General features: G+C 39.2%; 10 protein-coding genes across 18 annotated transcripts; 5 read left to right on the top strand and 5 right to left on the bottom strand.

Moving 5' to 3' along the window:
* Positions 1 to 8,586: 8,586 nt before the first annotated feature.
* Positions 8,587 to 41,459, bottom strand: UBXN7 (UBX domain protein 7). Its single transcript, XM_070753199.1, has 11 exons — positions 41,318 to 41,459; positions 37,146 to 37,293; positions 35,530 to 35,597; positions 30,014 to 30,079; positions 24,706 to 24,818; positions 18,294 to 18,440; positions 17,011 to 17,101; positions 16,483 to 16,610; positions 15,897 to 16,287; positions 13,855 to 13,934; positions 8,587 to 13,045 (listed from the first exon to the last, which is right to left on the bottom strand). Exons 1-11 carry the CDS (start codon positions 41,388 to 41,390, stop codon positions 12,884 to 12,886), a joined length of 1,467 nt encoding a protein of 488 aa, XP_070609300.1. The 5' UTR covers positions 41,391 to 41,459; the 3' UTR covers positions 8,587 to 12,883.
* Positions 41,460 to 46,017: 4,558 nt separating this feature from the next.
* On the bottom strand, positions 46,018 to 62,182 carry RNF168 (ring finger protein 168). The gene is made up of 7 exons (XM_070753198.1): positions 62,037 to 62,182; positions 57,964 to 58,310; positions 57,334 to 57,410; positions 55,101 to 55,265; positions 52,982 to 53,091; positions 49,141 to 49,228; positions 46,018 to 47,838 (listed from the first exon to the last, which is right to left on the bottom strand). The coding sequence occupies exons 2-7, from the start codon at positions 58,262 to 58,264 to the stop codon at positions 46,978 to 46,980; spliced, it is 1,602 nt and encodes a 533-aa protein (XP_070609299.1). The 5' UTR covers positions 58,265 to 58,310; positions 62,037 to 62,182; the 3' UTR covers positions 46,018 to 46,977.
* A 3,056-nt stretch (positions 62,183 to 65,238) lies between these two features.
* Positions 65,239 to 67,504, bottom strand: SMCO1 (single-pass membrane protein with coiled-coil domains 1). The gene is made up of 3 exons (XM_070754045.1): positions 67,437 to 67,504; positions 66,372 to 66,509; positions 65,239 to 65,623 (listed from the first exon to the last, which is right to left on the bottom strand). The coding sequence occupies exons 1-3, from the start codon at positions 67,484 to 67,486 to the stop codon at positions 65,239 to 65,241; spliced, it is 573 nt and encodes a 190-aa protein (XP_070610146.1). The 5' UTR covers positions 67,487 to 67,504.
* A 5,275-nt stretch (positions 67,505 to 72,779) lies between these two features.
* WDR53 (WD repeat domain 53) lies at positions 72,780 to 79,695 on the bottom strand. Of its 2 annotated transcripts, XM_070753194.1 has the most exons (4): positions 78,797 to 79,695; positions 77,352 to 77,847; positions 74,357 to 74,931; positions 72,780 to 74,258 (listed from the first exon to the last, which is right to left on the bottom strand). In XM_070753194.1, exons 2-3 carry the CDS (start codon positions 77,832 to 77,834, stop codon positions 74,374 to 74,376), a joined length of 1,041 nt encoding a protein of 346 aa, XP_070609295.1. In that variant the 5' UTR covers positions 77,835 to 77,847; positions 78,797 to 79,695; the 3' UTR covers positions 72,780 to 74,258; positions 74,357 to 74,373. The 2 variants fall into 2 exon arrangements, with proteins under 2 accessions (XP_070609295.1, XP_070609294.1); XM_070753193.1 differs by having other exon boundaries at positions 72,780 to 74,931; positions 78,797 to 79,693.
* On the top strand, positions 79,004 to 85,094 carry FBXO45 (F-box protein 45). 2 transcript variants are annotated; one of them, XM_070753197.1, is made up of 4 exons: positions 79,004 to 79,517; positions 81,328 to 81,684; positions 82,291 to 82,437; positions 82,516 to 85,094. In XM_070753197.1, the coding sequence occupies exons 1-4, from the start codon at positions 79,374 to 79,376 to the stop codon at positions 82,624 to 82,626; spliced, it is 759 nt and encodes a 252-aa protein (XP_070609298.1). In that variant the 5' UTR covers positions 79,004 to 79,373; the 3' UTR covers positions 82,627 to 85,094. The 2 variants fall into 2 exon arrangements, with proteins under 2 accessions (XP_070609298.1, XP_070609296.1); XM_070753195.1 differs by having other exon boundaries at positions 79,004 to 79,652.
* Positions 85,095 to 93,381: 8,287 nt separating this feature from the next.
* On the top strand, positions 93,382 to 101,790 carry NRROS (negative regulator of reactive oxygen species). Its single transcript, XM_070753192.1, has 3 exons — positions 93,382 to 94,223; positions 97,356 to 97,464; positions 99,430 to 101,790. The coding sequence occupies exons 2-3, from the start codon at positions 97,369 to 97,371 to the stop codon at positions 101,383 to 101,385; spliced, it is 2,052 nt and encodes a 683-aa protein (XP_070609293.1). The 5' UTR covers positions 93,382 to 94,223; positions 97,356 to 97,368; the 3' UTR covers positions 101,386 to 101,790.
* Positions 101,791 to 116,318: 14,528 nt separating this feature from the next.
* On the bottom strand, positions 116,319 to 118,801 carry CEP19 (centrosomal protein 19). The gene is made up of 2 exons (XM_070753191.1): positions 117,559 to 118,801; positions 116,319 to 116,888 (listed from the first exon to the last, which is right to left on the bottom strand). The coding sequence occupies exons 1-2, from the start codon at positions 117,686 to 117,688 to the stop codon at positions 116,527 to 116,529; spliced, it is 492 nt and encodes a 163-aa protein (XP_070609292.1). The 5' UTR covers positions 117,689 to 118,801; the 3' UTR covers positions 116,319 to 116,526.
* PIGX (phosphatidylinositol glycan anchor biosynthesis class X) lies at positions 117,628 to 128,878 on the top strand. Of its 4 annotated transcripts, none has more exons than XM_070753187.1 (7): positions 117,628 to 117,944; positions 122,695 to 122,798; positions 122,981 to 123,038; positions 123,895 to 124,036; positions 126,724 to 126,937; positions 127,114 to 127,214; positions 128,118 to 128,878. In XM_070753187.1, the coding sequence occupies exons 1-7, from the start codon at positions 117,643 to 117,645 to the stop codon at positions 128,265 to 128,267; spliced, it is 1,071 nt and encodes a 356-aa protein (XP_070609288.1). In that variant the 5' UTR covers positions 117,628 to 117,642; the 3' UTR covers positions 128,268 to 128,878. The 4 variants fall into 4 exon arrangements, with proteins under 4 accessions (XP_070609288.1, XP_070609291.1, XP_070609289.1 ...); XM_070753190.1 differs by having other exon boundaries at positions 117,638 to 118,319; XM_070753188.1 differs by lacking the exon at positions 117,628 to 117,944 and adding an exon at positions 118,596 to 118,694.
* A 3,386-nt stretch (positions 128,879 to 132,264) lies between these two features.
* PAK2 (p21 (RAC1) activated kinase 2) lies at positions 132,265 to 179,708 on the top strand. 4 transcript variants are annotated; one of them, XM_070753180.1, is made up of 15 exons: positions 132,265 to 132,554; positions 146,562 to 146,765; positions 155,212 to 155,312; positions 156,788 to 156,938; positions 158,664 to 158,695; positions 159,551 to 159,646; positions 161,488 to 161,614; positions 162,710 to 162,773; positions 163,291 to 163,339; positions 163,805 to 163,917; positions 165,642 to 165,759; positions 170,672 to 170,771; positions 172,474 to 172,670; positions 174,680 to 174,817; positions 176,362 to 179,708. In XM_070753180.1, exons 2-15 carry the CDS (start codon positions 146,579 to 146,581, stop codon positions 176,446 to 176,448), a joined length of 1,560 nt encoding a protein of 519 aa, XP_070609281.1. In that variant the 5' UTR covers positions 132,265 to 132,554; positions 146,562 to 146,578; the 3' UTR covers positions 176,449 to 179,708. The 4 variants fall into 4 exon arrangements, with proteins under 4 accessions (XP_070609281.1, XP_070609283.1, XP_070609282.1 ...); XM_070753182.1 differs by having other exon boundaries at positions 132,389 to 132,454; XM_070753181.1 differs by having other exon boundaries at positions 132,423 to 133,188.
* Positions 179,709 to 182,143: 2,435 nt separating this feature from the next.
* LOC139168608 (aquaporin-12-like) lies at positions 182,144 to 190,682 on the top strand. Its single transcript, XM_070754233.1, has 4 exons — positions 182,144 to 182,750; positions 187,196 to 187,312; positions 189,865 to 190,021; positions 190,604 to 190,682. The coding sequence occupies exons 1-4, from the start codon at positions 182,144 to 182,146 to the stop codon at positions 190,680 to 190,682; spliced, it is 960 nt and encodes a 319-aa protein (XP_070610334.1).
* The last annotated feature ends 28,111 nt before the right edge of the window (positions 190,683 to 218,793 follow it).

The raw sequence follows: 218,793 nt of genomic DNA, 5'->3' as shown, positions 1-218,793 counted from the left end.
GAGATATAGGAATAGAGGAAAGGTATAGGAGATATAGGAGAGCAATAGGACAGGGGACGGAAGGCACTCTAGTGCACTTGTATTCGCCCCTTACTGACCTCTTAGGAATCTGGGTAGGTCAACTGTAGATAATCTAAGGCTAAAGTGTTGGGGGTTTGGGGATGACACTATGGAGTCCGGTAATGAGTTCCATGCTTTGACAACTCAGTTACTGAAGTCATATTTTTTACAGTCAAGTTTAAATCTGTTGTGTGCTCTTGTGTTGTTGTGGTTGAAGCTGAAGTAGTTGCTGACAGGCAGGACGTTGCAGCATATGATCTTGTGGGCAATACTTAGATCTTGTTTAAGGCATCTTAGTTCTAAACTTTCTAGGCCCAGGGTTGAAAGTCTAGTCTCATAGGGTATTCTATTTCGAGTGGAGGAGTGAAGGGCTCTTCTGGTGAAGTATCTTTGGACATTTTCAAGGGTGTTAATGTCTGAGATGCGATATGGGTTCCAAACAGATGAGCTGTATTCGAGGATGGGTCTGGCAAAAGTTTTGTAAGCTCTGGTAAGTAGTGTGAGATTGCCAGAGCAGAAGCTACATAGGATTAGGTTTACAACTCTTGAAGCCTTCTTGGCTATATTGTTGCAGTGGGCTTTGGCACTTAAATCTTTTGTTATTAGTATACCAAGGTCTTTAACTGAGTGGGGATTATCTGTGATAATTTGATTATTCAGTTCGTATTTGGAGTTCAGATTCTTCTTCCCAATGTGTAGGACAGAGCATTTGCTAGTTGAGATTTGGAGTTGCCATGTGTTAGACCACTCAGAAAGAGCGTCAAAGTCTTTTTGGAGAGTAGTTGTGTTATCGGTGGTGTTGAAGAGTTTTACATCATCGGCGAAGAGGACACAGTTGCTTGTGATGTAATCGCAAAGGTCATTGATGTAGAGAATGAAGAGCGTTGGTCCCAGTACACTACCTTGGGGAACACCGCTTTTAACTGGGACGGGGGTGGATATGGTTCTTCCTATTTTGACCACTTGTTGTCTGTTTGACAGGAATGCTGTAATCCATCTGTGGAGGGATTTCTTTTTGTTAATAATTTATCATGAGAAATAGTAGAGCAGACTTGGAATGTCTCCTATACTTAATCCCTCCCTTCAAATCTATTAATAGCTATAGTGGGTTCTAAATCCCATCGTTACTGGTTCGCCGAACCGGGCTGAACTGGGAGCAACCTACCACTGATCAATAGACTGATTCAGAAACTATCCTTTTACAACGAACTTAACTAAACCTTGGTTTATTTTATGCAGTTTTCTGGATTTATATAATACTAATTATACGATACCTCCCAATAGAAATTTGAAAAATAAAATTGTAGCTAATGAAAGATGATTGTTTTTCATCTTACAGAGGGTAGTCCTTTCTTTAAAGGTATCCTGTGTTTCAGTTGTGGGGATGCTTTTTAGCCCCAAAGTCATGCACCTGGAGCTATGCACATGTTTGAACTCACACCAAAGATATTAATATATCTGATATTCCTGCAAAAGTTTCAACTCACCCATTCTCACACACAGTGTATATATTTCAACATCAGGAAGAGGAAGTTTGATGTTAATAAAATTGGAAAATGTTGCAATTGCCATGGAAGAAAGAAACCATTCCCACCAACCTACAAGTGATTAACAAAATATTTGAAGTGGCAGAAATGAGTAGGCTAACTATGAGGATAAAAGAAAAAGAAGATACGGACTACTATCAAGTTTGGGGGAAATGGCATAAATGGTTAGATAAAAGGAAGAAAACTTAATAAAATAGGTAGTATAGAGATGATAAACTTTGAGAATTCGCAGAGATGATAGAGTATGTATAGATAACAATGAATGAAAAAAGAGTAGCTTAGTATATGTTCTGCCGGTGTGTCCCAACCACAAGAGTATAGAATAACATTCTAATGGACAAGGGCGTAATGAATTAATTATAGTATAAAGTATTTAGTAACAATAAACTGAAGAGGAAATATAAAAGAAATATATAAGACAAATTATGAAATGTAAATGTGTTAAACAATATGAATGCATAAAATTTGATAAGAAACAATTAAGATTGGAACAGTCAAGAGAGAAATAAGATATTTCTCTCTTTTTAAGTGGTGTTGTTTCTGTTTTTTGCTTTTGTTTTGTTTTTTGTTTTCTGTTATTGTCTCTTTTTGTTGACTTGCTTGCTTGTTATTGCTACCATTATTATGATTTTATATATTTTGTAAGTTATTTTTTAAATACATTACACTGTAGCTTTTTAAAATAATAAAATTCAGGGGGGGAAAATAAACAATAAAAATTAAAAAAAGATTTTTTTTTTAAAAAAATGGAAAATGTTGCAAGAGCCCAGTGCTTCATTTCCTCGCTTTACCCATGGTTGACTCAGATCAGCTGTTTCCTTGAAAATAAAATGGCTATATAAAAGGCATTAGAATCTTTGCATAGAGATATTCAATCCCCCTTCCTTTCATGTTAAGGATAAGATATACAAATACATGGGCCACTAGAATATAATTTTGTTTTGAGAAGAATAATGTCCTTAATAAATAATATAGTGTGCAATATAAAACACATTGTACTGTTCAGTGTGCACTATTTAATAGTAGCCACAAAGGACAATATATTATTTAACCACTGCACTGCATCAGTACTTAAACTGGGGGTAATTACCCCAATAAAGTAATTGATTATCTCCTGCAGGTAAGGGAGCAATTTGGAATTGCTTGGCTGTGAGTTATGTTTCAGACTATTGCTATCAAGAGCCTTGGGTGAAAAAATTTTTTTGTTTGTAGGAGTAATAATGACATTACAGTACTTAAGACTGGAAAGGGGGGGAATTGAGTCAAACAGTTTAAGAGTCATTGAGGCAGGCAAAACAATTCCAACTGAGTGAAAAGGACATTTTATATTTGGTCTACTATATTTGGGCTGTAAAAAACTGGATAACCGTCTTTTCTTAAATTTTGGACTCCTGGCAAATGCTTGCATTAGTCCCTGAAGTTTTCTTGGCAAGGATTTTTTTAAAAAATATTTCCATTGATTTTTACAGTAATAATAAAACAATCACACAACAAGTAATAATGTGCTCAGTGCTCAAAGTACTCACCACCAAACATCATTCATACCCCTCCACCAAAATGAGGGTATATTTTATATGTAACATTTTAACTGAAGAGCAATATATCTATTTACATATTATAAAGTAATTCTAATTTATTCTTTGTACCTTGGTCTCAAATTCTACTGACCACATGTCCTCTTACCTTGTCTCATCGTCCCATCAGTTACCACAGATTAGTTTCATTGGCTGAATTCATCCTCATGTCCATAATCTCACACTGAATATGATCCACCATGTACCGATACCAGTTTTGTATTGTCCACTTTGTCGCATCCTTCAAACCTAAGACTATTACCGCCTGAGCGCTTGCTATCGCTGCTTCTTTTATTTCTCTAAATTCTCCCATCTCATTCCTTTTGACTAATACCGTCATTTCCTTCGTAATTGTCCATCATATATTTAACATCCTATTAGTATCCTCTTACACTTTATTCCAAAATTTCTGCACTACCGGACATCAGTGTTCCCTCTAATTTTTTTTGGGGTGGGTGGAAAAGTATAGTGTCTGAGTGGCAGTCCCTTCGGGATTGGGCGGCACAGAAATAATAAATAAATAAACAAACAAACAAACAAACAAACAAACAAATAAAAAACCCACCCTGTTTTGCCTCAGAGAATTTCAAAATAAAATACTGTACTGTGTGTCTATAACAGTGAGCTCATAATAGGGCAACTCTATCAATATCAAAATGCCACTTAAATAGTTGAGATAGTTTCAAACTAGATTTTGATTTTCTTTCTCTCTTCCTTACTCCCATTCTTTTTCTTTTTCTTTTCCTTCCTCTCTTTTTTCTATCTGTTTCTCTCTCTTCCTCTCTTCCTCTCTCTCTCCTTCCCTCTCACTCGTTCCCTCTCGGCTTCTGGCCAGGTTTGGAAAACTCTGAGTTGATGATGATTTTTAAGTGAGCGATTGCTCACTGCTCAGCTTAGAGGGAACTATGCCGGACATTCCCAGATCATATGCATAAACACCCTCTTATCTTGACACCCATGCCAACAAGTATTCTTAACATTCTGCTGAAAATATGCAAGTTGGGCTAGGATTTTCTAAAGTGGTTTGCCATTGTTTGCTTCTTTGGACTGAGAGTGGCCCAAGTTGGCTTTGTGTCCAAGATGAATGTAGAAGTCCACTTTTTCCAGGTTCTAACTTAATTCCTTAACCATTGCACCAAACTGGCTTATTGGACGAGGACCACTAAATGGTAGTAAAAATAAATGGAAAAGTCTTTTTATTATTGCCATTTCATGGCCATCTAGATTTTCACCACTCATGTATGGAAGACCTAACTATTCAATTGTATAATTAGGTAACTGATTGTCATAATAGATTTAAGTTATTTTCAACTTAAATTAAGAACAAAAATTATTCAAGCACTTGCATAATTAAAACACAACTGAAATTTTCATATTTGTTTTAATATGGACTAAAATTTATATATGTTACATATTTATATTTGTATATTCATTTGAAATATATAAATATGTATAATTTATTGTTTCAATTCATACACTGCTTTTCATCTTGGTTAATTACATTGTTAAAGCTTATGCAATCTATTATTAAAATAGACTTCCCAAGCAAGATTTGTATTAAGAACATGTTTAAGGATTTTCTTACATGTACCCTGTTTTCCACAAAGGCATGGAGAAGCCTCTGTGGGGCCACTGTAGGAATGTCCTGGGAGGAAACAGGGATGGAAAAGGCAGGGAGAAGCCTCCACGGGGCTTCTCTAGGAATCTCCTGGGAGGAAACAGGACCTCCACCCTCCCTGTGGTTTCCCCAATTGCACACATTATTTGTTTTTACATTGATTCCTATGGGAAAAATTGCTTCTTCTTACAAACTTTTCTACTTAAGAACCTGGTCACAGAATGAATTAAGTTCATAAGTAGAGGTACCACTGTATCATTAATTCCATCTAGGTCCATGGTTATTCAGTATCCCTAAAATATTTGCTGCACAAGTTTTTCCTAGGTCACCCATATGTAGCGTTCAAGGCTTTCAATGCAAAATGTGCTGGGTTCAGAGCTTAGAACAGAGGTCTTCAACCTTGGCAACTTTAAGACTTGTGGACTTCAACTCACATGCTGGAATTCTCTATGCTGGCTGGAGAATTCTGGGACTTGAAGTCCACAAGTCTTAAAGTTGCCAAGGTTGAAGACCTCTGGCTTAGAATCTCATAGTTAGAGACTGAAAAAGCTCTTGCCACTCAAGAGAGTTGGGTTCCCCTCATTGATAACACATGATTAATAACTGATCACAAATCAGTAAAGAGAAGAATAGTTAAGCTTCTGAAGGTTTAGAAAAATTTGACTCTTTTAGCTATCTTCCCAGCTGAGTGCGTGATCAACCAACCAGTGCAAGAGATGTTGGGAGAGTGGAAGATGAAACATTTAGTTTTTTTCTGAAAAGAGGCAAAACAGTCCACATGTGAGAAATATGGGAATAAAGTAGTTCAAAGAGGCTCTCTTGATTAACTCACTATAATTGAGGCTGGGATTTGCTCCAACACTGGAAGTTTTTAAGAAGATGTTAGATAACCGTTTGTCTGAAGTAGAAGGATGGACTAAGCAGAAGGATGGACTAGAGGACCTCTAAGGTCCCTTCCAACTCTGTTGTTGTTGATATTGTCATTATTGTTGTTGTCATCATCATCGTTGTTGTTGTTATGATTATTGTTGTTATTATTATTAAGGTTTTCAATATTCTAGTGTTATCCAAGACTATCATAGCTTCCAGAAATCTGTGTACTTTCTGCTATCTTTATTTTGACAGCTGCCTACCACTGAAAAGTTTGAAACATCCAGATTAGCTTGGAGAGTCCTAGAGTAGTACTGTCGATATAAAGGGTATCAAACAAATTTATTTTGAGAAAAGACCAAAGAATGACAAACCCCCCCCCCCCCCCCATATCTTAATTTGGAAGTAAATGAACTAAACTTTGTGTGAGTTCAACCATATCCGCCTTCCAAAGTCAAGTTTTCCTGGCTGGATCATTTCCTGGATCAAGTATAATTTTATTAATCTATATTTGTTTTTCTAATGTTTATGAAATATATCCTATTTAAGAGTTTTTGGCTCAATTTTATTTGCAGAATTAGTATCTCCAAAACATATCTCTCTCTTCGGAGAGGGGTGGCATAAAAATCTAATAAATTATTATTATTATTATTATTATTATTATTATTATTATTATTATTATTATTATTGTCAATACAACACAGCAAATGAGATCACTATGCTGGATTTATTATTATTATTATTATTATTATTATTATTATTATTATTATTATTATTATTATTATTGTGTTAATAAAATGTAAGGCATTTTAACAAATATTAGTGGATATGAGTGATGATGAGTTTAATGCCCTGAAAAACACTAGGTTAGTAATGCTATGGTGGCTCACATTTCCTTACATTATAAATTGTAATCCTGTAACCAGAAGGTCATACTTTAGTTCTCAAAATTCTGAGCCAGTTTATTGATTAGAACCTATCCAATTCAGGGAAGTTGGCTTTTGGACTCAGCAGCTAGTAGGCAATAATTGCCTTCCAAACCACTATGTTTTTCCTAGCCTATACCTTCACTAATAATTAATAATAATAATAATAATAATTTATTAGATTTGTATGCCGCCCCTCTCCGAAGACTCGGGGCGGCTCACAACAACGATAAAAACAGTATTATACAGGCACAAATCTAATATTAAAAAAACTAAAAACCCTATCATAATTAAAACCAAACAGCACATACATACCAAAACATAAATTATAATAAGCCTGGGGGAAAGGTGTCTCAAATCCCCCATGCCTGGCGGTATAGGTGGGTCTTAAGTAGTTTATGGAAGACAAGGAGGGTGGGAGCAGTTCTAATCTCCGGGGGGAGTTGATTCCAGAGGGCCGGGGCCGCCACAGAGAAGGCTCTTCCCCTGGGGCCCGCCAGACGACATTGTTTAGTCGACGGGACCCGGAGAAGGCCAACTCTGTGGGACCTTATCGGCCGCTGGGATTCGTGCGGTAGCAGGCGGTTCCGGAGGTATTCTGGTCCAATGCCATGTAGGGCTTTAAAGGTCATAACCAACACTTTGAATTGTGACCGGAAACTGATCGGCAGCCAATGCAGGCCACTAATATTCAAGAGTTCACAAAACTTTTATTTCCTGCTCCACCTATGAACCTAGAAGCAAAAGAATCCACTTTGCAAAAATTCTTCGTATATTATTACATCCTTTTTCAGAATCTATAAATAATTATTTTGATTTAGAGCTTGAAAATTCTTTCATCTGGGAGATCATGGACAAATTAACCCAGACTTCCACAATACGACTCTCAAATGTGTTGGACTTCAGCAACAATCATTCCCACTAGATGGGAATTTGGAAGCTCCTTAAAATATGAGCAACAGATTTTATATGGCCAGAAAATTATATACTGTACTGTAAATGGGTTGTTTCTGGAAAAGTAGTCGTAACTAGTTTGTGTTCTTCTTCAGAATCTGCTGACGTAATAAATCTTGTAAATATTGCACAAGATTGTGACAATTATAATTAGCCTTTGAATGTTAGTTTTAGAGTTCATCACGGTGACTCTTCAAATTTCACTAGCAAACCTGAAGCTTATATAACAGGAATATCTGAAAACCTTTAGGTTTCAAACCAAAATGAGTGATACATAACAGGTTCAATTTTCAATTGGCCTATTTGTTATATAACATTCTCATAAGTATGGAAGAATGAAATTATCCCTTAATCTGAGTCCAATTTTTACTTTGTAGTAATACACCTGTGCCAGAGGATTAAATGAGAAGTCTAAGATACATTATGTGTTTTATGGTTTGAATTTTAGTGAGGTTTGTGACAGAGAACCACCATTATTATAGTAACAGTCAACATAATACTGAGAATAGCTGTTTTGTAAAAAAAAATATACTTTGGATGGGTGGGTAGTAATTTTTTCATAGAAAGTGCTCCTTTGCTCTACATAGACCTTAAAAAAGGTTTTATTAAATTTGTTAATAGGGCAGATACTACTGTAAATATAATCATAACAAAAATTACGGATGCTGAACTATCTGCTTTCAAAATACTGTAGCTTTTTTTCTAGTTATGGACAACTACGAATTGGCATAAATAATGCTTCTACTATAAAGATTTTAAGTTTTTATATATAAAATAACCAAGTAATACAATCATACAATATTTATCATTGTGCATTTACTAATTATATATTCACTAGCATCTGATTAAGAAATATCTTAAAATGACTGTGGTGAAATAAGAACTATTCCTTAATCTAATGTATAGAAGATATCTGATTTTGTGTAATATATTGGTTTTATTTTTAACAAACATCCCCCTCCACTCCACAAAGTGTTCCTTCCTTCCTTCTTTCCTTCTCTATTCCCCATTCCACACACACCAAACAGAGTAAAAACTAGTGAAAATGTCTGATTTATTTTCAGGATCAAAATATTACATTAGGAAGGACATTTACACATATTTATAAAAATGCAGCCGTTGTACATATAGATCAGAGGTTGCCTTGAGTTTGATCATTCTCATCACAGCAAGTGAAATCTCTTCCCCCACTCATTTTAAAATTATATCATGATTAAATGAACTGGCTTCTATTACCGGTAAAAGGGTAGACAACAGTTTTACATAGCTCAAGCTATAACAATATAAACCTAGCAATCCAACTTAAAAAACTTAAATGTTTTGAAGGGACCATAATTTTATCAGAATCCAAATCACATCGTCCAAAGTTAAATATTGATATTAATAATATATCAATTTCTCCAAACAGAAACTTTCATTTTAAGACTTTGGAATGCCTTTTGAATTCAGCTTCTATTATTATACCTGCAGCAATGCCACATATTTAAAAGTGAAACAATGACAATGAAGAGCTTATACTTTTGCAGATGGAAAGCATCATTTTTGTTTAGATACACCCTAAACTCCAACTGCTGGGAATGCATTATCATTTAGTTATATTACAAGGGTAATAGTCCTCCAAAGATACTTTCAAAGTTCTCTGTGACCACTAAGCTGCTCCAATAGCAAAGAACTAGGACTGAAACACTAGAACCCCAAGTGGGTTCAATTCTATTTGCTAAAATTGTCTTTTTAGAAATAACAGTATAAAAATTATTTTACCTGATGGAATGATATTTAGATTTAGAGACAAAAGAGGACAATCTAGAATCAGGCGTGGATTCACATGTTTTACATAATACGTATCCATATTCCTTGAACAGTAATCTTTAAAACAAAAACCTATAAAAATGATACTAGCAGCGTTTAAATTATCCAATTACAATAATTTTGTTCCTAGGATTTGTGTTGCTTTCCCGCTTGCAAGACACTTTCTAGAGTTCTCCCCTTCTCAGAGTATCTTAGAACAACCTTCAGCTACTCTGCTGAACTGTTTTGAAGAAATTCTGCTAAACTCTACCGCTCAAAAAAATAAAGGGAACACTCAAATAACACATCCTAGATCTGAATGAATGAAATATTCTCATTGAATACTTTGTTCTGTACAAAGTTGAATGTCCCAAAAGCATGTGAACTTGATTGTCAATCAATGTTGCTTCCTAAGTGGAATTTGATTTCATAGAAGTTTGATTTACTTGGAGTTATATTGTGTTTATTTTTTTTGAGCAGTATATTTTTCTTCAGACTGAAAAAGCTACTTAGATAAGCAGTGAAAGGTTTCAAACTGAACAGAAGCCCAGTTGCCATGATTTAACTTCTAGACTATTTTAAGGATAAGAATAAAAGCCAATAAATAGAAAATGTGTAAGATAAAGTTGACTAAATGAAAATTTTTACAGTTATCCTGGTTTCTGTGCTTGAATCAACTCCAAGCATGCCATTTCCACTGTCAGTTCTGGAAGCCATATCTGTATATTTTTACATTTTGCTAAGGGAAATATTAGACATGCACAAACAGTTTTGTTGTTTACCTAATCTCTAGCATAAGGCAGAAATCTTGTGGGATGTATTATAGGGGGGATCTATAGGGGTCTGCATTGGGCAGAAGTCAGGGTCTATATTCAGGGGAAGTAGAGGCTGGCTAAAGCTTGCAATGGGCAAGGCAATGCAAAAACAGCAAATCACACAAGAGGGCAGGCTGCAATTTCTAGGGTAGATATTTTCCCTGCTATTAAGCTTACGCAACATTCTGTTTGCCTCAGGGGCAACTATGGGTATGAAATCTAACCTTCAATTATCAGCAATCTGCCACCAAAATTTGCTGGTACAATTTCAGGGAAATTGCTCCTAATATGAATGAAAGTACTTTCCATTAAGGCAATGCCAGCGTTAAGTGCATGAATTCTGAGGAAAGACCTGATCTACTTATGCTGCTATAATAAAATAAGAGTAAAGCAAAATGATTCATATATTTGTGATTAGGTGCAGCAGAAGGTAAATCACAAGGCGTCTCTTTTTATAAGAATTGTAGAAATCCTTCTCCAGAAAAGCTCAACTGGCATAAATACTGTTACATCCTTATGCTCAGCAGCGAGGAATAAAAGTTTCAATATGAGGCCCTGATATAATTTACTGTGTAACACCTACATGGATTGGAGGTGGGATGGGGGCCGGGTTCTGAACATTGGCAGGATAACTACTGATACCTGGGCCTATCCAAGCATATGGAACTTTTACAAACATTTCCAGTTTTTTGTACATGATAAATTGTATGAGTTTAAAAAGTTATTAGAAACATCACACAGCTCATACCAGTTGGAACATCTAATTGGGCTTGCCTCCATGGCTCTGGAGGTACTGTGAGTTTGAATTATGAATTATGCTTGCAGGTAGCTAAATCGCACATGGAGACTCACCGGAACATGGGCGCACATGCGTCTCTGTGCGCAATTTTGCTACCTGCACAGGTGCAGAAGCATAATTCTGCTCAAACTCACGGTACTTCCAGAGCCACAAAGGCAAGTCCAATTAGGCATTCTGGCTAGCAGCCTACCCCTGGCTCATACACAAATAGGAGCAGCTTTCTGGAGCAGACCAAGAACTTTAAAAGATTTCTGAAAGGTAAGACAGAAAAGGTCACAACAAAATGAAGGAAAAATAAAGGATGAAAAAAAAAGGTATAGCAATGAAAGTATTTGATACAAATGTTTAGATAAATTTTAACAGAATACTACCTACAGCATCAAACATCACTGTTCTTTTTACCTATGTTTCAAATGTTTGTAGGCATCAATTTTCAAAAACGTTTCATATTTAAAGCTAGATCCGTTACTGAGCATATTGCTGGATCTCCATTAATTCAGGAATGTAATAGCTGCACAGTTTTGAACATAAAAGCCATTGTGACCTTTGTATAAAACACTTATTAATCCATGCTACATTTGTCTTATATCTGTTACTAGTATCTGTACAGGAAAAAAATTAGTAGGGAAATGTTTTCATTCAACAATGCTGTATAAGTATCTTTAATCCTTAAATTCACATACATGGATTAATCAATACAACCCATCCTATTACAGTTTAACGCCAAATATTATTAGATCCAAATGATCGAACACCCAGTTGCATTGTATAAAATCTGGAGCACATCTATAATTTTTGGAGCATTTAGAAAAAATGGCAAGCAGCTATTATTTATTTTTTTCCAAATCGTATTTATTGTTTGGAAACCATGATTATTGGTTTGAGCTTTAATTAAATTTTATTAACTGAAATAAATTCAATTGTTACTCAAAAATACAAAAAACACCGTGAAAAAAATATCCTTGCTTGGGGCCCAGAATCTGCACACATTCACTAAATATAAATGGGAAAAACATCTAAATGGCAGAATAGTGAATGAAAACAACATTAGGAAAGGTTTGATAAGTTTTACATTCAACCTCCATGAATGTTCCACTTCTGGTAACATTTGGGAAAAAAAGATAAATCAATTCCCTTTCTATGATTTTAATTGTGAAAAGGAAGAAGCCTGCAGTTCTGGGTTACACAAGGCAACTTTATACTACTAGGTACATCTATTACTTTACTTTATTACCACATTCCTGTCTAACAAAAGCAGTACGTACAAATCAATTTAAAATAGACATTTTCATGTTCCACATTCTACAGCCCCCTTTGCAAGGTCACTGATTTATGAAAGGTTACTTGGGCAATGAATCTAGCACATAATTCGTTTTTCCCCCTTGCCTTTTAGCCAAAAGCTTCTTTCCAAAAAAGCCTGTGCACTATCAACATGTGACTATTTATTACATGCAACCAGCAGCAGTATACGGTAGGAAGCATTGTTTCCATAACATGTGGAACTGAAGGAAAGAGAACACATGCTGAAAACCAAACAATGCACATGTCAATTGGAAACACACAATCTCTTCCATGTAGATAGATCACACATATTGACATGGTTGTCTGGAGAATTCCTTAATGCCTGATTATATGAACTTTGAAAAATGAATGTATAAAGAAAAGTTTGTTTTCCTCAGGGGAAGAAAATTATTCTTGCTCTCGATGTTTTCTTCCGCAGCATGCTGGATGTATAGGCAACTTTATTTTGAGCAACAGCAGCAAACTACTGAATACATAAGCCTTCTTCCAGCATCAACGAACCCTTTATGCCAATTTCACTTCACTCACTTGTTAAGAATAGCATAGAGAATGAGAGAGAAATGGCTGACTGCTTTCAATTCTGCATATGTACTGAGTTAGTACTGTAGGTGGAGATGATAAGGTGGAAAATTAATTCCTCTCTTGAACAAATACAGTTTCTTGTGGACAAAGACCAGCTTCCTGCAATGTGATGTTATAGTCCAAATGGGAAAGTTTCCTCCGGGGAAAGTTGGTGAGAAGTTCAAAACGTTCATTGGGGTATCCTTTTGACTGTACATGTCTGATAAGAGCCTGCAGAGAGAGGGGAGAGAACTATTTTGATCACAGAACACAACACATAATGGGGTAATAAAACAATACATTATTATTGGAGGACATATCAGCACAAACTACAGTGGTATCTCTACCTAAGAACGCCTCTACTTAAGAATTTTTCTAGATAAGAACCGGGTGTTCAAGATTTTTTTGCTTCTTCTTACGAACCATTTTCTACTTAAGAACCCGAGCCAGGAAAAATTTCCCAGGAAATTTGAGAGTGGCACGAACGCCCAGCTAGTTTCCTACCATTCCCCCTGGGTTTCTCTGTCTGGTGCAGTGTATGGGAGGCAGCTTTGCACTGGGTCTATGGGAGGCGCGTGCTCTTCCTTGCCGCCTCAGAGTCCCTTCTTTTTTTTTTTTAAGACTTAAAGTTTTGGATTGTTTTGATTCCCCTCACCTCACTTCTTCCCTCAGCAGCGACTGTCCTCCTCCTCTTTTTCCTCCTCCTCCTCCCACCCAAATTCTGAGCTTTTATTTCTTTCTTAATCTGTTTGCACGCATTATTTGCTTTTACATTGATTCCTATGGGAAAAATTGCTTCTATTTACAAACTTTTCTACTTAAGAACCTGGTCATGGAACGAATTAAGTTCTTAAGTAGATGTACCACTGTATAGCAAATCTTGAAATACAACCTTAGTTCCCGTATATTGTTCGATTCATCAAAATTAGAGTTTAATAAACTGAAACATGTATATTTAATACATATACACAAAGGTGAGAAATAGTAAGTACTAAAACAAGAATTATATCTATTTTGAAATTTTAATTATGTCTACATACCAGAAGTTTAGCTTGCTCAGGTAGTGAAATCTGTTCCCTCTTCCCATCTGGATATCTTAGCATTAGTTGTGCTTTTGGTCCTGGTAAAAAAAAGTTAAATGTCAAATACAACTGCATTTAGTTTTTGCATTTATTACTTTCATAATGAAACAAGCATCACATAATAAGTTTAGGAGGTTTAAAAAAAATAGTTCCAAAATGTCAGGTTTAGAGGAGTGATTACTCAAAACAGGAAAGATTATTGAATAATGAAAAAAAATCCTAAATAATCCACTGGAAAATACTTTTTGGCTTCTTAAAACAGGGACTCCCAGCACCTGGGTCATGGCCTGGTACTGGGTTTTCAAAATTGGGCTGTGCAAGTGACAGGCGCACAAGCTTGCACATGCAGCTCTATTTGCACGAGTGGCGGGTACACGCATGAAGCTCCATTTGTCACTAAAACAGCAGTGTCTCTCAACTGATGTTGATGCAATTAAACTCTCCCATCTCTACAGTCATGCTTGCTGGCAGAAACTATGGGAAAGAAATATAAAATGGACTGTGTCAACTGCATATAAAGAAAATTTGTATTAAATGTTTTACAGATGGCATTGTGCTCTGGCAAGGTTAGCAAAAATGTATAAAGATAGATCTCCTAAATTCTGGAAGTGTAATCAATGATCTGGTTTATATTACCTTATGTGGTGGACATGCCCAAAAGCTAAAAAATATTGGACGAAAATACATACAGTGCTACCTTGTGATACGAACCCCTCGCCATATGAACAATCCGAGATTCGAACCTGGGGTTCGGAACTTTTTTGCCTCTTCTTCCAAACTTCTTCTATCTTACGAACCTGCTGCCCGAACACCGAACCCGGAAGTTCGGAAAAAGTTCAGGTTCAGGTGGCTGCCGAGAAGCCCCGCCGCCCGGCTGTCGCTTTTTGAAACAGCCGGGGGGCTTCTCGGCAACCTCCCGAACCCAAACGCCAAACCCCAACTTTTGCTGAACTTCTGGGTTCGGCGTTCGGGAGGCCGCTGAGAAGCCCCGCCGCCCGGCTGTTAGCTTTTCAAAAGAGCCGCAGAGCTGTCGGGCCGGTCGGGAGGCTGGAAAGGAGGTGGGGAATCCCAATAGGGAATTCCATGGGCGGAGCTTTGACGTCACAAAGACGTCCTTCCTGACCGGGTCAAAATGGAATTGGAAAAAAACGAAAAACGAAAAAAATGAAATTGGAAATTTCAAGTGAACTTTTGCAATGTATAGAAATTGAACCTGATTATTTGGACAACATCATCACTGGTGATGAAAGCTGGGTTTTTGAATACAACCCAGAAACAAAATGCCGAAGCTTTGAGTGGCACACTGACCAGTCCCCCAATCCCAAGAAGGCAAGAATGAGCAAATCAAAAGTGAAAACAATTCTCATTGTCTTTTTCGACAGTAAAGGAGTGGTCCATAAGGAGTTTGTTCCTCAAGGACAGGACACCCCCCCCCCCCAATAGTCCTGACGTCGTCCCAGCAGACTTCTTTTTGTTCCCTCGGATTAAGGCAGCCCTGAAAGGAACCCATTTTTCGTTCATAGAAGAGACCCAATCAGCTGTGATGAAGACCTTGCGAGGTCCCCGAAGACGCCTTCCAGGGCTCATACTGGTCATGGCAGAGTCGCTGGAAAAAATGTGTAGAGGCCCAAGGACAGTACTTTGAAGAATTTTAAATGTTTGTGCAATTCTGTTCAATTACTTTTTAAAAAAAATTGCATTACTTTTGGAACGGACCCTGTATATTATACTTTGTACTGTATACATGTATTGTCAATTCCCAGCAGATCCAGCTAGTTAAATTTGAGAAGATGCTGGAAGTTATAGTTTACCAACTTCCACAAAATAACACATTTTTAATCCCTCATGTAGATTATCAACTGTGTAGCCAGATTTATATTTTTTTACTACTTTGGTTCATTCCATTTATTAAATGCAGCAGAAAGACAGAAATACTCTTTGGTAATGATGAGACTTTTGTAAGGCTCTGACGTTGACTAAATGACAGCAACCATACTTACCATTCATGCTTGGCTCTTTCTGTAAATCATCCAGTTTAGTTCCAGTTTCTTCTAGCACTTCTGAATCTACAGAAGATAGTCCTCTATGGTTTATTATCATCTCAGGTTCAGTTCTTGATGTTGGTTCAGATGGAGGTTTTCTGCCTTCCTCTTTTCTACAATTCAAATCCTTGTGTGGAGATTTTCTAGATTTGGCAGAACTTTCTGGCTCATCATCATCGGAACCACAAACAGAAATAAACTCCTCACTTCCAGAGAAAAGTTCTGATTCAGATTCTTCATCTGATCTGCTTTCCTGCTTTATTTGTTCAGAGTCAAAATGTGTTTCCTGTAATGATGCCCTGATTGCAGCCTCCAACTGGCTATCTTCACTCGCATCAATTAAACTCTCCTAATCAACCATAACACAAAAGAAAAATGTTACTTTAAAACATATATTTTAAGAAGAAGGAAGAGAAAGGCTACAAATACTTTTATTTCTTATTAAAAATAATATATATATATATATATATATATATATATATATATATATATATATATATATATATATATATATATATATATATATACCATTCATTATACTTACTGAACGAGTACGTTTCTGAGGAGGGCTGGTGGAATGTCCATCCAGTTGTCCGTGTTCACCTAGGAACCCAGTCACTTGGTCCAAAAAAGAAGTTACATCTAACTGACGCCATTCCACTAGTTTCTGCCCTGTTAACAATAAACTGAACTTCAGTAACTGAAATCTTAGCTCATCAATATCAACATAGATGTTATTTTAAATTTTTAATGATTCTGTAGAGGCAAGAAGCATTGTAACAAGTCAGAAGAAATGAATGGCTAACTTGAAGTTCTTAATCCTAAGAATCACAATTGCCAATTATATTAAAATGGATTTAAAATAATTTAGGCAAAGCATTAAATCTTGATTTATACTTGATCAAGTTCATCTGATATAGACTGGAAGTATGGCTAATTAGACAGTTCTGGCAATCTTGCTTGCAAATATGGAAACTATAGTACTTTCCTTGTTAAACCAGTAAGATTTATTATCTTATAGACGAATACAATTCAGAGTTAATATGCCTTTAGCACTTTTTTCTCTTCTTACCTGTCCTGGGGTCCAAGATAGAAACATAAGGGAAATCTCCCAATTTATAGAATTGTATATATCTTTGTCCTTCCTCACTGTCATGGTATACCTGTACAGTAATCAAGAAGATCAGTTTCAAATACTTGAAAACATTTGAATAATGAAACAAATTAGCATTTGTTAATAAAATCTGATACTGAAGCACAATGTAATTAGCTAATGTAATTCTACAAAACACGACATGAATAAGGCCAGAGTAAATCAATACAGTGGAACCCCGACATAAGAGCTGCTCTACTTAAGAGCAACTCGAGATAAGAGCTGGGAGGGGAGAGATATTTTTGTTCTACTTACAAGCCCAAATTCGAGATACAAGCGCCAAGGAGCTGTCTCCTGAAGCCAAACGCTAACTTCCGCGTTCGGCTTCAGGAGACAGCTGCGAAGCGGCGCGTGTGTTTTAAAAGGTTGCAGCTGGCCTGGGGGGCTCGGGGGGGTGCTTGCAGCTTTCTTTCTTGCTCTTTTTCTTTCTCTCTTTTACCTTCCCTTCCTCTATTTCTTCTTTTCTTTCTCCTTCCCACCTTCTTCCCTCCCTCCCTCCCTTCACTCATTCCTCTCTTACTCTCCCCTTTCATAAGTTTCCTTGCTTCCTTCCTCTGTTCCTGTCCCTTCCCCCTTTCTTTCTTTCTTTCTTTCTGTCTTGCTCTTTTTCTTTCTCTCTTTTACCTTCCCTTCCTCTATTTCTTCTTTTCTTTCTCCTTCCCACCTTCTTCCCTCCCTCCCTCCCTTCACTCATTCCTCTCTTACTCTCCCCTTTCATAAGTTTCCTTGCTTCCTTCCTCTGTTCCTGTCCCTTCCCTCTTTCCTTCCTTCCTTCCCACCCTCCGTCCATTCATTCACCCATTCCTCTCTTGATCGCTTAAAGCCGGTCCCTGGTGCAAAAAGGGTTGGGGACCTCTGTCCTACAGGATTGGGTGGCAGAGAAGTTGAACATATGTAAATTTAAAAGTTTAAGAAAGTTTACAAGTTAAGTGAAAGAAACTTCATTATTCATTTATATGTACATGTACATTTCTTCATTAAAAACATGTCTTTCTGCATAATTTAGACTAACTTTGTGAGTTTTTTGAGGGCTGGAACCAATTAAAATTATTTACATTAATTCCTATGGGGAAAAGTCGTTCGAGATAAGAGCTGCTCGACTTAAGAGCCCAGGTCCGGAACGAATTAAACTCGTATCTCGAGGTACCACTGTATTGGCTGTTTCTAATTTTTTAGCTAAACTGAAAATAATGCCTTCATACCTGCCAAAAAATGAAGTGTTCCCGGATAATATTTTTTACAGCATCATTGCTCCAAACATCACGATTGAGACACTGACAGGCAAAATCCTGCACATTCTGAATATTAATCATGAGCCACTTGTTCTGCATTTGACCACATTCCTTGGCCTGAAGATAAAAAGAACATTAAAAGCATTAGGCAGAAATGAAGAAGTTTTCAAGAAACAATGCCAGCAATGATGGCTTCTATTTATTGTTCTAGACTTTTATAAAATCCTTTTTCATTTGTTAAGTTCTATCAGGACTCAACAATTTAATACACAAACAAGCATGACAAGCAGCGTGCAGGGTTAGAAGTCTCTGCAGGTCAACTTATCATATCAAGATTACACATTGGTAATCTCAGACTGATGAGTGCTAACATGCCAAAGAGAGAGAGAGAGTTAGGAAAATAAACTTTAATTTCAAAATTGATTGAAAAAAGGAAAATAAATGATCAAAACATTTTAAAAAAATATGGAATGAGCTGCATTGATCTGATTACAAAGCAGATTCAATAGTCAAAATTTGGCAATTAAGATTAAGATTGTTGATAGATTTGCAGTTTGTTGTCCAACTATTCATTTTCTCTAATTTACCATTCATTTATATATGTTATATTGTAGTATTATTGGTGATTTTTTTGTTGACCAGATTGCAAGTGGGGGAAGTGGCAGGGTTTGAAGTTGCAGGAAGAGATCTTACTGGTTTGAGTCTCAAAGCTGGCATTGCCTGATTGGTTGATTGCAAGTTAATGTAGGAGTTTGATCAAGAATGTAATTCTGATTGCTGAATTGTCATACCTGTTGAAAAAAAGAGTGCTATATCAAAAATTGGAATGGTCATATTTCCTAAATAACCAGGACAAAAAATATGTGGGATTTCCTTAAAGGAAATTTACTCATGAGTTTAATTATTTATGAAAAGAAACACAGGTTCATGAGTACCCCTTTTGGACTTTGCATCTTGGAAAATTATATTTCACTTTTTAAAAGTGAAATGTCTGATCCATTGGCCATTGAATAAGCAACACAATGGACACAGAAGCACTCACATATATTGAAATAAAGCAATATAAAACATGGTTTTCACTAGGATTTTATAGCAAATCATCTTTCTTAGGTCAGCCACTAAAACAATATTATAGTGGAGACATTTCAGTGCCAAATAAATATAAATAGGTTGATTTATTATTAAAAGAAAAGATAATTTGAATAGCCATTTTGATTGAAAGACAAAATTTATATAATCTTGTAATTGTTTTTGAAAAATGTATAAGTAAATATTATAAATTGTGTACACTCCCAGTTCAAACTTCATTTTGTAATTATATTGTGCAATATTTTTGCAAGACCCAAGCACCAATGAGATCCTTTCTTTCACTCACGGAAAAATGTGCACAAAAATAAGTCTGGAATTTTGAAAGTAGGGTTCTCAGTTTTATAGTTGATCTTTTAGGTTAGAATGTTAAAAAAACAAGTATTCATTAGTTTAACAATTTTTGGTTTATTAATTTAATTAATATAGTTTTTTGTAACAACTAAGCATTTAAATAGAATTTATAAATGGCAAGATATACTATAAATTAAATAGAAACCAACATTAAAGTTACTGTGTTTTTATTGAAATTTTAGTAATCATTTAAATTTCTGTTGATATGTAAATTGGTATTCTAATTTTTGTTGACTTTTGGTGATAGAAAAATGACCATTCTTCAGTTAAAGTTATGTTAATAAACTCTTCTCTTGAATTAAAATGGAGATATTTGTTCTCAGTAATTTTGTATTGGAGATTAAGAGGGTTTTTTTCCAGGCACTAATAACTATTATGACAATTAAAATGCCAACATGCCAAAAATCCACTTGAACATCTGAACAAATATTTTAAAAGAATTGCCTCAGAACAGATAATTGTATCAGAATTGCAATATAACATGTTGATCCAGGATGTTAATGAACTGACCAAGTACTGGAGTAAATCAACACCATAATAGTAAAAAGTTTGATCTTCTCCATTAGTTAAATGAATGAAATGTATGGTAAATGCATTGCTATAATATAATCATAACAAAATCTAGAAAATCTCAAAAAATGCACATATCAACTAAAATAATCTGTACTTTTATGACTTATCTTGAAATTATAAAATTTAGTTGATTTAGTAAATACACTGATTTCCTACTGATACTGAATTTTTCTCAATATGCTTTCTATGGCTGATTTTTAACGTTTTTGAATTTGACATATAAATTCAGGATAACAAATCTTGCTTATAAACTGAAGAAGCTTCTTGGGTCAGAAAAAAATGTCTTCAAGGAAAAACTCCAATTGCCTTTTGAAAAAGTATCCTTGGTACTTGCTTATAAACTCTATAGTCAAGTAAGTTATAAGCATAACATAAGAATGGAAGTAAAATATGTTTTATGTTTAATTATACTGGGTTCTCCAATGCTATTGAAATAATTCAGAGAAGATTCAGAATGTGTAGTGGAAAAATACAGTACTGGCTCCAACTCTTAAAGCAACTGCACCTTTTACTGGGTTTGTGCAACAGCTGTATAGTCCTATTTTCTGCTCCAGAAAAGAAAACTAAATAAACAAATGCCTTTTATATCTAGCCTGTTTCTGCAGTGCAATATTATTTATATGGTTCCACTTATCTGGCTTTATCTATGTATACATTTTTCAAATAAGTTAAATATTTCTAGAAGAAACAGAAGGCTTAATAAATACCATAAGTAGCAATAATAAAGAAATATAAATATGCTAAAGCAATTTAAGAATTTAACACAACCTAACAGTTATGTTAAATGAACACTGGTGTTTATAGCTTAATTAAAATATTTAACTCAGAAGGTAAATATCCCCAGCTTCCCCAGAAAAAAAATCTTGAAAGCCTTATTCTGAACACTCGTGTACTGACTGCTGATATACCTTTAAATCAGACTATAAAGCACAAAACCTTTATAGCAGTGGTTTTCAACCTTTTGTGAGCCGTGGCACATTTTTTACATTTACAAAATCCTGGGGCACACCACTAACCAAAATGACCCAAAATGACAATCTAACACAGTACATATTATACATATAGTTAATAATATAGTTCCTAAATGTATTTATACTCAAGTGTGAAACCTGGGCCTCTTTTGATGAACATAAAAGGGCAGGAATGGTAGAAAGACACATAAGAAAGCTCTTCCTCAACAGTTCTTGGTCTCTCTCTGTTTTTAGTTTTTATCACAGTCAAGCTTGAGAAGCTCAGCTCACATAGATATGTGGTTGAAAACGGGAGCAATCTTTGTTGGCCAGAATAGGGAACTCCTTGGCGACAGATAACCAAAAACTGTCCAAAGGAAGATCAGCAAACTTTAGCTTTAAACCACGATTAGAAATCAGGAAAACGGGGAGGAGTAGCAGCTTCAACTACTCGCCACGGCTACACAATGACAATTGCACTGCAGCCCGAGCGGGGACCTTCCTGGGTGTGGATGAGAGGCAGCCTGCTATTGGTTCATTGCTAGTGGTCGGGATGAATCCTAGAAGGTGATTGGTCAGTGAGCGCTCCCTGTGGCTCCACTCTTCCTGTCACTGATAGCTGGAGGGATTGTGAGGGGAATGTTTATGTTTGGATGCAGGCGGCGGGCCAGATAAATGGCTTCCGTGGACCATATCTGGCATGCAGGCCGTAGTTTGGGGACCCATGTGTAATTTCCCCACGGCACACCTGACTATGTCTCACGGCACACTGGTTGAAAAACACTGCTTTATAGTATTAAGACACTATGGCTTCTCAAAACTGTTCATGTACAACAAACTCATTACAATGGTCTACCTGTGTGAGAAGATTTGTTAGAGAAGTGAATGTCTGTAAAAATACAACTTCTGGTATGCAGTAACATATTGTTTTTCAATAATGAAGAAAGAGCAAATGATTTCAGAGGAAAGACTGAAAAGGAAATCCACTAATTTGGGTACAGATATGGAAGCTAAGATAGCTGGCAAAAATAAATTTAGAATAACATTTAGACCTTGGAGGTCTTCTAGTCCAGCCCCCTGCTTAGGCAGGAAAACCTATGCCACTTCAGACAAAGGGTTATCCAACATCTTCTTAAAAACTTCCAATGTTGGAGCATTCACAGATTCTGGAGGCAAGTTATTCCACTGATTAATTGTTCTAACTGTCAGGAAATTTCTACTTAGTTCTAAGTTGCTTTTCTCCTTGATTAGCTTCCAGTCATTGCTTCTTGTCCTGCCCTCTGGTGCTTTGGAGAATAGCTTGACTTCCTCTTAGAGTATCAAAAGAGCGGCGGGCTACTGTTCCCGGCCCTGCTAGAACGCCGGGAGCGCCCCCCCCACTTTCCCCGCCATGCGGGAGCGTGCACATACATGCATGCATGCACAGGGTTCTGCTTCTGCGCATGTGTAGAACCTGAATCTTGCACGAGCGTGCAAGTGTGTTTTCTGGGTTGTTTCACTTCTGTGCATGCATAGAAGAGAAAAGAACCGGAAATGGGCAAAGAAGTGCCCATTCACTGCTGCCTGCTGCCATTTGCCCCGCCACCGCCCGCTTGCCACCATTCATCTCTGCTCGCCCTGCTGGCCTCTCACTCTCGGGATGAATGGCTGCAGCGCAGCCGGTGGGGGAGAGCTGGCGTGAAAGGCGAACGAGAGGCAAGTAAGGGGCTCACAGCGGGGGAAGGCAGCGCTCACAACGAGGGAAGGAAGGGCTCGCGGCGGGAGAAGGGCTTGCGTGGGACAAGGCAGTGCTCACGGTGGGGCATGTGTAGGTACGGGGAAGTGCCGTTTGTGCATGCACACGTGTGCACGCCTGGCAGCATTACCAGAACTAGCCTATGCGCTACCTTGCTGCCACCAAAACCGCGTTCCCCACCATTTAGGGTTGAGCCCACTCCTGATCAGAAGGAGATATATTGATTCCTTTCCTTTTCACTTAACTCCTATTATTTTGTTTACTATTTTCTACTTTTTTTCTCTACTTTCCACAATGTTCCTTAATATGGAAGGCAACAAAGTAAATGGATTGAAAATACAGAGCTTAAACTAAAACTCAATATTATGATATAAACCAAACCAAGGTACTAAAAACTAAGGTGATAAAATATTAATACTGGAGATAATGCAGAATAGAGACATTTAAATTAAACAAAAACAGTAGTTAGTGATGAATGTGAATGTCTAAACACATAGATGTGTAGATATACTGTATATTTAGATATTTCTTAGAAAAGAATATATATTTTTTAGAAAAGAAAGAAGAAACAGAGGTAGTTAGAGAGATTTAGATTTTTCTGATACTTCATTAAAAAAGATTGAGAAAAACAACTCTACTCTGGATTTAGTATATATTTACAGGCAAATAGTACACTGTCTAAGGCAATAACTTGATGGGAAAAATAACTCTGAAAGTGACTTCAAATGCAAATAAAAGATATAAAAGCTGATATTATTTTCACATATAAATGCTGCATACAATGTATTATTTTTGAATCAACTCATTTTCATTTCTCCCTTGAAGCCAGAAGAAAACTGTTGCAAGGGGTTAGGGATAGGAAATCAGATATTTCTGTCTTGATCTTTTATGTAAATTCTACTCCAAGAGTTTTAAAGTTTTTCAATAGATTCATTTAATATATATTAATACCAGGAAGTAATTAACACCAGAAAACCATAAGAATGGTTTGAACATTAGTAATTTAGAAAACTATTGATCTTCTTCAGTTTGCAAAGTCCAAATCTGCAATTCCAAGTTTACTAACCAAACAGTAAACAATGAACAATAAAAAATTCTGTTTTCTACTGATTATTATACATATCATCGATCATTCTAGTCCACTACTGTTTAGTTTGATCATATTTTTCTCCAGTAAAAATCATGTCATATTTAATTTTTAATGTAAAGGAGACAATGTTGTATATTTTTGAATTATAAGTCAAATTAATAGTATAATATACAACAATACTGTAAATACAATAATATAGTATTAAATTATAATCCTTTCTGTAAGAATTATAGGAAATACAAAGGAAATGATTGATTATAGATTTTTAAACTTAAAGATAGAAAAAACCCAATCCTTAATTTGTGTATATAACTTGTCATTAGAAAGATCATAATTTAATTCATATTATTAAAATCTATTTCTCAATCACTAACTTCTATTTGAATACTTCTTAATGAGGGAACATAAGTAATGGACTAATTGTTATAATCAAAAGTTACATCCTCAAATGATATCATTAATTAGAAGCAACTTTTTATGCTGCACTAATAAAAAGTTAGATTGCTGGAGTTATTTATGCACATGACACAATTGTTTACACATGTACAGCTATACCAAAGCCAATCCAAAATCCAATGCATCAAAATGACCTACTGTTTCAAAGCTCCCTTTATGCATCAAATCAATTGGCGGCCTGAAGAGATCTGCAAGGGTAGTGAGCTTCTTATCTATGGCTCCTCCATTTCTCAATTCTTGCTCCTGCCGAACTGTAGAGCCCCAAAAGAAAAACAAAGAAGACAAAATATTCACAATAGCAGATTCAGTTACTTTCATCAAGTGCAATGTAACTATACTAACATGATTTAACTGAATCAGCTTTCTACTAAATATCTTTTAGTAAGAGCCATTTCATGTTGATAGATTTTTGGCATGAAAGCTGACAACATGACGATCTGACTCCAGGCTAGTCACTCTCAGTCCAACCTACCTCACAGAATTGTTGTGTGGAAAACAGAAGACAGGCATATTAGGCAGGTTCAGCACCTTTGGCTGTTTATCTATCTATCAATCTGTACAAAATCATCATCATCTTCAGTAATAGATAGCTTAAATTTGTGATTTAAAAACTCATAGAATATTTAAATATTACAGAATTATCGTTTTTTGCCTCCTGGCAAAGACTGTTTTGTTCCCTTCCTTTACTATCAAAGCAATATGTTAATAATAAATCAGCTTTTTAAAAAATATACAGAAGTTAAAATGTTGATTTCTAAAAAGTGTGATATAAATAGAAAATCTCTATTGTATCCAGTTTTTACTCCTTTAGATGTTGCCTTTTTTCATATGCTCCTTTTATCTACCGTATATACTCGTATAAGATCTGGAATGGACTTAGGATGGTTTAGCCCATTCACTGTGCAGATGTTCCTGTATACAATGCCAGCTACAGTGGTACCTCAAGATACGAACTCCTCGTCTTACGAACAACTCGTGATACGAACCCGGGGTTCAGCAAAATTTTGCCTCTTCTTACGAACTTTTTTCGAGTTACGAACCTGCGTTCGGAGACAGCTGGGAAGCCGCGCGGCTGTTTTAAAAGGTAACAGCCGGGCGGCGGGGCTTCCCAGAAGCCTCCCGAACGCCGGTTCGTAACTCGAACAAAGTTCGTAAGAAGAGGCAAAATTTGGCTTAACCCCGGGTTCGGTTCGGGAGGTTCCTGGCAAGCCCCCCAGGCCGGCTGCGACCTTTTAAAACACCCGCGCCGCTTCGCAGCTGTCTCCTGAAGCCGAACGGCAAAGCCGAACTTCTGCGTTCGGCTTCACGAGACAGCTGCGAAGCGGCGCGGGTGTTTTAAAAGGTCGCAGCCGGCCTGGGGGGCTTGCCAGCACCCCCCCCGAACCCCGAACCCGGGTTCGGGGGGGTGCTGGGAAGCCCCCCAGGCCGGCTGTCACCTTTTAAAACAGCCGGAAAGCCGGTTTTTTGCGGGGGGTTTTTTGGTTGCACGGATTAATTGACTTTACATTGTTTCCTATGGGAAACAATGTTTCGTCTTACGAACTTTTCGTCTTACGAACCTTCTCCTTGTACCAATTAAGTTCGTATCATGAGGTATTACTGTACTTAGTTGTGCCATACAATATATAGTAATACCTCATGATACGAACTTAATTGGTGCAAGGAGGTTCGTAAGACGAAAAGTTCGTAAGATGAAACATTGTTTCCCATAGGAAACAATGTAAAGTCAATAAAGCCGCTTCCCATCTGTCTCCTGAAGCCGAACGGCAAAGCCGAACTTCCGTGTTCGGCTTCGGGAGACAGCTGCGAAGCGGCGCGGGTGTTTTAAAAGGTCGCAGCCGGCCTGGGGGGCTTGCCAGCACCCCCCGAACCCTGAACTTTTGCCGAACTTCCGGGTTCGGGGGGGTGCTGGCAAGCCCCCCAGGCCGGCTGCGACCTTTTAAAACACCCGCGCCGCTTCGTAGCTGTCTCCCGAAGCCGAACGCTAAAGCCGAACTTCCGCGTTCGGCTTCGCGAGACAGCTGCGAAGCGGCGCGGGTGTTTTAAAAGGTTGCAGCCGGCCTGGGGGGCTTCCCAGGAACCTCCCGAACCGAACCCGGGGTTCAGCCAAATTTTGCCTCTTCTTACGAACTTTGTTCGAGTTACGAACCGGCGTTCGGGAGGCTTCTGGGAAGCCCCGCCGCCCGGCTGTTACCTTTTAAAACAGCCGCGCGGCTTCCCAGCTGCTCCGAACGCAGGTTCGTAACTCGAAAAAAGTTCGTAAGAAGAGGCAAAATTTTGCTGAACCCCGGGTTCGTATCACGAGTTGTTCGTAAGACGAGGGGTTCGTATCTTGAGGTACCACTGTATAGTGTTTCTGCTTGAATCTGATACACTGCCACTATACGTTAATATTGTGTCTGAAGTTTTCTACATAACCTGCATCTCAGGTCCTGTCTGATTTGTTATACCACTGCTTCTATGGAACTGGTTCTTAATGCCTGTTCTTGTGCTGCTATAATCAACACCTCATTGTTCTCTTTAGTACAACCCTTTCCAACCACTGATAGAATTACCCAATGTCTGCCATCTCAGCTATTTGTCTATAGTAGGGCTGTCAAACCTAGGGTCATGGTCCAGATATGTCAAATGCTGGCCATGGCCATATTGATTAGCAAATGGGGGGAAAGCACCGATACATCACGTGATGTTATCGTGGTGATGCGCGTTGACAGCTCAGTCTTGAGTATATCCTATGCAGGGTCTTATCTTACTATGGTACTTCCTCTCCTTGATCTTCCTCCCATGTTTGCTTCTGCTGCCTCATTTTCTCAGCAGCTGATCTTTGGGTGCCATCTTAGTGTTCTACTCGATACTCTGAATTTCATGTAGGACAATGGTTTTGACATTCACCAGACCCCACCGGCTCTTTTCCTAGATGGTGTACACTGCCTGGGTATTGGACTTGGGAGTGGAAACCTTTATACACTGTGAAGAGACTTCTGGGTATTCACATCAGCAGTTTCCATGTCCTCCTTTGGGCAACTTACTATATTGGCAGGTTATGCATGTTGGTGGTGTGGATCTTATTCTTTCCAGTAAGATGGCTCTTTAAGATCTGCCTAATCCTTTGGTGCTATTTGGATGCTGTTCATTGTGGTTATCAAGTGCAGGATACTAAGGTACTTATAACTGTCTCTATATCTGCTATGTGACTCACTGAAAGTTCCATCTCATCTGTCTGAAATATATGACTGCAATTGGAAATCTGATAAGTCATAATCTTTTTTATAGTGGTCAGGTCATTAGTATGAAATTGGCAAAAAATGCCAGAAAACAGCAAAATATACAATCAATCTCAGTCATGTGGCCTGTTCTAAAGGTCATTATCATTTGATGGGTGGAGATACTTTACAGGCTGTGTCTTATCCTTAAAGTTCATACCTTTTTGTATTTCCACCAACTGACTAATCTCTCATCAAATTGATTTGGATATAGCCTCTAATCTCATTTTCCAGAGGTTCAGGCATTATTCTCCTTAATCATGTTACTAAATATCTCAAGGATTACCACAGTAAATTGTATACTAGTTTATTGGTTTGAGTTATGGTGATAACAGAAATTGTTGTGAGGGAGTCTTTTACAATAGAGTTACTTTATCTGTGATCTTATGCCTCATATTAGCTGTTGCGCTCTCTAATGGAGGGAGTGGCAGTGATGATCCAACTTCAGGTGTTGGCTGCCCATTCATTTGTTCTTCCAGTTCTTCAGTGAATCTGGGTTGTAACATGTACCGGTAATTGATCTACCTCAGATTATGACAGCAGCTTCTTCATTGCTAGGTTGAAACACTGGGTAACTAGCCATTATTTCTCAGTTAGTGAGGCTATACATCCAGTTTTCCTTGTATTTCATATATTCTCTCCTATTAGGTTTACTGTTGTACTAGCATTCAATCAATTCCATACCATAACTAGGATGAATAATTATTATTTGTGAACTTGCTGTTAATAATCCAATATGTATTGTTACTATTTGTTTCATCATTTAATTACATTCTCAACTGTTTAATAGCAAAACAATCAAAAATACTATTACAGATGTTGAATACTGGTAGTACTGAACATTATATATCGAGAAAAACCAGTTTTCAAATACATGAAAATGAAGTTTTATTCGCGATTGAATGTCAAAATAAATAAATAAATAAATTAGCATTCAGTGAACAAAACTATTTTTCAAAGACATAACTTGTTTTATATGCATGGAATAATTGATGCTTAAATCTTCCTTTACACTGAATCCAAAGGACATATTTTTTGTATTCATGAAAACTTGGGTAAATGTGCCATTTAACATTATGAAAAAAATAATATTTTTGTATATAAGAGAAATTGTAAAATTATCTCTTAATTTAAATAAAATTAACCAAATGGATTCCAAAATTATTCATTATTATGTATAAATGTGCTCATATCAATACATATTTTTGAGCTATATCAATGTAATAAAACCTTTGAAAAAACTGGATTAAAGATTCTGGTCATTACTGAATTAAATTCTCAGCTTATTCTTGCTCATTAATATTTAATACAAGACCTTAACTGACAATCTAATATAAAAGTCAAGCAAAAGGCATTCATATTATGTGGAATACGGAGCGACAGATCAGGGTCATTTACTGGCAAGGAATGTATATCAGTTTTCTTCTGGTAATAGCTAAACCAGGCAATTAAGTCTTTCAAATTTGATTAGCAATATTTATTGGAATGCAGGTGAATTTTTGATTTTCAAAAATATATAGCAGCAAACGCAATGCTGATATATTTGCATTGTTGCAATGAAAGTGGATGGAAAGGTTGCTGGAAGCATGTAATTTTTTGTAATGATGGTGGTATGCATTAATAACTCCAGCCCTTCTATCAACGTGAAAAATTATTCTCCCAATGTGGAATCCCATGAATACGTTAGTTACTGCAATTAAAATGGTTCTCAAATCCAAGTCATAATAAAAACTAAGATAAGGAGAAAGGATGACCAAATCTAGTGATTTCATCCAGTTTTCTGATTGTAATATTAAATTGGCTTGCCACTGCTGCTTTTTTTTAACTTACCATTCTCATTTTTAATTCCTGAAATGAAATTGTATGTAACTGTGAATTTTCTGACTGCACCTACATTTTGTTATGCTGACAGAGAGCTTATTCTTACTTCAAAAATTATAACTTCCTTGGAAAACAATGTCTTGCACGTACAGAAATATAAAGCATTTAGTATTTGAATATAGCAATGGCTTTAATTTTTTTCCCTTGCTGGTGTTGCAAATTTCTTTTAATGCAAAATGGATTTGTTTGAACTCTACTATAACACCATTACTAAAAGTTCTAAGTAGCCTATACCGTTATCCTTGGACATAAACTATAAAAGAAACAAAAAGTTACGAATACAATTATTCACAGATACCTACTAGTTTCTGTCTGGAAATCCCGAAAGCCATCAAATATTGAACGAGCTGGTCTACGTCTTTTTGGTGCTTAATAGGAACAGAATTTAATAAACAGATTAATAATAAAATGTTATCATAGAGCCACATTGTGGATTTGTGGTATATACCTATAGAAAAGGATGTATACAAATTCCAGGACACAAATAATGCATCATACTAGTTTCATACATGAATTCATTAGTTTTTTTGTTTCCAGTGTCTGTGTACCTATCCTGATGCATATTTGAAGACAAAATATGTAGAGGTTGCTATTCTATCTCAATGCTTTTAAAGCAGTTTTACAGACTCAAAATAAATGAAATTTGCCCCCCCCCCCTCAAAAAGTTTAAAATTAGAAAGGCTGGAGCAGCAATATCCATTGACATAATACAATACAATGGCAAGCCAAAAGTAAAATTAAAGGGCAATTAAAGTAAACCAATTGTTACAGCTGAATCAAAAGTCTGCAATGTGCAGGCCACATAAATATAAGGAAGATACTAAGAACTGCTGGTTTGTGATGTAATTATAACTTACAGAACATGCTATCTGACCCATGATTGCTTTTGTTCTCTTCCATCAGCCTGTACTATCCCAAGCAATCCTGCTTAAATTTCTCAGTGAAATGCTATTATCTTTTGAGTCACAGAACATAAGGGTTCGGAGGAGGGATCTTGGACATAATTTATTCCAAATCAGCGAAAGAATGCATTTCTACAGTCTGCTGCAGGAGCATGCCAGAGTTTGGGAATAAATCTTGGGATTGTTTCACTATTCATTTCATCAGTGACAAAAGTTATTTAAATTAATACCACTATAACATGCTAGTAAGCATGTTATAACGGTATTAATATACCATTATACCATTAGTAATTGTTAGCAAACACATAATTATCCAAAAAAAGCCAGCATCACAGAAAAAATAGCTACCATACTTGACAGTCATATAAAAGTTGGGGAAAAAATCTACTATAATTTTCTCAGATTTGGTCACAGAAATATCTCTCCATTTTACTCTATTTGCCCTTTTAGTTATGAACAGGTTTTACATTTTAAATGAATGTATGCCTAAATGACTCACTAGCCATTTAATTTTATACCTGTCGATTCAGAAATAAGCCTCATGAATGCTACTGGAACTTTAGAATATATATTCCAAGGATAGATATTGTGGAGACTTATTAAAATAGGAAGAAGTTATTTGGCTCTCTTAAACTGCACCAAAACAATTCACCTGATGCTATCTATTTAGACTTTTCAAAACTCCCTAATAAAGAATACTCAGTAAACTCAGATGTTCCCAGGGCCCAGAAAATGCCCCGAAATATGAAATAGTTGGACTAAATAGTGAATTTTCAAGTTAGGAAAATATTCAGTGGGATTGCATAGGGCTAAGATCTGGTGTAGTATTTTTACATTTATCTGTGGGCAATCAGGAGATAGCAATGAATAGGAAGTTAGTCAAGTTTCCTTATAATATTAAGTGATCAGGTTGATGAAAACAATAGATTAATGAAGAGCTTCAAGTGAATCTTTACATTTGTTTAATATTTTAATGTGGCTCAAATTGAGAAAGTAGAAAAGGTGCATTCTGGCACAAAAATACAAACTTATGGAGTCACCTAGGGCAGTAACTGATCAGAAAAGGGTAGTACAAAGAAAACATCTAAATAGTAGCTATTATAAAAATGGCAAACTTGATGTCTGAAATGATAACAAAAATAATCAGTTAATATACTACTGCTTTTATAGACATCCGCAATGGGGAATGGTCCATTTGTATGCTGATGTTCTGTTTCTCAGAACTATAAATTAAGTCAGAATCCAGACACAGCACTAAGCCTCAACCAACCATCAGCAATTGGTGGAAATCCCTCACCATCACCATCAGTTCACCTTCAGTAATCTCCTTATCACAAGACCCATCACAAGATTAATTTAATTTATTAGACTTGTATGTCATGATGACTCACAGCTGACCCATCACAAGACCTGTCACAAGACCCTCAATTGATATACCCATACCTGAAGCCCTTATAAACAGAATACTGACATTGACATACCCTAAACTCCATTGAAGATGTTACCTAGTGTGGTAATAAAATGTTCAGAAATCTTTGCTTCTGAATTTAGCCAAAATAATGCCTGAAGCCTAATGAGTTGATTCCACATTGGAGCTGCTGCACTGAGCCATATGTTCGATACTGACCATTTCACTGATCTTTTGGATTTGAAGCAACATGGTGCATGGATGACTTCAACTAAAAGTTAAATCTGTCTTGCACAGTGAAGCACTCTGCATGAAATTACTGTTCCTAGAGAAAATAAATGATTTGGCCATCTTTGGAATTTTAAAATCATCCCCAGGGTAGAAGAACAGTAGCCACAATAATGTTCTTATAGCTTTTAATCTGTGAGTGGTGGAAATTCTGCCAATCTTTCTACTTGGGGGATCCAGAAGATGAAATACAGATTGCTGAATGGCTGCATTTGGGTTGGGATAAAGAAAAAAACATGCCATATTAAAGAGACCAGGCCTGGAGGGGGCTAGAGAGATCATAGCTTTTATAAAAGGCCTTCGGCTCATTACCAACAAGCCTGGAGCAATATGGGACCTAGTAATGGAAAGGCTCTTCCTTTCCATCACTATGCCAACTAAAACATAAATAACTCCAATGGGGTGAGCTCAGTAGTGGGTTCAAAACCCGTCACTACTGATTTGTGTGCATGCGCTGCCACCGGTTCACCTAACTGGGCCAAACCAGGAACAACCCACCGTTGGGTGAGCTATAACCTCTGAACAAAGCTACCTTTAAATGTCAGACAAGACTGCCAATAGAAAGGCTCCTAGCTGTTATGCAAGAATAGGTACAGGACAGCTTTGCTGCTGTGAGAATGTGCTCACTGTGGGAATCCCTATGGGCTGGAATTGATGTTGGAAAGATAAGAAGTAGTTGCAACTGGGGACTGAAGGAGGATTGCTTATAGTAGCAGTGCCAATACTTCTGACCTTTGGTTTGATTAGTATTTTGGTCATTGAAGATGTCATTGAAAGTTAATGATTAATAGGTGACCTTATTTGTATCTAAACTTTAATTATTTGAAAGAGGAGGAAATCAGTTGGGCTGTCAGAGGATAAAGAAAGTTCTCAGTAGCAAACATATCTTCTTATGCATTGGGAATCCAGGTGCCATGTAGTTAGGAAGAGCTCCCCACGGAGACTGTACATTGGAAAAATCCCTATTTTATCTCTGGGGCCAACTAACCAACAGAATTTACGACAGCTTGAGATTAGAACCCATTCTCACACAAAGAATATCCTTTCTTTAACCTGAGGCTCATCATGAGGCAATTAAGTGACTGCATGAAGATTCTGTTAATTGTTTGATACAGAAGACAGGACTCTTTAAACAAACAAAAATTCTATCTATACAGTGATCCCTCGATTTTCGCGGGGGTTACGTTCCAAGACCTCCCGCGAAAGTAAAAACACCATCTGCGCATGCGCGCCCTTTTTTCCATGGCCGCGCATGCGCAGATGGTGGAGCCGGTGGCTGGGGAGGTGGATTCGCTGCCCCCACCAGCCCGATCTCCCTCCGGTGGCTGGGGAGGTGGATTCGCCGCCCCCACCAGCCCTTCCTGCTCTGAGTCAGAGCCGCGGAAACCTTCGGCTCGCCGAGGCTGCGTCTGACCCCTTCGTTTTTATTGCAGCGAAGGAGGCGAAGCAAGGCTCCAAGCTCGCCTGCCGCCGCCGCTATGCCTCCGCCGCCTCAGCCACCCCCTCTGCTCTGCAGGGACCTCGCATGCCATGATCTCCCTCTCTCGCCCTCCCCGCGCTTCTCCTCGGCGGCGGCCAAGCGGCAGACCCGAACTCTCCCGGGTCCCTCTCTATCCTATCCCCACCACCACACATACACACGCCGCCGCCGCCATCCACCCCGCCGGGTTCCCCGCTTGCTCTTCGCCTTCTCCCGCCTCCGAGGCCGACCAGCCCAAGCTGCAACCTTTAGCCGGAGGCGGACCTCGCAACCGATTCCGCACAAGGCACCAGAAACCCTTCCACTCGCGAGGGACAAGAGGCAGGCACAAAGCGGGGGCACAAGGGGAGCTGCCCGGCAGAGGTTGCTTTTTTTCTTCTCGTGGGCAAGTGGAGGGGGGGGAGAGAGAAGGAAAGAGAGAGAAGGAAAGAAAGAGATGAGAGAGCGAGGAAGAGAGTGTGAGAGAGGAAGAGAGAGAGAAATGATAGAAAAAAGGGGAGAAAAAAAGAGAAATGAGAAAATGATTGAAGCAGAGAATGACAGGAAAGAAAGAGAAAGAGACAGAGAAGTGACTCTTGGTGATGACGTATGACGTCATCGGGTGGGAAAAACCGTGGTATAGCAAAAAAACCGTGGAGTATTTTTTAATTAATATTTTTTGAAAAACCGTGGTATAGCGTTTCGCGAAAATCGAGACCGCGAAAATCGAGGGATCACTGTATACTTAAGAGTGGTGATGATGGAGGAAATATGAATAAGCAACAACCAGCGGTGAGCATGAGTGAATGAGGCATAATGAATTTGTGATACTTTTGAAAGAGAAGAATGTATAATCATTCTATCCAGTTTGCTATTACCATGCACTCCTGAAAAGAATAAACCAAACATGTGGCTCTTTCTTTCTCACTCTGGTAGAAAGACGCCAGCAAATAAAATACAGTAGTACCCCTAGATACGAGCATAATTCGTTCCATAAGCTTGTATCTCGAGGCAACTGGTACCTGGAACAAGTTGTTTTTCCCCTCTGAGATAACCAAAAGCAAGGATTCTTGCGCCACCTAGTGGACACTCGGCTCGTATCCCGAATTTCAGCTCGGAACTAGAACAGAAATGTCTCTCCCCTCGTGGCTCGTATCTTGAAATACTCGCATGTAGAGCAGCTCGTATCTAGAGGTACTACTGTACTTTGTATCCTCATTCTTTCTGTATATACTGCATGTGTCATAGATTATACATATTCAAAACAGATATAATTATAAAATCTATTCTATTATGACATGCTATTTTATGTCTGACTGCATGAAGGTATAACCTATTGCTTTGTTGGGTCATAATCTAAACAATATATCCAAAGCCCACTTATGTTAATAGACATAAATACCCCAAATTTTCCAGGCTGAATTACCATACTTTCAGAACATATACATTGTTATTTACAAATCCAGAAAAAAAATCTATTGTACATCACTTAAGCAGAAATATATATCTTCTCATCTTATTAGGAATTACAACTACAGTGATATTAAGACTCATCTACCTTAGTTTCCTATTTACAAAATAAAAGCAGTAACAGTAATGAACTAATAAAAATAATGTCAGATTATTTTAGTGGGTATTAAAAAAGTTGTCTGTTATGCATATTTTTCAGTACTATAAGATCTTACTATCTCCATTGTAAGGGCAAGGACGAATTTCTATTCATTCTTTGAAGGCCAATGCAAACATAAAAAAGAAGCTTACCACCAAATAAGGGTTCAGGTTCTACCAGAATTTCTTGTTTTTGAGGAATAGGTGCCCTCACTTCATCTCTATGAAGACAAAAAGCACATAATAGCTTGAAAATGTCAGTATTGCTTGGGTAAGAGAAAAACATATTTTTCATACCTATACTGAAACCATGCAATAGTGTTCAAACTATTACCAGGAACAACAAAAAAAGGAAGGAAATTGCTCTTGGGGATTACACAGAAAGAAAAAGTGGTCAAATGTCTGGATCTAGTCTTTACCATTTTATGTTATGAAGAAGACAAAATTTCTGCCATGTCTGCACATTTTCATTTTAATAAATCTTAAAAAGTTAAGGGTAGAATCAACCTGGCTACAATTAGTTGCAAAATATTAAAACTAGTTCTTAAATTAAACCAATATATATTCATTGGACAGCACATAAATGAGCAGTAATTCCAAATGCATCTCTGTCAACGAGCAACAAGCAATTGTTAGGAATTCCGTGGTGTCAGCTTCATTTCTACAGTTCTTAACTAAAACGATTTTACAATGCTTCCAGACTTGATGCATAGGGGAGTGAAGTTCAGCCAAGATCTGAGTATCATGTGACACATGAGCTGCCATTACTTGCCCCAGCTGACATCCTCAGCTAAGAAATGGAGATGAACTCTGACCCGTAGAGTCAGACATAATTGGAAAGGGGAAGCCTTTACATTTTACTTTTAGACTGGATGTGAGAGCATTTTGTATCTAACTATTTTCAGGTGCTATGCAGTTGAATATTGTTTAATAGAGCAAATGAGGAAAAATAAATTTTATGGAAACAAAATAATCTTCCTCGAAAAGAGACAAGATATGAATTCCAGATGGAAGTGCAGATACTGGGCAAATGGAATATTGGAATGTTATTATACAAAATACAGATAAACTACAATCAACTGCAATGACATTGGTATAATTTCAAGTCTGGCATTCGTGCAAACGGAAACATTGCCAATATTTCAATATAGGTATAAAGAACATAAAGTCATATATAACCCAAGCTCAAATTAGCAAGAAAAAAAAGATATTTATATAGAACGCAAATTCCCTAATTAAGTTTTTGATTTGTACTTCACCAGCAATTACATTAAAAATTATTTGAATAAGAAAATATTAAATAAACTATTTAGCATTCCTTATTTTGAAGCTCCCCCACTATTGCTTCCTTCAAGATTAAAGGCATTAGTCTTGTCTGCAGTAAAGTATCATCGACCTCTTAGATCCATTCACACATATCCCACTCAGCTACATAAGTCAGTCAAGTGCAAAATTTATATTGCAGGTTTATTTTTTCCCTTAGTTTCTAGCAATTCAAAAGAATCCAGATAAACTAGAATGGTGTTGCCTGAATCATTTTGCTAGAATAATTATATTGCTCACTGTTAATTTTGTTAATTGGTAGTGGTAATACAAGTGTCACAAGGGATCTGTGCTTTAAAAGTTTTGGTGACTAAACAGATAACCAGAGCAACAATAGAATAGAAGCAGCTGCATAAGAAAAACTAAGAATGTAAAAGCAAAAATATCTGAAATATACGTACAAATTTCAAAGATAATTTAATTATCCTCTTTACAACACTACGTACTCTGTATGTGGTCGCAGATTTGATACACTTGCAGAACTAGTACTGGGTTCTTCAGCAATTCCTCCCCCATCGAGGAACATAGTGACTGCCATTTCTAGATTATTGTTGCATGCTTCAAGCATATGTTTGCCTGCACTTTCAGTGGCACCTATGACGCAATGAAAACAGTATTAAGTTTCAACAAAAGCTTTAAAGGAAAGAGAAAATATATATATTAATTTAATAAAGTGAATATGAAGTATTTTTTACAATAGACTAAATATTTTTATATATTAAAAACCAACATAATCCAGTTATGCTGGATTATGCAGGAAAAACAAAATGCAACATACAGTATATGTGGTACTGTAGTAATAACTGTGAGATGAATCTTGGAGTCCAAGTGGACAACCATTTAAATATGAGACTGCAGTGTGTAGCAGTTGCCAAAAAAGACAACACAGCTGTAGGCTGCATTTAAGATCACACAAAATGTTAATACCACTTTATAATGCCTTGATAAGGCCATTCAGTTTTGGGCGCCACAATGTAAAAAATATGTGGAGACTTTACAAAAGTACAGAGAAAAGCAATAAAGATGATTAGGTTCCTGGAGGCTAATACATATGAAGAACAGTTGTAGAAACTGGGTATGTCTAGTTTAATGAAAAGAAGGTCTAGGGAAGACATGATACCAATAGTAGCATCCCAATATCTTAGGGGCTACCACAAAGAGGAAGTCAAGCTTTTTTCCAAAGCATCTGAGGATAGGACAAGAAGTAATGGATGGAAACTAATCAAGGAGAGAAGCAACCTAGAACTAAGGAGAAATTTCCTGACAGTTAGAACAATTAATCAGTGGAACAACTTGCCTCCAGAAGTTGTGAATGCTCTAACACTGAAAGTTTTTAAGATGTTGGATAAACTTTGTCTGAAGTAGTGTAAGATAGTCGGTTGGACTAGAAGACCTCCAAAGTCCCATCCAACTTTGTTATTCTATTCTACTTTATTCTGGTTTGTTACTTTTGTATTCCTAATGATTTCTGGAGAGTTCCTACAATTTTTTTCACATTGAAGTGGTGGCTATCTTTTTCTGATACGTTTTTCAACTAAGACTGAGAGATAATGACTCGCCCAAGGTCACCTACTAGTTTCTGTGTCTGAGGCCAGTCTAGAACATGATCCTTCTAATTCTATAATCTTCCCTTTTCTGGATAATGAAGTGTGTGTGTGTGTGTGTGTGTGTGTGTGTGTGTATTGCATGAGTCTGCTCAACCCCTCAAAACCCCCCTGGGACCGTTTTGTGATGATCCGATGGAAAAGAAGAAGCCCTTTCACTTCTCCTGTGATGAAGACATAAAAACAGAGTACTGACATAGGTACTTGCGTTCAAAAACAAATAAAAGGAGATGTTGCAGTATAGCATAATGTTAGAATAGGATTTATATCTGGACCTCTAGCATAAAAATACTCTGCTTACCCTGAATCTATTATAAGCCAGGATAGGACGGCGCTAACTTGCCTAGTCTGTATTCCTGGTAATTACTGGTGAAGGGAAACAAAAGGGCTCAATAAACATCTCACTGATAAAGTTTACATCACTCTGGACAGGGCGTTATATGATCATCAAAGGGGGAAATTTACATTGCCTGAAGCATACATAGGATGAGAGGGTGATTAAGGAAGATTATTTGTGATAAGGCAGAAGGCTTCAGAGAAATTAGGTGTGAGAAACATCTGCTCTTAGGAAGTGTTTCTAGGAAATTGTTTTGTGATATCTGTGGGAAAAGGAAGAACTCAAAGACATGTTTGAAGTTATGTTATTTTTGTGTATCACTTGACATGTACGTGTAATTATCCCCATTTCCTTATGTTCCCAAATAAAAAGAGATACATGGCTCTATACCATGTCACTTCACCCAGAGAGAGAATGTGTCCAAGTCTTCTTTCTAGGATTCGCGTTCGTGAGTGATCCCACACGGCTGGGTTGCACTTAGCCCCTTTTGAAGACATTGTCTTCATTAGGGACTTTGACAGCATCCACAAACCTTCTGATAAGCAAAATCAATGGAGAAGCCAGGTTCACTTAACTGTATTACTAACTTAACAACTGTAGTGATTAACTTAACAATTCTGGCAAGAAAGATTGTAAAATGAGGCAAAATTCACTTAATAAATGTCTCACTTAAAACAGAAATTTTGGGCTCAAGTGTGGCCATAAATCAAGGACTACCTGTAATCTTCACAGAACACTCCTATGCATGCTGATTCAATAATAGATCCTACCAAGTCTACTGGAATTTACTCTCAGCTAAGTATCATTCCAGGTTTCAGTCTGTGACTTTCCTATATACACAAATAACACATAAAACTCTGGGAACAATTAGAAGTCACTTATTTATATCAAAATAATTTTGAAAACTAAGAGCAGGATCAGTACATATTTTCTTACATAATGTATAATTAATGTTAATGAAATTCAAGGGCTTTTATGTTTATTTTATTCATTTCCCATCTTTATTATTTTCCCAAATAACTTAAAATGGCGAACTCACACAATACTCCTTCTCCACAACAACACTAACTACTAGTTCTCCAGCATTTCACCGAATAATATTTTCTATTCCACCAATGACATTAATTAATTGTTTGTTTGTTTGTTTGATTGATTGATTGATTTTTCTAATGCGCCCTTCTCCTAAGACTCAGGGCGGCTTACAACATGTTAGCAATAACACTTTTTAACAGAGCCAGCATATTGCTCCCACAATCCGGTTCCTCATATCAGGCACCGGATCTAGAAATTCTGCATGCACTCCAATCCTAAACCAAAGGTCCTTTCTGAAATCTGCTGACAAGCATTTGAACATCACTTACAACTCAAGAATTCAGTCAAGAAAATATGTTTCTGGTAAGAGTCATATCACATTTTAAATAAACTGAATAGGCTTTTTAAAAGATTAGGTATCTTCCTGGAGCATTTGTCTATGATGGGCTTGTACTCCTTACTGGATGAAGCCTCTTTTGAGAGCAAACAAGAAAGGGCAGTCAGTCATATTCTGCTTTTAATTCAAGAATGGATGAGACATTTGGCCTGGATCAGTTGCTGTTCGAAACAGAATATTAGATATTATTAATCTTCCTTCATCCCTCAAGACAACTGTTTTCCCTACTCCTAACCATTGTTTTCTAATAATATTCATACTTTGGGACCTTCATATAGTCACAGCGGAGGTTAAATAGAAACACAAAAATATTTTACTTTTGACAATACTAATGTCCTAGGCCAGAAGGTTCCCACAGGCCCTTTAAAATGAAATTTTGGCTTGAGTTATCTATTTATTATCTCTGCTCATTATTTTTTTTCCGATTTTACATTTACATTGCAGACACCAAGGTAAAATAGTCTGCACTATTCCTACTACTGTTTTCCCATCATTCCTATCCCCCATTTCCTCCCACTTATGACTGTATGAGTGTAACTTGTTGCTTGTATCCTTAAGATTTTTATTAATATTGTCTCCTCATTGGTTATTTGACCCCTTTGACAATCAGTAAGTGTCACGATTCTTGACAAATGTATATTTTCTTTTATGTACACTGAGAGCATATGTGTCCAATCACACTTGGCCAATAAAGAATTATATTCTATTTTAAAAGGCGAATGCCGATCCCTTTAATTTAATTTATTTATTTAATTTGTTTTGTCAAGTACATATTGGAGGTATGTAAAGATAATAATAATATTCATATACATGATACTAGTTTAAAAAAAAAAACACCAGGCAGTTTGAGAATGAAATAGGCTGGTATTTCAAGGGACGGAATTGCCAGCTGCTTCCTCACCTACCATAAACACAGCCAGCAAATCATAAGTTCTGCCTGGGAAAAATGTCCCACTGCGGTCCCCGAAGCGAAGGAGGGAGCTAGTCTTATTTCACCCTTGCCTCCACAAAAAGAATCTCCGTATAATTCCTTCCAAGGATTCCCTCCTCGAAGTTCCTCTCTTTTGCGGTTCGCTCCACGGCGTTTCTTTTCTCCCTCATCTCCGCGCCGGCCTACCGGAGCCCCTTTCTCCTTTATCTCCCGCCCCAAGACAACGTTTCGGACCCCGCGCCACCTGCCCCCTTCCCCCGTGAAGCTGCCCCGGACTCAACCCACTGGAACCTCTCCCGTGTTTTGGCGCGTCTCACCCGTGATGGCGGTGAATTGCTGAATTAACCCTTTCGTCGCTGAGGCGGCGGCAGAGCCCCCGGGCGCCGCCATCTTGCCGCCTCTCTCGCCGAACAACACTCGCCACCTACCGGTGCTAGTGCGCAGGCGTGGGTTTACCGCGCCCCAATTCCCTTGCGCGCTTTCAATTTCAATATCGAGCGTAATTGCAAGAGCCGGACGTAAAGGAAAAAGGCGCGTCGTCCTTCCCGAAATGGTAACGGGAGTCTTCGATTGCTGCCCTCTAGTGGCCGGAGGGATTCCGTTTTCGCGCTTGACCTCTCAAGCCCCTCCTCAAAAATGTTGCAGTCCTTCCCTTGTCCCGAAGCGATTTCCCGTTTACCTCACGAGGCAGTCGTTACAAATGTAATAAATCTAAATACAGTACATGTTATGTTAATATGTATCATATTAACTCAAATGTGTAGCGTCCGGTCTTCCCAACTGCGTCATTCCGTTTGATAGCGAGAGGTGAACTGGAGCTCAAATACCAGAACTTACTCAAATACCAGAACTTACCACTGACAAGACTTCTACCCTTCAAAAGGACCTTGACCATGTAGCTGAATGGTCTAACAACTGGCAACTTCAAATCTATACCAACAAATGCTCCGTCCTACACATTGGTAAAAAGAATCCGAATACTAAATTCATACTTGGTAAAACTGAACTAACAGAGGACCCTCACTCAGTCAATTTCCAATTACCTAAGTGCTAGAGCCCACTGTAACAGCATTGCCAAAAAAGCATTAAGAATTGTAAACCTAATCTTACGTAGCTTCTTCTCTAGAAACTGATTTATTAACCAGAACATACAAAACATTCGTCAGACCTATTCTAGAATATAGCTCACCTGTGTGGAATCCACACTGCATATCAGATATTAATACAATCGAAGGAGTCCAGAAATACTTCACAAGAAGAGTCCTTCACTCCTCCTCACATAACAAATTACCCTACTCCTCCAGACTTTGAATACTAAATCTAGAAAATTTACAACTATGTCGTTTCCGAACTGATGTAACTGTTCATAAAATCATACATCCTAATGTACTCCCTGTCAGTGACTACTTCACCTTTAACAACACAAGAGCACGTAATAGATACAAACTGAATGTAAATTGCTCAAAAGTTTACTGCAGAAAATACGAATTCAGCAATAGAGTGGTCACTGCCTAGAACTCATTATCAACAATTGACCTCTCCCCTTTTCTAAGAGGTCTGTAAGGGGCGTGCATAAGTGCAGTTTTGTGCCTAATGTCCCTGTCCTATTGTCTTATTATCCTTTCTATTACTATGTTCTACTTATGTTATGTTATGTTAATATGTACTATAATACTATACTTGTTTGACAAATAAAGTGAAGCTACATAGAATTCTAATGCAGAACACAGTAGTTTGCCGGTAGGAAAAGGGAGAATATCAGGCTTACCAATAACCATTTGAAACAACTGGATCGACAACTACTACAAAAGCATGAGGAAGCCCGGAGTCTGCGGAGAGGGGTGGCATAAAAATCTAATAAATTATTATTAATTATTAATATATCCTATTATCAGTGTAAAACTGAACGAGCTGCCTGAGAGCATTTAAATACTCCAATCTATCGGGACAGGGGCGGAAAAAAATCATTGAAATCTCATGTGCGCGCACCTCCATTCACGGGATTTTGCTTCCTGCGCATGCAAAGCAAAACCAAGCTGGAACGTGCACGCACATTTATTTATTTATTTATTTATTATTTGTTTGATATAGATGCCGCCCCTCTCTGAAGACTCGGAGTGGCTATTTTGGCGATTGTTTGCGCAGAAGCAAAGAATCACTGAAATCTTGCCTGTGCATCCCGAGATTTTGTTTCCTGCGCATGCACAGAAGCAAAAATATTTTGGGATGCACATGTATGCACACATGACATCTGAAAGTGCGCATGCAACTCAACTTTTGCTACCGGTGTGACCTTCTTATCCATTCTGGTAGGAACCCACTACTGTATGGAAGAGAAGCAAAACACTTAACCACTTCAGTTTAAATATTCCTCCTACTACTAAACACTGACACCTTGGACATCATTTTTGTCTGCAAAAACTGGCTGCCGATCAATTTCCCGTCACAATTCAAAGTGTTAGTTATGACCTACAAAGCCCTACATGGCATCGGACCAGAATACCTCTGAGACCGCCTTCTGTCGCATGAATCCCAGCGACCGATTAGGTCCCACAGAGTTGGCCTTTTCCAGGTCCCGTCGACTAAACAATGTCGTCTGGCAGGACCCAGGGGGAGAGCCTTCTCTGTGGCAGCCCCAACCCTCTGGAACCAACTCCCCCCCGAGATTAGGACTGCCCCCACCCTCCTCGCCTTTCATAAGTTATTAAAAACTCATCTTTGTCGCCAGGCATGGGGAAACTAACACACACCCCAATTGTCAAGGCTGGTGTATGGTTTGATTGGTTGTGTGATTATTTTATTATAGGGGTTTTAAATTGCATTTTAAAATTGGATTTGTACACTGTTTATGTTGTTGTGAGCCGCCCCGAGTCCTTGGAGAGGGGCGGCATACAAATCTAATAAATAATAATAATAATAATAATAATTATTATTATTATTATTATTATTATTATTATTAAATGCATCCCTCCCTGACTCCATCATCACAACAAGAAACTAACTTGTCTTCTGGTCCAACCATAAAACCCGCAGAGACGGCGGAGTAGCTATATTCTGCAAAAAGACACTAAACCTAAAAAATATCCAAGTTGCATACAACCTCATTCTCACTCTTCCTGAAACCATCTTTCCTTAAATAACATACTTCACTTCATACTTTGTTACAGAGCCTCAGACTACAACATCACAAATGTGAACAAATTAACCTCACTGCTAATGTGGGTAGCCTCCTGCCTATACCCCCTTACCTTTCTTGGAGACCTTAATCTACCTCTCATTAACTGGTCCCTAAATGAATGCACAACTGAACCCACCCATACAACCCTATGCAACGCTGTTATCAATCTGGGACTCAACAGTAATGAACAATACTAGACTCAACAACTGCCTTGACCTCATATTCTGCAACATTAAAAGCATAATTTATGGGCTACAAATAAAATAATGCTTTTTCAACTCTGACCACAACATTGTACACTTCAGCCTCAATCTACACCCTTGCAAGAATCACCTTAATAATGGGACATACAAGTACGACTTTTAAAAAGCCAACTATGAACTCATGGACACCGACCTCTCAACTCCTGACTGGCAAAGTCTACTCTAGCTGTAACAGTGTCAATGGTCTCTATAACATCTTCTTGCTCAAAGTCAGACTACACGTACCACTGATAACCACCATAAACAAAAAACAAACTACCCATGTCAATAAGGAAGCTACAATCCCTCAAAAAAAATCCCTCTGGCAAAAAAACAAAACAGGCTAACTTCAACTTAGTTAATTTCAAAAACTTTTTTAAAAATCGCCACCAAATAGAGGTGATATGTTCCAACTAACACAGCAGACAAGAGGAAAATCTTTGCACAAAATCCAACTGTACCTTCTACAACTTTGTAAATAAAATTCAATGACTTGAGAACCCTCCCACCACTAAAAGGACCCAACAACAAAAGAATGCTACTATGAAACAGTCTAAGCTAACCTCTTCAACACATTCTTTGGCTCAGTCTTTGTAAACAGCAACAACAATTTAATACATATAGACTTCACTGAAGACAACATTGAAAAAGCATTATGCAGCCTGAAACCTTCCCTGTCAATCAGACCAGATGGACTAGATGCATACTTCCTAAAAAAGCTTCCAGAGCCATAAATAAACCACTAAGCATCTATATTTGTCAAACTCAAGGCCTGGGAGAGCAGATCTGGGCCGCGAGGCTGTCCTGGAAACAGTGGAATGGCCCACTTTTGCCAGTGAAAACGGGTTCCCAAGCTCCATTTCTGCTGCAACCGCCACCTGCAATCCCCGGGATCCCATTTTCACTGGCAGAGCACCTAGGCTATCACCAGCACCCACAACAGAAGTGATTAGACATCCCTGGCCACACCCACTCCCACCCCAAAGCAGGGGTGGGTTCTGGTTTTCTTCACTGTCGGTTCACTCAACGACGCACACACATGCACAATGCTTAAAACACAGCTTCTATGCAGAAAAAAACAGCCGTGCCTGCGCAGAAAAACAAGATGAAAGCCAGTTCAGGGGTGTGACGGGCCTGGGTCGCTGTCAGTTCTATCAACCCATGCCACCAAGTTACTACTGGTTCTATAGAACCAGTAGTAACCCCACCTCTGCCCCAAGGTCAAACACAACCTGATGCAGCCCTCAATGAAATCAAGTTTGACACCCCTGTTCTAGACTGTTTAAAATTCTTGTATTTTGACTTATACAGTTTCATACTGTAAGAATCCCTGGAACCTAACTTTTGCCTTGCAAAATGATCATCTCAACAACCTGAAATTATCATATGGAAGTGTTTCAAATATGATTTTAGTTTTAAAGATGACCGAGAGGTTTCAGACAAATTGACCAAAACCAGAGGATTTTGAAATACTGTATATCCAAATATTAGCTTGAAAATCAACACAATCCATTTGTTCTTCAGAATGCAATAATTGGGATAGAGAACAATTTAAAAAATGAACCCCCCCCCCCAAAAAAAGATAAAATACTAAATGTAATGTTTGAAAAATATTTTATTCACTTATTGTACTGTCACTTTTAGGTAAATCTTTCAGATTATATCTCTGTCTGAATGTTTTATTGAACCCAACTACAAGAATTACCATTTTTATAAAGCTGAACAAAAAACAAATGGGATAGAGATTTCTAAAGGAAGGCACAATTGCTTGCAACAGTAAATATCAGTACTTCAGCCTGCATTTTTTCTTGTTATCACTCTTTCTAAATGTTCTGAATGTTGAGTTATCTTAGCTTTCAAGAATGCGGAAAACAATTCTAACCCACCCCCCCAACATATATAGACTATAATCGTCAGACCCTAAATTAACCTTCCTCCCTTTTCAGAGTGTGAACTCTGTTGGATGTATTTATTAGAATCATGCTTAGGAGATTATTATGAGTTTCATCTTAAATAATTGTAATAAAGCAGTAATTATAGATGTAATTTTAATTACATTATACTATATATAATCTATATATTGGAAGTTACTTACAAATGAAAATAAGTGTGATTTCCCTATGGGCTGTCTTTGGTGTCTTAGATAATTTACAACTATCAAATTCAAAGTTCCAAAATGAATCCACTGAAAATAGATTGGTTTTCTAGCGAAACCTGTAAACTACATTACTAATAAAGCAAAAAGTACAATTCCAGTAAAAAGTAAAATGAGAATGTATCTTAGGCTATGTCTGTCATAAAGAAGGTGTTTACCACTGCCTTGTAGATATGGTCATGGTTATGACAATTCAGCAAGTATTATCATTCAGTTCAACTTGAAATTGAGAGTAGTTGTACCATCTACATATTAAAGAATAGACATAAGAATTCAAAGAAAAAGGCACAGAAAAAATGCTAGTTTCAGAAACAGAATTAGCTATTCGCACATTAATTCTGGGGACAGCTAATACCAAGAGATAAATATTTCCATTTTTAAGAATATATATTTTTAATTTTTTTATAATGGTTTTGGTTTTTTAAACATCTGGATAATCGTCCTTTGATTGCTTGACAGTAACTCTATATCCTTTAAATCAGAGTTGACAACACAACTCTGTGTCCTCAGAACATTCCCATTTTTTACAGATGTTTTTGTCCAGCGTTTGCTAGCGGCCCTCTCATTCTCACTGTGGGAACGTCTGTGTGTTTTGGGTTGATTTATTTCTGGCTCGCTGTTTGAAGCCTTTAAGCGTTTGCAATGTTTCCCAACATCTGGGGATTTACCAACTGCCACAGATGTTGTAGGGCGCAAATGATACTCATCAGGGGAGCCTTTTTTGCGATTTAGTGTTTTCTGTTCTCTGTCCATTTCCTTCTGAATTTTCAAAGCCAGACACCTATCTTCTTCTTCCTGTTTATATCGCTTATAAAGTTGCTCCTCCAAATGTATCTGCTTTTGCATATCGTTTATGTCTGTCTCTTCTGTTTGTACAAAAGTTCTTTTTTTGTCATTCAAATATGAATCCGCTGTCCATTCAGTGACAGATTCTTGAGATTTTCTCTTTGGAATCACTTTAGTGATCAAATCATTGTTACTGGAACCATTGCTCATTGAGAAAAAATCAGTTTCACAGTCCTCTCTATTAGTAACATGTTCCTCTATTGGTTCATTTAAATGACTCCTGGAAAAAGATGACAATTCAGGGCTGTGACAGTTGAACTCAGATGTAGTACATATATTTAAACGAGAATCCATTGATTCTAAAGGGAAATCTTTAGTCATTTTTCCTTCTCTGGTTGTCTCTGAAGATGGTATGGTTATATCACCTTTTATTTCTTCATCTTCCAAGCTAAAGTGAGTTTTAGCTCTAATGCTTGCCTGGAAAAAAAAACAAAGATCAAAATATCCATGATGCACTATTTTTGTATAGGAAAAAACTGGATTTTTAAAATGACTATGGATCATGGAACATTGGAACATTAAACATTTGATGGTACTTGACTTTCAAATAAAATGCTTTCTTAGTGAGCACCTAGAAACCAAATGGAACATGTGTGGCAAACTTCAAGTTTGTAGGCTTTACGGTTCTGGAGATTTAGCGATTAATGTGTTAGTGAGTGGTTTTCACTTTTATATACAGTGGAACCCCGACATAAGAGCTGCTCTACTTAAGAGCAACTCGAGATAAGAGCTGGGAGGGGAGAGATATTTTTGTTCTACTTACAAGCCCAAATTCGAGATACAAGCGCCAAGGAGCTGTCTCCTGAAGCCAAACGCTAACTTCCGCGTTCGGCTTCAGGAGACAGCTGCGAAGCGGCGCGCATGTTTTAAAAGGTTGCAGCCGGCCTGGGGGGCTCGGGGGGGGGGCTTGCAGCTTTCTTTCTTGCTCTTTTTCTTTCTCTCTTTTACCTTCCCTTCCTCTATTTCTTCTTTTCTTTCTCCTTCCCACCTTCTTCCCTCCCTCCCTCCCTTCACTCATTCCTCTCTTACTCTCCCCTTTCATAAGTTTCCTTGCTTCCTTCCTCTGTTCCTGTCCCTTCCCCCTTTCTTTCTTTCTTTCTTTCTTGCTCTTTTTCTTTCTCTTTTACCTTCCCTTCCTCTATTTCTTCTTTTCTTTCTCCTTCCCACCTTCTTCCCTCCCTCCCTCCCTTCACTCATTCCTCTCTTACTCTCCCCTTTCATAAGTTTCCTTGCTTCCTTCCTCTGTTCCTGTCCCTTCCCTCTTTCCTTCCTTCCTTCCCACCCTCCGTCCATTCATTCACCCATTCCTCTCTTGATCGCTTAAAGCCGGTCCCTGGTGCAAAAAGGGTTGGGGACCTCTGTCCTACAGGATTGGGTGGCAGAGAAGTTGAACATATGTAAATTTAAAAGTTTAAGAAAGTTTACAAGTTAAGTGAAAGAAACTTCATTATTCATTTATATGTACATGTACATTTCTTCATTAAAAACATGTCTTTCTGCATAATTTAGACTAACTTTGTGAGTTTTTTGAGGGCTGGAACCAATTAAAATTATTTACATTAATTCCTATGGGGAAAAGTCGTTCGAGATAAGAGCTGCTCGACTTAAGAGCCCAGGTCCGGAACGAATTAAACTCGTATCTCGAGGTACCACTGTATATATAGATATGATTTCTATAATTATATAGTACTACATATAAATACTAATACACATACCTACCTCAGAAATAGTGTCAATGTTTTCTTCTTTTAATTCTCCAAATAGCAACTTTGGAGGAAAGAAACCACAAGACTTGGGAGATAAATACCTTAAAAACAGCACAAACGAAAAAGATAAAAAAAGATTTTATATATACAGGTACATATTTACCTTTGAATATAACGTAACATTCTCAGAAAACTGGATATGGACAAGGCCATAGGAGGTGTGAACTCCACCACCTGCTTATTAGATCTGAGTCCCTCCTGACTTTTAGACCAGCAGGGAGTTGACACAGGGCTGGACACAGGCAGTTGTCAACGCTTCTTTGAGGGAAGGGTCCTTTCCAGTTCCCTTAAAGAGGCAATTGTGCTGCCTCTCCCCAAGAAGGCTTCCCTGGATCCGGAAGTTTTAAACAACTAGCGTCCCTTCTCAAACCTTCCCTTTTTAGGGAAGGTTGTTGAGAAGGTAGTGGCACTCTAGCTCCAGCGGTCCTTGGATAAAGTCAATTACCTAGGTCCTCTGCAGTCTGGTTTCAGGCCCGGCTACAGCACCGACTGCTTTGGTCGCACTGATGGATGATCTCTGGTGGGCCCGGGATAGGGGTCACTCCTCTATCCTGGTGCTTCTTGACCTCTCAGCGGCTTTCAATACTATTGACCATGGTATCCTTCTGTGGCAATTGGAGGGGTTGGGAGTGGGAGGCACTGTTCTACGGTGGTTCTCCTAGCTCTCCAGTCAGTCGCAGTTGGGGTTAGTGGGAGGGTGTGTGTGTGTGTGTTAGAGGTCTGTCTTCTCCCCTCTGCTGTTTAATATCTACATGAAACTGCTGGGTGAGATTATCCGTTGACATGAGTTGAGTTACCATCAGTACGCTGATGATACTCAGGTGTATGTTTCCACCCTGTGGCAATACAGTGAAGCAGTCGATGTGATATGCTGGTGTCTGGAGGCTGTGAGGGTCTGGATGGGTGCCAACAGGTTCAAGCTCAACCCCAACAAGACAGAGTGGCTGTGGGTGTTGCCTCCCAAGGACACTACCATCTGTCCATCCGTCACCCGGGGAGGGGGGATCTTTGACCCCCTCAAAGAAGGTCCGCAACTTGAGAGTCCTCCTTGATCCACAGCTGAATTTAGAACAACACCTCTCAGTTGTGGCAAGGGGGATGTTTCCGCAGGTTTGCCCGGTGCACCACTTGCAGTCTAATCTGGACAGGGAGTCCTTCCTTACAGTCACTCATACCCTCATCACTTTGAGGTTCGATTACTGCAATGCTATTTACATCGGGCTACCTTTAAAGAACATTCAGAGACTACAGCTAGTCCAAAATGCAGCCATGCGAGCTGTCATAGTATTTTATTTCTATAATTGTGCAAATTGGGTTTTTTTAATCGTTGGGTGTCTAAGGATCATTCTTGGATGAAATTATAGAATAGAAATTGAATAAAGATGACAAAAGGAATATAGTTGTTTCCAAAGTGAGTTCAAGGTACTGATGTTTAAAACCCTAGAGAAGATATTGTGAAGTGGAGCAGGGTACCTCTGTTAAGTAAATGAGAACTTGTTATCCTAAGTTTGTGTTTCTCATTGGTCAGTAGCACTAATTCAGACCTTATCAAACAAAGCATATAGTTACAATGTTTATAAATTTAGCGCAATACTGTTTTCCAGGGTATAAAACTCAATTTTCTAATTATTATTCATTTAATTTATATCTTGTTTTTCTCCTATGGCAGCTAAGGAAAGAAAAGGAACTCTTATAAAAACATCTGAAATCAATTATCTAATTCAAAAATAGAGCTGCCTAAATAAAGAGAAAATGCTTGACCCCTTTCTTATTAGCAGACAATGATGGCTTAGTACAATCGCAAAGAAATACATTTCACTAGCATATTAACAATGCTATACAGTACTCCAGTGTTTTAGACATCATGCCATTTATTTATCTCTAGACATATCAACATGTTAGCATCGCTGTATAGTTAACAACAAATATCAATAAAATGCCTAATTTGATAGTGAAAGACAATTTGACCTATTGATTAAGACAGGAAACTAGAAGTGTGGAAGTTGTATTAATCCTGTTTTAGGCTCAGAACCCACATGCATAACTTTGGGCCAGTTACTCTCTGTGAGGCCTAGAAAGATTGCAATGGCAAACCTTAAGAGTTAAAATTAAATTTGTTGCTAAGGGTTAAAATTGACTCAACAATGATTGCAATCCTAAATTATGATTTAATGTTAAACAAACCCATTTGTCAGTCACTCTTTCCCACTCTCTTCCAGCAGAGCTACAATAAAACCAGTAGTTCTGATTTCTGTAATCACAATGTAATGTGAACTTGAAATATAAACTTGAGCTGTAACTAATGATGTAAACTATGATAATTGAGTACAGTAGAACCCCGACTTACGAGACTAATTGGTTCCGGAAGGAGGCTCGTAAGTCGGAACGCTCGTATGACGAAACATTGTTTCCCATAGGAAACAATGTAAAGTAGATTAATCCGTGCAACAACAAAAAAACCCGCTGCCGCCGAACGCGGAAGTTAGCGTTCAGAGACAGCTGCGAAGCAGCGCGCGTGTTTTAAAACGTGGCAGCCGGCCTGGGGGGCTCGGGGGGAAGCCCCCGAGCACCCCAGGCCGGCTGCAACCTTTCAAAACACGCGCGCCGCTTCGCAGCTCTGCTGAATCCGGAACGCTAACTTCCGCATTCGGATTCAGCAGACAGCTGCGAAGCAGCGCGCGTGTTTTAAAACGTGACAGCCAGCCTGGGGGGCTCGGGGGGAAGCCCCCGAGCCCCCCAGGCCGGCTGTGACGTTTTAAAACACGCGCGATGCTTCGCAGCTCTCTGCTGAATCCGAACGCGAAAGTTAGCGTTCCGGATTCAACAGAGAGCTGCGAAGCGGCGCGCGTGTTTTAAAATGTCACAGCCGGCCTGGGGGGCTCGGGGGCTTCCCCCCGAGCCCCCCAGGCCGGCTGTCACGTTTTAAAACACGCGCGCTGCTTCGCAGCTGTCTGCTGAATCCGAACGCGGAAGTTAGCGTTCCGGATTCAGCAGAGAGCTGCGAAGCGGCGCGCGTGTTTTATAAGGTTGCAGCCGGCCTGGGGGGCTCGGGGGCTTCCCCCCGAGCCCCCCAGGCTGGCTGCAACCTTTTAAAACACGCGGGATACGAGCGCCAAGGAGCTGTCTCCTGAAGCCGAAAGCGGAAGTTAGTGTTCGGCTTCAGGAGACAGCTCCTTGGCGCTCGTATCCCGAATGTGAGCTCGGGAGGCGAACAAAAATGTCGCTCCCCTCCCAGCTCTTATCTCGAGTAGCTCGTAAGTAGAGCTGCTTGTATGTCGAGGTTCCACTGTAGTTCTTTGCTTTATGAAAATGGTTTGCCTAATAAATTAGGTTTTATCTTCCCAAATGAAGTTTTATTACAACTTAATTACACGGATATCCAGAACGTTTAAGGAAATTCTCAGTCATCCAGGTCATGGTTGTTCCAAAGATACTTTTTCAAAAGGCAGCTGAACTTTGTTTTTCCTAAGAAAAACAAAGTCCAGTTGCCTTTTCAAAAAGCACTTTTGGGATATCCAGAAATATGTTTTGTACTATATCACCTCATAATCCAAAGGGGTTTTTTCTAGCAAATGTTTAAAGTATATATTGAAATGACAAAATCTGCTCCTGGCAAAAGATTAATGCAGCTTTCTGAAACCTTTTTCAAAAACGTTTTCAAAAACCGAAATATTACTTGTCAAAATGAAATATCTATAAACCCTTATGAAGACAACTTTCTCTCCTATTTATACCATAGAAATCTGTATATACACTACTAATCTAATTTAGATTATGTAACCAGTTTTACTTACTTCTTAATGTCTCCACAATTGCTTGATTTGGTTCTTGAAATTTTGCAGTGATCAGAAGGGGATGGGCCAGGTACCGGACTGCTTTTGACTGACTCTTCAGCAGGTCTGTTCTTCAGTGCCAAAAAAACCCAAAACCAAACCCCCAGATAAAAAGCATGCCTATTATTTATTATTATTTTCCTGCTCTTTTAATATATATTTCAAGGCAGTGAATGAGACTGACCCGAAGTCACCAGCTGATTTTAATACCATATTAAGCTGCTTTATCACAAAAAATTAAAATACTCCAGTGGTGATGTAGACAGTTCATCCTAGATTTTTAGAAATTGATACATATACATTAATGCTCCACACAGATTTTTTTTTTTGTTTATATCAACAGTGCTTTCCTGTCTACTGTACCAAAATACTATCATAGTGGCATCATCCGCCAATTTCTGTGATAGATTGTCAACTGGAATTTATATTGGCTTTTATATAACTTAGTCAGTCCTGGTTTAAGGAAGGACAATATTTGTTGTACAACATTTATGTGCCTCTTCAGGGTGTTCATATTTTTCTTTTATATTATAGTTATTTCTGGAATGAGGTGTTCTCAACTTCTAATAAATAATTTAATTGGAAACAGCAATCCTAATGGAAAATAAAATAAGCATCATCATTTATATCCCAAATAGACAGTATTAATATATACAAACTAGATTGACTAGGACAGGGGTCTGCAACCTAAAGCCATTTGCACCTGTTTCCCCACAGAAAACAAAACACCAGGAGCCACAAAGCCTGGGTGGGTATGGCCAACTCCATGTCACTCACTCCCACCCACCCACCCCCAGCTATGCCACCCAGGTTTTGTGGCTCTGTATTTTCTATGAGAAACGGGTATCTCTCCGCCTCTTTCTTTCTCCCTCTCTCCCTTTCTCATTCTTCCTGTCATTCTCCCTCTCATCCTTCTCTCCCTTCCTCTCCCACCTTTTTCCCTTCTCATCTTGGTCCCTTTCTCTCTCCATCACTTTCTCCCTCTAATCTGTTTCTCTTTCCCTCCACCCCATCTTTATCCCTCCCTCTCTCATCTTTCTCACTCTCCATCCCAGTCCTATCTCTCATTCTCCCTCCTCTCATCTTTCTCCCTCCCTCCCCATCTTTCTTATCTCTTTCTACCTCTCCCTTTCTCCTTCCATCTCATTTCTTCTTTCCTCTTCCCTCTCATCTTTCTCTTTCTCCCTCCAGCTCTCATCTTTCTTTCTCTTTCATCTCTCTTACTCATCTTTTCCCCTCCCCCCCTTTTCTCTCACTTCTCCCTTGTTCTCATCTTTCTCCCTCTCCTGTCTCTTTTCCATTCTTCTCTCTCATTTGTCCCTCTCAGCTCTTTGTCTTGCCCTCCCTCCCTGTCATTTCTCTCATCTTTCTCTTTCTCCCTCTCTTCATCCATATTTATCTCATCTTTCTCGCCCTCTTTTATCTTTCTTCCTCTCTCTCTCATCTTTCTCCCTCTCTGTTTCCCACTCTTTTTCCTTTCATGCTCTGCCTCCAGCTCTTCATTTCTCTCTCCCTTTCTCTCCTTTTTTTCTCACTTTCCTCTACCATTCTCACTCTCCATATTTTCTCATTTCTTTCTCCCTTTCTCTCCACTTTCCTCTCTATCTTTCTTACTACCACGATGGCGACTCTTCCTCTCGCTGCTGCCACTGCGCAGTGAGGGCAGTAGCCAGCTGCACTGAACAGGATATCTGCATGCGCAGGAACCTGAGCTAACACAAAGGGAACCACGGGTGGCACTGAGCTGCCCGCAAAGGACAGGGAATTGCAAAAGGCAGCTGATCGCAGGCAGTGCAGAGAAAACGCTAGGGGCACTTCAGCCACATGGCTCTGTGGAGAGGCTTGCATCATCTTGATACACCCTGTTATCAGTGAGCTATAATGGTCAGATATTCGATTGACACCCTAGAGACTAGCTCTAATCCACCTTCAGGATAGATCCACTGTGGGTAAATCTGGACCAATCACTCTTTTCAAGCTCCCAAAATTGCTGATGAGGGGAAAAAAATAAGTGGGAGGACTTTATATGTCAACGTACGCTCCTAAATGAAAGGCATGATAGAAAGTTGGTTAAACTTACCAAATTTAAACTCAGTTCTCGTGCCAACACTTCATCTAATAGCAACTGGTCTGCTATCTTTTTTCTCCTTTCTTCTGTTAACCTTTGCTCTTCTTCCTCTTCTGCTAGTAGTCTTTGAATATATTCTTCGCTTGCTTTGCTCTCTTCTTGGCGTTCTGCTTCCACCTGTAGGAATCATAGACACAGAGACATGGTTTTCTGAAGATAGCAGTTCCGAGCTAGGAAGACCTTCTCTCTAGGCATGAAGCCGCTCTTCTTCAAAAACTTGTTCTCTCTGGGTATATTCAGAGATCTATCTTCTCTCTGGGGATGTTGTTCAGAAAACTGTCTTGCTTGGAACTTGCTGTTTATTCTTATAGAAACTTCTTGTGAATACAAGTAAAAAGATTTAACTTTGCTACCATATTTTTCTGTTCTGTCTGGGTCACTCCAGAAGCCAATACCAACCCAAAAAGAGAAGCCAGACACACTGGTGAAAGGCAAAGGCAGTTTATATAATTCAAGGAAAACAAGGTAACAGAAAATGTCCTTACAAATAGGAAAAACGCTGGAACTTCAAATATCTATACGAAGGGAATAAGCAATACCAGATTCTTGCTGCCAAGACGAAGCTGTAGATAGCAAACAGACGCCTCCCACGAGTCTTCCAGACTGCGAGGCCACAAGCCAAGATCAGAGACGCTGAGAATCAAAACAGGTCACCGCAACTCCAATTGATAACACTCCACATGGCTTCAAGGCCTTGCCTGCCTTTTAAACCCTGCTGATGAGGACCACACCCAAACCCAGCTGTTTCTAATTCAATGGTGAAAATATTTCTTTAACTGCTCCTTTCGTTTCTCTGAACGTCTCTGTCTCATGTCAATGACAGCTTGTGCGTCATCACCTAATGACTCCAAGCTACTGGCTGGGGAGAGCCCTCCCCCGGGGCTCTCATGCTGTTCTCCTTCATCCCATTCCTGACTCTCCTCTCCTCCGTCCGACTGTTCAGCCCCCTCCTCTGCGCTGTCATCCTCCTCCGGGCATGGAGCCAGCAGAGACACAGCTGGTCCCTGAGCAGCTTCAGGCTGAATCACAACATTTTTCGGAGTATAAAATGCACCTTAGTTTTTGTGGAAGAAAATAGGGAAAATAATCTGCTTACCAGATATTCATCTGGCTAGCATCTTTAGTCTGGTCAGCTTCAGCACATTTATTTATTTATCAGAATTCTATGCCACCCTATTTACTCAGACTCAGGACGACTCACAACAAAGTAATACAAAATATATAGAAATCTAAATTTAAAATACAGTAAAACCCCCAATATCTTAAAGAACAGTCACTCACATTCAACAAACAGTCCTACATTCAATTATTTTATCCCCTGGTTAGGGCTTAAAAAAACCTTTATTCAGAGAGAGTAATAATGAAAGTGCTTACAAGCCAGTAAGAGCTGGGAAAATCATTAGCACCTGGTTAGGGCTGGAAAGAAACATTCAGAGCAAAAGGAACAATAAAATAAAAAAACTACAAAGACAAACATTGGAAAACATTCTTCACAGAGAGTAACAATGAAAGAACCTGCAAGGTAAGAGCTGGAAAGATTATTGGACCTACTTAGGGCTGGGGGGAAAAGCTTTTTGGGGGGGGGGAAGAGGGAAGCTACATTTAGAGTATAAGACACACCTGAATTTTCAGCCTCTTTTAGGGAGGAAAAAAGTGTGTCTTACACTCCGAAAAATAGTCATTAGTAGCAATGCTAAATAATTAATGTATGACACATAGTATATACACAAATCATATTAACGTGTGATTGCTAACTAAACAAAAGAATGTTTAATTAACTTTTTACTTTAGACAAACAGAAGAGTTTTAATTAACTTAGATAAACAGAAGCTAAGTAAATAATCATTTCCTTAAACTGAGTAAATAATCTTTACATTAAAATGAGTAAATAAGTAGGATGATCAGTCAATATCAACCAGAGATAGGCATTCCACATTATTTGACAGATATTGATAACCTACCTACAGCACCTAATCCCAAAATTAATTATTTTTAATGTTTTTTAAATAGATTGAGACTTTTCTTTTCAATACTTCTTAAGGAAGACCTTTTATCTTTTGGCTTGGCTTAATGCATAGACATTTAGTGTCCACTAACAATCTCAATCCTAGTCTTTCTCAGGTTTTTATGATCTCTTGCAAAATTGCCTATTATGCAAAATCCCCCATTCAACTTTCTACTTTACCTTAGTGATCTCAGCTTCATATTCTTTCTTTAATTCTCCAGGCTTACTTAAGCAATGTATTGGTTGAGGCAGGTGCACTAGTCCAGAAAACAAAGCAGAGATGAGACAAAATATGATTATTATGATCCAATTAAGGATACAGGTTGCAATTTAATATGAATGAATATATATGAATACATATGTGTATATGAGAGAGAGAGAAACCATGCACTTAAATGCAATCCTTTCTATCAAACTGGGGTTTTTTGCAATTTAGTACATCTAATATACATAAAAACAAAAATAAAGCTTGACTGGACATTTATCCAGAAAAAAAAAAGATTTGACCTTTAACAGTGGTGACTTATATTTGTATTACTGAATTGTTTTAGTTTAACACATAATTCAACAAATCTAATAACTATATTTCACTAATCTTTTACCCATACTCTACAACGAAGAAGAATCTATGACCTTAGAAATGTATCACTCTTTGATCAGTTATATATATTCTTAATTAAGTAACCACCAAGTGAATTATTAAATATCAAATGCTCTTTCTTTCTTTCTTTCTTTAAAATTTTACAATAAACTTCTAAACACCAAAGGCAGGAGTATATGTGAACAAAGCTAGTAGAATGCTTTACTTACAATAATTTTCTAGGTCCTGTCCATTAATTCTGCGTTGGCACTCTTCTGGAAAATGTTTCTTAATTTTTTCCCATAACTCCAAGTTAATAAGAGTGTTATGGCGAGAATTATAGCGTGCCCAAGATGAGACACGCCGACGGCAAAAAGGACAATACAAACTTGCTTTTTCCACAGTAAGTTGAAAACAGGCATTACAAAGAGTATGGTGGCATGGTAGTGTGACTGGCTCCACAAAAATATCCATGCAAATATTACACTGGTAGTCAGACAAGGAGAGTGATGTCTCTGATTCTTTTGGCATGTTCAGTCCAGGAAGGAAAATGATTCTCTTAATATATCATCAGCATCTACAAAAATATAAAGCACATTATCTGTTTAAGATCAGTAAAAAGGCAGCATTAAAATTGTGTCATGAAAAGTATAGTACAATACTATTGTATGCATAGTTCCCTCTAAGCTGAGCAGTGAGCAATCGCTCACTTAAAAATCATCATCAACTCAGAGTTTTCCAAACCTGCCCAGAAGCTGAGAGGGAAAGAGTGAGAGGGAAGGAGAGAGAGAGGAAGAGAGAGAAACAAATAGAAAAAAGAGAGGAAGAAAAAGAGAAAGAAAAAGAATGGGAGTAAGGAAGAGAGAAAGAAAATCAAAATCTAGTTTGAAACTAGCTCAACTATTTAAGTGGCATTTTGATATTGATAGAGTTGCCCTATTATGAGCTCACTGTTATAGACACACAGTACAGTATTTTATTTTGAAATTCTCTGAGGCAAAACAGGGTGGGTTTTTTATTTGTTTGTTTGTTTATTGATTTATTATTTCTGTGGCGCCCAGTTCCGAAGGGACTGCCGCTCAGACACTATACTTTTCCGCCCACCCCCCCAAAAAATTAGAGGGAACACTGATTGTATGTAAAAGCATAAAGTGAATTATGTAAAAATATCCCCACATATTACATTATTATTAGGCAGTTCTAAACTACATACATTGTTTCCCAATGCAAACATACTTCCTGTTCTCCTGAAGTATTTCTGCATAGATACTTAAAGCTACATAAGTTATAAGATATTGCTTCACAATTATGTAACATTGAAATTTAATTGTATCATTTTTTTTTTTAAACGAAAAGACAGTTACCTGGTTTCTTTCATATAGTCTTTTTAAAAGCAGTTTTGTCAGTGTGGCAATATTGTATTCTAAATTGAACTAAAGTTGTGTGATGCTAACTGAAAATATTATTTTCAGAAAATGAATTGCTATGTGGGTAGAGCTAAATTTTTAGACAGAAATTTTGATTCATGTCTCTAATTGAAGCTCATGTTATACACATCTGATTTCCATGTTCAATGCTTCCTTAAGAAGTACAAGGGCAGATAAACATGGTGGTATGCAAAACATTTGCATTAAAAGCCTCATCTTGGAACTGAGGGAACACGAGGAAACAAACACTAGCCTTAGCACATCCTGCTTTCTTCTTTCTTCTCAGAGAAAAAAACTGGGAAAGCTCTCCAGCTGACCCATTCCTAACTGAAGGTTCATTTCACAGGCACAAGTTGTGCACTTCCTCTCGTTAGTGGAACATTAAACAAGGATTGCAGGCAGCCACCATTAGTCAATATGGGTGGATTTTTTAGAAACATCCTGGATTCAATATTTATTGTATAGTTTTGAATTGAACTTCAAATTAAATAAGAAGCCAGAGAAGGTGGAAGGATCAGCCTAAGTTGATTTGAATTTCAAATATTGCAAAGCGTACTGTCTACAACATTTTGCATCAACAACTGTTGCAACATACCAGCAGGAATTTTGTAAGCACAGATTGAAAGTTCTATAATTTCCACAATGGATGAATGGATGGCAAAGTGAATGGAAATGTAAACAGTAAAAAAAACAATTTACCACCAAATAACGGTTTAGGTTCTACCAGAATTTCTTGTTTTTGAGGAATAAATGCCCTCACTTCATCTCTATGAAGGCAAAAAGTGCATAATAGCTTGAAAATGTCAGTCAGTATTGCTGGGTAAGAGGAAAATCTATTTTTCATACCTATATTGAAACCATGCAATGATGTTCAAACTATTACCAGGAACAAGAATGAATGTATGGAAAATGCTCTTGTAGTTACACAGAAGAAAAAAGTGCTCAAATGCCCAGAGCCTAGCCTTTACCAATTTGTCACAAGGATGACAAAATTACTGATATGTTTACACATTTCCATTTTAATAAATCTGAAGAAACTCTAAAAAGCTACCTGCCTTCAATTATTTGCAAAATATTAAAATTAGTTCTTAAATTAAATCAGTTTACATTCACCGGAAAGGACACAAATTAGCAGTAATTTCAAATGCCTCTTTGTTAATGAGCAGCAAGCAATTGTTAGGAATTTCAGTGGTATTAGTTTCATTTCTGCAATTCTCAACTAAAACCATTTAGTTGCGTGATAGTTCAGCAGTTAAAAACACTAGGTTTGTCGACTGAAAAGTTGACAGCCTGGATACAAGACTCAAGTGCCACGCAACAGGATAAACTCATTAATTTGCCCCAGCTCATGCCAATCTAAAAGTATATTTAAAAGTATGTGATGAATAGGTACCACTTTGGTGGGAAGATAACAATGTTCTTGGTGTACAGTCATGCTGAATCTATGCCTATGGAGCTGCGGTGGCGAAATGGTTAGAATGCAGTATTGTAGCCTAACTCTGCCCACAGACTGGAGTTTGATCCTGACTGTGGCTCAAGATTGGCTTAGCTTTCCATCCTTCCAAGGTCAGTAAAATGAGGAATCAGGATGCCAGTGTTGTAAATTATTCAGAAAGTGTTGTAAAGCTCAATGAGTAATATATAAGTCTCAGTGTTATTGCTATTTGGACATCGGCTCCCTCTCCTACGAAACTGAGCACTGGCCCCTACAGTTGGACATGATTGGAAATGGGAAACTTTTATCCTTTATCTTTAGAATGGATGTGAGAGAATAGAATAGAATGTGATTGGAAACACAAGGAATTTGTCTTTGTTCATATGCTCTCAGTGTACATAAAAGAGGAGCATGGGGAATCCAGAGCATGATACCATGGTCTTTCATGACTGAAGGATGCCAATACATAAAAGAAAAGTTTGTCAAGAATCATAAGGTACAACACTTAATGATAGTCTGCGTACAAATAAACAATCTAATCATATTAGGAACCAATCAATATAAATTGTAAAGATACTGTACAAGCAACAAAGTTACAGTCATGTAGTCATTTGTGGGAGAAGATGGGTGATTATTGTTTAGCAGAGTGATGGCATTTGGGGGTTTAGAGTTGAAGCAGTTTGTATCCAGGATGTCAGGTGTCTCTAAATATTTTTGTATCTAATCATATGTGCAGGTGCTATGCAGGTACATATTGTTTAATAGAGTAAACGAGAGGAGAAATTTTAAGGAAAGCAAATAATGCAAAAAAAAAACCAACCCCAAATAGACAAGATAGCAATTCTAGATGGAAATGGAAATGCTGGTCAAGTGGAATATTAAATGTTATTATACAAATCAGAGATAAAACTATTGCAATCAACTGTAATGACTGTATAAATTTGTATTTGTGGAAGGGGAAGAACATATACAATTATTGAACACAAATTAGTAGGAAAAAGGACATTTATATATAATTCAATTCCCTAATTAAATTTTTTATTTATACTCCACCAACCCCAAAATTTTCTTAATATATTAAATCATTCATTTAACATTCCATGCCTTGATTTGAAGCCCTCCCCCACCCCAAAAAAGATTCAAAATTTGTTTCTTGCAAGGCTCTGTGAATTGAGGTAAAATATGGTCTGGTCCTTTATTTTTAGTAAGCGAGAAACTAACCAACTTTGCTTGTTCGAAGCCAATTTCCCTACAATTCCTTCCAAGCATTCCTTCCTCGAAGTTCTTTCTTTTTCGGTGCCACCTTTCCCCCCCACCCCCTTCATCTCCCGCCAACTCCCTTGAAGACAATATCTCGGACCCCGTGTCACCTGCCATTTCCCCAATTAGCTGCACCGGACTCAAGCCTCTTAAGGTTATTCTGTGTTTTCCCGCGCCTCACCCGTGATAAGGATTAATTGTCCCTTCTACATTTCAAAACTGAGGCGGCAGAAGAGATCCTGGACGCCGCCATCTTGCTGCCTCTATCTTGTCAATAAACGCTAGCGACCTGCCACTCCTACTGCGGCGGCGCAGATTTATCGCGCCACAATTCTCTCGCGCGCTCTCAATTTCAATATCAAGCGTTAGGACGTAATACAGGAAAAGGTGCGTCGTCTTTCTCGAAATGATATCGGAGGCTTCAATGGCTGTCCTTTAGTACCCGGAGGAATTCCGTTTTAGTGTTTGACCTCTCAAGCCTCTCCTCAAAATGTGGCAAAGTTATCCCAAATCCCAAAGCAGAGGTTGGCAAAGTTTGTTCTTCTATGACATGTGGACTTCAACTCCCAGAATTTCTGAACTAGGATGATTGTCTCGGGAATATGGAAAATATGGAAAACAGTTTTAAAAAGGAGATACATTCCCGCCTACCTATCCTATGCAACACAGGAAAGCGATAAATGTTTGAAACAGCTGGACCAAGAACTGCTATAAAAGCAGGAGGGGTTAAGGATTTATCCTAGTGTAAACGTTTATGGCCAGTGAATGAGCTGCTTGAGAGCATTTAACTACTCTTATCTATGGGAGAACCAAAACATTTAACCATTGTAGATTAAATACTTGAGGCATACTCCACCAATTAAATTTTATAAACTTTTTACGAATCTTGTATTTTGACTTACACATTTCCATACTGTAAGTAAGAATCTCTGGAAGCTACCTTGTAAAATGATCATCCCGAGATCCTGAAATTGTCATTGGTAGAACTTTTTGATAGCAATTGCAACTTCAAGTGTTTCAAAATATCAATTCCTCCTGAATAAAAATGATTTCATGCTGACAGCATACATAAATTCAGACGATGGTTTTTATTCATAACTATATTCATTCTAAGAATTAAAATTACACAGGCACAAACCATGATGTATGCAAGTTTTTCAAGTGTTTTAGTTCTAAAAAGATGACAAAAAATTCAGACAAATTAACTAAAAACCAGGGGATTTTGAGAAACATATCCGAGTATTGGCTTGAAAATCCACACATGCACTAATGGCAATCCATTTTTTCTTCTCTAGAGTGCAATGATGGCAATAGAGAACAATTCAAAAACTGAAGCCCCCCAAAAGATAGAATACTAAATGTAACGTTTGAAAAATAATTATTTTATTCGCTTATTGTACTGTCACTTTTGGTAAATCCTTCAGATTGTAAATCTGAATGATCTATTGAATCCAGCTACAAGAATTACCATTTTTATAAAGCTGAAAAAAACACAAATGGGATGGAGATTTATAAAATAAGCCACAATTGATCGCAACAGTAAACATCAGTACATCAGCCTGCATTTTTAGTTGCTATCAACCTTTCTAAAGGTCCTGAATGCTGAGTTATCTTACCAAGGTGTTCAAGAATGTGGAAGACAATTCTAAACCTTCCTCCCCATATATAGGCTATAAACAGCTAAGGATTTTCCAACTGCCTTAGAGTCCTTGGAGAGGGGCGGCATACAAATCTAATAAATAATAATAATAATAACAACAACTATTATTATTATTATTATTATTACTGTACATTATTATTATTATTATTATTATTATTATTATTATTATATGTTGTAGAGTACAAATGATGATAATTAGGGGAGCCTTTTTCTTTTGCAATTTTGTGTTTTCTGTTCACTGTCCATTTCTGAATTTTCAAAGCCAGATATCTTTCTTCTTCCCTTTTATATCATTCATAAACCTGCTCATTCAAAAAGATCAGATTTTGTATATCGTTCATCTCTTCTGTTTGTAGAAAAGTTCTTCTTTTGTCATTCAAATATAACTCAATTGTCCATTCAGTGGGAGATTTTTCTCTTTGGAATCTCTAGTGATCTCAGAGCAATTCTGGTTTTTATTTCCAATTGGGTAGATTCCCATCACCTTTGGGACACACTCCTAATTTCTCAATAATCTATGTAGCAAGTACGGACATTTGATAGTGATATTTCTGTTATGTACAATAATGCTGAATATTTGGCAAAAATCTAATCCGCAGCTTCTTCTCTGGTAATATTGAACTGCTAACAAGAGCTCACAAAACATTTGTCAGGCCAATCCTAGAATATAACTCACCTGTATGGAACCCACATTGCATATGTGACATCAAAACAATTGAGAGAGTCCAGAAATATTTTACAAGAAGAGTTCTTCACTCCTCTTCTCACAACAAAATACCTTACTTCGCCAGACCTGAAATTCTTCAATTAGACAATTTACAACTGTGTCGTCTCTGTTTCGACTTAACTATAGTTCATAATATCATATACCAAAATGTTCTACCTGTTAATGACTACTTCATCTTCAACCCCAACAACACACGAGCACAAAATCGATTTAAAATAAATGTCAACCGCTCCAAACTAGCCTGCAAAAAATATGATTTCAGCAACACAGTAATCAATGCCTGGAATGCACTACCTGACTCTGTGGTTTCTACTCCTAACCCCAAAGCCTTTAACCTTAGATTATCTACAATCGACCTCTAAGAGGTCTGTAAGGGGCGTGCATAAGCACACCATTGTGCCTTCCATCCCTGCCCTATTGTCTTTTATCATTACTTTTTATCATTACTTATCTAATGTTGTATTTGTTCGAATTACCACCCTATAATTGTTTGATTAAATAAATAAATAAATAAATGTTTTTTAAAAAGAATAAACATGCTATGTCAGATAGAAGCTCATATAATTAATAGCCTAGATCCACACAACTAAGTTTTAGGTATCAATTAATCAAATAAATAAATAAATTCAATCTGCTATTTGAGGATCAGAGATACTGTACTTAAAACAACAAAATGAAATACATGATACCTGTAGTCCACCCCCACTGATGAAATAACTAATGGAAGGATTTTAAAATATGTTATACACAAAATGGAAATGTCTAACACTTACACTGTGTTTTCTGGTGTTCACGCTTCACAAACGTTATCTACGTAATCTGTTCCATAGCTTTGTAAAGCAGGCCAATATTGCTTCTCCTAATTACACATAATCTGAGATTTTTGGCATCTTTCAATCAATTTGAATTAAATACATTTCCCTTATAGGATAATGTTTCATGTATTTCTGGAGAAAAAGTATTGTTTCAGGCTATATTTGCAGTTTAGATATATTTTCAAACTTTCTTATTTTCCACTACATTAATAGCACATAACAGGCTATGATGAAGAACTTGATTGTTCACCACTTTGTTTACAGCAGATTGGATGACTTGGGTATAATCTTTCCTTAGTTTATCAGGGAAGTAGTTGGCATCCAGACTGTAGGTAATGAAAAATGTACAGAATACTTTAACATCATCTTCCTGGAGTCCCAATATTTCCAGTGCTGATTCCCATGCTGACTTAATTCTTTTGTTTTTATCTTTCCTCCTCAGAACAGATGATAGTGTAGGCAATACTCTGGCGAAATCAGGAATGCTTTCTACCACTTGAGAATGTAGGCACTGAATAGTTTCACAAATATAGCTATAGAAGAGGTTTATTTCCATAGAATTAAACCTGCAAAAAGATGTTTAAACAATAATTTATCTTTACTGTTTATAGAAATAGGCCCACAAAATTATTTCCATTTAAAAATGCAGTCATGTTACAACATTATTTGTCTCCATTTTAAAGTAAGCATCATTAATTTAGATGAAAATTATTTCCAGATGTGTCTTTAGAGTTGCAGTTTAAAGCTGTAATATTTACATTTAATGAGTGCATGGTCTATCAAAGTGGAATTCTACCACACATCTACAGTCTATTAATTCAATACAATTCCCAACATTTTGTTTCAATGCCCACATAAAATTTAAAGCAATATTTCTTTAGAAATATTGTAGAATTCAATTTTCTTTTCAAGATTTGATTAATACCCTATAACTGAACTGTTTGAAATACAAATTTCATAATGGAAACAAAGTTCTTAATGTTTTTAAGCCATTTTGTTAAGTCTTAAAGCTAGCATTATTTACATCCTTATGAATTCTAGATGTTTTAGATTACAATTCTGAGAATTTTCACTCAGTATGACAAGTCCCAGATGTTGACCATGTTTCCAAGAGATTTTGAATTTATAGTCCAGTACATTGGAAGGGCACAAAGTTGGGAAAAGGTACTTAAAATAATCTATTCATTTACTAATAGTCTATTAAGCCTATCAAAGTATTGTTACATTTTGTTAACCCAAAAGAACACTTGTGATACTATACACTCTATTATTCCCAAAGTTTTTATTATTAACCTATATGTTCATTTTTCTTACCTGTCTTCTAGCAATGATGTCCACATCTCATCTTGCTCTAGAGCTGTATTCCAAAAGTCAAATTTCTCTGATAATTTCTGAATGCCAGAATCTAATACAATATATTGTGACTTTATAGTTTGTAGCTTATTCTCAGTTCTGGTAAGATTCAAAAACCAAAGGAAATTAGAATCAAGACCCTCCCATTCTAAAGAACATAAACATTTTCAAGTTTGGCTAAAGAGCTCTTATATAATAGATGATTTATATTTGATAGACTGCTATGTGAGTTTGTAATTTAGATTCTTAAGCTTCTGTCCATATGGTCTATATATATTGTCATAATGCTGCATTTTACTTGCAATCTTTTCCTGATGTAGAACCAAAAATCTACTCTACTTCATTGTTTCTTTCGGATTTTTTTAAAATATAAAAATAATGAAGTTGTTTTAAAATTTTAGTAACACTTTGGGAAAGTCATTTTTTTTCAGCTTGATGTAGTACATTTATTTTCCTAAAATGTAGTGAATCAAATTTAATCCATATTGATTGACCAGCTGTATAAACATATAGTTTGTAACTAAATCACATACAAATCAATTCATTTTCTCCAGTGTTCACGACTGAATTAACTATGCTACTATATGGAATTGCCACAGTGTACAAACAGATTATACACACAATCATTTCAGTATTTACAATGTTCCATGTTCAACATTGCTGTCCCAAAATGCTAAATTACCGAGCAACTGTCTATTTTTACAAAATCCTTCTCCAGAGTAAAGATGAAATAAGTGAAATGCTGCTAATTAGTTTGTTTTTAATTCTTTTGGTATTTCTTAAGAAGAAAACAATGGACAATAATAAAGATTCAATATCTATTTCACCCATACTGGACCCTGATCACCATTTTTTTCAAAAAAGAATAATTTCAAGTACAATGTTAGACATGGAGATTTACGAAGCAGAACAGTTCAGAGAAAAATATTCAGAAGATATATTTAAGATATGAAATATGCAGTTTCAAAACCCTTCCCAACACAAACCTTCCCAGCAAACGTCAACTTGCCCCCTCCCCCTTGTGACCTGTTTAATGTCTTGTTCAGGACACACAGAGATAAAGACTCTTTGGCCATCTTCAGAAATAAGAAATGTATGTTTCAACTATCTCTTGACTTCTGTTTCACAGCAGACAGCAGTGATATACCGGGTAACCCAACTAGTAGTGAAGGTCACTTTTCTCTTAAAGCTTTTTATAGCTAGGAAATCCAAATATAGAATATTAACACATACTGTGCTCACAAGCACATAGTTTATTAAACGACAGCGTGGTAATTACAGTATATTTTTCCTTCTTAGTTTCATGCAAAAATAGCATGTCTACAACCATCATATGGATCCATGAAAGGAAACCATAATGAGTTCTATGAACTGACTCCTAACATGTCACGTATAGGATTGCTGTAATCAACCATTAATTTTAGATTCATATCAATCTATAATATAGTAACTTTATTTCTTAGCTTTGAAACTTTTGTCAATGCAGAAGTTGCTGAATTGTGAACCCCAGTAATACTTACTTAGTGGTATGCTGGCTGAGATCTCTGGAATGCTGATAGTTCAGTAATGATTACAGACGAGGGGTCTTATTCCAACCAAAATCTTTTGTCTTTTTGCATCAATATGTTATCAATATGTTAGTGCTAAACATAAGCTCTTTCCATTCTCCTTTGTAATTTTGTATTCAGATCTAATGAATGTGAATCCGGATCTTAACAGTGGTGCTTAAATTTTTTTGTATCCTTTAAAGTTTTTAATATTTCTGCCTAAATATCACCTAAAAGTGTCTGATAGGTCTCATCCAATGCATATTGTGTAAATCCAACCTGCCTGCACAAAATCCAGCAATTCAAACATTGCTTGATTCCAACTAAGCTAATAGTAAGAGACTGTGAAAGATGTAACTCAGCAACATTTGAAAGATCACTCTATATTAAGGTGATCAGATGTCCCACAATTTGCCCCATGTCCCGCAGCGTTTTTAAAAAGTCCTGATTTTTAAAAAACGGGACATCTGGTCACCTTAGCTTTGGAGAATATAATGTACGGCGATTTAGTGTGCATTCAAAGTAACAATAAAGTTATTTCTAAAATTTCATAAGTTTTCTAAAAGTACTACTGGGAACTCTGAGAGTTGGAAGTCCTCACACGCCTTTAAAGCTGCCGAGGTTGAGGAAAAAGACGGCGTGAGGGAATGCGAGAAACCCCACATGACTTTCCCCTTTCCCCCGCCTGTTCAAAGAAGATGCCCCTCGCCCACCTGGCCCTCCTGCTTGTCCCCCGCCTCCTCAAAGATGCCCCTTGTCTGCCTGGCCCTCCTGATTGCGGACGCCACTGAAGCTGCCACCTTCCTCAGCAAGCGGCCCTGCACCATCCAGAACCAGGAAGAACCCCCCACCCACCCACAGCCGCTGTCCTAAAGGTATTTTTACAAACACACACAAAGTCGTCCGTCGTCCTCTCACCCCAAGCAATAGTGTCCTGGTTTAGCTAAATTATAATCTGATTGCTTTACTCTATATTCACGTAAAGCATGCATTAGGAGGTTAAAAAACAGCACAATACAAAAATAGTAATTATAAATGGAAGCATTTTTGATATTTAGTATTATACCTTGTATTTCTAATACTGTATTGCAGCGGTCCCCAAACTACGGCCCGGGGGCCGGATGCGGCCCGCTGAGGCAATTTATCCGGCCCGCGGCAGCCCACGAGATTTTATCAATAGATATAATAAGCTCCCGAATCTCCTGTCAACTCACCGCAGTCTGCTGCTGAGCGAGGAGGCGGTACAGAGGCAAGGGGCGGGGAGGATAGGAGCGAGATAGAGAGAGAGGGAGAGAGAGAAAGAGGGAGAGATACAAAGAGGGAGAGAGAAAGAGAATGAGTGAGAGAAAGAAAGAGAGAGAGAGAGGGACAGAGAAAGAAAGAGAGAGAGAAAGAGGGAGAGATAGAGAGGAAGAGAGAAAGGGAGATAGATGGAAAGAGTGAGAGAGAGAGAGAGAAAAGAGAAAAATTAGAAAATGATGGAGGGAAAATGAGGGAGAGGAAAATGAAAAAAATGAAAGAGAAGGAAGAAAAGAGAGAGGGAAGGAGAAATGGAGAGGAGGGAGGGAGGGAAGGAAGGAAGGAAGGAGAAATGGAGGGAGTTTGTTGATTTAAGTTTAAATTTACTTGTTAATAAAGAAGTATAAATTACTTTATTACTTAATTATTTAATTACTTCTTTATTTTAAATATTGTATTTGTTCCCATTTTGTTTTTTACTTCAAATAAGATTTGTGCAGTGTGCACAGGGATTTGTTCATAGGTTTTTTTTATAGTCCGGCCCTCCAACAGTCTGAGGGACAGTAAACTGGCCCCCTGTGTAAAAAGTTTGGGGACCCTTGCTGTATTGTATTGACTGTTTTCATTAGTACCTGCTTCAAATAATACAAATGTTTACTTGTTAGTAGAGGAATCAGACCACCAAACTATGTTCCCAGGAATAGGGAAACAGAGTCCTATTTCTACACCACATTAAAAAATTTGCTGAGGATTCCATTCAAAAGGTTTTTTTCATTATGTGGTTTTCCTTTTTAAAATTATTTGTTCATTTATTTTCAGTTTGCACAATGACTTTAATTCTTAGCATTGTATATGTTCTAAGCATTTATGAGCAGGAGAAAAATCATTCCTTAGAGGCAGGAAATGTTTAAAATAAAGCAATTAAAGTCTTCCTCAAAATTATTGTGTGATGGTTAATATTTATTTTCACATAAGTACTATTTAAAGCACAGGACTATGTCTTAACAAAATAATTTACAAAATATTATTTTCTTATGGATGTATGGATGTTTACTTTGTCTCACACTTAGCAAGCTATTAAGGCTGGATTTGGCATTTTCATCCACCTATTGTCCTTCCCAAGCACTTGGAATAGGCAGATGTGGATGTTTTATGCTGTTAGAAGTATCATCAAAAAATGTAAGCAGTTCTCAGTAGAGCTGCTTTTTGCAATTGACTGATGGTGAATTTATCAATATCAATTGTGTTCAAGTGGCATTCTATTTGTTTTGGGATTGCACCAATGGCATCTACTGTATATGTGTGTGTGTGTGTTACTGAATTGTTTTAAATAAAATATAGTTTTCTACTTTATAAATTATATAAGAAAAAATACACTTCATTTTCATGTTTTTTCTTCAAACAATAACAATTCCACAGATATAAAGTTGAACATTAATGATCTTGAATAGACCTGATCTCAGCTATTAGTATAACAAAGCAAATGTCAGATCCCATATACCAGTGTTTCCCAACCTTGACAACTTGAAGTTATCTAAACTTCAACTCCCAGAATTCCCCAGCCAGCATTTGCTGGCTGGGGAATTCTGGGAGTTGAAGTCCAGATATTTTCAAGTTGCCAAGGTTGAGAAACACTGCCATATACAATGTACCTCTACTTAAGAACTTAATTCGTTCCATGACCAGGTTCTTAAGTAGAAAAGTTTGTTAAGTAGAAGTAATTTTTGCCATAAGAATCAATGTAAAAGAAAATAATGTGTGCAAACCCATTAGGAAAGAAATAAAAGCTCGGAATTTGGGTGGGAGGAGGAGAAAGAAGAAGAGAGGACAGTCGCTGCCGAAGGAAGAAGGTGAGGTGAGGGGAATCAAAAATATCCAAAACTTTAAGGCTTAAAAAAAAGAGGGACTCTGAGGTGGTGAGGAGGAGCACGGGCCTCCCACACTACCTGGCGCGAGGCTGCCTCCCATACACTGTGCCAGAGAGAGAAACCCAGTGGGGAAGAGGGGGAGCCTCCTGCTCCTTTGACTGAAAGGCGGCAGTGGCTGCTGCTGCTACCTGCTTCATCTTTCTTTCCATGCTGAAGGGCTCCCCTCTCCTCTTGCTTGCTTGCTTTGTAGCGGGCGCCTTTCCTTCACTGTGGTGACTCCTCAGTTTGTCTGAAGTCGAGTTGATCCGGCCAGGGCGAAACGCCCCCTTTTGCCTTTCCGCAGTCAGACACTCCGGGAGGGACGCAGTGTGAGGGAATCACCACAGTGAAGTGGTTTATTCCCTCTCCAAGCGCCAGAGAAAGGAAAATGCTTCGTTCACTCTGGACTGCCAAACCCTCCTTAAGCGCCACTGAAAGGCTCCTCTGGCAGCCCAGAAAAGCCTGAGATGGTCGGGATTAAAGGGGGAATGGCAGGAAACTGGCCGGGCCTTTGTGCCGCTCTCAAATTTCCTGGGAAATTTTTCCGCTCTTGGGTTCTTAAGTAGAAAGTGGTTCTTAAGAAGAGGCAAAAAAATCTTGAACACCCGGTTTTTATCTAGAAAAGTTCTTAAGTAGAGGCGTTCTTAGGTAGAGGTACCACTGTACTACACTTTTTGATAAAAACATCTTGTCAATATTTAAAAGACCCAGGTTCCATGAATACTGCAATAGAAGCCTTATTCTGGACTGAACAACCCACAACTGTCTGAATTTGCTCCAAAACACCAATGGGAGATATTTACAGAATTTGTTTGGCTCCTTCAAACCATTTATCACCTCTGTTGTAATAATTCATGCTGGACCTTTGAATCAACATTCGGTTGGAGAATGGCAGGATGATCTGGGTAGGTATGAGTACACAATATAAGGCAAGATAGATTATATCCACATATTAAAAGAAGTCATGCAGTAACGCAATGGCGCAATTAATAAGTTTCATGGTCAGGAGAGATATGAAAAATATCACCACTGACCTGTCACCTATAGAGGGGTTGGAACTTGTAACTGTGGCGCAGCAAGAAATTCATACATAGGAATAGGACAAAAGTAATCATGTGAGCCATTGCTATATATGTAACTGATTAGCATATGTAACCCAATAAAAGGGAGTGCTGGTCTTTGGATTGGGGTCGTCTCACTTTGAACCAATGCTGTGTGCGTTGCCTTCTTTGAACCCCTCACACCTCAGTTTTTATTTCTTAATCAAAATAATACTGAGAAGAACAAAACGATACAAAGAACGGTTGCAAAAATTTGGTATGGCTACCTATTTTCCAAAGCACCAAAAGGCAAGATAAGAAACATGGATGGAAGCTAATGAAGGAGAAACAACCTAGAATGAATGAGAAATTTCAGTGAGAACTATTGACCAGTAGAACGGCTTTCCTTCAGACGTTGTGGGCATTTCAAGACAGGAGGCTTTTAAGATGAGACTGGACAGCCCCTTGTTTGAAATGGTATAGGGTTTTCTGCTTGAGCAGAGGTGGGTCTAGAAGACCTCTAAGGTCCCTTCCATCTCTGTTATTCTGTTATTTTAAAAATCTATTTCTGCAAGTAGAATTTACAAGAATATATATTAAAACAGAAATCTGTTTTTCTTTTGTTTCAAAACCCAGTTCTTTATTCACATATACATAACTTTTATTTCAATTTTACCAATAAGGTCACACAAATTAGTTATTCCAAAAGTGGTACTATATATGAACTACAAAAATAATTTTTAGCAGCACACAGAATTAGCTTATTTATGGGAGGTAGTAGGAATAATTTTTTCCCCTGCAAAGTCATACTACGAGGAAAGACCGAGGGACTAAGAATACGGCTGAAAAACCGACCCCGAGAGTGAGAGAGAGAAAGAGAGGGGCGAGAGAGAGAGGGGGGAGAGAGGAATCGACGCCCCAGCAGCCCTCCCCCCCTGAACAGATTCAGGACGCTGTTTGATGTAATAACACGCTGTGTGGAGCCTGAGAAATAAAGAGATCGAGAGGGACGAGAGAGAGGCGAGAGAGGAAATAAACTAACATCACCACGACAGTCCTGGACCCCAAATAGACTTAAGAGGCCAAGAGCTATATGGTGGGAGTGCTCAGCGTCGGAAAGTCTATCGGGTGGAGGGCCTACCCGGACCGGCTGCTGCTGTGATGGAGAGGGCCGAGAGAGCAAGGCGGAGACTGCAAAAAAAAAAAGGCCGATGAAGCTGGAGGACTCTACTAAAGGCCATGGAGTCTGTATGCAGACTGTGTGACATCGTGGAGGGGCTCGTGAATTGGAAGTTCCCCCCTATAACTACAGAGGTATTGGATGGCGACCAGGGGGACCATTGGAAATCGGGGAGTTCTGTACAAATGGAGGAGCTGAAGACAGAGGAAAAGACCGGGAGGGCCGGCCGGTGGCAGCAGTTGGCACAAAAGAGTCTGGGAAATAGAATTAGTAAACCCAGGAATCAGACATTTCCCACTGAACTTGAATATCTCCAGAACTGATCTTTCTAGAACTTAGGTGCTACTTGACTGATAGATTAATGAACTGGACTATTTCCTGTATTCTTAACATTTTAAAAATATTTCTAATTTTAATTTTTTAATAATTAATTTATATATTTTAATATTATTAATTAATATCAATTTTAGAGTAAATTGGAGGGAGTTAAGTTTGATGGATAATTGAGGTGGATGTGATAATATGTTATGAAACGAGTGATTGCTATGGGTGGGCTGGGTGGGATTTTGGTATGGATGAAACAAATGGAAATGGTATGAATGATTTAATTAGGCTACCTGAAACTGGAGATGTGGGAGGGGAGGGGGCACCGATCTCTGGGGTGGCAGAGAGTCGGAATATTCTGGTGTTAATATCTACATGAAACCGCTGGGTGACATCATCCAAGGGCATGGGGTGAGGTATCATCAGTACGCAGATGATACCCAGCTTTACATCTCCACCCCATATCCAGTCAGCGAAGCAGTGGAAGTGATGTGCCGGTGCCTGGAGGCTGTTGGGGTCTGGATGGGTGTCAACAGACTCAAACTCAACCCTGATAAGATAAGGTTTTGCCTCCCAAGGACAATTCCATCTGTCCGTCCATTACCGTCCGTCTATGGAGAGGGGCGACATACAAATCTAATAAATAAATAAAATAATGCATCCAAAAATTAGTAGATTCAAAATACTGCACCAGAGATTGACTGCCTACCTAAATATATGAAGGGTTCAAGAAATAGGATACACTGATATATGGCTACTTGGGTCAGCAACCAATATTCTCTTAGAACCATTAATGGACACATATGAAATCCAGTTCACTTTCTCTCCATGTTCAATGGTCAGTTTGGGTGAAATGGACGGGCCTTCATTTGTGTATTCTGAGTTCATTTTGTCAGCTTTCTTGATGGCATTTTTCTTTTTGCGAATTGCCTTGTTTGGACTTTTCCATTTTCCAATTTCACTGCTAACATCCCACAACAATACTTTACCATCATTCCCCCCTGTAATAAAGCAATACATTTCTGGCAGAAAGAAAATCTGTGACACGCTCAATGAATGACCTTTAAATGCCACTTCCTGTTCAAATTTGGCACCTGTTACTCGAAAGAGTCTGATTTTACCATCTCCAGCTCCACAGCCAAAGACATTGCCACAACTAGAAACAGACAATGAATGAACCAGTGGTGGGTTAAGGAGTTGGCCAATCCTTTCCTCAACTGGTTCTTCTTCTTGCAAGTTCATAACCCATTGTGGGCGAGTTTTTTGCAAGTTCCACATCATAACCTGTAAACAAAATAAAACAATAAAACGTTAAGATTTCTTAATACAGAAGTTATATAAATGTAAACTTTCATTTACACTGTCATGTTCCCCAGAATACAAAAATGATACCACTCACATAAATTATACGGTGTTTTTCAGATTATAAAACTCAACTTTTAACCCCCCCAAACAGGGTGAAAACGTGGGTGTATCTTATACACGGAATGTACCCCCCCCCCACTGTTTGGTCTCCACCTACCAGGGATTTACCTCCTCACAGCAAAAAGCAAGAGAGCCTTCTTAGCATACGCCACTGCCTCCAGACAATCAACTAAGTGATTGAAGTTGCCTGCAAGCCCACTGCTAAAATGAAAGTGAAACTAAAGCTGCATGATGGCAAATTGCTGGAGGAATCTGTTAAAGCTGGCTGTTTGTTTTTTGCTGCAATGAGGTAAGTCAATAACTATAAATGCCTATATAGAATGTTCAAATTATTAGACTTATTTTTTAAAGGCTGCTTTATTAACTTAACAAAATGAAGAAGCTTTTTAAAATGAATACTTGATCTGAAGAGGCCCAGTGCTATTGTATCTTCTTTTAAATAATTTAATTTAATTTGTTAGATTTATAAACCGCCCAACTCCTTGCGGACTCTGGGCGACGTACACTATAGCAGAGAATACTTCAAGAAAGCCACATCAATTTTAAACATCTGTAAAAGTAAAGTTTGAAATATAACAGTGTCCTGTTTAGTATTAAGTTAAGGCAGCTGGGTTAAACTCTCAGTTAGTGATGCTTGGAGTAGATCTATTTAAATAATTGGGAGGAGTTAATGTGATTACATTTAAGAAAATTTTCTGGGATTAATAGTGTACAATAGTGTACATAGTATACATTTATCCAGTTCTTTGCTATTTCTATGGGTCAGGCACACATGCATAGAACTACATAGCAAATAGTGTATATCATCTGTGCTGTTTGCTTTTTGGCAAATTACTGGGAGGCAGAGGCCTTTTTTCCTTATTTTCCTCCCCCCAAACTAAGGTGCATCTTATACTCTGGTGCGTCTTATACTCAGAAAATACAGTACAGTACTTTAGTTTATAGATCAGAAGCATATGTTGACTTAAATTATATCTAATATAGAATTACTATCATTTCATTATTTTTGAAATTTATAAACTGCTTCAATCTCAGGGACTCTTAATTTTTTTTAAAAATATTACTTTTATACCAAAATATGTTTTTACTATGTTTACTACAAGTCATATCTGCCAAGTTGACCAAGCTATTTTATGCTGAAATTACAGGTTTCCAGCACAGCAGTTACACCTAAGCTATGAAAATGTTTAAAACCCATGGGACAGAGACTGGTAGTTGCTGCTTTCCAGGAGCACTAGTATTACAGAACAGACTCTATCTGAAATTAGGTTTTTTTCTATAGTTTTGTCCTGGAAAATTTATTTTAGAGGGCCTATGATAATTGGAAGGTTTCTTGATAGTATAATTTATTTTGTGTTTATGATTGTATTGTCTGCTCTTAATTGTTGTAATTACCAAGAGTCTCTTTAATTGAGTTGGGTGCAATTATGATACATGAAAATTAAACTGCCTATAGTGGTACCTCTACCTAAGAACGCCTCTACTTACGAACTTTTCTAGATAAGATTTCTTTTCTAGATAAGATGTTTAAGATTTTTTGCCTCTTCTCAAGAACCATTTTCCACTTACAAACCCGAGCCTCTGAAACTGTAACCAGAAAAGGCAAGGAAAAGTCTTGTATAGTATATTATTTAGAAAGCCAAATATATAAAAACTATTTTTATTAAAAGATACAGGTACTATGGTGGATAATAAGTATTAACTGCATAATTTTTACATCAACTTTATTACAGATGGTTCTTGATAAGATCTAATCTAAATCTAATACTAACTTAGTTGGCTTCTATTCATTCATTCATTTGGAGTTTTCCATTCTCTGCACTCTGCAGAAATCTGTATCTGTTCCAAAGGATAAAGCAAAAAGTAATCTCATCTGGAAACAATGCTTGTTTTGTTGGCAGTATTTTATCATTGTTTATAAACCCTTTTCTTTCTTTAATCAGTTTTCTATCTTCTGCATCAAAGTAAGTTTTCAGTTGGGAAACAATGTTGATATCGAAACAATGTTGATACTTCAGCATTAGATTTAATTGAGCAGCTGATGTTGAGATTCTGAGCAAGTTAACTTTCATAAAGCATTTTTAAAAAACCTGATTCAGATGACCTATTCTATACCTCAAGAAAACAATCCATTTTTGAACAATTACAGCAATTGACAATTGCTGTAATTATCAGACTCTAAGACTCAAATAAATATAAATATGTATATTACATATCTTTGTACACATAAACCTATCAAATAAGTGATATATAGTAAGCTTTAAATTACTGCCGATCACCTTCATATCCAGGCCACATGACAGAAGGCTTTGTGGCCTCTGGGGTCGAAATGCAGTAGATACACAAATATTCGAATGCCGTTGCAGGCAGCGACTCAAGTTCTTGCTTTTTAAGTCGATTATCTTTATGGCTCCAGAATCATCTGCAGCAGCCAAGAAGCTGTCTGTTTCATTTATTGAAAGACAATTGATCTCTTCCTCATTTACATGGAAACATTCAACTGGCTCCTTGAGACACCTGGTATCCAGCATGCTAATAAATTCCCCATGAGAAGCATAGAGTCTTCTAGAACAAGTGGGAGAAAATACAACGCTAGTGACATCATCTGCTTTTTGAAGTCGTACACATTCCAGTGGATTTCCTTCAGCATCCCAGATTGTGAGCTCCCCTCCTTCTGCTCCTGAAACCAAAATGCCATCTTTGCTCACATTTAAGCTTAGTACTGAAGAAGAATGTCCATTGGTCCACTTCTTTGCCATCATATCTCAAGGCAGACTGGAAAAAAAATCGATCAGTAGGATAACATTTTGTTTTGATACATACTGAAGAATCAAAAGGTGATTGCATTGTGTTTGTTTTAGATTAACTTACTCAAGTAAAGCACTCACTGGTTTAAAAACTTAAACATCTAAATTCCAGTATATTGATGCTTAGATATATGCCTTGCAATCACAATTGATCAATTAATTTAGGACATTAATGTTTTCCAATGTAAACTTAATCCTTAGGCACAATGTATACGCTAGTGTATAAGCACAATGCCTGTTTGAGATAGGCCATTGAATAAATATGTATTACTGTAATATAAATATGTATATATTATACACTAGCGTATACATTGTGCCTAAGGATTAAGTTTACATTGGAAAATATTAATTAGTTTAGTTTAGTTTAGTTTAATCAGATTTGTATGCCGCCCCTCTCCGCAGACTCGGGGCGGCTCACAGCAACAGCAATACAAGACAAATCCAATATTAAATTAATTTTAAGAACACCACAAGTTAAAAACCAATCATACACACTAGCATACCATACACAAATTTTATAAGCCTAGGGGGAAGGAACATGTCAATTCCCCCATGCCTGACGACAGAGGTGGGTTTTAAGGAGCTTACGAAAGGCTAGGAGGGTGGGGGCAACTCTGATATCTGGGGGGAGTTGATTCCAAAGGGTCGGGGCCGCCACAGAGAAGGCTCTTCCCCTGGGTCCCGCCAAACGACATTGTTTAGTTGACGGGACCCGGAGAAGGCCAACTCTGTGGGACCTAACTGGTCGCTGGGATTCGTGCGGCAGAAGGCGGTCCCGGAGATATTCTGGTCCGGTGCCATGAAGGGCTTTATAGGTCATAACCAACACTTTGAATTGTGATGTCTTCCAAATAAGTATACAACAAATCAGAGACCTTAAAATCAGCCACCACTTCCCCATTTCACTCGATACTTACTTGCGTTACCTCAAAGCAAAGAACCAACTTCCCCCGATCCCAAACTCTCTTCCGGCAAAGAAAAACTGCTGCGTCTCTTTAGCAATCCCCCTTGACAGGTAAGCTTTTGCGCATGCGTTTACGACAGTTTCCCCTTTCTCACGTTCAGCCGTGCCCTCAACCAAAATGGCCGGTTCGGCGTTCAAGGCCCTGCTCCATACCGCATAACATTAAAATAAAATCAGTAAAAGGCGCGTCGTCCGGGAAACCAGCTTCAAACAGAGGCCCCTAGATTGCTCTCGCCTCTGCCGTACTCGGAAATGTAAGATCAGGAGCGGCAGTTCCTGAGGCCTCCGTAACAAGCTCTGTAATCAGACAAAAGCATTCATTTCCGCCTCTCCCTTGCAGGCAACAGGCGAAGGAGTTCGTTGGCAGGGTAGCGCCTCCTACTTTCGCAGTCGACGGCGCGCGCCGGATTGGCTCTCTGGTTAGCGGATAGGCTCGCGGTTTCTAGCCGCCTTCGCCTGGGCCGGCCCGGTCGGTTTGGAAAGGCGTGCGCGCGCAGAGCGCGAAGGCCGGTGGTCAATCGCCTGAGGCTATGGCGGCGGCGGCGGCTGCCAGCGGCAGCGGCGGCGCGCCGAACTCAGCCGCCGCTGCTGCGGGGGGTTGGCGGCTCCCCGGTAGGGTGCTGGAGTTCGTCTTCTCCTACTTGGACCTGCGGGAGCTACGGAGCTGCGCGTTGGTGTGTAAGCTGTGGTACCGCGTTTTGCAGGGCGACGAGAACAGCGAGGTGTGGCGCAGCCTGGCGGCTCGCAGCCTCGTCGAGGAGGCGCTCCGCACCGATATCCTCTGCAACGTGCCCACCTACAAGGGCAAGGTCAGGCGAGCCTTGTAGGGGCGACGCTTCAGCGCGCTCCGTTCCGTGTTCGTGCGCAGGCACACTGAAGGGGGGGGGGGGGAAGAGGTGGGCGGGGGGGGGACGGCGGGTGGCCGAAGAGGCAGCTTCTCTCTCACCAATCGGCTCTCTTCTTGTCAAGTCCGGTGCAGCTTCCCGGCTCCATTTCTAGCCTTTGGGATGCTGGGTGTAAGCAGGGGAGGCGCGAGCCGGTTGTTTGGAAGGTGGGCTAACCTCATGGGACTGTTAGTAAGGGAGGAGAGGAGATTCCCTCGCTTGCTCACAGATACTCCGCTAGGCTGCTTTGTTTAACCCCGAGAGTGGCCGCGGATTCCAGAGTTGTCATATATACTTTTCATCCGCTTTCGTTGGGGATTATTATTATTTTTGGCTAAGCGTTGCATCTCAGTAGTGGGCTAACCGTTCCTTATCCACATGTTTGTGTAGATGGGGCCTAGATGTCTTTTGTATTAGACACTGTGGCGCTGCCTTAAGCTTAGGCAGCAAATTCCATCATACCCAACCAGGAGTTTATGGAAGAACTGGAACTTTTGAGCCCTTTGTCCTCTGGGCTTCCTCCCCCCCCCCCAGCTTTCTGAGAATTGGTCATTTTAAACCCTTTGTAGGTTTGCTCCTTTCATAAGTCCTTGTACCTTGATGACTTTATTATTATTTTATTATTTATTTAATTGGACTTGTATGCCGCCCCTCTCCATGGACTCGGGGCGGCTCACAACATACTGTATATCAAAATACATAAACAATAGTTTGTCGTACCTCGTACCTTAGGACCTGTAATCTTTAAATTACTTACCTGCAAAAATACATTGCCGCCTTTTTAATATTATATAAACCACTTTGGCAAGCTGTTTTCTGAAGAACCAAGTAAAAATGTTGTAAATAATTAAAATAAATGTACTGTGGTAAAGAATAATAGGAAAATGAGCCAGGTACTACCTCATATGGAAAAGTCATCCACTAAGCAGAACTGGAAGGGAGAGCCACGGAAAATAGTGATTCCTACTCTCTCCTTTCTCTGCTTAACTGTTTCTGGAAGGCTGAGTCAGACTCCTGCTCCTCATCTTTCAGTTAGACTGAGGATGTGGAATTGTGACACATACTGAATTTTGTTTTATTATCTTTTACAGAGTAGTTGGGGAGTAAAACACATCTTAAGTTTTCCACACTTCACTGAGAACTAATTGAGGCACGTGTTCTGGTGCTCATGAATTTTTAGTTACTCTCCTCTCAGAGTGACACTGCAAACTTACAAGTGGCTCATTACGTGATATTTAAAATATATTTCTAATGTGGTCTGCATTCATTAGGCTATTTGTGTTAATGCTGCATATGTAGCAAACATGAAATATAATGTTGCCAACTAATACATTTAAATTAAACACAATTTAATCTTATTTTTGTGGAGAGGGTTTCTGATTTCTCATCTCACATATGCAACTTATGATTCAAAATGTTTTGTCTGTCTTGTGACCATAGTTTTGAAGTGCTATGTCTTGGTCTCTTTTGCAGTGATTAAAAACAATAAAATATTTATTCAAGAATGAATACTGTATAAGCATTTGAATAATTAACAGTCTTACTTAGCTTGAAAGACCTTCTCAACTTCCCTTTATTTTTAAAAACTTTTTCTTTTTAGGTACGTGCCTTCCAGCATGCTTTCAGCACTAATGATTGTTCCAGAAATGTTTATATTAAGAAAAATGGATTTACTTTGCACCGGAATCCCATTGCTCAGAGTACCGATGGAGCAAGGACCAAGATTGGCTTCAGTGAAGGCCGTCATGCTTGGGAAGTCTGGTGGGAAGGCCCACTTGGTACAGTGGCAGTGATTGGAATTGCTACAAAAAGAGCTCCCATGCAATGTCAAGGTTATGTAGCCCTCCTGGGGAGTGATGACCAGAGCTGGGGCTGGAATTTAGTGGACAATAATTTATTACATAACGGAGAAGTCAATGGCAGTTTTCCACAGTGTAACAATGCCCCAAAATATCAAGTAAGTAAAATCTGCATTATTTCATCTGCAATTAACTTCATTTTTTCCTATTCTGTCATAATTCTATATTTTCTTATGCTCCGTTCCCTTGCATGCTGAAGATCTGCTTTAACTTTGAAAAAGATTCGGAGGGTCTGTGTAGGCATAGAAAAGGGCAAAAAGAATCCTTTCCTCTGACAGGCATTGCTTGCATAACAGAAATATGCTGTTGGTTGCAAATGGGAAGCCACCCAGAGTTGATTAGAAGAGGAACAACAGTTAAATATATATAAATAAACAAATAAAAATAAGTCTTAATAAACCAAAAGTTTTGCTGAAATTTTGATGAGCTGAGCCTTCAGAAATTATTAGGCAATGTTTTGAATAAATTTTAAGTTAAAATTTTCTGAATATGTATATATTTCTGTCCCTTTTGTTCAATGAAATTAATTCTTTAAAAATCTGTAGTTAAGCCAGTGTAATCATTTAAAGCCCCATGTACTACATAAAAATGGCTGTGTCTTAGTTTACTATTAACATTTAAAACATATGTTTTAATACCTATTTGTATTTATGTTTTTTTCTCTAGGCATTTGCAATCTCAATCTTTCCTGTTTTTGTTTACAGATAGGTGAGAGAATTCGTGTTATCCTGGATATGGAAGACAAGACCTTGGCTTTTGAGAGAGGCTATGAGTTCTTAGGAGTTGCATTTCGAGGACTGCCAAAGACATGTCTGTATCCAGCAGTGTCTGCTGTATATGGCAACACTGAGGTGACGTTAGTTTATCTAGGAAAACCTTTAGATGGATGATATTTTTGTGTTGTTTTTACTTTGTTTTTGTTTTTTTAGCAAGAACACGAAAATCAAGTTGACATTGTGGAGAAACCTGCATATTGGTTAACAGGACAGCATGAGGAAAATACATGGATGTGTGCTCAAGAAACCAAAACTTGTGATTAAAAAGACCAACTGTTCTTAACAGAGTGCACTGACATTTCCTTTTTCTGCCGGACCAGAAAAAATCCTCAGGGAGAGGAGGTTTTTACAGTTAAACAGGCAGTTAACCAGAAGCATGTTGCATTGGATTTTGTACCAAGAGCGGCAATATGGAATCCTGTATATAAGTAAGGAATTGTTTCATAGAAGTAATTGAGGAAGTTATCTAATGTGAGAGTAACGTGTTCTGTGGAAAAGGTTTCCATTTTGAAAGCAATTTGTTCTTTACCAACCTTTAATCCAGTGTGTTTACCAAAGGTAATAAACTTGGATTTTATTTAATATATTTTGGTTGTGCTTGGAAGCACTGATTCTGGAGATCAGTTTTCCAGAGCTATATTGTGCAGCTATACTGAAGTGTATTTTAAAAATCGTTTGTATAGAAACTAAAAATCGAATGAAAGAAAGGTTTGCTAACTAATATGTAATTTCTCAAATGGAAAAACCACTACATCTCAGATGTCAATCTTTATCTAGGAATTGGAAAAAATATATGCAAGTGTATTTCTGTTTTGTTATGCCACAACTCTTTTGGCAAAAGGAGCAGTGTATGCTTATTAAATAATGGTTGAGATTGATCAATAGAATAGTATATATGTGGAAGGGTAAAATTTATTTCTAATGTATTTTGAAAAATTAGGTTTCCAAAGTATTTCCAAATAGTGGTAATTTCAAAATATTCCATTGCTTAAATTAAATCAACTGAAATTTAAACAGGAATTCCATCCCTGATACACAAATTTCAGTATAGGTGGGTTTGATTTTGTTAACATTTATTACAAAAGCTGAAAATGATTTGTAAAAAGTTAATGAATTTTATGTGGTGGAAGTACTTGTGGATGAGAGAATGGTTGTCCTTTCTCATAATAGTTTTCCCCAATATTATTCTAGATCTTTGCCATTCCCTGGTATCCATTGCCTGCACAATTTATCTTTTAACTTTGTAATTCCACAGGCCAGCTGTTGGTACTAAATGTTATTTTGTTTATAAATCTATTTATTTAAAGATATTGATAAAACATATTCAGTGCAATCCTATGCATATTTCTTTCAAAAGCATATCAGATTATATTCAAACATTTTTTTCCACATACGCATAGAATTGTGTCATTTGGGAGGAAATAAATATTGTTTACATTATTTTCTACATAATCTGAAATATGTGGTCTTGCAGATATCAGATAATTCCTTAAATATGTAGAAGAAAAACATTAAATATACTTTTTTATTTTTGTTCAAGCCGGGAAAGGCTGATTGAGTTCTATGATTGCTGCTAAATACAAGTTTTATATATATATTTAAATGGCTTCTAACCTGGAAAGTACACTTACTCCACAAAAAGTTTGGAATGGTAGTATTTAAGACAGCATCTGATCCCTAATACTTGGCAGTAGCTATAGACATGTTTGTCTTTTTCACTTCTATTTTTCTTGGCTTAACCAGTTTGTTATTTGTCCTTCACCTTGGCAAATAAAGCTCTCTGCCAAAAATAAGTTGATCAATTGTTCTGGAATATGTCTCTTTTTTATCAGCCTTTATCACTGCCTGATAAAGGCTGTGATGGTGATAGCATTAGGCTAATTAAGAAGAGATTCCCCATCATTATAAACTACTGATAATTTAAGAAAAAGGAAATTTTAAAAGGAGAAAACTTTAGAAGAGAATTCAGTGTTTGCATGTTCTGTACTGTTTGGGTTTGGCTCCATTTGTCCATTCATGCTCAGATACCACTAAGCTGTGTTTGAAAGCAGCATGTGTGGATTGATATTCTTAAAATGTATGTTCTATAGTATCTGTAATATTTTACTGAATAGAACAAGTTCATTCCTGGCATGTTTCTACAGCAAAGTCAGAACAAGGCTATGAAATGCCTTTTCACATGTGGTACTAAGAAGTCATGAATAAAGTGGGAATAATATGAGATTTCCAGAAACAGTTTATTTATACAGTGTTGTAAAGTGCATCACTCCGGTAAGTAAAATTCTGGCATGAGCTGATATAAAAGTAAAACATTTATTAAGTTAATTGTCTCTGCAATCTTGGATAGATTTTTCTCTGTACTTATTTACAAAGAATAATCTATCCTTTAAAAGGTTTAAGAGATGTGCAAAATTCACAAATTTGGTAATATCTGAATGCCAGAATGATCTATTCCCCTCCAGATTGTATCCTTTTGGAGGTGTTAAAGTGCTCTGGAATATTATGTTCCAAATCTTTGAGGTTTGCAGATTCTGAGAAAAAACTTCTTCCCTGTTAATATAGAATGTCTTTCCGTCTTTCTAATACATGTTGCATAATCTTTTTGCAAATTGTTCCCATCTGTCTCAAGGAATTATTAATCATCCTATGTATATAAAATTCTTATAACTTATTACCTGAAGACCAATTTCAAGCTGTACAAAATACTGAAATAAATTGCTAAAATATGAAAATATTACTTTTGTGTATTGTGTTTTATAGTTGAGTAGATGAATACACCAAGTCCAGGATGTCTATTTATTTATTTATTTATTGGATTTGTATGCCGCCCCTCTCCGAGTACTCAGGGCGGCTCACAACATATCAAAACAATATACAATATACATATCTAATAATATAGGTAAAAAACTTTAAAAACTCTAATAACATTTAAATTCATTCAATCCCATTCACACTCTTATAGTACAGTGTTCTCTCGATTTTCACGGGTTTGAACTTCATGGAAAGTCTATACCACGGTTTTTCAAAAATATTAATTAAAAAATACTTTGCGGGTTTTTTCCCTATACCACGGTTTTTCCCACCCGATAACGTCATATGTCATCGCCAAACTTTCGTCTGCCTTTAATAAATATTTTTTTTAATAAACTTTAATAAATAAACATGGTGAGTAATAATCTGAATGGTTGCTAAGGAAACGGAAAATTGCAATTTAGGGGTTTAAAGTGTTAAGGGAAGGCTTGTGATAGTGTTCATAGCCAAAAATAGTGTATTTACTTCCGCATCTCTACTTCGCGGAAATTCGACTTTCGCGGGCGGTCTCGGAATGCATCCCCCGTGAAAAGCGAGGGAACACTGCATAGTGTAGTATATATGGCACGGGCACCATAGGTGGCACGCAGAGCCATATCTGCTGGCATGTGAGCCGTTGCCCTAGCTCAGCTCCAACGTGCATGTGTGTGCTGACCAGCTGATTTTTGGCTCACAGAGGCTCTGGGAGGGCGTTTTTGGCTTCCATAGAGCCTATGGGGGGATGGGGAAGGGTATTTTTACCCTCCTTCAACTCCGGGAGTGTGTGAAACATGAGCCTATTGGGCCCACCAGAAATTGGGAAACAGGCCATTTCCAGCCTCCAGGGGGGCAGAGAAAGCTATTTTCGCCCTCCCCAGGCATTAAATTATGAGTGTGAGCACTCACGCATACACCATAGCGCACATGCATGCTATTTTGGCACCTGAGGGGAAAAAGATTTGCCATCACTGCTATATACTATAATACGTATTTATTTTTATCCTGCTTTTATTACTTTATAAGTAACTCAGAACTTGCGTACTTTATCTGTACAGGTAACTACTTTAAGTTATGACCACAACTGAGATTAGAATTTACCTTGCTAAGCAAGGAGATTGTTGAGTGAGTCCTGCCCAAATTTATGACCTTTTTTCCATGGCTGTTAAGAGAATCACTGCAGTTAATTGAATTGTGTTTATTATTTGAATCTGCCCCCCCCCCCCCATTGACTTTGCTTGTCAGAAGCCATCTTGAAAGGTCACAAACGGCTATCTTGTGGGAGATTGCAACTGTCATAAATACATCCTGGTTGTCAAGTGCCCAAATTTTAATTACATGACAGCGGGGATGCTGTGATGGTTGTAAATATGAGGAATGACTGACAGAGTGCCACTGTAACTTTGAATGTTCACTAAATGGTTGTAAATCATGGACTATCTGCACCTGTTTTGCTTCAGAGATTTATCAGCTAGACAAGTGTTTCCCAACCTTGGCAACTTGGAGATATCTGAACTTCAACTCCCAGAATTCCCCAGCCAGCGTTTCTGAGCTAGACAGTGTCACTTGTAAAGCTACATAAGAAGATGCATTCATGAATTCCTAGTTATTACTAATACTGATTTAATATTTTGCCCTACCCACATGCTTTTGATCTGCTTCATAAGACCCCCTAAAAGATTTGTGCATGCAGGACTTGATAAAGGTATAGGTAATATTTTTCAGTGTGGATTTTACAACAGCAGTACTGTATTGAAAATTTCACACAATTTTGAACGATGCAATTGGGATTTGGGGGGGGGGTGTTTAAATAATTTTATGACAGGTTTGCATTGCTTAAGACACCTGGGAACTGTTCTGTTTTTGGAAGACCTGTATAATATCATTCCAAATATAATAAAATATAAAAGTATATTTAATAAAATTAAAAGTTACCCAACCCAAGTAACATTCTAACATTCTTCAGTTGATAGCACAAGTTAGAAAAATACTTCAAAAAGTAGGTGCAGAATGTAGGTTGGCAGAGGCTTTTTCAATTAGTGGTGTACATATCAGGTTACTGGAAAGTCTGTTTACTCTCAATGTGCTAAGCTTGTTCATTTGAAAATAAATTAAGTACCGGTAATAATCTTTCATCAAAACTGAATAGACTATTTCTGAAGCTTTATAATCTGAGAAAATAACAATACAAAAATAGAAACTAGCTATCAAGAAAATTTTATTAAAATTGTGATCCTTTGTATGCTGCTAAAATAATAATTGTTTGTACTACTCTGCACTCAAATTGCTTTCCCCCTCGATCTGAATACTGTACTGTGGAGAAGTCCTTAAAATTTCTAACAGCAGGGGACAGTAGTATATCACAGAAAAGGCAACATAAATCACAAATATAGAACAATATAGCGTAGGTACAACAAATTCTTTCAGATAACATGGGAAGTGATACCTTCTAGCAAATGTTTAATGAAGAAATGATTAAAAACCAGGCTTGTGCCAAATGTACTGTACTTGATTATCACCAATTTTGAAAAATAATTGCTAAGGTTCTGCACTCTTCCAAAATGATTCAGAAGTGCTTCAGACTTCAGAAGAACAAGCACAGCAACTTTTCAGTAATATATATGTAGCTCAGGATTAAACTATGGAATCCTTAGGGCTGTATGAACGTGGTTGCTTGCTTTCAGGCATTTCATAAATTTTGTTCTCAATTATGGTCATTAACAAGAGAATTACCTGTATTCATTTAAACTGCCTGGACTTCCTGATTTCCTGCCCTTGATAGATGGATTTTAAGAAAGGAAATTAGAGTATTTTATTTCTATTCTTATTTCTGAAGGGGGAAAAAAGGAGGAAATCATACTATAAATTTTAATGGGATGAATGCAACCCGTGGGCTGCTTATTCAAGTAATACTGAGCTATAATTAAATTATGATCAGAATTTAAATTTAAACATCTTTAAATAAACAGTTCTGGCCCTTTTAAAGATATATATAAAATGGAAAAGTCCATATTTCCCCAAGTTTCTTTTGGTTCTATTTTTCTTCTAAACTTCCTGTTTTAATTTTTTTTGAAACAAATTTCAACTGTTCTTTTCACTAGAAAAATTAAGAGGAACAAACTGTTCCAGAAAATTTCAGTAATTGTCTTTAAATTACCAGGCAAAGAAAAAGGTTAAGGTTAATTTAAGCTTGTTATCTCAGATCAGGTTTTTCCCCAGGATATACTTATTTGATTAGAAATCTCATTTACAATAGAAAGTTGTATGACTGATGGAAAATAAACAAAAACCTGTGATATACACCCCCTTGGGGTTTACAGGTATTATACCCTGTTAAGGATAATGTGGGTGCCTGGAATCTGAAGAGGAGTACTCCTTATTCAAAGATCAGTATAAACTGCCACATTTCTTGTAGAACCACTTGCTAAACTTTCCCCTCTGTGCTGTGGCTCAATCTTAGAATGGGTCCTGAGATATAGAATTTTTCCTTCAATTAAGTAAACATAGTAATTTTGAAAAGACCAGCCCCACCATATTGCAGAATGACTTTGGAAAGGATTAGGATTAAATCCAGGTTTTCTTCATATGGGCTTTCCTGACTCTTACAGGAATCAGATTTCCAATGACTCTCCCTGAGCCAGATAGTATCTTGCTCTTGGGTATTGAGCATCAGATGGTCAGATGCTCTACTACCTCACCCTACCGAGCAAGGACCATGCCCTGGGACCAGGGTGCCCCCAAGAGAAATGCAGGAATACGAAAGCTGTTCATTTGCCACATTCCAGATAGTTTTCTTTAAGGTGTCTCTTTGGCAGTGAGTTCTCTTGAGCTAACTCTGGGCTAGGATGTGAGCCCCGGTGGGTAGGTGGAGCCTCCTGCCACTACCGCTACTGGTTCACAGAACCAGACTAAATCGGGAGTAACCCACCGCTGATGTGAGCCTTGCTAGGCATCACAGCACAAGAAAATAGGGAGTTCAAGTGCTGCAGCTGGGGATAAATCCAGCCTTATCAGTTAAGGGATAAATCACTGCTCCCTTTTATCTAAGTTGGAGAGTCCACACCAATTACACATAGTTTGATGCAGAGGTGGATTCTCGTTTTCTTCACTACCGGTTTGCTCAGTTATGCGCCGTGCGTGCTTTGTGCATGCTTTGTGTACTCTTCATGCATATGCAGTACTAAAGTTTCTGCACATGTGCAGAAGCAGAAAACAGGATGATGGCGCCTATGATGCTTCAAAGAGATCGTGCTTGATGGCGTGGCAGGCCTGGGTCACTGCCAGTTCTAGCGAACCAAGCCAGTAAGTTACCCTGTTTCTCCGAAAATAAGTCACCCCTGAAAGTAAGACATAGGAGAGGTTTCGTAGAATTGCGTAATATAAGGCATCCTCTGAAAGTAAGATGTAGGAGATGTTTTGTTTTGCAGCATTCCTGAACAGAATATATATAACGTATACAGTGAACCCTCGATCATCGCGAGGGTTCCGTTCCAGGACCCCACGCGATGATCGATTTTTAGCGAAGTAGCGGTGCGGAAGTAAAAACACCATCTGCGCTTGCGCAGATGGTGTTTTTGCTTCTACTGCCGCCCGCCCTTCGCCCGCCCACCCCGTTGCTCGCGCAACGGCTTCCCTGGGTGCCCGCTCGCTTGGGAACATCCCAGCTTCGCTCCCAGCTGGGGAGCGGATCTAGGGAGTCCCCACCGCGCGCGCGTTGCTGGGGAAAGCGCGCGCGCTTGGGAACATCCTAGCTTCGCTCCCAGCTGGGGAGCGGATCTAGGGAGTCCCCACCGCGCGCGCGTTGCTGGGGAAAGCGCGCGCGGCTGGGAACATCCTAGCTTCGCTCCCAGCTGGGGAGCGGATCTAGGGAGTCCCCACCGCGCGCGCGTTGCTGGGGAAAGCGCGCGCGGCTGGGAACATCCTAGCTTCGCTCCCAGCTGGGGAGCGGATCTAGGGAGTCCCCACCGTGCGCGCGTTGCTGGGGAAAGCGCGCGCGCTTGGGAACATCCCAGCTTCGCTCCCCAGCCGCGCGCGCTTTCCCCAGCAACGCGCGCGCGGTGGGGACTCCCTAGATCCGCTCCCCAGCTGGGAGCGAAGCTAGGATGTTCCCAGCCGCGCGCGCTTTCCCCAGCAACGCGCGCGCGGTGGGGACTCCCTAGATCCGCTTCCCAGCTGGGGAGCGGAGCTAGGCTGCCCCAAGCTCGCGCGCGCCGCCCGCCCGCCCACGCTGTTGCCGGCTCCGCTTCCCAGCTGGGAAGCGGAGCTAGGGTGCCCCAAGCTCTCGCTCCAGCCCACCGCCGCTGGGGTCTTACGGGGCAAGAGGGGGAAGACCCAGGGAAGCCTCTGCCTGGCGGGGAAACTCCACCATCTACGCATGTGGAAGGGCACGCATGCGCAGATGGTGGAGTTTACTTCCGGGTTGCAAACTAGCGAAATAGCCCTTTCGCGATCCTTGAGGACGCGAAACTCGAGGGTTCACTGTACTGTATTTGAAGAAAGTATAATTGTTGTACGTGGAAATAATGTTACGGTAGTAGTAAGAAATTCTGGATAGGATTCACAGTTTGGTTATGCTGGTTTCTGATGACAACTACTGTACAGTATATAATAAATGTTCGTGTCTTTTGTTCAGCAATAAATTTGAATTCTTCTTTATTGAGAAAAAATAAGACATCCCCTGAAAATAAGACGTAGCACATCTTTGGGAGCAAAAATTAATATGAGAAGCTGTCTTATTTTGGGGAAAACATGGTATCAGTTCTATAGAACCGGTCAGAACCAGGAAGACTCCACCTCTGGTTTGCTGGCTTGCTATTTTTTGTGCCACAGCTTCATTGTGCTGTATTGCATGTACAGAATGCTTGGATCTCCCCCCCATGGAATATTTTATTCTTCATATGCACTGTTTATCCTGTTCAAATATTATGGTTAACATAAGATTTATTATACCAGTCAGAAAGCCCCATCTGCAATTCCAGTTCAGAGCTGGTTGTGTTGCATGCATGTACGTATGCACAGGCAGCAAAAATGCACTGAAATCTCATGAGGGTCTGCGCACATGATATTTCGGTGATTTCTTTTGCTTCTGAGCAGATGGCGCCGCCGATAAGACTGCCACTGGAGTGGTCGCAGGCAAATTGCGCAATCTGGCGGCCACTACCTGTGCGCAGTCCGCCACCGCACCGTTAGCAACTCTCTACAGGTTCAGAGTTGGTTATAAAGCTTGATGGGCCAGGAAGGAGAAGTCAATTGCTGAGAGCCAATAACCATTTAGAATTCTCTCCATAAAAACTTGGGTGTGGTAATTTGAGATATATGGGCTGCTTTGGGGTGGGGGAGAAACAAATGTAACATAAAACTGAAAAAAAGTCTACTGTTTCAAAAGCACCAATGTAGTTCTTGTTTTATCTAGAAGACTACTTGTTCTCTTTCAACATATAATGTACATGAAATTGGGGTGACATTCAGGAAATTGGGACCAAATTCCCAATAACATAAATTGGTTGGAGTTTAATGAAATTGATAGTCAAACACATCTAAAGGATAATATCTGCTAATATATTTTGACTGAGAAATATCAGGGTTCGCACAGTGGTTAACAATTAAAAACTTTTTCTTTAGCAAAATATATACTTAAGAACGCCTCTACTTACAAACTTTTCTAGATAACCAAGTATATGCTTAAGAACGCCTCTACTTACAAACTTTTCTAGATAAAAACCAAATATATACTTAAGAACGCCTCTACTTACAAACTTTTCTAGATAAGAACCAAGTGTTCAAGATTTTTTTGCCTCTTCTCAAGAACCATTTTCCACTTACAAACCCGAGCCTCTGAAACTGTAACCAGAAAAGGCAGGGAGAAGCCTCCGTGGGGCCTCTCTAGGAATCTCCTGGGAGGAAACAGGGCCTCCACCCTCCCTGTGTTTTTTTCAGTCGCATGCATTATTTGCTGTTACATTGATTCCTATGGGAAAAATTACTTCTTTTTACAAACTTTTCTACTTAAGAACCTGGTCATGGAATTAATTAAGTTCGTAAGTAGAGGTACCACTGTATTTTTGTTTTGGTGGAAAAAGAAATTTAAAAATCTCTTATTGGATTCTCAATAGAAATTCTCAGCTTCACTTACTCCAGAATGTCATGGCATACTCAATTTTGGACACATTGAAGCTAACCCAAGTTACATCACTATTGCATGCCTTGCATTGGTTTTCAATATGCTTTTGAGTGCAATTCAAGGTGCTATTATGAAGCCCTGCATGACACAGAACCAGCTTACCTTTTGGACGGTCTATCGCCAAGGTTCTCTGCCAATCTCACCAGATCTGACAAAGCAAATTTGTTTGATAACTATGTAATCTTCTGAGACTGAAGAATCACAAAGCTTGTCCTATGGAACAACCCCCACACACACATACACATACACACCACACATCCCCCCCCACCCCTCTGCAAATTCTGAAGCCTCCCTCCCAACTCTCCTGGTTTTCTGCAAGGCTGTGAAGACCTGGCTTGCCCCCCAACCCTTCGATGGTGGGACAGAATGGTACATGAGCTAAATATTGATTTATTATATAGTGCCTTAATTAATGTATAATAATTTTTTAAAAAAATTAAATGTGACCTTTCTGTTTGGTTTATAGAGCTTATATACAAGTCTAATAAATTATTATTATTATTATTATTATTATTATTATTATTATTATTATTATTATTATTATACTGGATCATTGTTAGCTGTCCAGAGTTTGTTTGTAAGATAGGTAAGTGGGAAAGCATATTAATTTTCTAAATAAAATAAAATCAGTATGACTCAGAGACAATATTTTGGTAAAATTAGTTTTCATAAATACAATGATTTTTCTAGTCTGGCTTGAAAAAAAAAATCAATATCTTAATTTTTGACTTGGTTTTGATTAATATATTGTGCTATCCAGTTATTTTGGTATCTAAAACACAATTTATGGTTTAATATGATTGTGCAGCTAATTGAGCAAATCATGGCTTAATACAGCATGCAAATATAGCCACTGAAAAATAAGGAATGATTTATGGGTTTAGAGAAAGAGACAGACAGATCAAATCACTATTACATTGCTGGATGGCATTATCAAAAGTATGTGATTATAAGCAGTTCTTTTTGTACTAAAGTACAGCAATCTCCTGAAAATACCATCTAATAAGTTTCTTGGAACTGTAACAAAATTTCACCTTGATTATATTTTTCAGAATTTGATTCTGAATCAAATGGAAACAGAAGTGTCTTACGGTCATTTATAAAATGGTACAAGGTGTTATTTCCCATTAGTTAATTATCACAGATGTATTATTCATATGAACCTTCTACTAAGACTAGAATATTCTGGGCTTTCTTGAAGTTGTGTTCTCCAGAGGTTTGTGCTAATCAATCCCAGCCAGCATAGTTATCTCCATTGGAAGATGACAAATAACTTTAATCCAGTTTATCTGACAAGTAATCAATGCATCTGTAGGCTTATATATCTAGAGGGAATTCTGTAATTGTAGTTGACATATTTGAAGTACAGATTTGTAATCCAACATTGCTTTAGTTTGCAGAAGGTGATAGCAGTCCACTGGTATGAAACTAGATATAGTTGATAATGTTATTTCTTAATATCAATTTATTAATCTTTAGGTGGCACCAGGAATATTCGTTGATGTTATGATTTTTAAAAAGACCAAAACCTGAGCTCTGGCGTGACTAGAATCAGTGGAATTCAAGTAATAGCTTCACATTTACCCTGTACAATTTCCTTCCTTTCATTTCCCTTCTTCTTAGCTCCTTCTCATTTTCAAGTGACTTGCATACGCACAAACTTTCCATGTGCAACTGCTGAGCTTGGGTGGGGGAGGCTGAGTGAAGCAAATTGCAACTTGCTTTGGGATCCATGTGACCGTATTTCCTTCCGCAAAAACTATATTAATCTGATCTTAACTGAGTGCAAACAGCTTATTGTATTATCATTATCTTTTTGAGAAATACTGTGAGATAACAAGACAAGTGTTGGTACAGAATGAACCTCCCAGAACTGAATACGTTGCTCCAAACGGTGAGTTAACTCTGCATAATTTATCTTAACTTTTCATTTTACAGAGGGCTTTCCAATAACAATTAAAAACAATGTGCTGCATTATGATACATTCTGAAGTATACTGCTATCATTTGCAGACAGAAAAAAAGTCCATGATTGTGATACTGATGAACATTTCCCTAGTTGCTGTTAATTCATTCCTAATATCTACTCTACAACTTATGTATTCTGTTTCACGATAAGTTTTTATTTACTGAGAATAATCATTGATGTAGATAATTTTGTCATAAAAAGTTGTTCTGTAGGTTACCTAGATGGGTCCCTGAATTGTTCTTGAGAATGGACAAAGTCAGATTTATTCTGGGGGAAAGGAATCCTCAATCTGAGTATTGCATTGGCAGTTCTGTGTTAGCAAAAACTTCAGAAGAGAAGGATTTAGGGGTAGTGATTTCTGACAGTCTCAAAATGGGTGAGCAGTGTGGTCGGGCGGTAGGAAAAGCAAGTAGGATGCTTGGCTGCATAGCTAGAGGTATAACAAGCAGGAAGAGGAAGATTGTGATCCCCTTATATAGAGCGCTGGTGAGACCACATTTGGAGTACTGTGTTCAGTTCTGGAGACCTCACCTACAAAAAGATATTGACAAAATTGAACGGGTCCAAAGAGGAGCTACAAGAATGGTGGAAGGTCTTAAGCATAAAACATATCAGGAAAGACTTAATGAACTCAATCTGTATAGTCTGGAGGACAGAAGGAAAAGGGGGGACATGATCGAAACATTTAAATATGTTAAAGGGTTAAATAAGGTTCAGGAAGGAAGTGTTTTTAATAGGAAAGTGAACACAAGAACAAGGGGACACAATCTGAAGTTAGTTGGGGGGAAGATCAAAGGCAACATGAGAAATATATTATTTTACTGAAAGAGTAGCAGATCCTTGGAACAAACTTCCAGCAGACGTGGTTGGTAAATCCACAGTAACTGAATTTAAACATGCCTGGGATAAACACATATCCATTGTAAGATAAAATACAGGAAATAGTATAAGGGCAGACTAGATGGACCATGAGGTCTTTTTCTGCCGTCAGTCTTCTATGTTTCTATGTTTCTATTCTAAAGTGGGATATGTTGACTTCTCTGAGTAATTTAGAAGAATCAAATGTAGAAGAATTAATTGAGGAAGGCAGGACGCATGGCAGTTAAAGTCTGAGGTAAAAACCCTGGGCCAGGCGCTTACTTTCAGCCCAACCTTTCTCACGATGTCATTGGGTGGAAAAACAGAAAGAGGAAGCACAATGAACATTTCCTTGAATGCCTAAATGAAAGATGAAAATATAATACTAACAAACAAACAAACAAACAAACACAACAGCTAAGAATAAAAGCATTGGACAAGCAGTATGGGAGTTTACTTTGCTGGTAATTAGTAGAAGGGAAAAGAGAAACCCACCAGCCTATAAAAAGGACAGTTGGTAGCATCTTGTGAAGAGACATGTGTCACTCTAACAAACCGATGATATATAATTGATCAAACCCATGCAGAAGCCATTTTGTGAATGGATAGGGCTTTTCAGGAGTCATTTTATGAAAAAATGACCATATGTTTTCAACATTACAGTGTTCTGTAACTGAGAACGATAGGAGAAAAAGATAGCTGGTTGTCATGTCATGTCCAACAAATCATGATTGTAAAAACCTTAATGTAACATCAAGTATGATTTCAGTGAGTTCCATCAGCCAAAGTTCAATGTGACCTGATTGTGCTCTTATAATTTTCCCTCTTTATGGCTAAAAGTAACTTAAGGAATAGGGGAATTATGATTCAGAAATGACAGTGAAAAATTGTTAATTTCCACCCTGCTTCCTCCAGCAAACAAAGTTCTGTCTCTACAGATAATTTACAATGGAAAGAACAAATTTAGTTTTATTAAAAATTTCTGGCATCACATATATTTTGATTAAAAATGTCATGGAGAGGCAGTTTTTTTTTAGTTATTACTATAGTTATATATTCCACACTTTTACTTTCAACAAAAAGGTTTTGCAAATCTGCTTCATCAGAAATGATAGCATAAAATAAGCATGTGCAGATAGTCCTCATGGTACAACCACAGTTGAGCCTCAAATTTCACATTAAGTGAATTTTGCCCCATTTTACAATCTTTTTGCCATAGTTGTGAATCACTGCAGTTTTTAAGTTAGTTAAATGCCCATTGACTTCGCTTATCAGAATGTATCAAAAGGTTATCACATGATCCTGGGATATTGCAACCATCATAATACATGCCAATTGCCAAGCATCTGGATTTTAATCAGTGACCATGGGAATGCTGCAATGATCGTAAATGTGAAAAATGGTGATAAACTCCCTTTTTTCAGTGCCATTCAGTGCCAGCAGTCACTAAGTGAATGGCTTTAAGTGGAGAACTACCTGTACTACCAATCATCCACAGATATATAAATTTCAACACTCAGAAACAAGACCAACGGTGGCAGTGGCTACAGAGTTCTGGAAGGTAAATTCCAACCATAAGGACATTGCCTATATTAGGGAAGTCTTATGCAGATTGATATTGAAAAGAAGAGACTTTTTCAAATCTCCTTTAATTCTTATAAAATAACTAGTTTGATGTAGGTGCTGGCTTAGAAAGGTGCTGGCTTAGAAACCAGGACACTTCAAATTCTAAGGCACAGGAGCTACTGTAGCTGCATGATTTGGGGCAGTCACTTAGTCCAGGCTACGTCACCTGGTTGCCTTTGCAGGAAAAATAGAAGGACGGAGCATCACATATGCCACCTTAAGTTCTACAAGAAACATAGGATATAAATCAAATAAATGAATAGGCCGTCACATTTTACATTAAATGTCATAAATGCGAATGCAATCTGAAGCGGAATTTTAGAGGTGTCTATAGTAGCTTGCATGTATTTTGTAAAGAAAAATAATATTCACAATGAAAACCTAATAAATATTTGTAAGTACCGTAAATAGATATGAATACTGTATGAATATTCCTTTTGTCTGAATACATTTTAATAAAGTTTGGAATCGATGCTTTCTAGTGGGCAACCCAAAACTCTATACAGTAAATAAGAAAAGACAATACAAGTCTCTTAATTTTATTTTATTATTTTAATTTTGCTCTCTTTGCAGGAGTCCTGCTGAAATGGCATTAATTGCTGTGATTATCTTCATATGCATAGCTTTTCTGGATACAGGATGGGCAACAAAACCCACAACCTATCATAGTATTTGCAAACTAGTGAGTCTTCTGAAAATATGAAATAATTTTGGGATTTCTTGAAAAAAATGGGAAGAAGAGAGATCATTTATTTAAATGGTAGCTGCAGCAGCAGCGTATTAGTTCCAAGGGTTTGAACCAAATGCCAACATAAATCCAAAAATTAACCTAACATACTAGAATGTTCAACTGTTTTATTTATCCTTTCATATGGCAGATGTTTTTTAAAAAATACAGTTTCTTTATGATTTTAATTTTATATTTTTAGGGTGGAGTACAGAGAAGGGAAAGATTTCAACAAAAAAACCTGAAAGGCATCCGGTTCAGTGGTGGAATTAAAAAAAAATTATACTGGGCATGGCTTGGTAGGCGTGGCATGGCTTGGTGGGCGTGGCCGGGGAAGGATACTGTAAAATCTCCATTCCCACTCTATTCTAGGGGAAGGATACTGCAAAATCTCCATTCCCTCCAAATCAGCTAGGACCAGGGAGGCAGAGAATATCTGGGGGTGGGGTCAGTCAGAGGTGGTATTTACCAGTTCTCCAAACTACTCAAAATTTCTGCTACTGGTTCTCCGAACTACTCAAAATTTCTGCTACTGGTTCTCTGAACTACTCAAAATTTCCATTATTGGTTGTCCAGAACTTGTCAGAACCTGCTGAAACCCACCTATGATCTGGTTCCCTATTTCTTCTAGTTAGATAGATCATTATGGATATTCTCAATCATCCTGGTAAGGGTTGTCCCAAAGGTGCTTTTTCAAAAGGAAACTGGACTTTCTTTGTTTTTCCTTGAAAACGTTTCTTTCTCATCCAAGAAGCTTCTTCAGTTCTAGCTGAATGATGGAAAATGGAAGGTTTTATAACTAATTTATACAACTGAAGAGGTTCCTTGAATGAGAAGCGAAACATATTCAAGGAAAAACAAATCCGGTTGCTTTTTGAAAAAGCACCTTTGGGATTGATCCATCATTGTTTTTTCGTCACCATCCTAGTCCAATACAGAAGCAGCTGCTCTGCTGCTTTCTTATAATAGAATACATTGCGAAAATTATATTTTAATCTGAATTTTTTTTAAAAAAATCTAATGTATACGTTCATATTATAATGTACAGAGTGCTTAATATAATATAACATACTAATTAAATCCCTGATCCATCTTAATTTAGCCAACTCTCATAAGTAGAGACATCAGTTAATGTTGATGAGGCCAATCAGGCAAGGCTCACTTTTTCTGTTCTTATAACTTACCTATTACTGGTGGGATGGTTGCATATACTACAGTAAAGAGTCCCAATATGCTCAACTACCATCTGGTTTTCACATCTAAGGCTAGAATAGAACTGTCTCCTAGTTTCTATCCTAGTGCCTTAAGCCTAGACCAGGGGTAGGCAAAGTTGGCTCTTCTATGACATGTGGACTTCAACTCCCAGAATTCCTGAACCAGCATGATTGGATCAGGAATTCTGGGAGTTGAAGTCCACAAGTCATAGAAGAGCCAACTTTGCCTACCCCTGGCCTAGACCAAATTGTTCTAATATAAAAATGATGATGATGATGGTGATGATGATGATGATGATGATGATGATGATGATAATAATAATAATAATAATAATACAGTAATTTTCCATATTGTTCAAGGTTTGAACACAGTTTACATACAATAAGGCATAATATGGCAGGCTTCATTCAGCAAATTACTCCTTATTGTAAACTATATTTTCAACAGCCAAGTAACCTTGAACAATGTGGAAAAAATACTGTATTATTATTATAAATATTATTATTATTATGTATATTATCATATATTATCGTTATTGTTATTGTCATCATCATCTCTATGTAGGGACTAAACAGATGAGACCAAATTAAATATATTTCCTTCTAAATTGAATTATACAAGTATACATATGACATTGCAGTATGTTATAATATAGCATATCTTTAGTATCTGACCTCATCACTTCCTATATGTTTCTTGCCACAGAAAAAGAGAAGTGCAGATTGCAAAGGGAGGAGGCTGAGTTCTGTCGTAGAAGACTTGCCTGTTGGGATAGAGGAGCTCTTCCTGGATGCCAACATTCTACAAACTCTTTCAAATGCATCTTTCATACAATATCACGTCCTACAGAATCTCAGTTTGCATGCAAATGGGTTGGAACTCATTGAATCTGGGGCATTTTTTGGCATTAGGAATCTTAGTCTGCTAACGGTGTCAGACAATTCCCTCTCCCTCAATTATTCTGTAACAGCATCTGCTTTACGGACTTTGACCTACCTGAGGAAACTGGACCTCTCTGGAAACCAGCTTACTGAGCTTATGATGGGCAAATTGATCCAACATTTGTCTTCTCTAGAATCCTTGTCTTTAGCAAGGAATGCCATCATGAGGTTAGATGACTCTCACTTCAGAAATCTGCCCAATCTGCAACATCTGAATTTACAGCAAAACTATATATTTGAAATTGAGGCCGGGGCGTTTGAAGACATGCCAGCGCTGCAACAGCTTAACCTGGCCTACAACAACATACCTTGCATTGTGCAATTTGACCTGATGCAACTTCGGATGTTAAATGTTAGCAATAATCACATTGAATGGTTCTTGTCTGCAGAGAATAATGCTTCTTTTGAACTGGAAACACTAGATCTTTCCTACAACCAGCTTCTGTTCTTCCCACTACTGCCCAAGTTAAATAAATTGAAGACTTTGCTGCTGACACACAACCATATGAGTTTCTATAGCAAATTTTACAATGATTCAAGCAGCTCGGTTCAGCTATTATTCCTAGATGGCAATATCGTGAACATCACCAGCCAAGAACTTTGGGAAGAAAACAATCATAGCAATCTCTCTTCCTTAACATTTCTGGATATGAGCTGGAACGAGTTCTCTTATTTTCCAGACCACTTTTTTAAGGGGTTAATTTCCCTTCTTTATCTGAACCTCAGTCACAACTGCTTAAAGACACTGAACACAGAAGACAGGGAAATGCTAAATACTCTCATTGACCTGGATCTTAGCCACAACCGGCTTTCAAAGCTACAGATGAATTTGGGTTCTGAAGGCAGCTTAACCAATCTCAGAAAGTTTAATCTTAGTGCCAACAATCTACATGGCTTGCCACATCAATTCTTCATCTATGCAGGAAAAATCACTACAATTGACATCAGTAAAAACCCAATCCAAATCTGTTATCCATACGGTGCTACAAGCCCTGATTGTGTAACTTTTACTTATGCTAATTCCTTAAGGAACCTTGTATTGTCTAGCTGTAACCTAAGCATGTTGCCCTGCCATTTCTTTAAAGGGACTTCCCTCACATATTTAGATCTTTCTAATAATCCTAGTTTGCTTATTAGTGGCTTGGGAATGCTAAAAGATATCACTTCATCCATACAGGTACTCTATCTTAGAGATACCGGCCTCTCTGATGCAGGCACAAAGATGGACTTTTCTGCATTTCAGAAACTGGTAAATTTGGATGTGTCTGGAAACAGTTTGATGGACTTCCCAGAATCCTTAATAGACCTTAAACTTCATACTCTAGATCTCAGGATGAATTTCTACCATACCCTACCTCAATACTTCACAGAAAAGCAACTTGGAAAGAGTTTGCGTATGATCTACCTCAGTGGGAATCCTTATGACTGCTGCAAAATGGGTTGGTGGGATAGTCTGCAAAGCCATGGAACCATACACATTGGAGACATGACTGATATCACTTGTAATTACTCCTCCAGATTCATTAGTGCAACAAATATACCTGAATCCGTTCGTCATGACTGTAGGTGGCTAACAGCTAACATGGCTTTGTTGTATCTGGTGCTTATTCTTCCTACTTGTGTGACTCTGTTGTTTACTTTTATCATCGTCTTTTTAATTTACAGGGGGAAAATTCTTCAGATGCTAAAGAGCAGGCATAAGAAACCTAGCCCATACTGAAATTTGATGGCAGAAATAAGCAATCTAATCTAATAGCACTCAATAATATGCTTATAAGGTTACATTTGAGGTCACATATTTAGTTTGAATAAGCTGTAACTTGTAGTAATGGTTTACATGTCTAAAAATGACCAAATTTTATATCCAAGCACATAATTGGCAGTCAGTAAAACCATAAAATTGTAATATGGGTTACATTAATACTAGAAAGAAAAATCTTTATGGTCAAAAGTAATGTATATAAAAATTTATATTTTGAATAAACCACAACTTTTGAATAAATCCAACTCTACAGCTTTTGGGGCAAATTTTGGAACTTTGTACAATACTCTAATCTTCTTCAGATGTTGTGGTCAAGTTTTATTTTTGGGTTGTTTATAAATTTATAAATAAATATTTGAAAAATTATTGTTATCTTCAGTGTTTTGATTAGACAATGTATTTTTTTCTGAGAATGAGAAAATAGTTAAATGATTTTCCCTCTCAGATTAAATCACTACTCAAGAGAGAAGTGAACAGTGTTATTGTTGAATCATATATTAAGAATATGTATCTGACAGCATAGATCAGCAATGGCGAACCTATGGCACGGGTGCATGGAGCTATATCTGCTGGCATGCGAGCTGTTGCCCTAGCTCAGCTCCAATGTGCATGTGTGTGCCAGCCAGCTGATTTTTGGCTCACACAGAGGTTCTGGGATGGTGTTTTTGGCTTCCAGAGAGTCTCCGGAGGGATGGGAGAGGGCATTTTTACCCTCCCCTGGCTCTAGGGAAGCCTTTGGAGCCTGGGGAGGTCAAAACACGAGCCTACTGGGCCCATCAGAAGTTGGGAAAGAGGCAATTTCCACCCTCTAGAGGCCTCTGGGGGATGAGGGAAGCTGTTTTTGCCCTCCCCAGGCATTGAATTATGGGTGTGGGCACTCGCTCATGTGTGATACCGCGTACAGACGCTCTTTCGGCACCCGGGGGAAAAAAAGGTTCGCCATCACTGGCATAGATTCTGAAGAAAGAATGTTGATGATACTCGGCTTTCCATCTTCATCCCATATTGTCTGAATGATGCACGGAGGGTCTGTCTCAGTGCAAGGAGGATGAGAAGTGCCATAGACTTCTGTTATATCTAAGCAAGTCTGTGTGGCTCAGGGGTTTTGGATCTCCTGGTTACAGGGATCTCCCATTTTTGGTTCTGTATAGGATGGTGTTGCCCCAAACTGATTCAGTCCACTCTCTGGGTGTCATCTTGGATTCACAGCTCTTTCTTGAAGAGCAGCTGGCAACTGTGGATAGGAGGGCCTTAGCATAGCTTTGGGGTGTGAATTAGTTGTGCCTATTTTGGATTGGAGAGTCCTGCTCACGGTTATTCATACCCTCCGGACTGGACTACAGATAGTCCTTAATTCAGGTGCGGTTCAAGATACAGTTAGTCCTCAACTTACGTCCACAATTGAGCCCAGAATTTATGTTGTCAAAATTTATTCAGGGAATTTTGCACCATTTTTTGACTTTTCTTGCCACATTTGTTAAGGGAATAGAAACATAGAAACATAGAAGTCTGACAGCAGAAAAAGACCTCATGGTCCATCTAGTCTGCCCTTATACTATTTTCTGTATTTTATCTTAGGATGGATATATGTTTATCCCAGGCATGTTTAAATTCAGTTACTGTGGATTTATCTACCACATCTGCTGGAAGTTTGTTCCAAGGATCTACTACTCTTTCAGTAAAATAATATTTTCTCATGTTGCTTTTGATCTTTCCCCCAACTAACTTCAGGTTGTGTCCCCTTGTTCTTGTGTTCACTTTCCTATTAAAAACACTTCCCTCCTGGACCTTATTTAACCCTTTAATATATTTAAATGTTTCGATCATGTCCCCCCTTTTCCTTCTGTCCTCCAGACTATACAGGTTGAGTTCATGAAGTCTTTCCTGATACGTTTTATGCTTAAGACCTTCCACCATTCTTGTAGCCCGTCTTTGGACCCGTTCAATTTTGTCAATATCTTTTTGTAGGCGAGGTCTCCAGAACTGAACACAGTATTCCAAATGTGGTCTCACCAGCATTCTATATAGTGGGATCATAATCTCCCTCTTCCTGCTTGTTATACCTCTAGCTATGCAGCCAAGCATCCTACTTGCTTTCCCTACCGCCTGACTGCACTGTGCAGTTGTTAAAATTAGTAACACAGGTGTTAAGTGTTAAGTGAATCTGACTTTGTTGCAGAAGAGGCTTTCTCTTGACTTTGTTGATGATCATTTTGTGATGCTTGGCTACTATGTGTTTTTATTTTCATATTATGTGTTTATTTTATTTTATTTTATTTTATTTTATTTTATTTTATTGTCAGATGCCTAGATTCCTGTACGTGATTGGGAGGTTACATTAAATAAGTAAGTGAGTGAGTAAGTAAATAAATAAATATTCTTGGAGAGGGGCAACATATAAATCCAATAAATGAGTGCTGGTGCCTGGAGGCTGTTGGGGCCTGGATGGGTGTCAACAAACTCAAACTCAACCCAGACAAGACGGAGTGGCTGTGGGTCTTGCCTCCCAAGAAGGACAATTCCATCTGTCCGTCCATTACCCTGGGGGGAGAACTATTGACCCCCTCAGAGAGGGTCCACAACTTGGGCGTCCTCGATCCACAGCTGACATTGGAACATCATCTTTCGGCTGTGGCGATGGGGGTGTTTGCCCAGGTTCGCCTGGTGCACCAGTTGCGGCCCTATTTGGACAGGGAGTCATTGCTCACAGTCGCTCATACCCTCATCACCTCGAGGTTCGATTACTGCAACGCTCTCTACATGGGACTACCTTTGAAAAGTGTTCGGAAACTTCAGATCGTGCAGAATGCGGCCACGAGAGCCATCGTGGGGTTTCCTAGATTTGCCCACATTTCTGCAACACTCTGCGGCCTGCACTGGCTGCCGATCAGTTTCCAGTCACAATTCAAAGTGTTGGTAATGACCTTTAAAGCCCTACATGGCATTGGGCCAGAATACATCTGGAACCACCTTCTACTGCACGAATCCCAGCGGCCGATAAGGTCCCACAGAGTTGGCCTTCTCCGGGTCCCGTCGACCAAACAATGTCGTTTGGTGGGCCCCATGGGAAGAGCCTTCTCTGTGGTGGCCCCGGCCCTCTGGAATCAACTCTCCCCAGAGATTAGAACGGCCCCCACCCTCCTTGTCTTTTGCAAATTACTCAAGACCCACCTTTGTTGCCAGGCATGGGGGAGTTAGGATATTCCTTCCCCTAGGCCATTACAAGTTATGTATGGTATGTTTGTGTGTATGTTTGGTTTTTATAGTAGCGTTGTTTTATTAAATTGGATTGTTACATGTTGTTTTTTATCATTGTTGTTAGCCGCCCCGAGTCTGCGGAGAGGGGCGGCATACAAATCCAATAAATAAATAAATAAATCAAATAAGTAAATCAATCAATCAATCAAATAAATAAATAAATAAACAAACAAGCAAGCAAGCAAATCTGCAGCAATTGAATTAAAAGGTAGTCAAGAAAAATACGACAGAACTGCTTATAGTAAGGTTTGTCCCAGCTGAAAAATACTGTCATCTATATAGCCAAATGGGTTCATTGGGCAACCTGAATTCTGATTGACAAAACATCAATTTTCAAGGAAGTGCAAAACTTGCCTGATGAAGATTTTCAAGCAGATTTACAGTATACATGTTTTCTGTGAGACTCTTCCTATTGTGCTGTAATGCCAGCAGTTGGTGTTGTGGCAAAGAGTTAAACTACCATTGTTTGAGGAAAGCAAATAAGCTTTCGGTAAACGTGGGTCTTTGAGGCCTTCATGTGGTAGAGATTTCCTTGCAGGAAAACCACATGCTGAGTAAACCTCAACTCTTATTCTGATGAATACACACATCCTGAAGATGCGTAGATGCATCTTAGTTCATCTTTTATTTCTGAAATCTGGGGTCATGTTTCTTATTACTAAGAAATAAGTCTCAGCAAAAAGAAAAGAGAACAATTTATGACGTTTTTTCTTGACTTTGTCCATTTCTTAGTAACTGAAATAATGCAACTGAAAAGTAATTATTATTCTTCAGAATAATACTGGTTTTTTTCCCTTGTAAAACAGCTGTGCAAATTTTTTATGCCGTATATAGGAACAAGAAAGATTAACTGTTTGCTTTTGGTTCGAGTAAAACCAACTTTAGTTCTTGGAGAAGAATATTACAAAGCTAATGGTGTGTGATATGGCAATTGAGGAGTGGAATATTACACAAATTATATTTACCTAATAAGAATATTATAAAATCAAAGGTGGTGGGCAAAGAATGACAGGATAGTATTATATGCCTTCTGCAAACATATTTATAATGCAGTATTATACTTTTGTTAACCCAATCAGCTTTTAAACGTCTTAGATTACTATTATTGAAAACTGTACTTATAGAAGTATGCTATAGTACAATTAATTAATTAATTATAGTACAATTAATTTCATTTTATGTATGGTTTGTATGAGATGTATGATTGTTTTTTATATTTTAAATGGTTTTAATTATTGGATTTGTACTGTTTTGTTGTTGTGAGCCGCCCCGAGTCTTCGGAGAGGGGCGGCATACAAATTTTAATAATAATAATAATAATAATAATAATAATAATAATAATAATAATAATAACAATTCAATTAAATATAGTCCATGAAGTCTGTACAGTGATCCCCCGCTCGTTGCGAGGGTTCCGTTCCAGGACCCCCCGCAACGAGCGGGTTTTCGCGAAGTAGCGCTGCGGAAGTAAAAACACCATCTGCGCATGTGCAGATGGTGTTTTTAACTTCCGCAGCGCTAGCGAGGAGCCGAAGATTGGGGGCGGCGTGGCTGTTTTAAAACGTCGCCGGCGGCATGGGGGGCTTCCTAGCAGCCCCCCAAACCCGGGTTGGGGGTCCGGGGGGTGCTGGCAAGCCCCCCATGCCGGTGGCGACGTTTTAAAACAGCCGCGCCGCCCCAATCTTCGGCTCCTCGCTAGCGGGCAGGCAGGCGGCGGACAAGCCGTTCGCTGGCGCTCGCTCTCGCCGCTTTCGAGCTGAGTCCTGAAGCGAATTCGCTTCAGGACTCAGCTCGAAAGCGGCGAGAGCTAGCGCCAGCGAACGGCTTGTCCGTGCTCGCTCTCGCCGCTTTCGAGCTGAGTCCTGAAGCGAATTCGCTTCAGGACTCAGCTCGAAAGCGGCGAGAATGAACGGTGTGGGCGGGCGAAGGGCGGGCGGCAGCGAGGAGTTTGCGTGGGCGGTGGGGAAACTCCTTGCTGATGCCCGCTGCTCGCCCTCCCGCCAGCAAGAGGGGGAAGACCCAGGGAAGCCGCCCAGCAGCTGATCTGCCGGGCGCCATCTACGCATGCGTGCCCATAGAAAAAAGGGCACGCATGCGCAGATGGTGTTTTGACTTCCGGGTTGAAAAATCGCAAATTACCCTGTTCGCAATGGTCGGGGACGCAATAACCGGGGGATCACTGTATACCCATTTTTTAGCAGTAAGCAGAGGATACTTCACAAGAAACAATAGTTGTATTTAATGGAAGAGAACAACACTTACTGTATTTTCTCAGAGTGTAAGATGCACCTTTTTTCCCCCTAAAAGAGGCTGGTAATTTGGATGTGTCTTATACTCTGAATGTAGCTTCCTCCCCCCCCAACCCTAACTACTGTAACTGCTAATGATCTTCCCAGCTCTTACCTTGCAGACTCTTTCATTGTTTCTCTCTGCGAAGAATGTTTTCCAAGCCCTAAATCTTTGCAGGGTCTTTTTCATTGCTCTAACTTGCTCCAAATAAGTTTCTTTCCAGCCATAACCAGGTTCTAACAATGTTCCCAGCTCTTACTGGATTGCAAGCTCTTTCATTGTTACTCTCTCTGAATAAAGTTTTTTAAAGCCCTAACCAGGGGATGAAATAATGTGCTGAAGCTGACTAGACTAAGGATGCTAGCTAGATGAATATCTGGTAAGCAGATTCTTTTCCTTATTTTCGGTGCGTTTTATACTCTGAAAAACATGGTATATAAAACTGACTTGGGCCTTCAGTTTTTAGCTTCCAAAATCTTCCAAGGGAGAATCGCAGAGGAGACCAAGGCTGCTACCGGGGACCATAAAGCTCCCCCCTTAGACCATAATGCTTATCATAAGAAGAAGGGGTTGAGATAGAGGCTGGCTGTGACCATTGTTTTTGAACAGTTTCTATAAAAAAATGTGAAGCAGGAATAACCTCCTTCTCCTGTACTGGTACAGAAAATAGGCCTTCTGTAGGGTCAGACCCAACCAATGAAGGCACCCGAGTGTTCACTGCTCCCATATTGGCTGTTAGTTTAGCCTTATATAAAAGGGTCTTAAACAAAGCTTGATTTACAAGGCCTTTAAAGACTGGTTGGTCAGGTATTAAACTTTCATCCTCTGACAAATCCATATCAGTGAAGAACCCTTCAGCCACCACCGACCCTAAACCCTGGGCTGATGAGTGTGGTGAATATTCAGGTCTAAGATCGACCCAATTATCCTGAGTGATGACCTGACTGTCTAGGGAAACCCATCTGTGTTGCAGCCTATAGTTATGTCCTGTATGCCGGATGAAATTATATTCCTGATGTCTGAGGGAGTTCCCTGGGAGTCAGTGTTCCCTCTAATTTTTTTTTGGGGTGGGCGGAAAAGTATAGTGTCTGAGCAGCAGTCCCTTTGGGACTGGGTGGCACAGAAATATTATATAAATAAATAAACAAACAAACAAATAAAAAACCCACCCTGTTTTTCCTCAGAGAATTTCAAAATAAAATACTGTACTGTGTGTCTATAACAGTGAGCTCATAATAGGGCAACTCTATCAATATCAAAATGCCACTTAAATAATTGAGCTAGTTTCAAACTAGATTTTGATTTTCTTTCTCTCTTCCTTACTCCCATTCTTTTTCTTTCTCTTTTCCTTCCTCTCTTTTTTCTATCTGTTTCTCTCTCTTCCTCTCTCTCTCCTTCCCTCTCACTCTTTCCCTCTCGGCTTCTGGGCAGGTTTGGAAAACTCTGAGTTGATTATGATTTTTAAGTGAGCGATTGCTCACTGCTCAGCTTAAAGGGAACTATGCTGGGAGTTGACCCTCCCCTGTGTGGAGCCCCAAGTGTAGTAGGGGTGAAGGTAGCCGAAGAGATTGTCTTCTAGGTGGGATCAGATGGAGAAGAATAACTCCCTGATCTGCCACTCCTTGACGCTCTATAAATATACCAGTGATTCTTGTGTCCTGAGGACAGGTAATATGGTCTGGGGACCAATTCTGCACAGCTCCAGGGGGAGAAACATATAGATTCTAGACCCCCCCCTTTTGTCAGGTTACTATAGGTGTTTTGGCCAACTCCAGTTGATGCTGGGCTTTGACGAATTCCTTTTCGAGAGCTCTGAGGAGGCACTCAGCAAACTTAAGTGCAGCTGAGGAGGCCTTAATGGTACTTGATTTCTTTGGGGAAATTTTAGCAGTAATTTCCTTGGACGGGGCCCTTCCATCTCACCACCAACCAAGATAGATGGCATCTTTCCTGCAAATGTAGAGGGTCTAGAAGCCATGATGATCTTTGTTTTGGATGAATTCCAATATATGGAGGATTTTGGTCCAGTTCACACCGATGCTGACACCTGATCCCAGGTGTTCTATTGCAACTCTCCAATGGAGAAATACCCCTGAGGATATTAACTCCTATATCTCAGTTCAAACTGGAGAGATAGTCAGGCAAAAGGGAGTAATACCCGAGGGTACCAACTCCTGAATAGCCTTGTAAAGGCTGTTTTGAAATATAAAGGGTGATGCTAGTCACCCAGAGCCCTGGGGACTCACACATTCACCACTAGTAATGGGCCTATTTGTAAGAACAAAGCTTGCAGATTGGAACTGTTGGAATTGCTGCCAGAAAGTCACTGTTTGTGGGGGGAAATGGTGCAATAGCGAGACTCCTCCCTTGCTCAGCCAGTCAGCAAACCAAATCTAGATGCTGCAGTTTATAAATGTTGGGCCATGTGTTCTGGTGTGAAAATTGGGTGCTCAGAATGGCGGCAAACAATTAGCTGATCTGTCTCAGCAGCTCCACTAGTTAAATTATGGCCGGGAGGATTCCCTGTCAGCAGGAACAGCTGAGCTAATAATCAGTAACCTCCTGAGGACAGTAACTTTGGCTGTCTTAACAAGCATGGATTATAGCCCACGGAAGGCAGAGACTCCAATTTGGCAGTCACTATTAACCTTGATTCGCCTTCTCGGCACCTCTGGCAATGAATACAGCTAGGAAGCAAGCCGCTCCCAACACCTCACAGCTGATACAACCCCCCCCCTCGGTATAGCGTTCAGGTCAGGGACTCCTATTGCTATCCGTATCTGATACACTTGCACCTGGACTGAGAATCATTGTTGATAAGGGATTTATTTATTTATTTTATTTATTTATTAGATTTGTATGCCGCCCCTCTCCGAAGACTCGGGGCGGCTCACAACAGTAATAAAAACAATATAGCAGTGGAACAAATCTAATATTAAAAAACATATAAAACCCTATCATTATTTAAAAAAACCCAAACAGCACATTCATACCAAACATAAAACAAAGTATTAAAAAAAAAAGGCTGGGGGAAAGGTGTCTCAACTCCCCCATGCCTGGCAGTATAAGTGAGTCTTGAGTAGTTTACGAAAAACAGGGAGGGTGGGGGCAGTTCTAATCTCCAGGAGGAGTTGGTTCCAGAGGGCCGGGGCCGCCACAGAGAAGGCTCTTCCCCTGGGGCCCGCCAAACGACATTGTTTAGTCAACAGGACCCGGAGAAGGACAACTCTGTGGGACCTTATTGGTCGCTGGGATTCATGTGGTAGCAGGCGGTTCTGGAGGTACTCTGGTCCAATGCCATGTAGGGCTTTAAAGGTCATGACCAACACTTTGAATTGTGACCGGAAACTGATTGGCAGCCAATGCAAGCCACGGAGTATTGAAGAAACGTGGGTGAATCTTGGAAGCCCCACGATGGCTCTTGCGGCTGCGTTCTGCACGTTCTGAAGTTTTCGAACACTTTTCAAAGCCCCATGTAGACAGTGTTGCAGTAATCGAACCTTGAGGTGATGCGGGCATGAGCGACTGTGAGCAATGACTCCCTGTCCAAATAGGGCCGCAACTGGTGTACCAGGTGAACCTGTGCAAACGCCCTCCTCGCCACAGCCAAAAGATGATGTTCCAATGTTCCAATCCTGTGGATCGAGGAGGACGCCCAAGTTGTGAACCCTCTCTGAGGGGGTCAGTAGTTTCCCCCCCCCCAGGGTAATGGACGGACAGATGGAATTGTCCTTGGGAGGCAAGACCCATAGCCACTCCGTCTTGTCTGGGTTGAGTTTGAGTTTGTTGACACCCAATCAGGCTCCAACAGTCTCCAGGCACCGGCACATCACTTCCACTGCTTCGTTGACTGGACATGGGATGGAGATGTATAACTGAGGACAATAAATTTATATGTTCCTTTATTTCGACTGGGTTAAAAGAACTGAAGTAGATCAGAGCCGGTGGAACAGAAGAGGCATGACCATGTCTATTTTTAACTCAGTCTCTTAGCAACAATAAAAGTTAATCTTCCATACTTGGACTCTCCAAGCAGCGCACAGGGGAATGAAGGCTTCTTATTGTAGAGATGGGATGGGTTTATTATTTGCATTGTCACATTTGAGTCATATCATTTGAGTCTTGTGCATTAATGCCTAACACTATTAACTCTTTATATCCCTTACATTTTGTTACAGTTCTTTAGTTTCACGAACAAACTATATACAATTGTTCACATGTGTTTTGCACAGAGATAACATTCACCAAATTAAATCATTTTTGCATTTGGCTAATCTCAAAGAGCTGTTTCCAGATTTCAATTTCTTTTGTTCTCAGTGGTTTTTGTATTTGGTCTTTCTTAAATGCAGCAGCTGCTTTCTATCACAGTGTTACTACTGTTTTATAGATACTGCATATCTAGAATATCTGAGTCCAGTACTAACAAAGAGAAACATATAATAGCCGGGGTGGCGCAGCAGATAGAGTGCTGTACTGCAGGCCACTGAAGTTGACTTGTAGATCTGAAGGTCAGCGATTCAAATCTCATCACCGGCTCAAGGTTGACTCAGCCTTCCATCCTTCCGATGGGTAAAATGAGGACCCGGATTGTGGGGGCAATAGCCTAGCTCTGCTTGAAAAAGTGCTATTGCTAACATGTTGTAAGCCGCCCTGAGTCTAAGGAGAAGGGTGGCATGAAAAATCAATCAATCAAACAAACAAACAAACAAACAAACAAACAAACAAACAAACAATAAGGTGGCTGGACTTAACTCTGCATTACATCATAAATGTATTTGTTTGGATGTTGGCTTACTTTATCCAGTCACTGTAGTTTGCAAATTATGTGCAAAACATTCAGTTGTGGTTTATTCAATGTCTACATGCAATCATGTAAAGTCATACTTTGTTTAAGTAAGACTTTACATGATTGCTTGTAGACATTTTGAGTGTTTCAACGATAATAGTGTTATAAAATTAAACTTTTAAGCACTTCAAAGCAGGACCAAATTGGCATAATTCCCATTAAATTTACCTCAGATAAAGTTGTAGTTTTCTTCAAACAATTTAAAAAATATTTCCAGTAATGTATGTATTATAATTACTGCTGTATTCTAAGACTCCTGTTTACAAGTTTACAATAAACGATCAGAATCAATAACACATGTACCTAGTACCAATATGATTGATAAAATTATGAATTGAAATACCCATTGTTTAGAAACAGTTTTTACAATGAATTAAAATTTCTGCAAAAGAGTGCTGTCTTATCTGCTTCACTGAAGGTTGTCAGAGAGGGGACCATATAGGGAGGGTAATATATGGAGCTATATTCCTGATTATCATCACCATATATCTAATACCTCACCTGGAACCAATATATGCTTCATATAGACAATAATAATAAAAAAGGATAGTGTTAAATCTTACTTTATTCCAAATGGGAGAAAATGCAGTCAAATGTGCAGAAAAAAAATAAATTTCAGTTAAATTTCAGCTGAAGATTAAAGCACATGCTTTAGCGGAGATCCATTTTGTAAAAGATGTTTGATTATCCCACTAAACAGGGGCTGATCAACTAATATATATTTTGCAATATCAGGAATTGTTGATATTTATTAGAAAAAATATTTTATCAGATCAAGAAAATGTCACTAAAATGTATTTATTTTTATTTTTTTAGACATCAGAACATATAATTCTTAAGGATAATACAATATAGTCCCAAATTGCTCTATATCACAAACTGTTGTGATACATAACATAGAAATTCTTTTTAAGTGCAAAAATTTGCCTCAGATTTTTAAATGAGAAAACACTGCCCTCTGGAGAACAAATGCTAGATTTAAAAAAAAACATAGAAACATAGAAGACAGAAGAAATTGAATACATATAATTACTGAGAAGACAGTTGCTAAATACTTATGTAAATAATCTGCAAATATATATATTTATATGCCCATAGTATTTAACTCCCAACTCTTTTTTAAATAGGATCCATTCAGTTATAACAAGTCATTAAAAAAAACTGTTAACATGTAAGATAGCTGAGAATTCTATGGATCAAATTTTGGATAAAAATAGTTTTTTTCCATCTAAGTACAGTATTTTAGCCATATCTGAAGGCATGTGAGGTGTTGCCTTATATCAGCTCCAGCCCACATGCATGGTTTTCTGATTTTCGGCCTTTTTTGCAGCCATTTTTTGTCGCCCCCAAGGTTCGGGAAAGCTTCCAGAAGCCCGGGGACAGTGAAAAACGACCCAACGGCCCAACCAGAAGTTTGTCTCCAAACTTCCATTTGGCCTGTTGGCCCTTTTTCACTCTACTCAGGCTTCAGGAATCTTTCCTGAAACCTGGAGAGAGCAAAAAATATCCCAACGGGCTACCAGAAGTCCAGAGACTTCAGTGAGGCCTGTGGGCATGTACAAATGGGGGATTGTGTGCATGCAGGGCGGCAGCACACATCCACAGGGGGGAGGGCATTGCATTATGATTGTGGACACACACACACACACACATGCTATAGAAACATAGAAGTCTGACGGCAGAAAAAGACTTCATGGTCCATCTAGTCTGCCCTTATACTATTTTCTGTATTTTATCTTAGGATGGATATATGTTTATCCCAGGCATGTTTAAATTCAGTTACTGTGGATTTGCCAACCACGTCTGCTGGAAGTTTGTTCCAAGGATCTATTACTCTTTCAGTAAAATAATATTTTCTCATGTTGCTTTTGATCTTTCCCCCAACTACTGTAACTTCAGATTGTGTCCCCTTGTTCTTGTGTTCACGTTCCTATTAAAAACACTTCCCTCCTGGACCTTATTTAACCCTTATTTAACCCTTTAACATATTTAAATGTTTCGATCATGTCCCCCCTTTTCCTTCTGTCCTACAGACCAGTGATTTTCAACCTTTTTTGAGCCGCGGCACATTTTTTACATTTACAAAATCCTGGGGTACACCACCAACCAAAATGACATAAAATGACACTCTAACACGGTACATATTGTACATATAGTTAATAATATAGTATATCACCCTCTGCAGGGCCTCTTATAAAAAGAAAAAGGTCAAATATCTATATACACCATCCGGATAGATATAACCAGCTGAGGCTGAGGCTTCATCTAGTGGTGGCAACATTTACCTCCAGTCCTGACCAGGATTAGAAATTGGGACCATGGGGAGGAGCAGCAGTTTCAACTACTCGCCATGGTCACACAATGACAAGTGTGCGGCAGTCCAAGTGGGAAACTTCCTGGGTGTGGATGAGAGGCGGAGTGCTATTGGTTCATTGCTAGTGTTTGGGATGAATCCTAGAAGGTGATTGGTCAGTGAGCGTTCCCTGTGCCTCCACTCTTCCTGTCGCTGATAGCTGGAGTGATTGTGAGGGGAATGTTTATGTTTGGATGCAGGCGGCTGGCAGCAGGCTGGATAAATGGCCTTCATGGACCATATCCGGCACGCAGGCTGTATTTTGGGGACCCATGTTTAATTTCCCCACGGCACACCTGACCATGTCTCACGGCACACTAGTGTGCCGCGGCACACTGGTTGAAAAACACTGCTCCAGACTATACAGATTGAGTTCATTAAGTCTTTCCTGATACGTTTTATGCTTAAGACCTTCCACCATTCTTATAGCCCGTCTTTCGACCCGTTCAATTTTGTCAATATCTTTTTCTAGGTGAGGTCTCCAGAACTGAACACAGTATTCCAAATGTGGTCTCACCAGCACTCTATACAGCGGGATCATAATCTCCCTCTTCCTGCTTGTTATACCTCTAGCTATGCAGCCAAGCATCCTACTTGCTTTCCCTACCATCTGACTGCACTGTTCATCCATTTTGAGACTGTCAGAAATCACTACATCTCACACATGCGCACCTGAGCAAAAACAGGTTTGCCATCACTGATCTAGCAGCTAGCCTCAAAGTATTCACATTACAGAAGGAAGTTGGTGGATGTGCTCACTTCATTTCTGCCAACATAGGGAACTGCTAGGGCAAACAACTAAAAATGTTTTTTTTCCTTGGATAAATTCTCTGACATGAATGTAGTTTTAGTAATGGAAACTACTTTTAAAATACCAAAAGGATCCTTCAAAAAGTTACTTTTGAGGTCCAATAATGCTTTAATGAGATGTTCTTTCTATTAAGTGAAAATTGTAATTAAAGAATCCTATATGTCCCGAAATGGCCTGTTTCTTCTTCACTTTAAGGTGTGGATGAGGAATTGGTAATGGTGGAAACTTACTGAATATCAATCTCAGAATGAAATTTCAACATCTCAAAAGCAAAATTTTATGCGGGAGGTGGAAAAATAAGGTTTAAGAATAAATTAATTTTTAAACTGATTGTAGTCTTCTGAGGTTACTGTGGACATTTCCTTTATTTAGAAAATTCCTGGTTGAGGAAGCCTTTTTATATCTGGAGTTCTCACAATAGATTGTTTATTATTAGAGTTGAAAGGGACCTTACAGGTCATCTAGTCCAACCTCCTGCTCAAGCAGGAGACCCTACACCCCCCCCCCCCAGTCATGTGGCAGTCCAATATCTTTTTCAACGTGTTGAGTGTTAGGATATTCACAACCTCCGTTGGCAGGTCGTTCCATTGGTTGATCACCCTCACTGTCACGAAGTTCTTCCTTACTTCCATGTTGAATCTCTCCTTGGTCAGTTTCCTTCCATTGCTTCTGGTCTGGCCCACTGGTGCCCTAGAAAATAGTGTGAATCCCTCATCTCTGTGACAACCTCTCAAGTATCTGTAAACTGCTATCATGGCCCTCTTTTTTGCTAAGACTATCCATACCCAGTTCTAGCAATCTTTCTTCATATGTCTTGGTTTCTAGTCCCTTTATCATTTTGGTTGCTTTATTCTGTATGCTTTCTAGAGTTTCTATGTCCTTTTTGTAGTGAGGTGACCAGAATTGAATGCAGTACTCAAGGTGTGGTCTAGTCTTGAGGTGTATCCCTCTGTTGATGCAGTTTAGGATTGTGTTGGCAAATAAGTTCTATCCCATTGATGCAATTCATACGCCTTTGGCAAACATATCTATTTTGAATATGAATGGTTGTAGATGTGTTTTCATGTACAGTTGGTTCTCTAGCAATGCATCTCTTTTTGTTTTCAGCAATTTTGCTTAGGTTCTGGGTTAAACAAGCTTCTATTTCAGAAATATTTTGTTGAATCATGCACTATGCCAATTCACAAGTATAGTAGATGCCATTTCTGCTCTTGCAATAGACAAAATGGCAGCTGCTATTCTGGCACCTTTGTCTGCATAAGGTTTATTTAAGTCAATGCTTACTTAATAGATATTTTCCATACCAATATGGGAATACAAATTTTCTACTCACATTGATGGTCTATACATTTTTGCATATGTAATTTTAATATGAATATTTCAGAATATTTTTAAATGTCAAGCAAAGAAAAATATGTCAATCATTTTGATGGTACACAATGCTACCATTCATTGATAACTTTTGTCAAATGTTGTTATTAAAACAGAAAGTATATATAATTTATAAACAGTCCCTGAAAATCCCCAAAGCTTAGTTTTGCATTAAAATTCATCGTCTGTTTCTGTATCCCACTCACAAGCTTCAAGCTCATTATTTTGTGGAAATTCCACCTCTACATTATAGATAAAATCTGGGTCCTCTTTTCTTTTTCTGTTCTTTTCAAACAATTCATCCATAATTTTTTTCCTTTGGGCCACCTCTTCATCGTTCAGTTTATTAAGGTCCTCCTCTGGATCAACTGTTTCATTCTGCTCAACTTGTTTCAAACTCTGGCTCAGAGTTTGTCCTTGCAGGTGGCATCTCAACAAATTGTGTAATTTTGTTAGCTGCTCCAAGGATACCCCTTCTAAATATGTTTTGTGCCGAGGATTATTCTTTAGCTGCTCTGCCGCTCTGCTGCAATCTGTATGAAAAGCCAAAATAATGATTTTACTTTAAAAAAACTTTTAAAGAAACTTTTGAAATGTACATTAGAAAGGTTTTAAAAAAACAAACTTGAAACTTATTTCCATCTCACGATTTGTGTTTATAAGATATAAACACATGGGCATAGTTTAAGATCTATGTTGATACAACATAAATTAGGCTAAATTCTATAATTATTTTAATGTTTAGTAAATACCCAATGTTTTGTAAAAGAAAGATGTCAAAATTGGGAAAAGGCCCATGGGTAGTTCTTACAGCAACAGCCCTGCAGCTTTGAAAAGATATGACATGGCAAAATCTTTAGCAACAAATTCAGACAATTGTTCCATGAAGTACCTTTCTAAATGGTCCCCAAAACTTTAGAATTAATGCCCCAAATATAGAGATAAAGTTAGATCAGTCCCAATGCTCTATAAATATAAACAGCTAATTTCTTTTAGAAATGGGGCCATACTATGTACATTCATATTGTCTTAATACTGTATACCTGTCCCTTATGAATATAGATAATAAAACGAAGTGAGCGAAGTATAAAAAAAACCCAACGAAACAAGTCCATTCCCAAATAAATGCAGGAAAATAAAGGGCACCCAACACTATAGGTCCATGAGGAAATACCAGTTGCAAGTTTGAAATACACAGTGTACCTGAGAATTTGGTAAAATTCCGGACAGGCATGATGCGCTTGCGCAGATTGTTCTTAGCCTGATCTTCATAGATCAAAACGATAGATGGGGGCTGTAACTGGATGCCACACTTTTTGGCAACATAAGACATCCCAGCTTCTGCCGCGAAGCTCAGCAAGGACAGATGCCAGCCATTTAGTTTTTTTCTGGGAAAACAATACTCGGGATAGGGCAGCGCTCCGCTTGAAAGGAACACCGAGCGATTTCTGGCGGTTTACTGGAACATTCCGCGTAGCGTCGTTCGTCGGGAAGTTAAAGGGGCCAAGCCGGCAAACGGAGGGCGTCCCCCGCGGAGGTCTCATCCAGTACTGCTGGACGTTGCAATTTTTTTTCTGCCGTGTGATCAGGTTATTAATTAAAAGCGCGGCCTGCTCTTTTCCCGTAGCGACGAGGAAGGACGAGCGCGCGGGCACAGGGGCGCGAGAAAGGGAGGCTGCTGTCAGGCCAGGCAGATCCCCCACAGGACGCAGGGCGGTTGCCTACTGGAAATAAGGCGAATGAAAGCAGCGCCTTCCCACGCGGAGTCGCCGATCCTGCCCTAGTTCAACCCGGCTTCTGCTACGGCCGCCCCTGCGGGTTGAAATCTCTCGCTCTGCTTTCTGAAGTCATTTAGGGATGCGGGGCTCCCTTGCAAAGAGACGCCGACCTTCCCACCCTCCAAGAATCGCTGCTGGGAGGAGCAAATGACGACCATTTGGTCGCAGCAAGGAATTGGTTTGCAGGTGCTCGGAGGCTCGCAGCGTTCATTTTCACGTTTACAACAAACAGTTCCACGTTTGGGCGGAGGAGCCTTAATTTTGAGACCCGAGTCGCCAACCTTTGGGAGCCCAAATGAGTACTTTAATGCGGCTGCCTTAAATCAGGGGTCTCCAACCTTGGCAACTTTTAAGACTTGTGGACTTCAACTCCCAGAATTCCTCAGCCCGCTTTGCTGGTTTGCAGGCTGAGGAATTTGCAGCTTTGCTGGCGGGGGAATTCTGGGAGTTGAAGTCCACAAGTCTTAAAAGTTACCAAGGTTGCAGGCCTCTGACTTAAATGGCGTGGAAGAGCGCGCAGGTTTTTAAACTCCGGAACTCCTGGGATACAGAAGAAATTCAGTAACGTTCAAAAAACTTCCCTTTCTCTCCCGTCGTTTAAGCGTGGAGCAATTTTCTCCGCTCCTCAATTTAAATATGGCAGGGCATAGCTATCTCCTGTGGTCCTCGGCATGGCTGTCTAAGAATTGGCCTGTAACGAAGGCAAAGATTTGTGACGCCATCTGGATTCTTCTTTACAAGCTGCTCTTGCCTTTTTTCGGTTCTCCGGGAGTCACTTGGGTAGTGGGAGACAAACATTACCTCAAGAATTTTTTTTTTAATCTGCTATATGATTTTCACTCTGGCGGCAGTGGGACGGTCCTGATGAGGACACTTAATTGTAAACGGAAGGGAGAGCGCCTGTAAGAAGTAGAGAGGATTGTACGGTAATGTCGTTATTTTGTAGAAAAGGAAAGTGTACATAAAGCGCTTTCCCTTCACTGCCTCTTCCCTCAATTGTCGGAGGGACTAGAGAGCACAGGCTGAGCCAGCTACCTTAGACACAACAGGTTAGTCGGGGATTGTGCAGACTAACAAATTGGTTGTCTCTTTTGATACTGTACTGTGCTTGTGGCAATTTTTCAATAGAATAGAATTCTTTTATTGGCCAAGTGTGATTGGACACACAAGGAATTTGTCTTTGGTACATACGCTCTCAGTGTACATAAAAGAAGATACATTTGTCAAGAATCATTAGGTACAACACTTAATGATTGTCATAGGGCAGTGATGGTGAACCTTTTTTCCCTCGGGTGCCGAAAGCACGTGAGTCAGTAGTGGGTCACAAACTAGAACAGCAGGAACACTGTTCCGCCAGCGGCAATGGAGTGCATAAGCCCGCTCAGTTGCTGCTGGCATGTGCCGGTCTTGTTGGGTTGCAGAATGTCATTTTAGTCGCATTTCACACTTTCCCATGATTAACTTTATAATGAATTAACTATTAAATTGACTTAGTTCGCTTACTGAGCCATAAAGTTCACATTTGATAGGTTCACACAGCATAGTGTCTGGTATAATATTGCACTGACACCAGAAAGAACAGATTCTAGTGGACTCTGTGCCGTAGAAACGAAGTGACTTTTGGCCAGTCAGAGTTCTGTTCCTCACAGTGTTATTGTGATGTTTGGTTGTTTACTTGCAGATATTTCAGTATCCAAATATATCAAATCAATGCTAGTCAGTTGTTCCTTCTTTATAAAGTAGCTTGCCCTACCTTGGTTGGTGAATATATTCATTTTTTTTTGTTTCCTTCTGTGTTGTCTCTCTTGGATAGTGTGTAAATTGGATTATTTCAGTGGTGGGTTCCAAGCGATGCAGTAGGCGACTCCATTCCTGTAGTGGCCGCCAGATTGCACAATTTGAACGCGACCGCTTCGATGCCGATCTGTTGCGTGGTGCCATCTTTTTCCTTGAATTTTTCAACTTTTTTTGCTTCCTGTACATGTGCAGAAGCAAAATCTCACAAAGGGAGGCTCACATGTATGCGATTTTGGTGATTTTTTGCTTCTGGGCATGTACGGAAGCAAAAAAAATCACCAAAATTGCACAATGCAAAGCCTCTTCTCATAAGATTTTAGCACATTTTTACTTTCTGCACATGTGCTGAAGCAAAATTACGCAAGGGATGTGCGTGCAGGTGCACATGCAAGTGCGCCTGAACTAAGAGGATGCGTGTACAGCGCATCAGTTTTCAAGTAAATACAACCCACTGCTGGATTATTTCAGTGTCAAAAGACACATGAAAATTTCTTAATCTCATGTACATACTCGGCTATATTTTCAACTGGGAAACCATAGCATCTTAGACCAAGCCAAATCCAAAAATGCTAGGGTATTTCTGGAAAATTGGCTTTGAGACAAATTGGCCATCAATAGACACATCCCTGCCAGTAGCCAAATAAGCAGGAATCAGTGCCAGATAAACATTCAAGCAGAAAACAATACCCCTAATCAAGAAACTAGCAAAGAGAAAACCACACCCCCAACAACTGTTAGGACAAGCTATTACATACAAGAGGAGCAAACTTCACACTGACTAGCACTGATGTTATCTAGTTGGGTAATAAAACATCTGCAAGCAAACAACCAAGCTCAGAGAGTACCAAGGACTCCACAGTTGAACTCTGAGCTATACATATTTTCTTCTATAAGAATTATTGTTATAGGAAAAAGGAGGAGCTGTTGAGAGCCGTTGGGATGCACATCTAGCTAAAACCCAATAAATGAAATATAGTTGCCTTGTTTATGCTTCATATCACACAGATTCAGTTTTTCTTAAATAGTTATCTCAGTATTAATAAATGTCCTGATTTTTTGCAACTGCAGCTTTTTGGATTCTCAAGTAGGAACTTTTCTGCTGGGCAACAGTATTGATAGTTTTAGTATAATTATTTGTTGTGCATATAAATATTTGGGAAAATAATCTATGGAAGGATGCATTGCCATTCTTTCTTCAGCAAATATGTACTAGTAAAAGCTCACCTTGAGTTGAGTTTATCTTCTGGTAACATGGACATATCTATGTTGCTTTGGCAGTAATATTTATGAAGCAGATTTATATGGCCACTCAACTCACACATGATGACACTATGAGCCTTTTGGGATTAAAAAAAAAAAAACTTCTGATAGTTTACAGTCTGGGATCCTTGTTTTCCCATCCAAGTACACTCTAAAGCTTGCCCCAATATTACTCACATATTTGATTTTTAAAATACAGTCAATGTTGATTAGACATAACCAACTTTTATGACAAATCTATTTTATTGATAAAAATTACCTTAGCAGAATAGGTTAATTTTCTATAAATAAGCTTTTGATTTCAATGGATTTTGTGCTGCTCAAACATTATAAAAATTTTACCAGCATTTTTGAGATATGAGTCAAAATCTCAAAATTCAAAAGCATTTCTTTTACTGAATATACAGTGATCCCTCGATTTTCGCGGGTTCAAACTTCGCGAAACGGCTATACCACGGTTTTTCAAAAAATATTAATTAAAAAATACTCCGTGGTTTTTTTCTATACCATGGTTTTTCCCACCCGATGACTTCATACGTCATCACCAAGAGTCACTTCTCTCTCTCTTTCTCTCCTGTCATTCTCTGCTTCAATCATTTTCTCATTTCTCTTTTTTCTCCCTTTTTCTATCATTTTTTTCTCTCTCTCTACCTTCCACTCTCCCCCCTCTTGCTCTCTCTCTCTTTCTCCCTCTCTGTGAGAACGCCTGCCCACACCTCTCCTGCAGCCCCCTCGCTGATAGCTGGGACGAAAGTGCTCTCAGCTAAGGGACTGTGAGAGGGGCGAGGCAGGCATTCTCAAAGCGCTCAGAGCGGCTACCGGCCGAATGAGGATGAGAAGCCGTAGCCGGCAGCGCTGCTGCAGGAGGACCCGTGTCCAAAGAAAGCCGGTGAGAGGGGTGGATCGGGCGGGCGGGCGGTAGCGGCGAGGGGGCCGGAGGCGCTTGGGGGGGGGCGGGGGCAGCCGACATTCAAAGCAATCTTTGCCGGCCTCCGCACTTTCGTCGCTCCCTGCCCTAATTTCAAGCCCGGCTCCTTGCGCTGCCTTGAAAGAGGGTGCGTGGGGGTAGTTTTTGGCTGTCCATAGCCAAAAATTGTGTTTTTACTTCCGCACCGCTACTTCACGGAAAATCGACTTTCGCGGGAGGTCTTGGAACGTAACCCCCGCGAAAATCGAGGGAACACTGTATACAAATAAGGAGCACATGATTGAATTATGATGCATGTATACATAAGAAATTATTTAATATACAATGAGATGCCATAAATGTATGTATGATGAGATTAACACAGAGTTTATAACTTCAAAATCCTATCACCAAAGTGTGCCTGTACTGGACCATTTTTGAAATTTTATAAGGCAGTAGACAGGAAGAGGTAGAATTAAGAACTTCCCTTACATGTAATTAATTCTTACTTTAATTTGTATAGTTATATAACAAAAATAATTTGTGCTATAAAAATATTCTGCACATGAGTTATAATGTATTTTTTTTGTCTTGCAGGTTTTATTTGAAATGTACCAGTAGAAGAAAAATGTGTTCTTTTAATTGGGATATTCTCTCCTTCATGAAATTTTTTAGTCTATGTATAATGCCTGCATTTTTATGTAAGTTACAATTTTGGTAAGAATTTTTTTATTTATCACAATTTCATTTCTGTTCTAGATTAAGGTCATAAGAATATTGAAATTTTGAAAGTGTTATAATTCTGTGTTATGCTGTTTACAAATGATCATCTATTGTTGAAAACAATAAAGACTCTTCTGGTTTTCATTTCTGGTTTTAATAGATGCACAGAACACATGTCCTGAGATCACACAACAGTTTTTGAAAGATGGCTTTCACAGGTCAGTTATGACAAATATTGAACAGTGTCTTTTAACAGTGTTTCAGTAAGGTCTGAATCCATCACTTTTGCATTTTTCTAATTATATCTGATAAGCAAATAGAATTTTATTCAAGTTTTTTTAGATGGGCCACACAATTTACTTGGCTATTCAAGAAGCTTTTACATGATTGAGAACAGTTTCTTTGAATTAATCTTTAATATTTTAATTCTATGAATTCTATTATATTTTAAACCTCTATGCTTAAAATTCTGAGAATTTTTTCTTTGGTTATCTAAGCATGATTTTGTGTTGAAAAGCACGTGTATTTTAAACAAATAGTTACCGGTAAATGAGTAATTGAATGATGCTGAAATGTATCCCTTGTACATACAGACATGAGGCGCAATAATTGGTAATACTAATAAATCTTTATAAATGTAAATTGAATTGCTTAGTCCACTGGATATGTATGGAGCTAAGTTTACAAATTAGTTATGCAGCAGTTACATTAAAGAAATGCAAAATTTATTGGGCTGCTTTAGGTCCAGTCATTTATATTAAATTTTGTAATGCGAGTTTAGATGATAAACAATGAAAGCTTTGCTTTAAGCATTATTATGAAGTGTGTTCATTACATTTCAGTGAGACTTATGTTATCTCTAAATTATTAAACCTTAAACTCACATGACATCCATCTAGTCAAAGGTGACTTGAGGTAAATAGAAAAATAGAAAAAAAACCCTGCTGATTAAATTGAAGATTTACAATATTTAAAACTTCTTTACACAGAGCTATATAACGGGTATATTTGGAGCAGCTTTTTATTCTCAAAGTGTATCAAAATCGTTTTTCTTTGTTTTGTTCTTTATGGTAGAGATCTTTTGATTAGGGTAGATTTTGGTATACCTAATGAAGACCTCGAAAGTTGCAGGCTGGCAATTAGAGTACATCTTCCAAGAGGATTATATGTGGATCCCTATGAATTGAAAACTTTACAACAGCATAATGTCACTGAGGTATGATTTTTTTGGGTGATCAATGTTGCATTGGACACAGCACAAAACAATTAGCAATAAATATGTCTGCGGACAGGGGCGGCATACAAATTTAATAAATAAATAAATATTTCTGGAAATGTTGAAAAGTAAAACAAAATCTTATTTTTGATGCTTTTTATGAAGTTTTGGGAAAAAGTTAAATTTTCAGCACTCTTCTTTTTCTTTCTATGTTTTTTTCTAATGCATAACAAATATTTTATATTCTTTTGTGACTCCTATACTCACCATGTTGATCAACAATGTAGTATGTAGGATAGTTTTATCAGAAAAAATCAGATTAGGAAGAATTCAATCAGAAAATATACTGAAGGTAAAGTTCCAAGTAAAAAACAATATAATTAAATAGGAATTTTAAAATTACTTGTAATCATTTTTAAAAAAGAAAAAAGCAAGCAAAAAAATAATAAATAAGAATGCAAAATTATAATGTCAGTAAGTAAGCAAAAAATTTATAGAAGATGTACAATGGGTGCTATGTATATTACTGATGAAAAATTAAAGAAAATGTATATATTTTAAAGTTATTTTTAGTAAGAAAAAGAATTGTACAGATCTTTTTCACCCTCTGGACCAACTGTACAGCTCCACTACTGGTATTTTGTTAATTCTATAAAAGAGAATAAAAATTATCTAAGAAAGGCAACAATTAAGAAATACATAAAATTACATTAAAGAAATTGAGAGAGATTTTAAAAGATATAAAAACTGTTTTGTTTAGGTTCAGATTATCTATTAAGATTAATGCATTATCAAATATAAATTACTTGTTTCAAATGATGCCAATTCTGATCCCAGAAAAAGCTTTATAAAAATGGCAAACTGTCAATTTATATGAACAAAACTCAAAACAGAGAAGTTTCAAACATAAAACTATATTAAAGAGCAAGCTATAATGGCTAAGAGAATGAATTAAATCCTCAAACAGAATACTGTATAGGAAGTTGCTGAACTAGCTAGTGGGCTTCATAGATAATCATGTTACACAGTTACAGTACTGCGGTACAAAAAAAGAAAAACTGAAAAGGACACTGTATAAAATGAAACTTAATGCTGGAAATGCCATGAAACAAGATACATTTTATATCCTTATCATATATGATAGACATGTACAGAACCTCAAAATACTAGAAATAAATACATAGTACTATTCAGGAAATTTTAGAAATCAAACTTGAATTAACCCCCTTCCTTTTTTCTTTTAATATGGGTAGACATAATTCCAAGATGTCAAAAAAAGGGGGGGAGGGAATGCATTCTTGCTGCAAGGATAAACATAATACTATAAAAGAGATATATTACCAATAGTTACAAGGCTGGAAATTTAACCTCAAAAATATGCAGTACTGTACTGTAATGGCAAAATTAATAGCATATACCGGAATTCTTAACAGAAGTCTGACCAAATTTATAAGAGAATGGTTATATGTACAGTATTGTATTTTATGCAGCACAGCAAATTAAGCATTTAGAGTATGGTTTTCAAGGGGAGACAGAATTGACCAAAAATACTGAAATCATAAATGCATAAAATTAATGTCTGAAAGATCTATATCCTGACTCTCTTGAGAAGAAAAAAAACATTTAAAAAGTGGTACAGTGCCCATATCTTAATAGTAGTAATTCCTGTCTGGTATTATTGGAACTGGGATTAAATGATTTTATGACCATTTTTCATACTTAGCAGCCTCCCCATACTCAGTTGATCAGAATTTGGGTACTTGTCAATTCTTGTATTTATGACTACATATGATCCTCATCATCCTTAGCTACCTTCCAACAGGCAAAGTCAATGGGGGAAGCTAAAGTTGCTTAATGATTGCATGATTCACTTAACAATTGAATCGATTCACTTAACTGTGGCAAAAAAAGGTCCTAAAATGGGGCAAAAGTCAACTGCCATGCTTTTATAAATTGTTACAATATATACAATATAAATTGTTTCAAACCATAAAGCACTGCAAATCAAGACAGCTAGACACAAGAATGAACACCCATCACTTAGCTAAACAAATGATTCCCTTAACACTGTCAAACTATTTACTAAGTCTGTACTACTGTTAATCTTCTCATCATCACCAATCTCTTCCCACAAATGACTGTATGACTGTAACTTTGTTGCTTGTGTCCTTACAATTTATATTGACTGGTTCCTAGTATGATTGGATTACTTATTTGTACCTGGAATCCTGGACTATCATTAAGTGTTGTACCTTATGATTCTTTCTTTCTTTCTTTCTTTCTTTCTTTCTTTCTTTCTTTCTTTCTTTCTTATTTATTTATTGGATTTGTATGCCGCCCCTCTCCATGGACTCAGGGCGGCTAACAACAATGATAAAAACAGCATGTAACAATCCAATACTAAAAAAATAGGTTATTGACGAACCTATCTTTTCCTTTATGTACACTTGGGTGTCCAATCACACTTGGCCAATAAAAATTCATTTCAATTCAATTCAATTCAATTTCTATTCTATTTTTAGCAATGAAAATGTAGGAATAATAGTGTTAATTTTGAGACTTTTCAGTAAGATGGTACTATTCTATAAATTATTTATATTTATAAATTATTTATAAATTATTTATACTGATATTATTATCAGTATAAATTATATCATTTTCATTATACACCTGTTCTTTTTCCATAGGCACTGGTGATTGCAGATGAAGTAGATTTGGAAGTTCCCGAGTATTTAGCAACTGATTCTTCTGTCCTCGTTTACATGAGACCTGATCCTAAGTGCACTGTCTGTTTTAAAGCATTATTACCACTGCACTGCCGGTATTACCGACCTTCAGAAAGTAATGGAAAAATCCCTGTTGTCTTGCAGAATCCAGAAATAATGATCCATTGCCAAAAATGTACGTGATAACTATTGAAAAGGAATTTAAGTGTGGCAGTCTTGATTAAAAAAAACTTGGGGAGAAACTGTTACACACTAAAGGAAGCATTAGGGATAGACCTTTGTAAAGTAATGCTTAAAAAGAAATATGTTCTGAGTGCTTCATTTAAACTATCTTTTTTTCCCCCCTCTTAGCCTTTTTTCCGGTGAACTGTCTGAAAGAAACTGAAATAGAAGCTCCATGTTCTCAGAATAATCTAGATATATGTTATTGGAAGAGCATGAAGTATAAAATGGTATATTCATATTTCTTCTATGCTTTCGTTTTTCTTCAAATATATACTTCTATAGTTAATTTAGAAATTTATTTATTGATTGATTGGATTTATATGCCGCCCCTCTCTGAGGACTCAGGGCGTCTGACAACATATGAAAAAGACAATAAAAAAACAACTTACATCCAATTAGCTTAAAATTAACTAGTTTAAGAACCCCAATTTATTTCTAATCACTGGCTCCCATTCACACATCAACCATACATTTCATTTATAGGCCAAGGGGCAAGTACTTAATAACCTGAAGCCTGAAGGCACAAATGAGTCTTCAGACTCTTGCGAAAGGCCAGGAGGGTGAGAGCAGTATGAATCTCCCAGGGGAGCATTAGAATAAAATGTTTACTTTATTCTAATGCCATTCCATACATAGTTCTAACTGATTAAACTGATTTTTAAAAGTTGCTTATAAATCTAAATTTTACTAGAATGATTAATTTGTAATAACCCAATAGGTGTTTCACTAATTGACTAGATAAAATTATCAGTGCTAGCGAACACAGTCTTAAATACGAAACATTTTTAAAGGATTAAACATAATTTTTGAGTTCAAAATAAAAAGGTAAATATTTTCATCCAATCCAAATTATTCTACTGATGTGGAACAGAATTCTTAATGCTGCAGCCATTCATATTTAGGAATAAAGCTCAATGGCAATTGTATCTGAATAGTTTTATACAAATTTATACCATAAAAGAGATTTTTGCAAGCAACTTGAAAATGGAAAGTGTAAAAGGATTGTTAGATTAAAATTTTTAGCAAGTGGGTATTCAAGTAGATTTCAACAAAAATGTGATAAAGTTATGTGTTACATATTTTGAACAAGTTATCTTACTGATTTTCTAATTTGCAATTCTTTTTTATAGCTAAGTAAAGAATTGGAACTCCAGGTACCAGTTGGACTCAAACATCATCTTGCCTTGGTGTGTGCAATAACACTTATTACCACAGGACTATGTGCCAGTTTTATCCTTTCAACTTTATGCAGATCTGGGCCCATTCATTGCTCAATGTAATATTAAACAAGCTTTTATTATTGAAATAATGGAAATGCTGTCAAACTGTCCAAATTATAAATAAGTAAAGAGTAAGCTGGATCATGTACCAAAAGCTGGGATTGATGCTTGCTGACACATAACTTGCCCTTTTTCAGGATGAGTTATTCCCAACTTGGCCTTTTGGGTCTCTCAACAGCTCATTTACCATTACTGCAATCAAGATCTCTTTGCTTCCAGTTTCCCCAACTTTATGGACAAAGTATAGTTTCAATAAATATGACCAAATTTTAATTTTAATGTGGTGATTTGAGATTGGCTGATTTATTCTATACTGTAATCTATTCATTTGTTTCCTTGAGTGTACAGGTAGTCTTAATAACTGTGGCAAAGTAGGTCATAAAATGGGGGAAAAAACTCATTTAACAGAAATTTGGGGCTCAGTTGTGATGAATCAAGAACTACTTGATTTTTGAAGAATTTTATCCCACACCATGTTCATAGTCTTATCCTGCTGCTTTAAAGTCAGCAAGTGTTACAGGAAATGCTTCCATAGTTGTAATATCTGACTGTAGACAGGAATATTTTTTTTCAAATACTGTGAAATAAAAAATTGCTGCATTGCTGGAAAATTGAGCAGTTTCAAATTTTTCTGTCCATAGTGATACTGCTAGAGATGCAATTTGTAAGAATTATACAAAATATTTATAAATTTTTATGCAGAAGATTATGCCTTCAAATGTTCTTGAAATACTCTTCAATCTAAATTTATGTGATTTAATTGCTTTTTGCAAGTACTAATCTGTCTAAAATGAATCCACTCTAAAAAAAACCTTGTCATGTGGTATCTTTCATCACTGGATAACAAATTGCTTGAACATTGAGTCTTTTGTTCTCTCTACAATATGCTATGTGATAACTGAGGCAAAGCTACAGCTATTGCACTACTTCAAGATCTATTTGAACAATGTTCTGTATTTGCTTGGAATATTGTTTTGCACCAAATTACCTACTTACAAGAAGTTGAAGCATTTAATGAAACATCAGCTGTAAATCTAGATAAAATTTAGGATTTTATTGGCTGAAATCTGCTGGAAATGAATATAACAATTTGCACTTTATTGGAAAATCTTCCTCTAACTGTAAATATACAATTATAGTATAAACAATTCTTCTGTACAAAACTTGGCCCCACTCTACTGGCCTTCCAGAAAGCAGTCAAAACCTGACTCTGCCAGCAGGCCTGGGACCATTTAGTATGATACCATCTAGACCAGGCCAAAGATATGAACAATTTTTATTTTTTCTATGGGGTTTTTAAACTATTGTTAGATATTGTATGCTGCCCAGAGTTCAGAAGAAGTTGGGTGGCCTATAAATTAGATAAATAAAAAATAAAATTAAAAAAGATAGGCTACGTTCACGGACATTCTACTAGTTTATCAATATTGTAAATTCTTATGCTTTTTTAGAGCTGGCATGCACAATAATTAGGGAAAGCCATACGTACAACCTCTGTTTCATAGCTAATTCAGTTTCAGTTTTTTATGTCCTAATAAATCAGCAGGACTGGTGATAGTGTCCAATGAACATTCTTGAAAAGAACATTTTTTCTTAAATTTGTTTTATATTGACATAAGAACTGTTCATTATTAATAGCTGCAGACATGTTTCTAATAAAACCACATACTGTAGTTTTAAAGAAACTAGCTGAACACATGTGACTCAAAAGAAAAGTTTTGCTTGTGGTGATGTGATTAAGAATGACTAACTTAGCGTTAGGCAAACTATGTCCCCACAACTTACCATATTAGTTTGGTAAATGACAGCATGCACATTTCTTCACCTTATAATATCCATTCTACTCAGAATTATGGGTGAATAAAAAATATAGTGGTTGTACTCAGAACCACAGATCTAGCATTTCACAATATTGGGTCCTTAAAAAATATGTGGTTAGGTGCGCTAATGGACTGGGGATTTTGCTGTTCTGTGCTCAAAACATTAATCTATGTATTTTAAACTGTAGTTAAGAGGAAAAGTAGACAGAAAGTACCAGACTATCAGGCCTAGAAGCTGCTTGACATCTAAATTATTATTTCAAAAATCTAAAACTTCTGTGTAATGAAAGAGGAAATAGCATGATGGCAGGTGCTACTTGGTTTAAATTCTCAAAAGCAGGAAGAGGCAGAAAGACCCCTATAACTATTAGGAATGCTGGATGTTTTGTTTCATAATAATCAAACTTTTGGATTACCTTCAGTATTGGGGATGGACATAAGTTATTTTTACAGTCAACCCAATAAAAGTTAACATGGAGGATGAGATTTTAGTTGACTGGGGTTTTTTTCCCCACCAAACATTTCTTGTGTCCTTGTTTTGGCTTAGTCTTCTGATTCTTTCTCTTTTCATTTGATGATTCATTTTCAGGTTTTTATTTTTTATTAATTTCAGTTTGCATACCGACAAGGCCGTATATATTTAGAAATTAATACACTGATATTTATATAGGTAGTCCTCAGCTTACAACCATTTATTTAGTGATCATTCAAAGTTACAATGGTACTGACAAGTGACTTTTGATTTTTCATTTGCAACCACTGCAGTATTCGCGTGGTCACATGACCAGAATTTGGGAGGGGGGACTTGTCAACAGGCATGTATTTATAATAGCTGCACTGGAGGGGGGGGAGGAAATCCTTCTGATCATCATTTGTAACCTTCCTATCTGGCTTCTGACAAGCAAAGTGAATGGGGGGAAGCCAAATTCATTTAATGACAGTTGCACTTAAATGCAATGATTCACTTAATAATCATGGCAAAAAGATGATAAAATGGGACAAAATACACTTAACTGACTCGCTTAGCAACAGAAATTTTGGACTCAATTGTGGCCATGTTGAGGAGTTACCTGTATTCATTTTGAAGCACTATTTTCTAGCTACACAAACCCTGTGATTATTGTCAGTGACAACCATACTGCTAAACCTGATGCTTGCTATTTAATCATAATTTGGGGTTAAATCAGTATATCGCCAACAATATAGAACAAAATGAAATTTGCTAAGAATTAGGTGATTCAATCAGAAGCCTTCTAGAATAATTCCAGCGAAAGAACAGGAGGAAAAAAGTCATAATTTATCTGAGAAAAATAACTGGGCATTAACTGTTTCTGTTTGAGATGCCATATTTCAGTAGCAATACAGTATTACAGTTTTTAAAAAATGAATTGCCCCTACGAAATTATTTTGAAAAATAAGCATATACAGTACTGTATTTTGGAAAATAATTGAGTAATACCGCAGTGTCCTTTAGATTATTTGTTAACGTTCTGATTTGTAAAATCTTTTTTGGCTTTATTTTATATTGATATTTTAAATTTTTTGTATTTTTTACATTTCTTACAACTTGGCTGGCTCTGGGAAAGAAAAGCATTGTAGAAATACCGGTAGAAATAAATACAAATCAATAAAAGCACACACAAATCACTTGTTCCACGTGAGCAATAATTAAACACAGAAACATTCTAATAATCCATAATGCATAAGATTTGACTGGTTTTTATATAAATGGGTTTTATCGGGGTTAGTTTTTAGAGATGATATTCAACTTCTTTTATTGCTTATATCTTTTGTATTGTATTATGTTGTAAACCGCCCTGAGTCCTTCGAGATTGGGCGGCATAGAAGTCAAATAAATAAATAAACCAAACTAAATTGCAAAAGACGGGAGAAAAGTAATTTAGAAATTAAAACCACACGTACAAACAGTAGATTTAACACATCGAATAGAAGGATCTTTGCATTCTTGATCGCATGATCTCAGCACCTCGACGTTCTCCGTGTATTTAGGTGCAGCTTACCCAATCACGCCAACAGCCTTTCCAGATACCTTGTGGGGGAATCGCTGTCCCTTCGTGCAACAATAGGATCGCTCAAGCCTCAATCGTGCTGCATCGCGCCTCTCCCACCCTCCGTCCCTCCCTCAGCTGCCTGCCTGCCTTTCTTTATTTCAGTCTGTCTGCGGCGTCGAGCTCAGCGCCCGAAAGCCGCCTGCCCGGCTCCGCCTCTTCCTTTCCCGGGCTGTGACCACGCGCGGCGATTCCGCTTTACTCCCTCGGCCACCCGGTGGGCCCTCCCCGCCATTGTAAGAGGCCGCGCCCTGCCCCAAGCGGTCAGGCCGGTAGCGAGAAGTTTGGCTCCCGTCCGGTGAGTCTTGAGCGGCGTGGTGGCTGCGGGCTCTTCCTGGAGGAGCGGAGGCTTGGCTGGCGCGCAGGAAGGGCAGGGGGATCGCGGCTTCCTCTTTCAGGTAGGGGGGAAAAAAACACACACGCACACATACACACGCACTGAGCAATAGTCGGGCCCAGAGGCTGGGCTGCGCGGAGTCGCTCCCTCTACGCGCGCCCGGGAGGAAGTGGGGTTGTGGGCCCGCTGAAGAGGGAGCGGGGCCGGCGCTCCTTTCCCCTTGAGGGTCGGCAGGTGGGCAAGTAAAGCGGGAGAGGGCAAATCCGCAGGAGCTCCTCAGCGGCTGCTCCCTCACGGAACCGAAAAGCTCAAGCTGGGCTACTTTCCCTACTTCTCGCGCGTTTTTGCCACAAACTGTGTAAGGCGAGTGGTTAGTTCCTACTTAATAAGGAATAGTAAACTTGCGCGTCTCTTTCTCGTACATTTTAACCCCTGGAAGCAAAACATAAACATCTGGCTTTGCCTTTGGAGGCTGCTCCTCCGAGAAGGGCTTGGGGCAAAGAGGGTCCCGGACGAGGCCGGTTGGGCGGGTGAGGTTCTTTCTCCCTTGTCCCCGGAAGCAGGTGGCGCAGAGTAGTTGTAGCCCGAGGGCAAAATGAGCGCTGTTGTAATGCTACTATAAGGAAGAGCCGCCGCTGCTATGGGTCGCTTACCTGCCCTTTAGGCCTGCCTCTTTATCCAGAGGGCGAATGCAGGTAAACGTTTGTGGTTTCTTCCTGCTCTTGCTCTTTGTCGTCAGATTTTTAACCAAACCCTGGTAGTTGGAGCTATGAGGGAAAATACTCCTTTCCGTATCTACTCCTGTGGAACAATGACAAGAAATGGATTATTACATTCTTGGCCTTCTCTTGACACCCCCAACACCCCCCCCCGAATTATTTGATCCAGTAGAGCAGTGTTGGCAACTTGACGGTATTTGGACTTCAACTCCCAGAATTCCCCAGCCAGTGAATGCTGGCTGGGGAATTCTGGGAGTTGAAGTCCAGATCTCTTCAAGTTGCCAAGGTTGGGAAACACTGCAGGTAGAGTGCCAGTAGTTTTCTTAAGAATTTGGAAGGCTGTGACTCTCAGTTTGTGTTTCCAATACCTGATCTTAGAATCTGAAACATACTTAAAATGGGAGTGTCAGAGTTGTACTCTTTGTTTCAGGTGATTACATGGGGTATGGTGTTTTTTCCGATCCTGATCACTCCTAGAGGAGGGTGTGTTGGAATGAGAAAAAGGCTTCATCTATCTTCTTCCTCTTTTTTTTTTGGTTAGCTGACAGGAGATGGGGATGTTGAAATAAATTTAAGCATGATTTGTCATTATTTGTTCAAAGAGAGGAGCAAATATTTGCATGTGCAACTCCATCCTGATACCTTAAAATATGTATTTCAAGCTTAGTGGATAATATTTTAATGTACCTGTTAGTTAACCTTTAGTATTAAAAAAATTAAACAATGAACAGTTTACTGAAAATATGTTTTAGTTGCAAATAACTTTATTTAAACTTACAAATACTGTACAATGTATTATAGAAGTCTCCTGTCCTTTGTAAGCTAGCTAAATAAGGTAGAGAATTATTTGCATATCAATAGAACATTTTGACTGATAATAGACCAGAACTCAGTCTTTCCTAGCTCTCCTTTACAATAATAATCTATTTTATTATTGCAGCTTTCTGATTTGCAACGTTCCTGCAGCAAATGCTATAGAAATTGATTCCTATATGGCCTGGACTATGTAGTTTCCAATGTTTCCTCTAGTTATTACATTCTGATTCCTGAATATTATGATTTGATATTGATTTGAGGTGTTTTGTCCAAATGATTGCTTATACATTATATAGAATCACTATTGTTTAAATCATCATTGGCTAGGCTCATATAATGTGCATTCTACTGCATGAATGAGTGATGAGTGGTATAATAATTAAATTAAATTAATTAATTAAACCGAGGTGATGCAATGTGTAGAGTGCAGTACTGCAGGCCACTAAAGCTGACTGCTAGATCTGCAGGTGAGCGGTTCAAATCTCATCACCGGCTCAAGGTTGACTCAGCCTTTAATCCTTCCGAGGTGGGTAAAATGAGGACCCATATTGTGGGGGCAATATGCTGGCTTCGTTAAAAAGTGCTATTGCTAACATGTTGTAAGCCGCCCTGAGTCTAAGGAGAAGGGAGGCATAAAAAAATGAATAAACAAACAAACAAACAAACAATTGCACCAATGTCTTATGATCATTGGATTTATGCAATATATTACACCATAATGTGGTTTATTTGATTTTGACTGAGCATGTTATTGAGGATGAGATGCTTAGATAGTATCATTGATGCAGGAGACAGTGAGACCGGAGACAGTGGAGGTCCGGGGATGGGGGTGGGGAGCTATGGCATGGTGTGGTCCATGGGTCAGAGTCAGATACGACTTAGCGACTGAACAACAAGCAAGTTATTTGAATCCAATGATAATAAATTATTCAATATACCATAGTCAGATAAACATTGGACTTCTGAGCATATATGAATGCATATTAGAGAGGAAGTATGTATGAAAGGAGTAAATGGCAGAATCCTAGAGAACTGAAGCACAACTGAAAACCATTTTGCATAGCTGCTATTTTGAAAAATGGGTCAACTTTGTTTTGCTATACACTTATATTTTTCATATCTGTATCTATCACAAAGGTCTTCTTCAGTTGCCTTTTGAAAAGCACCTTTGTGACAATCATGACTTGGATAATTGAGATTCTCCTAGACCAGTGATGGTGAATCTAGGGCACGTGAGGTGTTGCCCGATGTCATCTCCAGTGTGCATATTCTTGCTATTCAGCTGATTTTCGGCCTTCTTTTTGGCCATTTTTGCTCTCCCCAGGCTTCAGGAAAACTCCTGGACCCTAGGGATGGCGCAAACAGCCCAACGGGCCTACCAGATGTCTGGAGGCTTCAGTGAGGCCTATGTGCATGTACAGGGGGGGCAGTATGGGGGTTGTGCGCATGCATGGGGAAAGGACATTGCATTATGGCTGTGGGCACCTGCACTCATGCTAGCACGCATGCACACACACATTTGGCACTGAGCTAAAAAGGATCGCCGTCACTGTCCTAGACATATCTATATCTGTTAAATGATGTCATTGTTGCATGATGTGGCTCAGACCTAGACCTTGAAAGACAAAAAGATCCTTTAGATACTATACAACTATTCAGCATGAAAATCTATGTGAATAAAGATCTGTGTGGATTAGAAGAAACAAATGAATTTAATTTCTGACTGCACTACTTTTGATTTTTTAATATCTAAATATTTGTAGAAGTATAAAACTGAAAAACACAGTTGTATATTTGCATGGTTAGCCAATATAATAACAGTGTAAGTAATAATCTTGACCACAAATTTTTGAAAACTTTTATTTTATGTAAAATTCCAATTTATAATTGAATGCATTTTGTTCCCTTGGAATGTATTAGTCAGCTCTAAGTAGGGTACTCAAATTCTAAATAACCCTTATAGGATTACTTATGCTTGTTTGTATTGCTTCTGTATTTATATCTTAATATTATACCTACAACATTATATAAGCATTTATAGCTTGTAGATTTCAGGAAAAATATAGTTGATTTTCAAACACAGATGAATAGTTGCATCTTTGCTAATAACTTTAGTATTTATATACCACTCAGAGTTGATTTTAATATTTATTTAATTTGAATTCTATGCCACCCAATCCCAAAGGACTCAGGGCGGCTTACAACAACAATATAAATACAAAAAAATAAAAAAAGAAGTCAAATTTAAAATTAAAAAATTATAAAATCCTATTTAAAAACCCCATAAATTAATCAATCACAACAACATGCCTACTAAACATTCATATGGTTTGGCCATGATAGTTGTTAATTCATGGCTCCCCAGGCCTGCCGGCAAAGTCAGGTCTTAGTGGCTTTGCGGAAGGCCAGTAGGATGGGAGCAGTACGGACAGGGGGGGAGTAGTTGATTCCATAGAGCCAGGGCAGCAACAGAGAAGGCTCTCCCTCGCAGCTCCCCCCCCCCGCCCTGCATTGCTTAGTTGATGGGACCTGGAGGACACCTACTCTGTGAGCTCTTATTGGTCTCTGGGAGGTATGCGGCAAGAGACGGTCCTGTAAATAGTCTGGTCCTGAGCCATGTAGGGTTTTATAGGTAATAACCAACACCTTGAATTGTGCCGGGAGACTAGTTAGAAGCCAGGGCAGCTCACGGAACATAGGTGTTATATGGGCGTACTGAGGTACCCCCGTGACAGTTCGCGTGGCTACATTCTGGACCATTTGGAGTCTCCAAACACTCTTCAAGGGTAGTCCCATGTAGAACGCATTGCAATAATCAAGACAGGAGGTGATGAGAGCCTCAGTGACTGTGCATAGAGCCTCCTGGTGCAAATAGGGCTGCAACTGGTAAACCAGGCAAAACTGGGTGAAAGTTCCCCTGGCCACATTCGAGAGATGGAGATCAAGGCTCAGCTGTGGATCCAGGAGGACACCCAAGTTGCGGACCCTATCTGAGGGGGTCAGCGATTCTCCCTCCAGAGCAATGGACGGACAGATTGAATAGCCTGTTGGCCCCCATCCAGACCCTTACAGCTTTCAGGCACCGGCACATCACATCCACCACTTCACTGAATTGGCATGCAGTAGAGATGTATATCTGGGTATCATCAGCGTACTGATGATACCTCACCCTAAGCCATCGGATGATCTCATCCAGAATAATGAGATGGACAACATTTAATTTAATAAATAAATTCCTTTCCATCATTCTTCTTTAGTGGGTTATTTAATTGCCATAAGCCAGCAATTTTGGGTAACATAACATTTGTATTCCATTCTGAGGGTTTTGTAGCTAGCCCAAAAAGAGCTGAATGACTCTGATGAATATATTAAGTATTTTGTAGAGGAAAGCATTACCGTCAAATTGCCCCAAATATATGTTGCAAAAGAAAGAATGAAACTAATCATGATACTGAAGATTTTTGAGGGTTAAAGTGCTGATCTAGAAATCACGACAACCCTTAGTTCTAGTTCTGGCTGACTTGGGCGAGGCATTCTTTCTTAGCCTAACAACCCATGTTATTATAGGAAAAATAGTTGTTAAATCATTTGTCGATTGTTGGCTTGTCTTTTATTTGTAGTCTCTGCAATTACATCAAGAAGTCAGTAAGAACAGTTCTGAGGTGCTGTTTGTGAAGTGGCCTTCCCTCTTACTAAATAACTGAATTATAATAAACAATTATGACATTTTTGAATATTTTATAATATTTATAAATAAATGAGGCCTAACTGACATTATTAGTTGCCATCTTTCCAGAGATAAGTATAGTTGTAGCATATAAGTCCAAATCAATTTGACAGTTTATGCTGGCTATTTTTTTAAAGTCCACGGACAAAAGATAGTAGCCAAACAATAGTGGAAGATAAAGGGGAAATTAGAGTTAAACATTTTTTAATTTAATTTTTTTTGAAAGAACCCTACTTTGGAATAACTAATATACAAGCTACAGTATATACAATTAATTGTTGCAAATTGGACTTCTCTAAATTATCATGCATATATATTTACTTTTATTTGCAATTAAATAGAACATACCGGTAATTTAAATTGTTTTAATCAATTGTCGTCAAGTATTTCAAAGTAAAGGAAACCACGGCCATGAGCAAAACCAAGAAAATTATTTCACAGTTGTACTTCCTCCTAAAAATAGCTAATATTAAGTGCTGTGTGGATAATTTATTTGCTTTTAACTAGTAGTATACTACACAGTAATGTTGAACTGATTAAAATGTAAAGTACTTGATGTTGATTATTAATTAACTAATTAATGATGGATTCCATTTTTGCAAATTAGCTCCCTTGCTAAACTTTATTTCTAACACCCCCACCCCAATTTTCACATTTCTGGAAAGGTGAAAATTTTTTGTCACCCAACATGCATGTTTCTAGCCACGGTTGAAAAAGGTGCTGCCTTGATTCCTTCTTCCTTCTTCCTTCAGCTCTAATACTATAAACAAGTGCCCTTTTTGTGGTCCATTTGGTGTCACATTTTATGCTGAAATATGTATTAAATAAGGTGTCTTTAAACAGAAATCCAAAACAAAGTTATAATCGATTAGTCGTGGGATCCTTGGTGCTCTGTGAGTTTGCTTTCTTTCTTTTTTGCACACGTTCCATTACCCACAGTGATATTATCTAGTTGGGTAATGAAACACCTGCAAGAAAACAAGCCAGCTCGGAGAGCACCAAGGACCGCTCATGTCAACCCTGAGCTACAAATACATGTATCCAGACCCTTCTGGGAACCTAACCCTATACATAGGTGCTATGATGCAGTGTTTGCTAATTCAGTGTTTGGGGTGTTTTTCTAGTGCAAAACTATATTGGTAATTGTTGGAAATTAAGGAATCTGTTTGGAACAGAATACAAAACCAGGCAGATATAACTAAACTGTATCCCAGAATCCTCCATTAGTAATTGTAGTTCAGCAATGTGCGGAGAGCCATGAGTTCTCATCCTTGCAGTAGATCACTTTTTTACATTCTAAATTGCACCTGGATGATGGTAGATGTAATTACTAACAACCCATTCTGTTAGAAGCAAAGCCATATTTTTTGCAATGTTTAGATTTCCCAAATAACAAGCCTCTGAACTCTAAGTAAAGGAGGTAATAGCTTCATCTAAAATTCATTTTTGCCATTCATTTCTGACCTGTACCTAGAAGAAAGACCCAGAGCAGATTTTGTAATTTGCTTACAATACCTTTTTATTGACTCTGAGTCAGGAGAGAAGCATTTATTGGAGTTTCAAATTCCAGGAAGGAATAATTGATATACAGTGATCCCTCGAGTTTCGTGATCTCGATCTTCGCGAAACGCTATATCGCGATTTTTCCACCCGATGACGTCACTCTCTTCCTTCCTTTCTCATCTTTCTTTCTCTCTCTCTTTCTCTATCTTGCTTCTTCCTCCCTCTCTCATCTCTTTCTTTCCTTCTCTCTCTTTCTCTATCTCTCCCCCTCTTGCTGGCGGGCGGCGGGCGGGCGAGCAGGGGCATCAGCGAGGAGCCGGGGTTTCCCCTTTGCGTGGGCGGCTGGGAAACCCCGATCTTCGTCTGCTCGCTGCTGCTGTGCCGAGCAGATCAGCTGCTGGGCGGCCAAAGGAACCTTCCCTGGGTCTTCCCCCTCTTGCTGGCGGGCGGGGCGAGCGGCGGGCATCAGCGAGGAGCTGGGGTTTCCCCTTTGCGTGGGCGGCCGGGAAGACCCAGGGAAGGTTCCTTCGGCCGCCCAGCAGCTGATCTGCTCGGTAGCGCAGCAGCAGCGAGGAGCCGAATCGGGGTTTCCCCTTTGCGTGGGCGGCGGGGAACGCAAACTCCACCATCTACGCATGCGCGGCCATAGAAAAAAAGGACGCGCATGCGCAGATGGTGTTTTTACTTCCGCAACCCTACATCGCGAAAAATTGATTATCGCGAGGGGTCTTGGGACGGAACCCTCGCGATAATAGAGGGATCACTGTACTGCTTCACCAATTAGAATTTGACATAGTTCTGTAACATTTAATTGCACATGGAGCATAATGAGCAAAGTTTGATCAATGGAGAAAAAAAAATTAGGATTTGATTTCATATGGATTATTTACATCGTTTTCTTTGATCCAAATACTTAAGATAAAGTCAATTTTGTGAATAATATTTAGAAACTTTGTAAAGTGAAATTCTCTTGTGGTGGTGGCACCTTGGTAAATGAATAGATGGAGCTTTTTCAAGTCACTGAGAAAAAACAGCTTCCTTTATATATCTGATGTTTTATAGTGCAAGTAGTTCCTTGCCTCACTCATGTTTGAAAGCTTTACCTTGGCACTCTTCCTGAAGAATGTTCTTGATTTTTTGGCAGTAACAATGTATGTGTGAGGGTGTGGAATTACTATCCTTTTCCATTGCTCTGATGGGTTGTTTTTTTTGCTATGTGGAGGCAATGTTTCCCTTTGTTTGAAACACTTGTATAACAAGCCATCAGCTTTATGATAGTGTACCTAGGTTAAGTACTAATTATCTACTGTCTGGAGCCATTATAACTAGCTCATATTTATCTTTGGCCTTCTAAAAATATTGTCTTTTCAAACATGAGCAAGAAAATCTTTGGTTTTAGATTTAACTGTAATTTTATCAAAATAAAAGACCCAATTCCAAGGCACGCAATAAGAACAATGTTCAGTAGGAAAACTAAGTTAATTAATTATCAGATAATTTATTTCCTGCTTGTGAGTATTAGTAAAATACTTATGGTATTGTAACAGGTTTCTGAAACTTTTTTTCCTGTTTACTGCATTAAATGCTGAATTTATTTTAAACTTTACCTAAAATGAGAGGTAGTGGGATTAGGGATGTTTAGTGTATTGATTCCAAAGCTGAAAAGGGGGCTTATTTATTTATTTATTATTTATTTATTTATTGGATTTGTATGCCGCCCCTCTCTGTAGACTCGGGGCGGCTAACAACAATGATAAAAACAGCATGTAACAATCCAATAATAAAACAACTAAAAACCCTTATTATAAAACCAAACATACACACAAACATACCATGCATAACTTGTAATGGCCTAGGGGGAAGGAATATCTCAACTCCCCCATGCCTGGCGGTATAAGTGAGTCTTGAGTAGTTTACGAAAGACAGGGAGGGTGGGGGCAGTTCTAATCTCCGGGGGGGGGGAGTTGGTTCCAGAGGGCTGGGACCGCCACAGAGAAGGCTCTTCCCCTGGGGCCCGCCAAACGACATTGTTTAGTCGACGGTACCCCGAGAAGGCCAACTCTGTGTGACCTTATTGGTCACTGGGATTCGTGCGGTAGCAGGCGGTTCCGGAGCTTGCTTGCTTGCAGCCCATAGTCACACAGCTGGCTTTCATCCCTAAGGTGGAACTAGAACTGATGGTCTCCAGCTTTCTTGATATGAGGATGTGTGCATCCATTAGTAAGCTTTGCCTTTTCCTAGATTGTATGGTAGTTACGCATGATCTCAGGAAACACTCATTTGAATTAAGGAAATATCATTCTAAAGCACTTTGCGTGAGCCAGTGTCCTTTTCCTCGGAACTCTAGCCTTCCATGAGAAACCAGAAAATGCATTTTCTTTAAGGAGTTATTCACAGGACTGCTATATATGTCTATACCTCCCTGAAGCACTTTGACTCTAAAGTACAGAGATGTAAGTAAGATGTATTCTTACAATGATTTGAAAGAAGTATTTATTCCTTACAGTTCTGTCTTGGTTTTTCACCAGTAGCTTAAGGCTGTATAGATGGTGGCATTCCCTTCACCAATTTTCTAGGTCAGGAATATTTTGAAATACAGAAGTATAAGGAGCTTGTATATTTATTTAATTTATATGCCATCCATCTCACCAACACAGCAATTTTAGGCGAGTTACCAACAGTGTATATCTGAAGTAATTCTAGTAACAAATAAGTATGGTTATTCCTATGTTAGCTATGGTAAAGAATTTTTTTAGGAAATTGAGGCCTTTATTTTCTTTTCATTAATATCTGACATAAGGATAGGGCAAGTTAGATTGTGCAATTTTATAATTTCCTCTGCTAAATCAGGAGAAGAAAACATTTATAGTAAAATAGCTAATATATCATCCACTCCTCCAAGGAGCCATTTATTTATTTAGAAAATTAGTTTTCTAGCCTTCTGCTGCGCGAATCCCAGTGACCAATTAGGTCCCACAGAGTTGGCCTTCTCCGGGTCCCGTCGACTAAACAATGTCGGTTGGTGGGGCCCAGGGGAAGAGCCTTCCCTGGCCCTCTGGAATCAACTCCCTCCAGAGATATGAACATCCCCCACCGTCCTCGCCTTCCGTAAGATGCTGAAGACTCACCTCTGTTGCCAGGCGTGGGGATGATTACCTTCCCCTTCGTTGTCTCTCTGACCTCTGTAGTATGATTAACTGGGTTGAGTGTGTACGAGTGCATAGTTGTCATTTTATGATATGGATTATTTTAAATTAAAGTTTTTAAAAATGACTTTTTAAATTTAATATTAGATTTGTAATGTACTATACTACTGTTATGTTGTGAGCCGCCCCGAGTCTTTGGATAGGGGCGGCATACAAATCTAATACATTATTATTAAAATTAGTTTGGTTTTTTATCTTAAGTAACTCTGGATATCTATCACACAATATATTTTAAAATGTACTTTAATTAAAGACCAATATAAGAAAACATAGAATACAGTTAAACATTACAAAATGCTACAACATAGGTTTCAATAAAGAACTCAAAATACCAAACACATGTATCAGGCTCCACTGTTATGCTAGGCCTACTGCTTGGAGGAAGAGCTGTGGCTTTCCTGGAGGTGCAAATGGTAATAGAAAATATATTAAATTTCATTTTAGGTATATTTATATAAACTTGATCATATTTAGATAGGATTAAGTTATGTCACCATATTTGGTTCATATTTATTATGCAACATGAACAACACTTTAAACTGGAATATCTTTGCATTTAATATTTTCATAAATTTTTTCCACATTGTATGTGGTGCTGAGCTATTTATCTAATAAACTTTTTTTTCACTAAAATTGATACGCCCAATGTTAGGTGAATGTTATTTATAATTGGGAACCATATTGCTTATTGAACTTTGAAAGGACCAATTCAAAGGGGTCAGCTTTTCTTTATAAGGAATCAAAATGATTTCATTTTGATCGTATGTTGATTTTTTATTTAAAATATGTTTTAATTTTTTTTAAAAAAATCTATAAAATATACCTTATAAAAATCTCACTACAGATAAATACCACTAGTTTTATAAGTTTGTGTTTGTATGTGGGGAGACTTGGCCAGAGAAACCAACAGGAAAACAGCTTTGGGGAGCAAGAGAATTTCTACAAGTCATGAATCAAATAAGGTATAACAAGCAGATTGTGGATATTGTCATCTTGAATTATTCTCCTCAAAGCAAGCAAGCTCCACCATTCCAATTTGATTTGTATACTTCTTCCCCTATTTGGTGTTTACTATGATTCACATTTGAAGCTAGAATAATAAATAGTTACTAGTCTTTTTGTAAAATTTAAAATTTCTACTGGAAATGTCTGGAAACAAACATTACCTAGATTCCTGGACTCTCCCCCTCTGGAATGCTAACTTTAGTTGGAATTTCCTTGATGGAAATGCACTGAAGGCTGAAGGCTTTGTTGTCATTACAACAGAGTTGTAACTGGTACAAGGAGACACAGTTAGGGCTGACTCAGAGAATCACTGTGCTTAGTTTAAGATTTTCATAAAGTTAATTATTATTGATAATGACATAATTTAATAATAGATGGGCTATAACCATAATAGTTACGGCCTTGGCATAATTTACAAGGCTGAGCATAGTCTTAAATCTGAAAAAGGCTGCCTTCCCCTGAAAAATCCTGGGATTTTGCTGAGTGTAGACTTAAGATATTGATTTATGGCATGCCTGGTTTTCATGAGGCAGCTTCTGATTCTGCAGGGCCTTCTTCCTGAGAACGTACCCGCTTCTTGTTAAAATTTCATGCAGTCTCCTCATAATATTGTGGAAGGCAGGCACATGAAAGAAGGGCTCTAACTTTAGCACCTGTGTAAAAGAAGGACTCTTCTAGCGGGTCCTACTTACATGCCAATACAGGTGGGGCTGCCTTTTGCACATCTGCCCTTTTCAAGGTAAACGTGAAGAAAGGCCCTAGCTGCACAAGTACAAAAGAAGGACCCTTCTTGCTGGGTCTTTGACAAAGAAAGACCTGGCTAGCTCACAGGGACCTTGGCCAAGGTGTGAATGGAGGCTTTCTGGAATGCAACAGAAAGAAAGTAATGTGAAGAGGTCCCAGGTGACACAGTAGTACACTAGGTCAGTGTTTCCCAACCTTGGCAACTTGAAGATATTTGGACTTCAACTCCCAGAATTCCCCAGCCAGCATTTGCTGGCTGGGGAATTCTGGGAGTTGAAGTCCAAATATCTTCAAGTTGCCAAGGTTGGAAACACTGACCTAGGTAGCAGTGGGCAGGGCTGGGTAATGGCGGTACCTGATATCAGTAAGTAGGGGAGCAGCCAGGAAGCTGTTATAAATGTGAGTGGGCTGAATAGACCTGAATTTCATTCATATGACTGCATGAGAGCTGCAACTGCTGAAGCTACAATTTTGAACAGTTGCTGAAGAAATTGGCAATAAGCAAGGACAACCTGTACCTATTATAATAATTTATATTTTGTATAAGTTTAATGAAATGATACTTTTCACTTTCTGATATTGGGACTGCAAGGCGAAAGTTGAAATTGCTGAACAGTCACTTGAACTGTAGAAGGTTTTCAGATTGAAACCAAAATGCCATTTACTGTATGTACTTCAAACTCTATTAACTGACTTTAATCTTGTTCATTTGAAGGTTAGTGAGGGATGAAATTGATAAATGGGCTTAATCTTTTTTTAAATTGAAAGGCCTCCTTTCCACATATGTTAAAAGCAAGTATAAGGAAGGCATGAATTGTTAGTTTATTAGATTTCGGCAAGATGGGCTTTTCAGTTTATATATATACAAAAATTGGGCCGAGAGGTAAATAATGAGCTGTGATGTTCCTTCAATACACCAGGGTGATTCGACACAAAAATATGTAACCCTTCCCTGGTGCAGAGCTGAAGGGATTAGAAACTTACTGTAGCCTAGAGTATAATTCTCTGCCTTACAAGGCAAAGGTTGCAGGTTCAAGTCCCAGTGGGTATGGCTAGCTGATGAGGCCAAAATAAGGCCAAAATAGATCTATGCTAGTCTCCCTTAATTTTCAAATTCAGCAAAAATACATGTGACATATATATATGTGTGTGTGTGTGTGTGTGTGTGTGTGTGTGTGTGTTTTCGTAGATTTTCACGGGTACAGGTATGATGATCTTGGTATATTCGGGTTTCTTCCCGTGTAGGATTTGGAAATTTCGTCGAAGCGTCGCCAGAAATTCAGCTAGCCACACCCTTACTGGGATTTGATCTGGCAGCTTCTGCCTTGTAAGGCAGAGAATTAACAGCTGAGCCACCAGACCTGATCCCTTCAGCTCTGTACCAGGGAGGGGCTATATATTTTTTATGTCGGATCACCCTGGTATATTGAAGGAACGTCACAGTTCCTTTTTGCCTCTAGGCCCAACCCAGGGCCATTTCAAGGCAGTTAATTTATTCATGGCCGACAACTATATTCTGTATGTATCACATGTTTTTTGCTGAAATTTTAAAATTAAGGGAGACTAGGATGGCACCATTTCGGCCTTGTTCTGGCCTCACCAGCTAGCCACTCCCTTACTGGATATATATATATCAACTGAAAAGCATATGTACGTAGATTGTTCTGAGTTCGGGTTTTGCCCCGTGTAATATTTTGAATGTGTATGCAACGTTTCGGTGAAATCACATTCACCATCATCAGGCTGAAGTTGTAAGCTTCGTGCTGCTGTAAATATATATACATATATAAATAAACTATATTTACAGCAGCACGAAGCTAACAACTTCAGCCTGATGATGGTGAATGTGATTTCACCGAAATGTTGCATAGACATTCAAAATGTTACACGGGGCAAAACCCGAACTCAGAACAATCTACATATGGAATTGATCTCTTGTTCCTGATGTAAATATGTAAATATTCTGCAGTATTTGCTTATTCATTTATTTAGAGAGCTTTTATGATGCTTCAATCACTAGTCATTGCATTTCTGATTTTGAAAACATTTCTCTTTCTCTTTCTTGAGTTCTGTTTGCTTAGCTGAAAAATGTAAGAATGCCGTCTTTTGTTTTTACATGGGATATTTCTGTTAATTGCTGTTTTATGGAATTATCCATTTTCTATTTATAATATTGAACAATAAAAATATTAGTAAGCTGAATTATCTATTGTGGCATTGGGATATAAAATTCAATAGTAATAAATATCAAGTCTGTTCAGTAATTTGTTAAAATTAATATGGGATAAGAATAAACATTCAAATGGACTAAGGAATATGATGACAAAATTTTTGCTGTTTAATTTCAGAGTATTGTCCAGTCATTATGTCTGACAACGGAGAGCTCGAAGACAAACCACCAGCTCCACCTGTTCGGATGAGCAGTACTATCTTCAGTTCAGGAGGGAAAGATCCTTTATCTGCTAATCATAGCTTGAAACCTCTGCCTTCAGTACCAGAGGAGAGAAAGCCTAGGAACAAAATCATCTCCATTTTCTCTAGCACTGAAAAAGGTAAAATGTTGCAATTGTTTGAGTGTATAAATATTATTGCATTTGAATTTCATTGCACCATTGTGCTTCTGGGAGACACAAACACAACAAATCAACTACTGTAGTGCATTCTGGATCTTTTATTACTTATGGTACATATATTCATTGAGGTGAATGTATGGGGTTCATAATACACTAGTATTTAACAGGAAAACAGTCATTTTATGAAGTTTAAAATAGATTTAAATTACATAGATTTAAATTAAATACAGAGCCGGAGTGGCGCAGCAGGTAGAGTGCTGTATTGCAGGCCACTGAAGCTGACTGTAGATCTGCAGATCAGTGGTTCAAATCTCATCACCGGCTCAAGGTTGACTCAGCCTTCCATCCTTCCAAGGTGGGTAAAATGAGGACCCGGATTGTGGGGGCAATATGCTGGCTCTGTTAAAAAGTGCTATTGCTAACATGTTGTAAGCCTCCCTGAGTCTAAGGAGAAGGGCGGCATAAAATCAATCAATCAATCAATCAATCAATCAAACAAACAAACAAACAAACAAACAAACAAACAAACAAACAAACAAACAAACAAATTAATTAGCATGGCAGATAAACTGAGAGTTCCTTTGCTTTGTTAGCTAATGTGAGGTCTAGTGGTTTAATGGAGACAGTCCGTACTCCAGTTTGAGTCCTAGTACTGCATGACAGTGAACATCTATTATTTGTCACAGCTTCTGCCAAATTGCTTCGAATGGCAGCACAAATAAAGCTGATGCCTAACGTTTCATGATACTGATGGTGGGAAAAGCCCTGTATGACATTACTGAATGCAGTCAAGGTTTATGCTTGATGAGTTAGTCTACCAGTGTGAACTAAATGCTGTAATAATGCTGTAGCCGGACTAACGTAACAACCCCATACGTTAAATAAATTAACAAGTGAATAATAGAAAGTTGCCATTACAGGAAGTCCTTGAATTATGACTGTAGACAATTGCAAGTTGTGATAGTCATTAAGCAAGGCACCCATATTATCACTTTGCTTAATGACCCCATCTCTGCTCTCCCTGATGTTGTTGCTAAGCAGAGCATGGAGTGCCTTGTGTAGGGGAGGTCCTGGATGCCTAGAGCAGGTCTGAGGCTCCTGTGAATGGCTGGGTGGGGAAAAACTCCAAGCCTGCAAGTTGCGATAGATTTGGATACATTGCAGCCAGCTTGAAGCTCCCTGAGTATCTGGTGGGAAGCAGGCCCAAGGCCTATGTGAACCTATTGGTGGGAGAAATAGGTTGGGAAGGGGGCTGCTGCAGTTTCATTGTATTCTCTTATAAGCGTGAATGACTGCAGGAGCACTGCAGCAGCCATAATTTTAAAACTAGGTTGTAAGTAGCTTTTATTTATTTGATTTTTTATGCCACCCTTCTCCGTAGATTCAGGGCAGCTTACAACATGTTAGCAATAGCACTTTTTAACAGAGCCAGCATATTGCCCCCACAATTCGGGTCCTCATTTTACCTACCTTGGAAGGATGGAAGGCTGAGTCAACCTTGAGCCGGTGATGAGATTTGAACTGCTGACCTGCAGATATAGCAGTCAGCTTTAGTGGCCTACAGTATTGCACACTACCCACTGCGCCACCTTGGCTCTATTTATTTTGGGGAAGGGATGCCTGCAGAGGTTTTATTCAGCCAGTTTGTATGAACCGTTGGTGGAAATTTGGCCAAGGACGCTGAACCGGTCGCCGCTCACTTGCCCTGTCCACCATATTCGTTGCCACCATGTTCTTTGTGCACATGCATTCCATTATCCTGCAAGTCCAATCGGATGCACAAGGAACATGGTGGAGATGTCACGGCAGCAGCTTTTTCCGTGACCTTGGATACTTTTCAGTGGCCTGCAGCCAGCCGCTGCCGCAGCAAAGCACCTCTCAAAAGAGATAGTGGCTGGAAGGCTTCTTTGCCATCCATTTTCCAGCAGCAGCAGCTGGCTGGGAGCCGCTGAAAGTTCAGGTCAGCTTTTATTATTATTATTATTATTATTATTATTATTATTATTATTATTATTATTATTATTTATTAGATTTGTATGCCGCCCCTCTCCGTAGACTCGGGGCGGCTTACAGCAATGATAAAAACAATATATAATGACAAATCTAATAGTTAGACTCTAGAATAACAATAATACATTTAAAAAGTCTAAAAAACAAACCCCAATATATTAAAAACATACATACAGTGATCCCCCGCTCGTTGCGAGGGTTCCGTTCCAGGAGCCCCCGCAACGAGCGGGTTTTCGCGAAGTAGCGATGCGGAAGTAAAAACACCGTCTGCGCATGTGCAGATGGTGTTTTTACTCCCACAGCGCTAGCGAGGAGCCGAAGATTGGGGGCGGCGCGGCTGTTTGCCGCCGGCATGGAGGGCTTCCTAGCAGCCCCCCAAACCCGGGTTGGGGGTCCGGGGGGCGCTGTCTCTCGGCGCTTTCGAGCCGAGTCCGGGAGCGAACTCGCTCACGGACTCGGCTCGAAAGCGCCGAGAGAGAGCGTGGACAGGCCCGTTCCTTGGCGCTGTCTCTCGCCGCCTTCGAGCCGAGTCCGGGAGCGAACTCGCTCACGGACTCGGCTCGAAAGCGCCGAGAGAGAGCGTGGACAGGCCCGTTCCTTGGCGCTGTCTCTCGCCGCCTTCGAGCCGAGTCCGGGAGCGAACTCGCTCACGGACTCGGCTCGAAAGCGCCGAGAGAGAGCGTGGACAGGCCCGTTCCTTGGCGCTGTCTCTCGCCGCCTTCGAGCCGAGTCCGGGAGCGAACTCGCTCACGGACTCGGCTCGAAAGCGCCGAGAGAGAGCGTGGACAGGCCCGTTCCTTGGCGCTGTCTCTCGCCGCCTTCGAGCCGAGTCCGGGAGCGAACTCGCTCACGGACTCGGCTCGAAAGCGCCGAGAGAGAGCGTGGACAGGCCCGTTCCTTGGCGCTGTCTCTCGCCGCCTTCGAGCCGAGTCCGGGAGCGAACTCGCTCACGGACTCGGCTCGAAAGCGCCGAGAGAGAGCGTGGACAGGCCCGTTCCTTGGCGCTGTCTCTCGCCGCCTTCGAGCCGAGTCCGGGAGCGAACTCGCTCACGGACTCGGCTCGAAAGCGCCGAGAGAGAGCGTGGACATCGCCCGTATCTAGAAGAAGTTGCCACCCGAGCGCTCTTGCCCGGCGGGAGGCGAAGCATATGGGTGGGGGGGCTGTCAGGACACCCTCCCACCCCAGCACTTTGCATCCCGCCGGCAAAGAGCAATAAGGCAGCAGCTTCTGCCGGACACGGGCAATGGGCGGGACAGAGAAGCGGGAAGAATCAGGAGGTTCCTTTGGCGGCTGCAGGCTGCCTGGCACCCGCTGCAGCCAAAACAACAAAGCCAGGCAGCCCCCAGCTGCCAAAGGAGCCTCCTGATTCTCCCCGCTTCTCTGTCCCGCCCATTGCCCATGTCCGGCAGAAGCTGCCTCCCGTGCCGATGTTCCCCGCCAAGCCCAGTTCGGCTTCCCTGGCTGCTTGGCCGGAGGGGGGGGGCCTCGGCCAAAAGGGGCTGGAGACGCAGCGATTTGCCTCCCGCCCCTCGCCCCTGTGCCACCGGCACGTCATCTTCCCTCCCAGACAAAAAGGCCGGCCTTTGGGGATGAAGGGGTGTGTTCAGCTCTGCGTCTCCAGCTCCTTTCGGCCGAGCCCCCCCCCCCGGCCAAGCAGCCAGGGAATCCGAGCCAGGCTTGGCAGGGAACATCGGCACGGGAGGCAGGAGACGATCGGGCGACCGGAGCAGCAGCCAGGGAAGCCGAGCCGCGTATGGCGGTGACGGCGGCCGTCTCCTGCCTCCCGCGCCGATGTTCCCCGCCACGCCCGGCTCGGCTTTCCTGGCTGCTTGGCCGGGAGCTGGATGCTGGTGGTGGCGGAGGAAGGCGAATGCGGCTTGGAAGCTGGGAGGGGGGCAGAATATGGGAGGAGAGAGGCTTGCAATAGAGGGTGGAGGAAGCGGCCATGGGAGGGCGAGCTGCCTCAGGGAGGAGGATCGGGCGGGACCAGGTGGGGGCTGGAATTTCTCCGCCAGGGCGAAGGGCGGGCGAGCGGGTGCTGGGGAGGGCTTCTCGCCCTCCCGACAGCAAGAGGGGGAGCGAACGGCGTGGGCAGGCGAAGGGCGGGCGAGCGGCAGCGAGGAGTTTGCGTGGGCGGTGGGGAAACTCCTTGCTGACGCCAGCAAGAGGGGGAAGACCCAGGGAAGCCGCTGCCATCTACGCATGCGTGCCCGGCACGCATGCGTAGATGGTATTTTTGACTTCCGGGTTGAAAAATAGCGAAGTACCCTGTTCGCAATGGTTGGGGACGCAATAAACGGGGGATCACTGTACAGTCATATCATACACAGAAACTACATAGGCAGGGGGAGATGTTTCAGTTCCCCCACGCTTGACGACAGAGGAGGGGTTTAAGGAGTTTACGAAAGGCAAGGAGGGTGGGGGCAGTTCTAATCTCTGGAGGGAGCTGATTCCAGAGGGTCGGAGCCACCACAGACAAGGCTCTTCCTCTGGGTCCTGCCAAACGACATTGTTTAGTTGACGGGACCCGGAGGAGACCAACTCTGTGGGACCTAACCGGTCGCTGGGATCCGTGCGGCAGAAGGCGGTCTCGTAGATACCCTGGTCCGGTGCCATGAAGGGCTTTATAGGTGATGACCAACACTTTGAATTGTGACCGGAAACTGATCGGCAACCAATGCAGCTTGCCTTCCAGGCTCTGGACCAGCTGCTGCAGAAGGTAAGCAGCCTGAACAAAGAGGCGGTGGTGGGGAAAGAAGCTATTGCCAGGGCTGCTAAAAGAGGGGAAACAGGGGTGACTTGTGAAGGAAGGGCAGGGGGTAGATAGGTAGAAATTCCCAAACTTTTCCTACCTTTTTCTGTGGGCGCAGCTACCCTGTTTCCCCGATAGTAAGACACCCCCGATTGTAAGACGTATCGGGGGTTTCAGGGGGGTCGGCTAATATAAGCCGTACCCCGAAAGTAAGACATATGTCTTACTTTCGGGGAAACACGGGGGGTATTGCCGCCTCCCTCTCATCTAGCTGCGCGCCGCCTCCTGCCCACGTCCGCACCGTCCCCCTCTCCATACGTCGCCGCGCCGTCCCCTGCACTTGTCACTGCCGCCTCTGCAAATTTACTCGGGCACGTCCCTACTCCAAAGAAACCTCCCCCCCCGCCCGTCACAGAAGGTAAAATGATTATACACTAAAAAACCACATTTTACACAGTTTTTTTTAGCTGTCAGTGCCCCTTTAACAATATAAGACATACCCCGAAAGTAAGACATAGTGGGGCTTTTGCGGATAAAAAGAAAGTAAGACACTGTCTTACTTTCGGGGAAACACGGTAGGTGGGAGGGCCATGTGACTGAGTGGGCATGAGTGATGCCGAGTTGTCCACGCTCACTCAATCACATGCCCCCCCACCTAGTCATGCCCACCAAACTGGTAGCAAAAAATTTTGAAACTCACCATTAGGTGTCTAATAACTTTGAATGGTCACTAAATGACGTGGTAAATCGAAGATTATCTGTAATATTATATTAATGAAATAGTTGATGTTTGGATTTTTTCCAAGGGAAAAACTGAAAGGAAAATTGCATTATACTCCAAAAATAATATTTATTTCTGTTATGCAGAAGTGAGCAATTCAGTATTCTGTGTATCTGTTTCTATCAGCCTAACAATATGACTCTATAGCCATTAATATTGTTTTTGTTTTTTAAGTTTTGTTACAGTGATATAGAAGAAGGAATTTGTAATTTAAAAGTACATAAATATGTCTCTAGTTGTCTCCTGGTTCATTTTGGTAGAATGGATGCATTTCAGATCCCCTTGATTTTTATTTATTTTATTTATTCGATTTTTTTAGGCCACCCTTCTCCTTAGACTCAGGGCGGCTTACAACATGTTAGCAATAGCACTTCTAAACATAACCAGCATATTGCCACCACAATCCGGGCCCTCATTTTACCCACCTCGGAAGGATGGAAGGCTGAGTCAACCTTGAGCCGGTGATTAGATTTGAACCGCTGACTTGCAGATCTTCTACAGTCAGCTTCAGTGGCCTGCAGTACAGCACTCTACGTGCTGTGCCACCCCGGCTCTTTCAGATCATGCTTCAGGACTGTGAAAGCATGCCTTTTTTGTCACTGTCCCCAGCCTCTGGAGTAGCCCAGCTTCTTTGGTTGCTCTTTATAGCAGTGATTTTCAACCTTTTTTGAGCCAGGGCACATTTTTTACATTTACGAAACCCTGGGGCACGTTGAGCGGGGCGGGGGGGGGGGGCTAAAAAAAGTTTGGACAAAAAATTCTCTCTCCCTTCATTCCTCTTTCTTTCTCTCTCTTCATCCCTCTTTCTTTCTCTTCCTTCCTCTGTTTTTTTCTCTCTTTCTCTCCCTCCTTCCCTCCCTCTATGTCTTTCTCTCTCTCTCCTTCCCTCCCTCTCTTTCTTTCTCTCTCTTGCTCTCTCTCTTGCTTTCTCTTGTTCTCTTTCTCTCTCTCGCTTTCTTTCTCTCTCTCTTGTTCTCTTTCTCGCTCACTCACTCTTTCTCTCCCTTGCTTTCTTTCTCTCTCTCTCTTGCTTTTTTTCTTTCTCTTTTTTTCTCTCTCTCTCTTGCTTTCTTTCTCTCTCTGAGCTTCGCGGCACACCTGACCATGTCTCGCGGCACACTAGTGTGCCACGGCACACTGGTTGAAAAACACTGCTTTATAGGCTAGTTTCTAGATTCCTATCGTTTTTAAAGGGTTAAGCCAAACTGGACTCAACACTTATAGAATATGATCAATGCAAAAAAAAGTGGAACTATAATTCCATGATTTGGAAACTTTATGCATTCATGAGGGAAATATATATGACTGCCACTTCCATATGGAAAGTCTAGAATCATCATCATCATCATCATCATCATCATTATTATTATTATTAATTGGATTTGTATGCCGCCCGTCTCCGTAGACTCGGGGCGGCTAACAACAGTAGTACAAAACAGCATGGAAATCCAATACTAAAACAGTTAAAAAACCCTTATTTGTAAAACCAAACATACATACAAACAAACAAACATACCATGCATAAATTGTAAAGGCCTAGGGGGAAAGAATATCTCAGTTCCCCCATGCCTGACGGCAGAGGTTTTAAGGAGCTTACGAAAGGCGAGGAGGGTGGGGGCAATTCTAATCTCCAGGGGGAGTTGGTTCTAGAGGGCCGGGGCCGCCACAGAGAAGGCTCTTCCCCTGGGTCCCGCCAAATGACATTGTTTTGTTGACGGGACCCGGAGAAGGCTCCATCAACAGAAAGAATGCTAATAACAATCTTCAAAAATAAATATAATGAAATCTTTGTCAACAAAATGATAGAAGTGTGTAGAAAATAAAGATAATAAATTGGTAAACATCACCAGTAGATCTCTTGAAACAGATAGGAATTCTTTCAGTAGTGTTAAATCAGATGACAGCTTCATGGCAGGTTTGTTGAAAGCCTCGTATTCTCCCAAGGTTTTCTAATCTTTTGCAAACAGGAATCCTTGAAGCCCTCATATAAATTGCTTCATTTGCCAATAGGGATTCCCATGTCATGTGGCTGGAAGGGGTTGAAGTTGCCTTGGTAATGTGCTTTGTTGGTACAGATTTAATTCTTAGTATACTTGATTGTTCTGTGAGTATACAGAACATGTCCATGGACTTTTCCCTAGTCTGAGTTTAGCTGTCTCTTAGAAATGGCTATTTGGAATATTGAAAGTCTTCTTATTAAGGATATTAGTAATATCTGTTGAAGAACAATAAGGCCAAGAAGACTATTTACATGGTGTATTGGTTTCGTTTCCATTTTCTTCCATGATACTGCTTATGATCACTTTTGTTTGTAGCCAGTGGGCATCACTGTTTTAATAACAGGGACTTTCTTTCATCACTCAGTTTGTAAACAACTTTCAGTAAGTGCTTGCAGAAGTTTCAAAGAGAGATGTTGCTTTCCAGGTTTGCTAAACCTGGAGCTATTTCCCTGTCCTTCTATGACCAAACCTCTCCATTGCCATCTCTCTCTCTCAGATTTCACTCATCAAACTAATAGCTTCTATCAGGATTTCAGGTTACATCAGTTGCTTTTTTAATGCTAGCTTTGTTTTTTGCAATTCTTTTTTTATAAAATATAGAAAAAAATTAAAGGTTCTACGAGCATAATTCTTTTATATTTTTGAAGCAAAAAAAAATTCATAGAAATTAGAATTAAAAGTGTGTTCATTTATGATAGTTGAAATTTGATTTGATGTCTCGTTCAAGACTTCCTGAATATTAAGGAAAGTGGAGCAGTTCTGGAGTTAGCGATTTTCTGTATATAATGTTTTAAATGTTACTGGCATGTTACTTCAAAATAGTTGAACTTCAGAAAGGATTAGTCATTCTGGAGCTAAATATGCTTTCTTTTTTCTTATAGGGAGTAGGAAAAAGGAAAAAGAGAGACCTGAAATCTCTCCTCCGTCAGATTTTGAACACACTATTCATGTTGGTTTTGATGCAGTTACTGGGGAATTCACTGTAAGTATATTAAACTTGTCTCTATGTGGTGTGTACTGGAATACTGCCAGTATGAAATTAATGTTTAAAATGTTTTATCTTTGTTGTTACAAGAGTTTTCATATATTTTAGAACTAAAACATTTCAGTAAGTAATTTCCCGTTTCCCAAAGATTAGTTGGTACTGTGTTTCCCTGCAAGTAAAACAGGCCTTATCTTTTTGGAACACCCCCCCCCCCCCAAAAAAAAATGGTTTTGGCCTTATTTTTGGGTGGGGCTTATTATTTTTTGCATGCACAATAGCCTGGGCGGCCTGCACACTCGCAGCTGGGAGTCTGGCAGAGAGGTTCCCTCTGCGCATCGCCATCTAGCCTCTCTACTCCCACAGGGTGTGTTTGTGTGAACACAAATGGCCTGAAGGCACAAGCACCTGTCCCCCCTCCCCAGTCGTGCACCTCCCAGGTCTCATCACGTTGATGTGGTGAAGCTGGTAAGCACCAGGTCCTTGAGGATCTTGCAGCCGATGCTGCCGGTGTGCACCATCAGCTCTCGCACGGAAGCCACGCCTGGACCAGCTCCCCCTGCAGGGTCCAGGTGGTATTATTATTATTATTATTATTATTATTATTATTAATTAGATTTGTATGCCGCCCCTCTCCGTAGACTCGGGGCGGCTCCAGCCATCGCCATAGAGCGGGAAGCGCACTCGCAGAGTGTCCGCTACCCTGGTTGGGGTTTGGAAGCTGCAGAGGTGGAGTTTGGGGGACAGAAAAAAAGAAAGACTTCTGCTGCTTCTCTTTTGGCTGCATGAAAGGAAAGCAGCGGAAGTCTTTCTTTCTCTCCCCCCAACTCCTGCTCTGTGGCTTCCAAACCCCAGCTAGAGCAGTGGCTGCTTTGCACTTCCCACTCTATGGTGGTGGTCATTGGTGGCCTCCCTTTCCCCCCTGGCTCTTCTCCACTCCGATCTCTCTGTGGTCACCCCACCTGAGTGCTGAGAAGCTTCTCCACCTTGGGAGTCACCAGACAAGACGGGCTAAGCTGGGCTCGTCCTGGGGAGGGCAGCCTCTCCAGACCCTGGCATGCACTCTCTCTCGCAGGCCCCACTTATTCTTCCCAGGCGCCTGGTAGCGAGACACAGGGCAGCACACTGCGAGCAGCCCCGGCAGACACCGTTCAGCTGGCCTGGTCATAACCAGTGCTCTCTGCCTGCAGCTGAGCTTGGCCTGCGGGGGAGGCTGGGGCCTCCAGGGAAAGAAAAGTCTACCTCCTGTGCTAGGCAAGGCCATCACTTCACTAGGGCTTATTTTCAGGGGGGTATATTTATGCCCACATCAAAAATCAGGCTCAGCCTTATTTTCAGGATATGCCCTATTTTCAGGGAAACACAGTACCTTTATGCAAGAATATCACAATGGCTTTTATCATTTGAGAGGATTTGATATAATAAACTCTGTACTTCAGTGTCAAAATACACAAATTTGAATTCTCCCCCTCTAGGGAATGCCGGAGCAGTGGGCTAGGCTGCTACAGACGTCAAACATCACAAAGTTAGAACAGAAAAAAAATCCTCAGGCTGTATTAGATGTTTTGAAATTCTATGATTCTAAAGACACAGCAAAACAGAAATATTTGAGTTTTTCTGCTACAGGTATGTCTTTGGGCTAACTCACGGGGCACTTTACACTCATTGGGTATAAATGAGCAAATTTATGTGTAACAGAGCTTTCTAGTATTTTGGAAATAATTAGGAAGTGAGTGTTTCGGAAGATGAACGTGGCATATGTTTGCAATTTTTTAATTTAGCTGTATCTTTTGCCAGAACTGTGCAGCTGTTTTGGAGAGATGATTTTAGTAGTTGGCATATGAATTATTACCCATTTAAAGAATTGGAAGGGCATTTGAGAAAGAAGAGACCAATTGCTGATGTGAGTTTGTTTTTATTTAAAGTAGGGATCTCTGCCCATCTAAAAACTAAAGTTACTAGCTCCACGCATGATTTAAGGATGAGTTAACTCAAGATTTGTCATAGAATCTTGGAATTGTAATGGACCTTATACATCATCTAGACCAGTTGCCTGTTCAGTGTAGATGCTTCACTGACTATCCAGACTTTGAATATCTCTAGTGAAGGAGAACTCACTACTTCATGCTGCAACTTGTACAGTCAATAAATATCTTTAAAGATCTAACCTGAACCTTCTTTCTTGGAGTTTTAATCTATTAGTTCTGTTCTGATTCTAGGTCAATGGAGAATAGTTTTCTTCCTTTTTTTGTGTAATGGCTCCTCAGTTATTTGAAGACTGCTATTATACATCTGTTCAGCCCTAAACTTACTTAGATCTAACTTTTAGAAACAGCACATGATTTGCAGATCAGGTTTCTCCTTTCAATGAATGAAGGTAGGGCAGCCCAAAATGCACTTCATTAAATATAAACTTGATTTGAAGTACAATTAAGATTAACTTTTTAATTGTGCCTAAAATATGAAATACAGTGATACCTTGTCTTACAAACTTAATTGGTTCCGGGACGAGGTTCTTAAGGTGAAAAGTTTGTAAGATGAAACAATGTTTCCCATAGGAATCAATGGAAAAGTGATTAATGTGTGCAAGCCCAAAATTAACCCCTTTTGCCAGCCAAAGCACCCGTTTTTGCGCTGCTGGCTCCCCTCCATGGGAAACCCCACCTCCAGATTTCCGTTGCCAGCAAAGCGCCCGTTTTTGTGCTGCTGGGATTCCCCTGATGGGATTTCCCTGCAGCATCACAAAAACACGGAAGTCCGGAGGTGGGATTTCCCATGGAGGGGAGCCTCAGGAGAATCCCAACAGCACAAAAACGGGTGCTTCACTGGCAATGGAAGTCCAGAGGTGGGACATCCCAGTGGTGGCAGTGGGTTTGTAAGGTGAAAAAAGTTTGTAAGAAGAGGCAAAAAAATCTTAAACCCCGGGTTTGTATCTCGAAAAGTTTGTATGACAAGGCGTTTGTAAGACGAGGTATCACTGTACTTTTAATTTGCTTGGACATTAAGGAGACTAAAGTACTGGTTTAATGAAATGGAAACAATATGAATTCATGTTTGTTTTCTTCAGGCAACAGTTACTTTGTTGTAATAGTGCAGGAGAGAGAATATGACTTTCATTCATCATCTCTCAGATGTTTTGCTGCTTTAGAAAATAGTTGGATCAATTAGAGCTTTTTTTTAAAAAAAAAAACCCTGCAAGCACATTATCCTGTAAAAACTAAAAGCTAGACATATTCATTAGTTCAGAACTCTCTTTGGAACAAGGTGTGTATCATCTCACTATATTTTATGAGTGTTATCATTAATGTATTAATACTTTAATTTTTTGTTCACATTAATTTTTTTTCCTAGATAAGGATGGATTTCTTTTTGACGCAATAGCAGTAAGTACATTTACATTATGTTTCCTTTCATGTCATTGAAATCCTGTTATTGTACAGTAATTTTAATCGGCTTCAGCTATTCTGTGTTTCAACCAATTTAGTTATCACAGACATAATTTCATTCATTTTAATTAGAGCTTCAGTTTATCAGTAGTGCTTTTGAGATCATTTGATGAGAAACTATTGTTTTTTATATGTTAAAGTTTAAAGAAATTTAATTCAACAAAAGCAAAAGAAAAGTAGGATCTTTTCTATAAGTTAATTTTTTGTATAGAGTACAAATAGTGTTTTGCCTTGTTGTCTCACACAAAAGCTCAGTGGAAAGGGAGAGAGACAACTTGGGGAAAGGTTAGTTGGTTTCTTGATAGGTAGCAATGTTGAAGTTATAAAAGAACTGAAAAATCTGACTTATGACCAGTCCTTGCACTTATGACTATGACATCATCACAGATCATGTGATCAGAATTCAGGCACTTTGGCAAACTGTACATCTTTATGACAGATGAGACTAAATGTTCACCATCTGTGATCTTTCCAGCCGGCTTCTGAGAAAGTTAATGGGGGAAGTTGGATTAATGAGATCATAATTTGTTTTATAACTGCTGTAATTCACCTGATTAATGAGATTAATGGTGACCAAAGAGCTGTAAATTTGGACATGACTCATTTACAGCCACTTTGCTTAGTAACCAAAATTGTGGTTATAAGTTGAGAACTACATGCAGTGCTTCCAATTACATATACTTTTTATAATGAACAGGTATTTAAATAGACCTCATATTAAATAAATACATCTTTTACAGTTCAGTTTACTTATTTTCCACATTTGTTCTTTTTTTAATCTCTAATTAATAGCCTAATGCAAAAAAGTCAGAACCTTCAACAGCAACTGAAGAGGAAGATGAAGAGACTCCACCAGTTATTGCTCCAAGACCAGATCATACAAAATCGGTGAGAAGTTTTATTTCATTTTCACTACTTAATGCATAGCAGAGCTTTTTGCAGTTTTTCTACAATCGGAGGAAATATAGTTCAAATCTCTCTTAAATCAAATGGTCTTGGACCTGTTGCTTTTAGCCACAATCCTTTTGTAATGTTATTGTTCCCTGTGATGTATTGTTAAGTACTTTTGGAGAAAGGTTCATAATTAGTATCGATTAATGAGGCCTACGTCTTGCATATAGTTGCCATCTTAACAGATCTGTATCTGTTTTAAAACCAGTATTTTATACTTCTTTGTCTCTGAGCAACTTACTTTTCTTCTGTTTTGGTCAGCAAACCCCATCTAAATTAGGTATCAGAAAAGTGGTTTGATTTTACTTTCTTAGTGTATTTGGCTGCTAAGGGCAAAGCATGACTTGAGTAATTGCCTCCATATTTATAGAGGATGATATTTTATAGATCAAAATATGCAAAAGACCGGACATTCTCAACTTACAACCATTTCTTTAATGACAGTCCAGTCTCGGGAAAAGTGATTGTTGAACTGTCCTTAAAGTTATGATCATTGTATCACCCTCGTGGTAACATGATTGTCATTCAAGCATTTGACAATTGACCCACATTTACAATGGTTGCAATGTTTTGTAGTCATGTAATTGTGATTTGTGACCTTCCAAGCCAGTTCCCGAAAAGAAAAGTCAATTAGGGAAGCTGAATTTGCTTAACAACCATGGAATTAACTTAACGACAGCTGTAAAAGTGATTGTAAAATCAGGTCCAGTCCTGTGATGACTCATTTAATGACTTCATTGTCGAGTGACCAAAACTTCAGTCCCAGTTGTAAGTTGTGCAGTGATGGCGAACCTTTTTTTTTCTCGGGTGGCAAAAGAGCGTGGACACGTGCTATCACACAGTCATGAATGCCCACACCCATAATTCAATGCCTGGGTCGGGCGAAAACAGCTTCCTCCACCCCCTGGGCGCCCTCTGGAGGCCAGAAATTGCCTTTTTCTTAACTGCTGGTGGGCCCAGTAGGCTCGTGTTTCACCTTTCCCAGACCCCAAAAGCATTCCAGGAACTGGGGAAAGATAAAAATGCCCACCTCCATCCCCTGGAGGCTCTCTGGAAGCCAAAAACACCCTCCCAGAGCCTTTGTGCGAGCCGAAAATCAGCTGGCCGGCCCACACATGCATATTGGAGCTGAGCTAGGGTAATTGCTCATATGCCAGCAGATATAGCTCCGTGTGCCACCTTTGGCACCCATGCCATAGGTTCGCCATCACTGACCTATAGTAATGTTACAGTATACCAGGTAATGCAGACCAATCCTTCTTTATTCTCATAAAGGTAAAGACATATTAGAATCAAGCTGAATTCATGGTCACTCTGGGGAGAAATCCATGCAGCTTTCTTGCCAAAAATGTAGAAGTGATTTGGTCTTCTGGAATAGTTGTCAACTTCCTAGTTTAATGGTTGCCTTGGTTTTATCTTTCATATATGGTAGAGTCTACAGAGAGGGGGGGGGCATACAAATCTAATAAATAAATAAATAAATAAATAAACAAACAAACAAACAAATAAATAAATAAATAAATAAATAAATAAATAAATCATGGAGCACCTTTAGAGACTAAAATTTGTCTGGATTAAATTCTGTGAGCCTTTCTGGGGAAAAATATTAAGACTTCATTTTTATAATGATTATAGACAAAATTTTAGTGTTAATCAGCAAATTCAAATAGTTACATAACTATACAATGGTGGCTATAAATATACAGTATATGGTAATTGAACTTGAAAATCAGATGTTAAAATACTATGAGATTACAACCATGATCTTGTTTGTTAAGGTTTATACACGATCAGTAATAGATCCCATCCCAGCACCATCTGGCGATCTAAGTGAAAGTGCTAAATTAGCTGATAAACAGAAAAAGAAAAGCAAGATGACAGATGAAGAGATCACAGACAAATTACGTAAGTAGGAATTTGATAGTCATAAAAATAAGAAATTAATTATAATAATAATTATTAATAATAATAATTTATTAGTTTTGTATGCCGCCCCTCTCCGTAGACTCGGGGCGGCATACAAATCTAATAAATTATTATCCGCAGACTCAGATCCATATATGCTGCATAGTCATTATGAGTTTGATTTAGTAACTACATGAATACATCCATTTAATAGTATTAAATATTATGTTGTATCTGATGAATAGTGAAAGTGATTTTTCAATCAACTGTTGAAAAATCAAACAGTGACAACAATAAACTTAATTTATGAAAATGGTTATTTCCTTAGCATATACATGTCCCTTCATTGTCAATTGTGTTGTGGATAAAATCTGTTTTCTGAAAGTTGCATATTTTCTTGAAAAGATATTTGTAAAACCACACAGTCCAGGCAGTGTTTGGGGGCTGCACTGGAATCCATAAAACTTGCTAAGCATATTAAAATAATAGAGAACAAAGCTTTTTTCCTTAACCCATCTCCTGACAATCTGGTTTCAGAACTTCATTGTTAGAAATGGCAGGTTGATAATATTAACTAAAGTTACTTGGTAGTGTGGAATTTCATTTCATTTCCCACCGACTACACCTCCTCCCAAGATAATTTTTCTCAGTGAAATTAACATTGGAAAAATTGTGATCTGTTTCCTGAGATACAGTTGTTCATTAAATGAGACAAGGAATGGCTTTCTAATGTTTTGCAGAAAAATATATGAGACTCCGATGATCTGTAGGTTGTCTGCATATATTATGAATTCAATAATCACTGTATTGAGAGAGCAGAATTCGTGCTAATAAAAGAGGTTGTCTTGCCTCTGAATTACCTTTGTGTTCTGGAGATAAAGAGCTGCATTGGTGCAATTTGGAAATTGTATATGAAACAGGAATATTAATAGAAATATATCCTTCCTCTTTTCATTATACGTACATAGAAATATTGAATCTAAATAATGCAACAGAAAATATTGACTTCTAATCACAAGTCAATACCGCTTGTGTTACTGCTTTGGATCTGATACTATTTTTTAGTTTACTTATAGTGTTATAATTTCCTTTTAGGAACAATTGTTAGTATAGGAGATCCCAAGAAAAAATATACCAGATATGAAAAAATAGGACAGGGGTAAGTATTCATAACTAACCTATACATAATTAAAGTACATTTTGTTATATTAGCATACTGATGTGTTGGTATGAGTGTATATCAGCATATAAATCAAACCAGATATCCAACAAAATATAAACCCTAAAACAATTATTAATGTGCTGTATTATTTACCATTTATGTATTAAAAAAGGAAATTGTGAACAAGAATTCCAAGCAACTTACCATTTCTTTCCTGCTCAACTTCAGAATGTGGTTTTTCTCCTTCCTGTGGAAGAGAATAGAAAGTGTAGCCCAAATATGTAGGCTATACATTTTGTCCAGGTCGTTTTATTATTTATTTTGTAAAATGTAAGATTTAGTTTTTTTCTATGTTATTTTGGTCTCTTTGTAGATTAGTTTATGATTTAATTCCACCACATTTATCTTTAAAATACAATGATATCCTCCAGAAAATACAAAGCTTTGCCTGTTCATGCACATGTATGTTAAATACCTGAAATGTTACAACTCCTTGCATATTTGATTTTCTTAGGGCTTCTGGAACTGTTTTCATTGCAATAGATGTTGCGACAGGACAGGAGGTAAGAATAGGTTCAAAGCTGATTTTCGTTTGGATATGCTGTGGAATTCATTGGTGAAAATTTATAAACTACAATGAAACTTAAGAAGATAAAATGGGATCCATTGCTAAATTTCTGGTTTGTTTAGAATAGCTAATGGAGACTCTAATTCTGTTTCAGCAAGAGTAATTAGGAGTAAATTGTATCACATAAAATTATTCATTCTTAATAATTATGAGAGGGATTTATATCATCACAATTCATAGCTCATGAAAAAAAGTTGGTACTTACCATAGCTATAGCTGCGACTTATGAATCTCTGGGTTCTATTAAAACTATCTTCTGCTCTGACATTGTAATCTCACTGGAGTTTGATTTGCTTATCTAGAATCAAAGCCATAAATGTTGACTTCAAGATGACCACAGATTGTATACAAATTGCCTCTACTTGAATATCAGCTTCTGATTTCTTTCTTTACTTTTCAGGTTGCTATAAAACAAATAAATCTACAGAAACAACCCAAAAAGGAGTTGATTATCAATGAAATTTTGGTAATGAAAGAGCTGAAGAACCCAAACATAGTCAATTTTCTAGACAGGTAATGAAGTGCAATATGTAGCTGATGGAAAGTTAAATTTAAGCGAGGATCAAAATTCAAAGCCTGGGCCATGTCTTAATTAAAGAAATTATGAGGACGCATAAAAATTAGTACATAACTATGTAATTCCAAATAAGATACATTTTGATTTGATTTGATTTGATTTGATTTATTGGATTTGTATGCGGCCCCTCTCCGGAGACTCAGGGCGGCTAACAACAATAATAAAACAGTATACAAAATAATCCAATAGTAAAAACGATTAAAAACCCATTAATATAAAAACCAAACATACATACAGACATACCATGCATAAAATTGTAAAGGCCTAGGGGGAAAGAGTATCTCAGTTCCCCCATGCCTGACAGCAGAGGTGGGTTTTAAGTAGCTTACGAAAGGCAAGGAGGGTGGGGGCAATACTAATCTCTGGGGGGAGTTGGTTCCAGAGGGCCAGGGCCGCCACAGAGAATTTATTAGATTTGTATGCGGCCCCTCTCCGAAGACTCAGGGCGGCTCACAACAATAATAAAAACAATATTATAGTAGAACAAATCTAATATTAAAAAAGCATATAAAACCCTATCATATTTTTAAAAAACCAAACAACACATTCATACCAACATAAAACAAAATATAAAAAAGCCTGGGGGAAAGTGTGTCAACTCCCCCATGCCTGACGGTATAAGTGAGTCTTGAGTAGTTTACGAAAGACAGGGAGGGTGGGGGCAGTTCTAATTTCCGGGGTGAGTTGATTCCAGAGGGCTGGGACCGCCACAGAGAAGGCTCTTCCCCTGGGGCCCGCCAAACGACATTGTTTAGTCGACGGTACTCATGAACTTTGAATTGCACAGTAGAACAATCAAGGTAATTTCTTGCATAGATAGCTTGCTTTTATAGTAGACACAAGAAGCCTTAATTAAAAAAAATAACCTATTTAAAGATGATAGGTAAATACTAGCTGTAGATAGGATCTTGCTCCTTTTGACCGTGTTGCACTGCAAGATCTACCCTTTTCATACATGGATACAGAAACGGTGGAACTTGCATTGTGAGGGTGTAATCATGTTTTTCTCATTTTCTTTACCCCCTCCCTATTTTCAAGGATGGTGTTTATTCTAATAATCCAGCCCACTGTGTATCAGACCCAAGTTTTATATGTTTCATCGTTTCTTCCATCTTCATGTAATAATGGACTTTTTGTTGGTTTCCCCCCCACCGCCAAGGATAGATAAATATATCCTGTCTTGTCTAATGCAAATTCAGCCCTGATAGTTGTGGGAGGAGAGGGTCAAAGGAAGAGAATTTTCAACTTCTTTTCAAAGACCAATAGTATCAGAGCTAGCCTAATTTCTGGTTGAAACTATTCTACAGGCATTGGGCCATAATGGAAAGTATGTATTGCTCTTAGCCTTGGCCCTTATTTTCCCAGTAGTGGGGATGGGGGGGACCTTCAGCAGGTTTTTCCAAGTTGCGTATATTGGACAGGAACATAGTAGTTGAAGGAGACAGTCCTCAAGTCTCTTTATACTAAGCCAAAGGAGCTTTTATAGGTTAAAATTAGCATCTTAACCTGTATTCAAAAGCCAATTGGTAACTAATGCAGGGCTTGATTAATATACTGTATATCTCCAGTACTAATGATATTGTATTGTATATTTACTTTTGCTTCTTTTCCCAATCTAACTTCAAATAGTTGAAATTTAATGTTGATTTTCTGTCTTCAGTTACCTGGTTGGAGATGAACTTTTCGTTGTAATGGAGTACCTGGCTGGTGGATCCCTTACAGATGTCGTTACAGAAACTTGTATGGATGAGGCACAAATTGCTGCTGTCTGCAGAGAGGTGGGTGATTAAGGGAAGAGATACATTTAATTACAACTTTGGGAAATATCAACTATTATATGATAGATCTTGTTCTGTCGGACTCTCTGGTAGACTCCTCCCAAAAATTCACAGGTACAAATTTCAGACACACACACATTTGAAAATTCAAAACAATGTTCTTTATAATGAAAATTCACTTAAACTAAGCCCTCTTTTGGTATAGCAAAAAGCACTAATCTCCAAACAAACTGGTAATTTGTACAAGTCCCTTATCAGTTCTGAGATACTTAGCTTGCAGCTGTGAGGCAATTCACAGTCCTTTTTCTTTCACAAAGTGAAAGACACTTTGCTCTGGTTTAGTTTCAAAGTGGGGAAAAATCAGCACACAAAAGGTCAAAGTCAGTAAAGCAGTCACGAAACACAGCGATCAGATAATCCTCCACAATGGCCAAACCCACAGGCTGCTATTTATAGCAGCCTCACTAATTACCACAGCCCCACCCAACCACAGGTGGCCTCATTTTCTTTGATAATAATCTCTCAGTTGTTGTTGCCTATGCATCGCTCTCCGCATGCGTGGCTGTATCATAAACTCTTGTTCTGAATCCAAGGAGGAGCTAGATAATTGATCTCCTTCTGAGCTGTCTGCCACACTCTCCACCTCCCTACCACTCATGTCTTCTTGGTCAGAGGAGCCTTCATCAGCAGATTCCACCGGGGGCAAAACAGGCCTGCAGCATGTGGATGTCTCCCCCACATCCACAGTCCTTGGGGCAGGAGCTGGGCCAGAGCTAACCACAACAGATCTTGATTGATTTCCCTCTAACTATCCCTTAGAGTTATATACAACTTCACAGTGCTTTACAGCCTTCTCTAAGTGGTTTACAGAGCCAGCATATTGCCGCCTCCCCCCCAAAAAAAATTGGGTCCCCATTTTACCGACCTCAGAAGAATGGAAGACTGAGTCAACCTTGAACCTGATGAGATTTGATCACCAAATTGCAGTCAGCTGGCAGTTAGCAGAAGTAGCTTGTAGTACTGCTTTCTAACCACTGCGTCACTGTGGCTCATGCTGAGGAAACATATCTTGGATTAAAAAAAACCTTCCGACTCTTGAAACTAGCTATAAAAAATGGGAGTAAATAATAGTGTGGATCAGTCTCTTGGACCCAACTTTGCATTGTTTTATTCATGCTTCAGAGAATTCTGAACTATCTTTGCCTATGATACTGGTTGAATATATAGGAAATATTTGACTAAAAATATAAATAAGAAAGAAAAACTTGATAAACATTCTTTCCATATTTTCATCTAATTTATTAATAAACATGTTAATGATTAGAAAGTCAGGAATTGAACCATTTGGTAGCACTTTGGTAGCTCACCAACAACAAATTTTTAAAACTAGCTACCATATTTTTCAGAGTATAAAATGCACCGTTCCCACCCACCCACCCCCAAAAGAGGGTGAAAATCTGGGTTCGTTTTTACCTCAAATATAGCCCTGCCCAGCCTCTCAAACAGAACTTTGCAAGGCTAAAAACAGCCTCTAATACGTAGCTTTGCAAGGCTGAAAACAACCTCTCAAATGGAGCTTTATAAAGCTGAAAGCATTTTTTCAAACAGGGTTTTGCAAGGCTGAAAAAGCAGCCTTTCAGATGTAGCTTTGCAAGGCTAATATACTTGTTCCACGCTGTTTGCTAAGGGCACTAGCCAGATGGATGCTGGTAGGCAGAATTTTTTTTAAATTTTCCTCCCCCAAAACTAAGATGCATCTTATACTCTGATAGTTTGAAAAATACAGTATGTATCTATTTAATTGTCGTATATAACTAGCGCACATTAACCAGAATGTGATGGGCTACTTTGTCAGATTGCTTGCCAAAAGGAAGATTTATCTCTAGAAGTATCCCATAATTTAATTAGAAAGCTACCTCATTTAAAAAGCAAGGAAGGTTAATCTAGCAAGATTAGCAAAGATAAATTAATACTATTGGTAATTATTGAATTGTATTCAAAGTTCTTATAGTTTGCTCTTTTTATGAACTGCTTCGGAATATTAAAATTTTAATAATATACAACTCATTTGCCCTTAAGAGTATTAAACTACAGAAAATTGACACTCTATGACTGTTTCTGTCAGTCCCAAACTTCATTTTTGCTTCTTCATGCTCTTCACAGTTGCCTAATGAAATCTACTGTTCTGTTGGAAAAGATTGAGTCAAACCAAAAGTTGAATTGCTCTTTTTTTATCTGTTAACATTTCACCATCTTTATTGAGCAGGTGGACCTCACATCTTTTCCATAATTCACACTTAACAACAGTAATTAGAACCAGAATTTAGGTTGCTGAACAATGTGGTTGTAAAGCATAGCATCATGTGACCACACTGCTTAGCGGCATGGCAGCTATAGTAATTTCAGCTGCCATTATTAAGTGAGTCCCATGCTGCCTCCCATTAAACACAATGTTATCTGGTCCCCATTTGCAACCTCCTGCCAAACATTCCATTGACTATGCTTGTTAGAAGCAGTGAAGGTCACAGATAGATATGGATCACCTGATGGTAGGGCTCTGCAACATTGTAGACATGAATTAGTGAGTGTCTGGATTGTGATTGCAAGATTGCATTTGATGCTACAACTATGATAGTGCAAGGACATTTATACGTATCACTTTTTGGGTGCCATGTATTGTATAGCAAAGTGATGGCGAACCTATGGCACGGGTGCCACAGCTGGCATGCAGAGCCATATCTGCTAGCATGCGAGCCGTTGCCTTAGCTCAGCTCCAATGTGCATGTGTGCCGGCCAGTTGATTTTTGGCTCTTACAGAGGCTCTGGGAGGGCATTTTTGGCTTCCAGAGAGCCTCCAGGGGGATGGAGGAGGGCGTTTTTACCCTTTCCCCAGCTCCAGGGAAGCCTTTGGAGCCTGGGGAGTGCGAAACACGGGCCTGTTGGGCCCACCAGAAGTTGGGGAACATGCCATTTCCAGCCTCCAGAGGACCTCCAAGGGGTGGAGGAAGCTGTTTTCGCCCTTCCCAGGCGGGATTATGGGTGTGAGCATTCCCGCATGTGCGATAGCATGCACACACACTGTTTCGGCACTCACAGGAAAATAAGTTCGCCATCGGTATAGCATATCCAAATTCAGTCATTCCAACTTTTTAGTAAGTGTGGATGTTTTGAAGATGTGTAATTTCTCCTTCAGAATAAATTGTGTCCTTTAGTATATCCTAGTTATAAATTATCCCCATCAAGTCTTTACAAACTCCATTCAATACTTGTGTTTTCATATGGATAATATAAATAAACAATATAAATCTTGAAATGGTAGGAAAGCATTTCACTACAGCAAAGAAGCAACTGAACAGCTCCGAGTCTACGGAGAGGGGCGGCATACAAATCTAACAAATTAAATTAAATTAATTAAAATGTTGCTTATCAGTTTTCGCAATTGGCAATTCATGTAATGATTTACCAATTGTGAAAACATAATTTCATTATTCAAGCAGATTTCATATGCTGATAGGCAAGTATGTGCATATATACACTCAGTACAGTACAAAATTCTTCTGAAATATTTCTTTGGGTCTAGAAGTCTTTAATTATAGTTTGTTAGAATAAAGATTTGGTTTGTTGCAAAATTAATTGTGAAGATGAATGCATGTGTGCCGGCATAGTATTTAAATTAATACTATGCATGAAGAGTGGCATAACTGATCTCCATATATATAGACAATAATTTTAGATGAAGAAATGTTTATGGTTGAATGTAAATACAATAATAAACATTCAGCCATTATGATTGAATAAATATGTAGATAAATTCTTAGAAAGTACTTCTGCAATTAAGTGAAATGTATTTATTTAAAACAAATTTTAAATGATATATTAATAAATGTACCAATGTTATGTAATCAATGTATAATGTTCATAAAAGATTGATCACATCAGACAAAGTAAATTGATATTTTATGGGATGGAAAAGAATATAAATATTTGAGCTTAGTGCCAAAATTTCACTTATTGCTATTTCTAAATGCTAAAAACTAAAAAAAAAAATATCGAGGAAAAAAATAGTACAGACAAGTATTTGGTTTCTGACTTCCAATTTTATACTCCAACTAACAGTATTTATGGATTCTAAAATACATATATTATTATAAATTAGATTTATTACTATATAAATAGAATACAGTATTCTAAATGTTGGTATTTCCTCTACTGCATGATATATTGTATATTATATAGGGAAGCCATTCCTGCTTAAATGCAGTTAAACTTCTGTATATATTGTGTTAACTTTGCCATTACTGCATATTCTCTGTTTAAGTTCCCAATAAGATAACTGTATTTTTTATTTCAATGTTCTGCAATAATACCTAGAAAAAAGAATTGTGGTTTCATTTCAAATTTAATTTCTAAGATATTATCTAAGAATTTTTGAAAACATTTTTTTTCTCTTTGGTTAAGTAAATGTGAAATACTTCAAGGCTCTGGAGCGTACAAGTAATCTTCGATTAATGACTGCGCAACCCTTTGAAGCAACCCTTTGAAGTTGCAACCACTGCAGTCTCTCCATGGTCATAGGATTGCATTTATTGCAACATTTGCAAGCTTCACAGCTGGCTTCTGACAAGCAAAGCAAATGGGGAAACTGGCAGTCAAATTTGAAGTTGCAGTGATATCTCAATGAATATATGAATATAATTGCTAATGGCTGAAATGGAACTGCTATAAGTCTGATGTGATGCTATTTCACTTTATGACCATATTACTTAGCAATGAAGTTTCCAGTGTCAGTTACATCCTTTAAGTGAGGACTACCCTGTATTTAAATCTAGTTTAGTTATTGAGATAGCTCAATTAGCCAAATATAAATTTTGAATTTGTTTAGACAATAAACCTTTCAATTATCTCCATACAGTGTTTGCAGGCACTGGAATTCCTACATGCCAACCAGGTGATTCACAGAGATATTAAAAGTGACAATGTGCTTTTGGGAATGGATGGTTCAGTTAAGCTGAGTAAGTACATGATAGCTCCAGCATTCACATTATAAAAGTAATACTGCATATCACCATTACGTTTTCATTTTTAAGCCAGTAGGTGGCAACCTTGATTAGCCTAACAATGAAGTTATTCAGCCAGCCAATGTCCTCTGGACATTTTCGTCCCTTCCTATTTTACGATGTCACCCAATGCTTCAAAAACAAGGAAGTACAAAGCTGAACAGGTTTTGTGTTGAGCACAGTCATTTTAACAAATGCATTGCAATATTAACAAGCAAAAGCAGTATTTAAAACCTACCAGTCTTATTTTTATAAAATAAAATAAGAATAAAATATATAATTTTGACTCAGAAATTTAAATTGAAGAGAGAAATTTAGACTATCTGTTGGTGTGATTATGGATGGTGCGTTTCCAATGATAATAATTCTGAACATTTTTAATATTTTATATTGATGCATCTGAGACAAAATTTGTAATTCAAACGATTGTAGTGCTATTTGAAAGACTGAAGCATGCAGGGTTTCTCTGTTCTCTGTGCTGCCTTTTTTTTTTTTAAAAAAAGGAATTATTTAGGGACCATACCATTCCATTTAATTAACCAAAAAATGCTTTTCATTCTATTTTCTGGGTGATATATAGATTAAGTCATGATTAAAACAGATGTGTCCCCAAACATTAATGAACAAAAAAAAATATATTGTGTTGGAATATGTATTGCTTATTAACATCGTCACCACTTTTATACTTTCTCTTTTGTGATGTTGCTTCTCAATTGCATACAGATCCGTCCTTTTCCATTTTCACCTGAAACATAATGTTATAATGTTCTTTTTTCCTATGGATAAAACAATAGCTTGATCAAATCTGCTTGGCAAGAATAACCTATTTTTTGGGGGGGGGGGGATTCAAAATTTGCTTATTTCATATCTAAAGAAAGTCACCAAAGTCTTTCCTGGAGTCCACGTTTCGGCCGGCCAGGAAGGACGTCTTTGTGACGTCAAAGCTCTGCCCATGGAATTCCCTATTGGAATTCCCCACCTCCTTTCGAGCCTCCCGACCGGCCCGACAGCTCTGTGGCTCTTTTGAAAAGCTACCAGCTGGGCGGCGGGGCTTCTCAGCGTCCTCCTGAACCCGAATGCTAACCCTGAACTTTTGCCGAACCTCCGGGTTCGGCGTTCGGGAGAATGCCGAGAAGGCCCCTGGCTGTTTCAAAAGGCGACAGCCGGGCAGTGGGGCTTCTCGGCGGCCTCCCGAACACCGAACCCGGAAGTTCGGCAAAAGTTTGGATTTGGCGTTTGGGTTTGGGAGGACGACGAAAAGCCCCCCAGCTGTTTCAAAAGGTGACAGCCAGGCGGCGGGGCTTCTCGGCGGCCACCCGAACCCAAAGTTTTGCCAAACTTCCAGGTTCGGCATTGGGAGAACGCTGAGAAGCGCCCGGCTGTTTCAAAAGGTAAAAGCTGGGCGGCGGCATATTTTTTTTCTTGCACGCATTAATTCATTTTACATTGTTTCCTATGGAAAACAATGCTTCGTCTTAAAAACGTTTCGCCTTACGAACCTCCTCCGGGAACCAATTAAGTTCGTAAGACGAGGTATTACTGTATCTCTTTCTTCAGGACAATTGGAGTGATCAAGATGTCAAAGATGATTTCAGTGATACATTTAAGTCATGTTTGCTCTCCTCCCCCCCCCCCCCGCCTTCTTTTTCCTCTGCAGCTGACTTTGGGTTTTGTGCTCAGATAACTCCAGAGCAAAGCAAACGCAGTACAATGGTTGGAACACCATATTGGATGGCTCCTGAAGTGGTCACACGGAAAGCTTATGGCCCTAAGGTGGATATCTGGTCTCTAGGTATTATGGCTATTGAAATGGTTGAAGGTGAACCTCCCTATCTCAATGAAAACCCTTTGAGGGTAAGTACTATAACAAATCTATACCATAATGCAGCAAAAATAAACATTTCTTTAAAAAGCTGTATGATCTTTTGTCAGGAGAAAGTTTGCCTATTAAAACTTTAGTACTAAAAAACATTTAGTATTATAGTCTTAACACAAACTAAATAAATTTCAGCCACTCTCCAAAAACACATTCTATTTTATAGCACATATCAGTCAAATTATATGAACTTTGCTAAAATATATATATTTTTAAAAACTGAAAAACTTGCAGAATATGGGTGTAGAACTATTATTTTCTGATGCCTCTCACTATCCTTTAAGAGAGTGTTCTTTCATGAATGGGATTGATTGATGCAGAAAATTAAGTGTAATTACCCATTCATTTCTTGTTTTCTGTTTCCTGATTAAGTTGATTGTGGAGATGGGTTGACAATTTTTAGAGAAAGTTATAGATTGCTTGTTATTATGTCATGCTATCAAAGATTACTGATGAGGACAGAGCTAATACTATAGCTTACATCCCTACATTTCCATTACACACAAAGTGGTTGCAGCAGGTAACTCTCAAATAAAAATAAATATCACAACATATCATAGGCTCAGACTAATCTATTTAAAAGAACCAAGGGGAGCCAATTGAACTAGAAAAATGGGAAAAATTATGGATTAACAATTGGCAGATGACAAGATTAACCGCATTCAAGGAAAACCAATTAAAAATGTTCTACAGGTGGCACCTATCGCCAGAAAGACTTGCAAAAATGTTCCCAAAAACCTATCCAATATGTTGGAAGTGTAAAAAAGAAAGAGGCACGTTCTACCACCAATGGTGGACATGCACACAGGCAAAAAAAAATTGGAATAAAATAACAAATTGGTTAAAAGAAATAGCAAATGAAGAAATCGAACCCCCCCCCCCCCCAGAATTATATCTATTGGGTATTTTTAATAAAAAAATAGAAAGATAGATACCTAGTTATACATATACTAACAGCTGCCAGAATAGTATATGCCCAACAGTGGAAAACAGATAAAATACCGGAAGAAAACAAAATAATTAAAAAAATACTAGACTGTGCGGAGATGGACAGGCTATCCAAAAGATTAAATGAAAAAGAAGAATCAGATTACTATAAAACATGGGCAAAATTTTATGATTGGCTAAAAGAAATAAACAAATAAAAATTCATGCAAAGCAACACGTCAAATAAAAGAATTCAAAAATTAATATTATGTAAAAGAAGTGTAATTCTCTGATCAAATATCCAAAAAAAATAGTGGGGAAACTTTCATTTCCCAAATGTTGTATATATATGTTTTTATGTATGTTTTTTTCCTTTGTCTTGTATGTCACATTTGTTAAAAAAAAAAAAAAGAACCAAGGGGAATATACTCTGGACGTGTAAAAGAATGTAATGAGTGAATGAATGAAAGAGTTGTGGTATTCCAGGGTACTGGGTAACCTCCAAATAGGCCCACTAAGAAACCAATGGTGACGAAGAAAAGAAACAGCGGAATTCATCACAAGCCTCAATTGTACACAACAGAGTGGTATTTATTATTGTAGATTTTTTCAATAGCATATATACAATGTGAGACACATTGTGAGCGAAATAAAAAGTAAAACGTTTCTCATTGAAATAATGATGATCACCAGGATGGGTATCTGTCACTCTTGTTTTAATTTTTCCTTTTTTGATATTTCTATTCAGCTTTTAAGAAAACCAGGATTTTCTGAAATACACTAAACACGGGAAATACACCATAGAACAGGGGCCTCCAGCCTTGGCCACTCAAGACTTGTGGACCAACTTCCAAAATTCCCCAGCCAGCATAGTATAGGTGGCTGAGGTATTCTGGGGATTGAAGTCCACAAGTCTTAAAGTGGCCATGGTTGGAGACTGCTGCATAGAAGACTACCACCAAGACTGAACAATATTCATATCTCTTCAAATTGTATGTGAACAAAAAGTATTTATCAGCTTTTGATTTATTAATGCTGAAGGGTTTTTTTTTCTTTACAGGCATTATATTTAATAGCAACTAATGGCACCCCGGAGCTGCAGAGCCCAGAGAAACTGACTTCAATATTCCGTGACTTTTTAAATAGTTGTTTGGAAATGGATGTAGAGAAAAGAGGGTCAGCCAAAGAACTACTACAGGTAAAGAAACTGAAGTGTTGTAAATAAAGAATAATGTTAAATACAAATAAAATACAGTGGTACCTCATGATACGAACCCCTCGTCTTACGAACAACCCGAGATATGAACCCGGGGTTCAGAAAATTTTTGCCTCTTCTTACGAACTTTTTTCTTCTTACGAACCCGCCGCCGCCGCTGAGAAGCCCCGCCGCCCAGCTGTCGCTTTTTGAAACAGCCGGGGGGCTTCCCAGCGTCCTCCTGAACTTGAACGCCAAACCCGAACTTCCGGGTTCGGTGTTCGGGAGGCCTCCGAGAAGCCCCCCCGGCTGTTTTAAAAGGTGACAGCCGGGCGGCGGGGCTTCCCAGCGGCCTCCCGAATGCCGAACCTGGAAGTTCGGCAAAAGTTCGGGTTCAGGAGGCCGCTGGGAAGCCCCGCCGCCCGGCTGTCACCTTTTAAAACAGCCGGGGGGGGGGGGGGGGGCTTCCCAGCAGCCTCCCGAATGCCGAACCCGGAAGTTCGGCAAAAGTTCGGGTTCGGGAGGCCGTTGGGAAGCCCCGCCGCCCGGCTGTCACCTTTTAAAACAGCCGGGGGGGCTTCTCGGCGGCCTCCCGAACGCCGAACCCGGAAGTTCGGGTTTGGCGTTTGAGTTCAGGAGGAACTTTTCGTCGTACGAACCTCCCCCTGGAACCAATTAGGTTCGTAAGACGAGGTATTACTGTACATTTCAATAAGGAGAAGATCTGAGAAATTTTCCAGTGTGATATATTGGGAACAATTGCTGCCTTTTAAAAATTCTTGGGTAGCTAGATAGAATCTTTCTATTCCTCTTGTGTGCATCAATATGTACTCTTCTGGAAAGAGAGGAGCTGTCTGTGCCTCTACAATGCCATATAGTAAACCAGTGGAAAACAGTCAATTACCCTTTCTCATCTCTTGGCATACTGCAGAATCCCCACCATTCTGACTTAAGTATGTAAGATTTTGTAATTGTGTCAGGGTGCTCCATACCTCCACTTGTTCCTTTTTCATTTCAGCTTAAACTGAAATTAAAAGTCTGTCTAACATACAGATGGCAGGGTTCACATTGCTAATACAGGAAAATTGTCATGAAGGGGGGAAAGGAAGACAACTACACTATTGTATATAGAAGTGTGTCTTCAGCAGTTACTTCAGTGGAATTCCTTAAGCAGGAAGAATTTGAAGGTTTTGTTCCCTTCAAGAAAAATATTGTTAGTGCCATTTAACAAAGTTTAACAAAGTTTTGAAATTAAGAGCCATGATTTACTTGACTTAATTTCATCTTATCTCTATTCATAGCATAGTAAGGGAGTTATAATCATAATTATTTACATATTCTGATAAATGGTGGAAGAACATTCTTCCTTCATTGTAATAGTCATCTGTGGAGTTATTTCTGTGACTTTAATGTTTTGAGTACTGAAACTTCCCAAAGGTACTGTGTTTGTGTATAATTTCATTTCTGGATTGTTTTCAAGGTGTTTGTTTTGAAATGATATTTTAAAATACCTATCCATTAAAATTTCCTGTTTTTCTTTCCATTAGCATCCTTTCTTGAAAGTGGCAAAGCCTTTGTCAAGTTTGACACCATTGATTCTAGCTGCCAAAGAGGCCATGAAGAGTAATCGCTAGCAATTTAAAAAGCGGTCTTCCATCATTCCTGGTTTTGTTTGTTTGTCTGCTTTGTTTTTTGTTGAAATCTTCCTATAATATACACGTTGTTGCTCTTGTTAGAGATGTTGAAAATATGCAGAAGGGAAAAAATTCACCTCAGCTCTAAGATACAAGAGAAGAAAAAGGGTGATAATTGTGAACTTTTCTGCAAGTCTTGAAGAAGTTGTAAACTAAATCACTGGCCTTTTTACCACTTCTGTAAACAACTCAATATTTTGCTATGCCAATGAGTTGTTTCTCAGTGACTTTGCTGTACAAATCCCCATCTGTGCTCTGATTTGAACATTTGCAATACTTGAACAATCGATTCAAGCTTTTAGAGGGAGGTATTACTGTAATCTGCTGACCTTTTTTCACCGGAGGTTTCCTTTGCTAGGCAGTAATTCAAAGCATGGGAACATTTGAGTTACTTAAGACAGATAGAAATGTGAAAGTTCCTCCTTTTCCTTTTAATATGCCGTTAGGTATAACCCTTCTTATGTTAACCATCTAGATACCGGGGGACTGTAATAATTCAATAACAGTTTTGAAACAATGAACAGAAGACAGAGTGGAATGAAGACAGCTCAGCACAACTGGATGTAGAAATTTGTGCATGGACTTTGTAAAATAAGGGAAAGATGCCTCTGAATGTTGGAGGACAAATGCCTGTTGGATAATGGGAAAAGTATTTTCTTTTCAGTAATGAAACCATCCTTTGAGTTTGAGGAGAAAAACCCACTCCTATGAATAGTCTTCCATTTGTTCCTTGCCCGTAAAGGCTGATTGCTAACCTTTTAAAGGGATGTCTTGGAAAATGTGTTGTTTTATAGCTAAGTGCTTTATCTATGTTCTGACTTGGGCTGTGGGCTACATGCTGGTGCCTTCTGATTTTTAAAATTACCTTCCTTTGTATTAAATACATTTTGTATATGTTGTACATTTTTTCTCCAAAACAAATTTGAAATTGTCAGGACTAAGTACTAGAGGTTTCTTTCTTTATACATATATATATTCATACTGTTTCTACTAAGACTCAGAAGGATTTGCAAAAGATCCAAGATTTTTATATGATTCAGATGACTAAAGCCTCAGAACACCAGAAGTGCTATTTTATATAGATCGAAATGGGAGAGGGAATAATTTAGGTTCAAAATTATTGCAATTGTCTTGAGAATGACTAGGAAACTTTATCTTAGTATTCTTTCTCTTGAAAAACTTTACTATTTAGGAGAAAAACAAGATAAAGTGCCTCTCATGATAAAAGAAACTGATTAGCTTAATAAAGTAAGCCAATATCTTACATTAAAGGGAGCAAGATTTTCACATTGCTCAAATTTAAAATCACTGTATTTTTTTGTGACTTTGATAGAACATTTCTGAATGATAATGTGCCAAATAATAATGTAAGATATTTAATTTGGTGCTCCAGCTTTCTTGCATTCCTAGATAGAATTTTTGGGAGAGCTTCTTAAAGTCCTAATTTAGAGGCTGCCTCTTGTAGCTTTTCTCATGTTCAGTGCTAAACCCTTTTTCTATTTGTGAACAATATTCATATAAGGAGATCATGATGAAGGTATTGCGAAATGGCTGCTAGCCATATTCTAGGTTTTGATCCACAGTAGTACAAAGGGCTCTAATTCTTTTTCACCTTGAAACTTTTTTGCTTTCTGATTGTTACCAGCAATGCCTTATTAATTCAACTAAATCAATGCCACATTTGTACATCCATATCTTGTCAGAAGTATTACTCTGAAAATTGTGTAACAAACCAGTCTATTTATTTCAGAATATTTTGAATGTGCTTTGGTTTGGTCCAAGCAGGTGTGATGTCCTAGTCTGAGATGTATTTTTAAGTCCAGTTCCTTCTTTTAAAAATGGTTTTCAATGTTAATACAGAAGTTAAAATAATTTTGATCTTATATTGATAAATTTTTTAAGACATTAAAAATTACAGTTAATTTAATCTTTTATTGCGTCTTTGTCTGTTGCTGGCAATGGAATATGTAGAAATGAAAGCTTCTGTGGATATGTATGTTTTAGTGGTTTTTTAATAGTATGAAAAAGTAGTTCTCTTATGAATACTTAAAATTCTTAACATTTATTGTCACCTTAATAAAATGGATTATAGTAGATAATGTTGATGTTTTCCAAGTCGCTCAAAGTTTCTTACAATTGAATTAACACAGGAGTTGAAATACATTGTACACTTATCACTTTTCTTGAAAGGTATCCAAGGACTCAAAATTGTGTTTATTTTATATTTTTGGAATGTAATGTTCATTACATTATATAATTAATTTTTCTGCCCGTTTTTCATTAAAAAAGATAGAAATGAATTGATGGGAACATTTCATTAGATAAACAAAACAACAATGTTTTGTTTGTAATTTGTATACTTTTGATTGAATATACGTTACTTGTTTCAGACTCGGAAGTAGAAATCTACATTAATCAGATTTTCAGAAATAAAATGAATAAATATTGGCTGCTTCATTCAGTCTTGAGGTACATATTTCTGAAACATAATTAGTTTTGGTCTACTTAAAACATTGAGCCAGATTAAAATTTAAAACTGTCCATTTTAAAGCACACAATACCTGCAATTTCCTAAATCAAAATATTGTTTTGTGGAGATTGCTGAAGAAAGGGGAGATTTTAATTGGATAACTTTATGTATAATTAAAACTGGGGTAACAAAAGTTCATGAATGTATGAGTTCATAAACAGAACTCATCACTTCCATCAAATAATTGAATCGGCACTTGGATCTTAGGCAAGATTGCCATGTATGTTTGATGGTATGATACTGTAATGAGAAAACATTTCATTAAAGCAAGCTTATTTGGTATGATGAGCTCTTATTATCCTCCCTCCCCCTTAGCATGTTTGAGTTGGCTTGGAGTCATTCATCACTTGAAATTACATTCAGTTAACTTAAGTGGTCATCATATGCATACTCTGGAATAGTTTGGAGTCAATTCACTTTTCTGTTGGAGTTGGAATCAATTAGGTGTTGAAGAATTTGTTTTTGTAGCTGGAATTAATGGTTTCTTTATTTGTTCCTTTCTTTTGTCAGAGGAAAATGGAAATAATGCAAGCTTTTAATTTTTTTAATTGTCTTCAAATTTTGTATAATTTAATCTCATTCTGTTATTTAATGTTACCACAATATTAACTACTGTATTGTTTATGTTTAATGATTCTTTCAGGGCTAGAAATAAACATTTTTAAAATGATTGACAAATCTTTATTTTTACCCAACACCTTGATTAAATAATACATCAATCAGAGAACATTTGTGTTTACTTGTGTATGGTTTTGGTGATTCGGTGGAGCGTATTTGCAATGTAATTATCATTTCTCATCAAAGCTTCCATGACAGCAAACCAGCTGAAACATATTGGTGCTAATGATTAGGGTTTTTCCCCTGGACAGTTCTTTGCTTAATTCTTCTAGAAAAAGAGCTATATATTAGAAGAGTGAAAAATACAAATGAATTTGTTGATCATAAATATGAACTACCGTAATAACCGACAGCAGTAATTGAATGTTAATTCAGTATTTTTCTACACCAGTGAACTATTACTGCCTATTACTTTAATCTTTTAGATGATTCTGGACCTGCTTATGCCTTGCCTTTTGAAAGAACTGCCAGTGGGACATCTTAGATTTACTACACTTAGGGTTTTTTTGTAATAAAACCAATTATGTTACAAATCTGGTTGGGACCAGTATTAATGTCATTAATTGTACCCTAATACCTACACCTTGAGAAGCTCAGTAACTTAGACAGGAAGGCATTTAAAGCGTAAAAAATATAGATACAAAACAAAAAGACACTGGATAGTTTTTCACCTGTATTATGTGAAATTGACATTACTTCCCAAACTGCTTATTAACTTAAGGCCGTAGAATTACAGGTTACAATGGTTTCTTTAGTGACAGAAGTTACAAAGTACTGAAAAAAATGACTTATGACCATTTTTTCACACATTTGTTGTAGCATCTCCATGGTCAGGGGACCAAAGTCAAGACACTTGGCAACTGACTCATTTATGATGGTTGCAATGCCTTGAAAACCCACAATATATCATTTATGTGAAGAAAGATAAGACTATGTTCAATGATGTTCTGAAGCAAGTTCAAATATTCTAGAGAAGTCAAGGCAGTGACAAGCAAAGAATATGTAAACTACCCAGAGTCTTCTTAGGGAGATGGGTGGCATGGAACTCTTAACAATACATAAAATCAATATGGAATTTCCCCTCCATCATAGCAATGAGGCTTTAAACTAGCATCCATGGATAGCTTTTCTCTATGTGTGATCTGAACCCCTGCTAAAGCTCCCATTGTGCAATCAATTGCGCAATCAAGCAAACACATCAGAAGTCTCCATGGTCTTCAAGTTAATAAAAATAAGAAAGGACATTTTTAATGGAACGGAAAAACGCTTGATAAAGTTGGGGGGAAAATGTGGAAGGAAACACTTGAAATGTCTTGATTGGAACAAAAATAACCATGGGTATCAATGGTTAATTATTAACTGAAGATTGAACACTTTTCCAGACAACGGTTTAGAGCAGTGATGGCGAAACATTTTTACCTCAGGTGCCAAAAGAGCGTGGGCGTGTGCTATCGCGCATGTCCAAGTGCCCACACTCATAATTCAATGCCTGGGGATGGAGAAAACAGCTACACCCACCCACCGGAGGCTCTCTGGAGGCTGGAAATAGCCTGTTTCCCAACTTCTGGAGGGCCCAGTAGGCTTGTGTTTCACCCTTCCAAAGGCTTCCCTGTAACTGGGAGAGGGTAAAAACAACCTCTCCCATCCCCCTAAAGGCTCTCTGGAAGCAAAAAACAGCTTCCCAGAGCCTCTATGCAAGCCAAAAATCAGCTGGCCGGCACACACATGCACATTGGAGCTGAGCTAGGGCAATGGCTTGCGAGCCATCAGATATGGCTCCACGTGTCACCTGTGGCACCTGTGCCATAGGTTCGCCATCACTGGTCTAGAGTAGTGTTTCCCAACCTTGACAACTTGAAGATATTTGGACTTCAACTCCCAGAATTCCCCAGCCAACGAATGCTGGCTGGGGAATTCTGGGAGTTGAAGTCCAGATATCTCCAAGTTGCCAAGGTTGGGAAACACTAGTCTAGAGGGCTGCTGTGAAGCAACATTGACCTGAAGGCAATTGACAACAGTAGGAAAACCATTTCTCTCTAGACAGTTATTGAAAGATAATTAATTTGAATTCAAGAATTTCAACTGCTTTGCCTGTGAAGTCACCTGCTGGTTTCACTAGATTCTGAACCAATTCCAAGCTGCAGTTTATTAATATTTTTTCTTAGAGGAAAAGGCTTAGACAGGGTTTCTAGGGATGGAAAAAGGCTTAAGTGGAGTTTACTGGAAAAGAAGGCGAAATTCTGGTTAGAGCAGTTGCGAAGTGATAAGAGAGCAACATTCTATCTGAGCCATTTTCTTCATGGTGTTAAATGCGTTCGTTTTCCCAGACATTTATTTGATCCTATTAATCTGGTACCTATCAAACTATGCCACGTTTGCTTAAATATGCTTTTAAGGGAAGGCTATTAGTTTTTCCTCCCCTCTTTCATGCAGTGGAGATTTTTTTTTTGAACTAGAACATACTACCTCTCCGTTCTATTTCTCACAATGTCTGGACTGAATGTCTCAATCATTTTTTTCTTCTCGGTGGTAACTCTTTGTGAATTTGCTAGGCGATTCTTCAAGAGAATTTTTCCATCTAAGGTGTATTTTTGTCTGACTGGTGAATTAGCCAGTTCCTTCCAGATATGTGCTTGCTACCTTGAATTGAAGATGCTAAGGGAGCTCGGCCCGTGGGGTGGTGGCTTTGGCCCAGATGTGAGCCTAACCCTCTTATTTGTAATCTTCTTAGCTCATGGTGCCTCTTTTGATGGAACTGTTGCCAACCCTGTAGCCTCACTTCGGGAATTTCTAGCTTTGGATTGTTCTTTTGCAGGCAGCATTGTTAAAATTTTCGCTCAGTTTCTAGGAATGGAAGCAGCTTGTTCTTTTACCAAGAAGTATTGGGCTAAGGAATTTACTCACTTCCATATGATCCAGAACTTAATTGCCCAGGATTGCAGCTCATCTCTCAATACCTCTATCTCCCAGGGCATTTTTGTAGAAGCCATGGGTTCCTTTCTTTTCCAGTTAATTATTCTCAAGCTTCACACCTGTTCTGCAATGTACAGAGTTCCTATTGTGGCGCTTAGTATCACTGCCTTGACCTATACAGGTAAGGATTTCTATCCAATCTTGCCTTCATGTACATTGAGAAACTAGAACAACTGTTTAATACTTGCAGTGTTTCTACACACCTATGGCATGCACTTAAGTATGTTTCAATACTTATATTCTATTTACAACAACATGATTATTATAACCTGCCTTTTGTACTTGATGAAAGTGATAAAAATGGAAACAAATATTCACTAGAAATTAGAATTTTGTTTTACTATTTTATTTATTTATTGGATTTGTATGCCACCCCTCTCCATAGACTCGGGGCGGCTAACAACAGTAATAAAAAACATCATGTAAATCCAATACTAAAAACAACTAAAAAACCCTTATTGTAAAACTAAACATCCATACAAACAAACAAACATACCATGCATAAATTATAAAGGCTTAGGGGGAAAGAATATCTCAGTTCCCCCATGCCTGACGGCAGAGGTGGGTTTTAAGGAGCTTACGAAAGGCAAGGAGGGTGGGGGCAATTGTAATCTCCGGGGGGAGTTGATTCCAGAGGGCCAGGGCCGCCACAGAGAAGGCTTTTCCTCTGGGCCCCGCCAAGCGACATTGTTTTCTTGACGGGACCCGGAGAAGGCCCACTCTGTGGGACCTAACCGGTCACTGGGATTCATGCGGCAGAAGGCGGTCTCGTAGATACCCTGGTCCGGTGCCATGAAGGGCTTTATAGGTGATGACCAACACTTTGAATTGTGACCGGAAACTGATCGGCAACCAATGCAGACTGCGGAGTGTTGGTGTTACATGGGCATTTTTGGGAAAGCCCATGATAGCTCTCGCAGCTGCATTCTGCACGATCTGAAGTTTCTGAACACTTTTCAATGGTAGCCCCATGTAGAGAGCATTACAGTAGTTGAGCCTCAAGGTGATGAGGGCATGAGTGACTGTGAGCAGTGACTCTCGGTCCAAATAGGGCCGCAACTGGTGCACCAGGCGAACCTGGGCAAACGCCCCCCTCGCCACAGCTGAAAGATGTTTCTCCTTTACTATAATGACCTTAGTGAAAAAAGTATATTCTTCCAAATTATCCTCTTATTGAAAAGGTATTGCTGCTTTAGGCCTTCTATCCTTATGGAAAAACAAAACACAGAAGCCAGAATAGTGATCCAGTTCAGTTAAAAACAGATAGTAAGAGTCTTATAGGATCAAAGCATTAAATAATTACTTTTTTGTTCAGTTTATCGATTTTCAATATATTTGACATTGTTACCGAAGAGCAGCAAAAATTGAATCATCTCCTGGCTGCTAAAAGCTGCCAGCTGTGACAATTCTGCTTTCAAGTTTAGTACAGTGGTCCCTCGACTTGCGCGTTCTCGATTAGCGCGAAACGCTGCAACGCGGTTTTTCAAAAAATATTATTTAAAAAAATAAAATATTAAAAAATAAATTTTTTTAAATAAAATATTAAAAAATAAATTTTTTTTTATTCTGTTCCCTGAATGGAGACCGCCGGCCGCTCAATCGGGCCGGCAGGGAACAGAATGGAGCCTTCCGCGGCGGGGCTGGTAAGGGGGGGAGCCGAGGGGGGAGCCGAGCCCAGCCCCGTGGCATTCGCTTTCCTCCCGCCGGCAGCCGACTGATCGTGGGCTCCTTCGCAACCTCGGAGAGCTTCCTGGTTTTCGTGAGCTTTCATGCCCCGGAAGCTCTCCGAGGTTGCGAAGGAGCCCACAATCAGTCTCGGCTGCGGGTGGGAGGAAGGCGAATCCCCCGTGGGCTCCGTTACATCTTCCGCTGCCAGCCAGGCCAGGGAGTCCTGCCCTTTCATCCCCGCCGACCACAGGGGCGAGGGGTGGGGATGAAGGGGCAGGACTTCCCGGGCGGAAGGCGTGCTCGGCTCTGCCGCTCCAGCCGCTTTCGGCCGAGCCTCCCTAGCCAAGCGACTGCCTTCCGTCGCAGCGGGGAACATCGGCGCAGGAGGCAGGAGAGGACCGGGCGACCGGAGAAGCAGCGCTGCCGCCGCCACGCCTGGCTCGACTTCCCTGGCTGCTTGGCCGGGGAGGCTCGGCCGAAAGCGGCTGGAGCGGCAGAGCCGAGCATGCCTTCCGCCCGGGAAGTCCTGCCCCTTCATCCCCACCCCTCGCCCCTGTGGCCGGCTCATCCAGGGGGGCGTGTGTGGACTGGCAAGCGGCAAGCGGGAAGACCAAGGGAAGGTTCCTTCAGCCGCCCAACACCTGATCCGCTCCGCAGCGCGGCAGCAGCGAGGAGCCGAAGATGGGGTTTCCCCTTTGCCTTTACCCCATCTTCGGCTCCTCGCTGCTTCCGCGCTGCGGAGCAGATCAGCTGTTGGGCGGCTGAAGGAATCTTCCCTTGGTCTTCCCCGCCGCCCACACGCAAACTCCACCATCTGCGCATGTGCGGCCATGAAAAAAATGGCGCACATGCGCAGATGGTAGTTTTACTTCCGCATCCAATATAACGCAGAAATCGGTTAGCGCGGGAGGTCTTGGAACGTAACCCCCGCGCTAACCGAGAGATCACTGTATAACTTTTTTGTCATCTAGTTTTTCTATTTGCATTGCTGTAGTCCATATCTGCCTTAAAAGGTTAAATTCTTTGGTAACTAGAACTGAATATTCTGCATTTATTCAATTCTATATTACATTTTTTTGATTAAATTTTCAGATCAGACTTCTCATCCCTCTATTATAATTATCCATCTCTTCTTGGATCTTTTGCCACTGATTCTCAGAGCTACCTTGTCCTTCCATTTAGACTCTCTTGTTTGGTTGTTTTTGGTCCAACTTTCCCCAAAATGATGCCCTCCAGTGACGATGGTTACTGCCTCTCCTGAAGTAAATTCTGGGAACTGAAGCTTTAGCATTTCTATAAGGCAGCAGATTGACAAGGATGATCTAAATATTCATGGCACTAAACATATTGCAAATTGAATAAATAATAAGATTTAAGATTTAATTGCATTTGTATGCCGCCCCTCTCCGAGGACTCGGGGCGGCTCACAGCATATAAAGAAAACAGTAATAAGCAATCCAATTAATAATACATTAAAAATGTATTAATAATGATCAGCAATTGCAAGGTATGGATGAATCAGCAATATGGAAGTAAACATCTACTTCCATATTGCTGATTTTCAAAAGCAGAGCTGTGATTTCATAGGCTAGAACACTAGAGTACAATAGGATGTTTAACTAGGGTCAAACACCTTCACACACACAATCGGCAGTGGAGGATGGTACAGACAGTATACTGACACAATGTACTCAATACACTGAGATAAAAAACAATAGCATAATCTTAAATTCTTGATTACGATCTTAGGCGACCGGTGTAGGGACCTAGACTGGTATGGGCAGGTATGTTTCCAATCTCTATTAATGGATGATGGAATCTTTTTAGACATACACCATGATTTGGGAATATACTTCTTAAGCAAAGATGTTATATGATAGCTGGAATAATTAAGAAATGTCTGTAACTGTCTTAAATGAAAGATGAGCCTTATCTAGTGCCAATTTGGCTGGATTATTAGTAGATGAGATTCTTGTGTACAGGTAGCATGTAATAAACATATAGTGCTCCTCTTTCTGGATACTTGCACCTGACACCAAGTGGCTCATGTCTCTTATAATTATATATTGCCCCTGGAAAATGATTGTTGCTGTAAATTTTTGCATGTGTGCAATATGGCATTTTTATGACTGAACAAGATGGAAGTGAGTCTTAATTGTTTAACATATAACACATTATTGAATTAAGAAAACAAGACAGGTGAGATAGTTCTTAGAGGATTATTTTATTTCACATAACATTTGAATTATATTTGTTTTTAAGGTTGGCTGCTTTGCTAAATATAGATTAAAAGGTTGGTTTCCAGCTACTGAAAATATTTTGTTAAACTTCTAATTCAATTTTAATGTATACAGTCATAAGCATTTGTTTCTAACCACTTTCCTGGTAGATATGCGAAATAAGATGGCATTTGTGCTAATCAACTGAGTATTGGGATGTTGCTCTTGAGGGGAGTGTATGTGAGTATCCATTGTATTGTTGAATTTTTGCCAGGTGGTGGTTCAGACTTAGAAGTAAAATGGGAATCCCAAATAAGAGCAGAGGCGTTAAAATCTCTCACACCTAGGTAGTGCTTCTCAACCTTGGCAATTTTAAGATGTGTGGACTTCCATTGCTGGAATTTTTATGGGGTAATTCTGGAAGTTGAGTTGATATATTTTAAAGTTGTTGAGGTTGAAAAATGATTCTCTAGATTGACACACTGCTCCCAGATGCTGTTCCTTTCCAAAAAACACCCAAAAGAAAGAACTATTCGGTGGTTATAGCGGATTTCTCCTATCTTTTAACATTTGTTCCAATTTGAACTTATTGAATCTGATTAAATGTGGCACATGTTTCTGCATACACCAGACAAAGAAGAATAGATGGATTAAACTGTTTGCTTTTCTTCTGCTGCAGCTGCACCTGTCACAGGTGCCTTTTTTAACCCTGCCTTGGCCTCTGCTATGACCTTTTCCTGCTCAGGAAACAGTTTAATGGAGTATATTCAAGTTTATTGGCTGGCACCCGTATCAGGTGAGGCTCTTTTCAAAGACTTCAGGAGTTGCAACAGTTCTCGCAACTGAATATTTGAATTCATTTGAAGGAACTGTAATATTCAAATCAAATACAGTGGTACCTCGGTTCTCGAACGCCTTGGTTTTCGTACATTTGAGATACTGAACAAAATTTTTGGCAAAAATTTGCTTTGGTATCCAAACAAAAATTCGGATACCGCACAGCCACAGAAAATTTTGTTTATTATCCAAAATGGCTGATGTCTATGCCTCCTGCATATTACACCTCCTCTCTGCAACATGGGGTGGGGGCTGAGTCCAATGAGTCCCAGGGCGACTTGGCAAAGCAGCTGCCACAAGATCTGAATGGACGGGGTAAGACTGAATGGGAGTTGGAATCCGACACGCCCATTCTGGCCGCCCGCTTAACAGCCTCCCAGTCTCTTTAGTCTAACCGTTGCAAGCTGCAGGAAGGGTGGGGACGGCTGCAATACTGGCAGTTTCAGGGGGCTCCTTTCCTCAGTACTTTGTCTTGTTACCTGCAGGCAGCTGCACCAACTATCTCCTTCCCGGCGGCGATGGCAGCGACGGCGGCGGCTTCCCTTCCAGGAGCAGCAGCGCCGGGAACGTCACATGATGAAGGGAAGCCGCCGGAGCCATCTCAGCAGTTGCCGCCGCTCCAGAGGCTTCCCTTCATTACGTGACGTTCCCGGCGCTGCTGCTCCTCGAAGGGAAGCTGGCTCCGTCACCACCGGGAAGGAGAAAGTTGATGCAGCTGCCTACAGGTAACAAGATGAAGCACTGAGGAAAGGAACTCCCTGAAGCTGCCGGTATTGCAGTCACCCCCACCCTTCCTACAACTTGGAGCGGTAGAGCTCCTCAGATTTTTATCCCATAGGAAATAAAGAAAATAGATTTAATTGGTTCCCAGCGAGTCAACAGGGGCTGGGAACCAATTAAATCCATTTCTATTATTTCCTATGGGATAAATTAATTCGGTACTTGACCAAATCGGTTCTCGACCACACTTCTGGAACGAAGTGGTCGAGAACTGAGGTACCACTGTACAGGCCGAGTAGGAATTTTTGGCAGCCATACAGCAGTTTAAGTTATGGACATTTTTTCGCCTACTCCACTCTGGGTCAGGGGATGAGAGAATTTAGGGGGTGCTTAGCAATAGTTGCTCTCAGGAATGGGTTAATTGGCTCAAATTCCCTTGGTTACCAGGATGGCGGTATGAGGCGGAAAAAGGGGCTAATAGCAACTGTGTGATCTCCTTTGGAGCACCTTTTGGAAGGTCATGGGCTCCCCCTCACCAGAAGCTCTGGGCAGAATCCACCCAGAGTATTGGGGATGGGGTGCCCTTGGGGCTCACTCGCCGGAAGCCCACAAACTGGGTGAGCTGTCCCACACACCTTGGGCGTTGCAGATGGCAAGGGAAGGTCAAGTTCAAAGCCAAGGTCAAGGGCGACCTTCCCTTGCTCAGCAAGGAGCTTTCACCCTTAGTTGCCCAAGGATGTTTGGAATGGAAGTTCTGCCCCATTGGCTTCCTATGCAGGTCCAGATTTAAATAAATAAAGTGACCCAGCTCTGTGGTCCATGTGCTTATTCTGCATCCGATGCAATTGGGCACACACTCATTCACTCATAGATTGATCTATTCTGCCCATCTTTCCATTTCTCCATTTCCTAGTCACTGTCACATTATTTTTCATTGCTATGCAGAAACATGCTAATTAAATAGTAGTAATATTCTGTTTACATAATCTTTTTGAATACTGTTGCTTCTTAATTATTAAAATATTGTTAAAGGAAGACTTTCAAACATACAACCAAAGCAACACGTACAGATTTTTTTTTTTTAAAGTGGAAATGGCAGAACAAAAATCCATTTTTCCTTCCTGAGCTTTTGTAGGCTTGTTCTTCTTTTGCTCCAGTGTGAGAAAAATACTTGAAGCCTGGTCAACCATGCAGATTTTTTAAAAACCAGCTTTTTCTTTCCAATAAATCGGTTTCAGCAGAATTTGTGTTGGGGACTGTATTAGTTTGCATAAGTAAAAAAATATGCCTTCCCTGGTTAGAACCTGCTGAATAGTTTTATATTTCTCCCAAGGCTGACTTAAAACACATTACTGTCTGTGGAAAAAATACTCTCCTTTCCACTCTGTGTGTAGAAACAAACTGAGCTGGCCCCTGAACCTTATTTCAGCAATGACGCTAGGATAGTATCTTTCATTGTGTGAGCAGCAGACTAGGTTAAGTTATCTTCTGGTTCATCATTCAGCATGTCACTTTTCTAAAGATAACCTGTGCCAGTGTTTCCCAACGTTGGCCACTTGAAGATATTTGGACTTCAACTCTCAGAATTCCCCAGCCAGCGAATGCTGCTGGGGAATTCTGGGAGTTGAAGTCCAGATATCTTCAAGTGGCCAAGGTTGGGAAACACTGACCTATGCCATCTACTGGTCATGAGTCCTACTCCTTGTTGCCTCAAAAGAAAGAAATATACTTTTTTGACATAAATCTCAGTAAATAGATAAAAAAATCCTGTTCTTGTTTTCCCCCCTACAGGAATGCTGTTAGCCCTCTTTGTATATCAAGGGAATATTCCACGCTTCTTTCAGACAAACCTGCTTTATAGTCAAAAGAAAAAATACAGAATATTTAAAGGGAAAGTAACGTCAAACTCTGTTGTTGAAGAAAGGCAGACAAAAACAGAGAAGAAGAAAATAGTTATGGATTGATTAACTAAACAGAGCAAAAAGGATTTGCACTGCTGGATGAGAGGCTACTTTTCTGCGTAAATGGAAAATAAGGCTAAGAGCAGTTCACATGGTATTATGATGTTGCCCAAACTGGGACCTTCACATTTGTCAAATTTGTCAAATTTCTCATAATTTCTAGCCAGCATGAAAGGTATACTATAGTATGACTTCTAATTGTGGCAGTTCTAGCCCAAGATATTAACCAGCAGAAAGTTGATGAAGCATGTACTATTAGATGCATGAAATAATAGTCTTTCATCAATTGTTACAAAGGCATGCATTCATTAGGTAAAATGACTTTAATGTTATATGTTCAGGCCATCTTCTGAGGAAAATAGCTATTCCTAGATAGAGGGAATGTTCATCAAACTATGGTATGCTTTTGAATAGATAAATATCTTTATGGTATGGCATAGGGTATGGTTGAATAGTAAATAGTGAAATTTGAACAAATGTATTAATAAATATTTGATGTGGAATTGCATTTGTGATTTCCTATGAAAAATGTTACATGAGATAAAATGTAATATGGCCTTCTTTTCAGGCTCTTCTTCAAATTTAATTAATATAAGCAGCAATCTGGGTTTCTTTAATGCAGTCATACCTATCGGATGCTCACAATAATGTGGCTATCATTTCTGATTTCCTGTAATGTGCCTTTCTGATATGCACATTATAAGCATAAAGGATACAATTGTACTATATTCTCCAAGGTCCCCTTTTGGTGATGTATGAAATATCCTCAGTCAAATGTTAATACTTGGGAGCAAATAATACAGTGATAAAAGATAACCTGGAGCTGAGAAATAGAGCAATAAAATGGTATTCCTTTCAAAGAATCCTTTCCTAATGCTTATTGTTTAATTTCAACTACACCTTGGTATAGGTTTTGAATGGGAAATGATAAACAACATAAACATAAAACATTGCTAAGCAGAAGAGAACAAAAGGACCAGCCTGCAGTTTTTAATTTTTATCTGGGTCCCAGGAAGAATCTGTTGATTTGAGGGTTTAACTCAAAATCCCCTTTGACACTTAATTATTGTATTTGGTGCCAACGGAAGCAGGTTTATTGCAGGCTAAGGAGATATGATTGAGAAAGGGAACAGACTGAGGAGGTTAGAGATTATGACCTAGTTTGAATGCTCAAAGGACTTGTATTATCTTACCCATTTGATTAAGAATTAAAACTGACTGTTCTAAAATGTGATCATGTATTCTGCCTGTTCCACACACCAGTCTTAAAAAATTTCTCTCATTGTCATAGATCTATATTGTAAGTTAAACAGTCATTCTGTGTTGTTAAATGCCCTATTGTGAGGGCCATAGAGGATTAATTAAGGATTAATTGCAATTAAGGTCAAATAAATTGCAATTAAGGTCAAATAAACATGCAGGACTGAATTGATGTGTCATGCACATCAATATCAATGGGTGCCTGACTACCTGGATGAATTTATTTATGCAAATGAAATTTATAAATGAATGCATTTAGATAGAATAGAGTGTAAAGTTAATAGGAAGCATTAGATATGTTTGTCACCTTGAGTTGATCAAATATATATAAAAATGTGTGATAAAAATCTCATAATGATATCATTATCAACAATAATGACAATAATATAATAATATAGGAAATATATAGAATCAGACTACTGAATTTCATTTACTTTTATCATTGCTTTTATATTATGAATATAAATCAAAATGCTTGCTTTTGCAATTGGTAGTAGATTGCCTTAGATCAGCCATACTGGGAGTTGAAGCCCACATATCTTAAAGTTGCCAAGATTGGAAAACCCTGCCTTACATATAGATGCGTAACTTACCATAACTGCCAGCAACAAATTACCACTATTTCTTCCTGTTTTCTGCTTTTTCCTCTTCTCTATATGAGACATATATATGTAAATAATTGTGAAAGAATTTGTATTTGATTAATTTTTGGGTATTTTTCCTTCAAATTATCTTGCGAATCAGTGGGGATGTTATGTCTATAGCCCAAAATCCCATTCAAAGGATAATGTAGTTCTTGTTCCAACAAAAAATTCAGCCTACAATTTTTTCATAACCATTTGCAAAATGGACACTTACATACCTGTGGTTCCCCGAAATAGGCACTTGGCCTTATTGCCATGTATTCAAAAGCCTGATTGGGCTTATTATCAGAGGATGTCTTGTTTTTGGGGAAACAGGATATATATAATGGAAGATATTAATCTGAAACCAAAAGTAAATGAAATTTATGCATCTTCCTCATGGTCACTTAAGGAGGTGGTGTTCCAAGTTCAAATACAGGGTGTTGTAGTTGGTTCTGGCCCAGCTCCTGCCCCAGGGAATGGGGAGGTGGATGCAGGGGAAAATTCAATATGTCACAGGCCTGTGTTATTGCCGACAGAATCAGTTCAGAGTTTACTTTCCTCGGACGAAGAAGAAGGTGGGAGTGACTCGGCAGAGGAGGGCTTGGCACAGAGCCCAGGCAGTCAATCTCCCTTATCTTCCATTGATTCAGATGATGATGTTTTGGATCCACGCAAGCGCAGAATTATGCGTAGAAGAGACCAAGTAAGAACATATTACAGGAAATAAGGGAGGCCACCTGTGTTTGGGTGGGGCTCCAGTAATTAGGGCTGCTGCTATAAATAGCAGCATGTGGGTTTGGCCGTTGTGGAAGAATATCTGATCGGAGTTAGTCAGGAATCTTGTGTTGCTGGACTTTGTTGCTTTTTCACGCCTTTGAAACCAAAGCAGAGCAACATGTGTGTGTTTGTGTGTGTGTGTGTCTCACTTCGTTGGAAGAAGAAGGGGTGTGAAGTTTCTTCACAGCTGCTAGCTAAGTACTTAATGACTGCTTAAGGGAAACTGTACAGAATACCCGGTTGTTTTGGGAGGAGTGCTCTTTGCAATACAAAAAGATTGCTTTGTTTATTTTGAATTTTGTGATAGAGAACATTGTTTTGAATTTTCAAACGTGTGTGTTTCTGAAATTTGTACTCTTGAATTTTTGGGAGGCTCCTATCAGAGAGCCCAGCAGAACAACAGGGAATCCAAATCCTGAAGATTCAGTAAATTATACTTCTCTAAGATTACCTATACAACTCCAAGGTGTTCTTTTCCCCCCATTACCAAGATGGAATAAATGTAAGTTAATTTAAAAAACCTGCTGCCCCTATTATAAGTAAATAGTACAGTTGCTAGCTGTGTCTGATGAAAGCTCCATTCTGATATGAAAAAAAGGACAATACACCATGCAGGAAAAATGCCCATCCATCACTAACTCCTCAAAAAGGCCATATTTTTGCATTAACTTTAGACTTTCCCTTATTACTGTGTTGCAATGGAAAATAGCTCTGCAAATATCCCCAGAGTCAGTTTTCACCCTCCACAAATATTTCAATCTGTTTTTCATCTCAGTTGACAGGTTTGAGTTTTTGCACCATCAGTCATACAATAGCACTTTGCGCTAAAAACATATCATAATATCATACTTTTAACTAATAAGCAAGATTGTTTTTATGGGGGTATAATAAAACAGAGGCACTTACATCATGCTGTGTCTTTTGGATTTGGCATATGATTTGATTAATGGAGCCCAAGAAAAGAACCTGTCCAGTTGAAATTAGCCCAAGCTTCTTTGGAGATGAGGAGGAATTGCCTTTCTTCTCAGAGAGGTCTATCTTAAGAAATCCACCTAATTATTTTGGTCACTGTGTAAACAGAATCAGTATTTTCTTCATTGCGAGCTAGTCTTGCCTTAAGTTGGCACAAACCATGAACTGCCTGGAATTTGCCATTTTATTAATGAAGCATTAATAATGGGGGGAAAGCTACAAATATAAATATAGATTGCAAGTAGAGAGAGAAAGATAAATTCAGTGGCTTCATCTCTCTACAGTGATACCTTGTCTTACAAACTTAATTGGTTCCGGGACGAGGTTCTTAAGGTGAAAAGTTTGTAAGAGGAACAATGTTTCCCATAGGAATCAATGGAAAAGCGATTAATGCGTGCAAGCCCAAAATTCACTCCTTTTGCAAGCCGAAGCACCCGTTTTTGCGCTGCTGAGATTCCCCTGAGGCTCCCCTCCATGAGAAACCCCACCTCTAGACCTCTGTGTTTTTACGATGCTGTGATTTCAGTGAGGCTCCCCTCACTGAGAAACCCCTCCTCCGGACTTCCGTTGCCAGCAAAACGCCCATTTTTGCACTGCTGGGATTCCCCTGCAGCATCACAAAAACACGGAAGTCCGGAGGTGGGGTTTCCCATGGAGGGGAGCCTCAGGGGAATCCCAGCAGTGCAAAAACGGGTACTTCACTGGCAACGGAAGTCTGAAGGCGGGGCATCCCAGAGGCGGCAGTGGGTTTGTAAGGTGAAAATAGTTTGTAAGAAGAGGCAAACAAATCTTAAATCCCAGGTTTGTATCTTGAAGTTTGTAAGACGAGGCGTTTGTAAGACGAGGTATCACTGTATCTGATTGACTGATTCTTTTTAAGAAAAGTGGAAAATAGCAGCATTCTTAATTCTTCCACACAGAATTTATTAATGATTCATTTAGAATTTGACTAGCTAGGCATTTAAAAAAAAAGAATTTGTTACATAGTGACATCTACTGGGCTCAACTGTAGGAAAACCGTTTCAGTATTTCTGCACTGAATTTCATTTTGTTTTGCTTCTTAGAAAATGAGAGTGAGACAAAAAGTGCTCAGAAGAAAAAAAATATTATTTGGGTTCACGCCATTCCTTACTAATTTGAAATGGCTGTGTAATTTGTGGTTACACATCTTATTCTATACGAACCAGGCTTATTCCAAAAGTTCAAAAAAGGAAAATTTATTTCTGTGGGAATACTTTGTTAATGTGAATTCAGTAACTGTAATTTGGAAACCTGAATATAAAGCTATTGATTGAGGTTAAATCCAATCTTATTCCAAGCCAGCATAGAGATACATACAAGAGAAAAAAGTTTGAGACTAGCTGAAATTGGAAAGGAGGTTTATTTCCCCAGTAACAGTGGGAAGCAATGACAGCAGCAAGTGTTACTGGAAGCAGCTAGCAAACTGGAATTGTGAGTTAGTGAGTTTTATATAGTTTGGACATTTTGTGATTTATACGTCATCGTCCGTATTAAAATGTGTACTTTCTGGCCTTGTTTGTGTTTTACCAGCTGTTATGAAATTTTCTTTGTCATATTTGGGTCATGACTGGCACAAGAAGTGAAGGGAGATGCAAATCTTAAGATGTTTTGTTGTCTTAATTTAATCTTGTTGGCCGGATCAATTTCAATTCCTAGCCTGTTCTGCTGTCCTTTTGGCCTTTGGTATGTTTCTCTTTAGCCAAGACTGGTTATGCAATGTATACATTATTTTGTGAATGAAACTTAGTTTCCTTAAGCTTTGCCAGAAGACTATTTTAGTGGAGGAAAGATCGGGCTGCTTTTTGCCTTTGTTAAGATTTTTCTCCTTTAGGGGAGATACTCTATTTTGCTTCTTTTCTTATTCTGGTGAGGAAGGGGGCTTCCTATACTATGGAATTGAAGTATAGAATTGAATGAAATGAGATGTTCCTTTCTTGCAAGCAAATATTAGAGCCAGGGTGGCGCAGCAGGTAGAGTGCTGTACTGCAGGACACTGAAGCTTACTGTAGATCTGTAGGTCAGCGGTTCAAATCTCATCACCGGCTCAAGGTTGACTCAACCTTCTGTCCTTCCGAGGTGGGTAAATAAGGACCTGGATTGTGTGTGTGTGTAAACAAACAAACAAACAAACACAGAAAGAAAGAAAGAAAGAAAGAAAGAAAGAAAGGATAGAGGTTGTCAACCAAAAAAAGCAAACTTTAAGATGCCTTATTCTTTTTGGTCTTTGTAGGTAGGCACCATAGTTTTCCTGCTTAGAAAGTATTAAGGTGTCAGAGCAATTCATTTTGCATGTGGTTGGTTTGCAACGTATTATTGGTTTTGCGAATAACTGTCTAGAACAGTGATGGTGAACCTATGGCATGGGTGCCGCAGGTGCCACACAGAGCCATATCTGTAGTTCATACTGTAGTTCAGCTTGGATGTGCATGTGCTTGCCGACCAGCTGATTTTCAACTCGCCCAGAGGTTCTGGGAGGGCATTTTCGGCTTCCAGAGAGTCTCCAGTGGGATGGGAGAGGACACTTTTACTGGAGACTGGGGAGGGCAAAAAATGGGCCTACTGGGCACACTAGTTTGGGAAATAGGCTGTTTTAGGCCTCCAGAGGGCCTCCGGGGGGGGGAGCCATTTTCACCATCCCCAGGCATTGAATTATGGATGTGGTGGGCACTCATGAATACATGATAGCACATGCGCAGACGCTTTGGCACCTGAGGAAAAAAATGTTTGCCATCACTGGTCTAGTCTAAATTATTTTCTAATGTGCCTCATCCAGGTCATTCCCCCCTTTTACTGGATGGATAGCAAACATCTAGTCTAAAACCTAATCCTTGTAAACTGCTCCTTTTAAAAAATCATTTTCGCACATGGGTGTGAAAGTGTCAATCAATCTCAATTAGAGTCAGTTTGTTTGTTTTCAAAGCCATGCGTACATATATGAGTAAGAGGTGTAATAATGAAAGCAAAAATAAAAGCTATCCACCTTGAAGTATTGCCCACAAGTTCATATGCTGCAACGTACTACCGATCAATGACTACTTCAGCTTCAACCGCAACAACACAAGAGCAAGCAACAGATTCAAACTTAATACGAACCGCTCCAAACTTGACTGTAAAAAATATGACTTTAACAATCGAGTTGTTGAAGCGTGGAACTCAATAGTGTCAACCCCTAACCCCCAACATTTCTCCCTTAGACTATCCATGATTGACCTCTCCAGGTTCCTAAGAGGCCAGCAAGGGGCGTACATAAGTGCACTAGTATGCCTTTCATCCCCTGTTCAATTGTCTTTCCTTATCTCATATATTATATACAGTGGTATCTCATCATACGAACTTAATTGGTTGCAGGAGGAGGTTCGTAAGGTGAAAAGTTCGTAAGATGAAACAATGTTTCCCATAGGAATCAATGTAAAAGCAAATAATGCCTGCAAATCCTTCAGGAAAATCCCAAACTTTAGAAGGGAGGCGAACAGAGGGCAGGGAGGAGCAGCTAAAGGGGGCGGGTGGAAGAAGCAAGGTTAGGCTAAAGGGTGAGTGGGAAGGAAGAAAGGCAAGGGGGGTGCCCCTCCCTTTTCTTTCTTCAAAAAACATGTGCCTTTGCAAGCACGTTGTTCTCTGCAAAATCTTTCCTCCTCCAAGCCGCCCCTCCCTTTTCTTTCTTCAAAAGACACTGTTTCAGTGCCTCTGCAAGCAAGCTGTTCTCTGCAAAATCTTTCCTCCTCCAAGCTGCCCCTCCCTTTTCTTTCTTCAAAAGACACTGTTTCAGTGCCTCTGCAAGCAAGCTGTTCTCTGCGAAATCTTTCCTCCTCCAAGGCGCCCCTCCCTTTTCTTGCTTCAAAAAAGGGGGGTGAAAGAAACCCCTTCATCCCAGCAGCAGCTGCTTGGGTTCGTAAGGTGAAAATAGTTCGGAAGAAGAGGCAAAAAAATCTTAAACACCGGGTTCGTATCTTGAAAAGTTCGTTAGAAGAGGCGTTCGTAAGATGAGGTACCACTGTATATTTTCTTCCTTTCATTTATCTTCTCTTCTATTTTCACCTTTATCCTTATATATATTACTTCATGTTATTTTCTTCCTATGTATTGTGTATTGGACAAATAAATAAATGAATGAATGAATGAATGAATGAATGAATGAATGAATAAATAAATAAATAAATTAGAAAATCCATGGAAGCAGAGAGCTGGGGAAGAAGGAAATCTGAGATCACAGAATAAGCTAGTTTTTGCAAAGGAAAGTCCTAACAAAAGGCCCATTGAAACAAATGGACACCTAGGGTGTCAAAACACCTAGCATGCCAAGTTAGAAGGCCAATTTTTGTAAAAACAAAACAAAACAAAAATTACTGCACAGATTTGGTGACAGTGGTGAAGAAATTGCCTCAGAGAGCTCTTAATTGTTTGCACCTTAATTGTGACGGCATCTTGAACATTAGCTGGGTTTTCCTTCAAATGCTTAGGTTGCATATTAATTTGAAGATGATTTAATGAGGTAATACCTATTCAATAAGGCTATGTGGTTCAATCATTCATCATTCTGAACTCGCCCAAACATGCTTCTGCTATGAGGTATAGGTGATACTGCTCAGTGACTTATGACTTGTTGCCATAGTGATGATTCTGACACTGTCAGTGCTCTTCTCTATATATGCAACAGAAGACAAGAGGAAAGACAGAAAATAAACTTGGCCACACCCCTGTGCAAGAATGGCTTTTAAAAAGGGGGGACAGATTGCAAGGATTAGGCTTTAGACAAAGTGCATGCTAGTCATTCGATATGGAAGGGAATGACCTGGGCAATGACATTAGAAAATCAATAAGATTAGTCAGTCACAAAACCAATAATGTATTACAAAACTGTCATATTGCAAAAACTTGTGCTAGAACCCCCCTATCAGGAATGGCTGCGTTTTTCCCCCCTGGTTATTTATCTTGCATTAAATTTAGCACATTTCCTCATTGGTAATTCATAGTAGAACCCAGCCCCTCTTGTAGTAATAGAAAGAGTTGTTGCGATAATGATCTCTGTCCATGTCCCTCTGTATATTGCACTACAGAAAATCAGGGGGAAAGATTGATAAAATAAATATTAGGCAGAGTTTGCAACATAATCAACGTCATTCAAGGACAAAGTAAAATTAAGGTTCCCATAATTGGACTTGCCAATGGTCTTCCCATAATTCCAGAAAGTCCCTGGATGAATTCTTATGTTTCTGGCAAAATTCAGGAGTTCAAACTGGCACCGAAATGTGGTAACAAGCATCATTTTGCAATATTTAATCTTTTTAAAGTTTCAAGTTTACTTTTTGGATATGGTGGTATAGTTTTTAGCTTTTACTGTGGTTATACCCAGTTTTTGGTTTTGACTGTAATCAGTTTTGGCACGTTGTGCTTAGAGATCTTCTTGCTGAAATTTGTCAGGTTTTAGATAGGTCATATAAACCTGTCTTATCTATTTAAGTCAACTAAATTAATGCAATTCTGTTTTAATTTAGCAGAGCAGAGTAGAGTAGAATAGAATAGAATAAAATAGAATAGAACAGAACAGAACAGAACAGAACAGAACAGAATAGAATAGAATAGAATAGAATAGAATAGAAAATGTGCACTTCTGTTGCTATCAGAACCGGTAGGGAAGGTAAGTTTTGCTTCAGTAGTATGAAAATATAAAGTCCCGAAGTGATTAACAAGAAGTCAAATTCAGTAAAATGCCCTATCTTCAATGTAGAACCCAAAAGTCAACTGCTTAACTGATATACTGTATCTCTGAGCTGAAGAAAATTCCATAGATGGCAAAATTGCATTCTCCTTCCTGCTTCCAGGTTTAGTTGCATAGCCTTGAATGCAGAGAAAATGACAGTATTAGGGCCACTTACTCCATTAATCTTGGTGGTGTTTTACTTATGTTGCTAAAATCTTCTGTCCCTCAATCCTTTAACTTCAGTAAAAAAAATTTTTGAAGGGATGAAATAGGGGCCTGGATCTCTGTAGACAAGATGGGATAATTTCCTGTGGTATCTTATGTGCACTTACTGATCCAAACACACACTTGATTCTTATGACAAAGTCCAATGGTCATCAGAATCCTGAGGGATGCAGTTTCCATTCCTGTGTCTGACTGCAACTATCAGCTTGATTGTCATAGTGACCTTTTAGCGATAGCGTTTGCCTGTTGATGATTCACTAAGGAAGAACAGCCAACAAAGATATTTTCTAGATATCTTTGGGGATCAGCAAATCCAGAGAGAGGACAAGCTATAAATTTAAAGTGGGAAGTGGGACATATTTAACACTGAAAACTAATTTTCCTTCTGAAAACTCAGAAAGATTTAGATTCATGTGATGCTTTACAGTATTATCTTAAAGAAATTAAGGCAAATCCTTTGTAAGTAATAAACCAGAAAAACAGATAAGAATTTATTTAGAGATATCAAAATATTCTATTCTTTTTTGTATTATTTTTTATTTTATTCTCTGTCTTTGTTCTCTCCTTTTTAGTTCATCTTTATGTTTTTTCAATACTTTTAATAAAACTTATTTAAAAAGCAAGTAATAAGCTACCTTTTAAAAATATTCTATCATTTTTTGAACTTTAGCTTTTCATAACCAGCAAATTAGCCCTTCAGAAATGTTCTGGTTTCTGGTAGAAGTTTAGTAATTACAAATAACTCTCATTAAATGCATCATTTCATGAATAAAGCAATTCCGTTTATTTCTCTGCTTTCTTGTACTTCAACACATTCCAGACATCAATTGGTCCATTATCTCTCTTCTAGCCGCATTTCTCACATTCCTTTTCCTGCTTCGTTTAGACAAGATTTATTTCCTAACTACATAGCTATAAAAAAACATCAGCACTGACTAAATACAATACAAAATACTTTGGCTTACTTTAGCATGGTGAAAAGCCCCTCCATATTTCTTTTCAGCAATGTTGAAACTCCACCCTTCTTCTCCACTAGCCCCCTGATGTGCCAAATACCTCACTACAATATTTAACCCATTCCTCTCCTTAATATCTTCTTCCAGACCTTTGCTCTCTACGCTTCTGAATCCTTCTGAATTTAGGGTTAACCCAGCGCGCGTCTGATTCTCCCTCGCTAGATCCTGAACTCATAGCCCCATCCTGTGGCTGGCCTCCCCCCTGTTCTACTACCTGTAACCCCGGGTCCCCCACTACTTCATAAACACTATCTGAATCTGAGTCCTCAATATCTTCATCATCCTCCAACTGATCAAGAGTATGTACAACAAGAAACAAATATGATCAGTGTTCAAAGTGCATGCAGTACGAAAGAGTCACAATTCACCAAAAACACTAGTGAAAATGAGATTTGAACCAATAAAAAGGAATAAGAGCAAGATAGTGGTGAAGAGATGTTTTGGTTCAAAGTTTTATTTAGGTTTGGAAAAATGGATCCAAGATACAGAAGTTTGGAAAAGAAACTTTGGAAAAATACATAGACACTTATGCAATAACTTTGCTAATTAATGTAAAGATAAATTCCTGCTTCTTTGCCTGATTAAGTTAAATTAATTTGTAATAAAATGCCCATTTGTCAAATTCTCATTCTGTCAGTGAGCTAGGATATAAATTGATCTAATTAATGGGAAGAACAGTCAATCCTGAAGAAGATATTATCTACGTGACCCTTGCAGTACTGTTCCTAGTAGGAAATCTTAGTTAACCCTAAAACTACGCAAATAATTTAAAAAACTCCCTAATGAGGAAATGACCTACCATTTTAAATCAGCAGGATTTACTGCAAACCACAGTGATGCCAAAATAATGACACATGTGAACTATTGTCATCTGAGAAATACATTTGTTAATGCTTGTGTACGTACATGGTGGCATCTGCATGATGATGTCACCCAGGTTTCATCATTGCCATTGCCACCACCACCACCTTGGCCTACTACCTCTGCAAACACTCAGGAACATAAACTCAGAACAAATGGGTCTCTCCTATTCTCAGTCCTATAAGTCCACGAAGAGGGGCGGCATACAAATCTAAATAATAAATAAATAAATAAATAAATAATCCACTGGGTTAGTTCACCAAAGACAACACAAAATATAACATGATTACAGCAATTTCCATCCCACTCCCCAAAATACAACTGGACCAGATTATCTTCGGGACCGTCTTCTGTCTCATGTATCCCAGCGGCCATTTAGGTCCCACAGAGTTGGCCTTCTCCAGGTCTCGTCGGCCAGACAATGTTGGCTGGCAGGACCTAGGAGAAGAGCCTTCTCTGTGGTGGCCCCAGCCTTCTGGAACGAACTCCCTCTGAAGATACGTACCGCACCCTCCCTCCTGGTCTTTGTAAAGCTCTGAAGACACATCTCTGCCGGCGGACATGGGGGTTGTGAACGCTGAGAAAGTCTCCGGCCAATATTATGAATGATTGAATCTGATGAGTGTGTATGTCTGTATATGGGATTTTAACACTTTTAGTAATCTATATCAGTCTTTTAAAGTAAATTAGATTTCTTTTTATGTATTGTTGTATTTATGATATTGTACGCCGCCCATAGTTGCTGTGAGAAGGGCGGCATAGAAATCCAATGAAATCAAATGAAATCCAATGAAATCAAATCAGATCCAATGAAATCAAATCCAATGAAATCCAATGAAATTATTATTATTATTATTTATTAGATTTGTATGCCGCCCCTCTCCGTAGACTCGAAATCCAATAGACTAAAATCCGTAGACTGAAATGAAATCCAATGAAATGAAATCCAATGAAAAAAATAAAATCCAATGAAAAAATCAAATCAAATCAAATCAAATCAATAAAAGTGGAAAAGACATGGTGAAGGACTGGAGAAGACTAACCCTTTTCCAGCCATTTATTTCACAGCAGGTGAGGCAGTCAAGTTGTCAGGTCTTAAATTAGTGACAGCTTAAAGCCGGCATCTCAAATTGTGGCCAGCAGACAACTGGTAGTCAGTGCAGTGTTTTAGTTCTGGCATTATATAATCTCTTTATCTTAAATTAATTATCTGTCTGGCTGCAGCATTTTATATCAAATGAAATTCCAAAAAACCCTCCCTGTAAAATGCACTGCAATAAAAATCAAGAAAGTTTGTAATCGTGGATAACTGTCACTAAGTATGGTCTCTTTGGATGGGTTGCTATTGTTGCATTTGCTACAAACGTCCTCCACATAACAGCCAGCATGTTAATTTCAACGACAGCAGAAGAAGCACTCTTCAATTGTGAAATGGCTCTTGTACATCACGAACAGGCTTCATTCAATTCTGAGTCCAACTTTCTTTTTACAAATAGTAATACCTCTGTCTTGTGTGGATTTTATTTTAGCTTGTTCTTCCCCATGCAGTCCACCATTGAGTTTAGGCAACATTCCAGGCTACTTGTTCTTGGCAATAAATGATAGGCAGCAATAGAATTGAAAAGCCTCAGCATACTGGTGGATTCTCATCCCAAATATACCAAAGTTGATAGTAGTGAAAGACACTGAGAAGTCTACAAGAACTGTTCAGATCATACTTGCCTCATCTGTTTTCTGGATAAAGTCATCCACTACTGTGACAGTGTTATAGCCAATATCGTAATATGGTTGCTGAAAATATCCTGGGGAATTTCTCTGACTTTTGTTTTGTGATGAATGTCAAGAAATACATTTGTTTCCATATGCCTAAATAATTTTCTGTCCAATTAATAATATCTGCAAAATGTATGCTGTCCAGTTAAACAAAACTATATATAGTGCAATGACAACAGTAAAAGTAGCTTGTTAAGATAGGTGATTCCTGGTGCTATGAATAAAAAAAATCCATCTTTTCTCCTTGGCAGATTTAGATTTTTCTGTTTTATGAAAAGAAAAAAAAGACAAAAGGAATTGTGGGGAAATGTCAGGATTATCAATAGAAGGCAACATGTAAAATTCCACAAATTTATGAATGTACAGTGATGATTACAGGTAATCTTTGACTTATGACCACAATTAGGAGCAGAAGCTCCATTGCTAAGCAAGGTGTCTGTTAAATGAGTAACGCACAATTTTATGATCTTTTTGCCAAGGTTGTTAAGTGAATCATAGTTATTAAGTGAAACCAGCTTTCCCCATTGACTTTGCTAGTTGGATGTCAGCTGGGAAAGTGGCAAATGAAAGGCCAGGCGAAATAACGCCGGGCCGAAAATTGCCAATGGCGGGAAGCAACTCGGCTCCCCCATCAGCTGTGGGGCGTTCCCCGCGATAGCGCGGGAACGCCCCAGAGCAATCAGCGGCCGCTCGGGCATTCTGGGAAAGCCGAGGGGCGGGGCGTGTGTCCTTTATCAGGGCTTGCTTGCCCCCCCCCGGCTTCTTTTGCCCCCCCCGAGCTCGCCGCAGAACGGATCCTTTGTTGGATCACCTCTCCTTCATTGCCGACAGCGCGCAGGACGGCGCCTACAAGAACTTCGAACATTCACCTTTCTCCCGCCCGGTTTGCTTGCTTGGGAAAGGGGGGAGGTGGTCAGATGGCTGGCGCGGGTCGGCACCCCCCCCAACCTTGTGTATGTGGCGGCGGAGTGCGCAGGGGCTTTAACGGCTTGCCTGCTGGGTTCGTGGTTCGGGGCCTGTGTTCCGCCGGGCAGGTGATCCAGGGCCCTGACGGCCCAGCTGGCTACGCGCTTGGAGCGTTTCAGTGCGGGGCGGCCTGGGCGAGCGCTAGGGAGTGGGCGACAGCAGCGGAGAGGCCTTTCTCCCTTCCTCCACGTGGTTTGTTTTTGCCGCCGATTTCGGGGTCATGACGCTTTGCGCGGCGCCGGGGTTTGTACAGCGTGGCGGGCTACTCGCACGTGCTCTGTTCCCGGCATGGCGCGCCGCGCCAGAGTTTCCTTTCATGGGGACGGGGGGCGGGGGTCTGCCTTGGGCATGCCGCCCCCCCCCCTTCTGGAGTGTAGGTAAAAAACATTGCTTACACTGGATGCAAGATACGCGGTGGATTTCTCACTTTCATTGGAGTGTCAAGCTAGAGATCCGATGGAGACGGGAGAGGACAGGAGAGATGCAGATTGAAGGATCTGCAAATGTTCCCCTTTGCTGAAGTGCACATTCTCAGAGGACAAGTTTTATCTGTTGCCCCCCCCCCTCACTGGTTTATTTAAGAAATATATATATATGTATATATTTGGATGGCGGGGGGGGGGGGGAGAGAATCTATTGTTGTTTTAAGAGCTGCAATCATGTGGGTATATCCACACCGCCAGATAATACATTGTGCTAAAATAGCTAAACTTCGTGATTATTCAACTTGAATAATATATTGCTAATATGGTTGGGGCATAAATTTTGGCATCTTGGAGTATTGCTTCATGTTAAGCAGGATATAAAGAGCTCTACTCTTATGTCAGGTGGATAGAGGATTCTATATACATTACATTCTATATATTGCCCATCTCACTGGGGCAACTCTGGGCAAGTCATGATTTCTCTTCAGACTATTTACTTCATTAGGGAGATTATTTGATGAGGTATGGAATAAACTCTCATTTGTTTGGTGCTATTTTAGATGGTCAGTCATAACAAGTATGCCATAAAATTATTATTAAAATGATTAAATAGATTTAAGTCAGTAGGCTTGAATCGATTGAGCTTAAAATGAATGAATCAAAATGATCTAATTTATTTAAGTCAGTATACTTGAGTGGATTGAGCTGAAGATGAATGTTAAAATGATTTAATTTATTTAAACTGTATACTTGAAGGGGTTTAGCATAAACTGATTGGTAAACTGATTTATTTATTATGTCAGTATAGTAGAATTGATTGAGCTCGAATTGAATTATTAAAATGATTTTATGGATTTAAGTCAATAGACTTGAATTGATTGAACTTAAAATAAATGAATCAAAATGATCTAATTTAATTCAGGCTAGTATACTTGAATGAATTGATCATAAGAGGAATGAATTAAAACGAGCTAATTTATTGAAACGATTATATGGGAATTGGTTGAACATAAAGTGATTCCAAAAAGAAAAAAAAATTATTTAGGTTATTAAGTCAGTATATGGGAATGGATTGTGCTTAATGGATTATAAGAATGGTTTAATTTATTAAGTTAGTATATTTGAATTGAGTGAGCTTAAAATGAATTAATTTGAAATTAAACTGATTTACTGGGAGTCACAACACATGGGTTGTGATATTACAGTGGGGGGGGGGAAACTCCCCCCCCCTGCCCGCCCCACCAATTCCACAGGGCAATGCAAGCATCCCCTTAAGGCAATTCTTAGCGTACACAAATTTGGAGAAATAAGGCTCCTGTACGCCAGTTAAATATTGGGGTAGGCCAAACAAGCCACTAGGTTATGAGCATTGGTTAGAACGAGACATATAATTGAACCATAATGTGGTGGACATAGAAATGGTATGGGGATTAAAAAATTCATATTTGAAATGCTTTTCATCAGCCCGGTCTCACTACCATTTGATAACAGTTCTTTCATACCCGGTAGATAATGGCACCCTCCTAGGGCATTTTATCACAAGAGGGACAATAACAATCAGGGATAGTAGCCATGAAACCAGGTTAGGTGGTGTTGGAGCAACTGGACCTATGGAAAGACTGCTTTGTCAGTGAGAATGGCTTGTAGTGATAAAAAGACTGTAGCATTACTATAGACCTTGGTCCCTTTTGTCCATCATGGCTTCAAGGGACTTAGCTGGCTTCTGACAGCAACTTTGCAGTTAAAACCTTGGCTTCTGCTCATAAGCAGGTTTAGAAGAAACATTACAACAAATGACGGTTTTCTGCTACTTGGGAGGCCGTTAATCTGTATTACACTTTTATCAAACATTATAAGTCTCTGCACTTCATTTGGAACAGCGCTGCTGAATACAAAGGATTTGTTTCTTCCTATGTAAGGAACTCCCGCCGAGAGCACTGTGCAGAAATATATCTTGGCTTTTCTTTGAAGCACTGTGGAATGGGGACCTAAGAAGCGGATTGGCAGACAGGTCTGGCATATGTTTCTTTACCACATTGAAAATAGCAATTAGGTTATTGGGCGGTAAGTAAATATAGCCTCATGCGGCTACCTTACCCTCAATTTAAAATAAATAAATAAATAATTGCCCTCACGCTTTAATAAGGGTTGACAGTGTTAATATAAACTGTTATAGCATGTGTAACATAGTGAGCTATGTTCTACACCTTACATAGTAAAATTTGCTTATTAAAGCTTTTTGTTGAGATTATATACATGTTATCAGGCCAGAGGTTTCTTTTTGTATGTTTTCCTCTTCACTTCCAAGTTGGCTTAATGGCAATCCTCCTGGTCAAATATGCCCTGAGGAATTATCTTTGTTAATTTTATGGCCATACTTAACTAGTGATGTATTGCGCTAAAGGGTTACTTGGTAACAAGGTTTTTTATGTGCTTGCTCCTGGGGTATTATTATTATTATTATTATTATTATTATTATTATTATTATTATTATTATTATTATTTTCACAATGTGCCGGATCCTGGAGCAGTTGCGCATAGAAGTCTTTATGTCTCCCGGAATGGTGCTACTAATATTCTGAATTTTGCCACATTTCCAAATGTGAAGTTATTGTACTGAAGGCTACAACAGTACGGGGCAGTTGGTAGCAGGCCCCCTTTTCTGTACAAGCAAAACGGAAAGATACTATTAATACCATAACTACAGCCTGCAGATCCCCATGTCATTACCATGCTGAAGGTTGGAAATCTCCCAAATTCTGGCTAATCCTCTCATGAGTAAAACAATGAGGAACCGGATTGTGGGGGCAATAGCCTAGCTTTGTTAAAAGTGCTATTGCTAACATGTAGTAAGCCGTCATGAGTCTAAGGAGAAGGGCGGCATAAAAAATCGAATAAATAAATAAATAAATTAGGCGGCTCATCTCAGCCCCTTTAGTTTGTTCATAAGAAATGGTATAGTCACTTACCGGAATGGGGGGCTTGCAAGAACGCTAAGCATTGAGGTCATCTGAATCAAATTCACGATTGAGTTGATTTTAAGCTTAATATAAGTATTAAGCATTATATTAATTGTTTTTAATGAATAATTCAGAAAATGTTATTATCATAAACAATATTGAAGTCATGGTGTCAGGATGGTACCATTAATATTATGGTTATATTGATGAAGTCATGTTGGTAAAGCTAATCCATGCGCTAACGATAAAGAAAGCATTGGCATGGGCCTTTGCTTATCTTCATAAATTTCTTGCAATTATTTTACTCCCTGGGTGAGCAGGCAAGGCCACGGAGCATATTGGCTAATCTCCCTGGCATTTTAATGCTGGAGGAAGAGTATTATGATTTCCTGAGAGGAATACAGGAACATGGGACTGCAACTATGGTGTACAGCTGGCCCATCAGTGGAGTGAAGCGAGCCAGCAACAGGAGGCCCAGTCCGTTAACAGGGAGTATGTGTGCATGGGCAGGCGATTGGCAGCCACATGGAATAGGCTGGGGCGCAGGGTACCCAGAATTGGTGGATGGCACCATCGCTCAAGCAAAGGAGTGCAGGTTGCACCACACGGTTACATGCCATCACATAGGGGCAACAGGTGGACTTAGCTCTCCTAACAAAAGACCTCGGTGTCAAACTATTTGAAGATAAGGGGAATGATCAGGAGATGGTCCAAGGAAAGGACTCAGATTGGGGAGACATTAGTAAGCCGCTATACATTACCCAGTTTCAGGGGCAGCGGGCATTGGATGAGACCCAGATCCTCACCCAACGAGGTGAGGCTGTTTTTCACATGGCAGCCATAAAAAAGGGCCTTTGGGGACATGGTAGGTCTGCAAAGTGCTGTCATGATCGCATAGTAGTGGATCATGCAAGGTTCCCTGGGCCAGCAAACCGAGGTTAAATGGGGGATGCGGCAGCCGCGTTGGTTATGCACGGTGGCTGACCAGTAACACAGATGGTGGTTTGATCACTGCCGGGTATATCAAACAAGGATATATGCCGGGGTATGATGGACTCAGTGCAAGTAAAGCGAGGAAGCCAGGGAATAGTGCCCTTGGTACCATAAGACAGGCCTCCACAGGAGGATTGGCAGGATATCGGGTGGTATTCCCTCAGCAATACTGAATGTAGTTTTCAACAAGTTCTCAGCAAAGTGGCGGATGGAAGTCAGTGGTTTTCATGAAGTATATTCAGAGCACCTGAGTACAAGTGTTTTTGGGATCGGGTGGCTAACACTGTCTTTGTATCCTTATCGTTTCTCTAGGTCCTGGCCCTGCTCCACTTTGTTACGTGCGAACTGCGAAGGAGCTGCCCTTCCGTTGCCCACAGTAGTGAACTGCAGCCACAGCGTGGCTTGGTGGCTGAACGTTGAGCTGCAACATTATCTTCAGGAATGTGGAGGTTGCTGAGTCGCTGGGGCTTCAGAGGAAAGGCTTGAGCTCGGAGGTCTTCGTTTGAGACGGGTCTCTTCCGTTGTGAAAAGTCGAGAGCAGTGATGGGCCGGACCCAGATTGTTGGTGTTGCACACGGGTGGCAACGACCTGGTGATGGTGAAGGACTTGGCTCAGTGGCGTCAAGTCATGGCAGTCCCCCGGGGCTTGCAGAGCATATGGAACAGATTGTTGGTGTTGCACACGGGTGGCAACGACCTGGTGGTGGTGAAGGACTTGGCTCAGTGGCGTCAAGTCATGGCAGTCCCCCGGGGCTTGCAGAGCATATAGAACAGATTGTTGGTGTTGCACACTGGTGGCAACGACCTGGTGTCGGTGAAGGACTTGACACAGTGATGTCATGTCATGGTGAACCACCGGTCGTACGGGGCCTACGGCCGTGGTGTGTGGTTCTGGTGTGTGGTTCTGATACCCCCACATGGAGGGGATGCGGAGTCGCCGTCACACCAACAGCTGTTGACGGGACCAGGATATGGGTTAACATGGCAGGGGGAGGCAAAGTGATCTGACACACAGGCATGTGTTTTTAAACCTCCCCCCCCTAGCTTTCACTGGGTCAATTTAGGAAGACGTCAGGAGTGGCAATTTTACACAGACCTGCAGTGGTGCCTGCGTGAGCTGGGGCAGGCTTAGGCGGGGAGCAGGGGGCCAAGATAGAGATCTGACCCCCTGCTGTGGCAGAAACGGGGCGGAAAGGGTATCAGTAGCAACTGTGTGTTCTCCTTTGGGCATCTTTTGTAAGATGATTGGCACCCCCATTGCACAACTCATGCTTCCTCCACGGACAGAGAGGTGTAAAGGGGGTGCCCTTGGGGCTCACCTACGTCATTTCCGGTTCCGGGTCATGCAAGGCGAGCCCTCCCACATGCTGGGCGTGGCTTCCAGGTTGGAGTAGGCGGGGCACGCCTCACCCTGACCAGGCATGGAGTAACGCCCATTTAGTTGCCCAAGTATGTTGTGTTCAGGAAACTCCGCCCCATTTAGCGACCCCTGCAGGTCTTTCTGTTAATATTTAATAAAGTGACCCATTTTACCCAGCTTGGTGTCCGAGTGTTCATTTCCCGTCCAAGGCAAATGAAAGGCCAGGCGAAATAACGCCGGGCCGAAAATTGCCAATGGCGGGAAGCAACTCGGCTCCCCCATCAGCTGTGGGGCGTTCCCCGCGATAGCGCGGGAACGCCCCAGATCAATCAGCGGCCGCTCGGGCATTCTGGGAAAGCCGAGGGGCGGGGCGTGTGCCCTTTATCAGGGCTTGCTTGCCCCCCCCGGCTTCTTTTGCCCCCCGAGCTCGCCGCAGAACGGACACCCACCCACCCTCCGCTCAATCCAGGATGTTTTTTATAGGTCGCCTGGTTGGGGCCGAGTAGGAATTTTTGCAATCTTTAGGCATTTGCTATGGATTGTTTTTCGCCTACTCCATCCTGGACGAGGGTAAGGATTTGTGGTTACGGGGTGCATCTGTATGTAAATAGGTTCTGATTCAGCAATTTGATGTTTATATTCTTGGTCACTATATGGCAGAAACGGGGCGGAAAGGGTATCAGTAGCAACTGTGTGTTCTCCTTTGGGCATCTTTTGTAAGATGATTGGCACCCCCATTGCACAACTCATGCTTCCTCCACGGACAGAGAGGTGTAAAGGGGGTGCCCTTGGGGCTCACCTACGTCATTTCCGGTTCCGGGTCATGCAAGGCGAGCCCTCCCACATGCTGGGCGTGGCTTCCGGGTTGGAGTAGGCGGGGCACGCCTCACCCTGACCAGGCATGGAGTAACGCCCATTTAGTTGCCCAAGTATGTTGTGTTCAGGAAACTCCGCCCCATTTAGCGACCCCTGCAGGTCTTTCTGTTAATATTTAATAAAGTGACCCATTTTACCCAGCTTGGTGTCCGAGTGTTCATTTCCCGTCCAAGGCAAATGGTGATCCTATGACTGTTGGAGGCTGCAATTATCATAAATATATGTCAATTGTCAAGTCTTAATTTTTATCAGGTGACCATGGGGATGCTGCATTGGGCTGAATATGTCACTTTTTTCTGTATTGTTATAGGTTTGAGTGGTTGCTAAATAAGTGGTTGCAAGTTAAAAATAAAATTTATCTGGAGAACCAACCTAGAACTAAGGAGAAATTTCCCGACAGAACAATTAATCAGTGGAACGACTTGCCTCTAGAAATTGTGGCTGTTCCAACATTGGGGATATTTAAGAAGAGATTGGATCACCATTTGTCTGAAATGGTAGTGTTTCCTGCTTAAGCAGAGGATCAGATTAGGTTTCTTCCAATTCTGTTATTTGTTACTCTGACTTCTATTTCCACTTCTTCTGCATCAATGCCAGTCTTTGTTTAGTTTTTGGTAGTTGTTTGCTCTCCAAGCTTGCCATTTAGTTTCTGAATGTTTAGTTACCAGGGTAGATAACATCACCGGTGGGAGTTTTGTAGAAACGTCTTGTCTTAGTCCAGCTAAAGAGGAATAGGACACTTCTTTAAAACTCCCACTGATGATGTTATCTACCCTGATAATGAAATGTTTGGGAAATAAATGACAAGCTGAGAGCAAAGCACTGCCCAAATCTAAGACCCGAGCGAGCTACAGATATTTTTTATTATTTCCAAATTATAAGGGTGGAAACCATCCACGTGCTGTTCAAGTGATTTTCAGCCTTAGGAAAGGCTGTTTCACCCCCTGGATGCTTGAGGGAAGCTTTCCTGAAGTCTTGGAGACACAAAAAATCACCCACGGACAAACTGGAAGTCCAGAAAAACCCACTTCCAGTTTGCTGTTGTGGTGTTTTTTGCACTCCAGAGGGTTCAGGAAGGTTCCCTGAACCCTCTGGAGTGCAAAAACAGCACAATGGCAAACCGGAAGTGCATTTTCTTGAACTTCCGGTTTACCCATTTGGGCATTTTTTTAACCTACCAGTTTCAGTAAGGCCTTTGCGCATGTGCGTGGGGGGGAAATGCAGAGGTTGTGCATGTGTGGGGATGAAGGGAAGGAGTGTGGACATGTGCACACATGCTAGCACATACACACACATTCCTTTTGGCACGTGAACCAAAAAGGTTCGCCATCACTGCTATATACTGTAGAGTGTCTATATGAGCTGAGGTCCAATGGTTAGAGTGCAGTACTGCAGGCTACTTCAGCTGACTGCTAGCTGCAATTTGGCAGTTCAAATTCCACCAGGCTCAATGTTGACTTAGCCTTCCGTGTTTCCGAGGTCAGTAAAATAAGAACCCAGATTGTTGGGGCAATATGCTGACTCTGTAAACTGCTTTGAGAGGGCTGTAACACACTACAAAGTGGTATACAGTATAAATCTAAGTGCTAATTGCTATATTTATAGATTAATTGACTAGGGATTGTATGTTTTCATCTTTCCTGTAAAAAACCACTGATCTATGCAGAGTTCATTCAGAAGACAAATATCCTTTTAAAGTAACATTATTTCCATTGTTGGTAATGTATGGATGTGATGGGATGCTGCTATAATGCACTGCTCAAAAAAATAAGGGGAACACTTAAAAAACAGACTATAACTTAAAATAAATCAAACTTCTGTGAAACCAAACTGTCCACTTAGGAAGCAACACTGACAGTCAATTTCACATGCTGTTGTGCAAATGGAATAGTTGTGAAATGAAATATTCAATGAGAATATTTCATTCATTCAGATCTAGGATCTGTTATTTGAGTGTTCCCTTTATATTTTTGAGCAGTATAGAATATATGTCATAGGAGACTTAAATAATATTAAGTCACATTTCTACAAAGACTTAACAGCAGTTAGGACACATATAAGTCAATTATTTAGAAAGCCTATTGGGTTAAATTCTCCAAATGTGTATAAGATGTACAGTATAGGGTGATTTTAGTTATATACACAATGTTATGAAATTCCAATCTTATCAAGACTTACCGCGATCCCATTGAATTCATTGGGAATTACATTTGAATAGATGTGCTGAAGAACGCACTGTAAATTAGAGCTTTTGGCACAACTTGCTTAAATAATCTGTTCAAGGTTGTGTGAAGATCAGATGTTTGCTCAGCCAGAAGCCCTTTGTTTGCATGTAGGTTAACAGATAAGTTTTGTACCTTTGCTCTGCAGATGTTAGCAATCTGTAGGCTGAATCAGCTAATCCTGGGGAATCTTTATTTATGCATAATAACATGGAAAATTTTTGTAATGTTTTATACTTGACTTCTGAGTTTCTTACAGAGAAACACAATTTTCATCATGAAGCTGTTTTTTTCCTGTTTTTATATACCTGTTTTTATACACACAATGTCTTTAATAGTGTATGTTAGATAGTAAACTATTCTGGTTTATAGAGAAGTAGTTAGGTTAATATATTGAAGCAAAAATAACTAAAAGTCTAAGACTAAACTATGTCACCTTAAAAACATGGTTTTGTGGACTACAGTTAATCATCAATTACCAGAGAGAAATACTGTATATGAATATGGTTTCTGCTGTGGTGCTAGAATGTAGTTATCTACTCTGTTTCCCCAAAAACACGATACCCTCTGACAATGTTCCCTCTATTTTTTTTCTGGTGTGGGCAGAAAAGTATAATGTCTGAGCAGCACATTTTCATGCCTGGGCGTGGATTGGTTTAAAACCCGGTCATTAAGCGAGTCAGGCTTCTCTACCCCCCTCCCCCATTGTCTTTGCTTGTGAGACGGTCGCAAAAGGGGGGGTCACGTGACCTTAAGACACAGCAACAGTCATAAATATGAAATGGCGGCCAAGTTTTGATCACGCAATCATGGGGCTGCTGCGAAGGTTGTAAGTGTGAAAAAGGGGCATACGTCACTTTTTTCAGGGCCATTGAAACTTTGAACGGTCAATAAATGAACCGTTGTAAGTTGAGGACAACCTACCTTCTCCCCTAGATGTTTTCTTTGGAGCTTCAAAATGGATTCCTGATCTGCTTCTAAAAGAGTGCATTGGTCAGGCAGATAATCCTCAACTTCTGTTCTGACCCCAATGGAGGCCAATGTTTCTATCTCCTAAGTAAGATGGTGAGTTCTGCAGTTGCTTGTCAGAAGATCCCAAAAGATGTTACCATAACCCTGGGACACTGCCACCATCATAACTACGTTGTCAAGTGTCCAAAGTTTGATCCAATAACCCCTTTATTTTTCTAACAGTCCTTCCTTCCTAGAAGGAAGAATAGAAAGAATAAAACGGAAAAGGGGATTAAAAGGGGATACAAAAAAAGAAAAAAAGAAAGGAGTTTGAGAAGGGTTGATTAAGCTTGGAGTATTGTTTTTTCTCTTTTTTTAACTTTAATTATTTTTTCTATTTAGATATATAAATTTAGGAATTGCTGATCTGTTTTAATAAAGTTAGAAGTATTGATTATAACAAGATATGTAGTAGATGATACTGATTTGGATTAATGCATAAATGGAATTGAATTTAGAATTGTTGGGGAGATTAATGATGTTAATGATTTTTATTGGTTGAAAATAAATATTTAGTTCCCCCCCCCTTTTTTTCTCAAATTGACTGAAATTTAAGATTAATAATTAAGTAAGAAATGTAGTATTAATTTGCTAAATGTTAGACGGTTGAAATAATTTTTAAATTTGGGATTAGGTAAATGTGCTATTTAGAGGGATGGGGAAGAAATCTGAAATTTGTATATATTTATGTCTTGTTTTTAATTTTCTTTTGTTAACATCTGATTGGCTATACAAGGTTTTCTTGGTTTATAGAAAAATGTATAAAGAAAGAAGAAATCACTTTGGCATAATGGTTAATAAGGTAGAAATATAATTGCTGTTGTACTTTTTGAAGGAACATTAAGGAGAGAATTTAATTAAAAGAAAATGTAACTGGATGACAAAATTAGAAAAAAAACTTTTGCAACTGTTTTGATGATTCATATTAGTTACTAACAAAATACCACATTTTATTCATGGAAAATTAGTTTACACACTGTATTGTTTGAATGTATATTGAGATAAAAAAATTTTTACCCCCCCCAAAAGTCTTTCCTTCCTCTGTCCCTCTATTCATTTCATTCTTCCTCCTTCCTTCCTTATTCCCTCCATTTCTCCTTCCTTCCTTCCTTCCTCCCTTCCTCCCTTCCTCCCTCCCTCCCTCCCCTTCCCTTCCCTCCCTCCCTCTCTCCTTCCTTCCTCTCCACTTCTCTTTCCCCCTCTTTCTCTTCTTTCTTTCTCTCTCTCTTTTCCCTCGTTTCCCTCTCTCTCATTCTCTCCCTCCAGGTGTACTCTCATTTCTGTGTACCTATCCCTCCCCCCCTCATTTGTTTCTCCTCCCTTTTTGCTCTCATTTCTCTTGCCTTCATTTTTGTTTCTCTCTCTCTTTCCCCTCCCTTTTTCTTTCTCTCATCATAATCCAGAAGCCGGGGCTGCAGGACCCGGAGGGTAGCGCGAGAAGAGGCAGGCTTTCTTCTGGTAGGGTGTGTGACTACGGTGGCAGTGGCAGAGTCCATGCCCCGGCAGGCAAAGAGCCATTTTCTTTGGGGAGGGGCCATGTTCCTCTGGGGGGGGCTTTAAAAAGAAAGGTGGAGGGAAGGTGAGGCAAGAGCTCCCATTTGGGCAGCACCATCACCCAAGCAATGGGAACCCCCACAGGATACACACACAGACACACTCCTGCGGCGCTGCCCAAATGGGAGCTTTTGCCTCTCCCTCCCTCTGCCTTTTTCTTTAAAGCTTGCGGTGGAGCGCTCAGCTTCCTCTTCCCCCCGGCACATGGTGGTGTGCAGAAGTTTGCCCTGAGGCAGAGAGGCCACAGGGGTTTCTCCCCGGCCGACAGCTTGGGAGGGGCAGATCAACTGTCGGGCGGGGAGAAATGGCGCCAGCTCCACTACGCAGGGATGGAAAACCCTGCGTGGTGTTTGGCTTTTGCCTGCGTGTTCGCACACCCGTGCACACCAGAGGGAAGAGTGCCCTCTGATAATAAGCCCAATCGGGCTTTTGAGTGCATGGCAATAGGTCAAGCACTCATTTCAGGGTTCAAAAAATATAAGGGGGGGGGGGGGCGTTTGCCCAGGTTCACCTGGTGCACCAGTTGCAGCCCTATTTGGACCGGGACTCACTGCTCACAGTCACTCATGCCCTCATCACCTCGAAGTTCAATTACTTTAATGCTCTCTAAATGGGGCTACCTTTGAAAAGTGTTCGGAAACTTCAGATCGTGCAGAATGCAGCTGCGAGAGCAATCATGGGCTTTCCTAAATATGCCCATGTCACACCAACACTCCGCAGTCTGCATTGGTTGCCGATCAATTTCCGGTCACAATTCAAAGTGTTGGTTATGACCTATAAAGCCCTTCATGCCATCGGACCAGAATATCTCCGAGACCGCCTTCTGCCGCACGAATCCCAGCGACCGATTAGGTCCCACAGAGTGGGCCTTCTCCGGGTCCTGTCAACTAAACAATGTCGGTTGGTGGGCCCCAGGGGAAGAGCCTTCTCTGTGGCAGCCCCGACTCTCTGGAACCAGCTCCCCCCAGAGATTAGAACTGCCCCTACCCTCCTTGCCTTTCGTAAACTCCTTAAAACCCACCTTTGTCGTCAGGCATGGGGGAACTGAGATATTTTCCCCGGGCCTATACAATTTATGTATGGTATGCTTGTATGTATGTCTGCTTAATAATGGGGTTTTAAAAAATATTTTAAATTGTAAATTATTAGATTTGTTATGAACTGTTTTATTTTGTTGTGAGCCGCCCCGAGTCTACGGAAAGTGGCGGCATACAAATCTAACAAACAAACAAACAAACAAACAAACAAACAAGACAGGATCTTATTTTCCGGAAAACTGATGGCAGGTAAATGTTTCTCAAATTTAGCAACTTGACCTGGGTGGAAGTTCTATTTTCAAAATGACTTTCTCTTATAAGATAGTCTTCAAATTTTTTCAGTCCTAGAAAATAGACCAGACCAAGAATCACATTCTATGTAAAATGTCTTTTATTAGAATGGCTATGGTAACAAAATCTTACTAATCTGAATGTGCTTTTCTTCCTCTTTCTTTAATCTTCTTGGGAGCTGGGGTGACTTAGATCTTTTCATAATTTTCTCTCTTTACATGATTTTAAGTCTTGATTATCTTTTTGCATCAAGCTGTCTACTCTTTAAAGATCGGTTGGAAAAATTATCACTAGTTGGAAGAATTTCTACAATTAAAATGAATATCCTTCCTAAAATCTTATTTCTTTTTCAAGTTATCAATCCTGGACCAAAATCTTTTGTAGAATTAAATAGTATAACAAAAAAAATTATATGGCAAGGCAAGAAACCAAGAATAAAACAAAATTCATTAGAAGACCGTAAAGAAAGAGGAGGCCTAGGCCTAGTTTTTATTATTTGCTTAATTAATTGATTGTATCTCTGTATTGATCTGACTGTAGTTAGATTTTTTTTTGGTACTAGATAGACTTCTAAGATAAGCAGAGCAATGGTAGCTCCTTTAATGTTAAATGTTGTTTGTCCTGCGTGTTTAAAGAAAATTAATAAAAATATTTGATAAAAAAAATAAAGATTGGTTAGAATTGCGGTCCCCAGAATTCTCAGCCATTATGTCCAAGAATTTCTTTGACTTGAAATTCCAAGAGTGAAACTTCCAATATATTTGAAGATGCCTGGTCTGTACTGCCACTAAACAAAATGAGGTTTGGTGACTGAGAACAGCTGTCAATACACAAAAGGATTTCACAATTAGTATAGAATATTTCTACTGAATTATCAAAGGACTTGAAACAGTGTTTTGTTTTCTTTGAAAACTTGTTTTCAACTGCAATTTTTATTGCGACAGAAAAAAGTGTTAAATATGTGAGGAAAAAATGAATTACCTGTAGGCCTGAATATAATTAGACACTGAACTACCTTTAATTGATATAGCTCTGTTCCTTTTCTCTTTTAGTGGAATGTTAGAAAAGGTTTCAGATCCCCTGGCGTGGAGAAACTTCAAAGCTGGAGAATACTGGCAACTTATCAGAGGTTTTAATAACAAACAGTCAATGTTGGTTTTCAAGACTTACATATTTATTTTTATAAAACGACCCCCTAGGAAGGAGAAGATAAAAAAGAATAAACAAAGAATCACTATTTGCTGTATCATTCCTTTGGAACTTGAGAAGAAAAAAGGTTTATTAAATTTTGCTGAGAGATTTGGCAAGTTCCAACTGCATCCTTCCCTGACATTGGTATCGTTCAAGTGTGTTGGTCCAGAATTCCCAAAATTCTTTCAATTCATGCTGGCTGGTAAATATGCAGCATAGCTGATCTGTAGGGTTTGCTGTTCTCAAAATGCTTACAAATAAATAATAATTTATTAAACTTGTATGCCATCCAACCTCTACAATTCGGGAGGGAGGGCTTAAATAATCTCTAGCCAGATGTGCTTGCTGGAGAATTCTGGGAGTTGAAGTCCACAAGTCTTAAAGTTGCCAAGTTTGAAGACCTCTGCTCTATAGTCTAATCATAACAATTGCAGCAATTTCAAAATAGAATATGAACATACATAATATGTGGTAAAGTATGAGGCAAGAATCTCTTCTTGTTTCTTTCTTACAAAACACTTTTCTACATCAAGCTTTCCGAGAAGCTTAAGGATTATAGTCTTTCTGTAAAGGAAAACAATATTTTGTTATCATTGGTGGTGGTATGAACTGTTTCTGGGTCAGCCAAGCTTAAAAACACCATT

This window comes from Erythrolamprus reginae, chromosome 5 (assembly GCF_031021105.1).
Source record: "Erythrolamprus reginae isolate rEryReg1 chromosome 5, rEryReg1.hap1, whole genome shotgun sequence".
Lineage (NCBI taxonomy): Eukaryota > Metazoa > Chordata > Lepidosauria > Squamata > Dipsadidae > Erythrolamprus > Erythrolamprus reginae.
This window is presented reverse-complemented; position numbering and strand designations above follow the sequence as displayed.

Bases quoted from the DNA above. Each gene is read 5' to 3' on its own strand.
- PIGX (XM_070753187.1), top strand. From the start codon at position 117,643: ATGGGGGCTGTAACTGGATGCCACACTTTTTGGCAACATAAGACATCC. The intron at 123,039-123,894 runs GTCAGTTATGAC...TCTTTATGGTAG, and splicing joins TTGAAAGATGGCTTTCACAG to AGATCTTTTGATTAGGGTAG. The intron at 124,037-126,723 runs GTATGATTTTTT...CTTTTTCCATAG, and splicing joins AACAGCATAATGTCACTGAG to GCACTGGTGATTGCAGATGA.
- FBXO45 (XM_070753195.1), top strand. From the start codon at position 79,374: ATGGCGGCGGCGGCGGCTGCCAGCGGCAGCGGCGGCGCGCCGAACTCA. The intron at 79,653-81,327 runs GTCAGGCGAGCC...TTTTCTTTTTAG, and splicing joins TGCCCACCTACAAGGGCAAG to GTACGTGCCTTCCAGCATGC. The intron at 82,438-82,515 runs GTGACGTTAGTT...TTGTTTTTTTAG, and splicing joins CTGTATATGGCAACACTGAG to CAAGAACACGAAAATCAAGT.
- PAK2 (XM_070753180.1), top strand. From the start codon at position 146,579: ATGTCTGACAACGGAGAGCTCGAAGACAAACCACCAGCTCCACCTGTT. The intron at 161,615-162,709 runs GTAAGTAGGAAT...ATTTCCTTTTAG, and splicing joins AGAGATCACAGACAAATTAC to GAACAATTGTTAGTATAGGA. The intron at 174,818-176,361 runs GTAAAGAAACTG...TCTTTCCATTAG, and splicing joins CAGCCAAAGAACTACTACAG to CATCCTTTCTTGAAAGTGGC.
- NRROS (XM_070753192.1), top strand. From the start codon at position 97,369: ATGGCATTAATTGCTGTGATTATCTTCATATGCATAGCTTTTCTGGAT. The intron at 97,465-99,429 runs GTGAGTCTTCTG...TTCTTGCCACAG, and splicing joins ATCATAGTATTTGCAAACTA to AAAAAGAGAAGTGCAGATTG.
- WDR53 (XM_070753194.1), bottom strand. From the start codon at position 77,834: ATGATGGCAAAGAAGTGGACCAATGGACATTCTTCTTCAGTACTAAGC. The intron at 74,932-77,351 runs GTGATCGGCAGT...TTTTGTTTACAG, and splicing joins CATGTGGCCTGGATATGAAG to GTTATGATGTGGAACTTGCA.
- SMCO1 (XM_070754045.1), bottom strand. From the start codon at position 67,486: ATGGCCAAAGAGTCTTTATCTCTGTGTGTCCTGAACAAGACATTAAAC. The intron at 66,510-67,436 runs GTCACAAGGGGG...GAATCTTACCAG, and splicing joins CTGAACAAGACATTAAACAG to AACTGAGAATAAGCTACAAA. The intron at 65,624-66,371 runs GTAAGAAAAATG...ATCTTTTTGCAG, and splicing joins ACATCATTGCTAGAAGACAG to GTTTAATTCTATGGAAATAA.
- CEP19 (XM_070753191.1), bottom strand. From the start codon at position 117,688: ATGTCTTATGTTGCCAAAAAGTGTGGCATCCAGTTACAGCCCCCATCT. The intron at 116,889-117,558 runs GTACACTGTGTA...CTTTTCATACAG, and splicing joins GAATTTTACCAAATTCTCAG to ATTGCAGCAGAGCGGCAGAG.
- UBXN7 (XM_070753199.1), bottom strand. From the start codon at position 41,390: ATGGCGGCGCCCGGGGGCTCTGCCGCCGCCTCAGCGACGAAAGGGTTA. The intron at 18,441-24,705 runs GTAGGTCATTTT...TTTTATCTTCAG, and splicing joins ATAAAGGGAGCTTTGAAACA to GCCAAGGAATGTGGTCAAAT. The intron at 16,611-17,010 runs GTAAGAAGAGAA...TATTGTTAACAG, and splicing joins TATCTTGGACCCCAGGACAG to GGCAGAAACTAGTGGAATGG.
- RNF168 (XM_070753198.1), bottom strand. From the start codon at position 58,264: ATGCCAAAAGAATCAGAGACATCACTCTCCTTGTCTGACTACCAGTGT. The intron at 53,092-55,100 runs GTAAGTTTAACC...TTGGCACTGAAG, and splicing joins GAGAACTGAGTTTAAATTTG to AACAGACCTGCTGAAGAGTC. The intron at 47,839-49,140 runs GTAGGTATGTGT...TTTTTTTTCCAG, and splicing joins ACATTGACACTATTTCTGAG to GCAAGCATTAGAGCTAAAAC.
- LOC139168608 (XM_070754233.1), top strand. From the start codon at position 182,144: ATGTCTGGACTGAATGTCTCAATCATTTTTTTCTTCTCGGTGGTAACT. The intron at 182,751-187,195 runs GTAAGGATTTCT...CTTCTGCTGCAG, and splicing joins CACTGCCTTGACCTATACAG to CTGCACCTGTCACAGGTGCC. The intron at 187,313-189,864 runs GTGAGGCTCTTT...TCCCCCCTACAG, and splicing joins TTGGCTGGCACCCGTATCAG to GAATGCTGTTAGCCCTCTTT.